We start from the raw sequence: 247,613 nt of genomic DNA, 5'->3' as shown, positions 1-247,613 counted from the left end.
TTTTTTCTACTCAGTTTAATGTGAATGGGCCCTTAGTGTATATGGCATCACAGATCTAGTCACAGGGCCAATTCATACAGCTATATTTTCAGGCCGTGCGCCGTTCGTGTATTCCACAGACCGCACACGGCTCCATTACATCCTATGAGGCCACAGCCCTATAATCCCTGTAAAATACATTGCTGCATGTCCTGTTGTCAACCATTTTCACGGAAGCGAATAGGATATGCAATGTGCGTGGAGATCAAACAGCACACGGACGGGTGGAGACAAGCCGCACCTGAGCATCTCAGATGCAATCCTCATACGATTATGTGAATCTGGCCTTAAGTTCCAGACAAAATTCTGCAGCATGCGGTACTATTTTGGCCAGTAAAGTGCCAAGCATCAAGAAGGAAACGCAGCAGACAGCGCTACAATGAGACAGGTCCATCAGCTGCTGTTGAAGTCCGTGATGTGTCAGATTCAACTTTTCTATAGACTTCTATGGGGCCTTTGCTATGCAAAAAGCAGAAGTATAGAACGTCCTACTTTTTTCTGCGCTCGCAAAAACGCGTTTATAATAACGGATCTATTGAAATCAATGGGTACTATTCTCTGTGTTTAGCGCGTATATATTTTATGTGCGCAAAAGTGGTCGTATGAAAAATATTTCTGTGACTGTTCCATTTATCTGAATGGTGTTTGCAGGAATCCGGATGCTGTGGACACCAGGGGGACAGATCATTCACTTCGGCAACAAATCTGGGTGTAAATACACCCTTGTTAACCCTAACGCACTGTTGTACACATGTCGTTAACAGATGAGCTAAAACCGGGCACAGAAAATATAATTAAATGTTGGTACAAGTGATTAGAGGTAGGACCAATAAAGCAGGTGTTGCAGTGTAGCATGTGCCATATCTCCCAGGAGCACCGCACCGATTGAGCAATATGCCTCAGGTTCAGGTTTGTGCACCAAGAAGTGAAGGAAAACATTCGTAAATTAGTTGTGCGCTGAGTAACCCAAAAATCACCTTCTTTTCAAATCAATCATGCCATTGGCTGCTGATGTCATCTGGGTAGGTTCATTAATATTATGATGTCATGCCATATGGATACGATTTATCAACAGGGGACTTTAAAAAATATTCTCGTCAAAAGTTATTTTCATTTTTGTTTGTACATTCCTTTAATGTATGACACTTCATATAAAAACAGCAAACCGGAAACTGCAATGGTTAAAGACCAGGAAACCTGGAAAATAAGTTTGAAAGCTTGGTGTCAGGGTGTGCATGCTGGGACCTGTTGTTCTGCGGGTTTCTGGGGAGGCGCCTTCAAAGGTGTGAAACAGTTGTGTTGGCTGGGTGTCAATTTCTCCGGCCGGCCAGTCTCTATTGGTCTGCTGCATATATACATACCAGTTCCTCTGCATAAGGCCTCTTTCACAAGGCTGTAGGCATTTTTACATAAAAATGCGTAAACGGGTGCACAAATCTAACGTATGTGTGACCATTCAGACAGCACAGACCCCAGCGCATATACACTGGGGCTGCAATGCCGTTGCCTCCCCTTCCCTCCCCGGCTCACCTGCTCCCTCCTTCCATACGTCTCTTTGCAGTGGGAGTGGGTGAAAAGGGGCAGAGCTAAGCACCTGCCTCTTGTCTGCAGCCGGCAATGGGAGGGGGTGGAGTGGAGCTCAGATCCACCCCCATCTTGCCCCTCCCATTGCAAACAGCCAGAGGGGAGGAGAGAAGAGGGAGGAAGTTTAGCAGTCACGCTGCTAAACTCCCTCCCACCCACCCCCCTCTCTGGCCGCTGTCATTGGCTCCCATTGGAGCCTACACAGCACCCAATGTATTTCGGCCGCAAAGATAGTTCCAGGACTGTCTTTTCGGCCCAACGTGAAAGCGCCCGGAGCTATATTGGCCCAGCCAGGCGCTTTTACGCAGCAGGAATACGGCCATGTGGTCTGATGCATTGGAATCCAATGCATCAGATCATAGCGTATATCGGCTGGACGTGAAAACGGCGTCTGATATACGCTCGTGTGAAAGAGCCCTCAGGAAGCTGGTATTCCTTCACTCAGAACTGGGTGTTATGCATGCTTGTCTGAAGTGCTTCTCTCACCTTCCCTGAGGACAGTCTGGACACCTGTTGTCCCTCTTTGCATTTTTTGCGGACGCCCTTCTCCCTTCCCCTGTTACAGGTGCAGCCTCCAAATATCTGATGTCTAGTATGGTCAGATGGGTGATTCCTGACATGGTTCCCTATATGTCAGTATGGTAGCTGACTCTCTTTTCCCTTGGTGTATTGACACTTGGGCTAGCTATGGTTTAATATCTATTTTCATGAGAGTTCTGAGTCAAGTACGGTTTGTGGTGTGAATGGCGGTGTGTTCTGTATCTGTGCAGATGGCCGGACATGTGATGTGAACAGTCTTGTTCAGTGTTGTGAACGGCGATTATTTCTGTGCAGGTTGCCAGACGTGTGGTAAGAGCTGTCCTGTTCTGGGTTGTGTGCTGTTCCTGGTGTGTTGGTGTGGATCGTTTGCTGCCTCTAGGTGAGTTGGGTCCTTGGGTTCCAGTGTGGGGTCATCCTTATCGGGACGATCTCCCAGCTTGCAGGCCTGGGGTTAGTTGTCTCATTAGAGTAGGGACCCGAGAGACAATGAGGACCCTTGAAGTGGGCTCGCGGGCTTAAGTGACTTGGCCTATTCACAAACTAATACCTCATACTTATTATAGCAATTCTATCTGGTTATGCATGCGGGTATGAAGGGTTCGTGTTTTGAGCGTGGAAGGAAGGTTGGACGTAATAGAAGATACACATCTCAGGTGGAAGGTATGCGTGACAGATTGTAAAGCTGTGTCGTTTGCACTAGATCTCTGTGTGTGGGGTTGTGCCTTTGCTCTGTTCCCTCTCCTTGTCTGTCATACATGTATGTTTGTGTTAGGTCCATATGAATAAGTCCCATACGCCATTTTGTCAGTCTTTGGTTTATGCCTGTCTCTGAGTCTCATTGGTAGTTCTCCAGTTTGCTGTCCCTTGGTGTTCCGTGTGTGCATTTGCGTGAGATCTGCAGGTGACGGATCCAACACGTCTATGCTGGTACTATAACTAAATACAGAGGACATATATCTCATGCCCAGTTCATAGAACAATCAGGAGGAATCATAAGTGTTGGATAAAGAGAACACATTTCTATGGGCAATTCCACATGAAAATCCGCAATGAAACATTAAATGGATTGGGAGCTGAGCTGAAATACCAGACACAATCCACAGATTACGGTGGCACTGTGTTTGACAGAAAGCAGCTATGTTTTTCTAACCGAGGACAACACCTACAGTTTTGTGGAGTGGAATGCGTAAAAATTGTGCCTATGTGAAAGGGCCCGGACCACAAGGCCGCTTTTATATGGCTGAGAAAAATCGCAGAAGATTTGTGCATTTCGACACACACAAATCTCATACGAATATGAACCCTACTCTTTTGAATGGGGTCATATACATGAGCAGCGTTTCCTCGCTTCACATCGCGATATTCCGCCGCTGGGGAGCCGCAGTCAGTTCTCTGTGGTGAGCCTATCTGACAGATAAGTGAACGCGATTCTCCGCAGTCAGCCTAACATAGCGGTTGTTCAGTACTGAACGGCTGCTATTTTCACTCATCGTTCAGAATGTTATGCTGTTTAAAAATCCTGAACGATGAGTGTACTTAGCAGCCGTTCAGTACTGAACGACCACTGTATTAAGTGAATGGAGAGGGCTGGGGGAGCACGAGGAGTGAAATCTCCTGCAGCCACCCTGCTGTGAAGCAATGATACTAGCTTCTGTGCAAAAGCATGTGAGCGGGTACTTGCGGGGACGAGTGTCGGGCATTGTTTGCCAGACATTCATCCCATCTAAATGGGCCTTTAAGCTGAGCTCACTGAACCTGAAGCAATTCAGGAAGGAATTGGCCAGCAGGGGAGGAGGTGTTGTATTGGTTGCTAGGAAAGCATACATATCCACAAAGATTCAAGCTTCAGCGAATAGTAGTTCTGTAGAAACTGTCTGGCATTTACTATAGGCTGCCTGGACAAGCAGAAGTTATGGATGAACTCTTTCTACATCAGAGGGCCAAGTTCTAAAAAAGTACGACATAGTGATCATGGGAGATATTACTTATTCAGACATTTGTTGGGAATCTCTCTCAGGGAAAAGTAATGGGTCCAGCAATTTCTTATCTTCTCTTGCTGACATTATGTTCCAGAAGGTAGAAGAGAAAACAAGGGGATCTGCTATATTTTTCTAAAGAAGAATATAATGCGGTCTGCAGAAACTGTAGGCCAAGTGTCAGAATAGCTAAAGCTAATAATGAAGTGAAGCTTGCAAGACAGGTGAAAAGCAATAAAAACAGTTTTGGGAGTATGTCAAAAGCAAAAGAAAAGTCAAAGATGCTATCGGATGCTTATAGGATGAAAATGGTGAATTGGTTAAAAATAATGCTGAGAAAGCTGAACTTTTAAATTCCTATTTTGTATCCGTTTTCTCTCAAAAAGTAAATGCAACAGCAACTGATCTTCGCTGTGCTATTGGGAGAATAAAAGAATGCAGGGTATCTATTAGCAGAGAGATGGTGGGGAACATGTAGGGTGTTTTCACATCTGCGTCGGAGATTTTCGCCACAGATCTGGCTCAAAATTCTGGAAGAAAAAATGCTGCATATAGCTTTTTTTCTTCTGCCTAAAAGCTGGGCATCTGAGTGGAAACCAAATGGACCCTATTATAGTCAATTGGGTCCGTTTGGCAATGTCCGGTTCAGTTTTGAAACGAGGCCATTTGGCCATGAGGATTGCTTTTTCTTGCTCCCCAAACATTGCAGGAAAGCAGAATCCCAGGTGCAGGTGTGAAAACACCCTAAGCTAACTTAAATAAATTCAAGTCTCCAGGTTTAGATGAACTACATCCTAGAATACTGAAGAAAGCAGCAGAAGTAATTGTTAATCCACTCGCCATAATCCTTGAAAACTCCTGGAGAAGAGTAAAAGTCCCAGAAGATTGTAAAAGGGCAAATGTTGTCCCTATCACAACAGAGAAAAAGGAAGACACAGGAAACTGTAGACCTGTGAGCCTGACTTTGAACAAATTATTAAACAGCATGTAAAAGTTCGGATGAGAATGGAGTAATTAACCAGAGCCAGCATGGGTTTGTAACAAACAAGTCATGACAAACCAATCTAATTTCCTTCTATAACAGAAGCATCTACTGGGTTGATCAGTAAAATGTGGTGGATATAGTATATCTTGACTTTAGTAAAGCATTTGACAAAGTATCTCATACCATACTTATTTAAAAAATGACCAAATTTGGGATTGGCAAGGCAATTGTTAGGTGGATTCACAACTGGCTGAGTGATTGTACTCAAAGAGTAGTCCTAAATGGCTGCACATCCAAGTGGAAGAATGTATCAAGTAGGGTACCACAAGGCTCTGTCCTAGGCCCAGTGTTGTTCAACATTTTTATAAATGATCTCAATGAAGAAATTGAGGGGAAAGTTGTCAAATTTGCAGACAACACAAAGCTAGGAGGGAAAGCTAACACTAGAGAAGAGATAGAGAAATGATTCAAAACCATCTAGACAAGTTTGAACAGTGGGCAGCAACTAACAGAATGGCATTTAACAGAAATAAATGGAAAGTCCTACAACTGGGCAAGAAAAATTAAAACAAAAACACATACAGAATGGGAGGAATTGAGCTAAACAGCAGCACATGTGAGAAAGACTTGGGTATACTAATAGATCACAGACTGAACATGAATCCACAGTGTGATGCAGCAGCAAAAAAGGCATACACAATTCTGGGATGTATTAAGAGAAGCATAGAGTCTAGATCATGTGAGGTCATTATCCCCCTCTATTTTTTCTTATGCTACATTTAGATGTAATGATTATTGTTCAAAAAAAATCATTCAAACGAGTGAAAGTGAACAATAATTGTATAATTTAAATGAGAGCCAACCACCTGACAAAAGATTATTGTTCACTTTTCGTTTGCCCTCCTGTTTCAGACAGCAAAAAAATCATTGTTGGCTTATTCACTTATTGCCTTTAAACACTCCCCGCTCAGTGTTTCACATAAGAATGTAAAAACACTGAACGAGAAGTGAACGATTCTCAGCGATTATCTGTCTAAACAGGCTGAATGAGGGCTAACGAGTTAGCAGTGACGTCATTCGCTCGTTCAAATGAGAATCGGGCATTAGTCAGACCTCATCTGGAATACTGTGTCCAGTTCTGGGCACCACAATTTAACCCCTTAGTGAGGGCTCTACAATGTTTTTACATTCTGCAGATTCAGGACGTGTATGAAAGGCGATCGCGGGTGAACTCCCTTCATTCATCCCGGGTGTCAGCTGTTCCTTACAGCTGACCCCCGCCAGCAACAGCTACGATGAGCCCTATAAATGCCTCTCAATTCTGCCAGTGGAATTTAAATCATCTGAACGATGGCAGAATGCCCATCAAGTTGTACCCATGGGGTGGCTTTGAAGACTGCCTGTCAGATCGCAGTAGCAGGAGCGAACAAAGCATAGCAAGTTGTTGTCCCCCTAGGGGGACTAAAAAAGAAAAAGTAAGATCAGGATCTATAAAGTTTTACTAATTGCAAAAAAAAAAAGTGATAAAAGTTTAAATCACCCCCCTTTTGCCATATTGATAATAAAAGATTCTAAATCATAAACCAAAAATACATATTTGGTATCACCACCGTAAAAATCCGATCAAAATAGTGCACAATTTACCCCGCACGATGAACGTCGTCAGAAGAAAAAAAAAGAACGCCAGAAATGAACTTTTTTAGTCACCCTGTCTCCAAGAAAAAAATGCAATAAAAAGCGAACAAAAAGTAGTATGTATTCCAAAATTGTACCAATGCATACTGCAGGGGTCTGTCCCGCAAAAAATGAGCCCTTACACAAGGCATGGCTTGGCTTGATAGAATGCCTGTTAGAACACAGTATGATGTAATGCTATGACATTACATCATACGGCAGAAGCGATCAAGGCATTGCAAGTTCTTGTTCCCTCTGGAGACTAGAAATAAAAAAAGTAAAAATTAAGTTTTAAAAAGTTTTACTAATTATTAAAAAAAAAAAGGTAATAAAAGTTTAAAAAAATAGCCCTTTTGCCATATTTATAATAAAAGAATCTAAATAATAAAACAAAAATACATATATGTTAGAAAGGAAAAAACAAGAACGATAAACATGACTAAAGAGTAATAGATTGGTACAGAGGTCCCCGCACACGGGGGCTTACAATCTACAGGAGTGGGTAAAGGAGACATGTTTTATACAACCATTACAAAAACGGAGCAGCTGTAAATGAACTTACTAATCAAATGACATGAAATTATTATTACTCCTCACTGAGGTTGCAGTACAAGGTCACATACTGATCCTATCCAGCATTCGAACAGAAAGACCTTGATTTGCACAGATATTCCATTAGAGTTGCCAAATGCCTGAAAAACAAAGTCACATAGAATGTCCTCAATACACGGCACACAATTATAACAATAGCTACATTTACTCAGGATAGCCCAGGACAGGATGGCATTTAAGAGCTCACACATACCTCCATCTAAATTACTGTACATGTAATATTAATGAGCTTTGATATCAAATATAAAATGTAATAACTATGTTCTTATGGAAGCAAAGTGGCAATGTGAGGTCTTAAAATTTGAATCAACACAAGTATGTATTAACCAGACCAATGTTGATACTGTAGACATAATCATAATAATACGTAAAATGCATAGTAAAATATACCCCCCCCCCCCACCCACTAGTATAGGTTTATAGTACTAGTGTTATGTTGAAGGCTAGCAGATTAGTATATTTTGCTACTAAGTCAATAAGTTTGTAGTTAAAGAGGTTTTTCAAGTTAAAATCAGTGGTGGCAGTAAGAGCACAAAGTATTTGAAAGAAAAAAAAACATAACTCCTGCTGCCTCGCTACTCTCCCCCGCCACCGCTCCAAGTCTTCTGTTTACTTTGGCTGCAGCAGTCATGTGGATTGTTTAAGCACATGACCGTTGCAGCCAATAGGAGGCCAGAGATCAGTGACATCCTGTAAAACTGCCTGGAGGCTACTACATTAGAAGCCCATGTAACAAGTTTATGAGGTGTCACTGGATCTTTACGCCTAGTGACTTCAACTGCCAGATGCTTGGACTATCGTGCGCCATAGTGAGTATTTTGATTTCATATAGCTTTGGGCACAGAGGGCCCACAACTATATTACAAATAACTCGTCAACATATTTTTAAGGTGATACTGATTATCAGCTAGCTGGAAAGATTGCAAACACAATCTTTAGAAAGCGCTTCTTCACCCGCTATGTTAAAAAGATAATTCAGTAAAATAAACCATAAAATTATTAATTAGTGCAATTAGCACTAGGTCTTAAGGCCCTTTTACACGCAACAATTATCGCTCAAAAGACATCTTTTGAGCAATAACGTGTGTAAATGTGTGCCCATCGTGCACTTACCATCTACTTTTCGTCCATCGCCGAGTTCAGCTCAGCTTAAATCCATCAGGACTGATAAGACGGACCGCATGCAGAGTTCTCTGTGGGCAGCACTGATAACATTCTTTCAGCAGCTGTCCCACTGCAGAACAATAGCAATGTATTTAGAGAACAGACCACCTGCTTTTCTCTAAATACATGCAAATGTAGCTAATGCAAAATGATCACTCAAAACTACCAGTTACTGACGAATTTTGAGTGATCATCTGTGTGTAAATGTACCTTAAGCACGTAGCATCTATAAAAGTAAGTGCAGTCTTGGGGCGGTCATGAGTCGTTTGCTGGTGAAGTGTAATTTATGGATAAGACAAAGCAGGAGACAGATATGTTACATATGCTACTTTAGCAAATTCAATACGATGATTGGGATCATCATCATTGACTGGATCGTGTATGGATGCTATTTGTGCGTAGCCAATATCTGCCCAATGGTGGTTAGACTCACCCTGCTCTCCTGTGACAGACGTCAGGTGCTATGATGGGGGCTCATGCAGCAGGACGCCAGGGCAGCTTTTGTTGCTTCGTCTGTGTATTTTGCTATGTCCACTTTTTGGCAGATCCCACACAGAACTCATTTGGCCAAGATTTGGCAAGCAATTTGCCAATTGTGCCATGGCAGATGGGTGCTTTGTTAGGGTGCTGATTGTTGAAATCCACTACAGTTACTTGGATTCGGCACTCGCCAGAGATGAGCACAATTTCTGTCCTCTCCTCACATGTTAATCTCACAGCCATATCTGTGTCTGTAACAAAACATTTATAACTTTGTCAGTAATAAAAGTATGGCACATTTAAGCACAGATTTGGATTCCTCATCGAATGCTCTATCAGATATCCGTCACATGCACCCCTTCCCATGCGCACATATCAACTTGGTTCTAAGATGGCAGCTTTCAAAGTGGGCACTGTGATGGACACTGCCTTTTACAGATTTTTCCCCTTAGTAACATGCCACACATGGGACGGCTTTCCCAACCACCATTTTCCATACCTTTGTAGCACCCTGTAGTATTAGGAACATTTACAGTAGTCTTGTCTAGAACAGATATAGTGTGATACATTATGTTTATTCATTATTTTATCACCATTTTAGGACCACCCATGCTGGAAATGACAGAGTGGAATATGAGACAAAGATCCACGAATCTGCCAATGTAAGTGTCTCAGTGATAGATTTGTCTGTCCACTAATGTGCTCGCAAAATATGGAAATGAAAACAAACCAATTGAAATCAATGGGTTCTATTCTCTGCGTATTGTGTGCATGCAAATAAACACACAAATAAGTTCGCCTGAAAGAGCCCTTAGAGTGATTCTGAAACAATGAGACAGATCAGCAGTGGAACTTTTGGGTGAGTTTTACATTGCATGATATACACTCATGGTAAAAAACAAATCAAGCACCTAGGAGTTGTCAAAATCAAATAAAACTTTCTGTGACTGTAATGTTGATATAAGTCAGTGATTACAATATCAGAGCAAAAGGATCATTTATAGCAAAAAACTGACCCCTTGAAGGGAGGCCCTAGTACCCTGTTGTACCGCCCCTAACATGGATACATAGAATGATAGTATTGGAAGGGACCTCCAGGGTCATCTGGTCCAACCCCCTGCTCAGTGCAGGATCACTAAATCATCCCAGACAGATATTTGTCCAGCCTCTGTTTGAACACTCCCATTGAAGGAGAACTCACAAGATATGATACAGATGGTCATGGAGGCATACAGGTTCCATATGGTATTCTGCGGCATATCGGTCCACATTTGCTGTAACTGAGCCTCTGATTATCTTTGCTTTTGAGACTTTGCCTCTCTAACATGCTCTTTTTATACAGTCATGTGACCTACTTGAAGATTGACCCTCCAGCTGTTTTTTGTTAGTACCACTTACTTTTTCAGCCTTTCATTAACCCTGTTCGAGGGTCTAGAAGCATTGAACCCTTTTTGTTTCCTTTACATTTTACATGGCTTCCCAACTTTTTTGGAATTGGGGTTGTATATATTTCGTCAGTGTTTTATCATAGCTATTAGATTTTGTAAATGTACATGAATCCCACCTCACAATGTCACCAATGCTTGACACCCAACCCCGATTTTATACACTTGATGTGGAGTTGCTATTGATGCAAGCATTTTGGTCTGAGGTGATCGTCCTCTTCACTCAGGTATTGGAATTGGAATTCAGATCGACTCTAGTATCTGCTTATTGGGTCTTTTAGTGGAGGAGCAGTGGCAATAGAATATGCATATATTCTGGTAGAGAAATGCTACTCTGAGCATGTATCGTTAAAGCGATGAGATGGATAGAACGCCTCCAAGTATATCTCAATGGCAGAAGATTGTCAATACTTTTTTCCCATATGAGAGAATTGTATTTAAGAACACGGGTTGTCCTGATACGTTTCATTAGGTATGGAACTTGAAATTATGATATTCACTCAAAATGATTCCTAGAATGGTAGTTGGAAGGGAGCTCCAGGGTCATCTGGTCAAGCCCCCTGCTCAGAGCATGATTCACTAAATCATCCCAGACAGATATTTGTCCAACCTTTGTTTGAACACTTCCATTGAAGGAGAACTCACCACCTCCCGTGGTAACCTGTTCAAGTCATTGATCTCCTTCAGTGTCAAAGTTTTTTTTAATATCTAATTTGTGTCCCCCCCCCCCCCTTTCAGTTTCACCCCATTGCTTCTAGTCTTTCCTTGTACAAATGAGAATAGGGCTGATCACACTGCACTGTGACAGCCCTTCAGATATTTGTAGACGTCTATTAAGTCTCCTCTCGGTCTTCTTTTTTGCAAGCTAAACATTCCTAGAACCATTAACTGTTCCTCATAGGACATGATTTGCAGATCGCTGACCATCTTCGTAACTCTTCTCTGAACTTGCTCCAGTTTGTCTTTTTTTTTTAAACGGGGTGCTTAGAACTGGACACAGTATTCCAGATGAGGTCTGACTAAGAAAGAGGGGGATAATTACCTCACGTGATCTAGACTTTATGCTTCTCTTAATACATCACAGAATTGTGTTTTCCTTTTTGGCTGCTGCATCATATTGGTGACTCATGTTCAATCTATGATCTATTAGTATACCAAAGTCTTTTTCACATGTGTTGCTGCTTAGCCCAATTCCTCACATTCTGTATGTGCTTTTTTTCATTTTTTTATGCCCAGATGTAGGATTTTGCATTTATTTCTGTTAAATACCATTCTGTTAGTCGTCGCCCACTGTTCAAACTTGCCTAAATTTTTTTGAATACTCTATCTCTTGTGGTACCCCACTCAGATGTGCAGCCATTTATGACCACTCTGAGTACGATCACTCAGCCAGTTGTAAATCCACCTAACAGTTGCCTTGTCAATCCCACATTTAGTCATTTTTTTTCAAGTATGGTATGAGATCCTTTGTCAAATGCTTTACTAAAGTCAATATATACTGTATCTACCGCATTTCCCTGATCAACCCAGTCGGTGATTCTGTCATAGAAGAATTATAGATTTGTCTGGCATGACTTGTTACAAATCCATGCTGGCTCTGGTTAATTACTCCATTCTTATCTTAGTACTTACTTGCATGCTATTTTAATTTGTTCAAAGATCCTTCCGAATACAGAAGTCAGGCTCACAGGCCTGTAGTTTTCTGGATCCACCTTCTTCCCTTTTTTTGAAGATAGGGACAACATTTGCCCTTTTACAATCTTCTGGGACTTCTGTTCTCCTGGAATTTTCAAAAATTATGGCGAGTGGTTCAGCAATTACCTCCGCTGCTTCCTTTAGTATCCTAGGATGTAATTCATTTGGACTTTGAGACTTGAATTCATTTAAGTTACCTATGCGTTCCCTCACCATATCTCTGCTTATAGATAGCCTGCATTCTTTTATTCCCCCAAGAGCACAGGGAAGATCAGCTGATGTTCCATCTACTTTCTGAGAAAAACCAGATACAAAATAGGAATTTAAAAGTTCAGCCTTCTCAACATCATTCTTAAGCAATTCACCATTTTCATCTTGTAAGCATCCAATAGCATATTTGACTTTTCTAATGCTATATCCCAAAAGCCTTTTCTATTGCTTTTGGCCTCAGTGGCAAGCCTCAATTCATTTTTAGCTTTTCTTACCCTTGCCGTACAGTTTCTGCAGATGGCATATTTTTCTTTAGCTATACCCCCCCCCCCCCCCCTTTCCATTTGATACACATTTTTACAGGTTTTTAACATGTGCGCAAGTTCTATGTGCATGCATCCGGTCTCTTTAAATGTTTCTCATTCTTCCTTCTTTTAGGGATTGTTAACAATTATGCATTGACAATCTCATTTCGCAATGTTTACCAACCTTCTTGGACTTTTGTCCTTAAGAACATCCAGCCATTGGATTCTTCCTACCCTCTTTCTGAAATCCAACCTTGAGCTCTGAGTTTTCTCAGGTCTTTCTCCCCTTTTTATTCACATTTCAAGGATAGCATGATCATTGCCTCCTAAGGACCCAGCCACCCTTACTCAACTATTCACTCCCTGTTGGTAAGAATTAGGTCAAAGATAGCAGATCCTCTTGTTTTCTCTTCTACCTTTTGGAAGATAAACTTGTCAGCAAGCGCAGAAAAGAATTTGTTGGATCCATTACTTTTACCTGAGAGAGCTTCCCAACAAATGTCTCAATAGGTAAAATCTCAAATGCACAATCAGCATTGTTTAAGTACAACTGGAATGGAACTGCGCTCTTAATATTCTTAAAATATCACACACCAAATGATTTGTACACCCTGAATATATATTGTACTTTTTCTCTACATTATCAAACGCATAGCTCTGTCACTAACTGATGTACAAGTTGGTCGGGATGATATTTCTTTATTATATAATTATGCCTCTAACTAGAGATGAGTAATTATTGCCACATGGTCTTTTTGCTAGAGTCAATACTACTCATGTGATCCATCATCTCCATTACATATGATTCTGCAATCTGTAACCATGCTATACCTTTGTTGTTTTCGGGTTTCTTGTATTCTATTCAATAAAAACGAGTTAAGAAAAAAAATCTTACCCAAGAATAAAAGGCCCTTTTACGAGGGATGATATTGTTCAGATTCTTGTGCAGTGTAAATGCTGCCAGCAACTCAATGATGAACGATAAACAAATGACTTATAGTTTATAAAGTGCAGGCATAAAAATCAAATGACAATGGGCCTGCATAAACAAGCACTTTATCATTTATGAACAACGGCCCGTTTACTGTGAAAGGAGGCAGGGGCAAAAGCGATCTGTAGTCCACTCCGCCTCCATTCACCGAGCAATCATCAACCCTGTGTGAAAGCAAAGGAGCAATTATCGCTGGGCCAGCTGTCAGGTGCCCAACAATCTTTCTGTTTAAAATGGCTCTAAAGGCCTATTTTCACGGCCCGAGGATAGTTCAAAGATTGCTCAAACCACAGTTTGAGTGACAGCTTTGAGCTATCATTTTGCATAAGTTATTAAGTAGCTACTCCGCTACTTAAGAGCAATTAACTGTGCAAATGAAGCCTTATCTGAAAGCAGTTAATAGGCCGAGGACTCTTATCGGCTTCGAGTTTTTTTTTGTTCTGCAGCAGGAAACAATGCTATGAGCACAACCCGTAGAGAACTGCTGATAAGGCTGAATAACGATTTTTAGGTTGGACTGAATTTAATGATCAGCTAGCAGTGCACGATGGGCGCGTATTTACACGCACCGATTATTGCTAAAACGATCGTTTAACGATTTTTTTGCGATCATCGCTTGTGTAAGTAGGCCTTAAGACTTGTGCACATGATGAACCAGACTGCACCCTCCCTGTAGGACAGCACACAGGCTTCCTAGAGTTCTGTATGAAGCCCCAGGTACTCCATATACTAGTGTACAGTGGCTCTATGTTGCACTATATTCTTTTCTGAAGAAAATAATTAATAATAATATTAATTATATATATATATAAAAAATTTCTTTTAATTAATTTATTTTCTTCAGAAAAGAATATAGTGCAACATAGAGCCACTGTACACTAGTATATGGAGTACCTGCCCTGAGTGTTTGCTCTGGGCTACTCCTCCAATTCAGATAATGTGTCCTAAACTGCATGAGTAATTATACCATGAGAGAAATCTAGATCTATATCTAGATTTCTCTCATGGTATAATTACTCATGCAGTTTAGGACACACTATCTGAATTGGAGGAGTAGCCCAGAGCAAACACTCAGGGCACGGTTTTCAATGTTTACACATCATCTGAATGAGAACTGAAATTTGATTGGCTGGTAAAATCATCATAGGAAGAAAGCTGCCAATCAACAGTAGGTGGACTGTCTGCTCACAAATATTTTTAGACTACACTGCACAATTATATTGCAAAGGATTACTTTACTCTGCTCATGGCACAGCAGAGAAGCAATGATTTTGTGAAAAGTACATTAAGTAAAATGGTAAAGTAATAAAGTAACTCAGCCTTGGAATCAGTTCTCTCATTAGTTTATGCTGCTCTCAGCTAGGTCAACAAACCTGGGGAAGATATCCCTTGCAATTCCCACGCCGATGACAATACTGCAAATTTGAACACTCAAATCTAGGTATCCAGAGAATACAGCCAACCACCGCCGTTCCTGACGGGGACACTTTGTCATCAGTTTATAGTCAAAGGAATTTTCTTATAAGTATGGACAAGCCAACGTGAAGAACTCCTTTACATGCAAACCCCCTTCCACATTATAAAATCTAGATAATTAAATTAAAAGTTCAGATGTAAGAATTCACAATACTAGATTCTAAAAAGCACCAAATCTCAAACCACACTGCACGGTCTCTAAGTTTATTTAAAAGATGGCTACTTAGTACATGACAAATCACATCATCTCTTCATAATTCATTAGAAAGTCTTAGATTAAAACACGCAATTGTTCCCATTGTTTAGCATTTCCTTATGGTAATCTAGATTGTAACTTAAAACAGTCAATTATGAACACAGTTAAGGTCAATCATTACTTAGCATTACACTAGATTTCAATTTTGTATTGTAGAAGTCTACCCATTTGTCACTTTATTGCACCTCTTAATAAGCTTAGTCAGAATTTTGTGACTTTTCCTAACGTTTCAAATAATGAAAATATAGTTTAAAAAGTCTTCCTTACTAGAGTAATTAAAAAAACCCAAGTCCTGAGAATGTTATAAAAGTTACATATGATCATTCACGACTAGACCATCATAAGCATGTTACATTGCAGTCGCTCTACAGTGTAAGTTATTGCCAAAGTCACAGAACTGGCTAATGTACTGTAGATCTTCCTAAAATGTCCTAACTAATGGAAATAATTCAGGAGTCTTAATGACATGCAAGGATGTTGAAACCTGCCCAATTGGTATCTATAGTGTGGCTACTGATTCCATACATTCATAATCCAGCGGGAAGTGTGATCACCAGCTAATGAATATCCTTTGTTGGTATGTGTGTGTGCAAATATATGTTGGATGTGTAAATTATTTTACATGAACTCAATATTTTGCAAAAAAATAAAATAAAATTACCCCGTGTTGTTGCCCTGAATCAGCCAAAACTATAGTGCAACAAAACTGAAAGACGAATGATCATCAGCTGGGATGTGCCTAGTGGATACATTTATTTACATTAGCAAACACAGGGTTTTATCTTACCTTTTAACTGGGAAATCATGAGCTTAGCAATAACTAGATTTACCCATGGTAGCTATAGTACTGAAAATACACCTTAAAGAAACACTAAACCTGGAAGTCAAAGTGAAGAGTAAAACAGGACATAACATTGCCTCCATCGTTTCTCAGTCTGTTTCAGGAACATTGATGAAATGCTGCAGTCTTGTAGAATTTCAACAGAGAACATGGGTTAGTTTCCTGCTGATCTGTTTGATTTTCAGCTGGTGGTCGACTGAGAAGTGGGGTTTAAAAATGTATTTGTCCTACTTGCAGACATTGCACGGGATAGGGAGATGACGGACATAACTGATCCTATTGTCCTCTATTACAATAAGAAATGTAAAAAGAAATAGGTGGCGCGAAGAAAAAAAAAAATGATTAACGTGAACCTGTCACGAAGTTCATGTTGCCCAAACCATGGGAATTCTAAACTCAGGATAGGTATGCCCATTTGGCCCATGTATGCTTTAGAGGGGGGGGGGGGGGGGGGGGGGGGGAACTTACCTAAAAATTTGACTCAGAGCTCAGCTCTTGAGTCAGAGAGGCAGGCTGTGCTGGGCTCTCCCAGCGGCGTCTTCAAGACTGACCGCCCTCTCCAGTTAAGCAGGAAGAAGAGATGGCACTCTTGAAGACACGGTTGGAGAACCTAGCACAGCCCGCCTCTGACTTGAGAGCTGAGCTCTGAGTCAAACACCTAAGCAGGTTTTTTTCTTAAGAATAAAACAAACATGGTACAAATGGACATATCTGCTCTGGGTTCAGGCAGCAGCAACCTAGTGAGGGGAAACTGCTGGAATGGTCTGTATTTTTGGGTTTAGTGTTCCTTTAAGGTAAAAAAAAGGATTAAAAAGAGTCTAGGGTTTTTGTGCTCTTGTAGTCCTTTGGTCAAATGTCTATGTCTTCACTACACATATGAAAAAGCAGATGTAACTGCAGTTAATTCTAGTATCTCCTCACCCCACACACAGGCACTCGGATCCAAAAAGGTTCAAATGGGGGCAGTTATTCTTCTGGTATCCATACATTTTAACTGTTCCTGGTAAGGAGACGAGGTTATTACAAATGATTGCCTTTCACAGATTAAAATATAATTAGTAGGGTTATGGATCACTATTGACCTCGCAGAAATAGTATCTTTGTTCAGAAAAGTATCATAATCTTTGTTTCCTTCAAGTAAGATGTTGGTTCAGGGGCAAATAAAACAGATTTAAAGCCGCATTCACATGAGCATAATATGGGGGCATATTTGTGCCGGTTTACATCAGAGATCTAGAATACTGCAAATTTGGATCAGTAGCCTGGCAGTTTGTCCAGGACACACATCCGTAGTACATGTGCTACAGCTGTGTGAAAGTGGCCAAAGGCGGTGTTCACATTACTTACTTTTTGCTTAACATGTATGCTGGGAAAGCTCCTGATACACACCAAACGTGTTCACAGGACTCAATAGTCAAAAGTAGGCAAAAGGAATGTCCGGCTGTTAAATATTAGTATGCCACAAGAATGGGAAAATAACGATAGACAACTCTATTCCATTCCACAAGATAAAGTAACTCTTAACGCGTGTTTCTGTGACATGTTGGCCTACGGATGACGGATGATTTCTGTTAAATGGATGTTATTACAACCTATAGATGATGACTGCCACGGTTACACTTCTGGCACAGCCGTCACTTGAAAGTACATGTCGGGAGCTTTTGCCAACACATATGTTAAATAGAAGCAAAAAAGGCAATGTGAACACAGCCCAACACACGACGCATAGATGTAGTTTGCGATATGTGCGAGTTTTGTTTTTTGTTTAAACCACAACACATGAATCGATAAAAAAAACAAACAAAAAAACAAAGTACTTTAACCATCTAAAAAAAAAACAAAAATAGGCTGGCATTCCAAATGTAGTTTCATCTAAGGACTGCTGTCTATATAGCACATCTTCGTGTACCCCTGTGAATGTGACTGGGCAGCTACTGCAGAGTTTTTAGTCTTTGAATGGCGTTGGGTTTTAGATAACAAGCCTTAGTTTTGGCAAAGAAAAAAAAAATATGTATACACACATTTCTATAAATTTGGTAAATACAAAAAGAACATTCCCATAAAGCTGTTTTACTGTAACACAGCGCTTTTAAAGATTAGAATGAAAATCAATCTGAAACTAAGTTACGGCAAAAAGTTTTTTTTGTTGTTTTTGTGGTGTTTTATACCAGGAAACGTCTTCCTTTTATAACACCTAGCAGTATATCCCATTTTATTTTTAAATTACCTTTGACTGCCTTAAAATAGAATTTATTTCAATTTCTGTATATATAACTATGGTAATTAATTACATCATAAGGTTCAAATGTTGTACACAACTAATAAAATAATTCTCCAAGTGTGCAGATTTTAAACACATGTAAAAACTTTTTTTTTAGAAGAATAATAAAAAGAAAAAACAAACAAGCCATCAGCAGCAGCACAAGTATGTAGGAATATATATATAGGTATATCTCTTATTTTACATATTTATCCATTTTCCTATTTTAGGCAACATAGCATTCAATCGATGAATGATTGTGTTAATTATTTAAGGCATCAGTGCGTCAAGGGCAAGAACGGAAAAAAAATGGAGTCACAAAAATAAATAGAAACTGCTCAAAGCATCATAGTGGCACATCTTTTAAGCATTGCACATTTCATCTGCCGGCCACTTTTCTCACAAAATACATTACATTTTAACCCACTTTCAGTGCTAGTGCAGGACAATGCATTGGAAAGAGTCCACAAAGTTATACAACGCAAAGTTAAAACTTCAGAGAACAAATTTGACTTCATTTTTCAAAAGGTCGTTCATTGTACTAAATCGGTCTGGCAATACTCTCATTTTGACAGTTCCATCTGCACCACAAGAAAATATGTGATTGGCTGGTCCGGTCTCGATCTGCATCACACCTGTTCCAATATTTCTGAAGATGGACTGACGTGCATGCTCATTGATGAAAGTGTGCATTAGACCTAAAGTCGTCAGGCTCCAAATCTGGAATAGAAGAAACAGAAAACTTTTTTTCATATCCATTACACTGTAATCTCCTAACTGGGGTCTTAGAGCGTCTCCCCTGTAGCCCTCCCTCTATCACCACAGGCCACTGTTGATTTCTGATATTTACTGTATAGGAACGCACATTTCCAATTTATAGGAAAACCTTTCACAAGCATTTTAGGAATATACTACATGTACACTGAGCCAACAATGTCTGTATGGCTAAAGCCTTATTCTGGTTCTGCCCCTCTGAACACTCCTAGTTTAATTGTGATCACCCGGTACACTGAAATGTCTAATATTGGCTTTTAGAATTGTGCTACAATGTAAACTACCAGAGCAAACGTTGTACTCTCTCTAAGCTAGCAAGGAATGCTGGGAGATTTGCTGGCAGATTTTCGCTCTGAAGCCTGCAGGATCCTGAATGCAGCAGCAAATGAGAGTTGACTAAATCAGCATGATACATGAAATGGTTGACATAGGAACACTATACCTTAATGTTTCCCTCTGCAGATCCTGTGATAAAATATTCTTCTGTCGTGTCAACTGCGATCGCTTTGACAGCAGAATCATGACTCTGGAAAGTATGCCGCTGCTGTCTTTGACGCAAGTCAAATAAGCCAATGAGACCCTTCCTTCCGCCGGATATTAAAAGCTGATTTTTCGGTGCATAAGCTATTACAGTTGCTCCACTCTCATGGCAGGAAAAAGCTGAAACAAAGTCAAAATACAATTTATTATTGTTATTATAATAGATTAAAAATACAAGTACTTTATTGATACTTTGGTTTATTTTTAAGAGGATGTGTCATTAAAATATACTGCCCTAGTTAACATCTTCACTTGTCCACACGTCCTACTAGCTGATATACCCGGATTTATCAGAGTTAATTTGGTACAGGTGTTTACCTGTTGTCCTTACTGAAAATTTTCATGAAGTCGTGGTTACTTCAGAGGAACCGAGGAATAAAATATGTATACACATAGAGGAGTGTTAGATTCTCCTCAGACTGCATGTACTGATGTCTCTGCAGAATGTGCCACCCCTCCTATTTTCTTCACTTTTTACCCTTAAAAGGTAACATCCCTTTTCATTCAAATTTAACCCCAGACTAGAGGTTGCAGCCCCCTCTTAGTCTTAAAGGAATGCTCCATCCCTGCAGTCCATGCGGTATATACACACAGAGGTGAGGTAGATTCTCCTCAGTACACACACACACACACACACACACACACACACAGTAGATTCTCCTCAGTATGTGCACACACAGAGGAGAAGTAGAATCTCCTCAGTAAATGCACAGACAGGTGAAGTAGATTCTACTCAGTATATGCACATAGAGGTGAGGTAGATTCTACTCAGTATACAAATCACCTCCCTAGGCTTTATGGTTTCAGAGAAAAGAACTCTCATGTATCGCAGATTTTTGCATAGTTTTTCATACTTAGGAAAAGTAAAGAGGTCGTAACTTCAATATTCAATTCTATTTAGGACGTAAAGAATGGTTATGCCCGATGTCAAGTTTGTACAATACTGGAAAGTTAGAGAATTAGTGACTAGAGATGAGCGAATGTACTCTGTAAGGCCGATTTCGCAATCGAGCACCGCGATTTTTGAGTACTTCACTACTCGGGTGAAAAGTACTCGGGGGCGCTGTGGGTGACTGGGGGGTTGCAGAGGGGAGTGGGGGGGAGAGGGAGAGAGAGCTCCCACCTGTTCCGCGCTGCTACGCCCCACTCCACCACGCCACGCCCCGCCCCACAGCGCCCCCGAGTACTTTTCACCCGAGTAGTGAAGTACTCGAAAATCGCGGTGCTCGATTGCGAAATCGGCCTTACCGAGTACGTTCGCTCATCTCGATTAGTGACGTGTCAGTCAGTCACAGTGAGGGCTTTTGCATAAAATATATATTTATATATTAGTACAGTAGTCTGCAGTAGACTAGGTTTCTTGTTCACAACACTACTGCAAATCAAGGTGATTGTGTTGGGTGTGTTAATGGCAGGACATGTAATGAGCACCATGACACCAAATTTCCTTCCACTAAGCACCTTTAAATGGTCTGGGCATCAAGATCCTGTGTCTGAATGGTGGATAACAAAGCTGTTGGATCTGCTCAGGGTTGTTGGTGGATCAAATGATCCTCTCTATTCGTGGTCTAGGCCATCTGGAGCCTGTTTGCCGTGTGCACGTGCCTCACCCAACCACTCCTAACTGCTTGGTCAGAATGGCATAGATAGCAGGTAATCCGTGAAAACCACCATAATTTTTTATTCTATTCCAACGATGCACCCCCTGGCAGTCTTAACTGGGCAAAATATCTTCAAGTACGTGGTAAAGACATATGTAGTGGTCAACAGTCTCTCAACAAGAGGTACACTGTACAAAAGTAACCTCTGGGAGCCTTTTTTAGGGCAATTGAGGAAGCCCTTTTATGGACACTGGTGGCAAGACCCAGTGTCTAACTGGACCACAACTGTAATTACATATCTGCTTGAGACATAACTACATGCAGAGTTCTGCAGCAATCCGACATTTCTATCTGGGTGCATTATTTTTTTTTTGTCAACAAGTGCATGAATTTGCATATATCAGCTAAATCACAGAAGTTAAAGGGGTATTCCCACTTCAGACCACAAGATAGGTCATGAATATCCGGCAGAGGTGGTACCTACACCTAACTGAAGAACGGACACACTCCACAGAATCCAGGTAGATGTTATGGAAACGGACGACCGGACTGCTCTGTGCCATGTCCTTAACTCCTATAGAAGTTAATGGGAATTCTGGAAACAGTGTAGCACAACCAAATGGAAATACTCCTTTAATGATCATTAACATATAAAACCACGTAAGACTATGTGACTGCTGTAGGCATTTACAGGACTGAACCAGAGGCGCTTGACCAGAGGAACATTTAAGAAGAGTAGTTTCTTTTCTTTATTTTAGCCACCCGCCACAAGATTTAGCATGACCTCAGACTAGAAATGAGCGAACGTACTCGTTTAGGGCGATTTTGCAATCGCGCATCGCTTTTTTCAAGTAACTGACTACTTGAGCAAAAAGATTCGGGGGGGGGGGGGGGGCGTGGTAGAGCGGGGGGTAGCAGTGGGGAACAGGGAGAGCTCTCTCTCTCCCCCCCACTCCCCTCTGCAACCCCCCGCTCACCCCCGGCGCCCCCCGAATCTTTTCGCCCGAGTAGTCAGTTACTCGAAAAAAGGGATGCTCGATTGCGAAAATCGCCCTAAACGAGTACGTTCGCTCATCTCTACCTCAGACTTTTTAACATTCAAGTATGAATAAAGTGAAAAAAAAAAACAAAAAACAGTTCTTACCATGAACTAAACTGCTTGCTGGTGTAACCAAAGTATCCCATAGACAGATATTTCTGGGAAGATGAGACAAAAATACTTAAAGTACAGTAAATAGCTGAAAACAATAAAAAATAAAAGTGTGCACTTATCACATGTATTTCTAGGTTAAGGCAATCACTTATCTTTGCGTTTTATTTTTAATTTTTATATGGAACACTTTACAAATTTGCGTGTCATCCTTGCGCAGGGGCCATGCTAATCTTCTCTGTATCGTTCCAATTTTAGTATATGTGCTGCCGAAGCGAGCACGTATCTTTGTATTTTAAATGAGAAATTAGGAGGCGTTGTTAGGCCGGGTTTACATGTGATGTAATTATTGCTAAATTTTGCTCTTAAAATCCACACTTCAGTCATAGAACGGCCAACAAATCCTGATTTCCAAGCTGCAGAAAAAAAATCTACATGGATTGTTGGCCCTGCTGCAGATTTTCAATTGTTGGGAAGATAATTTTCTGTACAGTCGCTGTTAAGGTGCATTTAGACACAAAAATGATCGCTCAAAAGATGGCTTTTGAGCGATCATTTTGCAGAAACGACTACTTGGTACTAATGCCTATTAGTACCAATTAGTAGCATGTGAGCCACTGGGAGCTGTATTCAGGGAACAGACCACCCGTTCTTTGAATAAATTCCCTTTGTTCTGCCACAGGGCTGACAGCTGTGACAATGTAATCAGCACTCCCCGGCCAGAACACAGCGTGCGGTCCATCGTTCGGCAAAAAAGTGAAAGATGGGCACATTTACACCCAATGATTATCGCTCAATAGATGGCTTGAGTGGATTTTGAGTGATATTTGTTGTGTCTAAATGGGACTTTACTGTATACTGTAGGCTTACGTGCTCCAAAAGCTGCTCAGTCCGTTTAAACGAATACAAAAATGCTGATAATGTCCTTTTAAGAGGACAATATATTAAACCCTTAATGACACAGGGCGTAAATTTACATCCTTTACATTCAGTCTTTGTACTGAGGAGGATCAGGAGCCGATCCTACCTGATACAATGTATTTATCGGCTGTTTTTCAGACAACTTTCCGAAAGTTGCTTGGAAAAGACAGCTTTTGAGCGAATTTTGAGCGATAATCGTTGTCTAAATAGGCCTTAACAGGTCTTCCTCTCTGTTCGTAGGACACACATTGGCATAATCAACCTTGACAACACAATACCGTACTAGAAGTCCTGTTTCAAAAGCAGACAGATTACAACCCAAACCAGAATTGGAAGTCTAATTTAAGAATATTGGTACCACAGCAGAAGCAGAGAGTTACAATCACACGGTCCGCTTCCATCATTGATACACCATAATGATGTCCTTTGATATAAAGAATATAATCAAAGGGGCCGCCAATGTAAAGTGATCTTATTATCCACGCCCAACTACTTATAAGCAAATATAACACATGCAAGTTAGCCTCACGCCAATGCAATAATCAACATGGGATAAACATATGGTAGCTGTACATGGATTGCCTCCAATGCTATGCTGCACCCGTGGCTTTAACTTACAAGTACAAGTACAGTATGGCAATTAGTGGAAAAACCACAGGCAATTACTACAGCTTGGCCTCAGCATGTACGGGCAATCCATGGAGCGGGGATTTAGATTAGTGAGAGATTTTACTTTCATTAGTTACATTTTCTGTCCTGCAAGCTTTACAGAACTCATCTCTTGTGTTAAGGTACCTTTACATGGAGCAACCATCACTTCGAAAGTTGCTCGGAAAAGTCACTGAAGTGTACGAACGGCAGTCGCTCTTGGCTTTTACACAGAGCGCTGATTGTTCATTAGTTGTTTGCCGACACATCATTCATAGAGGGGATCTCCATGCAAATTGGTTTGCCACTCGTTCAAATACAAACAAGTGTGACTTTACACCAGATGACTTTTGACCAACCAGCGACTATTTTTGGTAAGCTGAAATGAAACGTCTAGAAATATATTGCTCATCACCCTGTCGGTGGCCGGGTTTACACTCAACAACCGTCATTTGGTCTTTCGCATGATTATTCAGCCGACGATCACCCCGTATAAAAGGTACCTTTACTCCCAAAAACGAAATGGAGGAATAAACAAGGAAAGGAACACAAAAATTCTCAGCGGTAGAAAAGCTAACCCCACATTAAAGGTTTTCATTCATTTTATTGAAACATACAGACTTGATGAAACATGTCTAGGCATTCCATGTTTTTCTTTCACGAAACAGGTTTTTAAAAAAAAATAATGCATCCTAAGTGCACTATATACATTTATTACAGCAAAAATCTATGAAAGTAACCGTTAATTACCTGTTATCACTTGACTGCCCAGCTGTTGCTATCAGAGAAGATGAACTTATGAAAACAAAGTCATTGGCGGTTTTGTTATGGCATTGCCAGGTCTATACAATGGAAAAGAAAAAGAAGGTGGTGAATGGTATCCTGCACCTGTATCTGCTGATGTAGAGAAATATACAGGAAGAATGCGGTCCGCAGCCTTTGGGTCACACCCATCTAATGTAACATCTGCATGAAGTTTGGATGTTTTCCCTCACACTAAGGGTAGCCTCACAGGGGCGAGCGCGATATGGGGCCATGAAACCCACCCCCATATCGCGCTCGCCATTCGTTTGGAAAGCCCTGTTGGATGTGAGGCGTTTTGATACCAACACAGACTCACATCACTGTCACAGCCGCGGCAGAGGGTCGTGGAGTTCTCACATTGCTTTCAATGGGGTCGGCACTGTATTACGCATGGGAAACACAGGTGCAAAATATGCGGTGCCAATACGCCCGTGTGAATGAGCCCTTACTAGGAATATCCTTCCAATATCCAAAATTTACCAATAAGCCCTCTATTGGTGGACAATGACTGATGTTGGTGATTACAATCTATGTACATCACTGTAGTGTATGTTGGCACTACATAAGCAATGAGTTAGAATAAAACCGATAAATTACCAGGTATGGCTTGGCTGGACTTCCACTAGCAGCACTATACTTCCAGTTGGTCTGATACAGACTGATAAACCCATCAGCATCAACTATTCCAAACTGTGGGGGAAAAAAAAAAGAACTATGAAAATAATATATTATACACACTAAAAAGGTAAAAAAGGAACCAAACATTAAGGCCTCATATCCACGGGCAGGTCAGAGCCCGCAGCGAAATCCGACCCTGCTCATGGCCAAGGACAGTGCTTACCTCTGCAGGTCTTCACATCGGATGTGTGCAGAAGCGCCGACTGGCACACATGCGCAGTGGAGATTTTCATTATTTCTTTTTAAATCTACTTTCCCGCGGAATCCATGGCCCGTCTGCAATTCAACTGCGGATGGACCGCTGATTGGACGGCTTCCATTGACCTCAATGGAAGCACTCCATGCGGTAACCGCAGCAAAATACAGCATGCTGCAATTTGTTTTCTGGACCAAAAGGTCCGCAAAACAAATCCGCATGCTTTAATTCAGCTGTGGACGCCCATGTTTTCATATGGGCGGTCTGAACTGTGGATCATCCGTGCGGGCGTCCAGCAATGCAAATTTGCCCGTGGACATTGGGCCTTAAGCCCCTTTTACAAAGGGCAACTCTTGGGCAAACAATGCCCGTCACTCGTCCCCGCATGTACTCACTGCCATGTACTACTGGCTCGCAGCGGGGCGCCTGGAGGAGACCTCACTAGTTTCGCTCCCCTGCCCTTCTCCAGTCACTAACACAGCGGCCATTCAGTACTGAACGACTGCTGGTTACACTGAGCAATCAGCGTTCAGGATTGTCGTTTAGGCTGCGTAAAATCCTGAATGATGAATGTAAACAGCACCGAACGGCAGCTATGTGACGTGAATGGAAAGGGGCGGGGGATAGTGAGGAGTGAAATCTCCTCCAGCCGTCCCTGCTGGCCGCTTTGTCAGAGAGCTAGCGATACTCACTCCTGTGTGACCGCACAGGAGTGAGTACACACAGGGATGAGTGTTGGGCATAGTTTGCCCGACATTTGTCCTGTGTGAATGGGGCTTCAGACTGAGAGCTGGCGTTTAGTAGAGCTGCAATTGTCATTTATCTCTTTAATGTTGCTACTGTTAATGGACTTAAAATAACCTACTAGGTCCTATGTAAACACACTGCTGTCATTTATAGAGCAGTAGAATATATATCAGCAGAGAAGCTTGGACAACAGTCCAGGCTTTCCGCTGGCATGCATTTTAACACTTGTGAGTCCGACGATCTTGTAGGTTGGGTGGTAATCCCGGGAAGGAAGCACCTCTTGGTCAACCAAACAGCTAAGTGCATACCTAAGTTTGGATGTAGAAGGCATACCAACGTTGCATACTGTCCTACGAGGCACGTATTTTTTATGGACATCTCTAGAGCATGTCACATCTGATTAAAAGGGGGGCAGACACCTTATATAGGTGTTGGAGAACCTCATAAGTGTGCACATGAGCACGCATGTGTTCTCAATTGAGAGAGGGCAGAAAGTGCTGCTAGACATCTCCAGCTGAGGCTTATATCCAGTGCAAACAAAGGATGTGGCATTCTGGAATCCAACATACCCAATGCTTCTTTCCTGCAAATCTGCTATGAGGAGAGAGAGAGACAGAGAACAACCCTATACCCTTAAGATGGTTGGCTTGTCCTTCCAAAAGGGACACTTGACTTAGATTGCAAGTGTGGCCACCTTAACCCTTTTCAATCCACTGTCTGACCTCTGAAGACATTACACTTTAAGGCTGTACAGCTCCGATGCTGGAAGACATCCGTTGGGGTTCTCTTACTGCATATTGCCAGCCTCTCTGCTGTCTGAGCCTATCCAACGTGTCACCTCATGCAGTACTGGCTTTAGCCAGCATATAGCGCTGTTGTATAACGGCAGAAAAAGACTAAGCCCCTTAGGAAAACCAGGAGACAAATTGGATTGGAAAGGGTTAATGATAGCAAATATGGAAATCACCATATGACTAGCTAGAATAACACATCTTACATGGAGATTTTAAGATTGCAAATTGTAGTATTAGAACTGCAAGCTTAAAATGTCTATTAAAGTGAAGCTATGAAACATTTGATAGCGCATACACATGTAGTTAAGCATTTGGCGCAACTCAAGCTAAGTAGTCACAATAGAGCTCCGTAGAGAGCCTTATTATCAAGTCTTCTATGTACTGTACCTTGTTTCCTTGGTGGTTAAACTTTATCCGAGTTATTCTAGAATTTCCACCTGTCCTAAAGCAAGTTATCTGCTGAGCGTGACCCCATTCAAACATTCTTACGCTGCCATCTTGGGCACCAGTGAGATCTACATCAACATACAAATGATTGAAAACAGTTACATAAAAGATGAAGTGATGACACGTTTTTCTTGACTCGTTAAATCATACTAGACAAGCTGCATGTCGCCGATCTTTTGGTTGAAAATATAAATGATCTTTTTCGGCTACTCTAGATCAGCGTTTCCCAATTCCAGTCCTCATGGACTCCCACAGGTCATGTTTTCAGGATATCCTATAGTAAGAACACCTGAGGCACTGATGATAATTACATCACCTGTGCAACACTGAGGAAAACATGACCTGTGGGGGTCCCTGAGGACTGGAATTGGGAAACACTGCTCTAGAAGAACACCATTGGTACTGCAGATTGTTTTGACCCTTTTGTTCCTTCAAACACTCAGCCATTCTCCTCATTGTTGTTAATTATACTAGTAGTAGAATATTGAATTAAACAGTAATACTTTAGAAATACTTGAAAGCTAACGGTACATTCATTTAACATTTTATAACAGCTAACAGATATCACTTGTTAGCTGCATTCATATAATTAGGACATCAAGTTTTCAATAAAAAGAAGGTCATCTTGGCTCGCAACAATCTATAATGCATTTATAAAATAAAATACAAATAAATATTCCTGAGAAATCCAGGCTAAAGTCACAAACTGCTTGTCAGACCAGACAGTCTATGCAAGAAACCTCTGGTGGATCCACAACAATCAGGCCTATTGGAGACGGAAAATAGAAAATGCTGATCTATAGCTTTAGTCTATTATATTACTTTTCTTTCTCATTTAGGCACTATTAGAAAAAAAGAAAAGACTGACAATCCGCTCAGGTCTCTTTCACACTTTCACTAAGGCCAAGCCTCTACATACAGACATTAACTTACAGTAAGGCAGGGTTGGATGTGATGCCATCCTTCGGACATCTTTGATTTGCTTTTTTATCATCTGCAGGAAACAAAGCATTTGTATTTTATTTGTGTAGTTTGGGCAAAAGAAAAAACATTCATGATTGAGAATTCAATGTATTGAATATAATCTGTGTAGATATTCAAAGTTAATCTCCCCTATATAAATACTATCAGTTATAATCCTGCTGTGCGAAAATCCTGGCTTTGCATACAAATCTAAAACCAGCAGTAAATAAATGTTATTAGTAGGCAATAACAGCCATGTACAACTTTACAAAGCATTTATTGTGCCAATGTATTTATAGGATAGGTGATAAACAGTTTGATCAGTGGGGGGCTCACCACTGATCCTGAGAACAGGGGGGGTCCCATGTTCCCCTCTACTCCTCACTGCACCCCCCCTTCCCGCAGTGAGGAGGAGATTGAATGGAGTGGTAAATCGCACATGTGTGATGCCGCTCTGTTAATTTTCAATGGGACGGCTGGAGATAGATGACCACAAGCGCATTGCTATGTCCATCAGTCCCATTAGAATGAACATATGACTGCCACTTGAGTCAATCTCCACATCACTACAGGTGGGTGCAGTGATCCCGTGGTGACGAAGAGTGGGACATAAAACCCCCATTTTCAGAATTAAATACTGAGACACCCATCTTATGGAGAGGTGATAAAAATGGCAATTTTGGTACAACTCCTTTATTTAAAAATGTCCTATTGTTTTATTTCTACAGCTCCTATGCATCTCCATAGTAACAGGTAGCAAACACATTCTGTGTAGTGTAATCCTGCCATCCGATATTTACTCATATTTGTTATGTGCCAATACACATTTGGTAGGTTAGCTGGAAGCAGATGACTTATTTAAATTAAATTCATTTTTGAGCAAATCAACCCACAGTCCCCAACCCCCCCACCCCGCCACCCCTCCCCAAGTCTCTGTCTGGTGAAAACTATAAAGTTCCATCTTGAATCCAGACAAATGATGAACGTGATGTCCCAGCTGTGTCCTTTCACCTATGGAAGCAGAGAAGTATCCCAAAACAGATATCCAATAGGATATTAAGGCCGACAGGTACTGGCAAATACAGAAGCCAATTCCCTATAGTGCTAGGGATAATCCACCACTAGGCTCTCCCCTATACTCGTTATCTGATCCTCTTATCCTCATTACAAGGCTCCGTCACTTAACAGATTATTATTAAGCATATTTAAAAGGCGCTAATCCCAGAGTGTTCAGCCATTTAGACCAGGTCTCATAGAATGTATGCACCACTTTGTGCTTAAGATATGCTCCCTTCTCTCATGGCAGTATACTATTAACCTCATCTCTAAACTCCCCTAATGTTGGGGGAGATTCATCCAACCCGTGTTGTGCAATCAATGTTCTTGCTAGATACCTTGCCACCGCAGTCTGTTCTGGCTCTGGAATTGGTAACATCCACATAGCCGAGTATGCCAACCAGTGGTGTCAATTCCAAACTGATTTTATAGACACCTACAATCAGACAATACGCATCGGTCCAGTATCTATTCAATTTTGGGCATCTCCACATCATGTGAATTAGAGCACCAGGGTGAATCTTACATCTTGTACACAGGGGATCATCTCTTACTCCCATGGAGTGCAAGAAAGCAGGGGAGCGATACACTCAATGTATTAAATATATCTGGGACAGTCTATGTTTCACTTAGGGATAATTTGGGTAGCATCTGCAGCACTTCTTCCCAGTGATCGTCCTCCATAGGGCCAATGTCTGCCTCCCACCTGCCTGTGATTCTGGCTAGATTCTTGGAACCTAACCAGTTTTGTATCTGGGTATATAGTGGAAGCAGATGACTTGTAGAAGAGAATACAACTGAAGGATCAGAAAACAGTTTGTTGTCTATTACCATGAAGACACGCAGTTCACACAGGAGCTGTAGAAACAATACAATAACAAAAATACCTAGAGTTGTGTTTCTACAGTGCCTATGGGGACTATGTATGTTAGTACAAAGGGCGTGATAATTACAAGTATTAGACTGGGGGATTACACTACACAATGTGTTTGTTGTCTGCTACTATGGAGATGCATCGTCTGCATACCGTAGTGGTTTTGGAACAAAATATGCTTTTTTAATACACATTTGTTTTGAGCAGTTTTATCATGTACTGGGGGTAAATAAAAGGAGTAGTAGAACTTGCAATATAAGAACATCCAGACAGGAGGAACAATCGGGTCACCTACTATTTACTCCGTTAATTTTCTGTAATACGTCAGATGCAGAAAAACATTAGAGTTTATGTCCACCAGTTACAATTTATTAAATTCATTCTGTATATAAAAAAAAGCAATTCTATAAAAAAGGTCTTGATAAAAAAAATATATCATCTCCCTTACCACAGATGCACCTCTTCCGGTCTGAACTCCTCCGAGCCAGGGCATATTTATAGGTGTTCCAGGATTACTGTGGGTGTAGGGAGTTGAGCCTTGAACTGCCGAAAGATCATCTCGAGTGTGTACAACCAAAAAGTCATCAGCTCTGGGGAAAAACATGATGTGACAAAAGGCATAAAAATCAAAGCTAGCTGGAAGAAGAAAAATGACTAAGAATAACATTTATACATATATCTAGAATTATACACAGATATATAAATTAAAAAAAATATATATTTTATTATAGCTTGTGTGTGTGGAGGGGGGCAGGGGTTAAAGAGCACTAGAACACAAAGGCATGTAAGTGAGGGTTCCAGAACTTCAAGAAGGAACAAGTCAAGCTGAGCCCCCAAGTGTGGTGTGTTCCAGGTAGTTCAGATTGTCTTAAAGCTGGCCTCTTAGAGTCAAGAACTAATGGAGGACTTTTTCAGCACTGGTGTAAATTTGTTCTGTCTGTTCTGTGGCAAGAGGTACCCGGAAGGGGTTTCTTCAGTGAACAATCGGATGTATGATGCATAATGCCTGAATGTGGGCAAAGTCTTTCAAATACAAAACCTCCCCATGTAAAAATGTGTTAATGGAAAGCTCTCTTTAGTCCCAGGGGTTATGGACCAGAAGTAGCAGTAAGTGACTCAGAATATGAATTGTGAAGAGGGACACTGGCATGCATGACTGAGCTTATTTGAATTTATCAAGGATGTAAATACAGAGTCTTTCAATGATGGAAGGAATTCTGGATCACCCAGTACTGGAGCTACTGGAAAAGAGGGAAGGAGGATATGAGAGCCCACCAATGCATTAGAATAGCTCGTGGGTCCTATGTTGGGAAGGAATCACAATATGCAACAGTAGGGCATGGAAGGGAATGTTCATAAAACTCTGCATTTAAGGCCTCATGCCCACGGCTGTGTCTCACTCCGCCAGTGGAATATCGCAGCGGAGTCCGACACGGTGCCCCCAAGGACTCCTACTCACCTCTCTGGATCCGCTGCGCATGACGCAGCCGGCGGTGGTGCGTAATCCCACAATATTTCCGCTGTGCTCACAGCGGAAGTATGGCATGATGGACTGCTTCCATTGACTATAATGGAAGCCGGCCACGCGTTTTCCCGTGGCAATTATAGCATGCTGCGCTTTTTTTCATGCTGCGGAATTCCGCAGCGTGAACATTAAATGCAGAAAGCTAGTAGGTTCAATAAAAGCGTTATGATCATAATTATCAGTACACAAATATGCAACCAATATAAAAGACATTATAAATAAAAGAAAAACACACACCCTTTATTTTCAATTTCATACTCATCGTCAATCCATGAATAAATCTGGGTGGCCAAGATCGCAGACACATCAAGCTCCTGGATGTCATGACTTGAAGCTATTGCAATACAGTTTCTGTTGGCCTGAAAAACATAGATTATTGCATTTATATTTAATGTATATTTATTCTTGGCTTTCTAGAATGGGCATATTGTTTATATTATGAACTGTCTACAATTAAGTACACATTTGACCAAATCAGGGGGTGGTTAGTCAATTTTTGCATTTCAGTCTTCATATACAGAAGTGGCAATAAAATATCACCATAGATAGCTCTCCCATTCCCTTCAGATAGCTGCAGATCACACATGCACACTTGAGGATGAGGATAGGCATCTGCTGCCAGACATTACAGGAACCTCTGCGAGGGAGCAATGCATTGCATGTGTGCACAGATATAAGGGGTCTCTTTAAGCCACAGTATTTTCCCCCATTAGGGCGATTTTCCAGTGCAATTTATGTCCAATTTCGAGACAAACAGAACTCAGACAGGAAAAGAACTCATTCATTTGATTGGGTTCACTCCCATGAGCGGATTTTCTCTCAGACTGAAAGTCAAAGTTTGAAAAATCACTGCAGTACCTCTTCTCGGACAGTAAATGTATTGTGCGGTGTCCCACACATCAGACAGCCATGGACAAGATGCAAGTGTGCCGTCCGATGGGAGTTGTCCGTGAGAATCTTGGACTCAACTCTCTATCAGCCGTGTGATTAAGCCCTAAACAAAGCTTTGGAGGAGAATACATCCATAAAACAGCATGCAACTATTTTTCTCTTTTTTTCAGAATCATGTGGAACACTTCTGATCTCTTGGCAGAACAGAAGGATCAGATATGGTGTAATCCAACAATTCCAATTCCTCTCCCACTCCATCCCAACATCAGTCAGTCAGGCCCCTAGTTTCCGATTGGGTAGTACGGAGCAGGGAGGACACTGCTCCCGTACAGCCTGCGGCCGCTGTCACACAGCTCCCCGCTGCTGACGCCGGGACCGCTGTCACACAGCTCCCCGCTGATCTCCTCGGCTGACTACCACCTCGACTCCAGTTCTCCCAGTCGGCTGCTGCAGGCAGGAATTGCTCTAAATGTGCTCCAGGGCTCTTCTCCACGCAGGACTGCCAATGTGGGCTCCCGTTCTCCCTGCGCCCGCTGCAGCCGGGAGCGCTGTCACTGGAGTCCCCACTGCTCTCCCTGACGTACTCTCATGTCCGCTACTGGTCCCCCTGTGGCCAAAACCACTGTGCTCCACGCTCCTTTCCCCGCTGCACAGGCACGTGCGCTGTGGTTACCCCTGGCGCCGCTGCAGCAGGCGGAACAAGAATTGTCGCCCGAGATGATGGTAGGCTGCCAGGGATGGGTTGCGTTGTATGCAGGGTTACGGTTAGTTTAAATGTTAGGCTTACATTATTAGGTGTAAACAGCTAATAATGTAAACCTAACACTTAAACTAACCCTAACCCTCCATCCAAGGCAAACCTCAGTCCCCACGCTGCTAGGATCTTGCTCCAGGCAGCCAATCAGAAACTTCTGGGCATACAGTGGCCGTATACAGCCCATCACTAAGTCTCCACCCATACTTGTGGTGGAGACAAGATACACCAGTACAGACGCCTTTTACCCTAAAACAGTTTATAATCAATGCAGTCGTTGGCAACATCTGCTTTGATAAATGCCCAACAGTTTGTAGGTTAGAATAGAATCTAGAAAAAGGTCTCTAAAACAAACTGTCTAAACATACATTTATGTCCACACATACTACATAATTATATATACATTATATATACACACACATTATATATACACACTACTATTCAGGTTCTGAAGTTACAATTGGAACATTAATGTAGATTATGATTTGGAAACATATAATCTCTCTATGGTTCATGTTTGCAGAGGAGCACTGGCACCGCCGTCATGTGGTGGACGTTCAGTTGGTAACTCCAACATGCACTGACTGGTATAAATTATATCATGGCACTCAGAAGTGAGGAAAAAGGGATCCCAGGGGGCACCGTTTCATGTTCACTGGGCACCTCATCCCTGCGAGTTGCTGTGTGTACACACGGACTCTCTTCACATTCATGTCTATGGCAGAGTATGGGCGCACACAGACGGCTAAAAAGTCATGGCATGTGCCAGCATCACGGAGACAGCTCAGGAACTGAGCATGTGATGGATATGAAACCTAGCTCCCATTCCCTCGTGTTTGAGCTCCATCATTTAGTTCACGGAGCTGAAAACAGGATAACAGGTCCTCTTTAACCCCTTAAGAACATGGCTTATTTTAGCCCAAAGAACACATTGATTTTGGGGGGGGGGGGGGGGGGGGGGTTGATCTTCAGTTTTCCAAAGCTATATTTTTTCATTGACACGGGGGCTTGTTGTGTGTGTGGCAAACAGTTTTTTTTTCTTTTTTATTGGTACCATTTTTGGGTGCAAATAATGTATGTAAGAATGTATGTTCTACAGGGGCAGGGAGAGAACACACATCAATTCTGCTATTTTTTTTCTTTTACACAAGTAATCATACAGCATAAAATTACATTATACTCTTTTTCTGCAGGCTGGTAGGATAACAACAATACCAAAATTACTTTTTTTTAGTTTTTCCACTTTTGCACAATAAAAGCACTATTCAAAATTACTTTTTTTTTTTTAAATTGTTTTATTCAAAGTTGCTAAACTTTTCTTTTTACCATGGACAGAACCCTGTGAGTGCTTGTTTTTTTTGGCTGACTAACGGTAGTTTTTATAGGTACCATTTTGGGGGTACATACTGCTTTTTTGATTACGGTACTTCTACTGCGTTTTTTTGGGGAGCCAAAATAAATAAAAGCATGGAAAAAACCCTCTTTTGTTCGTTTATTGAATTTTTTTTTTTACACTTTGTTGGGCGCACATTATTGCTTACACGAAGGGCTGTGCAGCTGACAATTTCAAAGCATGCATTAAAGATGCTATGAACAAAGAAACAAGCGGTTTATGATATGTTGAAACCGCTGGGCATATTTACACCGCCAATGATCAAAGATTAACATTCGTTCAGCTGGTCTGCCAGTGTAAAAAGCCCTCAACACTGCATCTAGTTACTGTAACAAAAAGAGGAGGTCTTTTACATATATTGGCAGTCATCTACATATCAGCACAACTAGGATAAAAACCTAAGAATGAAGAAAAAGCCCACGTACTTTATTTACCACAAACGCAGTGATTATATCAGACTCCTTATGGATTATTCGTGCTCTTCCTCCCGAGGACGCCAAATCAGCTTCAGTCTGTAACAAGACAAGACACAAATCTGGGGTAGGAGCTTGGAATGGTATTCACTAATGCATTAATAAAATACAGCATAAACATCCTACAGTAAGGCAAGTACAATCAGTGTGACTACCGAGTGTAGAGATGCTCAGGCATGACTAGAAAGTGACAATTTCATATTAAAGGTGCTGTTAGGGGGGAAGGGGTGGGGGTGACAGGGAGTCTGTTGATGTACTCCGCTGCTTTTATACTCACCCACTCCCTGCTTCTTGTGTTGTCACCCGCCAATATGGGAAAAGTCACATCTTTGGCAGGTGACATAGCAGGAACCAGGTAGCGGGCAAGTGTATGTATATATGTATATGTGTATATATATATATATATATATATATATATATATATATATATATATATATATATATATATATATATATATATATATATATATATATATATATATATAAAATTGCCAGCCCAGTTTCCTCTGCTAACACAGCCACAAATTCATTTATGGTGCTATAGGGATGTGAAAGATTCCCTTTAATCCCTTAACTGACCATACGCCTTTTTATGGCAGACATTAAGGGGCCTTATTCTGATATAGCGCCATAAAAAAGCGCATACATCAGAGACCAGCCCCGCATTTGTTCTAACAGCAGGGACTGGGGAAACCACCGATCCCTGGTGTTTAACCCTTTATAGGTCGCAGTCAATGCGACAGGGCAGACATAGGGATGGAGCTTCTTCTGGTTCTGCCAGCTATGGTGGGAGGTTCAGCCTCAGGCCGGGCTTCATAGGCCTTATAATACACCGCTATACTGAAGTATAGCAGTGTATATGTGTGTGTGTATATATCATTATATAGCTCAAATTCCTGAAAAGCCTCATTAAGCAGTGTATGTAGAGATCAATAGACCACTCAGACTTTCCAGTAATTCACTATTTAACACATTCATTGACTACAGACTTTAGGAGGTGGTCAGATCAGTCCAGCAATCATCATCACCATATGAACACAGAACAACCCAACGAGCTACCCGGCACTTGAAATTTGTTTAGATGCAATTTAGCATTAACATTTCTGCCAATCTGCTTCATTTTGCAGAAACAAGAAATCCACTGAAAATGGCAAATGCACCAGTACTTAGTATTTCTGTCTACTAAACCCAAATACAAAAAAACTAAAAACAAAAAACAGATAGATTCTAGTGTCTAAACTACGAGGAAAAGAATTCACCTATTGTAGGCAGTATAGACATTCTACAAGGGGAAATTTTGCTTTTTAGGTATTTATAGTTCCAAAAAAGGATAAATCACTATATTCAAGCCATGAAAAGAAAATGCCCAAATGGCAGATGTCAGGAAAAGTGGACCGGGCATGTTGGATTACAACATGTCAGATCCTTTTGCCCTAACGGTGGATAAGACACTGCCCCTTCCCATTGGTAACGCATGTATGCTCGGCCTCAACAGATTGTGCATGTGGGCCTGGCAGCTAAGATGTATGGCCGGCATGTAAACTTTGTCAGGCTAAATACAGTCTGCTGAGCCAAGCAGAAGCTGCAGTCACAATGGTTTATGGTCAGGTAAACGCCAGATAGGCTCTTCCTGACAGATCATTGGTACACCTTCAGTAAATGCACCATACTAATCTAGCATGTATTACTAAGAGGAGGAGAGAAGTCTGCTTGACGGTTGCACTACTGGTTCTGCATAGCAACAATAGTTTTTATAACCTCTAAATATAAGGGTTAAAGAGAAATAAAACGCTCATCAAAAGCAGATGCACATTTTTCCATGTACTCATACCTCATTCAGGGACCTTTTCTTAGTAAAAATGTTTCTAATAAAGGTGTCTTGGATTGCCTCTTGTTTTACGAGATATTGCCAAAGTCTCTTCACTGGTAATGTGCTGGAATGCTTTGACCTAAAATTGCAAGATTAAGGATAAAACAATTTAAATGCAGTAATTTAGACAAATAAAACAAACATAGGAAGGGATCAAATCCAATGCTGAGAAGCCACAGGCATTCATGAAACACACTAGAGGTGAACACTCTTCATTCCCAGAAATAATAGACTTCTGTAAGATGCTGGATCCCGGGGATTTTACTCATTTCAAACCTTCTTGGAAATATGAGATTAAAATATTAAATCACAGCTTACGATACAATATCTGTATTATTCCTGCATTTCATTTTTTTACTCCTCTCATATGCAAGGCTTTTACATGTTATTCTGTTCTTGCTGTGTGCTACATACATGATTGGTAATTTGCGACCATGTGGTCAGCTTTTGGTCACATATACCTTTCTAACTTACCTGTTGTCTGGAATTAGTTACATGCTGTGACCAAGGGCTGAAATATGTAAGAACATGACTGTCTTCTGTATATTTGTATTTTATCTGAATTCCTAATAAACCCTTCAGCTGTATGGATGCTGGCCCCTACCTCATCACCTGGTGTTCCCGGCACATCCGTGCATCCTCCCTGCTAGGTGAGCTGGTTTCGGGGTTTTCACTACTATGCAAGTTCTCTGTTCAGCGGGTTCTGTACTGGCCGATGACATGGTGGGAGGGGGTGGAGGGGATAAGATGCAGGTCCACAGGTGGGACACACATCTAGCAGTCTCATGGCATATAGTGTGGCTATGCAGCTTTATAAATTGTGACAAAGTAATTTATGCATTTTAATTGGCCCACAAGTTGTAGATTACTGCAGCAGTCTGCTGTAATGCACTGATGTGAAGGGTCGGGTCACATTATACCCCTGAATACATTCTGTGCATGACTCTATATGAGGTTGTCACCGCTGTAGTGCCGACGTTCCACGTGAGTTCTAGCAGCAGCCCGACCTTTCATACAGAGCGGGTTGCATAGTTGATGAGCTCGACTCCATCTGTAGGAATGTTTAAGCTGCAGCTATAACTCACACGGAGCTTCTGCACAGCAGCCGCCGACAACATGGTACAAAATGCTGCAGATAATCTTACCAGCTCTACAACAGACAGAAGGATGACCGTGTATGCCATCGTGATCTCTTGCTCTAGCCATCACTTGCACTGTCTTGCTCCCCGGCTTCACAGCTTGCTGTCCCCATCTGGCTACCACTTCCGTTTGGTACAAATATTAGGTTTGTCGAGTGTCAGAGCCAACAACGATTTCAGTGCTTAGGCACAGTTCAGTCTCATGCACAGAAAGAAGCATGAAAACAGCTTTTGCGCTGCACATTTTCCCTATACAGCTATTACTGCAGCCTGTGCTGACTGTTAAAATGAGCCATGACCATTGCGTGGGACCCATTTTTAAAAACAGTTACCAGTGAATTCCAATTAACCCCATCAACTGTGCTATTCTTGTCATCAAAATGACTGCAAACCTTGACAAACCTGCAATGATGCCAGTAAGAACAGATGCTAAAGGTTTTAATTACAGAAATACTAACTTGAAGGGTGTATTTGTAGGCTCCAGCAAGGCTTTATGTCTCAGGATAGCAGGACCAGCAGACAAGGCCTCCTCGGAGGTGGGTACTGTAATGAAGTCTTGTGGTGGACCCTCATACAGCTCAAGCCGCCTTAAGAGTACCTGCTCCCACCTCTGTAAAGTCTTCAGTGTGGCATGACAGAGTGGAGAAGCCACTGGAAGTTCTGGGAAGGGAGGGGAAAAACGGCACTTTTGTTACTTATGGTAAAATCCATTTGTCATCTCGTTCATTGGGGGACAAAGCAAGACCTTGAGTATAGTTGCTACCACTAGGAGGCGACACTAATCACAAAGGAGTGTTAGTTGCTCTTATCAGCCATTCCCCTCCTGCAGGCACTGAGCTAAATCAGTTTGTAGACGAGCAGTAGGAGAAACAAAATGAACACATCAAATAATACGGACCGTAATAGGAAAACGATGGCACAGTGTAAGATTCAGAAAGGACTGTAAATCCCTTCTTTTAAGGCAACTAGGGGCCATGTATATTAAAGGGGTTGTCCCGCGGCAGCAAGTGGGTCTATACACTTCTGTATGGCCATATTAATGCACTTTGTAATGTACATTGTGCATTAATTATGAGCCATACAGAAGTTATAAGAAGTTTTTCACTTACCTGCTCCGTTGCTAGCGTCCTCGTTTCCATGGAGCCCGTCTAATTTTCGGCGTCTAATGGCCAAATTAGACGCGCTTGCGCAGTCCGGGTCTTCTTCTTTTCTCAATGGGGCCGCTCGTGCAGGATGCCGGCTCCGTGTAGCTCCGCCCCGTCACGTGCCGATTCCAGCCAATCAGGAGGCTGGAATCGGCAATGGACCGCACAGAAGCCCTGCGGTCCACCGAGGGAGAAGATCCCGGCGGCCATCTTCAGCAGGTAAGTAAGAAGTCACCGGAGCGCGGGGATTCAGGCAAGCGCTGTGCGGTGTTCTTTTTTAACCCCTGCATCGGGGTTGTCTCGCGCCGAACGGGGGGGGGGGGGGGGGGTTGAAAAAAAAAAAAAAACCGTTTCGGCGCGGGACAACCCCTTTAATATTTATTGGGTGCCGTGTCCCCTAATGAACGAGACGAGAAATAGGTTTAACGATAACAAAAATCCTGTTTTCTCATCTGTGTCATTGGGGGACACAGCAAGACCGTGGGACATTCCAAAGCAGTTGTCAAGTTGTGGGTTCTTCTTGGATTGCCTAAGTAGGCCATTCCTTTGACATTCTTCAACTGACCCAAGCAAGGACAGGGCAGCGTGGAGATGTAGTGAATGAAAGGTATAGGGAAGACTTAAAGATGCAGGATGACGAGCGTGTTGGGGGAAGATCTGTACGCAAATTTTGGCAAGGATGAACCAGACTGAAGGAAGCCCATTGGAGAGTGATCAGCTAAGGGAATCAAGATCTGTGCCATCAAGAAAAAAAAAATAAATAAAAGGGGTGGGGTGGGGAGGCTTAATTGGGAAAAAGATCACCTCTATGGGGACGTCAAGTCTACCCAAGGTTTACCTACACGGTGAGATTTTTTTTTCTTTTAAAAAGTTGGATCTCAAGGGAGGATGAGACTAACAAACGTGTCCAGTCTAGACGAAACTGCCATGGAAAAGGACATTCAGAATTAAGATTTCTTATTGTGCAGTGATGACAACATGTCAATGATGGTTATTAAAATGAGCCATACGTCTTGACCTAAGCACAGAGACATTAGATGTGATGGAAACCACCTACCAGGCAAGATGATATGTCGTACAGCCAGAGGACAACACATTGCCTACTCAACTTATAAGAAAAGGGGCGAAACTACAGTAATAATAAGAGGGACATCTAGAATGAGCTGATTAGTTAGTAGCCCTCAGCCTTCATTCAAAAAAGGGCGGTCAAATAGGCGACAAGAAGTGATAGTAGGATAATGAGCCTATCTGATGAGCTCTACAAATGTGAAAGCTATTTAGTTACCGAGGACAGAAAAATACAATTTACTCTTCCTATGGAAGGGATCACAGAGGTCGACAGATGCTAATGCGGATTGCTTAATCACTCACCAAGCAAACATACGTATTTTTCACTGCTGTTAGACAGACAAGCCTGTTGAAGTCTCGCAGAGAGCGCCTTCCTCTAGGATCAATACTGCAAGAAACTGTTAGCTTGGGCTTTAAGTCAGCTCTTTACCGGAACACTGTGCAGGCGTGGTTACTGTGCTATTGAGAGTTTCTAGATCCTAACAGATATTCTTACAATGGAGGGAATTGAAGATGACTGATTAATACTAAGGCTGACTGCCAGCAATGTCACATACATGACCCTACAGGGCAACTACTCCTCCTATGGGGAGAAATTAAAGTACATCTGTAGTAGCTTCCCCACCATATTACTCTTGTGTACTGGATTCACCTCATCTACAATTGACGTGAGAAGGGGGACTAGTGAATCACCTGGAGAAACATGCTGTCTATGGGCTTGGTAAGCACGGATAGTGTGATACAGTCAAGGCAATGAGCCCTTCCATTCTTGATGACAACATGGTGGGGGCTGAACATTGGGTCTCATGTGAAAAGGTTCACCAATGTCAGTTGCCGGGTCCTAAGATAATGTAAGTGTAATGAGGTCGAAAAGTTGCTGCTGTTAGATCATTGGAGGAATAAAGATTTTGGAATTATGCACCTTGAATGCGGTCATGTCTTCCTTCTAGCACAGGGAGACCCGGGACTCCGACGACTACTTCTCTGTGGAAGGCCGCTGTATGAGCAGTTAACAGGGTAGAAGGAAGGACCTGTGGCCGAAGGGGTGGAGCCAGACATGGCCAGCTGCCTATGTACTTCAGGAATAAAGTCGCACACCTCCCAGGGCGCCAATGTGCCCTACACAGTTGACAGGAGGAAGGGTGGGGGGCCTGAACAATGAATGGGAGGGAGAAAAATGTCCCAGAGGGAGATTTCCATACTTACCTAGCCTGGGATGCTTTCTGAAATAAGGAGCTTGGCCTGCATAGTAACAGTCCAGCAGTGTCCCCCTTTGACTCACCTCCCCTTGGTAAAAGGAGGGAGTGCGCCGGCCAGGAGTTCACCATATAAACGAGGACCCTATAGCTGATGGGCCACAGAGGAGTTAGGGTTCGTCTATGCCTTTTTTTCTTCTGGAGGCAGAACAGGCAACAGAGAGGTTAGGGCTAATCTGTTCTCCCTCTTCATGTGGGTGAACAGGGTGATCTAGTGACAACCCTGTATTCCCAACATAAAAGGGAAAAAATGAAAAATGCAATAGAAAACCTGCAGAGCAGGAGGTCTGCCTCCTACGGATACTAAGCTAAACAGATTTAACTGTGCCTGCAGGAGGGGCATAGCTGGTGGGAGGAACTAACACTCTGTGCTTAGTGTTATCTTCCTAGTGGTAGCAACGATACATCAGGTCTTGCTGTGTTCCCTAATTACACACATAAAAAAAAAAATGAATGTATTAAATATTGGCTGTATATACAACTAAAGGATACACAACATAAAAACTCAAAATTATAGCTGTAATTTAGACACATGCAAGTATTTAAAATACTATAATATTGTTTCTGAAAATACAGGAACATGCTATTTTAGAAACACAAAATAGTCATTAGGCTGCTTTGTGTCCATTCAGTGAACATAACCGCAATCATATAATTATAATTTCGTATATAACAAAAGCATTTAAAATACTCCCATGGTGCATTTTTCAACAAATTACCTTTGTAATGTCGGCTAAAGGAGAGCAGCAGACAGACAAGTTCTCCCCAGGCCACCCAATTCAATATAACAGCAAACCTAGAAGTTAACCCACATAAAGGGGTTTTCCCACATCTTAAAGTTACTTCACAAGCACTCTGTTCTTCCGGGTTGCTGCTGACCAGGACATGTGACTGGTGCAGCCAATCATTGGTCATAGCAGTGAACTTCTAAATTGATTTGCTTTAACAGTCACATCTCCTGGTCATCAGCAACCAGGAAAAAGAGTGGTTGTGCAGCAATTTTAAGCAGTGGGAAAACTCCTTTAAGATGTTATACCATTAATCATCTTTATACCAAAAAGGTCCCAACATGCTGTTAATAGTTTTTAAAAGTGGTTTCCAGTGTTTCCAGCATAGAAATACTATGATCATCACTTTCTGCTTCATGCCACCTCAGTGCTGCTACTAATCTAGAGTTTCTAAGCATGCGAGTCCATCAGTATCCAGCTCATTAGTGTGTTTGTGTCCACGTAAACGCCAGGTCAAGCAATATTAAGAAAATATCATAAATTTTCATGGTTTATTTCTTAACCGCATATAAAAAGGACAAATATTGTTCATATTTTATGATATATACAATGAACATGATATTTAAAGGGGTATTCCAGAACTTGTGTAACTTTTCATATCGATGACTGACAGAGACATGCTGCTCAGATCCCCACCAATCAAATGATTCCTGATGCGGCTATTGCGATAGTCAGTTGAGGAAGCAGAAATCGCTGACCATAGAGCAGTGGCCTGGGTTGGTATTGCAGCACAGCTCCAGTTGAATTCAATGGGAACTGTGCCTGCAATATCAACCTGGGCCGCTGCGTTATGGTCAGCACTTTCTACTTCCTCTGCTGGCCATAGTAACAGCAACTGATTGTTAAGCATCCAAACTGCAAGTGCCTGATGGTCATCAATAAAAAAAAAGTCCCGGAACACCACTTTAATGGTGGGCCAATCCCCTTTAAAGGGAACCTATCAGCAGTCTGTCACTCAGGAGTTAATATAACATAGTTTTTGAGTACTTACATGCTAAAACATGCATCACGTAATCAACGCTGCAGTAAGGAATCCAACAATATGTTGTGTTCTCTAGTTCTTGATTGACAGGCTTCTCTGTATTACTGTGCATAGGGAAAGGCTGTCAATCAGCAGCTAGAGGAAATAGCATATCACTGGATTCCTGGCTGCAGCACTGGGTAAGCGATTCACAGTTTAACATGTAAATACTCAAAAACTACTTCACATTAGGGACCTGACGAGTTCAGTTTAAAGTACTGTAAAGATCTGTATGTACGATCCTAATATTTACCTGAAAGTTCATGACCAGCTAGTGGGTAAAAGCTCTTCAAATTCTGAAGCACAAACTGTACCATAGTAAGACGCATGAGAGCCCAGCTGTAATGGAAACACAACATACGTGTGACACCCGATTAGACAAGGTCATCTGCAATAAGAATTCTTGCCTTACCACACCTTCTTCTGATCCAAGCTATACAATAAAATCTGCTTTAAATAATATACACGTGAGGGCATTAACCCTTTCCAATCCACTGTTTGACGTCTAAAGACATTTTGATTGAAGGCTGTACAGCTCCAATGTCTGAAGACGTCCGGCGGGGTATTCTTACTGTATATTACTGGCTGCTCTGTTGTCGGGGGCCTCTCCGGCATGTCACATACCGCAGTACTGGCTCTAGGCAGCAGATGGCGCCATTGTACGATGGCAGAAAGAAAGCCCCCTAGGAAACCCTGAATCCAAAATTGGATTGCAAAGTGTTAAATAAGCAGCTAGGGACTCTCAGAGTGCAGATACACAGTGCATATAAAAGCCTACACGCCACTGTTAAAATGCCATGTTTTTGTCATGCTAAAAAAGCCGACAAAGGAATCTTTTCAGATTTCCACCTTCAATGTAGCCCACCGTAAAGCAGTGTCTGCTTGGTTAGTTACTCCTTTTTATCTGAAACTTCCACCCTCTTTTTCCTGAGGTGGTCATGTGATCTGTTCTGACCAGCTCAGATCTTCTTGGGTTTACGTGGTCTAAAACTACTCCGTTTCTCAGTCTGAGTGATGCTATTGCATGAAACGGTCTACAGGACACAGATACTCCTGCCACACAGTTAGGCCTCATGTCCGCGGGTGGTCGGATTCCGCACTAGAAGCCGACCCTGCCCACGGCTGCTTACCTGTCAATAGAAGCTGTCCGTGCGAGAAACGCACTATAATGGAGCATGCTGCAACTTGTTTCCCACATGCGGAATCCATAAAACAAATCTGCACGTGTACATTGAAGTGCAGGCGCCTATGGTTCCCTATGGGTGGCTTGAACTGTGGATCTTCCGCAATTCAAATCCACCCATGGACATTGGGTCTTATAATAGAAGATCACAGCTCATCATGCTAACTGTATACTTAAGGACTGTAGTTTATTTAGGGGAATACAGAATGTAATGATAATTAAAATCCCCCCACAACAGGCAGAAATGGTATAGCCTCTAGCTAATGTTGTGCTGATGCATCATACGATTGATGTGAAAGAGAAAAATATATATATATCACTCTTGAGGAGGTACCGGATGGGCATTAGACAAGTGGCTGCACTGCATGGCCCTTTAAGATTGATGTGCATCAGATATGTCTCTTCTTCAGCTAACGTTACAGGGAACTTCTTTAAATCATTTACAGTATTTAAATCACATTTAGAAATAGCTGTTATAAAGTGGACACCCTCCCTACCCACTATATACGCTATGAAATGTTTTTGACCATTAAAGGATTGCCTTTATATCTAGGCCTACAGTGAGATCTAGCCATCTTACAATACTGTATATTAAGTTAAAAGGAATCAAAAATCAATAACGTTATCTAAGAATACTGAATTATGGGAGACATTAGGCTAATACTTCACTTGAGACCACAAATTAAGTTAAGCTAAGCCTCGGAAATCAAGTGATAAGTCAGACTGCAGGCACCAGACTTTCCAGTCTGACAGTCTTATTAAATCTGATACAGGAAGGGAAGATGGTGCTTACAGATTCCACAGCACCATTAATGATATTACATGAGACTCCGTGAGCCCTCAAATATGCAGAAGGTTAAGAATTTCAAATTCTTACATTATGTTCACACCTTCTTTGCAGATTTTCCAATTTTTGATGGGAAAAATAGTGTTGGATGCATTGCTTCCTTTTTCTCTCAAAACGATGGACACCTCGGCGGCACGGGCAGAGCCCATTATCAATTAACGTCCAAGTCATGGATTCAGCACTGAGAGAGGTTTTTTCGTATATAGAAGCACACCCCGACAGGGATGTGAACAGACCGTGCGCATCACAAAACAGCATAACAAGCTGCTAGGGCTTAAGCTTGATATTATTCCAATTTCATTGGAACATTCAGAAGGGTAACTTGGATCTGTAATAAGGCCCCTTTACATATCTTGTAATTTATGGCACTATTGCCTTAGGTACCAAGGCTCTAGTATTACCAACATCTGCACCTCCTATATATCTGGCAATTTTAGTATACAATGTTCTCCCAAGCTTTATGCCTCTGTCATGCTACATTGTACCTGTACGAGTTAGGGTTCGAGTGTTCTTGAATCTGGACATCCGATAATGACATGTCATCTTCTTCCTCATCATCACTTCCTTGGCTGTCCTCAGAATCGTATTCCAGCCTATTTTGTGACATGGGAAAGAAAGGCTGAAAAGGAAAATAATAGGTTGTAACTTCAAAGCTGTGGACACCTTTGAGCGATTCTTTTTTCCACTTAAATACATGTATTTTGGGCTGACGATCATTCTTGCAATTGGGGTCGATTAAAAGTTTTGCATTGTTTGCCTTCTGCAGTTTCAACATATCACCATATATAGACACTGCAGTATAAAGGCCCTTTTACACAGAATGACCTGTCGGGTGCAGATGCCCGACAGGTTGTCCCAGCAATTGTCGTTTCTGTGCTTTTACACAGAAAATCATTGCTAAGTGAATGCAAACAGAGCAGGCCGCAGACCGATCTGGCCTGTAATGATGTGCGTAATAGAAAGGAATGAGAGAAGTATTGACTAGAGGCGTGCTTAAATTTGAATGCATGATCGAAATGATCGTTTTATTATTATTGGAATCTCATCTCTCTGGCACGACTGTCAAAACGCTGAAGGAAAACTGACACAAGGACTGAACCCACTAGTCTTCAGGAGAGCATTCCCTGTACGAGTTGTTGTGCCGGACCTGTTAGAAAGCCTTATACCAGAACGTGGGCTGCAGTTCTCGGATACGGTTCTATGCTCCCTTCTATGGGCCCTGGACCAGACCAAAGGTCTAAATTAATAAAAGACAAGGAATACTGAACAGCAGTACATAAATGGCCAACGGCTGGGATCAGAAATTCTGTATCGGCATTGTCTCATGACTTATTTTAAGCTTCACCATAAAGCACCTAGGGATATTAGGTGTTCTACACTGTCAGCCATAACATTAAAACCTAATACTGTTTAAGTCCCTGTGATGTCACTAAAACTGTTTTGAAGGTGATCTGTGCCATCTGGTACCAAAGGTAGCAGACGATACTTTTCAAATCCCAAGGTGTGACCTACATGGATTGAACTGGTTTATCAATGTCCCTCAAGCCATTACTGAACAATTTTTTGACAGGGTGCATTATCTTACTGAAAGAGGCCACTGCCATTAGATAATTCCACTGCCATGAAGTGGTATATTTAGTCTGCAACAAGTTTAACCCTTTCCAATCCAATTGGTATCCTGGTTTTCCTAGGGGGCTTACTCTTTTTCTGCCGTTATACAACGGCACTATATGCTGGCTAAAGCCAGTACTGCATGAGGTGCCATACCTTCCCGAGGTAAGTGAAGCATACGTGTCTGGTTATTCACACAATATTAAAGAAAACATGAATCCTCAGACCATGCGAACATTTGCCATCACTCCATGGTCCAGTTCTGATGCCCACTGTAGGTGGTATTTTACAGCAAACTAGGGTTAGAATAGGCACTCACCGATCTGTGGCTATTTAGCCCCACACAACCTGCGATGCCCTGTGTGTTCTGATACCTTTCTATCATAGCCAGCAACAACTTTTTCAGACATTTGTGCTACTTTAGCTGTGGGAATGAACCAGATGAACTAGCCTTTGCTCCCTAATCCCGGAGCCATGGCCCATTGACCTGTCGCCGGTAGTTTCTCCTTGGACCATTTCTGGTAGCTACTAACCATTGCATAGAAGGTACACACCATTTTCCCCTCTTTCAAAACATGAACTCAATAACTGACTTCACGTGCTGCCTAATTAATCCCATCTATTACCAGGTGCTATTGTAACAAGATACATGTTATTTGCTGCATTGTAAGTGGTTTAATGATTGGTGTAATTCATCGATACCATTTAGTGAATGCATCCACCATACAAAGCAGTCACCACATTCAGCTGGAGTTTCAGTGTATAGACCAGACACCAAAAGACTGACCGGCTTCCAACCAAGTACCTTTGCTATGAAATAGTCCCAAATGCTGAGTTCAGGAGGAATGAACCGCTCACGGAAGATGGAAGAACCCTGGTCCAACACTGGCGAAGCAACAGATGGATTCTCTAGGAGCGAATTTTTTGCAGAAAGTCTGAATCGTTTGGAAGCCTTATCATTTTCTTCAACTGGAGGAGATGCAACAGCTACAAAATAAAGAGAAACAAGAGAAAATGTAAGAATATGAATAAGGTAGCTTCCCTCTTTTTAAATACAAGGAGAAAACCTACATGCAGTACATAAGCATCGATCGATCATACGTGTTGCAAAAAGCATACAGCATAGTAATTATTAGAATTTGTGCAAAGAAGAAGTAGTTAACAGCAACTATTTGATTCCAGATGTTATTTTTCTAGGTTCCAGTATTGTCACAACGGCATAACACAGCAGTTATAGGCCATTGTGATGGTGTAGCCCTCCAATTCTGCAGAATGAGTGGGGGACTAGCGCAGGTCTCCCTTTCTGCCTCTTCTCCGCATCCAGTATCTACCAATGTAGTAGCAGCAGGTAAGACTGACAAGCTTCTACCACCAATAAGCTGAGGTTACACGGAGACTTTAGGTAGCGCTACTGAGCGACTTTAAGGATCAAGCTACCACTGCAATTCATAAGGTGTATACAACCCTATTCCTCCATAAAGTGCCTGTAGTTCAATCAGTAGTGTTATAAAGTCTCAATATAGCCCTAACCTTATTACTTTGTATAATGATTTATGTACGACTTCCTGCTGTTTGTATGGACTTTATGATAGGGCATATAAATGACAATGTTTGAGCAATGATAGAGGTACTACTTTGTGGACCAACTATATAGCAGGCTATTGTAAAGGCATGTCTTATGTAGGTTTGATGCCCTAAAAAATTAGTTTTAGTACTGCCAATAGAAGTATTCTGTGGAGTATACCCTAGAAGTGCAACTTTATAAAGGACCTGCCCCTGTGAGAGATTAAAATAAGGGCTGATTGGTTATATCAATAGGTACAGTTAAAACCACTAAAAAGCCATCGGACGTGTCAAATTTGGGAATTAAAGGGGTATTCCAGGCACTCACTATTGATGGATAGGTCATCAAATCACGAAGCATAGGTCATCAATAGTTAATCAGTGGGGGTCCACCGCTTCTGATCATTGCTGATTAGCTGATCTTCTGGCCCACTGTCAGTGCAGCGGTGCCAGATATCTACATCAGTGGTCAGCGCAGACTGTATAATAGAAGGCATCACACCCATTGAAATCAGTGGGAGTAATGCCTTCTATTATACTTCCAACACTGACTGCAAAAAGAAGCCAGTAGCATAATGGAAGGCATCGCTTCCATTGATTTCAATAGGAGTGCTGCCTTCTATTAAGTTCCAGCTCTAACCACCGATGCCCTGACAACTGGCCAGATGATCTACTGATAGACAAGGATCCCGAGTGGCAGACCCTGCCGATCGACTATGGATGACATAGCCTAAGGACAGGTCATCAATATTAAATGCACGGAATACTCCTTTAACAAAGCAGCACTTCCTTGGCCATTCATTCAGCGGCTCTGAAAAGCATCCACGATTCCCGTCTGTGAGGAGTCCTGGAGCATAGGTCATGATCCTTTTAGAAGTGCTGACAGATAAGTGCTTTTGTCCGGCCCTCCTGTTTATAGGATGCAATTACATTCGCTCGTATAGCTCTGTTAAGGCTGCACACGGATGTCTGATTTAAAGAGATCTGTCTCGGTGACAACTTCTCTGTAGTTTATTGTATTCATTTAACTGCAACAAAACTAAAAAGGTACAAGCAAATTCTACATACTATGTGCACCGTTTGCAGCTTTCTGTTCTAGCACAGTAAGGGTAAGCGACCAAGTAGCAAAAACGCTGCAAATTTTCCATGAGGATTTGCGCATGGCAAATACCAACCAAGTGAACGAGATCAGAACAAATCTCACCCAAATTCTCCATAGATTTCAGTACAACTGAGCCGCAGTGGAAATGTTAAAATCCACAGCATCTCTGTTTCTGTTGTGGATTCTTAACTGCAGATTTTACTGCTTACAACATAAAGGGGATGAAATCCTATGAGGAATCTGCAGCAAAATCCACAGGTATATTATTGGGTATTTGCAATGGGTGCAATTTGATTTGGGTGGCTACCTAAAAAAGCTGTAGGACCTTATGATTTTTAAGTAAAGCCTCACAAAATAAGGGCAATGACTTATTGCCACAGCCTATGCACTGTACCTTGCCATTATTTGCCATAGACATGCCAGTTAACGTAATAGTGAATTCATATGTAAATACATAACATGGTGTATAAGTGATCTATGAAGTGGTCACTGGTTTTAGCAGTCTTCCTTTATAAATAAGTTAACTGGAATCAACTTACCTTAGATAAACCTGTGATTACTTAGGCTGAAATACAACACAGAATATTCTACATATAACATATTTAAAGAACCAAAAACATGCACAAACTGCATGCGCATGCCAACGGAAAGTGGGCAGGAACACAAGACTGGTCACAAGAGCCAAAATCCCGTACTTTATTATCAAAACCGAAGTCCGGTGACGTATCGTGTAAGTTTTATACCTTTAGTCCAGCACACGTCAAGTTATTTTATTAGACCAAGGAAAAAAAGACTGCTTTTCAATATATTAGAGGATATTGCAGTTAATTGAAGCCAACTTTATAAGGAAGCATTGAAAAAGTTAATTAGATGGAAATAATGGAATGGAGCATGACAGCAACACATAACGCCACAGTACAAAATCAGCAGAGAGCATGCCAAGGTCAAAACCCGCTAAAAATACATCATCCGCAGTAATTCTAGAGACTGAGAAGGTGGGGATAATTAAACAGCTTTACAGCAAGTACAAATCTTCAAACCTGCCAAGAATGTAAAGGTGTTGATAGACATTAGGCAGGGCTCTAGATAGTGACCAAAACAGTCACCAATGTGCCCAAGGTTTTTAAATAGCAACAAGAATTTACATTCCTATTACCATTTGGGACCAGCCCCCCAGGTGTGCCGCACCTCATAAGGAAGAAAGGGTCTCCTCAAGGGGCGGATCATTGGGCGGACATGCCTAGCATGGGGCAGGTCTGGTAGGTAACTGGAGCTGCGGCTACTCTGTAAGTACTGTAGACTGCTATGGAGGTATCTGACCAGTGTTCATGTGATGAGGGGAGGGGTAGGCTTGAGAGCCATTATGCTGAGGGTGGAAGCCTTGAATACAACTCCGCTGGGGGCTTGAAAGTGCTTACTATACTGTATATGTATGAGCTATGCTGCGGCACTATGCGTATTATACTGGGGGCACCTCTATCTGGACGTGTAGAATATTGGGAGTAGAACTTTGGATGATCTGTGCAGATTATAATGGTGTGTATGGGCACCTTCTAGAAGGTATTTATAAAACATTTAATTAAGCTTGGAAACTAAAAATTCCAGTTGGAGGTTTTTTTTGTAAATCTGCAGCGCTGTTAGATTAGCCAAACCTGTAGATTTTGGCAGGACCAGAACAATATTTAGTGTGAATGGGATGTCTTCTTGACACAGAGTACAGATATTGGAGGAAAAATCAGTTCTCAGCATTCTAGATAATTTTCCATCATGACAGATAAGGCACAACCAGAACTGTCTGTCAGTGGCTTAGTTCCTTCACCCCAATACACCACTTGCTAAGCGTACATGTGTATGGGGAGAGAGAGTTTGGCCGACAGCTATTTAAGAGAGTTGGCCACCTTAAGAGCCCTCAAGGTAATGGACCACTAGTTAAAAGGGAACAACAATTATTAAAAAGCTACTCATCACAAACATAAGAGTAGTCCTACTTGCCTTAACTGTTCCCCCGCTGCTCTTTTTCCACCACTACCCAAACCCCAGCGATGAGGTTACCACTGCAGCCAATCACTGGCTCTCTTTGACCGATAATTGCAGTGGTCACATGATCCTGGTATCAGTGGTGTCATCGCTGCTGCGGGAAGTGGAAAGCAGTGCAGGACTGAGCATCAGGGAACACAAGCACAAGTGAATTGGATGAGGATAGTGGGACTTCTTATATGCTTGTGCGCCTGGTGAGCAGTTTTTCAAAGATTAAAGTGACCATAGACAAAATAAAGAAGAGTTGACCATTGCCCTAATTTTATTAGCATCTGCTGCCAATCCTATGTATATGACCAATGCAGAAGTCAGATTGGCAACAGATCTCAGTTAAGGTCTGTAAATATCTGAAGTCTACAGCTAGCTTAAAAAGGGGTTTTATCAGTTCCCAAAAGAGTTTTCTACCAGGTGTTTAGAGTAGAATAAAAAAAAAGTGACTACACTTGCCTCTCTTCAGCCCCCAGGACGCAGCTGAGCGGCTCCCACAGCCTTGGCTTCTGGGTGTATGGCTGGCAGAAGTACGGCTGGCCATTGGAGGCGCTCAGGTGCATCCTGGGGGGCTAAGAGGCGACTATAGTCTGCTTATTTTTTAATGCTAGGCCCAGCTGCTTGAAAATGTTTTTGGTAGTGATAAAACCTCTTTAAGAGTCCATAATGTTTGTGTAAAATGAACCCTGCTGTGCCCTGTCATGGGCAAACGTATTAACCCTTTCCTGACCAAGCCTTCAGATGCCTGAATGTCCACACCAAAACCTAACCTTTTGGATTGGTTCTTGCAATCTCCATACCCCCCAATGTATAACAATACCAAGTACATGGGCTTTCCAGAAACCATTAGGTTGGGAAAAGTACAAGTGCAAACGCCCCTTTTCTGGAAATAAGAGTGGAGATACAAACAAAACATAATAATGTAACCATCATGCTCTGTCTCAGGGCTCATGCCCACAAACAGATTATCTGCAGCAATGACAGTCCATAGACATGCTATGTTAACAGATTCTCCCCTGCCCACAAGCGGAAATCAACAGCATGTTCTATTCTGATGCAGAAAAATCGCACGTACGGATTCCATTGCAGTCAATGGAAAGGTCCGTCCTGCGATATTTCGCGCAGTAGGCACTGCGGAAGTACCACGAGAATCTGCGTCACAGCCCAGCACAGACGCATCATGCGCTGCACTGCGCATGTGCGGCAGTCACTGGGCGAGACACTCGCCACGGATCCAGGGAGGCGAGTATAGGGTCTCTGGGGGGTGCCTAGTCTGATTCCGCTGCGATATTTTGCTGGCAGAATCTGACCCGGCCGTGAGCATGAGGCCTCAGAATAACAAAACTTTTCTATCTCCAAATAAAAATACACAAAACATAAGGGATGTCAAATGTAGCCAAAACTATGCACTTTGGAACTGAGTTTAACAAATTCTAGTCTATGGTGATGTTAAAACAATACGTTTTAATACTTTTTTCTGTATTAAAACATATATGCTCGATGGGCGGCTAAAATGTGATGAGAACAATCCCCAAGACCTGAAAGGAAGTGTATGTGACTTGTACTGTGTGTCCTAGTAACATCAGCAATCAACCAATGAATCCTCCCCTTTTGCTGCTTGGTGATTGCAGAAATGCTGGTGAAACATTCTATTCCACAGTCCATCAGCCTCCTAAACAGAAATGATCAACTATTCACGGAAACGAAAAAAACAAAAAAAGATACGGATTACTTACCGGTAGTCCCTTTTCCAGGAGTCATCACGACGGCCCCATTTACATATGGAGGTTGCCCTCTGACCCAGGTAGGGACAGGAAGAGTTTAAAAGCACCTCCCCTTCCACCCATGCTTCAGTGACTTACAAATTATCACGGTGGACAATGTTTACTAAACCAAATTTTACCTTCATTCGGTCATATTTACATTGAAAGAACATTAATTATTCTATAAGGGAGGGAACTATGGGCCGTCGTGATGACTCCTGGAAAAGGGACTACCGGTAAGTAATCCGTATCTTTCCAGAGCGTCATCCCGACGGCCCCATTTACATATGGAGTATACCAAATTATACGTGGTTTTAGGGCGGGACTACTGCCTGAGGGACTTTTCGTCCGTAGCTCAGGTCTTTGTCCGACTGGACGTTAACCCTAAAATGTCTGATAAACGTATGTTGCTAGACCAGGTGGCTGCTTTGCAATTTGCTCGGCAGACGCCTGGCCTTTTTCTGCCCAAGAGGAGGAGAGAGAGCGTGTGGAGTGGGCTCTAATTTTTTTCCCCCGGGGGATCGAAGCCCCTGGCTTTATATGCCTCTTGGATGGCAGTCTTGATCCACCTCGCAATGGTGCCCTTAGATGCCGTCTTTCCTTTTTCCGGCCCCTGAAATTGGAAAAAGAGGTTATTTTTGCGAAAGGAGCAGGTAGCCTCTAAATACACTAGGACGGCTCTCCTAACATCTAGGCTATGAAAATCTCGTTCTTTTCCATTGCGGGGATTTTGACAGAAGGAGGGCAGAGTGATTGTCTGCTCCCTATGAATTTTTGACACTACCTTCGGTGGGAAGGCTGGGTCCCGTTTAAAGGTAATCCGGTCATCTTGTATTATCATGTATGGTTCAATACAGTATAACGCTTGTATTTCCCCTGTTCTCCGAGCTGAAGTTATAGCGACTAAAAGGGTAACTTTTAGCGTAAGCAGTCTCAGGGAGAGTTGGGAGAGGGGTTCAAAGGGGGGTTGGCAAGACTATTTAGGACTAAGTTTAGGTCTTAGATAGGGAAGGTTTCTTTAATAAAAGGGTCGAAGTCTTTCTGCCCCTTTGAGAAACCTACACACCCCGCGGTGTTCTGCTAGGGGGAGGTCTAGGTAAGATCCTAGTGCTGCTGTATGAACCTTAAGGGTTCTCGGGCTAAGGCCTTCCTCTAGGCCTGCCTGTGAAATTCCCGAATTGCGGGTATGTCAAGCTCTGGGATTTCCCCTGGATCTATTTTGCAGAAGTCTGTGACCTTCCTCCGTATCCTATCATAGATGGCTGTCGTGATAGGTTTACGGCTTTTTGTCGGGGTATTATGGGAGAGTCCCTTCCCACGCAATATCATGCTTTCAGCCTCTATGCTGCTAGATTCAATTTTTCCGACCCCCGGATATGTTAGCGGGCCCTGGAGTAGGAGATCATCCACTACTGGTAGTAGAGGTGGACCCCGAATAGTCAAGGCTTTTAGTAGGGGATACCAGGGCCTTTTTGTCCCACATAGGGGCAACTAGTATGACTGACACCCGGCTGGTCTGGATTTTCCCGAGGGTGTGAGGGATCAGTGGGAAAAGGGGAAAAGGCGTATGCTAGGTCCATATCCCAGCTTTGGGACAGGGCATCTATCCCGCACGGGTTGGCTCTTGGATTCAGAGAGTAAAAGTCCCGGCATTTTGAATTTTCCCTCGGGGCGAACAGGTCTATCTGCGGTTCTCCCCACCGGCAACTTAGTTGGTCGAAGACTCGCTGGTTCAGCCCCCATTCTCCTGGAAGGATGCTCTGTCTGCTCAGGAAGTTGGCAACAACGCTTGTGGACCCTTTTAGATGGATTGCTGAGAGAAAAGACAGCACGTTGGACTCCGCCTAGCGGAGTATTTTTATCGCCAGTTGTTGCAGGTGTGGGTCGCGTTCCCCCTTGGTGGCGAACAAACGACAGAGCTGTACTATTATCAGTCAAAGTTTTGATATGCCTTCCTCTTACAGGGGGTTCTGCTGCCTTAAGGGCCTCCCAGATTGCCCTTAATTCTCTGTAGCTTGATGAGCGCTTAGCTACTTTGGCCTGTAGATTTAGGTCGGCTACTTGCGCTCCCCATCCTGTTTTGCTGGCATTTGTTGTGATGGGTATAGTAGGTTCTTGCGACCAGGAGGTACCTTTGCTTAGGTTCCTCTATGAGGTCCACCAGCGTAGGGACTCTGACTCGGACGGACAGGCTAACCTTATTATCCAGGGAGGTCTGCTGTCTGTCCCACCTGGCAAGAATGAACCTTTGTAGTTGTCGAGTATGGGCTTGTGCCCACGGTACTATCTGTATGCAGGCTGTTTAGGATGCCGAGCACCTTCATTGTTTCTCTGATAGAAACAGTCGTAGCCTGACAGAGGGAGGTTACTCTTTGGAGGAGGTCTTCCTCCTAGATGATGGAAGCCGAGATTCCTGGATGTGGTAGTCTAATAATACCCCCGGGTATAACTTCTGTGTACCAGGGTTCAGGTCGGACTTCTGTTTATTGACTATCCACCCAAACTGTTTAGGGTAGACAAGACCATAGATAGGTCTATACGTATAGTCCTTCTGTCCTCGACACTGACAAGAAGTCATCCAGATATGGGAATATACGGATTTGGTTCCGTCTGAAATAGGCTACCATCTCTATTATTATCTTTGTGAACACCCGAGCAGCAGTGGAGATTCCGAATGGAAGGGCCATAAACTAATAATGTTGGATCCTGTCACCCTCCCGCCGAGCGAATCTCAAGTATTTGTGATGGACTGCAGCTATTGGGACGTGACAGTATGCATCTTTGGGATGCATAGTGCACTTTACAGTATCCCGGTCTATCAGTGAGACGATAGACCTCACTGTTTCCATCTTTAAAAAAATTTTTTCATTTATATGAAATAAATTTATTTAGGGCCTTAAGGTTAAGGATAGTCCTAATGGAACCGTTTGGTTTTTATTAGAAATAAGGGAGAATAGAATCCCTCACCCCTTTCATAATCAGGGACTTGTGCAATGCCTTTTAAGTCCTTGAGTTCCTGTACACCTTTTATGAGGTTCCCTTGATCTTGTAGGGACCCAGGGGAGGTTATGAGGAATCTCCTAGAGGGTAGAGAGTGGAACCCAATTCGGTACCCTGCTTCAATTATTCGGAGTACCCAGGGGTTAGATGTTATCCCCTGCCACTGACTTAGATAGCGTGCTAATCTACCCCCTGTTTGTTCAGGAGAGGGTTGAGCTTCCTTAACCCGACCTCCCTTGGGGTACGCCATCTTCCAGTTTTCCCTTTAACTTCGGGAGGTGGCTGGCGCCTCGGAAAGGATGGTTTCCTGTAAGGCTATCTGTCGCTGATTTTCTCCAGGATCTTGTCCAGGACGGGCCCAACATGTATTCCCCTTAGAGGGGGATGGTGCAGGGCTTGTTTTTTGATGTCACATCTGCGGCCCATGTCTTCAGCCATAATGTGCATCATATCTTACTATCCCCGCTGATGCATCAGTCAGAAAGGCGGTAGCCATTTTTAGGAGGGAAAGACAACCGGCTGACTCCTCTCTAGGGGCCCGATCTATGATGGAGGCTTCCAGCCTATTTATGCATAGGACCATCGATCTGGCCACAGAAGTCGAGGCTATGTTCTTATCCATTGGATAAGACAGTTGTGAGGTATCTTCAGGGCCCAAAAGGGGTTTTCTTGCTTTTTAAAGTAGAGCGCGCCTGGCAGTAATCCGCCTAGTCGCGATGGCAGTATGCCTTCAGCTGTCACTCTACCCCCCAGTGGGTACTCATTGCACCGACCTCGGAAGGACAGAAGGCTGAGTCGACCCTGAGCCGGCTACCTGACGTACGCGGGGTTTGAACCCGCGCCTTGATACCGCTATTCTTTTTTCAGGCTCCTGCCATTCATCGGCAATTACCTGTTGTAGGGTCTAGTTGACCGGGAACATGGTATTTTCCCCCGGAGGCCGCCGAGCGTTTTATCTTTGTTTTATGGAACGCTTCACGAATTTGCGTGTGCGTCTATCGTTCCAATTTTAGTATATGTGCTGCCGAAGCGAGCACTATCCTCGGCGGGTGATCCTCTATCTGCATTGTCTCCCTCACCCCTTGATGAGGTGCGCAATGTCATTTGAGGAGAAATAATACTTTTCCTCAGACGGGAGCTGCAGGGATTCCCGGAAATTGGGCTCGCCAATTCGGTTTGTCTTGGCCTTTTAGGGACCCGTGACGGACCTGGCTGAGCCTGGGGAAGGGATGCCATAGAGGCCTGCCCTGATCCTACAGCGGATGCCTCTGCTAGTATCTTCCCTGTGCATTCGTCGCATAGGGTATTTTTTTTTTTTTTTTTTTTTTTTTTTTCGGGGGGGGGGCCGCTATCGCAGCAGCGGCGGCCGGAACATGCAGACCGTGCGAGGGAGACCTGCGCTGCTGAGGCGACTTACGGCTCAGTCGGCGCCGCAGGTCGGGGATGCAGGGACTTGTGAGTGTGTGCGGCCCCGACCTCTACCCCCTAGGGGGAATAGCACAGCGTGCGGTAAGTCCTTACTCTTTAGACTCTAACCCATACCACAATGGGGGAGAGGGGAGAGAAAAGGGGGACATATATGCATCCAATCCAGTACAGCGTTAATTTGCATTCCGTTTTTTGGCATATAGCCTACTCACGGCTTGTAGGGTATCTGTTTCTCCCTCTCGTGCTGAGCTGTCGCGGGTAGACATGCTGTTTGGCACTTCTAGTCAGTCAGCAGGATATCTCCATGGAGTAGAGCCTGCTTTAGATGGGAGAAACTTTGAATTTGGCGCCATTTCCGGGTTTTCACCGGTAGCCACGCCCCCTACGTCGAGCGCGTGACGTCACCACGCCGGATGACGTCACCGCTATGCGAGCCGAGGATCCAGGAGCTCCGGGAGGCCGCCGCTGCTGTTCCTCTGCCAGGAGGAACTATCCCATCGCGGTAGCGGCGGCCGGAACATGCGGACCGCGCGAGGGAGACCTGCGCTGCTGAGGCGACTTACGGCTCAGTCGGCGCCGCAGGTCGGGGATGCAGGGACTCGTGAGTGTGCGGCCCCGACCTCTACCCCTCCAGGGGGATCGCACAGCGTGCGGGAAGTTTTCTTCTGGTAAGTCTTCTTCCTTCTCCTGCAGCTCTGGAGCTGCTCCTCTGTCCCACCGTAGGGACAGGAAGACACTGAAGCATGGGTGGAAGGGGAGGTGCTTTTAAACTCTTCCTGTCCCTACCTGGGTCAGAGGGCAACCTCCATATGTAAATGGGGCCGTCGGGATGACGCTCTGGAAAAAACTGTACTACATGAGTTCAAGATATCAAATGGACAGGAACTGCAGCCCTATCTCAAAAAACTGCAAACACTTCACTTAAAAAGATTACAAAACTATAAAAACACACAAACCACACCATATACCTGAAAGCAAAATGCTAGCCAAACAGCACGTTAGTAAACTAAGATATATAAATAATACAAAACAGACGGGATCATATGGATTTCTAATAGTTTTCCATCAGTGGGTGACTATACAACTTGTGTACAGATACCAACAGTTATTTTTTGGTGCAGCTACCATAGTACGGATAGCCTGTATTGACTATTATAGAGCATGTCAGACTGCGGGAAGAACAAGCAGCTTCTTTTTAAATTCTGCATCATAAAATATAATGTATGTTTTTTGCATGGAAACAGCGTACCGGGTAATGACTCATTGGGTCAATAAAAGAACAATTAGAAATCCAGTGAAAAATAAAAATGCAGCATAAACAAATCTCTCGGTGCTAGCCTGCTGCCTTGGAATGGAGGGGAAAAACACTTGCTGCCCTCAACTAAAAGCTAGTTCCTTGCCTGAAGGGCTGGGAGGGCTATGGGTACTGATGGCAGTAAGGGCTTTGGAAAAGCCAACACATTCCATGGAGAACACAACTACCTGATGAGGACTAGGGATAGTAAAGTATTTTCCTGTCAAAACAAAAAGAGAGAGAACATTCAGTGCATAAGAGGGTCTAGAGAGGGATTTCATACAGCACTTCAGCAAACTTATTGAAGATCTGGGGTAGATAAATCCCCACCCAACAAACTGTTCTAGAATTACTTAATGACTGACAAAAGCAGAATAAATATGCCCATACTTTAAGCATCCCATTGTGACCCTTCCACCCCCCCCCCCCCAACACCACCACCTCTCCACAGGAAAAATAAAAAATAAAAAAAGTACACACATCCCTGCAGAAATAACACTGGAAAGATTACACTAGAATACATTTCATTGATTAGTGAGCATAGGCCCCCTTCACATCTGCACCTGGGCCTCCAGCAGATTTCCATGTTTGGCTCAGTCTTCTGAGCCGATCATCGAAAATATTGTAATCGCCAGATGCGGCACATTCCAGAGCCAAACAGCGCTGTACGAACCCCATTGACTATAACTGGGTCCATCCGGCTTCCAATCAGTATTTTCCTGCATGGACGGGCACCATTTATCTGGGATTTTCTGCCAATTCTGCACTGGAGCCTCCGAATGGAGCCTCCGATATAGATGTAAACTGGGCCTTACCAGGTTTATATTATCCTTTTAATAGTATCATTTTAGTTTTTAATTGAAAACACCCATCAATTAGGTGTATTTGTCCTATAGCTTCAGAAATGTACAGGAACAAAGGAGCTCAGGTGCCTTCTGTAGAAGACGCAGAATGCAACTACAGCCCATTTCTGACATATAGAAAGGGTTTGTTTTAACCTTGAGGAGCACATTAGGGAGCGAGGCATGACATTTGTACCCACTCAGATACATATCCTGCTGCTAGGATATAAAGGTTTGAGCTTATTTTTGGCTGACAAAAGTGTCACTTCCCGTTATACACTTTTTTTTGCCATTTTATACAGAAACACAACAGGATAAATCACCTCCCAGTTTAAAAAGAAAGAAACAGGGTCAAACTAGTGGCTTGAAGAAAAGGAAATTTAGGAGAAAAAAAGGTTTTATCTATTAAAACCTCCTTTTACATTATGTTCACCATTTCACTTTACTACCAGAGACACATACACCGTATGTGCAACATGGGCTGTGCATGCAAGGGGACCGACTGCATTATATTGGTGCTCCCTACTATCTATTAAGTTATAGTTAGGAGTTTATACTCATGCCCATCAATGTCTGACAATTAACCTGGTCATACACATTACATGCATATCAACCAATTGGTGCCATCAATTGACCGTATAATGGATATGGGGCCTGCCAAATCTTTCCCGATGACAGATACGAGGGAAGATAAGGATCAAGCAGTTGGCTTTACAACATGCCCAATCCTTTTGCTTTTGAGGAGATTAAAGGTCCACTTAGACCTACAACCACAAAGCCATAGAATGGTAGAGTTGGAAGGGACCTCCGGGGTCATCGGGTCCAATCCCCTGCTCAGTGCAGGATTCACTAAATCATCCCAGACAGATGTCTGTCCAGCCTTTGCTCATTGAAGGAGAACTTGCCACCTCCTGTGGTAACCTGTTCCACTCATTGATCACCCTCACTGTCAGAAAGTTTTTTCTAATATCTAATTTGTGTCTCCTCCCTTTCAGTTTTATCCCATTGCTTCTGGTCTTTCTGGCGATCTATCGTTTGAATGAGTGAACAGTGTCAGATTTCGCTCAAGCAGCCTGTTTATTCACACCGTTAAGGTCCATTTAGACGCAACAATCATCGCTCAAAATTCATTAAGTGTCTAAAGTGAACAATGGTTTTGCTTTTAAAGACGACCATTTAACCGTAACGATTATCGTTGGAAAATGGACAATAAACTACAATTGAATGATAGTTTGTTTGAATGGCATGTGCATCAGTGAAGGTAAAAAAAGGAGGTAAAAATCGTTAAATGACTGAACGATTTTCATTTAAACCAAACGATAAGCAAACTACCAAACGATGGATTTTAAGCGGACTGAAAGCAAACGATGAACGAATGACTAATGAAAAGTGCACGATGGACGTGAGTTTACACTTAACGATTATTGCTCAATTGCGACACTTAACGAATTTTGAGCGATGATCGTTGTGTCTAAATGGGCCTTTACATTGTTGGCTTGTTTACATTCACTATAGAAGTGAATGAGAGTGACTAAGTGACAAACGATTCGTGAATGAGCCAACGATGACTTTTATTTCTGCATAAAATGAACAATGAAAAAAAGCGAATGATTTATCATTCGCCATTCCATTATTGGCTGCATTTACACTGAACGATCATCATTCATTTTTGCTCATTTGAACGCTAATCGTTCTGTTTAAAAGGGCCGTAAGTTACTGCCAATAGAGTATTGCAGTGGTTTACAGTCCTCTCTCCATTCATAACACATGCATGCTTGGCCAATTTGAGTATTCAAGTGTATGAGGAGGTTGGAGGAGATAGCTGTTGGCCGAACAAGCGTCCAGCTGTCAGCTATCTAATGTGTTTGGCCAGTCTTACTGGTAGATTGGCACACCCATAAGGGGTTTTCTGGAGAACCATGAATATAGATGGTGCATGGACTTGCACCCCCCTTTCATTAAATTAGCAGCTGGAAAACAAGAGGGCCATAAACTGTTTTTGCACAGGGGTCCTCTGTTGGAGTCCGCCGCTGCATATACATTGTGACTGTGATAACTTACATGGTTTTCAAAACTCACATGAAAGATGACTAAAAGGTAACTAAAGCAGACAGCTGCTTGCACAATAACCATCATAACCTGTAAAAAGATATAGTACTAGACACACCAGCCTTTGCGCCTACCCAGCGTGGAAGCAAATATCAGCTGAATTTGTGTCTAATAGAATTTAACATTATATCATCCTGAATTTAAACACTGAGGATTGTATAGCACATACATTGAGACAAAGACCACACAATACATTACTAACATACAAGCAGCTTGCGGTGCTACACACTACTGGCAAACACTAATGTGCAGAACACAAGACATAATGGATCTTAATACACTAACATTTCAGCATCTCCACAATAACGTGTGACCGACTAACCTGTGACTGGTTTCACAGGCATTTGTCCCCTGCACGGGATTCGAGCTCCTCCACCGAAGATGGCAGACCACATTTTGTCACTCAAGGGATGGGCAACAATGCAGAATAACTCTTGGCTCGAGTGAGTGGCTAGTCCATGGCTGAAGAGACTCAGGTACACAGCAGTAAGAATTTCACAAAGCAGGATGGTAAGGCCTGGTTGGGCTTCTTCTCCAGCAGAATTAAGCAGGCGGATTAAATTACTAATTCCTAATTTGGACAAAAATACACAAAACATTGCTATTTACAAACATACTGAGGTAGTGTCTTGTACCTGTATCAACATTTGGCAGCTGACAGCAAAGTATCAGATTTTGACTTTCGGAGTCACATTACATTGTTATAAATGCATTCACGTTAAATGTGAACAGTTTGGAGTATGTGTTGGCCCATTTTGAAAAGTATCCGTAGGACCACTGACTCAACATATGCCAAAAAAAAAAAAAAAAAACACAACAGTAGCTGGTCAAATGTTTCTGGCATGAAGTCAGTCGTTCACATCTGAACAACTTGTGAAGAATTTGTAGAGAGATCCCCTCTATGATCGATACCTCAGCAAACAACTAATGAACGATCATCGCTCTGTGTAGAAGCAAACTAATGATTATTCTTCATATGCTTCAACAACTTTGCTGATCGACCACCTGGATGACAGCTGCGCCGTGTAAAGGTACCTTAGGCCAGAACACTTGAACACAACTCAAGCGAATGTCTCACCAACACGTTAAATGCATTTACTTGTGAAGTAGGTGCCTCCAGACATCAGTCCCACGTTTTGTCCTGTAAGACCTGCTGCACAAGTAATACGAATGACTTGACAATTGCCGTAGCTTGTAAGTGGCAAGTAATATATTCCGAGAATCTGGTCAGAAAGTATTACTGAAACATGTATGCATTATTTGTCCAGGGAGAAGGTGAGGCGTAAGCCACTGCTATCACTTGAGGAGTGAGCAGATTAGGTATGAACTAGTTATAAAACAGAAACATGCAATACAGAAACAATACCTGGCCAATGGGCGGGAGAGGTGTTCGGTATGACCGTTTCATCCAGACTTGCTGTGCGGACAGGTTGCCTTTGGATTAGAAGAATACTCTGGTACACCATTCCTGTAAATGGGTTGGTTTGAATAGTGGAACTAAAAAAGAAAAATGATAGAACACATTAGCAGCTCTAAATAAATACTTGTTGTGGATTATGGCTCTATTTGGGTATACAGATATTACAGATGCAGACTCCAACTGTAAACCAGAAAGGAGAACCATTACAAAGTGGCTCCTACTCTGAAGGGCTCCCCCAGACAGTTTATCATATGGTCTTCCATTGACTACAATATTTCTTCTAGTTAGTTGATTTCTGTCAATTCTAGCACCTGATGTGACAACCCTTTTACATCATTATGTAAAGTTACAAATGTTATGTGGTTGAGTTTGTTTAATGGGTCCTACATAAGACATCATATGTCCATGGGTGGATTTGATTTGCAAATCCGCAATTCAAAGTGTCCATAGGGAAGCATTGGCATCTGCAACTGAATTTAAGCATGAAGATTTGATTTGCGGACCTTTTGGTGCGGAAAACAAAATCACAGCATGCTCCATTTTTTAGTGCGGATTCAATGCGGACGGGTTCAATAGAAGTCAATGGGTGCGGACGATCCCCAGTGCATCCGCAAATACAATTGAAGATGCACTGCGGACTTGAAGGTTAAAATCAATTAGGGAGGTGGGTTTACAGATTTTTTCCGGCACGGATGATCCACAGTGCATTTGTGTAAATCTGCACGGAAAAACTTGACAGCCGCAATCTCCTGCAAATAGTTTTGCAGGTCTGCTGCCTCTGTGGAATTCCGCAAGCGGAATCAGATATGCCCGTGGACATGAGGCCTGAAACCAAGTTGCAGCAGGGTTGCAAACGATCCATAAAAAAATAAATAAATAAAAACTGATGCATCTGATTTTTTAAAGATAGAGGAGCTTGTGAGAATCATTCTAATTATCACCATTATACAGATCACAATACATGCTGCTTAGTGAGGCCATATTGTTAGATTTGATTTTCCAAGGTGTCTGCAAAAATGATGGTTTGTCTGTCATTTAAGATAAGTTGTCCAGAGGGAAAAAAATAATTCTATAAATGATAAATAATCCTCTTGGAAGATTGGTTTGTATTTCCAATTCCCTAAAAAAAAACCAAAAACTAAACAAATAAAAACTTAAGTGTGTTTTTCGTGATGGTAGTTGGCTCCTCCCCCTTGTGTGCGCACATACTCTGTTCATGGGATCCGTACCTGTTGGCTGGTGCTCCACAAAGGCACTGATAAATACAAGCAGAGAGAGATGCCGCCAGAGTGTGCATCACATATATCTGGAAGAGAGAAATGTGAAAAATGAGCACATTGCTACAGGTCACACTTCTAAATAAAGACTAACAATGCGTTCAATGACATACCTTATTACTGCGGACATCAGGATGAGGTGGGGAATCCAGATTTATTATGGCATGAAGTATATCATGGGTTAAGTTACTGAGGTGTAATAAGGGATTGGCCACAACAGTTTTGGCACTTGCTGTGCAAGCAAATAAAAGCGGGATTGAAGTCTGTTCTGTTTGAGGATTGGAAAGGACAGAAGTATCCTATAGAGAAAAAGGGTAAGCGGTTCAATTAGTTGAAAATAGATTACATGCAAGTATTAAAATGACGTATATCACCTACTTTTCAAAAACAGTAACATAAGACAAAGTACCGAAAATATTCATCTATGGGAATCGATCACCAGATTTATGTTGTCCTGAGGACAGCACAAACTAGTGACAGACTGCGAATATACAACATATATGGGAAAGCAGTGTTTGTAATCGCATCGTCATATTTATAAACTTGATTCTTTCGTTGACTAAGGCCCCCTGTCCACGGGCGATGCGAAGATCCGCGTCAGATCGCCGCTGCGGGAGCCCTATTTGATAGGTAAGCTGGCCGCGGAGAACCGGGGCAATTTGTAGCATGCTGCGATTTACCCGCCGTGAGCGGAGAATCGCAATGATTCCCCGCTCATGGACAGATGCCGGCGCTTTCCATAGCAAGGCACCCTTAGGCCTCCCTCACACAGGCGCTTTTTACACCGATTAGTGTGGCGCTAACTGCAACACATGTGTGAGAGGCCTTAGCTTTGAGAACTAGTTTATTTTTGCTAGTTGTAGTTTTCATTGGCATCATTTTAGAGTTCAAGTTTATGGTTGAGGAATGAACATTGTCTGCTATTGTCTGTATATTGCAGCCATCTCCCACCATCAATGCCATCAGCACAGCTCCTGTGCCATAAAAGTATAGTGTAGCCCGTCAAGTAGTACAGCACAAGGAGCAGGTACTTCCTGCACCACACTGTAGTTATAAAGCATATTGCAGGAAGTAATTAGAAGTGTTTGACTTGGGAACAATGTTAAAAATGTAGCTTTGTAAAGCCATAAATGTCTACCTTAAAAGAGGTTGAACCAAAAAAAAACAAAAAAAAAAAAAATTACCAGACATCCATAGGACAGGTGATAAAAGCCTTATTGGTGGGGGTCTCACCTACCAATCCTGAGAATGTGAGGTCTCATATCTCCCACTTCTCCTCAATGCGGAGTGGCTTGTACTTGGCCATCTTTGGCAGTCCCAATAAAAATGAATAGAGCACCACCACGCATGTGTAAGCAGACGTTTATCACCTATCCTAGGAATTGGGGATAAAAGCTGATTCTAGTACAACCCCTTTAAGCAGCAGTCTCCTGCGGAAATTCACTATCACCCACTGCAAATACCTGGGTCAAGTGGTTGAAGAGTTGTCTGTATGACAAAAGGCTATTAAGCGGCAGGTTGTGAGCACAGCAGGAGTGCACACAGCCCGAGGGCACCGATACCAACACACTCATTTCATTAGGCTCTGTTCACATCATGTTAACCCTACGTTTGGTGCATGTGCTTGGGAAAGCTTTGGTGTTAACTCTGCTCTCTAGGCGGGTTTAAAAAACAAAATCGCTAATTTTCTTGTCAGCCAATATAAACACATTAACAATTAAATACCTGCTGAGACTCTTGAAGAAGCAATATCAACTCCATTCGGACTGAGGCCAGCCCGCCACCATGGGATCCATGCAGGACGCAAAAACTCAAAAACATCCTGAGAAGGGACTGGAATTTTAGTAACCACTGGCGTCTCTGGCAAAGCTCTTTCCTCTGCCGCGTCATCCCTTGATCAGAAGGACTATCGGAACTGTCGTCAAAAGAATAATCAACAGCTCCCGTCAGGTTTAGCTCATCCAGATTAGTGCTGTAGTCACATATCTTTTGAAGAGCGACAACAGCTCTCTCCAACCAACTGTACAGCTGACATCGCAATTTGCCCCCATCGACTTCATAACCAGTAGATAATGTCCGTAGCTCACCAGTAAGAATCTTCAGACATGCCCTAAATTTCAGCTGCGCAGCGATCACATCTTCAGAGTGGCTGAGGACATCATTCTCGTCGATGCTTAGAGACTCGGAATAACTAGTAGTGGTCGCCTCTGGTTTATCACTGTCAGAACTTTGTAAAGGCTTTAAATATTTCATTGACAATCCGGACCCTTCGGACTCTTCATCTGTTTCACTATCCCACTTTAATTCTAACGGCTCGTCTTCAACTACTGTAGATGGTTGACCCCAGTCAAATATAAGGGACGGATGTTGTGGTTTCTCCGATGTCGCGTGAGCTACCCCATTGGCCAATGAACTTGACCAATCAAAGTCACCAGCGGAGTCTTTCTTCTCTTCAAGTAAAGGCGATGATGGCATAGACACCTTGCTTGTATCTGCTAGACTTGAGGTTCGAAGCAATGGCTTTGACTTCTTTACAACCTTAGGCATTTTTGATAAAACTTCCAGAGCCAACATTGGACAGCCCGCTTTTAGATGAGCATGTGCAGTAGTAAAGAACAGCTTTCTTTCCCCCAGGTTAATCTTGTCAGCCAGGCCATTTTCAACAGACAAACGCATTTTGGTAGATGACGATTCAGAAGAGTCAAAATGTCGCCTTAACAACATAGGGTGAGTTCTTAAGAAATTGTAAAAATTGAAGACTGATGGGTCACAGCTTGATGATAGGCTCCAAGAGTCATCTGTGGAACAATACTTGTGTTATAAAATAGCATTTAATGCAAAAGGAAGACTTGCAACAGTCAAAAAGGTTAAAAAACAAAACACTAAGGCTATTTTCACACTTCGTTTTGCAGTACCAACATGAGGTACAGGGTGTGGACAAAAACCATGGAAACACCATACGAAATGCATGCCTTAAGTTACATGAGATTTTAAATCATAGTTCAATAAGATATGTAGAGACCAATTTTAAGTGGAGGTAATATAACACAGATACCACCTGGCAAAAGTGAACTTCTGTCCGGGGCAACAGGTTCCATTGGTCAGGAGTTTGAGCCACTCAGCTGCTGTTACCAGCCGGTTCCCAAAACCACCCAGAGCAGGGCAAGAGGTGAAGTAAACCCAAATTTGGCGGGAAAGCTCTCAGCCAAGAAGGGGTCAAAAGGACAGCTCAGTCCTAATGATTAAAATGCCATGCATTTCGTATGGTGTTACTATATTATTGTCCACTCCCTGTATGTCCAGAGCATTTCCTCACAAACACCTCTGATTGAAGATATTGTAAACCATAAAGTGGCATCCATCGCCCATAGGCTTCCAATGTGAGGGAAAAAAAGGCCCATGTATAACGGGTGTTTTTTTTTTTTTTTTCTTTTACGGGATGCCTCTGCATGTAATTGTGCTGCAGACTGTACTATTCCATACAATGGGGGGGGGGGGGGGAGATAGGGAGATAATTACACAGGCATGTATCAGCCCAATAAAGGCAAAAAGGACACTGGAAGTTTTTTTAGTATACCGTATACAGAAATTGTGCAATGCAAACATAGTGTGATGGCAGCCGGACAGATTTGCTGTGCTGCAGCTTCTATACATCAGTCAGCAGAAAGGCATTTATATTTAATCTCCGCACAGCCAATGTTTTTATTAATCAGAAAACCCCTTTAATGATCAGATACTATCTTGTTCTGCAGTTTTAATGGTTTGATCTCTGCAATTTTGTTTTCAGTCATTTGTGTCTTTAAAAGTAACAGAATTGACCTTCTGCCAACAGTGACTAGTGCAGTTGTCATTTTTCTAAGCAGTTTAGGAAATAAAAGATGTAAATGATTGCTGTTGGCAACAAACTAGTTTTTTTGAGTGATAAAATAAGGCCCCACTTTCTTAGAATTTTGGCCAATAGTGCCTATATACTCTGTATACTGTCTCGTGGCCCCTTTAATAGTCTAATAACAAACCACATAAAAACAAGTACAAAACACTAATAAAACAAACAGTGCACCAGCAAATTAGAAAGTAAGCAAACACTTAAGTCTCTCTCAGACGGGTGTAATTTGCTGAGCGCCAAGAGCATATCTCTCATGTGTGTACTTGCTGTGTGTGGGAGGCAACACAGGAGTGTATGGGAGATAGGTACTATGTATTAAGTGTGCAAAAATTGTGCATGTAATACACATTCATCTCAGAGAGGCCTCAGTATAGATGGTGTGCCTTTTCAGTAAAGCGCTTACCTTCTTCATCTCTAAACACCTGTTTCAACAAAGTTTCTAATGCTTTTTTATAGTGCTCCAAAATCCAGTACGCCATGCTGCGCACAAAGGGGTCGGGGTGCATAGTGGACAGAGTCGGCTCCCGGCCAGATGACTCAATACCCAACACTCTTTTTTGCAAGATTGATTTATATGTTGAAGATTTCTCAAATTCAGATTCATAGAGTCTTGATATCACAAGAGCGAGCTGGATGTCATGCAGCTTTTCAAGACAGACCTGAAAATGAACACATTGTGTCACCCGGACTGATAGTTTTCACAGTAGAATAGTTACAAAAAACATTCATATCAAACAAGCGTAAACTGATTTTACTTTAATCAAAAGATGCGATTTCATTAAAACGTTCTGAAAACTCAAGTGCAGAACTAATTCTTTATGGTATTTAAAAAGTACACATGCCAACCTCCACGGCATCCTTCAGGGATCCGGCTAGAAGGAAGAAAGCTGCCGAGTGCTGAAAGCGCTGTTTGCCAAGCAGAGAGAAAGCATTCTTCAGTGCCGCTTTCCGCCACCGCTCTTCATTGAAGTTGTTTCCAAAAAACTTAGTCATCTTCGCATCTTTCTGAGATCTAACAGAAAAAAAACAGAAGAGGGAGATTCTTGTAATTGAATTATAGGAGATTTCACGGTACAGAAATATACTGAAAATTCTGATAGTAGAAAAGCTGGGAAGCTACTTTTTCTTTCACATGTGTGAGGAGCATTTCTTTCACATGTGTGAGGACCATTTCTTTCTTTAGTCTTACCCGGGCTGTGTCCTACAGATTGTATTGGCATGCTCAGCTAAAGATCAAAATCTTATCACAAACATTTAGACATGACTTGCCTGAATGCAACAAATGGGCAGTACAATGAAATTGCAGCTCACCTATATAATCCCCATATTACCGCTTTCTTCTTCATGGCAAGATAGAATATAGCAGCATCTAAGGGGTCATTGTTCCTCTGGAAAGCTGCCTTTGCAATCTGAAAAAAAAAAAAATATATATGGAACGAACTGCATATTGAGCAAAACAATACAAAACAAACAGTTTGGCCCCATTCAGACCTAGTTGTCGGTTCCATCCAAGGATCCCGTCTGGGTGTTCATTTAAAATCCCCAAAATGGCCCAGCTGGACAAGACTCAAATGGAACTTACCTTGGCTATTTTTTAAAACTGCCGAAGCAGAAACAAAAAGGGTCAACATTTTGGCAGATTTCCGTTAGTTTCCGGCATTTTGTGCTTTGGGCAATAGTCCACCACATTATTCTTCTAGCAGTTTTCAATAATGCCCAAGACAGGTTCCATCCAGCGGCGCTGTTTTAGGGATCTTAATTGCACGCTCTGATGGGACCCCAACACAAAGCCAATAATGGGGTCTGAATGAGGCTTTATTTGCATAAATTATACTGATTTTCACATAACAGTAATGATAGGTTTATAGGTAGTCACAATTATTTTAAAAAACACACTAAAAACAGATGCTATTTAAAAACCAAGATCATATCGATGTCCTCTAGTACTGCTGAACACCACAAGAATGGCATGTTTTCTCACTGCTACTCGACGCTCCTCTGGCCTAGAATTAGTCAGGTTTTATGGGCAGTTCTCTCCCTTGTACAGTAAAGCCATTTGCATTTTTTCTTACCAGGAGACATTGCCGGATGCGTTCCAATCCTATGGCTTCTCACCAAGAGTCTGTATTCCAGGGAGGCTTAAGATAGGATGTGTTTATTACACGGTTTATCGCTTCATTCAGCATGGCAAGGAATGGCAGACATTTGGCCTTAGCCTCACTTCACTTGGCTTTAGGCAAGCCACTGGGGGCTGCATTATGGTTTGGGAAAGGTAACAAGTAGGTGCTGTATATAGAACAAACTGTACTCCGCTATTGTGATAAATGACGTGATTTGCACTTTTGGTATTTATCTAAAATCATGTTTTTGTACAGAAAAATCACTCTGAAGTGCTGGCCGCTAGACTTCTGTCCACAGCTTGTTGCCATGTGAAATCCATCTCTAGTAATAGTCAGGTGGGTGTTTTTGCTTGCTGTAGTCTCAGAATTGCTTTTAGACATTTGCCCCATGGTGTTCTTCATGCAACACCAAATAATTTTAATGGAAGGCTAATTAAAGTGGATCAGTTAAGGAAAGGCAAGAGGCCATCGCCAACAAGTACTAAGGTACAAAACCATCTCCTAAATGTTGTATTTGGAGCTTGGTTTAGAAATGGCGCCAAACCGCATCTGTCACATAAACGAAGAGCCCAAAGCTTCTATCACACCGAATGTTCGAAGTCATCTGTGACATTCTGCAGAAGATTGCATATAGCCCTCAAAAATCATCTTAGGGGCTGGTCTAGTGTATCATGAACGACGTGCCGGCGAGTGCTGAAATCACTGAACCTGAAACCATACTGAGTAACGTGCAGGAACTGAAAGCTTAGCAAATCTAAATGCAGAAATTACTGTACAAGATTGCTGATTATGACTGCTAGGGGAGTTTTGGAGCTATTGCTGTATTTTTACATAGATGAAGTGTAGTTTCATGTATCGGGTCATGTTAATTCACAGAATGTGAGATACTGGTCTATTGAAATCCCCCACCTGACTGATAAAACACCGCAGCATGACCAGAAAACAGGCATTTGGCACAGTGTCAGGAACAGGGCGCCCAATTTTCTTTGAATCAACCGAGTACTGCGGTTTATTTGGATACGGTTCAAAAGTTTTATGACCAACACACAACAGAAGAAAGAATGCACTGCTTTTTCCAACAAGATAGGGTCAACATGCCATACCTCCCACGTCTCACTGGCATGGATTTGTGAACGGTTTACGTAAGAGTGAACTGTGCGCTAGGGGTTATGGCCACTATGTTTCCTGGACTTGTCTACATGTAACAAGTAACATTGTATACAAGTCCAAAAAAGACATATGTCCATGCAATACAGCCCATTACCCCCCACCCCACTAATGTTGATCCAGAGGAAGGCAAACAAACTCCAATGAGGTAGAAGCCAATTTTCCCATGGAATTTATCTGTGGGGAAATGTAAAGTAGAAAGTGTACACCTATAATCTGCAAACCCTGGATGAACTTCAGGGAATCATCTGCAGCATCAACGCTCAAGAGCTGCAGGCAGTATCAGCCAACATGTCGTGGTGTCTACACAGGTGTATAGAGGTCAACAAGGACTACTTCCAGCATCTATTGTAACAAGTGGATAAATCAATAAAGCTTAGGAAAAAAACATTCCACACGCTCATTCTTCCTGCTGAAGTATTGTCGGAGGAGGGAGACTTTTCAGTGGTCCACCCTGTAGTACTGAAGAACAGATGAGCATCTGTAATTATTTGTTTAATGGTGTAGTATCAAAAGTGGGTTAAATAAAGTTTATTGGCAGGGAGTTTTGCTTCCTGGCACTTTGTCTATACCATAACATTGCTTGGAAAAAAGCCAACATGTATCACAACAGCGCAACTTTCAATACCTTTGAATAATAATAAAAGTAGTTCCAACATACCTTCTCAATGCACGTCCGTAAATTGTTTGCGTTTCTGACCCACCAGCCTACCCCCATCGCCCTGAGCTCTGCCCACGTGGGGTCTCCTTTCTGCATTGCTGGAAGTGTGGCAAGAAGCTCTTCCTCTGCCACAGAATGAAAAGCCCACGCAAAGTGACTTGTAGACAAACCTGAAAAGGATGTAGAAAGTTGCTAAGTGTTCAAAATGACACCAAGGTACCAATATAACATTTATAAAACATACACCTTAAAGAGCAGATTGTACTAAACGGATTTAAGACTGTATAGGTGGTTAGAAAGGAGTGAGCTACTTCCCAGACAGCCGGAGAAGGTCCCGCATGGACTACGGCAGCGCTTGGTCAAGCAGCCTTACTTGCATTGAGTGTCTAATACAACTGCTTTCCTGCTTCCTAAGCAATGCACGATTACTAAGCAATAAGCCAAAATATATAGAAAGTACATTGTCTTGTACATATGCTTTTTAGTAACAAAACATACACAGCATGTAAACTTATTCTAGTTAGCGATAAATGATGGTTTTCACTTTAGGAAATAAACAGCGACACCTTTTGGGGATTTTTTCGTACAAGTTTGTCCTTGTGGAGAAGCCGCTTTGTACGGCATCATTACCTTGATGAGAAAGCTGAGCTCTGTATGCTGGAGGAAGGGAAGTAGTGAGAAACGTATGAAGACGAACAGCCAGGAAAAACTTCAAACCACATTCATCAAGGGTCTCGCCACCTGTCAGGAAGAGTGTAATCAGTTCAGAACGGTAGATTTGGTACATGGGTTTAAGAAATAAAGAAATATATAAATAAATAAAAAACCCTGTGCATTTAGTGTTAAGATACTTTACCACTTACTCAGAAATTGGTAATTAAAATGCACTCCATATGCAAAGATGGGGTTGATTTAGGTGGAATCATGCGACAATCTAATGTGTATTTAGCATGCCCAATCCATTGCTCTCATAGGACACAAGCTCCTGCCAGGCATGTCTGGTAAAGCCACATTTACATACACAGATAATCGCTCAAAATTCTAGAAATGCTAGAAAGTACATTCTTTAGGCATACAGTTGCCTATTAAAGCATGTCAACACAGGTTAATTCAGAAAAAACAGCAAGGAAGAAAGGCTGATTTATTCATACGTGAACTGACATACAACAGCCGGGGTGACAAAGAAAGATCAACCTCTTCAAGCTTTCAATGCACCTTATTGATGTTCGATGTGGTCACCGTTGATGACAAGAGAGGACCTAAAAACGCACATCCACTGTTGTGGAATTGATAACAGATGATATGCTGGGACACGTCAGGGCCGAACTGGAGTACCGACTTGACTGTTGCAAACATCGAACATCTGTAACGTGCATTAAAAACTTGAGAGTTCTATATTTTCAGTCATTCTAGCTATTATACGTCAACTCATGGATGAATGAATCAGCTTTACTTCTGCACCGTTCTTTTGCATATCTGTAAAAATTTGGAAAGTAATGTAAAAGAAAAACCCAAATAAACTAAAAAGACAAACCGTTGAACACATAATCCAGACAGGACAGGTTAAATACCTTGACTACGGTCTCTGCTTTCTCCAATGTCTGTACTTGTTGTGGCAATAGTATCTGCCAGAGCCATCAGAGACATCTGTTCAATGCGGGTCAAGCCAGGTAAGCTAGAATGGAGCAAATGTCTTGATAAAACCTTCGAATGTTCTGGACCAAAATAGGTGGGGTTGTACTGAGAAAGGTCGATGACTTGAGGCTTTGGGTTTTCTTCTTCGGCGTCCAAGGCTGTAAAGTCATCATTGCTCACAGTAGGAACCTGGAAGAGCTCATCATAGTTCTCACCCTTTCCATTACAATCAGTCTGCTTGTTGGAATTGCTGTTATTGCTGGATTTCTCTACCATGGAAGTAAAAGAGGAGTCTTCATCAGCAGCAAGGAGTGCATACAATGGCAGAGGTGGTACAGAGTCAATTTCTGTGTAATCCGCCGTCTCTGGCTTGCTAAACGTTTTGGGATCTCGAGAAGTGCTTCCACTGGCACTAATAGAGAGTGATCGGAGCCTGCGCTCCTGGTTGGGTTCATTGTCATTAATAGAAACCACTTCCCCTGCAATGCATTTTACTAAGTGAGAAAGGATAGCTTTCGCTCTGCGCACTTTTCCCAGATCCATTAATTCTAACAATTGCAAAGGATGATATTGAGGTAAAATTGGAAATAAAGCGTGAGCAGCTTCAAAAAGTCCGAAGTCTTCCATCTCCACAGGGAGATCATATGCCGTTTTCTTTCCCATAAGTTTTTGTGCTAAGCTAGTCATCGACCTTGTCATGGCTTTCTTTGGTGGATACAGACCGGATGCAACAGATTGGCTTTGCTTTACTAAATTTGTGATAGATGGGGTGCTTCCATTATAAGAATCTGTGCTGGAGGAATCCTGTTTAGAAAAAGGCTGCCACTGGGAATACACATGCATTTCACAGTCCATCCCGACAACAAGGATACCATCCCGAACCCAAGACAACGACACGGGTAAAGGAAGGGACCCTTCCACAGAAGACACTAGATCTACAGATCTCAACAGTACAAACCTAGGCTGAGACGTGTTTTTGGCAGTATCCCAGAGCTGCAGTGCAAAGTCTTCCTTACAAGTGTGTTCTGGTATTTTTCTTGCAACCTGCCCATACATAAGCAGTTTGCAACCGATGCCAATGGTTAATATATGTGAACCATCCTCCCTGGACATCCAGGCCAAATGAACCAAGTGTTTTGTGCTCGTTTGAAGCTGCTTGTTGGAAGATAAAAAGACATCTTGCTTATTGTAAGCTACGAGATTATTGTCAATACTAATTCCAGTCTCTAACATTGTGCTTAGTTCACCCAAATGAATAGTCTGTTCTAGAATCCAACAGGAGCCGCCAGTGGATTCACATTCAAAGATGCTCACATGCATCAGAAATTCATGAGAGGAGTTGCTGGTTTTATTTGGCGTTTGCTTGAAGGCTACGGCCAGGCAGTTGGTATGGGCACAGCTTACTTCTATCGGCCTACCGGGTACACTCACAGTGCTATTTTGTAAACCATCCTCATTTAACAAAGGCCATTCTTCCCATGAGTATACTATGCTATTCTCTGGGTCAGATGGAGAAAGTGAAAGGTCGGAATCCACTGAGCACCTCCAGAATCGCACTTTACCATCAGAGCAAGAAGTTGCTAGTAGGTAAGGAGCGTTACACACTGGGTATATCGAAGACGAGCTGAGGAGCCCTACAAAGAAATAAAGGAAACATTGTGGTTAATAAATGGACATGTTCTACATTTGGGAACATTTTATGCATAGTTTTTTCATTGATCTTGACCAGATTCTAAGGAGCCCTAAGCAGTAAATGTTATATAAAAACAATATTTCACAGCTTGAACTGGAAAATGTAGAGTCAAGCACTTGTGTCCCTTCTGTTCTATGGCTGGCTCTACACGGAAAAGAAATAGGAGTCATCGACCTTGCCATGGCTTTCTTTGGTGGATAGACCAGTTGCAACAGATTGGCTTTGCATATCTTAGTGATATGATGAGGCACAAAAGGTCTTGTATACTGGTTTTAGAGACCATTAAGGTTCTTAGTAACCAAACCGCCACCAATCAAAATTCAATTTGGCTAGAACTTTAACCACCAAATCGCAGCTCTAATACAAGCACACGAGAAAGTCGCACAAATCTTTTGTTTGCGCAACTTTTCTGAGTCTTGCGGTCTTGCGACCAAAGTCGCCATCTAGGCATAGCCTAAAAGTAGTCAAAAACAGTCTAACAGTCAGTCTAGACTGGGTGAGCAACTTGTGTTATGGCACAGGGCACATCACGCATTATCACTGACGTGATCACTACTGGTCCTTGATGCTTAGCCATCCAGAACTTGCACGGTGTGTGAGGAAGAAAAGCCATATCTATCCCCTTACAGGACTGTTTGTACAAACGACTTACATGTACCACACTGGATGGTTCCCTCTTTTTATCAAAAGCAATGTTAAGTACCTGCAGATGGCTTCACGCTAATTACTTCCACCCCATCAGGCAAATTTATTTCTTTGCTATACACAAGCTCTGATGAAAGGGACATCTTGCTAGCACTTTGCAAATTTGCTTTACAGGTCTGGTATCTTTGAGTTAGTGGAGATTGAATTTTTTCTCCTGCAGCAGAACTGAAAGATTCATCTCTTTGTGAATTATTTTCGGACGATCCAGAGACAGATTTTTCCTCTGTAAAATAGAATATTGGACGAGTTAATAGTGTAAATAGATTAGCAACACAAAATTTAAAGCACAGAGCGAGTTGCATCATTATAGGGGTTGTCCGAGTTATGTAAAGTACATCTTAACTGGTTCCACATGGTGTAAGACAACAAAGCAGCCGATACCCACTGCTCCCCAATTGTCCCCGCTCCGGTCTCCGATGTGTTATTTGTTTACACGCTGCAGTCGCCTGCGCTGTCCTGCATACCTGCTGCTACAGCCAAGGACGGCACTCCGTGATAAACGTTGAACGCAGTCGTTGGCTGCAGCAGTTTGTTTGGAGATGGCTCATGCTGACTGCAGCCTGTAAAGAGGACATCAGCTAGGAGACACGCAGGGAGTGGGGGAGCAGCGATTATCAGCTGCTTTATTTTACACTGTGGGGGACCCGTTCTGCACTTTACATATCTCTGAGAAATCCTTTAAGGCCAGAGCAGCATAACTGTGGTAGTTGAGCTGCTAACACGCAAGCTGGCAGGTTGGTGTGGGTGCCCGCACTCTGCAGGACACGATTAGTCTTGCTCACGGCAAGAAAGAATGATGCAGGGAAAGTCATTGTCGAGAACCCAGAAAGGGAGAATATGGTTTCACAGAGCCAAAAAAAACTGAAAAATTATAGAAAAAGTGTAGTTTTCAGGACTGAGAACAGAGCAGCAGGACTGAACATTTTATACATATACATGGAGCAAAAGCTTTAACTTGAGACTTAAATCGTTAAGTTCAGTGGACTGTTCACTTGCCCTTACAGTACCTCTTCAGTTACTAAAAACATGTCACAATATGTTATCAAGTTAAACCTTGATACATCTGCACAGCCATGGTAGGCACTGGGAGAAAACACGTTTTATGGGGAAAAAAAACAAGAAAGTAAATAGAAAATATGGCAGCAGGGATATAACTTGCATTTTTTTTTTACTTTATGAACCCGAACAATCTGTTTGATAGTAGCAAGCTACAATGTTTTACAGACATAGTCTAATCTTTTATTTATTCCAATATTTGACACAAGGGTTATTGTCACTTAGCCAAGTACTGCAACTTAAGGTACCTTTACACAAGTGCCCGACAGCTATCACACGGACTACCGCCCAACTATCACTCCTACGCTTTACGGAGGAGTGATGCTTGTTACACTCGCTCTCGCTTCACAATAAACAGTCATGCAACTACTGAGCAGCTACTGCTTACACGGCCTGACAGTCACTTTGTTATTAGGTCAGCTACCAACCGAACGACTCCAACAGCTGAACAATTCTTCACTCAGTGCCATGTCGGTGGTCGCATGTCTATGGGATGATTACCGTCTGATTCAGCCATTTCAAGCGATGATTTGGGAGATAAATCACTTTGTGTAAAAGTACCTTTAGTCTTAAAAACGCCCACTAAAAACAGTGAACGCAAAAGACTTCTTGGCATACGTAATCCTAATCACCAGCCAGACGACTGGTGCGGTACAAATGCTCCTATAACCATGACCTACAGGGGTGTTATGCTATACAGTAAGGTAACATACCCAAAGAGATCGGGATGGACTGCAGGTGTAATTTCCACATATGCAGCACCGAGCGCTTGTTTTTTGTGCATTCAACCACCACCAAGTAGAATTTTTCAGAAAATCCGCTTTGAGAGTTTTCTATAGCAGAAAAAAAATAAAAATAAAATAAACTTGGGTCATTACATCTGCAATAACTAGGGGTGAAATCTCCAAATGTTCTGGTGATGCCATGGTAATCATTTCAGCGACAGAAAGACATTATTGTTAATAATCACCAGACCTACAACTACGTTAAAACCCAAGATTAAAATAGCAGTCCTGAAAGACAGTCACATGCCTCTGCTTCCCACAGGCGGATCAAGTCACATTTCCTGCACCGCCGTTTATCAGTTCTCACATATCATCTTACACAATGCAGAGCTTTGTGGTTTGGACATGAAATATACGTCCATAAGTGACCTTTTTCTGTGTTGCCTTGACAAGGGGGTAACCAATTTACTATTAAGAAACCCCTGTTCTTGTGATCACTGGAGGGCCCAGTGGTCGTCTCTCACCTATTTTTGCAGAACAGCCTCTGTAAAAGGGATTTCCTTAGCATAGGTCATCAATATCAGTGGGGGTCCACTACTCAGGACCCCCGCTGATCAACATCGCGGGGGAAATTTATGAAACGATCTAAGGGAAAAAATGCCCGTACCGACCAATCACAGCACAGCTTTCATTTAGTATTCTGCTGTGGTAAAATGAAATCCAAGCAACTAAGACCAATTTATAAATCTGCCCCTGCCCCTTAGGGCCACTGACGTCACATGACCAGAGAGCAGCTATGTTCCGTTCATGTGAATGAGATTCATCTGCTATACAAGGTGCCACTGCCACAAAATGTGCGGCACTGTGCCTGGTAGGTGGTGAAGAGGCCGCAGCACTCATCCAAGCAACAGACCCCCATCTATTATTATTGATGACCTATGATAAGGATAGGTCATCAATATCCAGAGTCCCAGAAAACTCTTTAAAGGGAACCAGTCATCACGTTTGAACCCCATAAACTATGTTAGTAGTTGGAATGGGGTGCTTAGCGAATAGCGTTCTATACAAGGTTGCAGCACGCACACAGCTTGACTCTTTCCGCCTGGCTGTGTGCGCACCCTCCCATTCATCTCATGCACACAGCCGCCTGAAAACAGTCAAGCTGTATGGCAACTTTGCGAAGACACAGTGCTGGAATGTGGGATCCAATGATTAAAACAGCTCCCTGTTCCCTCATAATTGAGACAAATAACAGTTTATAGGGCTCAAACGTGTTGAAAGGTTGCCTTTAAGGAATTGTTTTGGTAGCTTTTCCCATCTTGCTTTAGAATTATTACAACAGTTTTTATTTACCATATTTAAAACAGAAACAAATGCTTTGTTGGAAACCGTCTGAAAAAATCTGGAATCAATGGGCTTGTCAGACTTTTTAATATAGTTTTGGACCTCCCACGCCCAAAACTATACTTTAGCAGAACATTCCTTATGGTGTCGGAGGGCCATGGAATCCAGCCTACGACGTAACTGGGTCTTCTGGCCCACTGACACCCTGTAAACCAGTCACATGAGCTTCTAACGTAGAAGAAACTGCTAATTATGGGACATCACTGATGACGTCTTAGATTGACATATCCTAATGGCCTCCCTCACACAGACATTTTTTTTTTTACAGTGTTTAGTGCTGCGCTAAACACTGTACAAGACTTCCATTCATTTTAATGCTTCTGTTCACACAAGCATCAAAACGCAGCGCCTTCACCAGTGATGCATATCTTTGGCCGTTTTCAGCCCTGCATTGCCCATTGAAATGAATAGGCAGCGTTAGCAGCGCTGCTGAAAATGTGGCGCAAATTGGTGCTTTGTATTGAGTAGTACTAAACACAGGGCTAGCTGTACTACCAAAAAAAAAAAAGTTATACTCCCCAATGCTGGTGCCATCGGGTCCCTGGCGCTGCTTTCCAGCACTCCGGGCACTTGTCGGAGGATCTTTTGCTAGTGACGGGGTTTGAAGACCCTGCCTTCAGCAAGAGATTGCTCTGATTGGCTATGCCAGCGCTGGATGCACCAATCACAGCCATTCAATGAATGAATGGCTCGCGGCTCAGCCAATCAGAGCACTCTTTTGCTGGAGGCGTGGTCTTGAAACCCCATTACCAGCAAGAGATTCTCTGCAGGCACAGACAAGTGCCTGGAAGCCTGCAGGGACGGCAGATGGCGCCTACTAGGCAAGTATTTGATTTTCTTTTTTTCAGCTTCCTTGGCTGTGTTATCAGCGGTGCTGAAAACACAGCCAAATGCTGGCATAACGCATGCCAGCGCTGCTGAAATCGCAGTAAACGCAGCGTTGAAAAAAGAGCCTTTACTCATCTAAAACATCCTACCGTGTTTCCCCGATAGTAAGACACCCCCGATTGTAAGACGTATCGGGGGTGTCAGGGGGGTCGGCCAATGTAAGCCGTACCCCGAAAGTAAGACATACCGTAGAAAAAAAAAATGATTACTCACCTCCCCTGGCGTTCTGTCGCGCTCCGGCAGGATGTCGCTCGCTCCTCGTCCCCGGCGCAGCATTGCTTTCTGAATGCGGGGGCTTGAAATCCCCGCGTCCAGAAAGCTAATACACACGCCGTCAGCCAGTTACAGAATGGCTGTGATTGGCTGAAGGCGCACGTGGCTTCAGCCAATCACACTATTCAATGACATCATTGAATGGCTGTGATTGGCTGAAGGCGCACGTGGCTTCAGCCAATCACACTATTCAATGACATCATTGAATGGCTGTGACTGGCTGAAGGCGCACGTGGCTTCAGCCAATCACAGCCATTCAATGATGTCATTGAATAGTGTGATTGGCTGAAGCCACGTGCGTCTTCAGCCAATCACAGCCATTCAATGCTGTCATTGAATGGCTGTAACTGGCTGACGGCGTGTGTATTAGCTTTTTGGAGGCGGGGATTTCAAGCCCCGCATTCAGAAAGCAATGCTGCGCCGGGGACGAGGAGCGAGCGACATCCTGCCGGAGCGCGACAGAACGCCGGGGGAGGTGAGTAATGATTTTTTTTTATTATAAGACATACCCCGAAAGTAAGACATAGTCTGGCTTTTGGGGATAAAAAGAAAGTAAGACACTGTCTTACTTTCGGGGAAACACGGTAGCAACTGAAAGTTCCAGCTCTCTAGCTAATATCTTATACTCTTAATATAAAAAGCATACTACCAGAATCGGAGAGAAGACCACTTATTCCAGATGACCCCGCCTTCTTTAGATTTCCCAGTATGTAGTCTTCTTGAAAGACGTGTAACAGCTGCGTTTTTCTTCCATGCTAAACCCAAGAGTTACAGCAAGATAAACGTCAGCAAAAATAAAATTGGGCGTCTGAGGTTTACATTGATGTATAGCCATCAAAGCTTACCAGGCTGGTAATGGCATCTAGTTCGATAATGCATCCGGGTCTAGCAGTAGATTGCTGACTAATGATATTGAAAACTTCGCCGACATATTTCTAAAAAAGAATATTAAATCTCGTATTAAATCACAAGGCCACTTTCATGTTGCATTGAGGCAAACATCATATTTGCATGCCTTTAAAGTAAAGCTGAATTATTTATGAGAACAGCGGAGTACTTACGGAGATATCTGGGTTGGACAGCTCGCATAGCAGCTTCTTAGCATCAATTACAGCTTGATATAACCTTAAATTCTGGCCATCGCTTGCAACAAAACATGCACTCGGGGAATTGCAGTATGCTCCTGAAATGCACACAAGTCAGGTCATTGTTTTACAGACAGAGGACTATAAAGCTCACTTTTGTGGTTTACAAGACAACTTGACCAAAGTCCTTGTGACCTTTATCATCATCATAAACGTTACAAAAAAAGTTGAAAATCGGCAGTAGTAACTAGCACAAATTCTTAACATGGGATGAGTTAAAGTGCTCACCTAAGCAATGGCTTGGTATAAGAGTTGGCAACCAAGCAACATTCGAGAAAGCAGAAACATGGAGAGAATTAATACGAGCCAGCTCAGAAACTCCACCGGAAAAAGACAGAGGTCCAACGGGGTCCACCCGCCATAGGATAAGTTCACTGTACACCGCATCTGGGTCTTGCCAGGTTGTGTCTGCTTCCACTCCATTTTGATTCCCATTAACATCTCCGGTGGAAGAGTCATGGAAGTCTCTGCCACCATCGTCCTCTACCGGTTGCAGAGAGTTGTGATGAGAAGTCGTCAGCAGTAGCGGCAGCACAGAATGGCAGGCTAGGTCGTTGAGATGAAACCGATGACCGCAGTACCGAGACTTATGAGAAATGCTGAGCACAGTTGAAAAGGCAGATTCCTCAGCAAAGCTCACCTGCCACTGATTTAGTGACCCGTCAGCATGCTTGGAGATCATCAGGACATTAGGAGTAAAAATGCTCAGTTTTAGGCTGCTGGATAATTTATTTTGGCCAGCGGATATTAGCATTGAAGACGAATGTGCAATACCCGCAGGCTTTTGTTTACCCTGTTGAATAGCCAAATCTACATTTTTTGTGCTGGCATACATCACAATACTCCTGCAAAGAGAATTTGCATCTCCAGTTGGGAATGCTACTGGAATTCTACATGAAAAAGAGACCTAAGGAAAAAAAACAAAAAAAACGACTTGTGAAAACTTGAAAACATCTTATTGCCAATCTTAAGAAATGGAAACTTTGTAAGAACACACCTGCACTTGCCGAAACATGCCAGGCTGATATTCATCCAACCAATCAACATGCCATACAAGTAAAGAGCCATCCACAGGATGAATGCTAAACAACATGTCGGGGTTCTTGTTCCATTCTGACAGCAGGACTTCGATTTCATGATCAATAACAGATGTTGGGAAGGAAACAAACGAACAATTTTTGACAGCCTTTTCACCATTTACTTCTTTCTTTTCGGAGGCCACTTTTGTATCGGTTTCTGCAATGTAATCATTTTCTGAAATAAAGAGAAAAATATTAAAGGGACACTTTTTAGGTTATTTTCACTATGTAGCTATCCCTCCAGTATATGCAAGTAGGCATGGGTTACCCTGGTTAGTTATTTCTTTCTATCTGAACCCCTCCCCTCAGATGACATGTAGATCTGAGCTGGTGAGAACTGAGATCACATGAGTTTGTGTCAGAAATTTCTAGTCAATTACTCAATCTGTGCGATGCTACAAAAACTGCCTAGAGGGAAACACAGACATTCCCATCACAGTTACTGATGATGACCACACAGCTTCAGTCACACAGGTATAATAAAGGAGATCGCAGCTGATCCTCTCAACTGTATACTTATAGTTTGTAGCTTATTTAGGAGAGTATAGAAGGTGATAATTAGCAGGCAGAAATGGTGTAGTCCCTGGCAAATGCTGTGCTGATGCATCATGGGATTGATTTGAAACCGAAAGTGTGAGAAAAAAAATCATCATCATCATTAAGATGGTGTCTGATAAGCATTAGGCAGGAGGCTGAACTGCATGGAAGTGGCTGCAGTATACAGAGAAAAACTCCAGAATAGGACAGGCAATCATATGAGGGGGAACAGGGATGGAAATGTGCGCTTTTGCCGATATGGCCCTTGTAAGGAATCGTCCAGTTCATTACTACTATTCTGCATGGAGTGTGACTGATGCCTTCTATTAAGTGCCATAATACACATCTTTATTTCTTCTGAGGTTCAGTATTTTCTTAAAGACCCCACTCCCTCACAACGACTCGGATAGGGCTCCCTTCACAAGACGGAAGCCTATTAGGATTATCTAACCAGCACGTGGCAATACTGTCTCCATTAATACTCAGTGTACTCAAATTTCTGAGCATGCGCAGATGAAAGGCGTACTATATGGAGGAGACATGATGGCATGCAAGTCCCAAGCCCCGCCACAAGCTGCTATCTTACAGATGGGAGAGTCACCTGAGCGGTCTAGGAGCCTGGCTCAGCAGGGAGGGGGCAAGAGGGTATTCAAGAAAATGCACGAAGAACGAGTTGCTAAGTAATAGTAATAAAGTGGCCAACCCCTTTAATGAATACAGGTCAATATATAATACAGCTATATTAGTCTTACAGACAAAAGAAGTAGAAAGTATGCAACATATGATGTAAATCATCCAGAACTTCCATTAACAGCATTTTGCAACATAAATGGTCCAAGAAGAACACTTTACACCCCCCAAAGCCTGTTATTTAGTGCCAGGACCCACAACTTTGTGTGGGCTATGGCTACCATTCATCTGTAGAGTAGGTTACACTTGTCTGTGGCCTTCACCACTACAATCAGTGGGAGTCAACAAGAGAGTGCAGCTTGGTTCTTTCTCCAACTCTCACAGCCACCACAATCCACTGAACTATCCGTCAACTGCAGCAGACGTGAATTGGGTCATAGAACGTGATCACCTGACAGATGAAGACTACAGAGACCCATACCCATCAAGAATTTATAGAATATCCTGTGAATATGCATACATGTTTACAATGCCTTACTTCGTAACCCAACACATACAACTACACATCTGTTTTTAAAAAGATGTACAATATAACAATATAACACAAATTCTACAGCCAAACTTGGCAGGTTAGCCTCAGTCTATGTGCTTTTATTTTTGCTTAATTTTGTTTTGGTTATTTTAGTTACTATTTTGAGCGGTGTAGAACGTATTATATTATGGTCCCCAAGTACAAGTTCAATGGTAGTTTCGGAATATTACTGGCGGTACTGCTGTCTATAAAATACGAACCTTCATCTGAATTCCCGTCCACCTGGTTTGTTTCCTCAGTACTTGTGTCTGAAGACTGCTGTTCGAAGCTCTTCTTCAGCTGTTGAAGGAAGACTTCCATAGACAAGGAAAAATGCAACTCCTTGTTATTTAGCCAATGTACAACAAAAGGTCCATTTTTTTCTTCAGTGTCTCCAAGACTCATTGATGATATGGAAGGAAGCAGAGGAATGTCTGTGGGCATAAAATGTTCATGGGGGAAATCACTAAAAAACATAATAGTATCTTAGGTTGTAGCAGGTTATCTACCCATCAGTAAACTTTGATGAGCTTTATGCCATGTTCCACTATTAACAGACAATAAGAGTCCATTAATCCTAAATGATAAGGAGTGGGGCGCACAATGGTGCCCGCCTATACCAGATACACAAGCAGGAAAATAGAAGGTCCAACACTCACAGCAGAAGATAAAATTCACAGCTTTATTACATTTCAAAGGATCCATAAGAACGCTATAAATACGGTTAACGCGTTTCAGATCTTGTATACTTATGGTTTGTAGCTTATTCAGGTGAATATAGAAGGTAATAATAATTAAACTGTCAACTCAGCAGGCAGAAATGGTATAGCCCCTGATGTTTAGTCATTGCATTATAGTGTCAAAATACAGAAACACTTTAAAAACGCTGAACCATGGGTATTAAAGAGGTACTCATCTCAGACTTTTGTGGAATATGGACAAGATAGGCATGGATCTCAGAAGTGAGGCTCGCATCTATCTTTGGCTATGGCCTCCATTGCCTGGCTGTACCAAGTGTCTGGTGGTGGTCGGGATTATGGAAACAGACGGCATCGCGATGCTGCTGCCATAATTCCTATAGAAGTCAAAGGAAGTGATACAAACAACCTAACAGAGCAAGCAATGTTGTTTCCATAATAGAGTTTGCATCACTTCCATTGACTTCTGTAAGAATTAACCAGCTGTTTCAAGAAGGCAGGTCATCAATATCGGAGCTCCAGAAAACACCTGAACAATTCTAAAGGTGATCCAAAACAGCTTGCAACGGTACTACATACAATGTACTTCATACCTGTGGCTGGATTGATGCTGGCAGCAATGTGAAAGTGACAAAGTGCATTGCCATGGAAGGGTGTATTCCGATGAACCTCATGAGCATCTTGCTGGTGAGGAGGACATCCAGTATGTGCTACCAGTGCTAAAGACCTTCTCCTGCCTCTACGAAAATGCCTCAAATTCAACTGTGTAGAAAAATATGTAACATAGTTATAGTCCTTAATATAACACTTCTAGTACTAATTACACATGAATGAAACTTTGTAATGTATGTTCTAGAGGAAAGTGGGGTCTTCCTCCCCTTCCAGTAGACTGTAGGCTCTCTGAAAATGCTCATAGATCGCCACACATTAAAAATAATCTAATCTAGAGTAAATAATACAATATTACTACAAAGGGAGTCAGATGTAGTTGCATTACCCCTCTTCAGTGTATGTGTAAGATCGCATCCTGTGGAAGGGAATAGGGAGCAGCAAGGACGACAGCACATCCCCGACATCACACCAACAGCCTCCCCGAAACTATAAGTTTACAGTAAGCAGCAGAGGGACGAAAAAGGGCCCAAAACATACAGGTCAGACAACCCCTCTTGCTGCACTACACCCAATATAGAGTTATAGCTGCCTAACGAGGGATGGGATTTAATGTTATAGTTGTAGTAAAGATAATGGCATGTAAGAGCGGACTGCCCTATGTACTACTCATTAGTGCTTACTAGTCACAACAGCTTTAATATTCTGGTAAATTGCACTTTGTATCCTGACCGTGGCAATTACTGGAATCTCCGTACCAACAAAGTAATCCTGTTCATTGAATTAAAACAGACCCATCACCCTGCTCGGTTACTCAGCAGTCATTTTAGGACAATATTGGCAATAAAAGGTGCACAAAAAAAATTCTAATCTAATAAGATAAGGCAAAAATATATTACATATATCCGTGTGTGTGTGTGTATGTATGTATGTATGTATGTATGTATGTATGTATGTATGTATGTATGTATGTATGTATGTATGTATGTATAAGCCCACGAAAGGGTATTCATTCCGGTTCAGAAAGATTCAGCTTAATGGAAACCTGTCACAATCGAAACACCAGCATGAACTAAGTTCTGGTACTCTAATGGGAGGTGACGGGGTGTGCGGCGATGTGTTTTTACACTTATCCACTCCCCGGGCCCCATGCTAGCCACTGGTGAAGTTCACGAACAGCCTGAAAATATTTTAGAATTGCAGTATGGCTGTATGCAGTATGGCTGCAAGACGGACGGCTTCCATTGACTTCAATGGTAGCCGGCCGTGCATAGCCCGCACAAAATTGCAGCATGCTGTGATTTCTCCCCCGCGAATGAGGGGGGGGGGGGGGAATCGCAATCGATTTCTGCTCGTGGGCAGGAAATCGTGTTTTTCATAACATACCATTGGCTGGATTTGCTGCAGAATCTGGAGTCAGAATTCAGCTCCGAATTTCCCACTGCAAATCAGCCCGTGTGCAGGAGGCCCAATGGTTCTCTGTATGGCATGGTTGACATACGATTTGGAGTCATATTGCCATCATACTACTATGGGTATCAGCAGAGTGGAAATTTACCAATGTGCTCTTCTGATATCTGTCCACTTACAGGTAAATTTGCCCTTTCAACTATAAATGCCCCCCAAAAAACATGTTCATAGATTTGCAGCAAACTAAATAAAACCATGCAATCGCCCTGACTTCCATAACTGCAGTCCTCACCTCCAGTGCACTTTGCACACGCTCCTTACTTGATGGATTTCTTTTGAAGTTATTATTTAAGCCATCTGGCTCTATTTTTTGGCTGAATCCATCTCCACATAAAAGGCTGTCATTGGGCAGCAAGGTCTCTGCCCAGAGTCGGCAGACATTGTCCTTGCAGCATGTGAGAAGAACATTGCATACAGAGCCCCTGTGAGGAAAAAAAATAGTTGCTTTTTTAATGTATGGGAGTCAAATTTTAGGTTTCTAAGAACAAAAAGCTGAAGATGCATAAACCAGTTCTGCAGTTTACATGCTGGAATGAGTAGTACACAGCCGAATACAGAGTCACATTGTGATATAGTCCACCCAACTACATAAGTGTCAATGTCTGTGCCCTGGAATGCCTCTCCCTTCACACATCAGTGTTGCTGTTCTACCTGCCCACGACGAAGCTGAAGTCATTCCCCGACCGTATATACTGAGAAAGCTCTTATCGCTGCTTCACATCCAAATTAAAGCAATGGATTGCACAGCAAAATATAATGTACCAATCTCAATTAAATCAATTACCCATGAAATACAACGTAATTGGCAGAATTATAAAGGGTGACGTTCTTATAATGCTCCCGTCACGTAGCAAATCTGATGGAGAAAATGTATACGACGTTCTATGCATCTGAATGAGGTTCATTAAAAACCCTGTACATATTGCAGAGAAAAATGCACTTGGGTGGAGTTTCAATTACAGAAATTGCTGCAACATACATATACACATACACATATATGTTATACTTCTGATATCCAGCGTGTAAAGCTAAATATTTAAGGACAGGATGGCTGCTTTTTTCCATAACCAGCAGCACATTTGTCCACATGCTGATGGTATTGAGGTTACACCTCATTCATGTCAATGGAGCGGAGCTGCAATACCAGAAAACCCATGGACAGGAATGAAGCAGTTTATGGAAGATGGTAGCCATGTTTCTTTATGCGGAACTTCAGCGTAGTGCTTTTACCGTTTAACCGTCCAGTACGGACACTGTGATCTCTAGTACAACCATAGCGGCTCACGATTGGTGCTCAGTTCTCTTCAATTATTTTTTCCTTCAGTCTCCTAACATTTGTCACTCAGTGCCATTCAGTGTTTTAATTTAGTCCCAAAATCTTGGCATGGAAAAGGTACAGAAGAAACCCATCAAAGGTATTATTCAGGGCTAGAAAATTGGCGACTTTCTTCTAAACACACCGCCAGCCTTGTCTGTGGGCTGTGTCTGGTATTGCAGTTCTGCTCCCATTCACTTCAGCTGCAATACCAGACAATTTTATGGGCAAGGGTGACGCGGTGTTTGGAAGAAAGCAGACAGATATCCTCACCTTAGACGACGCCTTTACTGTGCACTTGCTGGGTGTGGACTCTTGGTCCTTTTTGTGGCCAGCAAAACAATAGGAGACGATCCTTGATTGGAGCTAAACTGCAGTACCAGGGAATGCAGAGTACAACTGAATGGCACTGTGTTGGATAATGCTGTGAAGGGTGCTTTTGATAATAGATTGATTGGAATAAGTACCGTATATACTGGCGTATACGACGACTTTTGAACCCCGAAAAATCTGCTCTGAAGTCGGGGGTCGTCTTATACACCGGTAATACAAAATAAATACAGTGGAGCAAAAAAAATAAAAATAAAAAATCATTACTCACCTCCCCCGGCGTTCTGCGGCACTGCTGCAGGCTGTCGCTCCCTCCTGGTCCCCGGCAGAGCATTGCTTTCTGGACACAGGGCTTGAAATCCCCGCCTCCAGAAAGCTAATACTGTGATTGGCTAACACACGCTGTCAGCCAATCACAGCCATTGAATGGCTGTGATTGGCTGAAGGCACGTGTTTTCTGGAGGCGGGGATTTCAAGCCCTGCGTCCAGAAAGCAATGCTCTGCCGGGGACCAGGCAGTGGGGACCAGGCTGTGTTACAGCGGGAGATAGCGTGAACGGACGGCTTCCATTGACTGCAATGGAAGCCATCAGCGCGTACACCCGCGGCAAATAGAGCATGTCGCGGGTGACGACGGGAGATTTCACGGTGCGGAATTCCGCGGTGGAATTCCGCATCGTGAGCATTGTGCTATTAGGTTCAATAAAACCTAATAGCTGCGGGCAACGCAGCGGGTTTTCGCCGCGAATTACGCGGCGTAAATCCGTTCGTGGGAAGGAGGCCTTAGATTTTACATCTCCGATTTGTGTTTAAGTTCTTTTCCCATACAATAGATATAAACACAAAGATTTAAAGGGGTTTTGTCATTAGAAAAAAAAAACAAAAAAAAACAATACTTACCTATCCCTCCCCAGTCTTCTTACCAAATCCTCTCCTCGCTGATCTTCTCCAGTCCCCCAGGTCACCTCACCACAAGCCGGCCAGATCCTCTTCCTCTTGTTATGGAGCGTCCATTCTCTGCACTCTTCACCAGGAGAGTTCATATACTATTGCAGAGAACAGCAAGCATGCGCAGTCTCGGCAATAGCCCGGCATTCCCTGACTGGGTACACTGACCTGCAGGAAGGAGAATGCTGGCAATGTACACTTTGCCACAGAAAGAATAGGCCGGCTGGAGGTAACATGATTCGGGGGACTGCAGGAGACAAAAGATAATCAGTGGGGAGAAGATGTGGTAAGAAGACTGACATGGGAGGGATAGGTAAGTATTGATTTTTTTTCTAATGACAGAAGCCCTTTAACATCTTATGCTGAATGCTTTAAGAAATTTCAAACCACAAGTGTGACTGACTACCGATTAGGTTATTGCCTATGCAGGTCCTGTGTGTAGGACATACAGCAATGGCTGATCATATGTTAAAGGTGCACTGACCGTGGCATGAATTTACTAGTCTTTCTCCAGGAAAATCCAGTTACTGCTCGAGGATGAGCAAGGTAGATAAAAGAAAAATCTACTTCTCCTTGACCTTCTTTCTCTGGGGTGGTAACTGGAGAGGAGACAGCGGAGTGCCAGCTCTCAGTATTGTACCAGACCTTTACCAGGCAGTCATCCTGTGGAAAGAAACAGATACAGAACATGCATGAGATTAATGAAAACAAAGCCTCAAGACAACTGAACCGTGTCCAAGAGTCTGAAAAACACCAATCCTGTAAGCAATGAGCCACTAAGCCTTTAGTGTCACAGAAACCATACAGAAGCAAGCGCCCTACAAATGCATCTCTGATAAGGTGATCAATAGATAATTGTCACATCAATTCCCAAGGATCTGGGGGCAACAGTGAGAACCTTTCCTGATGCTACTATAGCAGATCACCAAGACATCTTAGAAGCAAAAAACTATTTCAACTTTTGAATACAGTATAATCTAGAAACATGTTAAAGGGGTTGTCCAGCATTACAAAAACATAGCTCCTTTTTTCCAAATACAGCACTGGATATCATTCTGGCCCGCCTGCCTCTATTCACAGTGAACAGGCAGTCGTTCATAGACGGACTACTGCCTGTTTAGACCGAACAATGCAGTCTGCATTAAAGATCTGATCAACGATAATCTAATGATTTAACGCTGATCAGCCTTTCACTGCACTCGTTTACACCAAAAGTAATTAAACATGTAATATTGTAACGCTCAAGAAAGGAGTCTATGCCCCTCTATGGAATGCTCTAAGGAAGAGGTGAAGACGAATTTGATTTAAAAAAAAGTTTATAGTCTGCTCTTACAGTAAAGAACCCCCCTTCTATAGTGGTGTAGAAACCTTCTTCCTCTAAACGCAGAGAACGCCCCCTTGTTACATTCATAGTCCTGGGTATAAACAGATCATGGGAGGGAGCTCTGTATTGTCCCCTGATATGCATACATTATTAGGTCGCCCCTTGGCTGCCTTTTTTTAAAGTGAAAAACCCCAATTTCGATCACCTCTCCGGGTATTTTAGGCCGCCCATTCCATTCATTACTTTAGTTGCCCGCCTTTGACCTCCTTCTAGCTCCGATATGTCCTTCTGGAGTATTAGTGCCCAAAACTTTACACAATATGCCATGTGTGACCTGACCAATGACTTGTAAAGAGGAAGAACAATGTTCTCATCATGTGCCCCTAGACCTCTTTTCATGCACCCCATGATCCTATTTGCCTTGGCAGCAGCTGCCTGACACTGGTTGCTCTAGTTAAGCTTACAGTTAACTAAAATCCTCAAGTTCTTTTCCATGTCAGTGTTGCCCAGTGGTTTCCCATTTAGTATGTAATGGTGACATGTATTTCCTCTGCCCATGTGCCTAACCTTACATTTAGTGTTAAACCCCATCTGCCACTTATTGCTTTTACACCCGCACTAAGAGCGCTGGAACTTTTATAATTTTTTCCCTTTGGCTATTTAAGTTATGACGATAGTCAGGGGCAGTAAACTATACACTAGAAACACAAAGTTCACAGTGGTTAGTTTTATACAATTTTGGTTCAATATTGCGATTTCTCTACCTATAGATTGCTTTCCAAGAGAGCCTCTATAAATAAAGGTTACTGAAAATGTACAAGGTTGTTTACATAAGGAGTTTAATAGAACAAAGACAAGAAAAGCAAACAGACATGAGCATGTGGGGAAAAACAGGATTTGCTATCCAGGATTGGTTCCTAAAAGGTAGAATAAGGGCCGCTTACACGGGCCGACTCTCAGCCAGATTTAAGGAGCACCACTTGACAAGCAAGTCAACTGGAACTCGTTAACTTTTGTTACACAAAGACTGAGAACTGCTGCTACGGGGACAACCGATCATTTTTACGATCATTTGCTCCCACAGGCCGGCTGTACATCTTCCTGTTCAGAAGTGGAGGAGATGTACAATAGCAAGCATTTTTACAATTGCAGAAAATTAACATATCAACATGCGCTTGTTTGGCTGATCACTATCCCTTTACACAGTCCAACGATCGGGTGAACATCTGTGCCCCATAATCAGCATGCGTAAAAGGGCGCTAAATGTGAAAACTTTACATTCAATTTTTTTTTAAATCAAATCAAATGCAATCTTGACTCCCCATTTCACTGTAATTAAAAAATAATAATAATACCCCTCCCCCCCCCACACACACATAAATGACACAGAGCCCTGCATTATACTTGTAAAGGCCCATTTAGATACAACAATTAATCGCTCAAAATTCACTTAAAAGCCACCTTTTGAGCGATAATCACTGTGTGTAACTGCACTGACATTGCGCAGTTTTCGTTCTCCCGTCGCTCATCGTCATCTTTCAGCGTGCTGAAAAACAACGATGAGCCTCATCAGGGATTCACAGCAGGATACAGCTGATACTATTGTTTCAGCTGTATCCCGCTCCCTGATGACAGCTGGGTATGAAGAATAGAGTGGTCCAGCTCTGTTCTCCATACCCAACACAGAGCGCTTGGCTGTATAACAGCCGGGCGCTCCGTGCAGAAAACATCTGGATGCAGAAGACAAGCGGGAGCACCCCGCTAGTCTTCTGCATCCTCCGCTGGGAGTGATTGGCTGTATAACAGCTGGGGCGCTCCCAGCAGGGAACAGCTGTATACAGAAGACAAGCAGGGACACCCCGCTTGTCTTCTGCATCCTCCCTCCCAGCACCCGGCTGTATAACAGCCAGCGCTCGGAGCAGGGAAACAGCTGGATGCAGCAAGGTAATCACTCATCTTGAGCGACCATCTTACGCTGTAAATTACACAACGATGATAGTTTCAAAGTCGCTTGAGCAATATCTTTTGAGCGATAATCGTTGTGTCTAAATGGGCCTTAAGACAGCTTTATATCCTATAAACAAATAATGGCTCACCTTTCCAGCTGTTGCAAAAAATTCTCCGTCTGGGGAAAACTTCATTAGATGGACTGAAAACGCTGTTCTGCAAAATACATGATTTGATGAAGAGGAGATCTAGCTTCACATTCATAGCAAGTGAATACATTTATGAAAACCGACAATAGTGATTCACAAGATTTCTATCAAGTAAGAACAGCATTTCACCACCCAGATAACCGCTGATCTCAGCATAGGAACAAGCAAACTACCCCTTTAAACCCTTCTGTATTCTATGAATTCCAAGCCTAAAAATTAAAAACACACTCCCCCGTGGACAGCTATTGTTTCAAGTTGTTGTACGCAAGAAAATCCACTGTACTATAAATGTAATGATGTTAAAAACACTAAATCCCTATGGGGACTGTTTACAATGCTTATTAGATCCAGTTCCCCATCACATCAGCCAAAGAAAGTCCGGTATGCATGAATGTATCCTAAGAGTGAATTCACAACTGGCGCCTGTCTTCCCTATTTGCGGCATGCAGAGTGACAGAGCCTGTATGATGGCGGGAAGATACCAGCATGGCCCACCTCCGTGACTCAGATCTCAACTCAGTCAAACTTCATGAACCTGGTGTTAATATTCCCTTAAAGGGGTTGTCCCGAGGCAGCAAGTGGGTCTATACACTTCTGTATGGCCATAATAATGCACTTTGTAATATACATTGTGCATTAATTATGAGCCATACAGAAGTTATAAAAAGTTTTATACTTACCTGCTCCGTTGCTAGCGTCCTCGTCTCCATGGTGCCGACTAATTTTTGGCCTCCGATGGCCAAATTAGCCGCGCTTGCGCAGTCCGGGTCTTCAGCAGTCTTCTATGGAGCCGCTCGTGCCAGAGAGCGGCTCCGTGTAGCTCCGCCCCGTCACGTGCCGATTCCAGCCAATCAGGAGGCTGGAATCGGCAGTGGACCGCACAGAAGAGCTGCGGTCCACGAAGACAGAGGATCCCGGCGGCCATCTTCAGCAGGTGAGTATGAAGACGCCGGACCGCCGGGATTCAGGTAAGCGCTGTGCGGGTGGTTTTTTTAACCCCTGCATCGGGGTTGTCTCGCGCCGAACGGGGGGGGGGGTTTAAAAAAAAAAAAAACCCGTTTCGGCGCGGGACATCTCCTTTAAGCCCGATGGGATAGGCTTAAAAATTTCAGCAACAAGACTGCCATGTCAATTCATTACTGTAAATTAACCAACTTCCAAAGAGTCTGAACAAGTGTAATTCTACTATACTTTACGACAGAAACATTCCATAGTCAAACATAACTGCCAAATTGTAAGGAGGATGCCCATAGGACTCAGACACAGACACACACACAGACACACACACAGACACACACACACACAAAACATCCGGACAATACCCAACGCGCGGAACTTCAGATGTGCCTTAAAGACGCACCTCTTCAAAGTGGCGTACCAAACCTCCGGATCTAGTCCGCCATCCCCACATTATGCCCCCTGCCCCTCCCTATGGCTTTCCACTTTTGCCCATCATGTACACTTCCTGCCCCACACCTCCTGTACTACCCCCACCCTGTTCGTGTCCCAAAAAAATGTATATCCCATGTTATCATTGCATTGTTGTGTTCCCCCTCGCTCCACCCTGTCCCTTCAGTATCACCCAACCCCCTTTGATTCCAAATAATTGAATACCACATGTAGTTTTTGTAATTTTCCTATTGCACATGTTCCCCATGTGCCTTGAAAGTGCTGTGGAATAAGTTGGCGCTATACAAATAACTATTAGTAAAGGGCAGCACATTGGGGCTGCAGCAAATCTGACGCTATTCACTTGTGTGGATAACCATTTCATGTCTCAGCATATAAGTGGGGAACTAGGGATCTTGTACACGAGGAGCTCTTACTTGCATTGCCAGACGCATGTCCAGTTGGCAAAATCCGTGTCTGGTTTCTCCTGAGAATCCTCACTGTAGTTCTTGTCTGTCCGGACATTGGACCAGAGCTGTAGGCTGCTGGAGCCCGTTAACAGCCGTGTACCTAAAATTAATCAGAGTCTGTTTAGCAAGTACAAGTTTTAATACCGAGGCCACTTTCACTTCACAGTACTTTACATTCATATTTTCAAGCCCGAAACAGGAGAGTCCCCAAAGCATAAAAGTAGTACAAATCTTCCCATTATACAGTCCTCCCAGTTTATACGGTCATTACCTTTAAAATCATGGTGGTCATATGACATGTCCTGAGAAGTGCATGGATGTTCTTTGTAATTTACCAGGCTTCCCTCATGCTCCGTGCAGTGTACTTATCTCTACATGCTGTGAACGCACATGTGTTCTCTATAGGAGTCAATGCACACTGCCTGTGTGCCAACTGTCATGAGTGACAGCGCAGAAACGGGCAGCAAGACAAGTATGCAAAGCCTGAACTCCTCGGGGCCTGTCATATGAACATCATGACTTAGTTTTTGGTGCTCACAACAGATTACAGGTTCCTCTTAAAAAGTCCCATTTACACACAATGATTATCGCTTAAAATGCGTGTCAATGCTACCATAGTTTGCTTTTCGGCCGAACGATAATTTTTAGTTGAGCTTAAAACCCATTGTTCGTCCGGAGAGCCGACAGCAGGGACCACAAGCTGTCATTCTCCATGGGAGCGCTGATAACATTGAATTTATCTGCAGTCCCTCAGGAGAACAAGTGGGCTATATGCAGATAACAGACCACCTGCTGTTATCTGCATACAGGAAAGGGAGGCTCATTTACATGCAAATGAAGCCAATAAGCTACCAATGGGCATTAGTGTCCATTAGCAGCTTATGCAAAATGATCACTCAAACTGTCAATCTCCCTATCTTTTGAACAAATTTTGAGCGATCATCTTTGCGTGTAAATGGGGCTTAACAGTGCTACAATGGTCAAGATATTTACATAAAGTGTACATTTTACAATTTTTATGCATGCTTTTTTTCAGAATACAAAAACTGCTGCTTACCTGTTGGGTCCCAAGTTAAATTCTGAGCAACAGAGTCCAAGACTATGTGGCCACTTTTCTGCCACTGAGAATTAACTCCCTAAGAAAATGTAAGAATATTATATTATTTTCTAATTTTCAGCAGGTTAACTTTCAAGACACACATTCGAAAGTTGCACTTCCCAGTATCATTTTTACATAAAATGACCACCACAGAGAGACAGATATGCTCCTGCCACATGAAGAATGCAGTCCATTCTGCAGGCATCATGTTATGGCTCAGGAGGAGCCGAGCAGATGGATATATAGTTCTATGGGGAAAGATGCAGTATAACTTGTATTGTATTCATTTACATCTATACTAGGTCTGGGCTTAGAGGTCCAGTGGGCGGTCCCATCAGTGATTGACATGGGTTTTAACATGGATTTGCTGCATGTGTTTTCTGCTGTGCAGTATCTGCTGGAGAGCTGCTGTGTGAATGCTCTCTAGAAGGCATTTTCCCAAAGGATAGGTGATAAATGCATGATTGGTGTTGGGTGGGTTCCCAACCACTGGAACCCTCAGGGATCACAGCAACAGAAGTCCCTTTAGTAAATGCAGCCCTAGTGAACAGGCGAGAACACCGATATGCACTGTCTATGAAGATAGTGGAGCTCAGTTATATCAGTCCCATAGAATGGTGGACACAAGTGCACACCACGGCTTTATTCACTGGGACGGCCGTTCTCATGATCGCTGAGGGCTCCAGAAATCAATCCCCAGCGATCATACATTAATCACCTATCCTGTGGATAAGCAATAAGAGGTGTTTAGTTTCGGAAAACTGTTTAACAAACAAGATCCCAACTTTGGCTGCTGCTGCAACTTCAGATTTAATAGTACTGTATAAGGGCAATTTCTTTAGGTTGTCGGTAGAAATTTTCTTTAAATAAGATACACAGAGAAACCAAGTGAAAAAGCAAGTTTTTTCTGTTATGTTTTCATTTTCAAAATTTAGGAGCAATTTAATTTTTTTAATTTATTAGGAAGAGTGAATTTTTCTCTGTCTTTTTAAAGGCCCATTTAGACATAACCATTATCACTCAAAATTCGCTCAAAATATATCTTTTGAGTGATAATCGTTGTGTGCATTTACACGGCAAGATGATTGCTCAAAATTTGCTCAAATGGCAGAGTGACAGTTTTGAGTGTTCACTTTGCAGAAGTGTGTAAATGAACACTCACGCTGTATCCAGAAGACAAGCAGGACCGGTATCTTCTGCATACAGCTGTTGCCTTCTCGGAGCGCTCAGCTGCTATACAGCTAAGCGCTCCGAGCGGGGTATGCAGAACACAGCTGGAGCGCTGTCTTCTGCATACTCCTGCTGTGTTCACAGAGCGCTCAGCTGGTGTACAGCTGAGTGCTCCGAGCAGGGTATACAGAAGACAGTTGGACTGCATGTCTTCTGCATACTTCTGCTATGTTCTCCAAGCGGAATACTAGATGAAACAATAATATCAGCGGTATCCAACTGAGAACTCAGTACGTGGTCCTGATTAAGACTCATCATTAATGAAAACTGCACAATGTCCGTGCGTTTACACCCAACGATTCCCGCTCAAGATGGCTTTGAGTGAATTTTGAGCGAGAATTGTTGGGTCTAAATGGGCCTTAAGATAGGATTATCCTAAAAAGGAAACTGCTTTAAACAAGCTGTATACAAAAGCAGAGATGTCACTTAGCGCCCACCATGTGAGTCAGTCTATTGGCAGTTACCTAGGGCGTATACTTACTTGTAAGGGAGCATGCTTTTGTTTTAGCAGATTTACTGGCTCAAAAATACAAGTCACATTGTTGTATGATGCAGCGATCTAGAAAAAAAGAAAATCAAATTAGCTCCTCACAGCAAAGTATCCGCACCTTCACTCTGTTCACATGACATTGTATGCCTCTGAGCTCCTGATGCATGCGCCAAATGTATGTACAGGCTCTCATTCACTCGAAAGAGGCCAAAAGCGTGTTTTTTTATGTGTCAAGCTGGCATGCATCGGCAGTTTTTGTTTGACAGATGTATGTGCATTTTGCATAAATTTTTTGTTCAGTTTCTGCGTTAACACACTTCATACGAGCGCAATCCTTTTTTCACATATATGAAACAAAAAAATGATTAAAGGGGTTGTCCCGCGGCAGCAAGTGGGTCTATACACTTCTGTATGGCCATATTAATGCACTTTGTAATGTACATTGTGCATTAATTATGAGCCATACAGAAGTTATCAAAAGTTTTATACTTACCTGCTCCGTTGCTGGCGTCCTCGTTCCCATGGAGCCGACTAATTTTCGGCCTCCGATGGCCAAATTAGCCGCGCTTGCGCAGTCCAGGTCTTCTGCTGTCTTCAATGGGGCCGCTCGTGCAGAATGCCGGCTCCGTGTAGCTCCGCCCCGTCATGTGCCGATTCCAGCCAATCAGGAGGCTGGAATCGGCGATGGGCCGCACAGAAGAGCTGCGGTCCACGGAGGGAGCAGACCCCGGCGGCCATCTTCAGCAGGTGAGTATGAAGACGCCGGACCGCCGGGATTCAGGTAAGCACTCTCCGGTTTGTTTTTTTAACCCCTGCATCGGGGTTGTCTCGCGCCGAACGGGGGGGGGGGGGGGGTGTTTAAAAAAAAACCAAAAACCCGTTTCGGCGCGGGACAACCCCTTTAATAGAAAGCGACCCAATTGATGTAGCTGGATAGCTCACTGGGGAGAGCTACTGACTGGAGTGCGGTATGAGATCAGCCCGAAGCATATTATATATTGTTGTGTTTATTCTACTGTATACCAATTTAAAGCATTATTGGTTTCCTTCCCCTTAAAACATAGTTGTCTGTACATGCAGCCTGCTCTGTTGTGTATCTAATCTTTTCCTGTGTGATACTAGTTGTAGCTAAGATACACTTTGTAACTAGATACCAGAATTCACCCACTAACACAACCCTTCCTTCACTCACACCCTCTACCCCTCCCTACTCTAAACTTGTAAGTGAAAGTAAACTATACTTCTGTCTTTCTTTGTCTCAAGTTAAAAGATAGGATGAACCAATAAGTGTTAGCTTTTAATAAGCCTGCTCCCTCAATATATAAAGCTCTGTATGTGATGTAATAAGTAATCAGAGATTTGTGAATCCTGTTCCCTCAGACTGAATTGTGTCAACACAAATAAATCATTGTTCATTTCCTATGTCCTGGGTATCACATCGGATGTTGCCTTGTACAACAGGAGTACAGAAGGTCGTGGGTTCAAGCCCTGACATTAGCTCCACTCCATCCTTCCGGGATAGCGATCGAGCATCAGTATTGTTGTATCCTGCATCCACCAGAAGAATGGGTGGTGACAAGATGTACGCCCACAAGCAACGACACCAATGCGATTGACTGCGCAGGAGAATGGCTGGCCATAATCTTCCCTCCTGCCTCGTTTCACTCACCCCTTGGATGCTTGGCTTTTGTCCCCTTTCCTGCTCGTCTCTGACATGGCGACCCCTGGGGCTGTGGCATAGCCCCACCATAACCACCAGCTCCAAGCGTCTTTCCTGCCCCAGCCTCCCTGCAATAGGGAATGCTGTCCCCGCGTCACAGAAGGCGGGGCCAGTGTCTGGCAGAGGACGACAACTGGGAGCACAGAGCGCCGGGAGAACAGTAATGGAGCGCTGCCGACGCCTGCAGAACACACTAACAGCAGCCGGGAAAGGCGGAAGGACAGAGGCCAGGACAGCGGCGGACAACCATGAGGGAGTGCACATACCTTACATTGGACGGCGCAGGGTGACAGATTGACAGCGTGTCTGCGGGGAAGGCAGGGCACAGCCGACAGATTGCTGACAGAAGGCCAGGTAGCACAGCCGCCGGATCACGGAGCACAGCCAGCAGGTGAGGATTACAGGCAGGTGTGGGGGTGCCACAGTAGCAGACTGACAGGGGAGATGCCAGCAGCACAGACTCACAGCAGCAGCGCGGTGGTTCAGTGGGGTCGCCATGCCAGAGGAGAAGGGAAGGGGACCAAGGCCAAGCCAAGCGTCCGTGGGGTGAGCGAAACGAGGCAGGAGAGGAGATCATGGCCAGCCATTCTCCAGCGCAGCCAATCAAATTGGGGGCATTGCTTGTGGGCGTACATCTAGTCTCCACCCATTCTCCTGGTTGAGACAAGATACAACAATACCCCGAATATCCCAGGTGCTGGCTCCCTGGATATCTTTATTGAGATTTGTGAGGCAGCAGAAATGCAGTCCTAAGCTCTCACTCACGACCTGAAGGTTGCGAGTATAATCCCCGCATGGTTCAGGTAGCCGACTCAAGGTTGACTCAGCCTTCCGAGGTCGGTAAAATGAGAACCCAGCTTGCAAACAAAAGACAAAAAAAATTGTACAGGGAGAATTCTGTAATATTACTTTTTTGCACCTAGAAATCAGTAATCCAGAAACACTTAGAAAAATACTGTACATTTAATTTTTAAGAAACACAAAACAAACAGCGCAGGTAACAACTAGGTAGCAGACGGCGCTTGTGGCATAAACAAACATTCACAGAAGCACGATGAGCATTGTATGTTGTACAGTTTCCAGAGACTAAACTCCATTAACCTACACCGCACTTTATTATTTTGTAGCGGGGGATCAACTCACAAAAGAGGATACTCTAAGGGCTCCATCACTGTCAGGATTGTGTGGAACGTGCGGAGATTAAGTATAATAGAAAGATAAGCATCTTGGCTATATGCACACCGATAGGTTGGACTCCGCCTGTGGAATCCGGCCCCGACAGCTGACGGCGACCCTACGTACCTGTCATTCAACAGCTGCACTGCGGATGGGCCGCACGGCTCGACGTCGGACATGCGCAGTACAGATTTTGTTTTCACTCCTGCCTTTACCGCATCATTGCATAGTGATGACGTGGAATCCGCGACCTTTCAGTATTGTCAATGGTGGAAGGACCACGGATCGGACGGCTCCCATTGACTTGAATGGAAGTAGTCTGTGCTGAATCTGCACAAAAATTGAGCAGGCTGTGATTTTTCATCCGCGAGCAGAAACCACAATTTGGTTGCCGCTCATGTGCATAAAGAATCACTTGTCCATAGCATGCTATGGAACGTATTTGCTGCAGAATCCGGAGGCGGACCCCCGCTCCAGAGTCAGCAATGTGTGCAGCCAGCCTTCTACCGCATTTTAGATCTGCTCCTGGTTTTGGCTTACATAATATCAATAAAAAAGATTGACATGTGAATAAGCTCTTACGCCGGTTTCTCGCAATTAAGAAACTCGTGCGAGATTTGTGCGTTGTGAGATGTACAAATCTCACATGAATATACAGTAAACCCAATTGCTTGGAATGCAGACATATACATGAGTGACCTGTTTCTTAAAGCGATGGCAAGTCCTCTCTTTTCGTGTCCCTCGGAACGCATCGCCCATTGTTTTCAATGGGACAGTAAAACACATTGCACGGCGTGCGAAGTGCTATGCAAGGTTTCCCATTGAAAACAACGGGAATCACTTGCCGATCCTCTAACACGCTGGGGAATCGCTACTTCACTGAAGTGATGCGAGGCGGTTTTTACCCAAACCTAAAACGCACATTGGAGCGTGCGATATTGGGCTGAACTTCCCGGCCCATGGGTAGGTGGCCTGAATGTGAGGTGGGACTTATCCTAACATGCTAGTAATTAGGATCTGTTCCTACTTTTCTGAGTTTGGCTTTAAATGCTGTATAAGTCTGAGGACAAGAAAGCTCCTAGATTGTTTCCTCTTCCACCCTCCACCCAGCAGAGGTTTGTCATGGCTCTTGCCTCAGTAGTCCATGCCCCCCACTGCCGACGGCTGATACAACAACACATTGTAGAGCACATCGTTGCCTCCATTTCCCTCAATGATTAAAGGCTTCCTTTGTTCTTATGGGTTCAAGTAGGCTTTTAGCTACAGAGCTAGTTTTCTAACATCACAGCATAATTTCACTTTTCCTTTATTTTCTTACATTATTTGATTTTTGTAGATTTGTTGATAGACCAGTAAAGGGGGCCCGGCGTGTCCTATTCGCATCATAAACCAAGTTGTGGTTCTTATAGGACGGAGGTGGAGGAGTCCGGAGCTCGGCTTCTTATTCTTGCCCACCTCCCGCTCCTGTGCCATGACCGGTGGAAGTCAGCATTGGGTCAGTCAGATTGACCCTTCAGTCATGCGTGGGCACGGGGCACTATGGGAAGGTAGATAAAGCACATCCCTGGACTGGTCATGCCCCGTCCTACAAGCACCAGAACTTAGTTTAGGATGCGACAGGTTCGCTTTAAGCTTAAAGACAGGCTCAGGCCATGCAGTAGGCAAACACTAGCAGTATTTTCCAGTTTGTTCCTTTAGGCCATATTTACAAAACTCATGCAAGTTTTGTGTGTTGAGAGGCACACAAAAATACACCCCATTGTGTGCAGTGGGTCCATTTACACGGGTGATTTTTCTCTCACAGCGATGCTAAGAGACTGAAAAATTGCAGCATGTCCTATTTTCGTCGGAGTCTTAGACGATAGTACTACATGGAAACGCGCGGTCCCACAAATCGCACAGCACATGGACGGGGTGCTGGCGCACTGTGAGATGCACCCGAGAATATCAGGCATGACTCGCTATCAGCCTTGTAAATAAGGCCTACAAGGGAATGGCAGGCCGTCCCCTGAACCACCACCAGGAGGTAAGAAGCAACAGCGCACGTGTGGGACTTGGCAGTGGCTGCTGCTGACATACGGTACAGCGGCTGGGGGAACGTCAATCAAGACTGGACGGGTGGAGGTGGACACTGCCAGACCCTTCCTGCTATTCTTAATGCTCAGGTGACTCTTCAGGTGAAGTTTGCATAAGTGTCACTTTCAAAAGCGATTTTATCAATTTTGCTGCATGTAGCATAACAGAGCAGAGGACATGTTTGGAAACATTGTTATTACATGATCTGACATGGTGGTGGTTTAGGGTCAAAAAACAACCATAAAAAGGTCCCCTTTAAAAGGGTATTCTTTCTACAGGAGGAGTGTGTGGCCCTTTACACTGCAGTTCACAGAAGTTGTGAAGAAACTTTCCAAAACCACAATAGATGTAGCCACCTGGTGGTCCCTGTAGTGAGGAGCAGGGGACCCCCATTTTTTGAGAAGTGTGAATTTCAAAAGTAAAGTCTATATGCCATACATGTTTCATGTGAAAATACGTTAGGGTACACTCATACGTTGTAGAAATGGGGCAGATTTTAAGCAACGGAAAATCTGCACCAGGATTGATCAAAGACTGCTCCATTGGTGGGGATTTTGATGTGGATCTGAGCAGAGATCTGTAGTGGATCCGCAACAAAAACACAACGATCTACACCAATGGTAGAATGCATTTCAACACAGCTTTTTTGACGTGACTTTTTCAAAAAGGCATAAAATCTGCACCATTTCTGCTACCTGTGAGTGTACACTAAAGTTCTACTGTGGCCTTTGGGAGTGGGGCAATCGGTTATTGCGGCCCTTGAACCAGAGGAGGCCGGACGCACCTGTTTTAGAGAGATAAACAAAGTAGTTGCATAAAACAAAACTCCATTTAATTACACAACACAAAAATTCATAAGAAACAATGAGACTAAACATCACGGACAGCGTGACCTAGAAGTGCCAGGTGCGCTCCCATCAATTAACTTAAAAATTCCCATTCCTTGTGCCTGCCACTTCCCAGCGTATACGTAGCGAGGCAGATAATAACCTAGATTATTAGGCATTTATAAGCAGCATGTAATAAACAGAGGTGATAGAAGGGATGCAGAAGCTGATCTAGTAACAACGTCTACAGCAAGTCCAGTTGTAGGACTAAGGGTCAGCACTGCAGTCGTGGGGTCATTTAGTGATTTGTAAGCCTCCCCCCCCCCCCACCACCACCACCCGCATTTCACATCTGCGTTGGAACCCGCACGCACGCAGCGCTTTTTCTTACGTCCAAAAGCGGGCGAGCTGGTCCGAAAATGGTCGGACCTCATGATAGTCAATGGGGTCCACCCGGCGCTATTTTGGTTGCATTCTAAGAAGGAATCGTTTGGCTGCAGGGATTCCCTGTTCCTGCTCCCCGAACACAGAGGTGAAACCACCCTAACATTTCAAAGTCAGAAAAGATCCGCACTGATGAGTCCAACGCAGTTCATCAATACCGATATAGTCTCTGCGCAAAATGCAGAGATATCAATGGGTTCACTCACTTTTTTTTTTTTTCACACACGCAATTCTTGCGTTTGCAAAATAATAGGACCTGCTTTATTTTGTGCACATTTGCGCACCAAAGGGCCCCATAGAAGTCTATGGGGGGGGGGGGGCACAAATGCGCATGCAAAACAGTATGCGCAAAACCACGGTGAATAGAACACATCTGAAGATCATTTTGCTAAATAACCTTTTAAATCGGAGTGTGGGCGTGTCCCGCTGCCCTGTGAACAGACGCTGCGTACGCAAAAAGCTACAGTGTAATGCGCCAATACGTACGTAAATCAACTGTGTTCACAGCGCAAATATGTTGTGCTGAAGCATGTGTATATATACAGCCGTATGCAGAGATCTGTTAGGTGGTCGGGGAGGTCGGAGTGAGCCGTGAATACATGGAGATTAATGAGCCACACTGGACTCCCCTCTGTAGCTCCCTGCAAACTTTGAAACAAACTTTCACAAAGTACACATAGAAAAATGTAAAAGTCAGCTCAGCCTAATATTACTACGAAAATGGCATTCTTTACCGCTTCTTCACATACACACTGATTGGGCACTTTATTAGCGACACCGTTTACGGTTTCCTGCGTAGAGATTTGACACGTGACCCCAGAGCGCAGCATAAAATCAGGGGAACAAGTTTTCCATGGATCAGTTTCAGTGTGAATCCACATTAGAATGGGGAAAGTTATTTCAGAGACTGAAATCACGGGAGGGCCAGGATTTCAAAATGGCCACCGCTGTGGAGAATATACAGAGAAAAACATCCAGTGAAAGGGGACTCTGGACATAAAAAGCTCTTTCACAAAAGGGGTCAGAGGAGGATGCCAAGAATTCTTTTGACAAACAGGGGGTGCAAAAATCAAGCAAACTGCAGCGGAACATAATGCTAGTGCTCCAACATGCCTGATCACACAACCCATTGTTCCTTAGTGTGGATAGGCTATATAAGCAGATGACAAGATTAAGTGCCATTGCTCAGAGAAACAGAAAGCCAAGTCTCCAGTGTGGAAAAAAAGGCACAAAGACTGCAACACTGAGTAGTGGAGATACATCACCTAGTCCGATGAACCCAGACTGATTTCTGCTGCACCGTGCTGAACAACATGTCAGAATTTGGCGCTAGCAAAAATAGTTCCTTGGCACATGCCACATCCTCTGGTGCCTGTGGATGGATGCTACACCGAACCCCTGCGGTTCTGAAGGCCAAAGTCAGTCCAATGGATATTCAGTGTATAGTCTACATTACACGGTTGTGCATTAAGTCAGCAAAGACAGGCACTGTCTGCAGAACAGCCAAGTGGGTGGGAGTTACAGCAGCCTATATTCTGTGAACCAAGTGGGCCAAGAGGCCGTCAGAGACATCCAGCAACTCATAATAACATGCCTGTTCATACCAGGCTGCCATAAACAGCACATGCAGCCACTAGGGGAAAGAACGCCCAACTAACAGCCTTGCTTCCGCTTGTAAGAAGAATTTATCTATTTGTGGGGTCATTTTATGATTTAGTAAGTATTATTTTTCTGAGCCAGAATAAAAGGGTTTAATTGTTTTAACTATGGGAGGCATTCAGCATCAAAATTAGCAGCTTCACTGAGGGATCCGATGGCATTCTGCTCATAGAATAGGTGAGGGGAGGATGAATCAACTGCTGAGAGAAAAAAAAACTAGAGACACTGCTGTTGAAGGCTCTAGTAACTTTTCACCTGTTCTGGATTTACAGCTACACTGCTCAGTATGACTGTACAGTGTTCTCAGTATTGCCATTTCTGAAGGTACATTACAAAGAGACAGGAGAGCAGGATCTCCTCTTCTGTGTGCAGTGTATGGGTGATATAACAACTAGTCTCCACCTACTAGCTCAGAGAAAATTGACAATTTAGAGCCAGCAGAGGGTAAAAGCAGTAGTGCTCCTCATACGCGCACACAGCCCATCATGAAAACTCAACGAACACAACATTAAATGGGTATTCCCATGTGGTGAATCGTGTCATGTGACATATCACATGAAAATGATAAACTTATCAAATAGGACCCTTTGTCAAAACGGTCCTATACTCTATTTATCCTAAAACATTATCTTTTCTCCTTAGGGAGAGCACCTAGACAGTAAGTGAGGAGACTCAAAAGGCCATTTATGTTACAAGGCTTGTATAAAGAGTCTAACTTTGACTTGAAGGAATGCTGCCTTCCAATAGGTGAAGGTATTATTCCATCTCTCTTATTTCCTGAATCGTTAGCATGGTTATTTACAGCTTGTTGTGAAGGCTTTTGGCCACTGCTGGGATCCTGTAGGACAGGTCACATTTGTGCCGCTATACTGCAGGTTGCCAGGATCTTGAAAACATGCATGCTGGAGCATGTGCTGTAGCTCTACTGGGGTATACAGGACAGCTTATGGGCATGCACAGTAGCCCTGAAGCAGTTCAATAGACCTCAATTGAGTTGCAGACTGCTGTTGAACACCTATAAGCATAGGAGGCATGCAATTTAAGGTCAGCAGCATAATGAGGTCAGCAAAGCGCAACTAACCTGAATTTAATTTGCAGTCCCACCCATCCATTGAGTCAAGGAAAGGAGGAAGTAGTAAGTGAAATTACTCCTCTAATGTAAGCAGAACTTCCACACATACCAGGTCCTTTAGGTAGGCCTACCACACATACTCAATGTAAAGTCAATCAAAACAGATACTTTATGAAATTAGTGATTTTGTATTTTGCCTAGAGATAAAGCACTTCTGGTCTTCTCATAGATTTGTGTTGCTACCATTTTTAACATTTACAGAAAGTATACCATAGCTCATGTGAAAGTGACCAGTTTCAAGCATTACCGCTACTTACTCTGCCCTGTTGCATGGAACAGTCTACACATCCCACCAGCACATTTCCATGTTGGACTCCAGGGATTACTTGTAGTCTCTCAAAGTCGCTTCCCAAAATCACAACATCACACCCCGATGCATAAGCCTGTGGATGAAAGAATTGCTATGTTAGACAGTGAAATTGGTGAAGATCAATAGTAAGGATTATAGATTTCAATTTTTCTTTTCGATAGACATGTGCCCTAACAGAGCGCATGGGGTGGGAAGGAGGGGGGGGGTTACAGTATCTTGTCCTACCAGGTAAAACCGCCGAAACGTTGTGCCGAGTTACAGCTTAAGGTACCTTCACATAGGAAAATGGGTCTTTCCCAATAACATTTGCCCCTCTGCTTTCACACAGAAGTGATAGCCATTCATTAAATGGCAGCGGAGCGGCCGGCGATCTCTTCTAGCCATCCACCTCATTCACTGCAAACAGGCAGTCGTTCAAAGAAGAGCGACCCTTGTTCATACTGCATGCCAAGTCACTTGCTAGTTGCTTTGCTCCAGTGAGCTGAAACTGAACGACTAGCGACTGCTGAGCAATTCCTCGCTCAGTACCCTGCTGGATACTGTGTGTACATGGGCCCACAGATGCCCATAATTGCTCATTAGAGTGATTGTTTAGGCAACTGTCGGCCCAGATAGGTTATCAATCTCAGATCAGGGAGTCCAAAGGTCCTAGAGTGCCGCTTCTCATATACTTTATTAGAACTTCAGCCTTGCACATGTAATTCCTGCACACCATCACCTTCTAGAATGGGAAATACATCCCACATGTCCAAGTTTTCTTGGGTTTATTAAGACCAGCCTGTTTTTCACCTCAATGCGATTTTCTTTCCATTGTCAAATTCCAGGGACTATAACTATTTATTCGTCGACACAACTGTATGAGGACTTTTTTTTGTTTGTTTGTCCCTTTTAAATGCCATAAGTTTTGTTTTTTAATGACACGATCTTGGGGTACATATAGTGTAGTAACTTTTGTTAACCTTTTTCTGTGGGGGATGGAAAAATTCCACCATTGTTTTTTGGGTTTTCCCTTTACGACATTCAGCATGCAGCAAAACCAATAAGGGGATGTCTCATGTAGTGTAAATGCTACGTTTTTTCTGCAGCAAAATCCGCACCATGGTTTTAGATGCGGAAAATTTGCAGCATTTCTCCAACATGTGGAAATACCCTAGCACTCCATTCTCTGGATCAGCAGGGCTATACCAAGTTTATATAGCTTTTTATGTGCTACTGCTTTTGCACACTATATACTCTAGGGCAGGAAGAGAAGGGTAGCTAGCCTACAGTACAGAGGAGCTAATCAGAGGGACGCAGGGGGCAGAGAGTCTGTGGCAGCTGAGCGAGGGCTGCAGGCTTGCCACAGCGGAGGGGAGCGAGGGCTGCAGGCTTGCCACAGCGGAGGGGAGCGAGGGCTGCAGGCTTGCCACAGCGGAGGGGAGCGAGGGCTGCAGGCTTGCCACAGCGGAGGGGAGCGAGGGCTGCAGGCTTGCCACAGCGGAGGGGAGCGAGGGCTGCAGGCTGCTTGCTGCTACAGTGCGAAGATGGTAGGACAAATTGTGCAAGAGTCTGTCTTTTGCAGCAAGGGTTGTAGTATTCTTTAGATACACCATTTGGAGGTAGATGTGACTTCCACTTTTTATTTGAGGCAGCAGACAATCAAAAAAATACCAATTGTGATTTTTTTTTAGGTTGTTCACCATATGCAATAGAAACCACTTTCACTGTTTGGCCTTTTATAAAAGGCAGTGATACCCATTATGTGCATTTTTGTTTTTGATATTTTTCCCATTTAAAAAAATATATATATATTTTGTCAGGGATTTTTTTTTGTTTGTTTTATTTTTAAACCCCATATTTTAGTTCCTCCAGGATACTTGAAGATACAATTTTTCAATTGCTAGTGTAGTGCACTGCATTATTTAAGTAGTGCGGTATAGTAGGCCTAGGACAGCAGCAGCCTACTGGACCCTGCTGGAAGCAGGCATCCTAAGGTACTATTAGGCAACAGAGTGAGAAGCACTTCCCCTGTCAACCACTTATATGCCACGGTCGCTATTGAAAGCCATATCAGAGTTTTCTCTGTTCTTGCCAGTTGCAGTAGATCGGCTGTCTGAATAGGGTGTCCCGTGCCTGGCTAAACCTACAATGCTGTAATGTATTATCGTTGTGGTAACTTCAATAGGTCGTATGTCAAAAAATAAATTCAAATTTTGTTTCATTGCACCCTGCTGGCCAATCTAGTGAACTACACCAACTGCAATGTCATATGTCAACAGACCAATGAGAAACTGACAAATTCCCTCTCTTTCTATAGGACGAATCAAGATGATGGGGGCAATTTTTTTTTGTCTCTCCTGTAAAGTTTGATAGATATGACACACAACCTGTTGCAGTTACCACGACGATATGTGCAGGTTTAAAGCCCATTAAAAATTGTATTGGCAGTCATTAATGGGTTAATAAGAAAGCATTTCAGGTTTCACAAGTTCATTTTATTACTAGGCATGAATCATTATGTTTACCTGTGCAGAAATACTCCAGCCGCCCACTGATAACCAATATTTATAGTCCTCTCTCTGTGGATGTTTACATCATGTTTTAAAAGGGCCACTCCGGTGATTTTTTTTTTAAATTCAGCCATTCTGCAGCTATCCCCCCAGTGTGTGTGTGTGTGTATATATATAACCTTTGTTAGTCACTTTCTATCTGAAACTCCTGGGCTCTTTCTCCTCAGATAATCATATGATCTCAAATCCGACCAGCTCAGATTTACTTGGGGGTTAGGCCTCCTTCACACAAGCAACACTGTATCGTTGCGAGAAAATTGCAGCGATATTGCATTGCTGGTCCGTGCGATGTCGCTGCGTTCTCTTGCGGCGATACTGCAATTTTGTTGCCCTACAAAAGTCACAAGTGGTGCTACAAGGTTGGGCTTGAAATATAAGCCCTACCCTGAAAAAAAGCCAAAGCAGCAGTGGAAAAAAAAGAAGAAAAAAAAAGGATAAAACCACCATAGAAACACTATCCGGCGCTGCTGCAGCTTCTTCCCGGTCCCCGATACTGTTAGGCCTCATGTCCACGGGCAAAAGAAGAATTAAAATCCGCAGCGGATTTTAACTCTTCTCCTGCCCGCGGATCCGCACCCCATAGGGATGCATTGACCACCCATGGGTAGATAAATACCCACGGATGGTCAATAAAAGTGATTTTAAAAAAAATGGAGCATGAAAAAATCTGGACCATGCTTCATTTTCATGCGGGTCTCCCACGGGGACAGCTCCCGCAGGCTTCTATTGAAGCCTATGGAAGCCGTCCGGATCCGCGGAAGACCTAAAATAAGAATTTACTCACCTGCTCCGGATCTTCCCTTCGCCGCGGCTTCATCTTCTCTCAGTCGCGGCCGGATCTTTTTTCTTCGGGCCGACGCATGCGCGCGGCACGCAGCCGACGTGCCATGCACATCCACCGGGCCGAAGAAAGAAGATCCAGCCGCGACGGAGAGAAGGTGAAGCCGCGGCAAAGGGAAGATCCGGAGCGTGCGAGAGGTAAGTTTATTCTTATTTTAAGCGCTCATGTCCGCGGGGCAGGAGGGACCCGCTACGGATTCTACATGGAGAATCCGTAGCGGGCCTGATTTTCCCCGTGGACATGAGGCCTTAGTCTTCATCGCTTTTGGCTGGGGATTGAAATATCCCTGCCTCCTGGAAGCGCTGCCTCTGATTGGCTGACGCTTAGCCAAATCACAGCCATTCATCAAGTCATGGCTCTGATTGGCTAAGCGTCAGCCAATCAGAGGCAGCGCTTCCAGGAGGCAAGGATATTTCAATCCCCAGCCAGAAGCAATGAAAAAGAAGAGTGCGGGGCACCGGGAAGAAGCTGCTGCAGCAGCGCCGGACAGCATTTCTAAAAGGCGATGTATACTTTTTTTTCCTTGCAGCTAGGGCTTAGGTTATGGCTTTGACAGTAGCAAGTTGCATCGCACTGCACAAAATCCACGTTTTAGGGCAATGAGACAGAGGAAGGCTCCATAGGGAAATGTGCTACAAAACCTCGCTTGACACGTGCATATCACATAGCAATGTTGCATGCTACAATACATCAGCAACGTAAAGGAACCCGTAGGAAAGCATGGGCTTCACATACATGCGATTTGTAGCATTGTTGCATCGCGAGAAAATTGTGCAACTTTGTTGCCCCCATAAAGGAGGCCTTATGGATTCATTTTCTAGTTAACGTCTCCGTCTGTATGAGCTGCCTAGTAATTATTAGGAAATTATAGTACCAGTGTTTCTGGTGGCGAAAGCACTGCTACATGAACATCGCATACAGGTCTGCTACATACATTCTTCACACAACAGGGATGAAAAGCAGCAGAGCAGATTCCTGCACACTGATCACCCTTCCCCCCACACAGGTGACTGATCACGACGGTGACATCATCACAGGTTCTGTAAGCACATGGATGCTGTAGGCGTTTCACTGTCAGGAGGTCACTGTCATTTGATTGGGGGCCAAGTATGCAACTCATTTACTTGGGATGAAGGACCTGTGATTGTCACAGTCATGTGATCTGGGGTGGAGCATGTAACTCACTCTTGCTCTGCCCCTAATCATCCAGAGTAAGTTACATGCTCCGCCCCAGGTCACATGACGGCGACGTCATCACAGGTCCTTCATCCGGAGGTCATCCTTAGTGAGTCATGCATCCCCTACAAACCCCGGCGCGTATTATTAAATTCCACACCACCTCTGCTCCATTTGCAACCAGATTGGTTGTTTGGGTTAACTGATACACAGTGATTGGTTGTTTGGGTTGGCTCAAGGTGGGTGGTGTGGAATATAATAATTTGCAACCCCCACGGCCTCAGTTGCTATGGAATAGGACCTGTGATTAAGTCACCGTCATGTGATCAGGGGCGGAGCATGTAACACATTCACTCATGGACAAATGGTCGTTAGTACTTTGATTACATGGATCTACCACAAAAACTGCCTGCAGGGTAATATAGGCACTCCTGTCACAGTAACTGAGGATGATCACACAGTTATAATAGAGGAGATCACAGCTCATCATCCTGACTGTATACTTATGGAATATGTAGCTTACTTTGGTGACTATAGAAGATAATAATTGGTGTAAAATTATACAGCCTTAACCAATGCTGGTCTGATGCATCATGGGATTGACTCAAAGTGAAAGTTAAAAAAATAAATGTCACCCATTAGTGCTAAAATGCACTAAAATAGAGCAGACAGCGTTCGAGAAACGCCGTGTTCAAATGCTAGTCTGCGGAGCCCCACTGAAATCAATGGAGAAGTTTGATAGCGTTTATAACGCCATGGTAAACTCTGCAAAAAGCGGTGTGTGAGAGCAGCCCAGAGCCTGTCACACATGTTCACAGAACGCAGTGCTCAAAATTGCATTGTTTTCACGCAATTCTGAGCTACATTTTTGAATGGATTGCAGAGCACTTTTTATTACGCCCCATCATTGTGATGGGTGAGGAGGTGTGGGAAAAAGTGCAAAAATAGAGCCGCGAGCGCTCTAAAAATCACATTACAAACGCTGCGTTCGAGCGCTGGTTGGCGAAGCCACATTGAAATCAATGGAGGTGTTTTACCGTGGTTAGGGAAGCATTTCAAACGCCGCGCTAATTGTGGTAAAAAGCGGGCTGTGTGAGAGCAGCCTAATCTGTGAGAGGAGACGATGCACAGCGGGATCAGCAAGAGTATAATACTAAATAGGCGAGTACAGAGATATATATATATATATCTATATATATCTATAACAGTCACCGCACGCAGACAGAAAGGGTCACTGAAACCTGCAGCTTCTACATCATGTGCAAATAAACAAAACTGTCTCTACCGCTCCTCTCAGGAAGTGTTGGCTAAACAGAAGTTGTGTATATATGTGCACCCCAGGAGAGAGGCCAGAACCGGTCCGGGGCGCTCCTGCAGGGATACAGCCGGAGAGCTGAGTAATGCACTGGCCTGTGGCGATACACCGCAGAGCCCTGGTAAATATAGCACAGCACTGTATAACACATACCGCTATTACATGGCCATGTTATAAAAGCCACCTGCGCTCCTGCTTCCAATTACAGCCGCACAATTCATCCATTGTGCCACATTCTGCCGCAACCTCACAAAGAGAACGGCAGATCTATAGAGGGCTTTGTTGCAGGAGAGACACAGCACAATATGACCGCATTACACCTCCAGGATTAAGGCACACATTCTGATAATTCACAGCGAATGCAAGCTAGTGGTATACGTTACACCGCTATTCACATGCGGCATGTGGGACAACCAACACGTCTTCTGTATGTAGATTTTACAGAGCCACTCCACAGAAATGTTTCCATTCATTATGCTTTTGTATATGCATACATTGTATATACATATACACACACATATACATAGAAGCTAGTGTTACCTTGTTTAGTTATTTCTCTCTATCTGAAGCACCTGTGGTCATGTGATCTCAATTCTGGGCAGCTCAGATTTACTTGGGGTTGTGTGTTTAGTTTCTTGCTAGTTTCTCATTCTGTGTGATGCTATTACATGAATCCAACCACAGACACTCCTGTCATAGTAACTTATGATCACACAGCTCCTGTCACACAGGTATAATAAAGGAGATTACAGCTCCTACTCCTAAATGTATACTTCTAGTCTATACTGAAATCTTGAACATATGAACATACTCTGTGAGTGACTTTAAAGCACCACCTTTGTATATGCAAAATACTTTTTTTTTTAAGTGCGTTCATAGAAGTGTTTATATGGCAGCATTGCAGTTCCGGACATTTCCTAACAACCGATATCCTAACTTAGTGTCAAAAGGTATTGGTCTGAATGAAAACAGTCTTCCTTCACATTGACTTACCAAACCACACGTGTGACTTAATCGTTAGATGTGGACATACTATATACCCTTTTTCTCCTAAATCAAACCATAGTTTTTTCTTGTAGACGACAGTCCAAGGTGGTGGTGGGGGGGGATTGATAGCAGTAGCTTCTGCTAGTTGGTGAGGGCTAGCATACAAGGAGGTGGTGTAATAGGCAGTGAGACGTAGTGATGGTGACAGGTATTTTCTGACAATAGGCTTCTGTGGGTACATACTGTATACAGTACACAAAGCTCCGGCAGGACCTGGACTTCCTGTTCTAGTACAATGAGGCGGTTGGGAGCCAGGGCAGCGGGCACAACGGCTCTGCTCTTGTGCAGTTCTTCATTCGGTTATTTTCAGCTCTGGAATCAATGTAAGCCTGTTATGGGTTTACACAAATTGATTCGCTTACATTCACATTGGTCATAAGATGGCGAAATGTTAAAGAGGTTCAGAGAGACACGTCCAACGATACAGCCGCTGGTAAAGGCAGACCGGTTATTATATGGTACCCTATAGAAGGGCAGCCTATATCATGACAACTCAGCAGAACCTTCATACCTGATGTTGTACTGCTTGGGTAATGGCATGTGGCGAGCATCCGGTGATTGGGGCTACGCATGGATCTGCCTGCTATACGCAGCGGCCAGCAATCATTGACAAGAGGCAGGGAGAGTGGCTGCTCAAGAACGCATCATTGTTTTTCCTTATTAGCCAAATTACACAATATTTTTTGTGGAGTTTCATAAATCATGAAATATAGGCTACCCTTCATTAGGATGGCATAATCTATCATTTAGCTTGAACCTCCATGGAATCCTAAAACACAGAGCGCTCAAAAACAGATGGAAGCTACTAACTCGTCAAAAAAGACTTGTAATTCGCATTCTGACCCCTGTCCGACACAGCTTTCCTGCAAGTGCAATAGGTCAACCAGCAGTGGGAGAGGAAGGGAGCAGTCCACTAGAACCAAGTGAACTTTATTCTATGGGAAGTTACAATTATTTCATAGTGAACTTTTTTTTTTTTTTTTATAATTTTTTTTCCCCACTGGGGCCCGTGATTGGCTGCAGCAGTTCAGTGTGAATAGGAACCACTCACCCTTAAAAGGAGTTGTCCAGTTGTAAGCCATTAATGGCCTCTCTGCAGGACATGTCATCAATAATAGATCAACAGATATCTACCATCTAGGACCCTGCCAATCAGCTGAGCTGCAAATAGCTCCATTCTCACAGCTGTGGGCAGTCTTGCTACTACGGGCATAGTTTCAATTCAAGTCCATGGGAACTTAGCCCTGTTCTCACTGCAGTGGCCAGACTCGGCCATACAGACTAAGTTCCTATAGATTTTAGTTGAAACTTTGCCTGTCGTACCAAACCTGGCCACTGAAGTGAGAACGGAGCTGTCTGCTTTCAGCAGAAATCAGCTCAGTGGATCAGCATATCAGCTCGATGAACAGCTGATCTATGAGAATCCTGGGTGGCGGACCCTCTCCAATCTTCTATTGATGACCCAAATCTAAATCTAAGCCTCTAATAGTTTACAACTGGAGAACCACTTAAAATATTTGAGAATGCAGCAGTTTTCTTTGAGTGTACAGATGCAGCAAAGTTTATGCATGCCTTAGTCCCAATGCACACGGGCGGATTATTGCTACGGATTCAACCGTAACGTCTGTCCATAGCATGCAATGTAAAATGATTCTTCCATGCACACGAGCGGAAATCACTTGCGATTTCCGCTCACAGAGGAATAATCACAGCATGCTCCATTTTCGTGCGGGACTCGCGCGGACGGCTTCCATTACAGTCAATGGAATCGTCCGACCTGCGTCAATTCCACGAATCCGCGACATTGCGGCATTCTCTGCACTGCGCATTTGCGCCAGCCGACACAGCCGCAGAACACAGAAGACCAATCCGCACAGGTACGCAGGGGGTCACCGGCCGCCACAGGGTCCGATTCTGCTGCGGGATCCCGCATGCAGAATCAGAACCGGCCATGCGCTCTCGGCCATAACGAGTTATGATAACTTTCTGCATTATACCCTTTCAATGACTTCACAAGGCTTCTTGTGTCAAGATCAAAGAACAGCAGCTTTTTAAATTACTTAAGCCAACTTGTCACAGAAAGTTCTTAGGGTCAAAAGCTCCGCTCCATCTGTAGTAGGAGAGAGGCGTCTCGGGTCTAACTTCAGCAGTCGGATCTGCTATGTGTACGAGGGTCGCAGGGCAACACAACCAGTACGGAACGGAGGCGAGCCAACTTTTTTCCCTCATCCAAACTAGTCAGAAGTTTAGCATAATGTGTACAAATGTTACACAATGTGAACACCGCTTAGTCCTAGAGCCTGGAACATGCTTGTTCTGCCCCATTAATTTTAAGTGCCACTATATCAACACTTTATAGCCGTCTCCCTCTACGTAAACATTTAACAAAGGGTTAATATTCTGCTTGAGACGTCACAACACTACATAATACATTTATGTAAAGGGGTCATCCAGCAGCAAAACAGCTCAGCCTTGAATACGTCATCTAAAGAACAGAGCCCTTACTAATAATACAGGAACGACACTCCGATCCGGTCCTCGGTCACATGGTACAGGAGGGGGTGAAGCTTCTTTCTGTGCTGGGACATGAGGACAAGGCACCACGTGACGAGGCCTCCCTCGCCCATCCATGATGGCATGTCACCAACCACAGAACCTAGTTTGGCAGCCTGAGCAATAACATAAGCATGGGCCTAGTGTGCCAGTGGTCAGACAAGATGAACATGTCATATTGAATGGGGACAGGGGGTGCGGAGGAGAGGGTGCTTTGGTGCAGGTAGGTGAAGGATGTGCTGTGAGCATGATGGGGGGGGGGGGGGGGGTGAGGCTGCAGATAATGTTGGAGACAACTATGAGCTGCAGGCAGCAGGGAGAAGTTATAAGGAGAAGGAGGAGTATACCGATGCGTAAGGGCGCCTGCACACGAGCGGGAAGTCCGCGGCGGGATTACCACCCCTGGAAGCTGCCATAGGATTGTGTTAACAAAGGCAATCCTATGCAGACGGCCGCGATTTGGCCACGCGAAATCTCGCGCGGCAAACAAATCACGGCATGCTGGCAGAGCCCCGCACAGAAACGTCACTCACCGGCCGCCGGCCCCGCTCTGCACATGCGCCGGCTGCCCGGCAGCTGGCACTTGAAAGAGTCGGGGCCGCGGGAGAGGTGAGTGCCCGTGCTGCTCTCTGCAGACACTCGGGTCGGGTCCCGCTGCGAGAATTCTCGCAGCCGGATCCGACCCGGCCGTCTGCAGACGGCCTTATAAGACTGACTGGTCCATCACTGCGGCTCCTGCTGAATGCTTATCTAGGACATCTTTAGTGTCTGGTCTAAAGACTAATATACACGCAACAATTATCATGTAAAAGTCATTCAAACAACCACATCTGAGCGATAATCATTACATGTAAACGCTGCCATTGTGCGTTTTTGGGCTGAATGATGATTTTAGGGTGAACTTAAAATCCATCATTCAGCTTCAGAGAGATAAAGTATCTCTCAACAGACTGCATGCTGTGTTCTCCGTGGGAGACGGGAAATTACATTGTATTCTGTCAAATGCCCCGATGAGAACAATGCAGCTGTGTGCACAGCTCCAAACAGCTCCAGTGCCTATTAACACTTCATGCAAAACGATCCTTAAACTTTCAATTGTTCAAAAGATTATCTTTGTGTGTAAATGGGCCTTAAGTTTATGCCACCTATCAGTTGGCTAAGTTTTGAACCAGTTTTGACATTCGATTTAGGGTGCTTGTCCTGGCACGCAAGGTCGCATTTAGGCTACGCCATCCTGTCCATTCAATCGTGTCCCCTTTCCCACAAAGACATATCCCGTATTTCAGATGCAATACAAAAAATTTAAAAATAAAAATCTACAAAACATGTCCCATATGCAAAAAAACATTAGATACTTGTCTAGTACAATTTATACCAGAAAGCTGGCACATTTTCCACAGTACATCTGCCCCAGTGTGTCTTTATAATAACAATTACATTCATTGGCAAAAAAATTCATAAAATGCCCCCCTAGAAGGAGTTGTCGGAAGAGAATGAAACTTTCTCTGTGCAATTGTAACGTTGGTATAAGTCAGTGTTCCCCAACTCCAGTCCTCGGGGACCGCCAACAGGTCATGTTTTCAGGATTTCCTCCGTGTTGCACAGGTGATGTAATTGTTGTCGGTGCCTCAGACATTGCCACAGGTGTTCTTACCATAGGATATCCTGAAGACATGACCTGTGGGGGTCCATGAGGACTGGAGTTGGGGACCCCTGGTTTAAGTGATTACAGTGTCAAAGCAGAAGCATCATTTATTGAGGAGGACTAAACTGAAGGGAGGCTCTAGTACCCTGCTGTACCGCCTCTAGCTTGGATACAGGGTGTGCTGGGTGTGTGTGTGGGGGGGGGGGGGCATGGAGCCTCTAGTACCCTGTTGTACCACCTATAGCTTGGATACAAGGTGTGATATGTGTGTGTGTGGGGGGGGGGGGCATAGAGCCTCTAGTACCCTGTTGTACCACCTATAGCTTGGATACAAGGTGTGATATGGGTGGGCATGGAGGCTCTAGTATCCTGTTATACCGCCTATAGCTTGGATACAAAATATGATACCGACGTTCATGGAGGCTCCAGTACCCGGTTGTACCGCCTCTAGCTTGGATACAAAATGTGATACAGGTGGGCATGGAGGCTCTGGTACCCTGCTGTACCACCTCTAGCTTAGATACAAGATGTCATATGCGTGGGCATGGAGGCTCTAGTACCCTGTTGTACCGCCTATAGCTTGGATACAAGATGTGAGACGGTCAGGCATGGGGGCTCTAGTACCATGTTGTACCGCCTATAGCTTGGATACAAGATGTGAGACGGTCAGGCATGGGGGCTCTAGTATCCTGTTATACTGCCTATAGCTTGGATAGAGGATATGATACCGACGTACATGGAGGCTCCAGTACCGTTGTACTGCCTCTAGCTTGGATACAAGATGTGATACAGGTGGGCATGGAGGCTCTGGTACCCTGCTGTACCACCTTTAGCTTAGATACAAGATGTCATATGCGTGGACATGGAGGCTCTAGTACCCTGTTGTATCGCCTCTAGCTTGGATGCAAGATGTGATCAAGGCTGGCACGGAGGTTCTAGTACCCTGTTGTACTGCCTCTAGCTTGGATACAAGAGGTCATATGGGTGGGCATGGATGCTCTAGTACCCTGTTGTACCGCCTCTACTTTGGATACAAAATACAATATGACATAGTGGGTGGGATTTGTATGTCAAAGGCAGTACACGTAGAGGACACCGAGACCAAATGTCCTCCAACCAAATGCCTGGAAATTGTCCCAACAGTAACAAGGGCCTGTAACGACGGTGCCACCCATCTCTGGATGGCAGACAACAAAATGGTTGGATCTGCTTGTGCTCATGGAACGATCAAATGATCCTCTCTACTGGTGGTTTATGGAGGATATTCTAAGCCCGGTCGCGCATCCACTAATCCCAACAGTCTGGTCAGAACGGCCCAGGTGGCGGGTAAATTGGCAATACGACAATCCAGGTTTTCGTATTCCAATAATGCGCCCCCTCTCAAACTCTGCTAACTTGGCAAAATCTCTAAGTGCATCGTAGAGACGTCTAGGGGTCAACAAGCTCTACTCATGTGGGGGAAACACAGGTCACTGCACACGAGGAGCCTCTGAGAGCCTTTGTATAGACCACAGGTGGAACCACTTTTAGGACCTCAGGTGGCAAGACCATTCATCTAATCACCCCACAACTCTCATCATTTGTATATCTGCCTGAGATGGAACTGCATGTCGCGTTTTGCAGTAAAAAAAAACAACTTCTTCTAGCGCCATGATTTTTATTTATTTTTTCGATAAAGTGTATTTAAAATTTAGCAAAAAAAATGTATTTGGCTCCTGAATTTTTCAGCTTAGGAACCAAAGGCACCTAGCTAACTTGGGTAATTTAGTCTGGAGCACCAATATGTCCATTTCAAAAACATACAGAGCTGCAGTGTAAAGAATGGAGTAAGGACAGAGCAGCAGCACGGACCTCTGCAAAGAGAAATAAAGCCAAAACATTACCCTGATCGTGTTCACTGAGGTTTTAGCGCGGCTCTAAATAAATATCAGCTAAGTCGGCTGTACTTGTACAATACTTATGTGGCTTTTCTTCTTCTTTCAGCATACACTAAAATGTCTTTTTTAATCCATTCTAGTTTTTTGTCATTTTCTTCCAGGACCATTATTTATCCTCTGGCAGTGAGTGAGGGATAATGTGCTGTAATAAGAATATTAGATTCGGCTTTCATTGAGCAGCATTAAATCAATCTAAGCTGCATTTGTTCTAGCCTCACACCTCAGGATACTTGGGGGTAATTTCATTATTGCAATTGTGAAGAGCAAATGTCAAACAAAATCCAGGAATCTATTCCCTGCCTGGAAGGTGAAGCAGGGAGCCCGCACCTCAAGACGGATGTAAAATTACTCAAAAGTGGGTTCAAATGATATCCGGCAGCAGGTTTTCATAATGACTTTAGGTCCTCGGTTATAGAGTCGTCTTACCATCACGGCATCATAGAGGGATGCAGATATAAAATGGAATTAAACTTTTTTTTTTCCTAGCCCGGCGGTAAACGCTGCAGAATTCCACTGATGGCATCACTGTGGGCATTCCACGGCATTCACAGTACAAACCACCGTGCAGAAACTTTCCGCTACTAACCTGCAGATTGTACATCTACAGCAGGTCTATTTATGCTGCGGGATACAACCCTGGAAAGACAAGGGTTAAAGACAGTACCTGATCCACAATTTAAGACATGGCCATATCCACCCCATTTAGGCTATGCTCACATCTGACATACAACGAGGGACGGAAGAGTTCTGCATGAAGGCCTTTTCCTTCCGGTAACTGGCGGGCGCCTGAAGGGACTCCATGCTATTCAATAGTTTTCAGGCAATGCGAGTAAATGAAAACGCAGAATTGTGAAACCAATGATTTCATTCCCACTTGCGATGTTATCACTCATGCGACGTGGAGTGAAAAGAAAAATATTTTTAAAATCGTGTCATGTGCTATTCTTCTGCATTTTGCTATTTTTTTTTTTTTTTTTATTTCCCATGCTTCACTATGGAGCCTCTTTTTTTATGGCATCGCAGCGCATGAACTTGCAGTTTTCGGATGAAGCCTTTTTAATATTAGAAACTCCTATTGACTTTTGTGTGAGAAAATCCCAGGCGGCAACAACAATGCAGGATTACTCTCAGGAAAAGGCATCGCTGGTGCTAAAAATCACCATGGCAACCAGAGACCTAACAATGGCTTTCCAGGTACAGAAACCTATTATGCCTTGACAGAAGCCGGGTCTAATAGGCTGTCAGTCTGCAGTGCATTACGTAAGTAGAAGAGATTGCATCTTCAAGTCACATACTGAGATTATTGAAGCCTCAGAGGGGCGATCACTGGCCTCGGCATGAATGGTACATGGCCACTGTGGTCAGTAACTAGCCACACGAGCGATACATGACTGCGGCAGCCTCTTAGAGGAGATTACCTGGACAGAGGCCATTGGAAAGGACAGTTTATAATAGGCTACACTTGGTTTCTGCTCAGCTGTCTGGCATTTTACAGGAAGAAACCGCGTTGGGTGCAGCGCCATTTCCTGCGGTATTTGGTGCCTGATCTGTGACAACCTCTGAACATGGGTCCCAACACAGATGTCATCCCGGCCCAAGGCTTTTTTTTCTCCAATTTACACCTTATAAAGAGAGGATAGCAGATAATCTCTGAAACACCCCTTAAAAAAAAACAACCATGAAAGACAAAAACCTGACATTAAGAAAAAGAATGCTGAGTGTATCAGATCGCGCTCCCATTGGGGGCCACGGCTGCGTGGGATCACAGCCACAAGCCCATACCCACTATATAGATACTGCACCAAGTCAGATAATAAAGTTATCATGTTACTTATAAGGTTTGGTAGACACTACAAAACATGAAATAAAAAAATAAGTTACATTTGCAGTTTGCTTTTTTCTTCTTTTTATAAAAGAGCCCTCCCCAAAAAATAATAAAAGTTATAGAAAAGATTATATATCACAATAGAGCAAAAAACAAGCCTTCACACAGCTATGTCGATGAAAACAAATATCTAACAGGATGGTGGCACATTGCTTTATCTGGTGTCCTGGCCTGACCTCGGGTCTCCTGACCTGAACCCTGACCTCGGGTCTCCTGACCTGAACCCTGACCTCGGGTCTCCTGACCTGAACCCTGACCTCGGGTCTCCTGACCTGAACCCTGACCTCGGGTCTCCTGACCTGAACCCTGACCTCGGGTCTCCTGACCTGAACCCTGACCTCGGGTCTCCTGACCTGAACCCTGACCTCGGGTCTCCTGACCTGAACCCTGACCTCGGGTCTCCTGACCTGAACCCTGACCTCGGGTCTCCTGACCTGAACCCTGACCTCGGGTCTCCTGACCTGAACCCTGACCTCGGGTCTCCTGACCTGAACCCTGACCTCGGGTCTCCTGACCTGAACCCTGACCTCGGGTCTCCTGACCTGAACCCTGACCTCGGGTCTCCTGACCTGAACCCTGACCTCGGGTCTCCTGACCTGAACCCTGACCTCGGAGCTCTTCTGTATTACAGATGCAAAACAGCGGTCAAAATACCGGCCTTGATTTCATTAAGAGCACTTCTAAGCGCTGGCCACTACGCGGGTGCTGATTTTGCCCCAGTTGTATTTTTGGCGAATCCAACGCGGGTTTTAAGCCTTGTATTTCACAGTATAAATCCACAACATAAATGGACATACTGCGGGTTTAGAATCTGCAATGTTTTTCAAAAACTCTGCGGATTCGGTGCAGAAAATTTCAGCTCTATGTGACGGAAATGTTATTAAATCCCCTCCCCATGAACGGACAGCGTTTAATACACAGCCCCACTCTGTAGAGGGGATAAATAACATAAAAATCACTCCGTGCACGTCTGTGACGTCAGCATCCTGGGCATGCAGAGTGCCAACCACAGCCCTACGAGATCTCTGCCGGCATGGGCAGCAATGCTACAAGCAGCGTTGTAGAGCCGTGTGAATGAGCCCTTATGGCCTGTGAGGGCGGCCTTATAGCTCTGGGATTAAGACAAGGAAAAAAAACGCAGTAAATATTGGTAGTCATTAAAGACTCTTTATTTGTCATTGATGACCAATCGCCTGATCAGGCAATTCCCGTGGCCACTGTCACTGCAACCAGTGCAGGGAGGAGACGGCGCTGACTGTGGCAAAGGGTTGGAAGCTGCGGCCAGTAATGGTTCCGGAATACCTCCTCAAAGCCCAAAATAGTTGGGTCACTAGAGGGGTGAAAGATCATGCAGGATTAGTAAAGAAGGTCTAGAATTGACCACCCCTATTCTCCAGCTGGTCTGGTATTGCAGTTTTTGCCACATTATCAGATAACCTGCCACCAAGTATTCATCTGTTCTAGATGAACACAAGGGCACATGCTGCCCGCGCACTGCCACGTAGTGGGGATTTACCTACAAATCCTAGTTGTTGAGAGAACACTACGAGACCGGACGCAGAGCTTTATAAAGGAATCCCCCACATCCCTAATCGTCCCCGGCCATTACAGTACTGCGACAGACACGGAGATTTCAGCCACTTATTCTGATCACTTCTGACCTTTTTGAAAACATATGTTTGAAAGTGTGCAATGCGGGCGAGAGGAGTCCGGCGCGGCTCAATAATATTCATAGTCACCGGTCTCGGCTGCCGTACCCCGCAGTATGGTGAGGTGGAGAGTGAGGGATGCTATACACAGACAATGGTCGGACATAAGCAGCGTCATGGCTGAATCGGTGTGACTGCAGGGTGTGGTTGATGGTGGCTAGCAGGGACCGCACAATAGGTCAGGGGGCATGTCATCAGGCGGAGTACAGTACTGCAAGGCTTAAAAAAAATTAAAAATTTTACCGGCGCAGCTAATATTTTTCACGGACATTGGAAAAAAAGATAAATTTTTATGGACTGCCCAAAAATTTCTGGAGGGATGGCAACTCTGCCGGCACCTGGCGACTAACAGGCACACACTCAGAAAACACTACAGGAATCCGTACATATGACGGGCTGCAGGAGTCTGCGTATGTCACTAGACTGTAGTGCCCACAACCCAGGGGCCACCAGAGACCCCACAGCTTCCTTTTGACAGTTTTTGTCCCCCCCTTTTGTCAAAATGCACTGTGGCCGGATGTTACTTCAGCCCCTTTATGAAGTGGCCTCTTTTGGCCTTTAGGCTGTTTGTTTCCTCCATCCTTCTTCAGCCTTCTGATTTGTCGAGTAGGACTATGGCGATAGAAGTTTTATATAGTTTTTCACCGCAATATTCTGAGCCATTACATTGTTATTTTTCTATTAAAAGGCGCTGTCCACAGACACGCTTTATGGATAACTTTCTCATCGGCATCATTTTGGAGTAAGACCTTTTTATTACTTTTTGGGGAGATGCCATTTACAAAAAACAGCAGCTCTGTCTTTTGATGGCATCCTCCGGCAGGTTAACCATCATTTTATAGCGTGGGTCTTTACGGATACAATACCAATTATATCTATCTTTTCCATAGTAAATGTTATTTAGTAGGTGAAGGATTTGGGATTTTGTTTTTACCATAAATTGTAAACATTGTATTAATGTTTTTATTTTTCAGTTCCACTAGAGGACTGGACCCTGCAATCATAATACACTGTAATACTTCTACACAGTGTATAATGTATAGGCCCCCTGCACACGGGCGGAAATTCTGCGGCGGGATCTCCCACAGAATTTCCGCCCCTGCCCACCTGCATAGGATTGCATTACAAAACGCAATCCTATGAAGGCGGCTGTGATTTGTCCGCGTGAAAATACACACGGAAAACAAATCGCGCCATGCTCTATTTCTGTGCGGGGCTCGCAGAGGCCAGCACAGAAATGTCACTCCCCAGCCGCTGGCTCCGCTCTGCACATGCACCGGCTGGCCGGAAACCAACACAGCAAAGAGCCGGAGCCGCGGGAGAGGTGAGCGCCGCACTGGTCCCTGCAGGGGCTCGGGTCCTGCTGTGAGAATTCTCGCAGGGGATCCGACCCGGCCGTTTGCAGGCGGCCATAGTGTATTGAGCCCATCAGTGCAATGCTGACTGGCTTTGGCAGGTTCTAACAGGTGTAGTAAGATGGCAGACCTGCGGGCCATTGTTGGCTTTCTACCTCTGTTTAATGACTTAGGTCCTGCGGTTCATAGCAACCACTAGGTTGTTAAACGGCTGAGATTAGCAATTACCACCAACTCCAGCCTTTGCAACAGGAAGTCAGCTGCACAGGCTCAGCTCCGGGGTCTAAGCCATCCCAGCTCCTTACATGTACACCGACTAATGTGAACCCCTTAGCAGCACCACCAAATACATGGTGTAGTCATCAAGGAGTTAAAGTATACAGAGAAATATAAAAAAGGATTTGGTTAAGTAGCTTTTAAAGCTCCGCCTGCTGCAGGTAAGGAGAGGGGTTTTTTTTGTTTTTTTTTACAAGACTTAAAGATTATAGGGAGGGAAAAAAAACATACAAAAAAAACAAAAAAAAAACGAATTAGAAATGTACTAAAGTAAAGAACACTATAAAAAAATAAACCTTCATGAAAAATTCTTCAAAATGTTTCAGGAAAAAAAAAACATGTTTGTTTAAAGGGATTTTCCAGACAAATACTACTTGTGACCCATCCTCAGAGTAGGTCATCAATAGTTGATCAGCTGGAGTCCGCCAATTGGGACTCTGGACAATCCGCTGATCAGGAGCCTGCTGTCAGCGCCACAAGTAGAACCTGTGGCTCCAACCCGTGTCGGGGCCCATGCTTCAAACTGCAGACTGGAGTCTCATTAAATCAACGGTAACTGCCTGCAATTACAAATGCCAACCACTACACAAGGGTCGGAGCAGCAGCTTCCACTTCAACCCCTGTGTATTGCAATGCTGACAGCAGGCGCCCGATGACGTAATCAGCCGGAGTCCTGAGCAGCAGACTCACACAGCCGTTCATTGGTTCAGTGAGCACTGGCTCTGATTGGTTCTCAAGCGCCACGGCTCAGCCAATCAGAGGCAGTGCTTACTGGAGGCGGTTTTTTTGAAAATCCTGACCAGGAAAGCCTTGCCTGAACACTGAAGACAAGAGCCGGAGACGCAGAGAAGACCTTCACTGGAGCCTGGCAGTGCCGCTTAGGTGATGCATTTGTTTTGTGTTTTTTTATGCAGTTAGGGCTTCAGTTTCAAGCTCCCCCCTCCGTCCCCGAAAATCCGGGCAAAAAAGCACTACAAAGTTACATGACTTTGCAGCAACACCAAATCGCGATATCGCCGCAAGAAAAAACAGCATACCGCACAGAACACTGATGCGATTACGCTGCAGTTCTCTTGCGGTGATATAGCGTCGCTCGTGTGCGTCGGGCCTAAAACACATAAAACCCGCCAGAAATACTGAGGATTATTTACTAATACGGTCTATTAGACAGTGCAAACTCACACTAGACAGCCCGCAGCAGGTCTGCTGAGAGACAAACCTGTGGAGCTTTAGGGCCGTCTAGTCTCCACTGAGACCAACCTTCCATTGGCTTAGTTTTGACGAAAATTGTGCAAAAATTTTGGCCTAATTCGGTGTTTTTTCACAGATAATTGATGCTACACCTGCTTTTTATGAAGCAACGCCTCTTTGTCAAAGACAGCAAAAAGAAAGTTTAAAAGTGTCTAAAACACAGAGTATAAGTGGCATAAAGCATGCTTGACAGCTTTTGGGTGCAATTTGAGCCAGAAAATGGTTGAATTTTCCATAATAAGTAATCCCAGGTAACATCAGGAAGACGCCCGCCAGGGTCCCTCACCAGCGATCAGTGATCACCGCCACCCTGCTGTACGGGACACTTGTGCCCTACTACTGATGCCCTACTACAAGATATGTCTCCGCACTACTCGGTCGTCGGGGGCCAGGGCTGTGGGGTCGGAAAATATGTACCAACGCCGGCTCATAAGAAAATCTGAATTAGATAGATAGATAGATAATTCAATGCCAAGTGCAAAAGTAAGTGCACCCCTATGTAATGTAACTTCCCGGTGTCGTAGAAGTGTGAAATTTGGCGCGAGCAATCTTTAGGTTCTAAATGAGGATGGGAGGGGTTGTACATTCTGCAGAGGGACATCAGTACATGCAGTCTGAGGAGAATCTAACACTCCTCTATATGTATACATATTTTATTCCTCGGTTCCTCAGAAGTAACGATGACTTCACAAAACTTTCGGTGCGAACAACAGGTAAACACCTGTACCAAATTAACTGGGGCGAAGCCGGGTATACCAGCTAGGCAAGTAATTGTATTGCACATGCTTCCGTAAGCTCGCCGGCGGCGGTGCGCAGTACAGGGGTGCGTTTACTTGTATTTCTGGCGAGGCTGCTCAGCAGTGACACAGGGACCAGCAGCCCGGCTAAGAAGGGCTTTTGGGCATTTTGCATTGGTGGCAATGGCTGATGGGAAGAGGGGTGTAGAATAAAATATAAAAATCCCCCCCTTCCCCATTCTGCGTGCTCCTCCCCCTCCACGGCTACATTGACCCACATGACCTCTGCAGCCAATGGCAGGCCGGCAGGGGCATCCCGTAAACCTATGGGATTCTACTATATAACATACATAGAAAGAACTCGGAGAACCTGACTAGTCGGAGGTTTGGCTTACAGATTCCAACGGTCAGCTGACTGTGGCGCCGCGGGCAGCACATAGCGCTGTCTGCATGGCACAACCGGTTTGGTCCTACAGTCTTACTGGCAGACCCCCCCAGAATGCAGCTCATCAGCACCCCCCCAGTAACGCCTGCATCACCTCTAGTAGCTTCACACCACAGCTGCTGCAGAACCTCAAAAGGGACATTCCAGCCCACTAAGCACTGATAGGTGTACTGTGTCATTCTACAGGGAGCACCTGCTGCAGAACCTCTTACTCGCAGGGCAGAGAAAGCAGCACGTCAAGGACTGCCAAAGAAGGTGTGAAAGCAGTGGCCTTGTATACCCCGCAGCTGTGACGTCAGCATGGAATGTATATAGTCCCCCAGCATGCAGGACGGGCTCAGAGAAGTTAGAGGACATGGCCGGCTTACCGTGACGGGCTGCTCCTGTAGGCTCCCCACAGAGAAGCAGTTATCCCCCGGGTTGACGGCTCCGGTCAGCACCTGGTGCAGATTCATGGTCCAGCGGCCGCATAGAGCGACAGGGGGTCAGCACGGCATGGGACGTCACTGCTAGTCGGGCCCTCTGACAACACTGCAGGCACAGGACAGCTGCCGCCGGCAGGGAGCAGGCTACTGAGGAGATCGCAGCGGGCAGCACAAGCCAGACACTGAGGTAACCACTCTCTGCGCATGCGCCCGGCTCTCACTGCACCTTCGCTGCCGTCATCAGTGCGCCAGCTTCACCCTCCGCAATCCCGCTCAACCCGCCCTCTAGCGGTGAACCGGTCACATTGGAACAGGGGAAAAGTTAGGGCCGGGTGCCGGAAGGTCGGCTCTCATTGGATGCCTTGGGATTTTTTCATTGAAAGGCGGGGTTTAAGGTGACAGAAATGCGCATGCGTAGTGGCTGCGGTGTCACGTGGGTAGTTGCTGTTCTGCTTTTGTGTTGTGGTTGCAGTCCTGTGATGTGGCTGCCTTGTGGTGTGGCAGATGTGACTGCTGTGTAGTGTAGTGTACTGCAGTGTAGTCTGGTCACGTGTACTGCAGTGCGGCCATGCTTTATACTTCATTGACTGTTGCTGCAAAGTTTGGAAACGCTTGTTTTGTGGAAATATGTGTTTGTGTTAAAAGTTAACCCCTTAGTGATGTCAGCACATCTTTTAACTGGCCCCAGTCATTAGGGCTTTATTCACATGGGCGTATATATGCAGCTATCTACCCGGGTAAATACGCCCGCCACCAGAAAGAATGCGTTGGATTCAGCTGGCACGGGTAAATAGTGCATATATATAAGTATGCTCATGTGAATAAATGAAGGCTTCTGTAGCTGATCCGACCCGGTGCCCAGCCGCTGAGCTCTGCCTACCTGACCCGATGTCAGGTAGGGTCAGATGTACCAGCTGGCGCACATGCGCAGTACAGATGTGACCGCGCCGTCGCTAGGCAATAACATCTATATACGCCACAATAGAGAACAATGGACTCTTCCTTGCCTATATAAGCAGCAAAATATAACACGCTGCCTTCTTTTTTGGCCTTGTGTATTATGCAATTCATTAATTGCCTGCAAGTTACCACACGGGCGCATAGAGCCCGCGTAATATGTGGCAACCATAAGGTCATGTGAGACCGGCCTTAGAATAAAAAGATTTATTTTTAATTATTTTTTATTCTGCTAAAGTAGTAAAAAAAATCTTGGTATCGCAGTAATTGTGATGATGCAGATACGAAATGTTAATACCGGTATGTTATTTTTACCAAATAGTGAATGTCTTAATACAAAACCCCCAAAACGATGCCAGAATTTCTGGGGGAGTTTCTTCATGCACCCCAAAAAAAATTTAATAAAAGTTATACAGCACATTATCTGTACCCCAGAATGGTGCCATAAAAAATACAACTGGTCCAACAAAACCAAGCCTTTACAGCTATGTCAATGAGTTATGGCTCTTACAATGCAACACCGAAAATCACTTGGTCCTTAATCCCTTAAGGACCAGGAAGTTTCGGTATTAACCCCTTAATGACGCGGCCCTTTTTTTTTTCCATTTTCATTTCCCCCCCCCCCCCCTTAAAAAAATCGTAACTCCTTTATTTATCCATCGACGTCGCTGTATGAGGGCTTGTTTTTTGCGGGACAAGTTGTAGTTTTCAATGGTGCTATTTAATGTACCATATATTGTACTGAGAAACTTTAAAAAAATTCTAAGTGGAGTAAAATGAAAAAAAAAACTACATTCCACCATCTTTCAGTGCGTCTTGTTTCTACGGCGCACAAACTCACCAAAAACGACATGCAACTTTATTCTATGGGTCGGTATGATTACTACAACACCAAACTTGTATAGTTTTTTTTTTTTTTTTTTTTTTTTTTTTTTACTGTACTACTTTTTTTTTCAAAGACCTTTAATTTTGTAAAAGTATCTTCTGAGCGCAATAACTTTTTTATTTTTCCGTCAACGTAGTTGTGCAAGGGCTCATATTTTGCGGGATGTCCTTTAATTTTTGTTAGTATCAATTAGGAATACATACGACTCTTTGATCGCTATTTATTGCATTTTTGTTTGGGAGACGGTGACTAAAAAAGTGCATTTCTGCCGGGTTTTTTTTCGGACGACGTTCACAATGCAGGGTAAATAATGCGCTACTTTGATGGGGTTTTTTTTTTAATGGATGCGGCAATACCAAATATGTATTTTTCTTTCATGATTTAGATTCTTTTTATTATAGATATGGGGACAAACGGGGGGGGGGGGGTTAAACTTTTAATACTTTTTTTTACAATCAAAACTTTATTGATATTATTTTCACTTTTTTTTAAAGTCCCCCTGGGGGACCATAACTAGTGATGCTTTGTTCGCTCCTGCAGTATGACGTAATGCTATAGCATTACGTCATACTGTGATTTGACAGGCAGTCTGTCAAGTCACCCCACGGGGACAGCCTTCTAAGGCAGCCCTGGGGCCTTTCAGAAGACCCCCGGCTGCCGTGACACTTGTACTGCTCCCTGCGTTCTCATGCGGGGGGGTGGGGGCCGTATGGGACCCCTGAACATCCTTCGGGGGATTTAAATGCCGCTGGCAGAATTGACAGCAGCATTTAAAGGGTTAATAGCCGCGATCAGTCGCGCGGGCTATAGATGCAATTGAGTTTCAGCTATAATAAACAGCTTAGGCCCGCGCTGTATGAAGAGAGGTCGCCCCGCGACCTCTCTTCATACATACCCCGATGTACATTTACGTCCTGAAGCGGGAAGGGGTTAAAGGACCAGATACTTTTTAGGGAGTTTACACATGTGGTCGTTTTAAGGTCCTATTTTCTTTCTTCAGCTACCAAAATCATTTTTGTTGCCTTTTTTTTTTTAGGAACATATAGGACTAATTTTAACATCCTTTTTCAGAGAATGTTTTTGTTTTTTTTAGAGGTAAAAAGATTTGAAAAAAAAAACTTTATACAGTGGTGCCTTGGTTTAAGAGTTTAATGCGTTCTGTGACAGAGCTCTTAACCCAAAACACTCGTATGTCAAATCACTTGTCCCCTTTGAAATGAATTGAAATGCTAGTAATCCGTTCCAGACCTCCCCAAAACACTGCAATTTTTTTGTTACATGTTCTGCCATTGATTTCAATGGGGCTGCCGGCGGCTCCATTGAAAGCAATAGCATGCCGGCAACCCCTGCAGTGATTTTCAGTGAAAAGCTTTAAATATAAGCACTTCCCTGAAAATCATCCCTAGCTGTAGTAAAAAATAAAAATATATATATACTCACCTGTCTGCCGCTGATGGGGCACAAGCCAGGGTAAGACTGTATTTAATTTTTAAAATTAGCATATTTACGCTAAAATAAAGTACAGGAACATGTTCCCCATTTTGTTTGGGATGTTTGTATAATTCCAGATTACAGGGCAGATATGGTGACAGTTTAAGTTGGCATCAGTTGGCATCCTAATGTCAAATAGGACCTGTTGGGGACATACACACTTTTTTAGTTTTATCTTTTTTAATTTCATACTCTTCCTCTGTAACTGGTACCACAGTTATAGGAGAAAACATCTCCCTGTAGTGACAATAGTCACTGGCAGAGCTGATCCGGGTTGGCTAAGATCACATGATCGCTGGGTCAAATAGTACTGTGTTTCCCCCATAATAAGCCCTATCCTGATTTTCGAGGGGGGGGGGGTCTTAAAATATAAGCCCTCACTCGAAAATAAGACCTAGTCACACTGCATAGACAAAAAAAACTCATCTAGCAGGTGTCGTTCGGATCCCTCTCGCTGCTCTCCAGCTGTGAATGGCTGTGATTGGTTCATCAAGCTCCGGCTCTAATTGGCTGAGGCGGCGTTCCGGAACCAAGCACAGCAATCTCTTGCTGGAGGTAGGGTATTCAAGCCCCGTTACCAGGAAGAGAATGCTCTCTCAGCGCTGAGGACGACATGGAAGACTGCCAGAGACCAGCATGAGGGAAAGAACTGCGCCTGCTAGGTGAGTATTAAGACCACCCCTCCCCACCCTGAAAATAAGGTGCTGTGCCTCTTTTGGGGCAAAAATTAATATAAGACAGGGTCTTATTTTTGGTAAAACACAATAGAAGCAGCGCTTCTGCTTTCTCTATTCTCTACATAGCGCTCATTGACTGCTATGTAGCCCGCAAAAGAGAAGGCAGAAGCAGTCAGGTCATGGACTACCGAGGACTTGACCTGCTCCTGCTAGATTTGAGAAGTTTTAATCTTGCACTATATTTTTACTATTATGCGGGATTTAAACTCAGGACCAAGTGCCGTATATTTACGCCACTTGGTCCTTATTGGGTTGAGACACAAAACAGGCTAGTCACTAAGGGGCTACCTGCCCCAATAATGTTTTTTGAAACCTGTCAAGATTGATAAGAAATGGACAATGGTTAGACCATAAAAAACGATTTCTCTTCATGTTAGCTGATACATTCATTCGGAATCTCCATTGGCGCTCTCCATATGATCGGATGTCTGGTGGGCCAGGGCTGATGAACTTATTGGAATCTTGTTGATTACTGCCTACCAGGATTGGAGGCGAGCCGGACTGTCCATACTAGGAGGTTCGGGCACACCAGGGTGAGTTATATATTATATTATGTTTTTTTTTTTTTACTTACTTTATCCCTGGAGCGCTGCCTTTAGCTGAAGATTGATAGGAAGACATAAAAGAAGTCATACCTCACCACAAATAGCAAGAGCATCCAGCGTGCAAGTCAATAAAATGTAATTTTTATTCAAATCATTTAAAAACTGTATCAGCAACTCCAAAAGTGGAAACAGTGAAGCAGAGCTGATTGTATTTACCTGCATGTAGCAGAGCTGAGTCTATATACCTGCTTATAGCTAAGCTGAGTCTATATACCTGTGTGTAGCAGAGCTGATTATATTTACCTGCGTGTAGCAGAGCCGAGTGCATTTACCTGCGTGTAGCAGAGCCGAGTGCATTTACCTGCGTGTAGCAGAGCCGAGTGCATTTACCTGCGTGTAGCAGAGCCGAGTGCATTTACCTGCGTGGAGCGGAGCCGAGTGCATTTACCTGCGTGGAGCGGAGCCGAGTGTATTTACCTGCGTGGAGCGGAGCCGAGTGTACTTACCTGCGTGGAGCGGAGCCGAGTGTACTTACCTGCGTGGAGCGGAGCCGAGTGTACTTACCTGCGTGGAGCGGAGCCGAGTGCATTTACCTGCGTGGAGCGGAGCCGAGTGCATTTACCTGCGTGGAGCGGAGCCGAGTGTACTTACCTGCGTGGAGCGGAGCCGAGTGTACTTACCTGCGTGGAGCGGAGCCGAGTGTATTTACCTGCGTGGAGCGGAGCCGAGTGTATTTACCTGCGTGGAGCGGAGCCGAGTGTATTTACCTGCGTGGAGCGGAGCCGAGTGTATTTACCTGCGTGGAGCGGAGCCGAGTGTATTTACCTGCGTGGAGCGGAGCCGAGTGCATTTACCTGCGTGGAGCGGAGCCGAGTGCATTTACCTGCGTGGAGCGGAGCCGAGTGCATTTACCTGCGTGGAGCGGAGCCGAGTGCATTTACCTGCGTGGAGCGGAGCCGAGTGCATTTACCTGCGTGGAGCGGAGCCGAGTGCATTTACCTGCGTGGAGCGGAGCCGAGTGCATTTACCTGCGTGGAGCGGAGCCGAGTGCATTTACCTGCGTGGAGCGGAGCCGAGTGCATTTACCTGCGTGGAGCGGAGCCGAGTGCATTCACCTGCGTGGAGCGGAGCCGAGTGCATTCACCTGCGTGGAGCGGAGCCGAGTGCATTCACCTGCGTGGAGCGGAGCCGAGTGCATTCACCTGCGTGGAGCGGAGCCGAGTGCATCCACCTGCGTGGAGCGGAGCCGAGTGCATTTACCTGCGTGGAGCGGAGCCGAGTGCATTTACCTGCGTGGAGCGGAGCCGAGTGCATTTACCTGCGTGGAGCGGAGCCGAGTGCATTTACCTGCGTGGAGCGGAGCCGAGTGCATTTACCTGCGTGGAGCGGAGCCGAGTGCATTTACCTGCGTGGAGCGGAGCCGAGTGCATTTACCTGCGTGGAGCGGAGCCGAGTGCATTTACCTGCGTGGAGCGGAGCCGAGTGCATTTACCTGCGTGGAGCGGAGCCGAGTGCATTTACCTGCGTGGAGCGGAGCCGAGTGCATTTACCTGCGTGGAGCGGAGCCGAGTGCATTTACCTGCGTGGAGCGGAGCCGAGTGCATTTACCTGCGTGGAGCGGAGCCGAGTGCATTTACCTGCGTGGAGCGGAGCCGAGTGCATTTACCTACGTGGAGCGGAGCCGAGTGCATTTACCTGCGTGGAGCGGAGCCGAGTGTATTTACCTGCGTGGAGCGGAGCCGAGTGTATTTACCTGCGTGGAGCGGAGCCGAGTGTATTTACCTGCGTGGAGCGGAGCCGAGTGTATTTACCTGCGTGGAGCGGAGCCGAGTGTATTTACCTGCGTGGAGCGGAGCCGAGTGTATTTACCTGCGTGGAGCGGAGCTGAGTGTTTATAGCTGCGTGCAGCAGAGCAGAGTGCATAGAGCTGCGTGCAGCAGAGCAGAGTGTATATAGCAGAGCAGTGTATAAAGATACATCCAGCAGAGCAGAGTGTATATAGCTGCGTGTAGCAGAGCTGAGTGTATATAACTGCGTGTAGCAGAGCTGAGTATCTGCCTGCTCGCTTAGCAACGCTTCACTCTCCCTAGCGACGCTCCACCTAACATAGCAACTTTGACCTGGCCTGACAGGTGACTCGATATATCTAACTCAAATTTTATGATTTTACGGCGGTAATGGGAACAAACAAGCTGATTCTTGGCCCATGTAATAAAAAAGAAATCCGTGCCAATCAACTTGCATGTTACACCATGCCGAGAAGTCTGCCCGTGTGAAAGGAGCAATAGCCAGCATCCTTCTACTTTAAGGTGCGTCAGTGTTATGTTTTGCTAATCGGTATACATTGTATTTATCATCCATACCCGTTCTATCACATTGTGACTGCGCCGCTATAGCTCATGGCATTACTCTGTATAAGCAGTAAACTGTAAAATAGCACAATTTTTTTTTACTGATAGTGTGAAGTATAACAGCAAGAATCTCATGTACTGTGGTTATATTCAGGATGTGGAGAGCAGAAACACCAAATGGGTATAAAGTTTTCCGCTTCACTGCACAGACTGAGCACACCTGAAAGCTGAGTTTTTGATCGCTGTGTACAATACAGCAGAGAGGGTAGAAGCAGTAAAAGGAAAAAAAGACTCTCTTGGGAGTCAGAAGCAGATTGGCTCAACTTTTAACCTCTTAACATTAAAATTGGAAAAACCCTTGTGAAAATGTCACTTTTAGGCTTTATTCACACAAACATTTTATCGCAGCAATTTTGCCCGATAAAATGCTGTTCCGAAATTGCAACCATCTGATGCATTGGATTCCAATGCATTTGTTCAGATGGGCGATTTTCCGGTGCGTAAAAATGACCAGCGGGAAAAGCTAGGCGTGGACCTATCTTTGACCAGAATACGGCGTCCAGTCCCATAGACTCCTATGGGAGCTGCCGTAAAAGGGAGGTGGGAGAGAGTTTAGCAATGGCTCTGTGAAACTCCCTCCCTCTCTCTGCCCCTTGCCGGCAAAGGGATGGAACGGGAGTTTGGCACACTAGCTCCCGCCCCCTCCCATTGTTGGGATACTGCAAGGTGCGGAGAGGGAGTTTAGCAGAGCTATACTCTCTCCCCCCGCCCGACGGTATCCCAGGCTGCGGCGTATATGAGCCGTAGCCCCGGCCGTCTGTACAAGCGAAAAAATGGGAGATGCAGCCGTGACTTGGTCACAGCTGCCTCTCGTTCATGCAATTTTTGGCCACACTATGGCCGTGACGTAGCCTTTATAGTGTAGATTTTGAATTTGTGTCTCAAATAAATATAACTGTCACATAAGTCAGATGCCATAAGTGCTAATGCAGCAGCTAGTTGTAGTCTTAAAAACTAGTAAAATATTAAACCCCCTATGTTCCAGCAGTCATAACTAATTTTTATGATGCAGCTGTATGAGACATTCTATTTTGTGGGGAAAGTTGTATTTTTATAGCAACCATTTTGAAGTACATATATGTGAGCAGCAATCATTAAAGGGGTTCTTTTATTAGAAAAAAAAAATCAATACTTACCTATTCCTCCCCAGGTAGTCCTCTTACTGCATCTTCTCCTGGCTCCTCCAATCCCCCAGGTCACCTCACCTCCAGCTGGCAGGATCCTCTTCTTCCTGTGACATTACCTACGTTCTTGGCATTCTGCTTCCTGCAGGTCAGTGTACGCTGCGTCACTAGTGACATAGCATTCACTGCCTGGCCGGAAATGCCGTATCCTATTCTGGGCTATTGCGGCAATAGTATATGAATGCTAACAGCGAGACAGTGCGCATGCGCAGTCTCAGCAATAGCCCAGCACAGGATTCTGCATTCTCTGCTAGGCAGTGAGCGCTATGTCACTACTGACTGGGTACACTGACCTGCAGGAAGCAGAATGCCGAGAATCGACACTTCATAACAGGAAAACCAGCTTGCTGGAGTTGAGGTGACCCGGGGAACTGGAGGAGCCAGGAGAAGATCTGGTAATAAGGCTGCCTGGGGAGGAACAGGTAAGTATTGATTTTTGTTTTCTAATAGCAGAACCCCTTCAACACTACTGATGGTGTGCTATAGTAACAAAGGCTGGACAGACATCTGTCTGGGATGATTTAGTGAATCCTGCACTGAGCAGGGGGGTTGGACCAGATGACCCTGGGGGTCCCTTTCAACTCTACCATTCTATGTTATTAATGTAGCGCCTTCTGTCATGCTAATAATTGCTACATTTGTATCTTATATTGCAGACAAAATAAAGAATTTTTGGGGAAAAATAGTTTCCGCCACTGTGTTTTGCCTTCACTGGTCATGAATTTGTTTTTTAATTTATACATTGGTTGCTCTGTGCTCATGTCATTTGCAGTCATGGGATGTATACTTTCCATCCTTTCACCATCACATACTTTCGGAAAATGCACTCCAAATATATAACCTTTACATAAAATAATACATACAAAAACTTTATGTATAAACCATTTGATATCTGACAATAATGGTATAAATAACAGTAACATTCAGTTCGTAGAAACTGGCATATCAATGCAGCGGTATGACTTGACTAAACTTTAAATTGGCAGTTTGTATCTTAAAGCAGTTGGTTGCACAGTCTGATGAGGTCACATTTGTTAATAGTAAGTGGTGGTTGCTCTTCTGTTTTTTTACCCCTCTAGTTTAACTCTTTTCAATTCACTGAACAGTCTGGTTACATGTTTGATTTTTATTAGTTTTTTTTAAGTTGTTAGTATTGTCTGACCTCAAAGTCTTACGAGATTTGATGTTATGTTAGACCTCCCAGCCCTTACTTCAACAGAATATTTCTAAAACATCTCTTCGCCCAATTCCATCCTAAACTGTAAGGCCGCCTGTCAATGGCCGTGACAGAATATCACTAGTGATATTCCGCCATGGAAGAGGAGAGGGGAGCACTGTAAGGTTTCTGCGATAAGCCTATCTAATTGATAGGCTCACCACGGAGAATTGCAGCATGCCGTGATTTTAATCACGCGAGCGGAGAATCGTTATGATTCTCTGCTCGTGGACATCGGGCTGCGCTTTCCATAGTTATCCTAAGGAAAGCGTGTCTTGCGAACTCTGCGGGCGATTTTTCGCCATGGAGCTTGCTATAACATCTCGTCGTGGGGGAGCAGGGTGGAGAACTGACAGGTCTCCGCGGTGAGCCTATTGATGGGCTCAACGCGGAAAATCGCAGCATGCTGCGATTTGAATCCCACAAGCGGTTTCCTTTATTTCATCTCATTTTTTCTGACACCATTCACTTCTAGATGGTGAATGATGGATAACAGGCTGACATCTTTTTACCTTTCCTTCTAATTGTTAGGTGCACTGTTCAGACACAATGTTCTGCTTCTGGGTCTGGGTCTGGCAAATATGGGTGTTGTCCCATTCTGTCTGTTCCCTGAGCTTATATTCACTCTCTTCCAGCACTCCCAGGATTAATAGCTTCTGGTCTCCTGTTCAGCTGATGCTCCTTTTCTAATCACCATCCTATATAGCTGCCCTGGGTCTTTCAGACCTTGCTGCAGTGTTGTTGAGAGTTTGTTACCTTCACGTCATGTCCAGCCACTGCTTCAGCAGTTACCTTGCGTTCTGCATTGTTCATTCGTGTACTTTGTGGTCTGTTATTCCCGTTGTCCGCTTTTCTGTTTATCCTTGTCAGCTTGTTACTCCTTTGTTTCATCTTTGTCCTATAGGTGTTCTGGCCCGCCAGGGTAAGTCAGCGCCTATAGGAAGACCATGGGGACGTCCTTATCAGGACGAGTGCTCCGATTATAGGCAGGGGTTTCCCTCTTCTGGTTATCAGTTCAGGGCAAGATACCTTCCCTAGTTTCCATCGGTATACAGGGCTCTGTTCATCTGGTATCTTACCTCCCACGCTGGGGTTGGCTGTCAGCCGTGCTGGTTTGGATCTTCACCTATCCTGTAGGTTGACACAGTGGTTCCACATCCACCATCCTTACACTAATTATGCAAACTTTGCATTTTTTGATATGCAACAACATGTTGTCCATCTTGACTTAGTTTTGTAGTTCCAAGATCACTTCCTTTCTGTACATTCACATAAGTTCCATACATATCTGGTTTGTTTTAGAAGCAGATTGACTAATTGGGTGAGGTAGAATAGTCCAAGGGTGCTCCTACACAGGACAACTGTTAAGCGCTTAAGCCCCTGTTCACTGTCCCAGCGACTACTGTTTCTGTGCTTTTACACAGGAGCGATAGTCGTTCAGGGTATAGAGGCAAAGCGTGCAGGAGATCTCTTCTGGACACCCCTTACATTCACTGTGTACAGGCTGTTGTTCCTAGCCTGTTGTCACACAGAGAGAAGTCGCAAACTAGTCACCTTGCTGAAACATAGCAACCAATGGTGTCTGGCTGCTGACGCTGCATGGGGGCAAGGCACAATACCTGAAGGTGTGAACAGAAGTATAGTGAAAAAGCAGGCTGGAGTCAGGACTGGCAGGACAGGTGCCTAAATGAGGTCCAGTCTGTAACTCAGCTCAGGCAGCAAGCAATAGCTGAGTCCAGAATACAAAACCGAGGTCAGGGAACAGAGAAGGCAGAATGGTCAATAAGGCAAGGGTCAGAACCAGGAATACATATGAAGAGAGGTTTTGTCAGAATGGCTAATGAGACCAGTTGCTTAGGCATCCACCCTAGGGTGTGGATGTCTAATATAGCAGATGCCGGCTGGTTATTGGTGGGGGACAGAATTAACCCCTTGAGTGGCACGCCCGGAAAAGTTCCGGGACGAGCTCCACTGCTCATAGCAACATAGTCCGGAATATTCCCGGGCTATGTATCACTATGGGAGCTGCAGAGCACAATGCCACAAGCTGTGACAGTGTGCTCTGCCTGCACAGTCCCACAGAGAACAAAGCAAGGGCTTTGAAAAACCAGCAGAAGATATTGCCGACATGTCGGCAATGTCCTGCTTTGTTTACAGGTTGCCATAGAGACCATCGGCTTGTCAGAAGCAAGCCGATGGTCTCTGTGGCAGGGAGAGCTGGTGCTTGGCTGTCAGAGGACAGCTAGGTACCAGCTCTTACAGCAGAGATCAGAGAAAACCTCCGATCTCTGCTGTGTTAACCCTTTACATGCTGCAGTCTATGTGACTGCAGCATGTAAAGGGCTGTCACTGCAGCATGTAAAGGGCTGTCACCATCGGACCCCTGGAATGTGATCAGGGGTCCTGATGGGTCCCTGTGGAAGTCCCCTAAAGGGACAAAAAAAAATAAAAAATTTTAAAAAAATTTAACAAAAAAAAAAATTGCAACTTGTCCCGCAAAAAACAAGCCCTCATATGGCCATGTCAATGGAAAAATGAAAAAGTTATGGCTCTTGAGACGCAACTGCAAAACTAGTTGAAATTCAATGATAAGACCATTTTAAAAAAACCTGCCCTGGTGGGCACGACAGGGTGGTAGGAAACCTGCCACTCAAGGGGTTAAAGAACGCACTGGCCCTTTAGAATAGAGGGCAGGAGCGTGTGCACAAGTCCTACAGGAAGAGGTTTGGGACCGAGCAGAGATGGAAGAAGACCATACAACAGGCAGCGGCGTCTGACTGCTGGTCCCGGAACAGGTGAGCGATGGTGCAGTGCTGTGACAAATGCCCATAGCTTTGGGTTACGATGACTGCTTGGGTCAAAGGACTCACTGTCAGCAAAAGTTGTGTATGTGTTAGCAAATGCGAAGTCATGGTACAAAATTATCTAAGAAAAGATTGGTGTGGGTTCTTTGACCAATGCATTCTAAAAGTTTGTTTTACAACTGTTCCCTACTAAATTACATTGGCCTGGAAAACATTATCTCGTACTTAGTGGGTTGCCATTTCTTACTCCAGGAAAATGTAGAAGCTGCAATGAACTGGTTAGCAAAACAATTCACTTCTAGTACTATTAGATCTATCAGATGCATGTCAAAAATGTACAAAGTATGTGATACAGTTGTTATCCTCAGACTAAGGCCACTCTCGCAAGCCATTTTGATTGTGGCGTTTTACCGCAATTTTACCGGTCTTCGACAGCGTTTTTAACGCAACATATCATTGTGCTGGGTGATAAAGTGCAATAAAAAGTGCAAAGACGCGCCAAAATCATTAGAAAACGCCACGTTCAAGTGCAGATCTGCGAAGCCCCATTGAAATCAAGTGTGCACTGAAAGACTAAAAGTCTCGCCATCCTCTTTCTCCTGCAGTCCTGCCATCTCCTCCCACAAACATGCATCTGTCGCTCCATCCCATTCAGCAAACAGGATCAGGTGTGTAGCAGGGAGGACACTTCTAATTCATGCTGTATCCCCTCTCCTTCTTCAGGTACCTAAGTTTTATTCTTTTAAACTGGGCATGAAAGGGTGTTTGGAACAAAGATGTCTATCTCCACAGGATGGAGTGCAATCAGCATCACATAGGCACCATGACCACATTCGCAGGGGTCTGATTCTACAAGTACACCAGCACCTTGCAGGAGCAGAGCTCACCTGCCTCTTTCTCTCCACCCCTTGTTTGTCGGATCGTCAGTTATCACGTGGCACAGGGAGCGGTCAAGCTCACCCCTTGCAATGACATGAAGGATGACAACCCGACAAACAAGGGGGAGGAGTACGAACCCAATCAGGGTTCCAGTTGTTAGTGAAGCTGTCAATCACCTGAGTGTCTGTACCACCTCAATAATCTGTCTCATTATGCGTATTGTTTTTATGATACACTGATAATTTTGGGATTTACTAAAAAAAAAAAAAATTACTATTTTAAGTCTGTAGGCACTTTTGTGTCACTCTTTATTTGGTACAAACAGGTACTTTTCACGTCATGCATCATTTAATGTATGAAAGGCATTTACGTAATTACTTTCCATGGTTTAATTTACACCTTTGCATACTGAAATATTGATGAGCAACATAACACATTCCATTTCCAAGGTGGACCTTCACTTTAAATTAATGGCTTATTTAATTAAATACTATGAGATAATTGGTTATTCCAGCTTAATTAACTTTGTGGTGAATGATCCATAGCAAGACACTTGGTTGCCATACAGGCCTCCCACATCATAAGGCTCTTGGTGTCCTACTGAGTATGTGAACATTTTGGTTCATTAAAGCGGCCCTTTGGTCCTGGACAAAGATGAACGCACAGCTTCTCTGACTAGCTGATGCACACGGTGCATTAGTATGCATCATTAGCCAAAGACTGCACAGTGGCTTTGTGTGACTAGTGTTGTCCATGTGAACAGCATTGGCCAATCAGATCAACATGTAGCGGAGAAACAAAGATGGCTGAACTGCTTCACTGACTATCTGATGCATATTGTGCATTAGTATACGTTGGTAGTCTAAGGGTTCCTGCACACTGGCGAGAGCGATATCAGTCCGTGATTCACAGCCCAATATCACTCTCACAAACCTTCTAAAAGCCCCTGGATGTAAGGCGTTTTCATGTCAAAACAGCCCCGCATCATTGCGGGGGGGGGGTCCCTTCATCCCATTGCTTTCAATGGGGCTGCAGCAGCAGTGGCCCCATTGAAAGCAATGGGATGAAGGGACCCCCCCCCCCCCCCGCAGTGATGCGGCAGCAGGGGATTCCTTCAGCCTGGCAGGGATGTGAGGCTGTCACATTCAGGGGTTTAACTTTGTTCTCAATAGGTTCGGGGGCAGCAGCGCCGGCCCCATTGAAAGCAATGGGAGAACATTCTGATCTCCTGCCTCTGCTGTGACAGCTGTGTCAGGGGATTCCTTCATCCCTGTGGGGAGTCCCCTCATCACTGAACACCCTACCGCTGCTGTCACAGTGTTCAGTGATGAGGGGACTCCTACGATGTTCTCCCTATGTTTTCAATGGGGCCAGCACTGCTTCTGCCGGCCCCATTGAGAACAAGGTGAAACCCCTGAATGCAAAAGCCTCACATCCCTGCCACGCTGAAGGAATCCCCTGCAGCTGCTGCTGCCGCCGGCCCCATTGGAGACAATGGGCGATATCACAAAAAGAATCAGCATGCTGCAATTTTTTTTTCACGCAGCATCGCAGGAGTGAAAACATTGCAAATGAGAATGAAACCATTGAAATTCATTGGTTTCATAATTATGCATTCTCATTCACGGTCGCAGCGCAAGAAAATCGCCCAATTTTCTCGCCAGTGTGGAGGCACCCTAAGGCTGCTGCCGTATTACACAGCAGCGTTTCTCCCCTGCAAAACACAGGTGGAGAGATGCTGATTGCAGCTGCCAGGAACCGTCTGCAATCAGTATATCTCCTCCTGTATTTGCTGTGTAATAGCAGCCTTAGGGCTCTTTCCCACGAGCGTAGGCGTTTTTAAGTGCGCCTGCCAGCGACGTAAAAACGCGTGAACAGGCGCACAAATCTAATGTTTGTGTGCCCGTTCAGCCAGCATAGGCCTGGTGCATATACGCTGAGGCCGCAATCCCGTTGCCTCCTCTTCCCTCCCCTCGCTAGCTCACCTCCTTTCTCCTTCCCTCCAGCTGTTTGCAATTTAAGTGGGCGGGACAGAGCTAAGCACCCACCCCCTCCCTGTCCCTTGTCTGCAACTAGCAATGGGAGGTGGTGGAGCAGGGGCGGAGCTTAGCTCCGCCCCCATTTAACCCCATCTTATTGCAAACAGTCGGAGGGGAGTAGAGAAGGGTGAGGGAGTTTAGCAGTCACACCTCTCTCCCACCTCCCTTCTTCAGCCGCAGTCATTGGCTCCCATAGGAGCCTATACAGCGGCTGACGTTTTCCGGGCACAAAGATGGTTCCAGGACTATCCTTGCTGCCCGGCATAAAAGAAACCGGCGCTATATTTGCCGATCGGGCGCATTTATGCCATGGAAATATGTATGTGTTATCTGATGCATTGGACTCCAATGCATCAGATGGTAGCATATATCGTCCGGCCGTGAAAACGGTGGTTGATATACGCTCATGTGAATAAGCCCTTAGACTACAAATGTGTACTAATGCGCAGTATGCATCAGGTAGTCAGAGAAGCAATTCAGCCATCCTTGTTTTCACAGGCCCAGAGGGTCACTTTAAATAAGGTATCTCACCAAAAACATGTATAAGTGTACAACCACTGGAGCCCTCAGGTATCATGAGAATGGTTCACCACAATTTTCCTGGCTGAAGGCAGCAGTAATGTGCATGCATGACCACTGCTCCATTCACTTCTATGGGATTGAGGGAGATAGTTGAGTGCATTCCTTAGCTACAGTATCTCCATAGAGAGTGAGCGGAGCAGTGGTCATGCATGCACACCACCTCTCCATTCACAGGGTGCACTGTTCTCGTGATCCTTGGGAGTTCCAGCGGTCATACATGTATCACCCAGCCTGTGGACAGCTGCAAAACGTATTTAATGGATAATTCATTTAAGGTAGGTGTACATCATGTTTTAGCATCCTGTTGTGGTGCAAATATAGTTGGCTATTTGTAGCCCTCCATTTTGTATTTTATTGTAATACAAGCCTACAGTATATAAAATTACTATTTATGTTCCTTTATCCTCCATTTTGTATCTTAAATGTGAAATGCTATGAATACTCCTGTGGACTTTAAACCTGTTTGATGTAGGCTTAGTTATCCAAAACAGTGGTAATTGAATCAACTAATTGCATTAACTACAATTCCGTTTGTATAGGTTTGTTTGAGCTCTGTCCATATACATTGTATCACCATGAATCTGTTGAGTCTTGTTAATCCTGTGATACCATCATCATTGTCTAGGGAATTTAGTTTTGTTGATTCTGAACCTTCCATCAATGAATCTGGCTACTTCAGATGGGGGGGGGGGGGGCTCAGATTGATAACATCTTGGTTGCAAAGCTTGGAGCATATGGCATATGACTCAGCAAGTTATAGTGTATAAAATAGGAGAATAATGCAGATCAGAAGCATCTTGTACCTGTAAGGTGAAGACGATCTCTTACAGTGTTGGTCCATGAAACCTGTCTGCTTTTCACTGTTGCTTCTCCAGTGAAAAGATGAACTCCAGGCAGAAGTATTTAAAGGGGTTGTCCCGCGCCGAAACGTTTTGTTTTTTTTTCAATAGCCCCTCCGTTCGGCGCGAGACAAACCCGATGCATGTGTTGAAAAAAAATACCGGATAGTACTTACCCGAATCCCCGCGCTCCGGTGACTTCTTACTTACCTTGCGAAGATGGCCGCCGGGATCTTCACCCTCGGTGGACCGCAGGTCTTCTGTGCGGTCCATTGCCGATTCCAGCCTCCTGATTGGCTGGAATCGGCACACGTGACGGGGCGGAGCTACGAGGAGCAGCTCTCCAGCACGAGCAGCCCCATTCAACACGGAGAAGACCGGACTGCGCAAGCGCGTCTAATCGGGCGATTAGACGCTGAAAATTAGACGGCACCATGGAGACGGGGACGCTAGCAACGGAACAGGTAAGTGAATAACTTCAGTATGGCTCATATTTAATGCACGATATATATTACAAAGTGCATTAATATGGCCATACAGAAGTGTATACCCCAACTTTGTTTCGGGGGACAAGCCCTTTAAGGCTGTAAGTATGTCTCTGTAGGTCTTTTGTATTGTAAAGTGTGTTTATGTCTTATCACTTGCCATATATCACCTATTTTTATGTAATTGTTTTATTATCATTTATTCATTTGTATTAATAAATTTTGTTGAATCAACCCACTTGTCCTTCTTTAAAGCCGTATCCGAACTTGTTCCCTTTCAATTGGCAAAACACCAGCTGAAATGTACTTTTTATTATGATAAAAAAAGCAAAACAGATGTCAAACAGGACAATGGAATGTTTTATTATCTTGTAGCATCCTGTTGCCATAGACTAGCATTATACAAAAAACACCAAAATGGATAGGTCATAATCCTGTAGTTGAACAGAAAATGAAACTGTATCTGCTTTTCTGTCCTGTGAAAAAAATGGGATCAAGGCAAAAAATTTGTCAGAGAGAAGTGCAGACTTTAAACCTTGACAGAAGCCCCACGATAACGCATTCATTCGAAGAGTAAAAATCAAATCTATGTTTTAACAGGATACTAAAATGTGAATCTAGCCCTAAGCTGGTTTCAGATGATCGTATTGTAACACGTCTGTAATACGGATCCATAATACAGCCTTGTTACAGATGACATATGTCTTCAGTATTTGCCGTAGTATATTTCACTTTATACTGGGTAAATCCGTATTTGCCGAATTGAAAGTAATAGCAATACGGAAGTAAATCGGCAAAAAAATCCGTCACGCTACTTTAAAAAAATGGCTGTGAAAAAAACGAACATGTGAATAGATACATAGGTCTACATTAGCCCCAGAACAATAATTGCTGAGACAACCTGTTGGGCATGTGCGGTTCTGAAGGATTTACATTGGGTTTTAGCTCCCTAGAATCTACTGTTCTTGACATATTTGCAAAATATCTGAATATAGATGCGCTAACAGACAATGCATGCCTCATGTAATTGAGGCTACAATACTGACTGGCTGGCCTCATAATGAGTATCTCCTTAATTACCAAGGCATAAGGCTAGTCCCTGAAAATTGTTGGTGTCAACTTGGAACAACCATGCTTTTCTCATGGACAACTGTATGTTGTCTGCTCTACAGTTGGCTCAAGCAGAAACCTGTATATACTTGCTCTGGAAAACAAGACAGGAAATGTAGTCTACCCAACAGTGCTGTCTTAGATTAAAAAAAATAAGATTGGAAATAGACCCGTGCGAAACCAGGTAATTCTGCTAGTATGCCATAAATATATAATTGTCTGGACCTCATCGATAACACTGGCGAACAAAATTTTTGGTGACTGAGATATCAGAACTTTTTGGGGGTATTTTGGGGTCATATATTCCGAAAATGACATTGATTTTTCTCCATTGGGTCTGCTTTTTCAAGCTATGACATATGTCCATATAAATGTACACATATTGTATTCTAAATGTAATGCCTGCCAATTAAAAGCTGAAAGTACAAAGATAAATCCCAAGAAGCCTTGAACATGAAGAAAACAACATTTTAAAAAAAATTTTCATTTAGACATTTCGATGAAACTACATTTTAGTGATTTTTTGCGATTTATTCCTGGTCATTCGCTCTAGATGTTTCACCAGTAGTCCACCATCATATGCGTAGCCCATCGTCTGCAGTACTGTTCTTCAATGGTCCTTATTTCCTGGTGAAATCGTTCATCATTTAGATCACCAAGACAACCTAGAAATCCATCTAAAATGACTGCAGGTCCTGCAATGTGATACTCATGTTACAACCAAGTGTTCAGAAACAGAAGTGAGCATATTCTTCACAAGTTCACCGTAGTTTACGGCCTTATAGTTCCCAAGGAAATGCTTTACAACCATACAAAACAGCGATCACGCATGTGCCTCAAAGCTGTCCACTGAATCTTGGAAATGCTGGTCTTAGACTGGTAGAGTTGGAAGGGACCTCCAGGGTCATCGAGTCCAACCCCCTGCTCAGTGCAGGATTCACTAAATCATCCCAGACAGATATTTGTCCAGCCTTTGTTTGAACACTTCCATTGAAGGAAAAACTAGCCACCTCCCGTGGTAACCTGTTCCACTCATTGATCACCCTCACTGTCTAATATCTAATTTGTGTCTCCTCCCTTTCAGTTTTATCCCATTGCTTCTAGTCTTTCCTTGTGCAAATGAGAATAGGGCTGATCCCTCTGCACTGTGACAGCCCTTCAGATATTTGTAGACCGCTATTAAGTCTCATCTCGGCCTTCTTTTTTGCAAGCTAGACATTCCCAGATCCTTTAACCGTTCCTCATAGGACATGATTTGCAGACCGCTCACCATCTTGGTAACTCTTCTCTGAACTTGCTCCAGTTTGTCTATGTCTTTTTTAAAGTGGGGTGCCCAGAACTGGAAGCAGTATTCCAGATGAGGTCTGACTAAGGAAGAGTCGAGGGTGTTAATTACCTCACGTGATCTAGACTCTCTGCTTCTCTTAATACATCCCAGAATGTATTGTGTTTGCCTTTTTGGCTGCTGCATCACATTGTTGACTCATGTTCAGTCTATGATCTATTAGTATACCCAAGTCTTTTTAACATGTGCTGCTGCTTAGCCCAATTCCTCCTATTCTGTATGTGCTTTCTTCATTTTTCTTGCCCAGATGTAGGACTTTGCATTTCTCCTTGTTAAATACCATGTTGTTAGTCACTGCCCACTGTGCAAGCTTCCCTAGATCTTTTTGATTACTCTCTCTCTTCGCTGGTGTTAGCTATCCCTCCTAGCTTTGTGTTGTCGGCAAATTTGAGCAGTTTCCCATCAATTCCCTCCTCCAGATCATTTATAAAAATGTTGAACAACACTGGGCCTAGGACAGAGCCTTGTGGTACCCCACTTGATACTTTCTTCCACTTGGATGTGCAGCCATTTATGACCTCTCTTTAAATACGATCACTCAGCCAGTTGTGAATCCACCTTACAGTTGCCTTGTCAATCCTCTATTTGGTCATTTTTTTCAATAAGTATAGTATGAGATATACTATATGCACTGCATTTCCCTGATCAACCTGGTCGGTGATTCTGCCATAGAAGGAAATTAGAGTCGTCTGGCATGACTTGTTTGTTACAAACCCATGCTGGCTCTGGTTAATTATTACTCAATTTTCCATTTTCATCCAAGTATTTGCATACATGCTGTTTAATAATTTGTTCAAATATCTTTCCCGGTATAGAAGTCAGGCTCACAGGCCTGTAGTTTCCTGGATCCACATTCTTGCCTTTTTTGAAGATGGACACAAATTTGCCCTTTTCCAATCTTCTGGGACTTCTCCTGTTCTCCAGGAATTTTCAAAGATTATGGCGAGTGGTTCAGCAATTACCTCCGCTGCTTCCTTTAGTATCCTAGGATGTAACCATTCCTCTGCTTTTCAGATAGCCTGCATTATTTTATTCCCCCAATAGCACAGGGAAGATCAGTTAATGTTTCATCTACTTTCTGAGAGAAAACAGATACAAAATAGGAATTTAAAAGTTCGGCCTTCTCAACATCATTCTTAACCAATTCGCCATTTTCATCTTGTAAGCATCCAATAGCATTTTTGACTTTTCTTTTGCTTTTGACATACCCCCAAAATCCTTTTTTATTGCTTTTGGCCTCTGCAAGCCTCAATTCATTATTAGCTTTAGCTTTTCTGACACTTGCCCTACAGTTTCTTCCTTTTTAACATGTGTGCAAGTTCTGTGTTCATCCATCCTGGTCTCTTTAAATGCTTCCCATTCTTCCTTCTTTTAGGGATTGTTAACGATTGTGCTTTGAGAATCTCATTTCACAATATTTCCCAACCTTCTTGGACATTTCTGTCCTTAAGAACATCCAGCCATTGGAGCTTCCTACCCTCTTTTTGAGTTAATTGAAATATGCCTTTCTGCCTTTCTTTCATGAGTTCCCAGATTTGTGGTCCATCGAATTTACCTGCTTTTAGCTTCTCCATGTTCAGCACAGGAAAGTTTCTACATTTATAGCCAAAACACATTACCGTATTTTTCGTTCTATAAGACGCACTTTTTTTCCCTCCACAGTGGGGTAAAAAAGTCTGTGCATCCTATAGAGCGAACATGCTGCAATCTGACCTGACCGGCAGCTGAAACGAATTGTAAATCCTTTTCTGAGCTGCCGGCCGTTTGCATACAAAGCAGGAGAGCAGAGTGGCCAACAACAGCTGTTGTACTGGCGGGCACCTCCTGCTATGGAGACAGTCTGATAAACATTGCAGGTCTGATAGATAGCAGCGCCCAGTGCTCAAACAAACAGCTGATTAATGAGAGGGAACTGCTGCTCCCCCTCATCAGTCAGCTGTAGGGAGATCATGCCATCTCAGTCCATAGTTGCACCCCTCAGGATGGTATTTTCCTGAGCTCTCTGGTGAGGTTGGAAAGCACATAAAGCAGAGATCAGAGGACCTGTAGCCGGGGTCATTGCTGCTGCCTGGATGGGACATTTGACATTCCCACACTTGCTGAGCAGGTGCAGACAATGACACCTGGGGCGTGATGCAGATTAAAGAACTCTGTGCACCCCATAGTATCCCAGGGAAAAGCATGATCACAGACAGGATAACAGGAGAGGGGGAGTATGGCCTCATATCCACGGTTGGGTCGGGTTGTGTGGGCGAGAGCCCCACCACGGAATCCCGCCCTGCGTGCAGCATGAGGACAATGCTTACCAGTCCGGATGCGTGTCGGTTGTCCGTTGTCTCCTCCGTGCATGTGAGCAGGCACGCCGGCATATGGGTGGGCCCGCCAGTCAGCACGCCCCCCGCACATGAAGATGTTGTTTTTTTTAAAAACCTCCTGCTTTCACGCGAGACCCGCAGCACACCCGGCGTGACAGTTCCGGGTGTGCCGCAGATCGGACAGCTTCCATTGACTTAAAGGAAAGCCATGTTTGCAGGATCCGCAGCAAAATGGAGCATGCTGCCATTTGTTTTCCGGTCTGGAAAACAAACCCGCATGCTTTAATATAAGCTGCGGGCACCCATGATTGTCTATGCACTGCTTGAACTCCGGATCATCCGCACGGGTGCCCTAACGTGGATCCCGGAATTCAAACCGGCCCGTGGACATGACCCCTTAAACAGCAACAGGAAGCCAGGGAGGTAGGACACCATGAGATCTAAGCAAATGGACAATACTTATCTGCTGGCTGCATAGCAGAGGGGGAGGAGAGGGGGAAGAGAGCTGCCTGTATGGTGTATACATTGGTGCCTAGTTGTGCACAAATGTATAACACCATACCTCACCATAATAAGACATGCCATGTAGGATCCTGAAAAGTTGAGTGACAACTAATGGAATTCTCATTACATTGTCACTAAACTCTTCAAGGATCCTGAATGTCAGCTACAGAGTTATGCAAGCATGTATAGCACATGCATTGATATAACTAGTCAAACATGGCCTTCAGGGATCCTTGAAAGCTGGGTGACAAGTAATAAGATCACCATAGGCGTACCGGCAGGGGGTGCCGGGGTCGCAACGGCGACCCGGCCCTTGCGCTTGAGGGGGCCCAGGGGCCCCCCTCCAGCATATACTGCTTTACTTTCACTTCGTGCTGTCGGCCGCCGCTTGCTAAGTTAGTGCGGTCCGGCCGGCCGACAGCATGAGCCAGAGAGTAGAGTAGGAGAAGGGAGGGGGAGGACTTGAAGAGAAGACAGGAGAAGAGGAGGGGGTAGGGGAAAGAGCAGAGAGGACACAGAAGCAGACTCACCGCACACGGGCACAGCACAGCATGGCATCGAGTGCAGCAGGGATGAGGTCATCTCCCTGCTGCTTCAGTCCTGCCAACACTGTGTACAGCTGCCCTCCTCAGCAGAGAGGTAATCCGGGCACCAGGGTATGTATCTGCTTGTCTGCCTGTCTGTATGTCTTTCCATGTGTCTATCTATCTATCTATCTATCTATCTATCTATCTATCTATCTATCTATCTATCTATCTCATATCTATCTATCTTATCTATCTTATATATCCTATCTATCTTATCTATCCTATCTATCTCATATCTATCTATCTATCTATCTATCTATCTATCTATCTCATATCTATCTATCTATCTAATATCTATCTATCAATCTATCTCATATCTATCTATCTCATATCCATCTATCTATCTATCTATCTCATATCTATCTATCTCATATCTATCTATCTATCTCATATCTATCTATCTATCTCATATCCATCTATCTATCTCATATCTATCTATCTATCTTATCTATCTCATATCTATCTATCTATCTATCTATCTATCTATCTTATATCTATCTATCTGATCTATCTTATCTATCCTATATATCATATCTATCTCATATCTATCTATCTATCTATCTCATATCTATGTATCTCATATCTATCTATCTTATCTATCTATCTTATATCTATCTATCTATCTATCTCATATCTATCTATCTATCTTATATCTATCTTATCTATCCTATATATCATATCTATCTCATATCTATCTATCTATCTTATATCTATCTTATCTATCCTATATATCATATCTATCTCATATCTATCTATCTATCTTATCTATCTACCTCATATCTATCTTATCTATCTCATATCTATCTATCTTATATCTATCTATCTTATATCTATCTATCTATCTCATATCTATCTATCTTATATCTATCTATCTATCTGATCTATCTTATCTATCCTATATATCATGTCTATCTCATATCTATCTATCTCATATCTATCTATCTCCTATCTATCTATCTATCTATCTCTCTATCTCATATCTATCTATCTATCTCTCTCTCTCCTATCTCTCTCCTATCTATCTCTCTATCTAGCTCATCTATCTATCTTATCTATCTATCTTATCTATCCTATATATCCTATCTATCTATCTATCTATCTAGCTAGCTAGCTATCTATCTCATATCTATCTTTCTATCTTATATCTATCTATCTATCCTATATATCTCATATCTATCTATCTATCTATCTATCTATCTATCTATCTATCTATCTATCTATCTATCGCATATCTATCTATCTAGCTAGCTATCTATCTCATATCTATCTATCTATCCTATATATCCTATCTATCTCATATCTATCTATCTCTCTATCTCATATCTATCTATCTATCTTCTATCTATCTATCTATCTCATAGCTGTCTCTCTATCTCATATCTATCTATCCTATATATCCTATCTATCTATCTATCTATCTATCTATCGCATATCTATCTATCTAGCTATCTCATATCTACCTAGCTATCTCATATCTGTCTATCTATCTCATATCTGTCTATCTATCTATCTATCTCATATCTATCTATCTATCTCATATCTATCTATTTATCTATCTATCTATCTCATATCTATCTATCTCATATCTATCTATCTCATATCTATCTATCTATCTAGCTCATATCTATCTATCTATCTCCTATCTATCTATCTATCTCATATCTATCTATCTATCTATCTATCTATCTTATCTATCCTATGTATCCTATCTATCTTATATCTATCTATCCTATATATTCTGTCTATCTATCTATCTAGCTATCTATCTTATATCTATCTATCTATCTTATATCTATCTATCTTATCTATCTTATCTATCCTATATATCCTATCTATCTATCTCCTATCTATCTATCTATCTATCTATCTATCTATCTCATATCTATCTATCTCTCTATCTCATATCTATCTATCTATCTCTCTCCTATCTATCTATCTCTCTATCTATCTAGCTCATCTATCTATCTTATCTATCTATCTTATCTATCCTATATATCCTATCTATCTTATCTATCCTATATATCCTATCTATCTCCTATCTATCTATCTATCTCATATCTATCTATCTATCTAGCTAGCTATCTATCTCATATCTATCTTTCTATCTTATATCTATCTATCTATCCTATATATCTCATATCTATCTATCTATCTATCTATCTATCTATCTATCTATCTATCTATCTATCGCATATCTATCTATCTAGCTAGCTATCTATCTTATATCTATCTATCTATCCTATATATCCTATCTATCTCATATCTATCTATCTCTCTATCTCATATCTATCTATCTATCTTCTATCTATCTATCTCATATCTGTCTCTCTATCTCATATCTATCTATCTATCTTATATCTATCTATCTATCTTATATCTATCTATCCTATATATCCTATCTATCTATCTATCTATCTATCGCATATCTATCTATCTATCGCATATCTATCTATCTATCGCATATCTATCTATCTATCTAGCTATCTCATATCTATCTAGCTATCTCATATATGTCTATCTATCTCATATCTGTCTATCTATCTATCTCATATCTATCTATCTATCTCATATCTATCTATCTATCTATCTATCTCATATCTATCTATCTCATATCTATCTATCTAGCTCATATCTATCTATCTATCTCCTATCTATCTATCTATCTATCTTATCTATCCTATATATCCTATCTATCTTATATCTATCTATCCTATATATTCTATCTATCTATCTAGCTATCTATCTATCTTATATCTATCTATCTATCTATCTTATATCTATCTATCTATCTTATATCTATCTATCTTATCTATCTTATCTATCCTATATATCCTATCTATCTTATATCTATCTATCCTATATATTCTGTCTATCTATCTATCTAGCTATCTATCTCATATCTATCTATCTATCTATCTATCTATCTATCTATCTATCTATCTTATATCTATCTATCTATCTATCTATCTTATATCTATCTATCTATCTATCTTATATCTATCTAATATATCCTATCTATCTATCTATCTATCTATCTATCTCATATCTATCTATCTATCTATCTTATCTATCTATCCTATCTATCTATCTTATCTATCCTATATATCCTATCTATCTTATCTATCCTATATATCCTATCTATCTTATATCTATCTATCCTATATATTCTATCTATCTATCTATCTATCTCCTATCTATCTCTCTATCTCATATCTATCTATCTCATATCTATCTATCTAGCTATCTATCTTATATATCTATCTATCTTATATATCTATCTATCTTATATCTATCTATCTATTGCATATCTATCTATCTATCTTATCTATCCTATCTATCTGTCTATCTATCTCATATCTATCTAGCTATCTCATATCTATCTAGCTATCTCATATCTATCTAACTATCTCATATCTTTCTATCTATCTCATATCTTTCTATCTATCTCATATCTGTCTATCTATCTCATATCTGTCTGTCTATCTCATATCTGTCTGTCTATCTATCTATCTCTCACTCTTAGGCCGCATGCCCACTTGCAAGCACGGATTTCACTGCTTAATCCCGCAGTGAAATCCGTCCATGCCCGCGGACATGGAGAGGGAAAATACATTACACTCACCTCTCTGGACGCTGCGGGGCTCTCCTCTGTGCAGACCTGATCTTCTTTCTTCCGGTCGGCGGACGTGCTCGGCATGCCGGCAGCGTGCCGCGTGCATGTGCACCAATATTTTTAAAAAATGTCCTCTTCTCCCGCGTATCCGCAGCACAGCACAAAAACAGCTGCGGCTGTGCCGCGGATACGAACGGCTTCCATTGGCTTCAATGGAAGCCGCGGGAGCCGTCCGTGTGGCAGATCCGCAGGAAAATAGAGCATGCTGCGATTTCTTTCTGTGCGTGTGACCCGCACTCTGGGAAGGAATCCCATCTGCATGCTTTTAGCTGCCCTAGCGATGCCAATGCATCCCTATGGGCAGTAAGATGCACGGATCTCCTGTGCGGGTCCACATGCGGATTTTATAAATAAAATCCACACGTGGACATTGGCCCTGAGGCATAGCCAAGGGGCGAGGGGGAAAAGGGCCTGGGGGGGGGGGGGGGGGGGGGGGGGGGGGGGTCCCGAGCTGAACTTTTGCACCCGGGTCCCTGAGCCTTTAGGTACGCCCCTGAAGATCACCATTACATTTACACTCCGTTTTCCTGGATCCTGTATGGCAGGTTGACGAGTGGTATATACTTAATTCTGAGGTGGTACTACTGCTCTTTATTCCTCCTGTAATACCTCCCTGTCTGGTCTGGGTGAGTTCAAAATATTTTTTTCCTATTTTCCTCCTCTACTACCTAGGTGCGTTTTATCATCAGGTGTGTTATAGAGCGAAAAATACGGTACATTTTCTCTGCAATGTCTTTACACATTGTTTCATCAAACCAAGTTTGATGTGCTGTGGTGGCGATATGTACCATATGTACTAATAGTAGGCAAATGCTGGCGGGAAAATAAAGTGTGTATATTTAACAAAAATAGACAATGACATCATGAATATCTCAATAACTAGAGCTCGTAGAACGAGATGGATGGTATTTTCGGTATCGGCAGCACAAAATTACCCATAATCGGAGTAATCCCAGGCACCATGAAAAAATAATTTTTTTGTTTTCTCCAATGTAATTAGTGGCTGTCATGCTGCAGTATTCTGGTCAGTATTTTGCATCTGTACTTGTAATACAAAACCAGGAGTAAGATATAAACAGGAAAAGTATAATGGAAAGATATGTACCTTCTCCATTTTTTGGACTCGCTCCTGGTTTTGACATACAAATAGTGATGCAAAATACACAGACTCAGATTTAGAGATCTGTCAGGTTAGGTTAATCACGTTACTAAAAGTTATGTAACTATGGCTGAAAACACTATGCATTTTTACTGCTTTTTTCCAGGATTCCTTGTACTTTGCACCCAAGTTAGAGTTGTAAAGAGGAGTCAGTTACCAGAGAAGAGATATTGCCCTCCATTGCTACATTAACCATGGATTTCAGTCCTTAGGCTACATGTGTTCCTATTAGTGTTTATCTGCATTGCTGGACTCCTTGTGAGTTTCTGAAAACAGGGTTTTCTCTGTATTGTTCTGCTGCTGTGCCTGTGTACTGTACACACACCAGGCCCACAGAGTAACAGCATAAACAATGGGAGCCTAGAAAGATTAGCTTTGCCTTGCATTCCTTATTGATCATATGTTTTTGAATAGACAGGAGATCTTGTCAGTAACTCATTAGCCTGGAACTCCTTGTTTCTGTAGCTGGATATACTGAAAGCTACCATCAGATGTACAACTATTTGTCTGATGACCATATTACAAAAACAGAACCGAACAAGGATTGTCCAGTCTGAAAGTAGAGTGTAAAATGTTCACCCTAAATCTAAAAAGGTTTAAAATGTTGTGTGATTAATTTCTTGATATATTTTAATATTGATCAGAGCTCAGTTTATCTTAATAAAGGATAGCAGAGGTGAGCCAACATAGGGTCACAGGGCCCCCATTCTAAAGATACAGGAGTCCCAGAACTTGCACCTATAAGACATTTATGGTACATCCTATGGACATGTCATAAATATCCAAAAGGAAAATACCCCTTTAGAGGGTTTTCCACTTTGGCCATCTTTGGACAACTTCTGATTGTTAGAAGGGGCCCTTAAAATGGCCCTTAAGATTTTTATTTCCTATCCACAAAAAAAAAAATGCCAATGGTCAGACCCCCAGAAATCCCTGAGAACTGTGCTCCAAAATGCCCCTGTGAATGGAGTGGCAATGCGCATGTGTGATCAGCGCTCCATTCATTTCTGTATGATGAATGGAGTTTAACGAGCACATCAATCTCTGCCTGTCTCATAGAGGTGAATAGAGCGGCAGCCGGGCATTTTCACTACCATTCTATTCATAGGGGCATTATGGGGGGACAGTTTTCGGGAATCTCTGGGGTTCCAGTAGTCAGATCTCCAGCGATCAGATATTTATGTCCTATCCTATCGATGGGGTATAAATGCTTTGGTGGTAAAACCCCTTTAACAATAGGTTGATCCCATGACACCTTGTTGGGACCTACACTATTCAGCTGTTACCTGTGGAATAACCTGGCTCAAGTGTTCATTTTCCCATCTGCGCCACCTTAGGGAAGATAAAGTATTACACCTTTGCAATTTGAAATAAATACTCATACATATACTGGAGGACAGGACAAGGCATACAGCGCAAGAGACGCTCTCTGTAATCCCTCCTAAGTTTGGCCAAGAGAAGAGGGTCCTGAACAGCGACCCCCTCTATTAATTCCGAATTCTTACGATAGGCGATTGGCCAATGGGCTTTCCAGACTTGGAAAGCCCTTTAATCACTAGAGGGACCATGATATATCACACGCTCATTATTGTTATATACAACTTTTGACAAGTAGTAAAAGGAGAGAGCACAGACATCTATTAGACAGTGGAGCCTGCTATTTGTAGATACTTTTTCTTTATAGAATTGTTCCCCAAGCTTCATCGCAGCTATAAAGAGGCTTCAGTGCTCATTCATGAAAATATCAGGTCTGACTCATAGTTTACATGTATAGCTGTGACGCACATGATAGTCTCTGCAATTATACTGCTACGCTTCTACAACCCACCCTCAAAGAAGGCTCTTTCAAACTATTCCTACTGGATGCATTATGTTAAGTGTTAAATAGGATACAACACCGGAATATTGACTTTGGATAGCAGGTGTTTTGTAGCTATCTTTTCACATGTATGTTTGTAGAATAGAGTAAATTACCAACAGGAAGAATAGATGATTATCTAGTCAAGTCAAACAACATTTTGTCTTAACCCCTTAAGGCGCATGTAGACCCAATGATTCTCACTCAAAATTCGCTCAAAGCCATCTTTTGAGTGATAACCGTTGCATCTAAATGCACAGACATCGTGCAGTTTTTCTGCACGAGTCATTCCTCACTTAATTCTTGTTTTCTTGAATTAAGCGATAAACTCTTATCAGCGTTGCAGGCTGTTATTACAGTCAGCAGCACTGATAAGATTCTTACAGCTCATGTAATCACGGAGAACAATACAGCTGTTTGCTTATGCAGAACAGCTGTATTGTTCTCATAGTTATCGCTATGCAGAGCTCTTTAGTAGCTATTTAGCTACTATAGACTATGCAAAGATGATCGCTCAAAACTGCACTCAAACTATTGTTTAAGCAACTTTTGAGCCATCATCTGCCAGCGTAAATTGGGTCTTAGTGACAGCCAATACACTTTTTTACTGACCTCACTAATGGGCTTTTAACCTGCACATACATCTTTTTAAGACGGTGTCTTAGCTGACTACTGACAGCCAGGCTTCTGTTCTAACTGCCAGATGTGGAGAAACCTTAGATCCTGGCAGTTTAACCCTTAACACGCCCAAATTAATAGCAACTACAGCATTTAAGCAGGGAGAGGCTGTTCATTCTGTCACCTATTGGCATCCCACAGTGCAATTTAAAGGTCACATAGGTTTCCATGGCAGCTGGAAGCCATTTTAGGCCCTGCCTCCGGCAAAATCTAATAGTAGCATCAAAAAAGTTCAATGAAGTTTGAGTTAAGATTAAAAGAAATGTTTAAAAAAAGGCATTTTTCCCCCCACAAAAACACTTTTCAAAATATTCAAAAGCAGGACATAATGGGTATTACCGCATTCGTAACGACCCAGAAAACAAACATATTTTGTTATTTATTGAATATAATGAACGCCGTAAAAACAATTTAAAAAACTAATGCCAAAATTACTATTTTTCTTTTGTTCGCCTGCCGAATGGCACAATAAAAAGCAATCCAAAAGTCACATGTACCTCAAAATGGGACCAATAAAAGATACAACTCTTCTCGCAAAAAACAAGACCTCACAGAGCTTCGTCGATGGAAAAATAATAATGCTATAAATCTAAGAATGTAACGATGCAAATGCAATTGTTATTCTTTAAAAATGTGTTTTTAAAATTCGTTTTATTTTGAAAAAAGGCATTGCAAAATACAGAATGAAGAAAAAGACTTATGTTAGGTACATCTTGTTCACATATACTTATTCTATTATAGTAAACCTATATAGTCTTGTTACTGTATTTCTTGAGTTACTTAATTAACCGTTGTAACAATAAATTTTTAACTTTACCAACCGATTCTGCTCAATCTTATTTCGGTCTTTAGTAAAAAACGAGGAGCGTAAGTCTGCAGACACTTGTCTGTGAGAGAGGGGGGGGGGAGAGGAGAGAGGAGGGAAGGGGGGACTGTGGGGAGGCAGGGGAGGGGGGAGATGTGTGGGTCAGGCCTTGAGGCTCATTCTGTAGGTAATGTTGTGCTGGATTACGGTTTCTCCAGCAGGCTTTGGGGTATTTTGTCGCTTTCCTAATTGTGTGGAAGCAGTATGCGCACACTGACCAAGTCAAACACAAGGTATGAATCTCATGTTAAAAATGGCTCTCCGTCCAGAAACAGCCAGACAGGGCCTTTTATTGTACAGACACACAATGGGCGTGCAACAGGTTACATCAGTAACATATAGGATTCTCATTTGTCGGATCATACAGAATCCCCCACCTCTCTGCCCACCTCTCTGCCCACCCTCTCTCACGTCCGCCATAGTATGGACTTTGTATTCTTTAGCATGCAGACAACCTTAAGGAATTCTGTGTAGTTGACAAGATGTGTTTAACTAGCTTGTGTTTGAAGAGTGGAAGGGGGCCTAGGTAAACACACAGGATATACACGACACTATGGCCCTTTAACTTCTTAGAAACTGGTTGAGCAACTTCGATGTATTTAGAGCAAATACATCACCCATCCATTGGCTAGCAAATACCATGATTAGATTGTGTGTGTCCTTTGAACTCCTCAGAGCTGAAAGTCATTACAATAGCAAAATACATTTGGGTTATATACAAATATTGATAGACATTTTATACTAAATAATTATCATGTCTATCACAATCCCCCCTTAAAATGTCTATCCTCTAATTTTCACAGTTCTCTGCGCATGAGCCTATAACTGGAGCGCGTTGAAGGTTCGTTTTAGGGTCTTCAAGGGGGTGTAGGACTTGTCCACTCCTTCTGGGGATGCATCCAGCAAACTCATGATGGGAGCGGCTTTTCCAGCATCAGTTTCACAGGTCTCTCTGACACAGGGGATAACACAGCAGACTAGAACAGAAAAGGTAATCATCAGTTCACATACAACAGCGACGCCCGTCTGTGCCAGGATCCTTTACCACCCGCTCATCCATGGCGAGTGCTGGTCCCAAAAGTTAGCTCTTTTTAGTTAGTGCGGTCAGCTTCTTAATGGCAAGTGCGTTTTTACCCGCGGGTCACGTGTCGTCTGGGATGTAGGTACAACAAGTCTCCCCTATCATCTTACAGACACTCCCCTTTTTTAGCTAAAGTCATATCTGAGGTCACTCTATTTTAAAAAAAGTCATAGTCGAGGTAGGTCCTATTGGTCGACTAGTCCCTATAAGGCGTCTCTAGTATAATTTATAAACCACTGCTAATTATAATAAACATAATTAATCCAGTCAACATTTATTTACCCTAATGATCAGGAAAATAGACTCGAATCTAGTTTTAACTTGGTCTCTAATTTTTAAAACTTGTCAGGTACCCCCCTTGGCTATCCTATGGCGTCAATGTATACGTGTAGATCAAAACTACCACCAGGGGTCTCTCTTCTCGCTCTAGCATAATGTTACAATACTAGTAGCGTGAACAGGTACGCACGGCGTGGGACTCCCTAATCTTCACCCACACCAATGTCCCTCCTGGAGATAGTCCTAATGGTGAACACGTCCAAGTCGCCTCACCCTTGCGTCAGGGCTTTCCCACTGCCCGTAAGTCCCTACTCCTTGGAGGGGGGGGGGGAATCCCTACCTTACCTCAGAGGGAGGCCATGGATTCCCTGGGCTCATTTCCGGGCATCCATACCCTCTATCTGTACAAGTTAACACCCCACAGGGTGTGCCCTCGCCGGAACCTAAGGTCTTCTGCACTATCCCTAGGCAAATGGGAATTCCACTGACAATCCATCTTAGGAGATCGGGGCAGGCACAGTACTAGTACATTTCTCCTTTTTCTTTGGTAGCGCATGTGGTTGGCATTATCGGAACTGGCTCTTCATCTTTTTCAAACAAGGGAAACGTTGGTGTCTGACAGGATGTGGAGGAGCATAAGGGCTTTACTAAGGCACACTCCCCTGTCCAATTACCCTCCAGGTGGGTCCTCTACCTCATGTCTCCACAAAGCCAGTAAACGTCTCCTAAGGACTGGACCTGATTCTGCATCTATTCCCCTCCTATCATACTGTAGGAGGAGCAATACCCGTTGGTGAGTTCCCCAAAAATCTCCCTCCACCCTGCCTATTTGCCTGGCAGGTGTAGTTTCCAGGGTAGTCAGTAATACTCTCTCCGGTGCAAACACTTAAGTAGTTATAGAGTATTCCTTCTTCCATTTCTCACGGACAGTGAAATTAGCGGAAATGTTCGTGAAGAGACTAATAAACCACTCTTCAGCATCTACAGGGAGATTTAGGGGGACCATCCCCGAGTGTAGTCGGGCACTACCGCACACGCAACAGTTAGACTTGTTGCTCCTGTTAGCATTGTACCTCATCAACTCCAACCAGAGATTCTGGTCAGAGTAGCCAGTCGCTACTGTCAAGGTGTCCTCAAAGGTAGGGTCGGCTATGATCATCATGTTCGTCAAGGTCTTTATCTTACGGCGGAGGGGGTTAATTATGGGCACGGGACTAAGTGAAGGCTTCCATTCGGCTGCATCTACCATATCCCTTATTTTAAACTTCCCTAAGGGATCTGTCCTCCCGTACCGGTATGTCCCCAGACTATAAGTCTCCCCGTCCCCCGGGCTTGGATCTCCCATGGTTAGTGTAACAACCACATTAAAACCAAGCAACATACTAAGTTCAGCCTTCCAATACCTGCTGTCCTTATTATTCTCAAGGAGGGTTATACGACTAATTAGGGATTTCCCGCTCCTATTTTTCTTATTTAAGGCACTTCGCGGTTTATAGGACTAGTCTATTCCTGTGTTCCATCCCACTAATCCCCAATAACGGCAGTCTTCTCCCCAGACGTTATCAGTGGCGCAAACATATTGTATTCCCCGGGTATATGAGTCATATAACCAGCTGGACTGAGCTAAATCTGGCCTGCGGTGGGATCTTGTGCCTAGACACGGGACCACAGTACAATAGTCGAAGGAATATGCGGCTACTTGAGCATTGGACGAGTTATACTAGAAGGTAACCATACCCCCATATTCTTCCGACTAAGGATTCCAGTTGCCACCCTCCTCTCTCACTAGCCCTAACCAGAGTAATGTCTTTGGCACAACTAAGACTGGTCTCCCGGATCTGAAGCTTTCTTACAGTATGAAGCACGGATCCATGTAAGTCTTTCGGCTAGTTTCACAGCTGTGGCAGTAGTCAGAAGCACCTGGTAGGGGCCATCAAATCGGGGCTCAGGAGGGTGCTTCCTGAGGAACTTCTTGACGCACACCCAATCCCCAGGCTGCAAGATATGTGTCCCAGTGTCTGCCTCTGAGTCTGGAAGAGAACACCTGTGCATAGGCTTTGGTTAGTTCTTTAACAACGGAAATCACATACTCAGTCAACACATCAGATTGTAATTGTAACTACTGAGGATAGTAACGACCTAGCCTTGGGGCTAACCCAAACAATCTCGTAGGGAGATAATGTATAATCCCCCCTGGGTTCATATCTAACACTGTATAAGGCTATTGGATGACAGTCTTTCCAAAGTGGCGTCATTTTTAAGTATCTTAATTTTTGCGTGCCACTACGTCTCTCCACCTTTCCACTACACTAAAGGTGGTACAGTATGTAAAAGGCCTGGGATACATCCAGAGCAGACATGACATGTTACATTCACCTGCAAAGTTTATACCTCTGTCTGACTCTGAATCACTTCTGGTACCCCATATTCACAGTTTACCTCGTTCATGAGCTTCTTTGCGGTTACCTACTTGTTTACCTTGGTAACAGGGTCGGCCTCCAACCTGCAAAGACATCAACAACAACAAGCACGTAGTCATACTTCCCAACAAGTGGGGAGCTGAACGTAGTCAATTTGCAATCCCTGAAATGGGTAGAGTGGTCCCGGCAAGTGTGGTGTGGCAAATTTACTTCTGCCCTGACTTACCCATGGCATAGATCATGCTAAACCGGACAAATGATGCAGCAGCTACAGAGAATCTAGAAGTCGCCCAACCTCTTTCAAGCGTCGTCGTCATTACTGCTTTACTAGGTGGGTCTTTCCATCCATCAGCTGGGCCATCATGGGATACAGGAACTGTGGTGGGCAAGTGCTGTTGACCGTTCACCACACGCTGTCCTGTTTCTGCTGCTCCCATATTAGTCCATTTATTTTTTCCTTCCTTGCTGGCTGGTAACTGTAAAAGTCTTTAGCATATCAAAGTCCAAATTTTTGTCAATGTCCAAAGTTTTTTTTTACCACTGACTCATGCTGTCAGTATCTTTCTTCTTTCTTCCACGGCTTGAGGGCCGCTGCCTTTGCTGCGCTGTCAGCGAGGGTGTCGTCTCTCGCCTCTTCAGTGTAGGAATCGGTGCGAACTCTCAACTTTGTCAGGTAGAAGTAGGGCCTCCATGCGACTCTGTACCGCTGCACCATTCTCAATTGGTTGTCCTGCTAAGGTAAAAAAACTGTCTGGCCTTCCATATTGGGCCGTAATCATGAGCTGTGCCAAATGCATACCAGGAGTCAGTGTAAAGGGTTGCCGGTCTTACCTCTCGCCACTCTACTCGCCTCAGTGAGGGCCTTCAATTCCGCTTATTGTACTGTGACATGCGGAGGCAGAGCTCTTCTAGGACATCTTGTTGTGTGACCACTGCATATCCGATGTGGAGTCATCAATCCTCACCCTGGTACCATCTGCAAAAAGCTCAACATATGCATTATCAACAGGGGTCCTGGTAACTGTTTGCATATCTGCAGTTTCTTACTGAATTAGTACTAAATAATCGTGCTGATGTTCTATTTCACATGGCTCGGAATCTTGTAGCACAAAATCATTTATTTTTTTTTTTTTCAAACCCAATAGCTGATCTACAACACCTAGATCATCTATGACCCAGATCACCTATGCCTCCCCCCTTTTGAACCGCAATACTCAATGGAAAAAGAGTCATTGCGTTCAAACTAGTAAACCAAGAGGCACAAAAACAAGCACTTTGTAGGTCAAGGTGACATTGTATGCAGCGAAGGCTGAGCGAAAATCTCCTTAAAAATTTTTTTTTTTTATTTCAGGTCGCAGTTAGCATTTTTTAACACAAGGGGGCGCAACACAAGTAAAATTTTACGTCACCCAGTGTAATAGTATTTCAGGGTATGGCCAGCGTTTAGCTTTTACTCTCCTGTCGGAATATAATTATAGCTTCAGTGTAGACTGACACTAGAATATACAAAAGACTTAAAGAAAAACTAAAAAATACGGATGAATTAACATCCTACTCTGGGCAATTCAGTCCCTCTTTCTTCACATAAAAAGTAAAATTACTTCACCAAATTGCATGAAAAAGTTTGCTGGGTGACTATAGGGAAATTATTTCATCTGTAGGAGCCTTCCGTAACATCATCTGTCTGAGTATCCATTGGAGAAGCGGGCAGTGGAAAACAGAGCCCCTGGGAACATGAGAGAGCGTCCCCTGTCATGTATTCCCGGCCTCTGCCCCCCATGCATCAACTCCAATCTTCCATGCACTATAAACCAGCTTAGTCGTCTACTATGTCCCAAGCTGCATCTCCACAAAGGTTTGTTTCCCTGAACTTATCACACATCCAAAGTGGCCACATCTTGGAGCGTAACAAAGTCTGGTCAAACAAAACCTTACTTCAGACAATCATGATGTTAGCACTGGATACAGTGGCATTGGGGAATATAGACCTCCCAAGTGCAGCAAAATGGCCGCCAGAGGCAGAAAGGGGCGGTGCTACAAATCTCCCAAGTGAGGCAAAATGGCTGCCGGAGGAACGGGCGGGGCCAGGGGCAGCAGCACTCCCAGGTGAGGCAAAATGGCTGCTGAGTAGCAGCACTTCCAGGTGAGGCAAGATGGCCGCTGGAGGAGGAAGGGGCGGGGCCAGGTCCTGCCCCGGATGGGGAGGGACCGGAAGTAACATCACACACCCTGAAAGTGAGCACATGGGGGGAAATAACTTCAGGGTGGGGGCAGGCCTCACTACATTTACTGCAGAGTCACACTATGTTGGATTGTAAACATTGCAAGCACGGCCGCCATTACAGGGAGGGGCTGTAGTCAACACAAAGACATTACATTGTTCATTAGCAATACACATACCCCCCTACATGCTTTCCCCTCTTCAATCTCTTAACTACATTATGCCTCCTCCTAGCAATCTAAAAACACCTTTCTTTCTGCTAGGCTTCCTGCTCATCTTCTGAAAACTTTCTACAGCCTATCTTATCTGTCCATGACCTAGCATTTCTTTCTGCAACTTTTCCTGATCCTTTCCCATTGTTCAGTAACCAAATCACAAGCTCTATGACCTTTGTCCTTGCTCACTTTGCTCCCCATTCTCTAAACAACCTGCGTCTATGCCTGAACCTTCTCAATCTGCTCAACTTTATGCTACCTGCTTATTCTATTCTATTCAAAGTTTCTGGACACAATAGTGTTCCTCTTGTAAAATCTGCTTTCTTCAAATCCTTCCCATATAACCCTTCTTTCCCACTCAGATTACAATACGCATTAATTCTATAAAACACAGGGAAAGACAAAGTAAACAGAAAGGGTTAATTGAGAAGTGCTCTTAGTGGCTTAACTTCAGTCCACTCTCTTACCAGCACCCCTCCCCCAATAATCAACACTGCACATTGTTTCTATAATAGCAGACAGACGGGATTACTGGAGAATACCCACAACGGCTCAAGGTATATATCTCATCTACCTTTATAACAGCCCACTGTATACTAGTAATCCCCAAGAGCACTCCTTGTACACGATCTAGACAGGACATTTAGCTATACACAGAGACTGACGATTATTTTCAATGACCAAGAGTTTCTGGAGCCAGCCGTCACACCACGGCTATATTCACCCGTAAATACCTTTCCACATATGAGAACATAACACGCTCAATCATAAAAGGTAAGTATACGTATCATAAATCTTCCTAACCTCACACTAGTTTTACCTAGGAGCACGTGTCACTGGCGTGTTCCCTCAGACTTAAACAGCCGAGTCCGCCCTCCCGACACATTAACCCTCACAGAATTTGTCTCTTGGTCTTGCATACACAATTTTTAACCGTCTCAGACATAATATACACAGCATACAAAATACCCCTTGAGCAGGTTAAAACGGTGGTGTCAGAACCGGCAACTCTCGGGGCCGCCGTGCCCGCACCACCGGTCCGGCCACCCGGGGTACAGGAGCACGGCGCAGAGGTACCCCGGTTCTTGTGATCTCCCCGGGCCGCTGTAAGACTGGTCGCCGCCGGGTTGCTAGGGAGGCAGCTGGTGCTTCTAGTCGCTTGACTACCAGGCTGGCTTCCCTGGTAACTGTCTGTGCAGTGAGACTGGGGGCGTGCCCCCAGCACCGCCCTGATTAGCCCTGCTGCTGTCAGGCTCCCCGCCCCAATCAGCTTCTGGGGCGGGAGCGCTGACAGCATTTAAATAGGTGTGTTTTCCTCTCAGGCCTTGCCAGTGTTAGTTTGGTTCTCCAGCTGCACCCGCGTTTATCCTGACTGCTCTTGTGACCTCGGCCTTTCTGACACCTGCTTTTGGACTTGACTACGTTTTTGCCTGACCCCTCCGTACTGCGTACCCTCTTGTTGCCTACCCGGATTGTCTGACCATTCTACCGTTGCTTGTCTCAGTGTCTGTTTGTCTCCCGTGTCCCGCTTCCCTAGTGAGGGTAGGGACCGTCGCCCAGTTGTCGCCCTGGGGGTTAGCCCAGGGGGGCAAGTAGGCAGGGACAGGGGTTGCGGGATATCTCAGGGACCCCCATATCCCGGACACTGTCCTGACAGTAACACTGGCCGAACTAAGGTCAGACCCTTGCATCCGCCCGGCAACTTTGAGCCCCTCGATGGAGGCCGTGGCGGCTGTAGCGAACCAGGTCCAGGTCCTTACGACCCTTGCCCAGGACCTAACAGCCCGCTTGCAGCCACGGGAACAAGTGGCAGCTGCAGGTCCCATGCAGCCCTCGTCCGCTCCAGGAACGATGTCAGAACCTCGAGCCACGCTTCCGGATTGCTTCTCCGGAGAGAGAGATCAGTTTTGCATTTAGAGAGAGCTGCAAGCTCTACTTTGATCTCCGCCCCCACTCCTCTGGTACTGAATACCAGAAAGTGGGAATCGTAATTACCCGCCTGAGGGGAGAGCCCCAAAATTGGGCTTTCTCGCTACCAGCTGGCTCTCCAGCCCGACTATCCCTTGACGCCTTTTTTTTCGCCCTGGGTCAAATTTATGACGAACCCGACCGGGCGGGCTACGCAGTCTCCAAACTTCTGGCCCTGCGCCAGGGTTGTAAGATGGCGGAGGACTACTGTTCCCAATTCCGTCAACATTGTACGGAATCCCGGTGGAACGATGCCGCCCTAAAAGACTTATTTTTGACCGGCCTGTCTGAGGGTCTCAAGGACCTACTTGTGGCCCACCCAGAGCCTAAAACCCTGGAGCAAGCCATGTCGCTGGCTATTCGAGCCGACCGACGTTTGAGGGCCAGACACGCCGCTCGGACCACCCCACTCCCCACGTCTACTTCTTCGACTGACCCGACCTTTTACCCTCCCACCACCGAGGCCATGGAGCTGGGAGCCGTGAACCCCGAGCAACGACGGGAACACCGCCTGAAGAAGAACCTCTGCTTCTACTGTGGGGAGCCGGGTCACCGCATTGCTACCTGCGCTAAGAAGCCACGGCAGGAAGAACTCCCGCTCCTAGGCAGTTATCGGGGGGACTGTCTAGGAGCCAAGGTACTCCCTGTGTTGTCCAAAATGTTAGTGCCTTGCACCCTAGAATTTCATGCTTTCCACCGTACTGGGCAAGCCTTTGTTGATTCGGGGGCTGCGGCTAATTTCGTTAACTTTAATTTCGTTGCTCAACTGTCCGGGGTTTTGTTACGTTTAGAAACTCCGATTCTGGTTTCAGGAGTGGACTCCACTCCTTTGCAAGCAGGGGTGGTTAATCTGGTGACCCCTGAAGTAAGGTTTACTATAGGAGCCTTACACGTGGAAACCTGCACCTTTCTAGTGATGAGAGATTTGTCTGTGGACGTCGTCCTAGGCCTCCCCTGGCTCCGGGAGCACAACCCCGTAGTAAATTGGGACACGTTGGAACTGGTAAAGTGGGGTCCCCGCTGTGCCAACCACCTTTGTGCGGTGAAGGTGGGAATCTCCACCTGCGAGGGGAGCCCCCTACCAGAATACCTCTCCGAGTTTTCTGACGTGTTCTCCAAACAATTATCTGAAGCTCTGCCCCCTCATAGGGAATGGGACTGTAAAATAGACTTGATTCCTGGGGCCAAACTTCCTAAGGGCCGCATTTATAACGTTACGGTTCCAGAGAGAGAATCCATGAGGGACTACATCCAGGACAGCCTGGCCAAGGGGCACATCCGGCCCTCAGAATCCCCGGTGGGTGCCGGGTTTTTCTTCGTTGAGAAGAAGGATGGGGGTCTCCGGCCCTGTATTGACTATAGAGAGCTAAATAAAATCACAGTCCGAAACCAGTATGCTCTTCCACTCATTCCTGACCTCCTCAACCAGGTCGCTGGTGCCCGATGGTTTTCTAAACTTGATCTCAGGGGAGCATACAACCTCATCCGCATTCGGGAGGGGGATGAGTGGAAAACCGCCTTCAATACGCCCCTCGGGCATTTTGAATACCTAGTTATGCCTTTTGGATTGTGTAACGCCCCCGCCATTTTTCAGGGGTACATGAACTCAGTGTTTCAGGATATCATGGGGGTGTTCGTGGTTGTATATCTAGACGACATTTTGATTTTTTCCTCCGACTTGCCGAGTCACCATACTCACGTTCAGACTGTGCTAGCTCGACTCAGACATAACAAGCTGTTTGCTAAACTCGAGAAATGTGTTTTCGGGGTACAAAAGATATCATTCTTGGGGTATATCATCACGCCATGCGACTTCCAGATGGATCCTGAAAAGGTGAAGGCCATCACGGAGTGGGCCCAGCCAGGGTCGTTGAAAGCCCTTCAACGCTTCCTCGGCTTCGCCAACTACTATCGCAAATTCATTAAAGACTTCTCCGTGGTGGCTAAACCTCTAACGGACCTCACCAGAAAGGGGGCAGATGTGAGGACCTGGTCTTCTGAGGCTCTGAGGGCCTTCAATACCCTAAAGGCGGCGTTCTCGTCTGCACCTGTCCTAGTACAACCGGATCTGTCCAGTCCTTTTGTGGTGGAGGTAGATGCCTCTGAGTTTGGTGTGGGAGCGGTACTGTCCCAAGGTCCCTCCACTCTCACCAACCTTAGACCGTGTGCCTATTTTTCTAGGAAGTTTTCGTCCACCGAACGGAACTATGATATAGGCAACCGGGAATTGCTGGCGATTAAGTGGGCTTTCGAAGAGTGGAGGCATTTTTTGGAAGGAGCCCATCACCAGATTACGGTACTCACTGACCATAAAAACCTCACTTATCTAGATTCCGCTAAGAGGTTAAATGCTCGGCAAGCCCGCTGGGCCTTGTTTTTCTCTCGGTTCAATTTTGTTGTTACCTATAGACCCGGTTCTAAGAATGTCAAGGCTGATGCCCTGTCTAGGAGTTTTGGTTCTCCGGAACCTTCCGAGCCGGAGCCTGAGAGCATTCTCTCCCCTGGGGTGGTCCTCGCTGCTGTCTCCTCCGACCTTTCACCTCTCATTCACGCCGCTCAACAATCTGCTCCTGAAGCCCTTCCGGAAGGCAAATTATTTGTCCCGTTGGCACTGAGATTGAAAGTGTTAGAGGAGACACATGCTTCAGTCCTAGCTGGACACCCCGGTATCAGGGGTACTCTGGAGTTAGCGGCCAGACTCTATTGGTGGCCGCACATGGCCAAGGATGTACGGGTATTTGTGTCCGCGTGCCCGGTTTGCGCAAGGGGGAAGAACCTCAGGAGACGTCCTGAGGGGCCTCTTCTGCCCTTGCCCATTCCGTCCAGGCCATGGTCCCATTTGTCCATGGATTTTATTACTGATCTGCCATCCTCGCTGGGGAATACGGTCATTTGGGTAATAGTTGACCGTTTCTCCAAAATGTCTCATTTTGTTCCACTTGGCAAGTTGCCTAACGCCAAACTTTTGTCTGAGATGTTCATCAAGGAGATTGTTCGGTTACATGGGATCCCCGAGGATATTGTGTCTGATAGAGGGGTTCAGTTCGTCGCACGCTTCTGGCGAGCCTTCTGTAAAAATCTAAACGTTAATTTGTCCTTTTCCTCCGCTTTCCATCCCGAGAGTAACGGACAAACGGAACGGATGAACCAAGAACTTATCCAGTATCTGCGACTGTTTGTCTCTGATAACCAGCATCAGTGGGCCAACTACTTACCTCTCGCCGAATTTGCTATTAACAACCATGGTAACTCGTCGACCCAACTGTCACCTTTTTTTTGTAACTATGGGTTCCATCCCCGGTTCTCGCTTTCTACTCCTTTGGTCTCGAACAATCCGGCCGCCGACATATCCGCCGAAGAACTGTGCACAGTTTGGGCCCAGGTTCGTAAGAACCTTCAGGGTTCCCAAGAGAAACTGCGTAAATACGCAAATAAAAGACGTACTATCTCTGCACCTTTTGTGGTCGGGGAGCAGGTTTTATTATCATCTAAGAATCTGAGACTTAAGGTTCCCTCCCTGAAACTTGCTCCTCGGTTCATTGGCCCATTTACGGTTTCTCAGGTTATCAACCCGGTGTCATATAAGTTGGCACTTCCTGACCCCTGGAAGGTCCACAAGGTTTTTCACAAGAACTTGCTTAAGAAGTATGTGACTCCAGTTCTCCCCACCCAGAACCCGCCTCCTCCCTCTCTGGTACAGGGGGAACTGGAGTATGAAGTAGAAAGGCTGGTGGATGCCCGACGGGTTAGAGGTGTACTGCAGTACCTGGTCCACTGGAGAGGATTTGGCCCTGAGGATAGGACGTGGGTCCCTGCCAGGGACGTTCATGCGCCACGCCTAGTCCAGGCATTCCACAGGGCTTTTCCGCTTAAGCCCGCACCTGGCCATGGGGGTCCGGTGTCCCCCCGTAGAAGGGGGGGTACTGTCAGAACCGGCAACTCTCGGGGCCGCCGTGCCCGCACCACCGGTCCGGCCACCCGGGGTACAGGAGCACGGCGCAGAGGTACCCCGGTTCTTGTGATCTCCCCGGGCCGCTGTAAGACTGGTCGCCGCCGGGTTGCTAGGGAGGCAGCTGGTGCTTCTAGTCGCTTGACTACCAGGCTGGCTTCCCTGGTAACTGTCTGTGCAGTGAGACTGGGGGCGTGCCCCCAGCACCGCCCTGATTAGCCCTGCTGCTGTCAGGCTCCCCGCCCCAATCAGCTTCTGGGGCGGGAGCGCTGACAGCATTTAAATAGGTGTGTTTTCCTCTCAGGCCTTGCCAGTGTTAGTTTGGTTCTCCAGCTGCACCCGCGTTTATCCTGACTGCTCTTGTGACCTCGGCCTTTCTGACACCTGCTTTTGGACTTGACTACGTTTTTGCCTGACCCCTCCGTACTGCGTACCCTCTTGTTGCCTACCCGGATTGTCTGACCATTCTACCGTTGCTTGTCTCAGTGTCTGTTTGTCTCCCGTGTCCCGCTTCCCTAGTGAGGGTAGGGACCGTCGCCCAGTTGTCGCCCTGGGGGTTAGCCCAGGGGGGCAAGTAGGCAGGGACAGGGGTTGCGGGATATCTCAGGGACCCCCATATCCCGGACACTGTCCTGACAGGTGGTCTTTTTTCCGAGTAAGAAAGAACTATATTACCTGCCTTTCATTGATTTATCACTCTGGATCAGGAACAGGCAGAAAAGCAGTCAGAACCCAGATCACATCGGTAGATTTACATAAAGCAATCTTACCGTGTTCTGTAGATTTTCGGGCCCCTGAGTTCTGCGTGCCGTCTGCCGATCTCTGTATTTTTCCAGAATGAAAGAAATCAAAATCTCTTAACTCGGTCCACCCAGGAGACGCCAATTGTGCTGGATTACGGTTTCTCCAGCAGGCTTTGGGGTATTTTGTCGCTTTCCTAATTGTGTGGAAGCAGTATGCGCACACTGACCAAGTCAAACACAAGGTATGAATCTCATGTTAAAAATGGCTCTCCGTCCAGAAACAGCCAGACAGGGCCTTTTATTGTACAGACACACAATGGGCGTGCAACAGGTTACATCAGTAACATAGGATTCTCATTTGTCGGATCATACAGAATCCCCCACCTCTCTGCCCACCTCTCTGCCCACCCTCTCTCACGTCCGCCATAGTATGGACTTTGTATTCTTTAGCATGCAGACAACCTTAAGGAATTCTGTGTAGTTGACAAGATGTGTTTAACTAGCTTGTGTTTGAAGAGTGGAAGGGGGCCTAGGTAAACACACAGGATATACACGACACTATGGCCCTTTAACTTCTTAGAAACTGGTTGAGCAACTTCGATGTATTTAGAGCAAATACATCACCCATCCATTGGCTAGCAAATACCATGATTAGATTGTGTGTGTCCTTTGAACTCCTCAGAGCTGAAAGTCATTACAATAGCAAAATACATTTGGGTTATATACAAATATTGATAGACATTTTATACTAAATAATTATCATGTCTATCACAATGTAGAGTGGGAGTCTAACCACATCCCCCATATTTTTTTAAATTTAGCCGGGCAGCCTCGGTTCTGATATATAATTTTCTCATAAGAGATTACGGTATTTACCAGTTGGATCCAGTGTGGGATTGAGGGGACCTCTGAAGCCATCCATTTCGTGTTAAAAATGTGTTTTTATTGTGCAAACATAGTATAAAATAAATAAAACAACATAAACTTGGTATCGCAGTAATCGTCCTGATCCAGATAAGACATTTCTCATATTTTTTCCAAATGGTGAACATCGTAAGAATAAAACACGGAAGCCATGGAGAAAATTCTGATGGGAAGGTTGGTCTTATCAGTCCCCGTAAACTCAGCAACTGCAGCAATACTAGTGTACTAAATAAATGCAATCCTACCTCTATACCAAACAAACAAGAAAGAAAACTCAGAGTTTGCAAACAAATATAGATAGGGGATAAAAAAACCCCACAAACCCTGCACAATATATTTGTACCCAAGAGACAAAATTGTAAATATTTCTATTTCTTCGTATGCAGTCAGTTAGACATATTTGCTTAAAATGTCTTAATTAATGCAACCAGGAAGAAAAATTGCTCCCATAACAAATAGTGCCAATATATTCACTTTCAAATGACATGACTGTAATTGTAATTGAATTGGTTATTGTAGACTAGGGGTTCTTCAGCAGCCAACTGCCCTGATGGGTATTAATAGTATTTGCCAGTCACCACGGATAGTTTTGGGGTGTTTTTTAAAATGCATAGAAAAAATGCTTGTAGTTTGGCGATATTTTTCTCATAGTGCTTTTTACACGTGTTATTAGTGGAATCTTTGTAACCGCTTTTTGCACTGCAGATTTATAGAACTGGCGGGTAATATTTCCTGCATAGACACTACCATTAGCAATGATCGTCAATTGTACAATAAGCTGACATTGAGTTAACTCCAATCTCAGCTGTTCACACCTGTAAATGCTGCAGTCAATAGTGACCACGGCACCCAAGTGGTTTTACAAAGGGAGTGGTCTAGGAGCAATGTTGGTCAATGGCATGACAACTAGAGCTCATTAAAGTTCCACAGGTCTGGATAGATGTAAGTCTATTAGGCTGCCCGTCAGTATTAATCTAACATAATATACTCCTATACAGAAGTTTTGTGCAGTCTATTATAAAAGTGATCAAAAATGGTCAAAGCCCATACTGTGTCCCAAAATTGTAAGGAGAAAAAAAGTTGTATATAGTGCAGTGGCTTCGGGTGGCATTGCAGGCACAGCTTTCATGGAATTCAATGACAGCTAAGTCTGCATTTTCAAACCGAGCCACTGCACTACAGACAGAGCTGTCTGCTTCGAGCTCTGTCCACAATAATAGCTGTCCCTATATCAACTGGTTGGTTGGGATTCCAGACAACCCCTTTAAGGACCCGACCTATGTAATTATCATAATATTTATCATACACAGTGAACCCTGTATATCAAAATACAAACACTTGAAATTTTTGTTCATCCTGTTTCCTATAAAAACGTCAAGTCGTCCAACAAAAAACAAGCCCTTATAAAGCTACATATAGGGGCCCATTCAGATGGCCATATATTCAGGCTGCGTGCTGTCCATGTATTCCAACGACAGCACATGGCCCCCTAGTAGCTTAGGAAGCTAATCAGATTTTTCTCATACGAGAATAGGATATGCAATGTGCGGGGTCCGCGAATATTACACCACACACAAACTGGTGTCCATGTGCAGTCTGATGAAGTTGTACCTGAGTTTCTTGGGTATATGCAGCCGTCAGAAAACTTTTAAAGAGTACCTGAACTTTCACTTCGGAGCCCATGTGCCCTGTCAACAATTTTTAGCTCCTTCTGGCAGCTGAAGATAACCCCATATAGCGCTTATATAGTCAACAGTGCAGGAGCATTCAAAAGTGAAACTGAAGGTATTCTAAGTTTCTATTGCATAGAAGTGGCAAAACAAAATGATATAAAGTTGGTATTTGTTGTGGTAACAAAGTTCTCGTGACTTGCTGCACAGTGAATGCACAGTAGGGACAGTGCATGAAGCAGATCGTATTGACTATACTGTAGCGGCGCAGTTTGGAAATTCAACACGAATTGTGCCTGCAGTTTCAAACCTGGCTGCTGTAATGCGGTTGGTATAATCTGTTTCAATATGAGCTCACCTGCAATTCCAATCTGGGCCTCCGCAGTAGTGATCTGCTTCCTGTACTGTTCATACTAACAGCGGTTTAGGGAAGCAGCTGATCATTAGGGATCTGGAGCGGCAGAACCCCTCTGATTATCTATTGATGACCTATATGTTGCAGCTTCTCAGTTGCGACGGCATCGTCGCATGGTAGCCACGAGACAGGGTCTCACTCGTCACCCTGTTACTATGCAGGACAAGGGTTAATGCACATTGTGCAGAGATTGCTAGCTGCTTTCTCTCAGTTCACTGCATATTTGTATGCTATTAGTCATACCTGAAAGAGGGTTTGGGGTGTGGTTCTCTAGATGCTCTACCTATCAGCAGGTTGAAGAGCTTTATATTCCTACCACGCCCTCTTCTCCTTGCTGTTTATTTAGGTTCTATAGAGGAGTGGTTGGTTCCTCTGTGCTGGGTGAAAAACTTCCTTTTCAGATTAAATACTGGTGATTGTTTCTGTTCTTTGTTTCCTTTATTGTTTAATTTTGCTGTGTCAGTGCACCTCTTCAGGGGTTTCTGAAAAGAATAGTCAGGGCCCAGGAGAAGACAGTGGGGCTGTCCTTATCAAGACAATTACTCTGCTTGTAGGAAGGGGCTCCTCACTTCCCTGTTGGGTAAGGGACAGGTTTTGCATTCTGTGTGCACATCACCCTGCGTCCGTGCTGTGGCGAGGTGCGGAAGTGACACTATCCTTACAATAGATCATGAATAGAAAAAATGTCCAAATTCCGAGACAACCCCTTTAAATTGTGTCATTTTGTACAAGTGTTTTTAAATCCTAGTGAAAAGCTTATGAAGAAAAATGCCTCAAACACTCCAGACTTTCACCTTTCTCATTTTTTTAAAAAACTGGTTACCAACCAGACATGATAATCTTCATATGCCACACTGTGGGAGACTACTGTGGTGGCCCAGAGTTAATGGGGTTCCCTCCAGAATGTTCTATGTTTGTCTCTTGTCAATGTCTTGTCAGTATCTTGTTTGTGGAATGCATCAAGTTATATGTATTGGATGGTTGCAGGACTGAAAGGGTTAATGTATGGTATGTTCTGTCCTGTCTGAAAAATGTATCATTTTGTGAGTATTGTTTGTGAGCAAGTGATGATGCCTTGATATATGCGGTTTGCAAGAAGGAAATGGGGAGTTAGTTGATTCAGAGAGTTCGTTGGTGAGAGTCTGAGACACTACAGAGAGGCTGTCAGGTTGGTTCGTGCATGCAGTATGGAGGAGGCAGAGTGATTGTCTGATGCTCAGCCTGGGCCCGTTCAACCCAGGGAACCTCTGTACTGCTGCTGAGTACGGAGAGAAAGAAACCTCTTATTAGTGACAAGAGAAGAAAGTAAGAGTGAGTGTTGTTGCCGGTGGAGAAAGTGATTGCCAGGAGTGAAAGGACCTACAGATAACTTGGCCTGTGGATTTTTCCAATACCTCGTGAGATCCACCGTGAAGTAATCTGGTATACTATTGTACTGAGACTGTTGTATTACTTTAGCAAGAAGTTTAAGTAAATGGACAAGATTGACCGTTCCCGGGTTTGTTCCAAAAATAAACTCTTCTGTTGTGGGACTATTTTATTCTTCCACAAGATCCATTCCAGGAGAAGGAACGGTGGCGTCACGAGTGACAATCGGACTTAAAGGGGTTGTCCCGCGGCGAAATCGAAATTTTTTTTTTCAATAGACCCCTGCATTATGCCCTGTTAAAAAGAATGCATTTGTTAATTTTTAAAAATAACATTTCGCTTACCTGCATCCCCGTTCTGCAGCTTCTTCTTTTCTTCTTTTAAAGATGGCGCCGCTGGTCTTCTACCACGGTGCACCGCGGGTCTTCTTCCATGGTGCACTGTGGATTTTCTTCTCCTCTCTTGCGTTCCACTGCCGATACAGCCACCTCATTGGCTGATCGGCACCACGTGACGGAGGCGGAGCTACAATGACGACGTGCAGACCAGCTCTCCGGCGCGAGCGCGCCGGAGCGGCCCCATTCACCAGGCAGAAGACCACACACCGCAAGCGCGTCTAAAGCAGCCAGAAGACACAGAAATTAGACGGCACCATGGAGACGAGGACGCCAGCAACGGAGTGGGTAAGTGAATAACTTCTGTATGGCTCATATTTAATGCACGATGTACATTACAAAGTGCATTAATATGGCCATACAGAAGTGTATAACCCCACTTGCTGCCGCGGGACAACCCCTTTAAGGTAACCTGCGGTTACTACCCCTGTGATCTCCCCCAGCAGTAATGAGGTTAGTTCCCGAGCTACCCTTAGGGAGGAGATGGTAAAGCCCCGTGACAAGGTTAACATCTCTACCCTGCTCCTCAGACGCTGCACAGCATGTATGGATCTGCTGCCGTATCTGCCGAGAGAGCAGAGCAACGAAAGCGATCCATGTAGCAAAATAGTTCACAACTTTTGATTCCTTGTTTTGCGCTGTTCCAACCCAATCCATTCTCATTATGAGACAACTTCTCCAAGAAAAATTTAGAAGTAGGTGGTTTGGGTTGGTTCCAAAGCTGAAAAATAGATTTGAGGGCAGCAGTGGTAAACCAAATTTTGAGGTCATAACTGCTGAAGCCAGACCCCTCTCTGGAGACATGGTCATAAAGGGTTCAGGTAGAGTTTAATGGGACCTTTTGCACCAAGCATCGAGAGATGAAAGCATGATTGTGTGACCAGAAAGTTTGTATGTGGGGACTGCTCCACATACAGTGAAATAAAGAGGCATCTACGTACATTCCTCACATTTAAGGCACAGACAAGAATAAAGTCCCACTCTAAAACCCTGTTCGGAGTAAGAAATGACCTGTACATTTTAAGAGTCATTTCTAAGTATCTAGGCATCAGAAAAATGTGGAAAGATTGTTTAAGGGATGCTAGGATAAGGGAGGGTACAAAGGTTATTGCGTCATGCATCCATTTATTTATAGCGAGATTCATCGTGTCGTAGCGTAGGGCATGATGCAAACGTATATATAGTTGTGTGATATATGCTTTACGGGAGCAGAATGTAATGAATTATAATTGGAATGGGGATGACCTCTTGTGTTCTGAAATGTTAGACAGAATGCTTGTTAGTAGTGTAGGAAGGGGAGCATATGTCGGGTTATGTCTGCTGCAGTTCTAGGAAGGTAGGAGTCCTTTTTCTGCAGGGTTGATTAATTCTAATATGGTGATAATTCCCGCTTCTTGTCACAGGTGAAAAATGGGGTACGAAAGGGATAGTTGAAACTGGGGGTTAAACAATAGGTAGTAGTGTGGGTTAAAGTGGTTGTCTGAGTTAGTTAACGCGTCTCGTTACTTCGGTGAGATTGCGATCCTCCGGTGTGGCTTTTAGTCACGTTGGAGGATTGGCAAGTGTTTCCCATTGTTTTCAATGGAAAACCTTGTATCGCACCTGTGTGCACGTTGCGCGCAGTGTGATGTGTTTTTCTGTCCCATTGAAAAAAATGGGTGATGAGTTCCAAGGGAACACCCAAAGATAGGACATGCTGTGATCCTTTCCCGCAATGCGATGCAGGGGGAAAAAAAAAAAATCGCATATGTATGTGACTGCATTCAAAAGAATGGGGTTCATATTCGTGTGTGATTTCTGCGTCTTGCAACGCACAAATCTCGCACGATTTTCACAGCCGTGTGAAAGCGGCCCTAAAGTTTATATCTAAAACCCCTTTTGCATGCAGTAAAACAACAAATAGGCTTATACTCGCCTCTCTCTGCTGTGTTGTGCGGTGCTGCTCCAGGTCTCCTGTGTGACGTCACGTTTATAGGTTTCCCCAGCTAGTTTATGGGACATCGCAGGCGCTGCAACCAATCAGAGCTCAGCGATCAATCTTTTTGGCTTTAGTGCCTGTGACAACCCATAAAACAGGAGGGTCTACAGCCTGTAAAGATACACAGACGCAGACGATCGGACACGGCGCAGGATGCAGAGGGTGTGATTAGGAGTATAAGCCTATGTCTTGTCATACAGAAGGGGTTTTTATAAACTATAACTTGGACAACTCCTTTAGGCTACATTCGCAAGTTTTGTGTTTTTTTTTTTATTTTTTCCCCACCTCACAGCGATGCTGCAAGGTAAAATGTGTTCCATTGTTTTCAATGGGACAGTCAATCACATCACATGCCGTGTGATGTGATGCTTCCCATTAAAAACAAGGGGAAACACTTACCAACCCTCTGACATGTATGAAACAAGTGCCGGAGGATCGGAATTTCCCAGAAGTGATCTCTCGTCCTGATATTGCACTCGCCTGTGTGAATGTAGCCTAAGACCTCATTCAGATGAGCGCTGTTTTAGTGGATGAGAGGCACGTGAAAAGAGATCTTCTATGAGAACCAATGGTTTTCCATAGAAACGTTCACATGAAGGAAATTTAGACGCGCTAAATACTCGCACCAATCAAAGACAGGACAGCGACTGCAAAGCTTGTATCTAAGGTCCGTCATGCGAGAAAAGATAGGACCTGACCTATCTTTGGTGCGTGCTCTCCATAGACTCCTATAGGAGTTGGAAAACACGCACCACACACCTCGGATTGTGTGAATGGGCTAATTTAAATAGCTGAAATTCACCCATTTACTTGATCTTTAGTGCAGTATAGCGCCTAAACTGCGCTAAAACAGCGCTTGTGTGAACGAGCCCTAGGGTGGAGTAAAGCCCTTACCTTTCACGGTTTTGATAAATATGCCACTAACCCCAAAAACACTACTAACATAGACTCCGAAGAAACATTCAACCGCAGGATTTTAGCCCCCACAAAATAAAAGAAAACTGCATTGTTTTCTTTAAGTGTCTTATTATTTTGCTAATAAGCTGAGATTTCAGTCTCCCTCATATCTTTGATAATTAATTACTTCTCAGCACAGACTTTTTTTTAATTCCTTGTTTTCTCTATTTATTGTTCCCTAAATTCCCTTAATGACACAAGAACTGCACTGACTTCCTTCTTTCAACAGTCTTTGGTCAGGAAAAATCACAAGACAAATGTGTGTAATCACATGGAAGGAAGCTTGGAAAGGTAGCGCTAATCACTCTGGCTGCCGCTCTTCTATTGTTAAAGGGCGCCCTCTCTTGTTCAATACCTGTCATTGCTCAAATATCGTATATTCTGATTTTTGTATATTTTGATTTTTTTTTACATGGATTTGAGGTTTCTGGGAATATAAGTAAGTAACTGACATAAAAAATTTAAGTTTAAGCAACTGCAAATTAGTTTGCTTTAACCCGTCAAGGACGAGGCACTTTGGGAGCTCTTGTTTCTACAGTGTATATTCTGCAGCAAAAATGATCTGATGATTTCATTCTGGGGGTCAGTACGATTACTACGATACCAAATAATATAGTTTTCTTTTGGGAAACTTTCACATAATAAAATATCTTTGGAAAAAAAATTATTTTCTCCCACCATCTTCTGACAGCCATAACTTTTTTTTTTCATTTTTCCGTTGACATAGTTGTGTAAGGACTCGTTTATTGCAGTACGTCCCGCAGTTTCTATTGATGCCATTTTGGAGTACATACTACTATTTGATCGATCTCCTTTTTCTTTTTTTCTTGGGGACAGGGAAACCAAAAAAAGTACAATTCTGCTGTTGTGTATTTTTTCCTGACGATATTCACCGTTCGTGGTAAATAGTGTGATACTTTTATGAATGCAGTGATACCAAATATGTTTTTGAATTTTTTAAGTTTAGATTATAAATATGGCAAATGGAGGGGGGGGGGGAGGGAGTTAAATTTTTATGACCTTTTTATTTATTTTTTCAATCATTAAAACTTTCTAAAACTGATTATCACACTCTTTTTAGTCCCCACTGGGGATAAGAACTTGCGATCGCTCCTGTAGTATGAGGTAATATCTTAGTATTAGGGCTAATGCTCACAAATGGATTTTCACCGTGGTTCCCGCGGCGTAAATCCGCTGCTATTAGGTTCTATTAAACCTAATAGCTCAATGCTCACATGCGTGATTCTGCCGTGGATTTTTCCCCCGCGGGAAAAAAATTGCGGCATGTTCTAATTCACCATGTTTTTCAGCCACAGGAGGTCTCCATTAATATAGTATTAATGGAGACCTCGGGATTTCCACAGTGGAATTACGCGATTCCTCGCAGGCAGTCACCTTTTTAAACGCGGTACTCCCGCGGCGGAAATCTGCGAGCGTATCCCGCTCTATCTGTGGGCATGAGCCCTTAGATTGCCTGTCAGAACTCGATATACTGTATAAAGCCATGCCATAGGCGATCTGCAATGGCATCCCTGTGGGCTTTCAGGAGGCCCCCAGCTGCCATGGCAACCAAATGGCACCCCACAATCTCATCATGGGGGAAACCAATCAGGGCATTTTAAAGTGTAAACAGGGTTGTGATCAATGGGAGTGCTGATCACAGCTTTTGCGCGCAGGTGTCAGCTGTAAGTAACAGCCGGCACACGCATTGTATGTGGCGGGATCGGCTCTCGATCCCCCTCCATGCAAACGCTGAACCTCCATGATATAACTGTATGTCTTGGAGCGTTAAGGGCCCATCCACACTGGCACTTTCAAGTATATTTCACATATGCGAGAAATGTTTTTAAAATCAAATGTGCGGTATAATCTTTGATCCATTTTTGATATGAAAAATGTTTAATTTTTTTACCGTAAACCCTTTTTTTAAAATGAAAATCCTAAAGTTCAAAAGTCTTAAAAGGAAGAATGTGTTTATTACAAAAAACGTAAATGTTATGCGTCTGAAAACCTACAGCAATTTCCATTGACTGCAATGTTGAAAAAAAAACATATTTTCCATATGCTTTTCTGTCCCAGAAAAAAAAGTCTGAAAATGTATGCCAGGGTCTCCATAATCAAACGTATCCGACTACATTTAACCCATTATAGCCCATGTTTCCATCCATTTTTTGGACAAAAACGTGCGCATTTCACATACGATCATATGTTAGTGTGGATGCATCCGAACGTTTATTTATTTCTATAATCACTTCCTGCAGAAAACAAATTAAAAATTATCACATAATGTAGGTTTTTAAGCAGAAAATGCAAAACCTCCACCTGCTAGACGTATATGAGGCTATCCCATCACAAAGCTGCCAGTAAATAATACAGAAAACTGAGGTTTCTGTGAAATATTTATCAAAATGAAAACTTTGTGTTTGTCAAGCAGAAGCTAAATTACACTCAAAAAGGATTTCACTGGTATTAACCCTTACGACCTGATCAATCCAGGGGTAAACACCCATGTGAGATAATGCGTTCACACGTAGTTTGTCCTAACAGGCTTCCTGTAGTGGAAGCAGTCACGTGACAAAGTGATGCTGGAACGCATGAAGCTAAGAGTACGGAGAGCGAGAGGAGACAGATGAGTGCAGCGTTCTGAGCTTTCCCTAGTCTGTGTGAGTGTAATTAGGGCTCAATAAAGCTTTACACCCTTCACTGGTGGTATAGGAAAGTGGGACTGCTCATAGAGCCATCACGTGTCGTTCCATGTGTGTACATGTGAGATGATGCCAAAGAGAGTCCCCAGTGAACACTACTTCCCTGCATGCCATGTTAGCAGACACAGGGGGCATGACCATGCTGCTACCCTGGACTCCATAGTCCTCATCGGTTTGGTGCTGCAGCACACAGATGAGGCATATGCTTCCCAGGAAATACCTATTGTTTCTGTTGTGCTGTTAGATCCTCTTGTATACAAGTATTACAGATGTGATGCCATATTAGATGACCGGAAGAGTTACGTTTACTATTAGCCTTTTTTTTGTTTTTGATTAGCATAGCAGGAGAAGTATCCAAATGTTAAAGGGGGTCTCCAAGAGAAGCCCTCTAGCCGGTCATGTGTATATAGGGAGCCCATCACCAGGTTCTGCATGACAAAGACGCACTGTGACGCCATCATGACACTTTAAAGGGGGTTTCCAGGAAGAACAATTTAGCTGACCTATCCTCAGGATAAGTAATCAATAGTTGATCAGCTGGGGTCCATCCTTCGAGACTGGACCGATCAGCAGATTGTGGGGCCACTGGCAGCTCCCCAATAATACGGGTCGGAGCGGAAGTCTCTGCGCTGACCTCTGTGTAGTGGCCGGCGCTTGTAACTGCAGGCACAGCTCTCATTGAAATCAACACAAGCCATGCGTGCTTAGTGGGGGTCTTGTTGCTGAGATCCCCACTGATGTCTAGAACAAGGGGTCTGCAGTTCTCCCCTGACCACTGTCCGCCCTCGGCTGTCTTTGATGCTTTTGGCTCTTGCCAGTAGCTGAAAACGGAAGCATGGAGATCCGTAGAAACTTCAGCTGCCGGAAGAAGATTAAAAGCATCAAAGACATCCGATGGGGCACAAATGGCAGAAAAAAGAAATGTATCTGCATGTTTCAATTTGCAAAAAACCTCTCACCAGAAAAGAGCACCAGAATTGAGTACGACTGCCAGCAAATACCCTGCGCTGATTTTGCTATTGACCTAAAGCTAACATCTAGACTCCGGGCTCGTTCCCACGGGTGTATGCGTATTTCGGTGCCTAATACGCAGCCTATTTACACAGAAAATTGCATATTTCCCGTGTATTTCAGCATGAATACACAGCATATTTACATGTGTATAAAAAAAAAAGCAGAAGGCCCATTGTTTGGATACCCAAATACGCAGGGAATAAACAGGTTCCCTGCGGATCTATGCTGGCCCGTTCACTAGGGCTTATTTCAGTGCATAAATAGGACATGCTGCATATTTTTTCATGTGACCGAAACTTGTTTAAAGAAAATATGCAGCTGTGAATGAACCTATTGAAATCAATGTGTTCTATTCACTGCATATAAAATACGTGGCGTGTAAATGCGCTCGTATGAATGAGTCCTCAGTGCTATTATAGTCAATGGAGTCTGCCTGCCGCTGTTTGGTTCCATCCACAGATAGAGCCCTTCGGCCGCTGGGACTCCCTTTACGGCTTCCGGAACGGAGCATGTAAGCGGAACCCCCAGCGCAGATGGGAAAGCAGTCTAATATAATTGTAGTGGAGAGTACTACATTGCAGAACGGAGGTGGTAGATGTCATGTCTACAGCTCTGTAGCACACATCCAGATGGCCTCTGAGTGCCTCAAGCCAGCCATGACAGTACTGTTTGTGTTCTTTCCATGCAGGGAACAGACAGGATCTCTGGAGTATCTGAATGACATGATGGATCCAGATGCTACATGCAGCATTGACAATGGCGCATGCGAGAACCTTCTCCGAAGTCCAGCATTACCTCCTTGTGATCAGCCATGTACTAATGCCCTGGATCACTTCCTCATACTGGACTGCAGCCCTGATTGTGAACCTCATGAATGGTCACCAGAAGGTACTAAAGCAGAGATCTCTAGTCTGACGCAGGACTGTGTACATGGTGCAGGTGACCCATCGTCAGATGATGAAGGAGCTTTTCGAGGTTTGTCTGACCTTCCTGTGGAGAACAGTGCAATCCGGAGAGCCCGCTGTGCCCGCTGCAGGTGAGCACTCTTCTTACAAACCGGGCAACAGATTGCTGTCAGTTGCAACATAGTAGCTCCATGTAAATACGGTTTAAAAGCCTGGCTGTGGAGTCGTTAAGGCAAACCTCCGACTCCTCAATTTTCCCAGACTCCGACCCCCATTTCTGACTCCTTCATTTATGACAAGTTGTTTTTAAGTGATACATTTACAGTATTTGGTCGGCTTTGGTAATGGTTTCTGATAAATAGGTGCTTAGATTAATAGAATATATATTTATAGGACACTTCAAACTCCTCCTAAATTCCTATGAAAGGAAATCTGAACACATTTTGAATTTGATTAATTGTACCATATTAATAACATATATTTTTTATAAGCTTGAGTTAAGGTTGGTACATTTCTAACAACTCCACCAAAATGGGACTCTGACTCCACAGCCCTGCTTAAAATGATGGGCCGATATTCTGCAGAGCGTGCTTGTTTGGGATTGCTGTATATTAGTTTTGGCCACTGTAGGTTATTTGCCACAATTTTGCACTGTGGTTATTTGCCATGTAAATACAACCCACGTTATGCTTAGAATTACAGAAAATTAGATGTATGTCCTACAACAACCATGTCATTATAACACTTATTATAATAGTTGAATCTTTAAAAACCATGCCCCCAGTAATCGCATCGCAAGATTGCAGTAAACCCTTGTGCGATTTTTATTTTTTTTTATTTTTTTCTTGACACAGTTTTAACCATATGCTCAAAACCATCTTATGTACTGTAAGGGAGATCTTACATGAGCGGATTCCGCGGTAATACACAGGCACTGAAATGCATGGACTTCGACCAGTTCGCTCACATTTGTGGTTAGGAATTGCAGATTCCACGAGTGGAAGAAAATTTCTTACAACGCATTAGTTTGTTTTGAAAATGAATGTATTGTTAAAAACCACATGCAGTTTTAAAAGAAGTATGAGGTTTTTAGAAAACTGCATGCGTTTTTTTTCACAGTTTCAATCGTGGTTGAAAACTGCAATAAATGGTTATGTGTGCATGCAGCCTAAAACAGGTTACATTTGAAAGCACCGTCAACATTTGGAGTTTTTTTAAAATTCTTTTAAATATGTGAATTTGTGCTCCCCATGCCCAAGCGTAACAAAACCTCCTATACTTGCCTCTCTTGCCTATCTGCCAGTCCAGCACTGCATATCTGTACTCGGTACTGGGTCCGCTTACAGGCTACAAAGGTAATCTCATTGAATGGCTGTGATTGGTTAACCCAGCGCCACCTTTCATTGGCTGACGCAGTGCTGAGTTAACCAATCAGAGCTTAGCTTGCTAGAGGCGGGGCATTCAAGCCCCACATTCAGAAAGCAATGATCTGTATCAGCGTGGAGGAGAGAGTGACAGCCTGCAGTAGTGCGGCAGACCATCACGAGGATGAAACGCCGGCGACAGGTGACTATAGTTCCCCCCTGAGTCTCAGCTTTCGAGTTTTTCAACTTGCAAGCAGGTTCATACCCCGAGTTTTTGTTCGTAAATCAGAGCAAAAATTCAGGAGACAGCCTGCTCAAAAGTCAAAAAACTAGCAAGTTGAGGCACTCTCATCCCGAGGTACCACTGTACTAATAGATTACAGACTGAACATAAGTCAACAGCGTGATGCAGTAACAAAAGAGGCAAACACAATTCTGGGATGTCTTAAAAGAAGCATAGAGTCTAGATCACGTGAGGTAATTATCCCCTCTACTCTTCCTTAGTCAGACATCAGCTGGAATACTGTGTCCAGTTCTGGGCACCCACTTTAAAAAAGACATAGACAAACTGGAGTAAGTTCAGAGAAGAACTACTAGGATGGTGAGCTGTCGGAAACCATTTCCTATGAGGAACGGTTAAAGGATTTGGGAATGCTTAGGTTGCAAAAAAGAAGGCTGAGAGGAGACTTAATAGCTGTCTACAAATATCTGAAGGGCTGTCACAGTGCAGCGGGATCAGCCCTATTCTCATTTGCACAGGGAAAGACTAGAAGTAATGGAATGAGACTGAAAGGGAGGAGACACAGATTAGATATTAGAGAAAACTTTCTGACAGTGAGGGTGATCAATAAGTGGAACAGGTTACCAAAGGAGATGGTGAGTTCCCCTTCAATGGAAGTGTTCAAACAGAGGCTGGACAGACATCTGTATGGGATGATTTAAGGCCCATTTACACACACAGATATTTTTCAAAAGATTGAAAGATCAGCAATTGCTTTGCATAAAGTACTAATAGGCACTAATTGCTATTAGTACTTTATTAGCTTCATTTACATGCAAAGGAGCTTCTGGGAGCTGTTACAGAACTCAGCAGGAGGTCTGAGCTCTGTAATTAGCTCCATTGTTCAGCCACTGGCTCCCTGTGGAGAATTCAGCACCATGAACAGAAGACACAGAGTGCGCAGTTCAGCGGGGCTGAGAACTGAGAACAGCTGTAACAATGTTATCAGCTGTTATCAGCGCTTCCTGGGTGAAACACACCCTGTGGTCCTGCTTATCAGCTGTTCTGCTGAATGACTGTTTTCAAGCAGAACTGAAAAACGTTGTTTGGTGAAAGATGGGCACATTTACACAATGATTATCGCTCAAAAGACAGCTTTTGAGCGAATTATGAGCGATAATCGTTGTGTCTAAATTGGCCTTTAGTGGTCCTGAACTGAGAAGGGGGTTGGGCCAGATGACCCGGGAGGTTCCTTCCAACCTATATGATTCTATAAACAGTCTATAGATGACCCTATATGAAAAGTAAAGTGAGTGTGAGCCTGTACTTAGCAGCAGCCATGTGGCTGCAAATCACACCCAAATGATGTGACGAATGGCCATACGATTTTGCTGGTAATACTCATAAAAGTGTGCGGCCATTCGCCACTGAATGTGGGCGTGGGTTGTGGCTGCCGCAACATGTCCTCACATTTTTTTTGTGATGTGATACAGGAAAGTGCAGTCTGCTATGCCCTCCTATACAGTAGGGAAAATAGGTAGAATTGCATATACTGTCCCAATGGAGGCAAAAGGAAACTCTTTTGCCCTCTGTAACATTGGGGTTTTTCCCGTGTATACGCCAAACAGGGTTCCAAAGCAGTGTGCAACGAAGCTAATAGAAGCTGTGGGACAGAGCATGTAGCTCTGCACTATAGTATCAAGTACTCAGCTTTTGATGTATTCTACAGGATATGCAAAATGTAAATGTTCTAGTAAAACTTGTTGACCGTCTCTGCCAATTAGGGCGCATTCACTGCCGTTATCAGGTCTGTCATCTGTTTCCATTGTTCACCTCCTGGAACTGAACAGCCAAAAAAATGGAGCGGAATGGTGCTGACCTCATTGACTGTATTAGGGTTTCAGTGCCTTATGGCCATCATAGATGCACATATGGGCAGTCGTTACATATTATATAATGGCATACAGGCGTAATTAAAAAACGGTTGCTTATGCATTTGAATGGGCAACATCTAATAGCACGTTTCTCCTTAGAAGCTCTTCTAGGAGAAACCTGCGGCTGCCAGCAGTAACAGCAGATTGCTGGCGAACCTGTGATGGTTGGCTTATGGCCAGTGGGCCTTCATTTAGAGACGGGGTGATCAGTTTTGTAACACTGCTAAATTTCTGTCTTAGCCCTAATAAAGTATTGTGCTTTTACCAGTGTGTCCTAACATAAGTGCAATTTGTGACATCAGCGCCATAGGATATAACTTGAATTGTAGTATGAATTTCTATATTTCGTGTTCCAGTGGAAGCCCTACGTAATGTTGGCACTCGACTTTCACACACAAGGATAAATGTAAGAAAAAAATGTACAAAATTGTTACTGACTTGATAAAAGAGAAGCCAAAGACCTATATTTACTGGTGATTTCTTGATATTAGAGGAAAAAGCTTTCATTCCATGTATCTCTGAATCGCCGCTCACCAGTGCAATGTTTTACAATGGCGCCCAGTGAGGGTGGTATTTATATTGATCTACACTATGGTAAAAGTACAGTTTGCTGCAATATTATTTGGAAACAAAGATAATAGTGTCACACATTTCATATGAAATCACCCCGTACCATGAAATAGAAAATGGATTTATCGACCTTCTCACAGCTGAGTGGAAGCATTTACTGCTAGACAGAGGTGGCTTGTGTTAGCGCATATAATGCAGTGGGTAGGTCTCCCATCGCTGTGTACGGCCATCATCTGCACAAAAATGGTGTACTGTGACTCATTGCTATAGGCTTTGTTACATGTGAATTGTGTTAATGCACCCCTCTCAGATCGGGCGTTAAGCAATGTCCACACGCAACAAATAAACACCAATAGATAACACGTAGGATCCTATAAAACACAAACCAAACACATCAAGGGGGTGAAAAGGGAAATCTAGCCCTGCAATGCTAATACATTAAAACCCCTGCCAATAGCGGGGTGATCGTCCTGATAAGTATGGCCCCATGTCCCAAACTTGCACCACCTATACTGTTCCTAGATGGAAATGGGTAAGGCCAGTAAAAAATTGTAATCACTATTGACACAGCAGTAGATATGGCAGATACAACACCACAAAAGGGTAACTTCACGCAAACCTATTTCCACGCCTTTTTGCGTGCACAAAACACAAAGAATGGAATCCATTGATTTCAATGCATTTGTATTAATTTCCTTTTTTGTGCGAATATTTATTTCGCAAGCCAAAAAATAGGACCTTCTTTACCTGTATGCGTTTTTCTGTAGCAAAGGTCCCCGTAGAAGTCTAAGGGAGGTGCACAAATGCGCACATAATACACAGTGGCATGCAAAATATGCTTCGCAAGACCATGGGGGCAATAACTCATCTGGACCTCATTAGGCTAAATAGCCTATTAAATCGGCAGGGTGTGTCACGTGCGCAAATGAATATGGCCTGCATGTGCAAAAACGTATTGTACTATGCGCAGACATTCACAGAAATAAACCTAGTTCACTGCACAGATACGTTGTGCTGAGGTGAGCGTATTTGCACATGTGCGCATCTGAAGAAGCACTAAAATGCACCAGTAACTTATCCGACAGCATGGTTGAACCAGAGGAAACTTCACCAACCTGATGAATAATAGGCACTGTACAAGAGTAGCCGCTGGAATATGTAAACTTCCATTATTGATTGCTCAGCCGGGGAAAACCGAAAAACGTAGGCTGCTGTCATACAGAGCGCTTTTTACCGCGATTAGCGCGGTACAATGCCACCGTTGATTTCTATAGGGCCTCGCAGACAAGTGCTCAAACACGATGTTTGTAGCACTGCGAATTTCGAGTGCTATCTGCTCTATCTTCATGCGTGTTAGGGCTTTTTAACGCATCTCATCACCCATCACAGTGATGGGGTGCGTTAAACACTGTAACATGCGTTTCAAAATGGCGTGCAAAATCACAGTTTCACGCAGCGTTTTCTGAGTGCATGTATAAGAGCAGCCTTAGGCCACTCTCACACAGGCTGTTAAAACTTCGCACTAAACGCTGTAAAACACCTCCATTAATTTCAATGGGGCTTCTCAGACGAACGTTCCTATGCACCTCATCACCCATTGCAATGATGGAGTGTGTTAAAAAACGCTGGCGACCGCGGTTGTAAACGCCGCCTTTAAACAACACCAGTGTGAGAGTGCCTTAAGGGATTTTTAACATATGACATCCAAGGAGCCCTCTTCAATGATGGTGAACATTGGAGATATCAGACATATAACGCCGAAGGTAACTACTACTTTTTTTTAACAGACCTTGTAGATGGAATCAGTTGGGGAAAAAAAGGACCATTTGTAGCAGTTTGTTTTCATTGCATTTCATTTCCATCTTTTTTTCATTGCTCATGGTTTTGTATTATTTTGTCTGTCTTCTCTTCTGCGTATGCGCACGGACTGTAAACACAGAAACGCTTCTGCTCATTTCTGTCACTCATTGAATTTAATGTATATAAAAAAAACCTGCAACACCCCCCCCCCCCCCCCTTTGCAGAAATCTCCTTTCCATTTTTGGGGGGGAAATAATAGTACATCAGTCTGCCCTATTATTTCCATTTAAAATACTGAAATGGAACACAAGGTAAGACTAGAGGCAATAGGATGAAACTGAAAGGGAGGAGACACAGATTAGATATTAGACAGTGAGCGGGATCAATGAGTGGAACAGGTTACCACGGGAGGTGGTGAGTTCTGCTTCAATGGAAGTGTTCAAACAGAGGCTGGACAAATATCTGTCTGGGATGATTTAATGATCCTGCACTGAGCAGGGGGTTGGACCCGATGACCCTGGAGGTCCCTTCCAACTCTACCATTCTAGGATTTTAAGTTAACTGAGCATCACTCATAAAAACCTCACTGAAATCTATAGAACTTAAAACTGAAAACAAGAACACTAATTTGAACAAGCCCTAAAGCTGGTGTCATCTTATGTGACAGAGGGGCCTTCAGGTCCTCTAGGGCACCAGGGCTCAAGTGTGACAGTTATGGCTGCACCCACTATAGCCGTGTCCCTAGTTGCATACAACCTGCCCTTCCCCTCTTCCCCCCACCCCACCCTTAGCCATGTGCTGTTGGTTATTGTAGCCCAAATTATACTTCTCTGGTAGATGAACAGTAATTTCCTGATTTAATGTTTTTCAGGTGTTCTAATATAAGAATAAAGCAGGGAAATCGTAGAGAATTTGGACCTGTCACCAGGAACAGGTGTTTTTTCTTAGGCAGAATACAGGCTGCTATAAATTCTGCTGCCGGTTTGTAGTTCAAGGACCGGGAATTGTTTTTGTCTGCTGCTGCCATTTGTTGTAAAGGAAGCGATGGCTCTTAGAGAAGTGATCATTAACTAAGTAAAACAAATCTCACTTTGAATGAAGTTTATTGAGACGACCACCAGATGATTTCATCCTTCGTTCTGCGTCTTGTGTCCCGGCTCTGCACCCAAGTGACGAGCTTACAGAATGTGCACCCGGACCCCTACGGCCCTCTTGAAGAGTAATGTATGCAGGCTATCTAGGAATGACTTGGTCACTTTTCATGTGATGCTCCTCAGACATATGTACACACAGTTCCTTTTTTACGAGGAGACCTAAGTAAGTGGCAGAGGATATCTCCTGGGCTTCATTTCTTCGAGGGCTTTGTTTGTGTGCTGTTCCCTGGTGTTCTGGTGTTTTTATCCCGCCTGTCTTCACCATACACCCCATAAAAGATGCACAAGACGCAGCGTCAGGAATGGAACTTTGTGTAAACTTGATTATGGCCAGTGGTGCCTCCGCTGAAGTGAAAATAAAACAGGGTAATGATGTGTTTAACAAGATGCAGCCTCTTTTACTTCCTATAAAAGCAAATAGGACAGATGTTTGTTCCCTATTGGATTTGTCTGTCTATCTGTTGTTATGAAAATCTCAATTAAGCAGGACAGTTGTGTAGAGGAACATAAAAGCCCAGGCCTGGAAAGCTCGCAGCACAGCGCTCGATCACTTTTAAAGGTTGCTTCACATAAAAAATATATTTATTAGCTTTGCAGACTCTGCGAGATAACCTGGGAATAGTATATTCATAGAAATGGAAAATGCATTCATCCTCGGAACAGACCGTCTCTATTGGTTTCTCATTTGTTGTTTCCAAGAAATGACTTTCCTCAAAAAATAAAAAAATAACCAGTAAGTCTAATTCTTCAAGCTTTCGAATATACCATTAAGGAGGTCAAACCAGAACTTCAAGTTATCACATATCCATACGATAATGAATAACTTGCTAGTCGGTGGCGATCTCACCGCTGATACACCCTTCCCGATCCTGATATTTGGGTCCCATGCCAACCGTCCTCCGCACAGTCGGCTTGCTGCACCCCCTGCAGTAAGGAGGAGACAGCGAAGCTCTGGTCTTGCTAGCGCTCCATTTGTTTTCAATGTGACTACCAGAGATAGCCGAGCGGCAAGCGCTCAGCTATTTCCGTCAGCCCCATTAAAGTAAATATAGATAGGGAGAAGCTAGTCATTCCGGTACAACCCATTTAATGTGCGAGGGACACAAGTTTGACCTGTTAAAGTGATCACGTATTTTAGGTGATACTCAAGGGGTATCGTTGCCTTATCAATCAGTATTCCTAATTATTATTCAATGCACCAGAGAAGAATACAATGAGAAACACTCAAGTGATGTTTCCAGGCTCTTCTGTTTTACTGTTACAATGCAGGAGATTGTATAGTGTGGCATCCCCACAAAATCAACAAGTCAAAGTCTACAGCATGTGTGATACTTCTCTCTTAGTAAAACATTACAAAGGGTAATAATGACAAAGCTGCATGCTGAGTGTCTGAGACCCTGTTGGTAAAATTTCACTACAATGTGTCTTTTGCACACATACTTCTTACTATACACTCGACACTACTGCATACAATATAATTCAATACTTTCATAGACTGCTGGAATTCCCACTATTCACAAAAATGAAGAGAATTCTGTGCTCTCCTCAGGTTTTCTTTGATGTTTCTACAGAACTTTAGCTTCTTTAACTGCACAATTACATCTGCTGTATGTTAGAATTCCACAAGACGTCCTTAATGCTGCAGCAGAAAGCTTTTCCATTGCAGAATTACATTTTCCGGTTTTGAAGTGAAGGCAGGCGGCTTTTAACAGGTTCAAAATTCAAGCCCCATAGGGATAACATTGTGATGCAGAAATGTCCAAGTGGACTAGTTCCATCCCGTGTAAAAGGTTCCAAACACATCCCTGTTCTCTACTCCTTTTACTGCTCTAACTCCAAATGTGCCACTCCTAGTCGTGCAATTGTGCTTTTTGTGCCTCCTTGGAATATAACGCGTGCCTACATGGAGATAAGAACACCCCCAAAGCCTGCTGGGGTTTGGAAATGCAAACTCCTCATAGTAGGGTTGCTATTGACTTTATTAGTAGGAGCTATCCTATATAGAGCAGCTGAAAAATACTAAAATCTGCAATTAAATAAACAGGTTGAAATGGAGATTAAATTTCAAGCAAGGTGCAAAAGAAAAGATCACTGCTTTCATATCCTGGTAAGGGCTCACTCACACGGGCGTATGTGGCCCGCGTATTATGGGCATATTTTTCATGCTTGCAATATGCGGTGCTAAAAGCCCATTGATTTCTCTTTGGGTGCCTTCACACTTGCGATCGCGATATCGCAGAATTTTTTTTACTCGGATGTCAATATGGTATTATCTAAGTCGCAGACTGTTTGGCATTGGCTAGACTAGGATGCATATGATCTAAAGGATCCACTGTGCTTTTCAAGTGTCGATCTTGCTGCAGGAAGATTCCTGTGCCCAGAATAGTCATGGATTGACGGCAGGAGCACTGATGAGTACCTGGGGTTTATCACCAGCAGAATGGTCAGGATGCTACAAGACGAGATGGAAGTGTAATCAGGACTGTAGACAGTCCAGAGGACAAGACAGGAGTGAGCACAGGAACAATATTGAGAATACCAATGCACAGGAACAAGAGCTAGGAAAGAAATGTATTCCAGTTAGCAGGCAAATCCTAGCAGGATGATTGCTCTTTAAATAGACCTCCAGCCCCAACACCATTCTCTAGTGCCGGTTGCCTTGGCAAGTTGGCGCCACTGTACAATAGGAGCAGGACACTGAGGCCCACGAAGGGAGAGTAGAAGCGTCTCAGCTGGATGCACTTGTCCGCCGGAGCTGGCCTTACTTTGGGACATGACGCTGGGATCGGACAAAATAAATAACAATCCGGAGTATGCTTATGACTAGGGACCTAGTCACATGAATGAGAAGCTTGGGTGACTTTTGCACAATGCCCACAAAATTCACACCAAGTCACACATCAATTTTGCGAGGGGAAAAAAACATAGCTGCGTGTCCAATTTTTGAGGGCGTTTCATTGGCGATTATCTCACACTGTGAGTGAGTGAAAATGCATGATTTTGAAACCAATGAATTTCAATAGTTTCATTCTCATTTGCAATGTTTTCACTCCTGCGATGCTGCGAGAAAGAGTAATTGCAACATGCCCTATCTTTTTGCAATATCACCCATAAAGCAAAGGGAGAAGATGACAATCCCTTGCTGCAGCTGTGACAGCTGCAGAAGGGATTCCTTCATCCATGGGTTTCACCTTGTTTTTAGTGAGGCTGGGGGGAGCAGCGCCGGCCCCATTGACAACATAGTGAGAACATTGAGATCTTCTGCTCTGCTGTGACAGCAGCAGCAGGGAATTCCTTCATCCCCATGGGGAGTCCTCTCCTCACTGAACACTGTGGCAGCAGTGGCAGGTGTTCAGTGATGAGGGGACTGCATGCAGGGATGAAGGAATTTCCTGCCGTGGCTGTCACAGCAGCGGCAGGAGAACACAATGTTCTCCCATTGCTTTCAATAGGGCCATCGCTGCTACTGCCCCATTGAAAGCAATGGGATTAAGGGAACCCCTGAAGTGATGCAATGCTGTTTTCACACAAGAATGCCTTGCATCCAGGGGTTTTAAGAAGGATATTGCTCTCGCCAGTGTACAGGAGCTATCACAGTTACTGATGATGATCACACAACTCTTGTCACACAGGTATAATAGAGAAGATCACAGCTCATCCTCCTGACTGTAAACTTATGGTCCCTAGCTTATTTAATTGAATATAGATGGTAATGATAACCCTCCTCCCAGCAGGCAGAATGGTATAGCCTCATAGCTAATGTTGTGCTGATGCATCATGCAATTGACTTAAAGTTAAAGTAAAAAAACCTCACTCTCAAGATGGTGTCTGATAAGCATCAGACAGGAGGCTGTACTTCATAGAAATGACTACAATACATAGAGGAGACCTCCAGAATGTAACAGGCAATCAGGTGAGGGGTGCAGGGATGGAAAAATGGGCTGCAGCACTGGATCACTGGGCAGAGGACGGGTAAATACCCCTGCTTTTTGTTATTTTAGCACATTTGTATCCATAATTTAAAAAATAATCTGGGAACTGGACAGGCCCTCTAAACAGGACAGATCCGCTAAAGTACTTGCTGACATGTCTCCGCAATGATGTTTGAACAAATACTATTTAATGATTGTATATAACACATACCTAGCAATGTATGATATAGTTTTATCAGTGGATTCCTTCCTTCACAAATGATGATCTATTAACCCTGCCTATCCTGGAGGGCATCAATGATATAAATGGTGCTTTACTGGAGCAGCGCTGTCGGGTAAAATAAATAGGATTATTTAAAATGCCCTCACCTTGTATAACAGGCGGTAATGCCATGTATTTCAGAAATGAGTTCGGGCCTTGCAAAGTGCTTATGGAATAATATTCTCTGCTTCAGTCATTGTTCACTATGTGACCTTGTAGTCTGTTAAAAGTTCATTAGGGGATCATAACTGAATGAGCAAGGCCATCTAATGTGTTGTGATCTGAATTGTTACAACCCTGTTAGCCGGAAAATCAGATTGACAGCCATTGTAAAGCACAACAAACAAGTGCTGTGCATCATTATATTTCCAAAACAGGGTGGTGCCATGAAGCCGTGATGAAAGGGAACCGACTGAAATTGTACATGGAGAACTTTTCAGTGGCTTTAGACTTGCCGCCTCGTCTAGGAGAGCACTTTTAATTAGCAGGCAATAAATCTTATGAGGTCACTAAGGGCTTATTCACACGAATGCATTTGCGCTTTGTATTACACGTGCAAAACTTACGTGTGCAATAGGCAATGAATAGAACCCATTCATTTCAATGGGTTCAATCTCATGGGCATATTTTGCGCACATTTTATTCGTGCAAAAAATATACAGCACATTCTATTGTGCATGAAAACAGCACCTATTAAACTAGTTAAACTTCATTGCTTATAGAAATCAATGGGAGCATGCTTGTGCGCACAAAGACACAGGCATGCATGCACAAGAAATACAGCTAATTACGCACACGTGATCAAAATCGCACCATTATTACGTATGTCCCCTTCACTATTATGTATCTGTGAGCACATCGCAACATGTTGGCTGATACTGACTGCAGCTCTACCGCTGATGCTGCAGATGGGGTTCCTGATGGTTTCCTTGAGCTCATACGGGGTATGCGGATTATTGGTGTATACTTTCTGCTTTAAATTTCCCCACAGATAAAAAGAGCATGTAGACCAGTCCAGGTAGTGTGTTGGCCATAACCCCTTGCGCACAGTACACTCTTTGATAAAGAGTTCATGAACCCGTGCCAGTGAGTCGCGGGAGGTATGGCATGTTGCCCTATCTTGTTGGAACAGGCACTACAGTCTTTCTTCTGGTGTTAGTTAATCGTAAAAGTGTTCAAACATGTCCAGATAAACCGCGGCATTCACAGTTCATTTGAAGACAATTGGGCCCAATATTCGTGTTCCTGCCACTGTGCATCACACGATAATTTTCTGGTCGTGCAGTGGTGTTTTGTGAGGCAGATGGGGGTTTTTAGTAGGCCAGTACCTTTTATATGATATATAACATATCAATCGGAGTGCGATGCAAGGTTTCCCATTGAAAATAATGGGAAACACATGCTGATCCTCCAACGCAGCTGCATCGGAGAATTGCAACTTCCCAGAAATGATGGGGGGCGTTTTTGATGGAAAAACACATCACATCCGCCAGTACATTGCCCGTTCAATAGTGTGATATCGGCCAGAGTTTCACGGTCCGATATCGCGCCCGCCCATGTGTAGGCAGCCTTACTTTGTCGAGCTCTTTCACTTCCTGCACACGTTATTTGGTATGGTTTCATGGTCAGAGATTTCAGTACTCGCCCACACGCTATTCTGAATACAGTATTTAGCAGGTGATTTTGTAGCTGGGTATTTGTCGGGAAAGGCCTCTTGCATTTCCTAATCAGATGATCGGTCCCAAGTAGTGGACCCAGATGATCAAGTATTGATGACCTATCCTGAGAATAAGTCATCAATAATAGAATCTGTGACTGCTGATGTCTGTGCCGAAGTGAGAGGTCAGCAATCACAGACTTGGCATCGGCTGCCACTGTGCCGGGGCTGCAAGCGGGTGAATGTAAAGCCTATAGGGATGGTGTCCGTCCAGAGGCCATTAGGGCCTTTCTATTGGCCTTTGGCCAGGTAGCATCCCCGGGTCTACTGTGTAGTACGCAGTTACTACTAGGAGCCACTATGGGGGTAATTTACTACTGGCCCCACTATGGGGTTCACTGTTACTACTGCCCCACTATGAGGTTCACTACTAGGGCTTGTTCACATGGGCGTAAGTGCCTTTCAGTCATAAAAATATGTTTTTACACGCTTAAAAAAAATCGCTTATGCCTGCGTTATTCAGCCGCATGTAAAAGAGAACGCAGACAGGCTCATTGAAATGGTGCGCAAATATGCAATGAATACGCAGGTATCCTGCATATTTACTGTATATTTGCGCACACCCATTCACTTCAATGGCCTATTGCAGTGCATAATAAGCACCAAAATAGGTAATGCCCAGTATTTTTTCACGCAATTTCACATCGCATGAAAAAATACGTTCATGTGAACAAACAAATCAATGGGTTCTAGTCACTGTGTGTTATGCGCACAAAAATTGTGCGCGTAATACGCTACGCAAATACGCTCATGTGAACGTATTTGAGCCCTCACAATTAAAATTGGCCCTTGAAGGCAACCATAAGGCTTATGTGGCCCCTATGAAAATGAGTTTCACACCCCTGATCTGGAGTGACAGCGGGGAGAGGAGCTGGCACTCTAGATGGCGTGGGTGGGGAGAGGCTGGCACGGCCCACCCCGGAGACTTGGAACACCATTGTAAACTTTGTAGTATGTTTATTCTGAAATGCCGCAGCGCTTCACAATACAACATACATTGGCGCGGTGTACCTGACCCGCGATTATTTTGCTCGTGCTTTGGGTAGCATGAACCCAGTGACAGAGTCCCTTTAACTGCTCGTCAGAATGTTGCTGTGCAGCATTATTGAATTCTGCTGCAGATGTCACAATGTAACCCAAGTCTAAACATCCATTTTTTATATTTCTCACCACTAATCATTATGCGTTCGTGTCCCTTGCATATTTCGTCAGTGATTATTTTCCTGGAAATTGAAGCCATATCTAGTGCCGATGTGAAATAGAATGCGTATTCATGTCTTCAGGGGGGGTGTATATTTTTATTATCCCTTGCATTACACAGTGACATCAGGCAAACCACATATTGTAAATAATTATGTGAAATAAGATTTTCAGAAGTATCTGGTGCCTTGTAAACCCGGCTGGTGGGTGGTCCGCCGCAGGCTTTCCTCAGTTTAAGGCTGTCGATATTATTTCATATGTGCATGTCATTTACTAACACTACATGATGCTGTCTCAAAAAGAATTAGCATATCTTAAAGTGCCCGTGACCACTACGCAGGACTCCAGGCTTGTTTTGTACCCCTGTGGACTACCTTGTACTTTGTCCACACATCTGGTAATGTAGCTTCAGCTGATATGCAGAGTACGAATTGGATTTTTTTCTCTCCCAGAGCCGAGCATTTCTCATGATTCAGATAAATTGCTTTTCATTTCACAGCATTACATTTCAATCTTCTCCTTATGGGTTTTTCTAGCCTGTGTCTCCAATGATTTTTTTAGTGCAGATGGCATTGGTTTTTATTTTAATTCCCCTAAACAAAACCCATTTCATACATCTCCTGGGGATATACTATGTTCAAGTGCTCTGTTTAAACTCCAGGACACTAAGGAGGATATCACAGAATAGGACTGATACTATGTACTGATCAGCAGTGCCGTGTAGACAAGCTATTAGGACAACTTGCTTAGAGGCTAAGATTAATTTACCTAAACTAGAGTGAAATTCCATTATTCTGGAACCCATCAATCCTGAAAGTTGCCACCAGAGGATCCGTAATCACGATGGAACCTAATGGACCCCACTGTAAGACATTGGGGTCCGTTGAGTACTGGTTGTATCTGTCATGTGATAGATCCGGCTTGTAAAACTAAAGGTGCGATGTAAGACTGAACATTAAATAACCAGCCGGGTTGTTGATCCGGCTGTTGGAGTCAGGTAGGAACTTTCAAAAGTTGATCCAGGGATTATTCTGACTGCCATTATGGAGTCAAGAAGGATTTTCCCCCCCAAAATGGGCTAAATTGGCTTCTGCCTCATTGTTTTTTTTGCCCTTCTCTGGATCAACAAGGGCGGGTGTAAACAGGTTAAACTGGATGGACATTGTCTCCTTTAAGCCTAACATACTATGTTACTATGCAGAGCCCACTCTGGTACAGGATTGCAATGTAAGGTTGGAGCTCTATGATGATATATCGCCCTCGATCTGTTAAATTGCAGTCTTATGTGAGGTCGCTGTACACATACGATTTGGTAGCACCACGTGGAGGAGGAACTTGAGGAGTTTCGACACTGCTGGAATTTTTGCATTCGAAGTATCACGGCAGTGTGCAATCTTATATGAACGCATGGGCTAACACGGCATGCAGTTTAACATGCACGTGTGATAATTGCACATTTTTAAATGCTGTGGAGCTCTGGCCTAAAGGGGAAACTTAGCAGCGAAACACTAAGTGGTAAGAAGCGATTAGGAAATTCTTTATTTTAGACGAACTAGACCCTGGGATCTGCTGATTACCAGCTAGCTTCAGTTTAGAAATGGGATGTCATAGTGAAACTAGTTGACTTGCCCGCCTTTCCCCTTCGGCAGAAGATGCTTTCACCTGTCCTAGAATGGCTTCTTACAGGCTGCATGGACAGTGGTCACTTTGTTAAATTCTTGGACAACACAGTTAAATGAACTCTGCCTGAGGACATGGTGATGGCAAATTCGATAAGCGTTCAAGAGGGCCTGGATGTCTTTCTTGGGCGATACAATATTATATGTTAGAATGATTAATAACGTCAGAAGGGTTGTTGATCCAGGAACTATTCCGATTGCCAGATTGGAGTCGGAAAGGAATTTTTTTCCCTAAATGGGGAAAATGTCTTCTACCTCCTTGGTTTTTTTTGCCCTCCTCTGGATCAACATTGGGACGGGGGGGGGGGGGGGGGGTTTATAATAAACTGAACTGACTAGAATTGACGTCAGATTTTTCTAAGCAGATTCCACTTCAGTATCCATGGCTGAGACAAGGATTTGCACTTCTGTGGACTGTTGATTTAGTCCTTCTCAAGGAAGAAGTCACTTCTTTTTTTTTTCTCTGCACGTGGATTTCAAATTGGCATGTGCAAAATTGTATAGACTATGGCACAGATTCCCATTCAAAGCAATGGGACACAGATTTACTGCAGATTGACGGTGGAATCCTTGTAAAGAAAAAACACTGTGAGCATACCCTTAGGTTACAATCACACAGACTAAGAAACTATCATGCTTGCCTACGTGCATTCTTCACGCAGATGCAAGGCGTTTTTTATTCAAAAACGTCTCGTATCACTTCTGTGAAATTGCGATCCTCAGGCGGGTGTTTCACATCCGTCAGATGGTCGCAAGTATTCCCCATTGATTTCAATGAGAAGCATCACACCACATTCACGTACGCATGGCATGTAAGTGCTATCCAATGCATTTTAAGGTCCTACTGACAACAATGGCAGAGGTGTTCTGCAGAAATGGCTAAAAATTGAATCGCTCATATGAGTAAGTCCAGTCAAAAAAATGGATTTATTATTCATGCAAGGTTTGTGCGAATGGCATTGCAAGAACTTGAGCGAGAATATCACTTGTGCTAATAAGCCCTTAAAGGGGTTGTCTCGTGAAATCAAGTGGGGTTCAGCACTTCTGTATGGCCATATTAATGCACTTTGTAATATACATCGTGCATTAATTATGAGCCATACAGAAGTTATTCACTTACCTGCTCCGTTGCTAGCGTCCCCGTCGCCATGGATCCGTCTAAATTCGCTGTCTTCTGGCGTTTTTAGACGCGCTTGCGCAGTCCGGTCTTCTCCCTGGTGAATGGGGCCGCTCGTGCCGGAGAGCTGGTCCTCGTAGCTCCGCCCCGTCACGTGTGCCGATTCTAGCCAATCAGGAGGCTGGAATCGGCAATGGACCGCACAGAGCCCACGGTGCACCATGGGAGAAGACCCGCGGTGCATCGTGGGTGAAGATCCCGGCAGCCATCTTGGTAAAGGAAGAAAGAAGTCGCCGCAGCGCGGGGATTCGGGTAAGTAATAAACTTTTTTTTTTTTTTAACCCATCCCTTGGGTTTGTCTCGCGCCGAACGGGGGGCCTATTGAATAAAAAAAAACCCCGTTTTGGCGTGAGACAACCCCTTTAAGGGGTTGTCAAGGCTGATTTCTAGGATTGCCACACCTATTCATCAGGCTGTATCTGGTATTGCAAAGCATGACTATTTAAAGGTACCTTTACACAGGACAACTGTCGGCTGAATAATCGCTTGTCAGAGGGGACTCAAGCTATAGCCATTCAGTTTAAACAGGATGATGAGTGGTAAGTCGCTAGTCGTTTTGATTCAGCTTACTAGGAAATCGTTTCTGTGTAAAAGCAAACAAACAACTGTCATTCCTACACTCCAACAACTATCTGAATGATAGTTGCTCAGTGTAAAGGTACTCTAAGTCAAAGCGGATGAGCTGCAATATCAGGTAAAGCTCATAGACGGGTGTGGCAATCTTTTTGGAATGAAAAACTTAAAGGGGAAATAAACAGGGCACAGAAAGCTATCTTTATGTGGGAAGTGTCAAGTTAAACTTTGCTAAATCCGTAATTACAGTAAATAACCTGAAACTCATACATTTTACTCCCGCTGCAGCTTGCGGCTCTGTGCTCCACTGGTCGGTCACTGTACAGATGCCCTATATATGACTGGCATATTTATATTGCCACTTCTTGAGGTGCAACATTTGTATGGACAGTTCTTTGTGTGGCATGTTTGCTGTGTGAACTTCTGCTTGGAGTGATCTTTGGACTGGTCACACATAACACGAAGGCTTCTTTCACACGGGCGACAGCTATATCGTTGCAAGAAAATCGCAGCTGAGTTCCCACGATTTATGTGCAATATCGCAATTTAGTTGTGCTACAAAGTCGCGAAACTTTGTAGCGCTCTTTTGCCAGGATATTCAGGGGGACTTGAAATATAAGCCCTACCCTAAAAATAAGCTTTGGCTGTTAAAATAAAAATTAAAAAAACAATACATTACCTAACAGGCGCTGTCCGCTCCTCCACACTTCTCCTCCCAGTACTTTGGCACACTTGTCTGCAGTCTTTAGCCGTCGCTTCCTGGTTAGGAAGTTCATAAATCCTGCTTCCAGAAAGCACTGGCTCTGATTAGTTCTCAAGCACCGTGACTCAGCCAATCAATGCAGTGCTTGATGAACCAATCGCAGCCATTCAATGTGATGGCTGTGATTGGTTCATCAAGCGCTGTATTGATTGGCTGAGCTGCAGCGCTTAAGAACCAACCAGAGCCAGCGCTTCCTGGGGTTCATATTCATGCGAGAATATCATCAGTGTGAAGCCAACCTCAAATCACTGCCAGATAAAGTGATTAACATTGATTATATCATTAAAATGGCACCTGTTAAGGGATCGGATATATTATAAGCAGCAACAGAACAGTTCCTGAAGTTGATGTGTTGAAAATAGAAAAAATGGGTAAATGTGAGTTACTGAGCAACTTTGACAAGGCCCTAATTGTAGTGGCTAGATGACTGGGTCAGGGTGTGCCCAAAACTGGTCCAAGAAAGGACAACTGGTAAACCAGGCACAAGGTGATGGGTGCACAAGGGGGAAGAAGGATAGTCCATCTGGTCTGATCCCATAGAAGAGCAACTCTAGAGCAAATTGCTGAAACCATTAAAGGGAACCTGTCACCTGCCTAAGGCATTTTACCGCGATTACGAGCGGTGTGTTTGAACACATTATACAGCGCTTTTCAGTGCACCCCATCATTGTGATGGGTGATGAGGTGCATTAAAACATGCAAAATTAGAGCAAAAAGCGTTAAAAAGTGAGCGCAAGTCTGCGAAGCCCCATTTAATCAATTGCTGTAAAAAGGGTCCAGTGGTAGAATTGCCTAAAGCACCATGAACTGACTTATGGTACCGTTAGGGGAGGCATATTTGGTATTTCAGCCGCACTTTAAGCGGAGCTGCTGATTAGAGCCACCTGATTGGCTCTTCAGCACCACGTGACTACACTGCGTGCACGCAGATTGCCTTAAGCAGCCGTGCACTACACACTACAGTTAAGCAGCCGTGCATAGACCCCCCTTTGGAGATGTGCACGAGTGCTACTTCACGAGACCCGCGGGGGGTTAGGGTTTAGGTTTACGTTTAGGGTTAGGTTAGGGTTAGGGTTACGTTTAGCACGGCTCATCGTGCACGGCTGCTTAAGTGTACTGTGTAGTGCACGGCTGCTTAACTGTAGTGTGTAGTGCACGGCTACTTAAGGCAATCCGCGTGCACGCAGTGTATCACGTGGTGCCAAAGAGCCAATCAGGTGGCTCTAATCAGCAGCGCCGCTTAAGTGCGGCTGAAATACCAAATATGCTTAGGGGAGGTGGCAGGCCTCCCCCTTCCTGTTTCCTGTGGTGCCCACCGTTGAAGTCCGTGCACCAGATGAAATTCTGACTCTTTCCAGAGTCCCATGCACACACTGTCCTATACTAGACTATGAGAGAACGCACATTTGGGACTCTGAAGAGTGTGGATGAAGTCCACTACATACTGACTCGGCGGGACTCTTCTCTACCTGTGACACCCTCTGTTGTGCAGCTCTCACATAGCAAACAAATCCTGAAAATGTGTGCCCACTGATCTGCGGTGCCCCAAGGTAAGCTGGTAGCTCTGCTCTGCTGGGTGACAGATGAATCTCTAACGGCGAATCAGTAAGGCCGCCTTCACACGGGCGTGTTTGTGCGTGCAATATGCAGACTATGGTGGTCAGAAACGCTCTTTTCTCCTTAGGGAGAGCAGCTATATACTATAAACTAAGTGAGGAGACTCAAATGGCCATGCAAGCTCCTCTGGGTAATATGCAAATAAGGGAGATGGAATAAATCCTCCACAGTGCCACCTATTGAAAGGTAGCATTCCTTCAAGTCAAAGTCAGACTTTTTATACAAGCCTTGTTACAATTCCCAGTCATTGTAACAAGGCTTGTATAAAAAGTCTGACTTTGACTTGAAGGAATGCTGCCTTTCAATAGGTGGCACTGTGGAGGCTTTATTCTATCTCCCTTATTTGCATATGCAGACTATAGAACACATTGATTTCAATGAGTTGATTCACATTTCACTATTTTTCGTGCGCATTTCTGTCACGTAAAATAAAAAGACCAGTTTTTTTTCTTTGCATATATGCGCACAAAATGTCGCCATAGAAGTCAATGGGGTGCGCAAATGCGTGCACAGTACGCAAGGAGATGTGTGAAACACTGCATAATTCCTTAGGAAAATCACATCTGGAACTAATTAGCCGTTTCAATCAGTGTGCTTGTTTGCTGCACACAAATGAACATGCCTCGTGGGTGCAAAAAGTACAGTAAAATACGCTGAAGCATGCACAAAAAAACCTCATTGCGCAAAGATGCAGCGCTCAGGGGTGCACAAATACGCTTGTGTGAAGCTGGTCGAAATGTCCATTAAGTAATCTGCATCTGCTGGCTAGGCTGACTTATGCCTGGTTTAGACACATCGATTATCGTTTAAAAGATGTCTTTTGCGTGACCTTTGAGTGATAATCGTTGTGTCCCTTTACAAAGCAAGGTGATTGCTCAAGCGGCAGTTTGGTTGACAGTTTTGAACGATCACCTTGCGCTCCGAGCGGGGTATGCAGAAGACAAGCGGGGTTGGTTGTCTTCTGTATCCAGCCGTTCTCTGCTCAGAGCACCTGGCTGTTATACAGCTGAGCGCTCCTAGCGGGGTATGCATAACAGAGCTGGACTGCTGTATTCGTCATACGTCACCTGTGTTCAGGGAGCGAGATACAGTTGAAACAATACTATTAGCTGTATCCTGCTGTGATAAGGCTGATAGTTGTCTTTCAGCACGCAAAAAGAGAACGATTAGCGACTCCTTAATGAAAACTGCATGGTCAGTGCAGTTACACGCAACGATTATCGCTCAAAAGACAGCTTTGAGCGAGAATTATTGTCTAAACCAGGCTTTATTTCCTGCACTGCCCACTTATACCAGGCAGGCTACAGGCTTCCACCAGCATTGCACACATCCCCCATCCAGAGCAGAGACTGCCAGCAGGGTAAGGACAAATGCATTTGACAGGTCTTTTCTATTAGAATATATATTTGACTTTTTCTTATGCCTGTGTCTCTTGTATTGTGCTTTATATGAATTTTTTGGGGGTGGGGGACTCACTCATGATATCTTTGCACTGGATCCACCAAAGTGTTAAAACAGCCCGGTCTGCCTTCAATGGACATATAAGTATCAGAACTGGACCATGGAGCAATGGAAATAGATGGCCTGGTGTGATAAATCACATCCTTTACATCCTGTGGGTGGCCGGGTATATGTATACCACTTTACCTGGGGAAGAGATGGCACCGGGATGTACTGTGGGAAGATGTCAGATTGGCGGAGATAGTGTAATGTTCTGCTGGCTAAACCTTGGGTCCTGGAAGTTATGTGGATGTCACTTTGACATGTACCTCATACCTAAGCATTGTATGGACCAAGTACACCTCTGCATGGTAGTAGTATTACCTAATAGCAGCGCCCCTTCACACTGCGAGCATTGTTCAGTAATGGATGGGGAACACGACAAAGATTTCAAAGTGTTGATTTCGCCTCCACATTGCCCAGATCTCTTTTTTTATACAGCATCTGTAGGATGTGCTGGAAAACCAAGTCTGAACCATGGAGGCCGCACCTCCCAACTGCTGCTGACGTCTTGTTCCAGATACTACAGGACACCTTCAGAGGTCTGGGGAAGTCCAAACCTCAACTGGTCAGAGCTGTTTTGGCCACGTATGGAGAACCTACACAATATTGGGCATTGGTTGAATGTTCTAGCTGAATGGTTTATATATAATTACTAGTATTTATTAGGAAATTAAATTATAGTACCAGTGTTCCTAGTGGCGCAATGCGCCACAAAGCTGTGCTACATGGTAGATCCATTATGATCCCCACACATTACACAAACTGCTTTACTACATCCATCCTGACCCCACACATTACACACACAGCTCTACTACATGCCACACACAGCTGTAGTACATCCATCTTGATTCCCACACATTAAACACAGCTCTGCTACATTGTGCATTTATTATGATTCCCACACATCACACACAGCTTTACTGCATCCATTTTGATTCCCACACATTACACACACAGCTCTACTACGTGCATGCTGACCCCACACATCACACACAGCAAATTACACACACAGCTCTGCTACATTGTACATCCATCCTGATCACACACAGCATATGACACACACAGCTCTGCTACATCCTGATTTACAGACATCACACACACACACAGCTCTGCTATCCCCAGACTCCTGGATACAGTGATCACCCCTGGTCATATGATTTCTGACTCCACTCACACAGGTGATCACATGACGGTGACATCAGTCCCCGTCCTGGTAGCAGCTGCTGTCAGATTATCCAGTATACAGTACTTTCTACCTACCTGCACAATAGCTCCTCCCACAGCAGTGATGTCGCCACAGGTCTTTCAGCCCAACAGATCTCTGTGGTGGTGGTAGGTTGGTGTCTTCTGTCAGGACTGCTGAGTTGTGTCTCAGATAATAATGGTTTAGTTGTATTCTTAGTGTGTTATTTTTATCCTCCCCTTTTTAAGAACCCTAACTGTGTTGTTCTTCTGTCGGTGAGGTTCTGTGTTTTATATATGTTGTAGGACCTTCGATAATGTAACCAGGGGGCGGAGTGAGGATTTCACCAGGGGCGGAGCATGAGAAGCACTCACATACTAACTGACAAGTGGTCGTTAGTAGTTTGATGTATTTATGTATGTAAACACAGGACCAGTTCAGCAAATGATTAAATGCTATGGCTGATTTGTTTATGATTACACGCAGGGTACTAGAAGCTATAGGTAGGGCTGATTTGGGAGGATAAGAGCACCCTAAATTTGCTGTGGTAAATGCCTTTATGCCTCCATGACTAAGGGGTAAGTATTAGCGCAATATTTACTAGTTGGTATGTTTTCAGAGTTAAGCTCGAGCTTGAGGAGGCATACAAATCTCACACAATTCTGAATGTGATCGGATCCATTAGTGCTGAGTCTCAATTTATAGCATTAAGTAAAACAGAACTTATTCTTGGTAAACTAGTACTGATAACGTCAAGGTTGCCTGTCTGGATTTCTTGTCTCAAGTTGCTTCGAGGTTGTTAAGTACGTCTGCAAAGTTCTCGTAATGGAAAATAACAAAAATATGATATAATATACTGAAGCGTATAAGGTGGATACAAGACACAAGATGGATACATATTCACTGTTCTCGCACATGCGTGTTTTGGTCAGGTTTTTTTGGACAGTTTTTGAAGCCAAAACCAAGAGTGGGTCAAAAAAAAGTTGTCTATCCTTTATTCTTTCTCACCTTTTATGATTCTCACCTGTTTGTGGCTTCAAAAACTGCATCAAAAGACCTGAGCAAAACCTGCTTGTGTGAATACACAGAGTCCGTATTCACATGGTCAAGTTTTTCAGGCAAGTTCAATCTGTCTGAGATGGACGGAACTCACACGGGAAGATAATCTATTCATTTGAATGGATTTATTCACACAAGCAGTGTATCCCTCGAACTGATAGTTCAAGTTTGAAAAATCGCATGTTCTATTTTCTCCGATGAGATTAGAACATGTAGTGTCCAGCACATCGGACAGCATACGGATGGGGGGAATCTTGGGTGCAGCGCACTCTTGCCTGCGTAAATAATTCTCCTGACAATTAGCCGTTCACATCTGGTAAATATTACAATGTTCTACTCAATGAAGCAGCTCTTACTTGTAGTTATTATAGGGCACACTAGGTGGCAGTATTGCATCAGTCTTCACACACCTCCCTGCTTCAGGTACTTCTGTATGTAAGTATGTTTTATATGGCGATTCTCTTCTCCAAACCTATAATTGTATAGTGAATAGCTTCAGGTGTCTGCATACATACTGTGAAATGCTACTTAATCAATGCTGCTCGACTCAATACTTGGCTTTATTTAGTTTATTTTATGAGCAATTCTACATATAAAACATTGCTTAAAGAATGTGTCACTTATGGAGCGTTGGCAGCCGTCATGTGCAGTAACAAGAGCCGGGAAGCCTTTTGACTGAATCACTGATTCTTGGTGATGTTTTTTTGGCTAGGTTCACATGGATGATGGCAAATTATAGCAGTTCCTAGGGGATTGAGCCGATGTCAGTGTGCATCTGTGTTCATCACTCCTGTCATGATCAGTGCTTTTACAGGATGTGTCACATGGCCACTTTTCCTCCTAGAGGTCAATCAGAGATGATCCTGAAAATGTATCATCAGTTGTTTTTTTGTTGTTGTTTTTTTATCCAATTGTAGAGCAAAAAAATAAGCAGAAACATTTAGCTAACTATGAAGTTCTCTTTATTATTGACTTTAGTACATGTTGTTTTTCAACAGCCTGTACTTAGCTGTGCAATGCTTTCTGCTAGGGGTAATCTGAATTTCCTGCATCTCTATTCCTGGAAAGTAATTCAGATGATAAGAATATATTGAAGGAGTTTGGTTCAGATGTGGAGCTTTTAAAGAGCCCCAGTAATAGCTGTACAGTGTATGCCACTTTAAAGGGGCTATGTCATTAGAAAACCTTTTAGCCGAAAGTAACTTGCCACCAATTCCTTCATGTATCCTGATTTTCCATTTTGCTCCATTTCTTTGATTCCAACGCTGGTCACATGACACACAGCAGCGTGGTTTTCTACTGTTTCCGCCAACATCATATATATTCCTGAGCTTTTATTCCCAGCCCAGTCTGGAAATGCAGAGCTTGCAGCCGTTTTCTATTGCACATGCGTTAATGTTCACAGATGACCTTGCTGGCCAGATCCGGAAGTGCAGTGGCACTTCTGGCACCGCAGGACCATATCAAACTTGCAGCACTGACGTACCACTAAACGGTCAGCACCACAGCGCTGAAATGCATGTAAAAACTACTTGGAATGATGCCTAACACTTTGCTGAGTGCAAATGCAGGCATTGCAAACTTTACCTTGCGGTGACACAACCCTTTTAAGGAAAATGTGATGATCTTTCAAACCTTTCACCACTCCCGCACCAGTGGTTCATGCTGTCCCGACCGCAGGGTTGCCAACTTCAATTTTTCTTCTTTCTGGACAATTATGCAGAAATCAAGGACAACCAACATTTTTTACAGACACATTGGAAGATCCTAATGAATGATAAAAATTGTAAGTGATGCAAATCTACAGGTCGGATACTGATATGAGCTCATTACCAGCAATTACTGTGAGCTCTAAAATGACTATTACAGTCTTAATGACTGGCTCAATTACCAGCAGCCTCAAAAAAAATCAGTCGGGGCTTATTCATACATCTTTTTTAGGCAGGTATTTTGGCGTGTAAAAAAAATCACCCATAAAACGTGACCATGTGATGCCTAATTCGCACCAGTGATTTTTCTTTTCGCTTAAAATAATCGCATGAGTAAAAGTAGTACCTACACGACAGTTTTTGGTCGCCTTCTTTATATGGAACATGGAAAGATGGCTCTTGACCGATCTTTCGGCGTGATACGCAGCAAGCTCCCATAGACTTCTATGGCAGCAGGAATAACGGGAGGGGGAGGGAGTTACCCTGCGTACAGTGCTGGGAAAAGAAGACCGCTCGCCCTAATTAAGCATTAATTGTCATTCTGAGCATTTTCTTCCGATCATTGCTTGCCATCGCTTCTGCGTGCTTTTTAACATACATGCAGCAGCAGTGAATGGCTTGAAATACGCAAATAAAGATCGGGATTCATTCATATGATTATACGGTGCCTACGGATGAACATAAAAACACATATGGTCATGTGAAGTAGGCTTCAGACTTATTTTTTTCCATAGCCACTGGAAAAAATTCTAACCCTGCCCACCGGTCTTTTGCTCACTTAGCCATAGAGCTGACATGACCATAGTAGTCCATCAATAGCAGCAACTTCAGTATGTACTGTTTTTATTTTTTTTGCCATATGCAACTTTCCATGGGGTTTAAAAAAAAAAAACCAAAAAAAAAACCAGAAGACTTCTTTAGGGAACTACTGCTTCTGCAGGCCTTTAATATTTTAGTAACGTTTCATAAAAGTGAACATACACTGTGAGAAAGCCACAGCAAACATTTATGACATATTGATTTGTGCAGTGCATGAACCAATACTGATCCTAGGAATCTGCAAGAGAGATGTCTGGTGAGTGATCTTATGATCTTGGACTTCTATGGAAAGTTCAAACCAGTGGTTTTGCTAGCGGGGGGCACAATGGTTACATGCTTTTTACTCTCAATGACACAAAAAAACCTAAATTCTTGCAGATGTCATGCCTTTCAATGGGTAACAAACATAAAAAGAAATTACATTAAACAGAAAGCTTTTGAGACTGCTTAGTTATCATCAGGGCTTACTTACATGGCCATAGGGGTTCTTACGTGCGCGCTGGCGACGTAAAAATGCGTGAATGGGTGTAAAAATCTAACAATTGTGTGCCCGTTCAGACGGCCCAAGCCCAACGCATATACGCCGAGGCCGCAAGGGCCTTACCTCCCCGTCGCCAGCTCTCTGCCTCTCTCCTCCCATCTGGCTGTTTGCAGTGTGAAGCGGCTGGACAGTGGCGAAGCTAAGCTCCCACCCCCTCCCTGCCCCTTGTCCGCAGCCAGCAATGTAAGGGGGCGGGATGGTGGCGGAGCTAAGCTCCTGCCCCCTGTCCGCAGCCAGCAATAGGAGGGGGCAGAGCGGAGCATAGCTCCGTCTCCTCGCATTGCAGATAGCCGGAGTGGAGGAGAGAAGGGGGAGGGAATTTAGCAGTCATGCTGTGGGAATACGCCTGTGTGAAATGATGCATTGGAATCCAATGCATCAGATGTTAGCGTATATCGGCCGGCCGTGAAAACGGCGGCCGGTATATGCTTCTGTGAATAAGTCCTTAGGCTGGGAGTCTAAAAGTTTGGTATTTAACATTATTTCTTTTCTTCTTGTTATCCTTTAAAAGTTATCAGATGTGGAAGAATTTTAGTTTATTTTTCTCACTGAGCGCAATGACTTTCTTAAAAATTTGCTAACACCGTATGAAAATACATTAAAAGCTCTTGTGCCATGATTGACAATAGGAAACCTTCACCGAACTGGAGAATGCATGTCATGAGGAAAGCTGGAAAGATCTTGATACCTCAACTTAGACCACAATAAATGTCGTAATGCAATTAGCTTAGCTTTCTCCAGTTTCAAATCCTTCTTAAACAAACTATATCACATGGAAGGATAAGACCACCTTCATGCATAGGTTTCAGGACAAGTGTATGCAACGCCTGCCTCCAACTCTCATGTCATCATTCATTGGGTCTCACATAGCTTTCCTCATTAGATAAAGGTGCTGATAGTAGCCAGATGAAGACTACGGCAAAGAATTAGCCAATCAACCTAATATCCCCAGGATCTGTGCTTTTCATTGATTGTCACACATATTCACCACCATAGTGTTCATTTCATTGGGGCTTCGATGTAACATGAGGTGAAGACAGCGATTCATTCCAATGGGGCCAAAAGGGATAGCTGACCGCTTGAACTCTATCTCTGTTGTTCCCACAGAAACTAATGAAGTTGCAGTGTGCATATGTGACCTCCACTCTCTTCACTTCAGGACACGCCAGGACCCCGTTATTGGGATCGATGGGAGTCTTAGTGGTCTGACCCCCATCTATTTGAAAGTCAGCCCTTGCCCTGTGGATATGGATAACTTTCCATCATGGCACAGCCCCTTTAATTCCTTCTTAGAGTATTTTACAGAGATAAATGAAAAGCCCAGATCCAGGGGCTATTAGGATGATTGGCTAATTCTTTGCTGTAGACTTCATCTGGCTACTATCAGCACCTTTATCTAATGAGGAAAGCTATGTGAGACCCAATGAATGATGACATGAGAGTGGGAGCCAGGCGTTGCATACACTTGTCCTAAAAGCTATCCATGAAGTTGGTCTTATCCTTCCATGGGATCTTGTTTGTTTAAGAAGAATTTGAAACTGGAAAAAAAGCTAAGCTAATTGCATTATGACATTTGTTGTGGTCTAAGTCGAGGTATCAAGAGCTTTCCAGCCGCAGCAGATATGTGCGGCGCTCACTGCTCCATCTACACGTAGCATGCTACAGCAGCCCCCAATCTGAGACTCATTCATTACGGGTTAGGGTCATCCAGAGTTGACGGCAATGTGAGTGAGCTCTTGTATTGATTTAAAGCGCTTTACTTGATTGTCCATATGGTATTTTGCTCTACAGACCTGGTTCTCTTCATGATGCATTCCTGAATTACGTTATTCTCATTTTTCTGTTACTTGAGTGGAATGTAGTAATGACATGTAGATATGTTACACTATTCTATGTGACACGTGACAAGTAATGCTTTAACATTTTACTTCATGAGCATTATATGAGGATTGTGCACTTTGTGCATTTTACCTGTAAAGCTAAGATTACATTATAAGAATTGTGGGTTAGTGCATAGTAATATGGTAAAATACTTGGCATTTTCAGTCTTACAGTTTTAACAAAAAAAAACCCTAACATATTGATCTACCTATTATTAAAAGAGTTGTACCAAGAAAATACTTTTATCACCTATGCATAGGATTAATGGGGTCTCACAACTCAGACTTCCACCGATCAGGAGAATGACGTGGTATCCCGTGTCCTCCTCACTGAGCGTTCACTGCACCCACTCGCATTGACATTGGATTGGATGGAGCAGTGGCACCGCTCTATCTATCTCAGTGGGGCTGATGGAAATGGCCAAGTACCAGCACTCTGATATCACCAGCAGTCATATTGAAAATGAATAGAGTGGCACTGAGAATGCATGTCCTCTGCTTCAGGTTCCACATCACTGGAGGGGGTCCAGCGAGCCCACAGTGAGGAGGGGTAGGGACACAGGACCCCAACTCTCAAGATTGTTGGGAGTCTCATCGGTGAGACCACAACGATCAGACTTTTATTACCTAACTTATGGATAATATGCATTAAATAATGTTATTTTTTGTGCAACCCCTTTAACTTCAGGTTTATATTCATGTTTATGTAAAATCTAGCATATGTGTAATATCTTTATTAAACTTTTTAGCGTTTTCATTTATTTTTCAGTTTGTCTTTACTCAGTCTGGAAACTGTCAACAAGCAGGCTATTGTTATAAATGTGTTTTACTTTGAATATTGTTAGTCTAAGGCCCAATGTCCATGGGTGGATTTTAATTATAAAATCTGTACGAGCTCGCAGCTCTAGCCGCCCATAGGGATGCATTAGCATCCGGAAGACAATTTTAAAGCATCTGGATGTAATTTTTTTTCCCCCCCAGTGTGCGGATCGCACGCGGGAAGAAATTACAGCATACTCCATTTTTCTGCGGATCCCGCGGGACCGCTACCATTGTAGTCAATGGAAGCCGTCTGATCCACGGCACAGCCACAGCTGTCACTGTAGATGGGCCGCGGATCCGCGGGAAAGCAGGAGATTCAAAAATAAAAAAAAATTGCACTGCACATGCATCCGGCGCGTCACTGGAGTGTCCGGATCCATCTGCCATGCTGAAGAAACAATATCCGGCTGGCACAGGGGAGACCCACGCTGGATCCGGAGAGGTAAGAAACAGTCTTTTCCTGTCTATGTCCGCAGGCATGGCTGGATTCCGCTGCGGGATTCAGCAGTGGAATCCGTGCGTGCAAGTGGACATGAGGCCTGACGGCTGTGGGAATGAGTGGTTCATTTCAGACATGGCTGTGTCTAGTTTTTACAGTACAAAGGCTGCTTTTACACCTGCATTGGGGCTGAGTTCAGGGTTTCCGTCTCTCTGCGCCGTTTTTGGAGGAGAGAAACTGAAATCAATCTGAAAAAAAAGATCAGTTTTTTCCCCATTAAGACGGAAACCCTGAACTGAGCACTAACGTAGGTGTGAAAGCAGCTACATTGACTGTAAGATGAATAGGAAGAGAATGAAAGGAGACTGTCTGACACTCCAGTTGAAAGGGGCATTTGAGCTTCATACTAAATCAAAGGGCCTGTCGAGTAGTGTCAAGCTAGTTAGGTGCTATGGTAGCTGTTACCTATTGCATCAATGGAATTAAATGGCCAGATTCTAAGCTCCTGTCCATTGCAGCAGGAAGTTGGCTTTATATTATGTATAAAACTGATGGAATGGGCATAGCTTTCGTGCCGATGCCACCCTGGTGCCATCAATGTATAGCACAGTGCTTTTGTCAATAGAACATGTGCGTACAGTTGGGCACTGTCCACACTGATAGGAATACGTCAGAGTGCCTTCTCATGTGCCAGATGTCACCCGTTGTGTGCAGTTTGACCAATTACTGTGCAGCAAAGCTGTACATGTTTTCACATGGAATTTACATTGAACTGTGACATGTTTTTGACCATGTTGTTTTTAAAGTTGAAACAGATTCTAAATACTTGTTTCATCTGTAGAAACCATGCCAGAACCAGCCAACATCCATGCCATTTGGCATGTGAGAAGGTTTAAGGACCTACTTGGTGATTTCACACCTGAGAATAAGCCAGGTGACTCTGTGCAGAGGGTTGGTAATTCTCCAATGTTCTCAGGTAACTTTGATCAGGGTAAGTAGGTGGAATAAGCTGTCCGGTCACAGACATGTGTGCCACTGGAGTGCTGTACCAGGTTGTAGGACAAACAGCCTCATTCTATCTTTTCCTTAGGCCTTAATAAACCACAACGGCAGTTTAACAGAGTCTGGATGGTCAACAATGCTCAGCGGTGACCAATGTAACAGAGCCCGGATAATTTACATCTCCTGTGGTACATCGATCAGACAGATGAAGGGGATGACACAGTATGACAATCTCAATTTCAACCCAAATGCCAGGGTACAGGTAATCTTACACACCACCACCACAAGCAAAACTTGTTAATCTGGGTTCACACAGGGCAGATTTGCCGCAGAAATTCCATGCAGAATTTCACTGCGGCAAATCCGCCTGCGGACGCTAATCCCGTGGTTAGCCAGCCATGTGGACAAGATTTGTCAAACATTATGTCCACACGGGACGGCCAATCCATAGCGGCAAAGCCAGCATCAGCTGGCACTGTGGCGCGGATTTCCCGGCCGCAGCATGTCTATTTTTTTTTGTCCGTTGCACCTGCGCTCTTCTCTATGGGAGCGCCGGCCACAACGGAAAAGCATGCGGCCAAGCCGCTCCAGTTTTCAAGCTGCGCTTTCCTGGCGGGAATCTCGCGGTTTTTCACTGCGGCAAAACCGCAATATTTCCAGCGGGATTACGCCCTGTGTGAACCCAGCCTTAGGGTTGGGGTATTACATAGTCCCCACGTCCACACTGCTTACTACAGCTCAGCAGCAACTTTTCTCTAGATAGAATGCCGCACACACGCCATCCTTCTTTTTATAACCTTACACCATGATAGACTCTTATGAGATAGCCCTGCTGTGCTCTTCCCACTATCCTTCCACAAAGGAACATACAGCTGACTGTAAGGCCTCATGTCCATGGGGAAAATCAGGCCCGCTGCGGATTCTTCATGGAGAATCCGCAGCGGGTCCCTCCTGCCCCACGGACATGAGGCTACAAAATAAGAATAAACTCACCTCTCCAGACGCTGCGGATCTTCCTTCCTTCGCTGCCGGATCTTCTTTCTTCGGCCCGGCGGATGTGCTCGGCACGCCGGCGGCATGCCGCGCGCATGCGCCGGGCACATCCGCCCGGCCGAAGAAAGAAGGTCCAGCCACGAAGGAAGGAAGAACTGCAGCGTCTGGAGAGGTGAGTTTTAATTCTGGTACGGGTGTTCTGTGGATCTGGACGGCTTCCATAGGCTTCAATAGAAGCCTGCAGGAGCCGTCCCTGTGGGAGACCCGCACTAAGATGGAGCATGTCGCGGTTTTTTTCCCGCACGTGGATCCGCGGCTGAAGAGAAAAATGACATCCGCAGGTATTTAACTACCTGCGGGTGTCCAATGCAGCCCTATGGGGCGCGGATCCACGTGCGGGAAAAACTCTGCGGATTTTAAATTAGAATTATGCCGTGGACATGAGACCTAAAAGTAAAATCACAGAGGTGAGAAAAAAGTGTGCATTAGTATATCTTAGCGCCACCGGAAGCTAGGGGTTTGACACACCCCTGGCTCCTGATTGGGTCAAAGTTTTAAGGTCCTAGGAGTGTGTACATACATGTAAGGTGTAGCTGCAGGTTTAGGATGACACTTATCCAGTTAGCATTCCTATTGGAACCCACGGCTCCCTCACTGTCTGCCGCAGTCACTGTGTGTTCCGACGTGCTTGCATTGCAGGGAGGCCGGACGTCGCTTCTCCTTCTCTCTTCTGGGCGCTGTTGTGTCTGTGCTCCCGGTCGCCGAGGTTAGACTTATGCTCCCCGCTGCCCTACAGCCTTCCCCAGAGGGTCCCCATCCCTCTTCCTCAGTGTAACCCACTGAGGCCATCGCTCCCTCACTGTCTATCACCATTGCTGTGTGCTCTGATGTTTCCATGAGGAATAACTTAGTTATAAGTTGTAAGAAAAGTTTGTTACTTAATTATTTTATGTGGAATTCAAGTAATTACAAAGCTAGACATGTCAGAAATGCTGGCAGATTCTGTTTCAAGAATGGATGTCTGTGCCGTACATTTTAGGCCTACTGCTTGAAGTGGTTAAAGCCTATCACCATTTTTTATACAGTGTCTTCCCCAAGCCCTCCCACACTGTACATAGGTGGCACATAACTTACTGTATGTTTTTTTTGTTGGTGCACTACCCCCATAGACAGGCAGATTTTTTGTACGTATTTTGCAGGCTTCAAGTTAGGGTACATTCACACTTGCGATAAAATTGCACGATGCAAGAATGAGTGAAAACCTAGAATTGTGAAACCAATGATTTTCAATGGTTTCATTCCCATTTGTGCTGTTTTCACTCATGCGATGTGGAGCGGAAAAAAAATGCAGCGTGTCCTATCGTTCTGCGTTTTGCTTTTTTTAAAATTTCCCGTGTTTTCCTATGAAGCTTTCTTTTTTTCGCAACGTACGAACTTGCAATGCATTTTTAACATTAGAAACTCCTATTGCCTATCCTAGAAAAACTAGAAAAATCGCACGTTTTTGCAAGAAAAAGCATCACCGATGCGTGCATCTGGCTACAGCAGATAGAACATTTTGCAACCAGTTTTGGACAGTTCCTACACCAGCTGAACCTGCATGTCCCGGAGAATATACTAGGCTGGAACTTCAGTAACATAAACAGAACACCATTATACCAATTAAATTGGATTCATTGCAACATAGTAACAGGTTATCATTGTTGTTTCCCAAATACACATACATTGTGCAAGTGTGTTTTGGAAACAGACCTGTAAAAACAAACAGGCAGCACAGCATCCCATTACAAGCCACAATGGCACTTGTATACAGGAATAATGTATCTTTAGCACAGTCTTTCTTATATTTTATTTGCTTCTATATATACTTCCCCTCTTAACAACAGAACTTGTAATGTGGCGATCCCGTCAGGCTGATGTATGAGTACATAAGCCTATGTGAAACACAGAGTGGTTTTATGTGAGCTTAGCTTGTTCTTATTTAAAACTAGAGACATATTACCTTCTATTCATTGAAATCTCTAGTATATTCACATTACATGGGGAGAATATTGTCTGGAAAGAGAGAGTATTTCCTGCGGGGTAATGATATACAGCTGGAGAAGACCAGACAACACACATGACATGAGAGATGTGCGGATGATAAACAGAGATGGAAATGTAACCAATGTTAGCCGCATCATTTGGAGTCTTCTTTGTTTTAATAGGTTCATTTATATTCACACCCTGTAGAATGACACTTCATTTAACCAGTGAAGAAAACGTACTGTTGGAGGAAAGTTGGATTTTGACAGATTAATTGCAGAAAGTTAAGGGAAGAGAATTTGTTTGAATGTGTTTTTACTTTCTAAAAGTTATTAAAAATAGAAAAGAAAGAAGATAAGAACATTGCCAGCATGCAGTCTGATCATGTCTGGGTTGGTTCTAGTAATGACAGTGGTGTGAATTCTACTAGACCTTTAGCGTTTGTGACAGCTGTGAGTTCTGGGGATGAGACTGATGAATTAAAGAACAAATGAGATTTCATTGCTGTGTAGTATATCTGAGCCCTTCCGCCTCACTCTGCGAGGTATGAAATGTACATTGGTGTTTCAGAGGATGCATGATAAATTCATCACCCTAAATCAGGCTGCTCTCACCTCCCACCATACTTCCACCTGCGTGTGAACTTTATGAGTCAGGACTAGCCATCCTGATTACTTTGCCAGGGATTTCGTCCTAACAGTGCGCAGTGCGGTCGGTAGATTAAGGCCCCATTTACATCTGTATTTGGGCTCTGTTAGGGTTCTTTGTTTCTCTGTACTGTTTTTGGAACAGAGAAACTAATTTTATACCGATCTGTTTTTTTACTATTTAATTCAATGATATAAAAAAAGGAAGTGTTTCTATTTGACTCCGTTCCGTTTGACTAACACTTTTTTTTTTACAAGTCCAATAGCGCAGCAGACTGTCCTTTTTGGTCTTGTAAAAAAAAAAATGGAAGTCAAATGGAACGGATTCAAATGGCAACATTTCTGTTTTTTTCAATCATTGATTTCAATGGGGAAAAAAAAGATCAGTTTAAATTCAGTTTATCTCTTCCGTTCCAATAACTCTTCCAATTTTGCGGCAGTACGTAGGGTTGGGTCACAGACAGGCTCACAGCTGGAATCAACTGCAGGCCTCCCAGAGCAGATTTCGCTTACAGCTGTGTGAGCTTCTTCACACTGCCGCCCGCAATTTTTTTTGGATGATAAAATTGCATAAAAGTCAATAGAGGTTTCTAATGTTAAAAATGCATTGCACGAAAATCACAAGTTTGTGCATTGCAATGTGGTAAAAAAGAGGCTCCATAGGGAAACATGGGAGATAAAAAAAAAAATCGCAAAACGCAGGAAATTAGGACATGCTGCAATTTTTTCCCCCCACATCATATGAGTGAAAACATCGTAAATGGGAATGAAACCATTGAAAATCATTAGTTTTTATAATTCTGCGTTCTCACTCAGGGCTCAGTCACACGGGCGCATCCGGGCGCCGATGCGCCCCTGTTACTGCAGGCTCCATTGCCGGTCATGTGTTCTTTCTTCCGGCGGTGCAGAGAGTCGTCCGCACCTACAGTGCGGCCGTCTTATCCTGCAGTACAACAGCCGCACCAGCGCCCGGATGCGCCCGTGTGACTGAGCCCTCACTCTCTCATTGTATGAAAATCGCACAATTTTATCACAAGTTTGAAGGCACCCTAACTGTGCCCTCTCCCCTCTAATAAGCTTGTGTGGTAGGTCCATCTCACAGGAATTATGCTGACTAAAAAAGAGACCCCGTGACTCACCTGATGAGAACTTCAAGAAGTTTCAGATAAAAAGGAACAGCTAAGCAATATAATACTAGATGACTTGTATATAGTCGGGGGCTAGGTACATAATCAATGAAAAAAATCACCACAGAGGCTCTTTTAGAAACTCAAAATTCCTTCTGCCCTTTACACTGCCAGATAATCTATACAGATGTTTTGACTGATCATAAAAGGTGACAAACCATATAGATGCTCTTCTTATTGTCACAATTACTAAAATGAACGGCACTGAAAAAATGGCTAAAACTTACAATACCTAGCAAACATTAAGCATTGGGGAGAGTTCAGTGAACCAGGACAGTTGCTCTGCTTGTTTCAACTCATTCGGTTGCCTACAGAATTAAAGGAGTTGTCCATTTGTAAACTATTGGTGGCTTATCCTAAATCAACAATAGTAGATGGGCTGGGGTCCATCACCCGGGACGACCACTAACAAGTTATTAACTAGGACACCGTGCTTATGCAGTGACCTGATTTCTGCAGAAAGCAGACAGCTCTGTTCGGCATTAGTGTATCTTGACACCACCAGGAAGTCCTGGTAGAGTCAAGATTGACAGGGGGGTGACACCCCCTGAACCTGATTGGCTGCACAGCAGCCTGCCAAGTAGGTCCTGGAAGGCTACTAAAAGAGCAAGGAAAGAACATGGAGTTGGCCCTGGTGCTAACACATAGCCACAGCTGCAACGGTCTTAGTAGCCACCGAGGCACAAGGCGGAATGTGTTGTGGCACGGAGGCCAAAGCTTCCTAAAGCGGCTGTTCATGAGCCGGCACACTGCAAGACGCACCCCCACCCATGTAGCTTGGTAATTGCGGCCGCTGCAGGGTGTCAACAGGGTGGGGGGAGAGTGTTATGTGGCGGCCGCACAGTGCTGGAGCACATGCCGGCTGGCTTCCTCACGCCACCTGATCTGCCTTTCTCGGCAGCGGAGCACAAGCGCTGAGGGCGCAAGCTTTCAGCGGAAGAAGCGGCATATAGCCACATCACAGTCCCGCTGGCGGAGCTGATGTGCTGACAGAGGCAGCTGTGAGTGGCCAGCGCCAGACAGGGAGCTGACAGTACCACTGGCGGCGGACAACAAGCGGTCAGGGCGGCAGAAGTAAGTGAGGGACCTTGGGGTGAGAATAAAATCTCTTCTTAGCCTTACATTATTACATGTTAATGCTGCCATGTTACAGCCATAACATTGCAACATTTACAGCACATAATCTAGGGCTAAGAAGAGATTTTACCGACTGCGAGCTTGCAGAGAATGCACAAATCAATGCACACTGTGCTGCTAGGACCTTCCAGCCTTGGCCCAATTGGGAGCTAGTGGTGTGACAGGGGTGTTCCTCCTGTCAAACCTGTAGCTTCCGGTGGTGTTAAGATACACTAATACCGCTCTGTTGTTACTGCAGAGGCCAGGCTTGGTATTGCAGGCCAAGTTTTCATTCATTTTAACGTACGTAATACCAAGCCTTGCCACTGCAGCAAGATCAGAGCTGTCTGCTTCCTGCAGAAATCAGCTCAGTGCATAAGCACCCTGTCCTAGCAAACAGCTGATTTCTGGGGGTCCCATGTGATGGACTCTCTTCAATTTACTATTGATGATCTGTTCTGATTCTATAGGTCCCCAATAGTTTAAAACTGAACAACTTCTTTAAAGATTTTCTTCTGCAAATCTAAATATATCAACGGCCACAGGGATATGCTTCTACATTTGTGCAAGTCTCCTCAGTGCTGCATAATTGAGCTGATAGACTGTCCATTAGCACTTCTCCAAGAGTACTCCAACTCTCCTGGTGACTTCATCTAGTCCAGATACTGGTATAAGACCAGGGAAATTCTGGACATTAAGAAATGTAGAAGCAAATTGTTCTATCTCATTAATGGGACCTGGTGTGTCGGTGGAATGTGGTTTGGGGTTTGACTAGTCTCTAGTGTGTATGCGACGATCACCAGTCTCTTAAGTCAGTACTCGCAAATTGCTCCTAACTTCAGCCAGGGCATCTCTCCTTGCCTGAGCATAAGGTCCATGTCCTGATGTGTAAGCTACATTTACATCCCAGCTGTTTTCAGTGGAAACCTTGGATATCTGGGAGTCCCAGCTTGGAAAGTTCAAACCTCTTTGTGGGTGTTATGGGCAAGAAACGTACAATCCCTTAGGCCCTTCTTCCTCGTTTACTTTTAACCAATACCATTACCGGGCATTCTGTTAATGTTATAATAATAATTATTTAGTAAGCATCTAACATAATTTAATCCCTTGGCACATCATGATGTAAATGTACGTCATAGAATGCCTTTTGTTAAGGCACCATGCCATACATATGTATATGGCATGATGATTATATGAGCACAGAAGATTTACCCGTGCAATCATTGTTGGAGCCTAGTGTAATTATCAGCCAGTCTATTGCTGCAATGGCCGTCTTATCATGGCTGTCTAACACCTTAGGTGCAACTGCTAATCATGCCCACAGCATCTAAGGTGTTTGACATGGGATGATCACCTCTCTCAGCCAATCAGCACCCAGCAATATGATCAATAACACAATGAGTAACCAAAGGCACCCAGGTCGGCTATTATCTTCTGCCAGAGGCATGGCCTGATAGATTAATACCTATCAGTGTAACATCGGTGATAATGCTTTGCAATATTATGTATTTTTTATCTCATAAAACCTCTTTAGGAGTCAAAGCATAAAAAGAGTAGGAGTTATTTGGTTATCTTCAAGAAAAACAAATGATGCAAACTCTGTAGTCGTATCTGTCAGTAAGATTGTACAAATATCTTGAATATATTACCAAAACTCATATAGAACCACTATGACTATATCTACAAATCATAGACGGTTATCGTGGTTTTATCTGGGAGAATATATGTACAAATCAATAGGAGGACCTTGGCTTTTATACAGAGTAAAACTGTGTCCACAAATTATGTAGGCATTGTATGCTTTTATGGAGCAATAGATATCAAATGCTCCTTTCACACCACTGAACCTGTAGGGCGACCGATGCCTTCTGTTGATTTAATGGGGTCTTTAGACAGCATTTCTTCCTTAAATAATAACATTTTTGGTTAATATAGGTCTATAAAGTTTCTTCTTCTGCTGCTCACATGTTAAGTGTTAGGCAGCTGTTTGGATTTTGCGGAATGTATAGCAGCCTCCAGGTTATCGGCCGAATCTTTCATTTGGAGCTAACAGCAGAAAGTTGGGATATTCATCTTCATGGGGTTCTGCACTTTACAGACATTGTGAAATTGGAATACAGATAATTGAATGATAAAAGTTATGCAAACTTTATTCCAAGATGGAAATCTCGAGAACCAACTATGCAGGCCTGCGCTATACTTGTTGACATACAGCAGGGAATGTGTAGTATTACATGGTGTCCATTCAGAGCAATGAGCAAACATGAAATGCATCTTTGCGCCAAGTCCACCAGAGCGAGGGTGCTCTGCAGAGTGGTTTTTCACCCTTGCTCTTAGAGCTATGTCCTTTTAGTGTTCATGTAGGCCCAGGTGTTATTGTTTAATGCTGCGATATTGCACAGTTCAGTGCATTATTTTTGGCAGACAGGGCCTTCGGTGTGCAATTGCGCACCACAATATGGCATGTCGCTTTTTTCCTCCGCATTCGAATTGCACGCAAAAAAAACACGTGTGAAGGAACCCAGTGAAATCAGTGGGTCCTATTCACTGCATATTGTGGGCGAAGATTTTTCGGCCGTAAATATGGATAGAAGTCCGCTCTTGTGTGCGGCCACCCTTGTTTGTAGCAGGTGTGGAAAAACTGCCGCAAAGTGAGAATGCTTTCAAAAATAGAAGTGCTCATAGTTTATTTTTGCAAATTAGCAAAACGCAAAGTGAATGAACAAAGGAGAAATCTAAATCAAATCAATATTTGGTGTGACCAGCCTTTGTCTTCAAAACGGCATCCGTTTTTCTAGGTACACTTGCACAAACAGATTTGGAAGGATTATAATCAGGTGAATGATTAACCAATAGAGATGAGCGAGCATACTCGCTAAGGGCAGTTGCTCGAGCGAGCATTGCCCTTAGCGAGTACCTGCCTGCTTGAGACAAAAGGTTCGGGTGCCGGCGCGGGTGACAGGTGAGTTGCGGCAGTCAGCAGGGGGGAGCGGGGGAAGAGAGGGAGAGAGAGATCTCCCCTCCGTTCCTCCCCGCTCTCCCCCGCAGCCCCCTGCCTGTCGCCGTCACCCGAACCTTTTGTCTCGAGCGGGCAGGTACTCGCCAAGGGCAATGCTCGCTCGAGCAATTGCCCTTAGCGAGTATGCTCGCTCATCACTATTAACCAATTATACCAAGCAAGTGATAATCATCATTTTCATAATTTGCTTGAAACACAGTCATTAGCTGAAACAGAAACCGCTGTATAGGAGGCTTAAAACTGGGTGAGTGACTGCTACAAATGTGAGGTTGTGGAAGACAGTTTCATGTCACAGGTCATACACCATGTCAAGACTAAGCACAGCCATAAGACACAAGATAGTTATACTGGATCAGCAAGGTCTCTCCCAGGCAAAGACTATAAAGCAGACTAGGTTTTCTAGATGTGCTGTTCAAGCTCTTTTAAAGAAACACAAGGAAGCTGGCAAAGTTGAGGACCGTAGTCACAGTGGTCTGCCAAGGAAACTTAGTGCAACAGATAAGTCACATCATGCTTACTTCCCTTCAAAACTGGAAGATGTCCAGCAGTGCCATCAGCGGACAGTGGGACCCAGCTACACCCATCTAGTAATCAGAGAATTCGGGCCAAAAGTGGTCTTCATGGAAGAATTACAGCCAAAAAGCCATTCCTTTGATTTTACATTCGTTTTTGGCCACAGCTCCCTGCGGCCAACAGTGTGTTTTAGTGCACCTCATCATTGTGATGGGTGATGAGATGCGCTAAACTGTCAAAAAAAGAGCAGATAGCGCTCAAAAATTGCAGTGCTGGAAAGTGCCATCCAGCGCCACGATCCAACGCATGTCTGCAAGGTCCCATTGATTTCTATGGGCACGTTATACCGTGATTACCATGGCGTTCAATATGCTGCGTTAATAGTGGTAAAAAGCGCCTGTGTGAGAGAGGCCTTACTTTTTAATTTTACTTGATAAAAATACACTATCAACACTTCGATTTTTGAACGCATTCTTACTTTCCCACAAATTTTACACACAGGCCCAAAATTTTTGCACTTTATATTAAAAAACATATTTATTTTACGAAACTAAAGCTTTTTACACATTATTGTTGCGAACTTTCATCGGTGCCTACATTAATAACCCTTTTAATGTTAAATATTGCACATCACCACAGAAATGTTATTGTAGCAAAATAAAGGAAGTCCAGTGGACGCCGTTTTAAGTCATGGGATCTATCATCATCATTTGGACTCGGCAGTGTCGCAGCATCTGTTATAAATGAAATGCATATAACTAGTTTCACCAGTGCTATTTCTATATACTTTAGAAGTAAGTAAGGCCTCATTCCCACATTGGTTTATACCCTTATCAGCAGCCATGTTATTATTCTGCTGCTTCTATGGGAAAAAAAGCCATCTCCGTACCACCAGTAAGAACTGTGATAGCTGTTTTGCTAATATTTATAGGTTTCTCGCCGTGATACTGCAATTTTGTACAACTCCATGCTTGGATTTTCAGGGAGGCTGGAAATATAAGCCCTACCCCAAAAATAAGCCCTAGCAGCAGGAAAAAAAGTATACATCATCTTAGAAATCTTCCTCTTGGTCCCCGGCATCGCTCCTAGACGGGGATTGAAAAATCCTCACCTCCTGGAAGCTCTGGCTGTGATTGGCTGACGCTTAGCCAATCAGCGCCAGCACTCGATGAATGGCTGTGATTGGTTCATCAAGCGCTGGCTGTGATTGTCTAAACGTCATACAATCAGAGGCAGAAATAAAACTGGGTTATAAAAAAACTCATAGGATTCCTTAGATATATCCAGTAACTTCTATAAAAAATCCATTGTATAGCTGTCACTTACTTTGAAGGAGGGGGATATGATATCACAGGAGCCCCCTCCTATAGCCGATAATTCCACTAATAGTTCCAATTTGCCAGTGGTGTAGACAATGAGCTTCTTTAATCAATAGACAATGATAAAACAAATAAAGACTATGCATTTCGGTGTTTAAAACACCTTTTTCAAGCCATACACCGAAACGCGTAGCCTGTATTTGTTTTACTATTGTCTATTGATTAAAGAAGCTCATTGTCTACACCACTGGCAAATTGGAACTATTATTGGAATCATCGGCTATAGGAGGGGGCTCCTGTGATATCATATCCCCCTCCTTTGAAGTAAGTGACAGCTATACAGTGGATTTTTCTAGAAGTTACTGGATATATCTAAGGAATCCTATGAGCACAGGGTTTTTTATAACCCAGTTTTATTTCTATTTTTTACACGGAAGGATCCTCCTAGTGAGGACCCCAGTATATCCTGCAGCTCTCCTCTGACAAAGCGGATGCCATCCGGCATAGGACCCCTGAACCATCTACAACCAAAGGTGAGGCAGCTGGAACCCTAGGATACCCAGCTGTCCACACCAGGTGAGACTTTCCACATATTTTACATTTTCTCAGCTGCTATCCTACATTTTAGCCAATCAGAGGCAGCACTTCCAGGAGGCAGGGATTTTTTTTAATCCCCGGCCAGAAGAGATGAAGGAGAATAGTGCTGGGGAGAAGACACGCCGGAGATGACGGCGCTTCTAAGGTGATGTACATTTTTTCCCCCCTGCAGTTAGGGCTTATATTATGGCTTTGACAGTAGGATTTCCTACTATCAAAGTTGCATCGCACCGCACAAAAATTGTACGTATTTGCGCAGTGTTTAACATTTGCATAATCTTCGTGCAGAATACACAGTGACTGGAGCCCATTGATTTCAGCGGGTTTGTTCTTGTAAGTGCATTTTGCACATGCATTTCGTTTGCACATGAAAAATACACAGCATGCCCTATTTTCCTGGGTATTTGCACAAGAAAATAGCGCATTCTGGACTAATTAGCTTAATTGCCCATTTCAATGAATAGGAGCATGCTTGTGCACTCAAAAAAATACACGCAAATGCAGGCACAAATACACAACGCCCATTGCGTAAATACACAGCGCAAATGCATGCGTAAATATGCTTACCCCCTGTAATCCTGGCCTAATATGCAGACAAAAGACGGCCGTGTGCATGAGCCCTCATGTTCAGTCTCTGTTTTATTTTATTATTTTCTGATTTAGTTAACATATAATAATATGTATAATTATAATATGTAAAGATAAAAGCAAAACCGTCATAAAAAAGTGCTTCCAAATTGTTTTCTTTATTTTCCTGCACAGAGGTCTGCTAACAAGTCAGACAGCTGGCATGCCTCAAAGTTAAGCTTTTGTTTGTAAATTGTATGTTGTGCCCCATCAAACCCTGTCAGAAATTGTTTGGTACTTAGCAATTCATCAGAAAGCACAATTAATAGAGAAGGGAAAATGCAACGTACATGACACAGCTGAAAAGAGAAAATAGCAGGAAAACAAGTGGCTCCACTTTACAAATGTAAATAAGGTGTCTTCGGAGCGGAGTGAAGAAGATGTGCGCTGACAGGAAAGCATACATTAGGCCAGATAACGTAGCTGCTCGGTGGGTATTCGCCATGCTATAAGGTAGAGATGAAAGCATTTGGGCTTTTTCTTCGCGTTGCATTATTTATCACCATGGTGTTGTTCCAGTTCACGTACTCTTAACAGTCAGTTTGGGGTTTTTCTTGTCATTCTCATCATACCGTCTTCATTCAAGAAGCCGCTTGTACAATGAAAATGTGAGTTGCGGATACAACTTAAAGGCACTTGAAATCCTTGACTGAATCATTACTAAAGAAATGCACATTCTTTCTCAATGTCTAGCTGAATTATATTGCAGTAATACAGGATATAGGGTTTTTTTCAGCTACTTGGCCATCATGGAAATAACTATAGTTTGTTGTCTTTGTGCCTGGTTATACAAATGTATGTGAGAGGTAAGAGAAGGAAGATGTGTCAAGAACCTCATCTCCGGCGCTTAGATCAGCTACAAGTGCTGCCACAATCAGAGACAGAATGAGGTTTACTGCTTCTCATTACGTAGCATTATCCATTGGGTCAATGTCTACCATTGGGTTGACTGTATTTATCACTTGGACCATTGACCAGTGACGCAACTGCATGCCTCTGCCATATTGTTGCAGCTCCTAGTTTCCATTCACACTCCTAAAGAATGCTTAGGTTTCCCTTTAAATTGGTCCCAGAGTTGTATCATCTGTACTGTTCTGCACAATTTGTTGGCCCTATATAAATGGGTACTCAATGAATGAATACTCAAGTAGCCCTGATTTTGACATTACTCCCAAGAGAATATCACATGGAGATAGCAGATTTCATACAAATAAAGAGGAGGCAAATGCTGTATTCATGAACAGGCTAAGGGTCAAGCATCTTATTATTTGAAGAGACAAGACAGGAAAAAGGTCAGAACTCCTTCCAGGCAAGGATGCCGTGAAGAGAACTGCGCTATTCCACAATAGTCAGATGTTCACCGGATGAGAGCAAAGTATAAATGCAAAAATAGCAAATTTTGTTACGAAGTCACATCTGGAGAGAAGGAACTATGTGAATTATAAATGAGTAGTTTGCTAAATATCATTGCGGTTTAGTGATAATACTTTATATACTATTGAATAGATAAACTGCAGATTAGTTATGAATATATCTGGGTGTGCAAAAACGAGTGTCCACGATGCTGCTACAAACCTTTAATATCTGAATTAAAGTTGCGTAAGTAGTATTTGCTAACCATATAAAAATGCAAGGTTCTTAACACATACATTTTGATCAAAATATGTGAACCCATCTGCAGCGTCAAGGTGACTTTGTATAGATGGGACCCTACGCTGACAGGTTCACCAGGTTCATTTAGCTTTCACCGGGGCAACATAATCTAACGGAAACTCAACCGTATAACGCCTCCCTCACACAGGCATTTGCAGAAACGCAGCGTTTTTCAATAATTAAATTGAATGGCTGTGATTGGTGCATCCAGCGCTGGCTATGATTGGCTGAGAGGGCTGTCACTCAGCTGATTCAACCAATCAGAGCAATCTCTTGCAGGGAGGCGGGGAATTCAATCCCCATCTCTAGCAATAGATGCTCTGCCGCCTTGACAAGTGCCCGGTAGCCAGCCCGAAGCTCCGGAAACACAGGCGGGGACCCTGATGGCACCTGCAAGGTGAGTATTGATTTATTATTTTTTCTCTTAAGTAGTGTAGCTAGGGCGTTTAGCGCTGCCAAAAGCGTGGTACCAAGTTGTACCACCTTTTCGGCAGTGCTGAAACCGCTGCCCATTTATTTCAATTGGCAATGCAGGGCCGAAAACGGCCAATGATGGAACATGCATCGCTGTCAAAGTGCAGCGTTGTAAACGCTGCGCTTTGACGCTTGTGTGAGCAGCCCTATTGAAATGACTGGGAGCATTGTACAGCGTTTAGCGCTACTCTGAAAAAGCAGCGCTAAACGCTGTACAATAACGTCGGTGTGAGGGAGGCCTAATATGTTCCTTTTGCAGTTTTCCTTAGATTCTCAAATTAGTGATCATGTTTCTCAGTTATTTAAAATGGTACTCCAGTAGGGGATTACTAGCTGATTGGCGGGGTCCAACTGCTGGGACTCTTGCTGATTGACAAAATGGGAGTCCCATGCCCTCCTGAGACTGGCAAAATGAATGAACTGGCACCATACATGCTTGGCCACTGTTCCATCCATCTCATTGGGAGTGCCAAAAATAGCTAAGTTTAAGCGCCGGTCTGTCTCCAATGCTCCATTAGGTGCAGGAGATTGCCGGTCACTTGGGACATGGCTATTTTTGGTACTCCTATTGAAATGAATGCAGCAGTGGCTGAGCATATGCTGCTACTCTGTTCATTTTGCCAGTCTCCCAATGATCACAGAACCCTGTTCTGGTGATTGGAGGGGTTCTAAGCAGTAGGACCACTACCAACTATTTAGGGGGCGCTATTACTGAAATAACTAAGCTAAAATGATAGGTCGTGATAAGCTATGTACCTAGGGGTTCCCTGCAATAAAAAAAAAATTCCTAGGGGTGCCCCAAGGCTGAAAAGTTTGGGAAATACTGATTTACTCACACAAACAGTATGCTAATTGGTCACAGTTTATTTGGATCTGGGCAGTTAGGGCACATTCACATCTACGTTGGAGGTTCTGTTCAAAGCCTGTGGTGCAGATCTGGCAGAAAATCCCTGATTATATAGCACAGCATGCGGCACTGCTTTGTTCGATAAAAGCCAGATAGACCCCATTATGGTCAATGGGGGTCTATTCGGCTCTAGCAGTTCCAGTATTTTTATTGTTCGACCCTCAGGATGGAGATCACCACCAGCAATCACCTGGAGCCCTGACACAGATGTGGATGGTGCCTAAGTTGATGAAGTTTATAGAAATATATTGGGACTTTTTAATCTTACATATAGAAGGTCAGATGTCTGCAGGAACTCATGCAAGTAAATGTGAAGTCAATGTCTTATTATAGATCCACGATGCAATTCACATTTCATTGTAAACAATCCAGTTGGAATACAATTGTCTGTTGACTAGTGAAGCGTATTAGGATTTGTTAAAGGGGTTATAAACCTTTTTTTTATTATTAGAAATAAAGCAGTTAGTCATAAGATACAAAAACATCACTCTGTAATAGAAATCTGTTTTCTACCGTATGCTGTAACCTTTTTTTACCGTTTACTGAATGCAGCCATCAATATGAACAATGGTTGTTCTTAGTCTGGAAACATCCAGGGCCATGTATATTGTATATCTATACATGTAAAATATACTCCTCTAGAGAGAAAGTAATATGCAAATCTATTGTGTTACAATGAAAAAGCTTAGTAAAAGGTTACTAGATGTTTTACGAAAACATGAATTAAAAAGCAACATCAGGGTCACAATAAGTAAATCTACATGTCCTCGGCCATGGTCATGGCAAACAGAATGGAAAAACTGCTGTCTGCATTCATACAATTGGAAAATGGTCATGAGAGATATAGAAACAGAAGTTGGGTGTACTTGGCAAACTCCTGCCACAGCCTGTAAAACTTCCATCAGCTTTATAGCTTATCGTAAGTACTGCAGCATATCTACAAGATTACTTGGTTTTTCTTACTGAGAATAATCACATTTTGCTCTACTGGCTTACATGGTATGAAACCTTTGTATCAGATGCACAAAAATAGGGCCTATAACTGGTGCATTAGAGGGGTGGCAGAGAAAAGCAACTGCAAGAAATATTTCCTACCCTGATGCCAGGAAAGAGTTTTGCCCCAAAACTGGCCTGGACAAAGCACCGCTCCTCTTACCACCTGATGCACACCGAGCATCAGTATGCATTGGTAGCCTGACTGGCCAGCACTGTTCATGTGTGTAGGGACTGGTTAGTCAAAGCAGAATGTAATGTCTTAAGATGCAGTTTAGATGGAACGATTATCATTCCAAAAATCACTCAAACGAACGAGAGTGAACGATAATTGTTCAGTTTAAACGCGAGCCAACGATGACCAAGAATCCTGCTACTTGTTGTATTTAAGCACTGATTGTTTTAGTGTTTTCACAAGAAGTGAATGAGACATTCACAATTCCCAACAATGATCTGCCTGTCTAAACAGGCTGCATGAGTGTGAACGAGCTGCTGTTGACGTCATCGGCTCGTTCGTTCTGGCAAATGAGAATCATAAGCTTTTCGTTTTGATATAAAAAGGCCATTAGGATGCTATTACATGCTGCATTGATGATGATTTATCCGTTCAGTCGTTGCCGACTTTCGGTCACCTTGTGGATCAGCATACGCCATGCTTCCCTGTCTTTGGCCGCTTCTTTCAGATTCGCCACAGTCATGTTTGTGTCAATCTTTATTGAGTCTAGCCAGCGTTTTCTTTGGCATCCTCTTCTTCTGGACCCACTGTTTGTGCCGAGCATTAATCTTGTTTCGTATGACATGACCAAAGCAAGAAAGCCGTTGCTTGGTGATTTTACTTTCTAGTGATACTTTTCGTCTGACATGGTCTGGGATCGCCTTATTTGTGATCATCTCTGTCCATATGCCAGCACCACAGCTCAAAGGCCTCGATCCTTCTTCTGTCTACTTTCATCACTGTCCAGCTTTCGCATACATATGTAGTTATTAGGAAAATTATTGCACTGATTATTCGGATCTTTATTGTAATGCTGATGTCTTTGCTCTTCCATATCTTCGCCATTCCTTGCATTGCACTACTGCCAAGGCTTATTTTTCATTTCATTTCAGGCCCCGATTTGCCACTGCGGTCGATCTTCAAAAGTGAGATCTTGGACTGATTGAATTTCTTCATTGTCGATTGTTATGCGTGGTACAACATTGCTTGCTGTTCATAGAATCATAGAATGGTGGAGTTGGAAGGGACCTCCAGGGTCATCGGGTCCAACCCCCTGTTCAGTGCAGGATTCACTAAATCATCCCAGACAGATATTTGTCCAGCCTTTGTTTGAACACTTCCATTGAAGAAGAACTCACCACCTCCTGTGGTAACCTGTTCCACGCATTGATCACTCTCAATGTCAGAAAGTTTTTTCTAATATCTAATCTGTGTCTCCTCCCTTTCAGTTTCATCCCATTGCTTCTAGTCTTTCCTTGTGCAAATAAGAATAGGGCTGATCCCTCTGCACTGTGACAGCCCTTCAGATATTTGTAGATCGCTATTAAGTCTCCTCTCAGCCTTCTTTTTTGCAAGCTAAACATTCCCAGATCCTTTAACCGTTCCTCATCGGACATGATTTGCAGATCGCTCACCATCTTGGTAACTCTTCTCTGAACTTGCTCCAGTTTGTCTATGTCTTTTTTAAAGTGGGGTACCCAGAACTGGACACAGTACTCCAGATGAGGTCTGACTAAGGCAGAGTAGAGGGGGATAATTACCTCAAATGATCTAGACTCTATGCTTCTCTTAATACATCCCAGAATTGTTTTTGCCCTTTTCGGCTGCTGCCTCACATTGTTGACTCATGTTCAGTCTATGATCTATTAGTATACTCAAGTCTTTTTAACATGTATTGCTGCTTAGCTCAATTCCTCTCATTCTGTATGTGCTTTTTTCATTTTTCTTGCCCACAATGTAGGACTTTGCATTTCTTCTTAAATACCATTCTGTTAGTTGCCGCCCACTGTGCAAGCTTTCCTAGATCTTTTTGAATACTCTCTCTCTCTCTTCCCTAGTGTTAGCTATCCCTCCTAGCTTTGTGTCGTTTGCAAATTTGAGCAGTGTCCCATCAATTCCCTACTCCAGATCAGGTATAAAAATGAGGAACAACACTGGGCCTAGGGTACTTGTGGTACTTGTTGTCAGCAGCTTTGTTTTCTTAATATTAAGATAGAATCTCATGTAATCTCACCAATTTTCACTCCAATTTGGGATTCCGCATCGTCTTATGATCATTTTGGCATATGAGTTGAGCAGGGCAGGGGATAGAATGCAGTCTTATCGGACGCCTTTCCTGATTTCAAGCCAGTCAGTGTTACCAAAGGAAGTCTTGCTGCATTACTACCTTACAAAACATTGGGGGAGATACACTGATTACACCCGGCAGCTGGACATCTCATAGTCCCTGAATTGTCCAGCTGCTGACTGCAATCCGTGTAGTTCCTCCTGTGTTTTGCAGTACAGTAACTGCTGTAGAGTGACAGCCTTTGAGCTCAATTGCACGGGCGCATTCCGTTTCGGTTTGTGAAACACGCAGCATTTTCACGGACCAAAACTGTGCATATTGACTGTGTATTGCGTTTTTTTTGCACTTGTATTCATTTTTGGTCTACATAACCTTGATATTAAGCATGTTAAATTAAAGTTTGGTGTTTTTATCATTTTTTCCATTGGATGAACTGGACCTCCTTTTTTCTATTTTGTAAATAGTAGTGCCTGATGACACAAATCATACAGAAAGTAGAATGAAAATATGCTAGTACCGTTATACGATATAGAAAGCAGTTATTCACTCAAGAACACCAATTAAAAAGGACAAATACAGCAATGCTTGTTCCCAAATATTGAGGAGAGGGGAGGACCCCCGAAATGTTGCCGTATGGCCAAGTCTGAGGTCGTGAAGAAATGCAGAGGTGAGATTAGTTTGGTGCTTCAGGACTTGTAAGAGACTTTACTCTTCAAAGTAATAAATTGTATATAACTCGTTTGTGTAAAAGCAGCAAATTCCCATACGCCGACATTTAAGGGCACCTCCTCAGCTCCCACTTCTAATCTTCTGTGGCCGGAGTCCCATTATCTGGCTGCAAAATCTGATCAAGTAAGCCGCCTTTAGGCTAACTTCACATGGATGAGCGCAATATGAGGTCATGAATCATGCCCCCATGTCGTTCTCACCATCCATGTGAAATCTCTGAGGACGCGAGGCGTTTTCTGTAGGTTCGCAGAGTTTCTTCCATTGCATGCATTGAGTACATGCCGCGATTTGTTTCCCAAATAGTATCACAGGGCCTTGCGGAAAACCTCCGCTCATGTGTATGACGTCTTGCAATGCACAAATCTTGCGCAATCTTATCGCCTATGTAAAGCTGGCCTTAGACTGTATTTACAGTGGTAAGAATAACTTGCAAAATCTGTGCGACAGTGAAACGCACAGAAATAACCCATTGAAAATAATGGGTTAATTTACATGAGCAATTTTTTGCGCTTATAGTTCGAGATCAGAAAATCGCTGCATGTCCTATTTTCGTGCGAGTTCTTGGCTGTGCAAATATCGCCTTGGAAGGGTTTATCAACAGTTTTGCCCTTAGGTCGGCCGCACATGACTGGGTCGGATTCCAGATGTGGGATTCTGCAGTGGAATCCAACCCTGTGCCCGGCCGGTGACCCTGCGTACCTGCCGTCTTTCTTCTTTATCTGTACTGCGTATTGTCTGGACAGCTTGCCGTCGGACATGCGCAGTACAGATTTTCCCGCAAGGTTAATTGCGGACGGGCCATGGGTCCACAGCTTCCATTGACTTCAATAGAAGCCATCCATGCACACAGACCATGTTGCGATTTGTTTCTCTGCAAACGGAAAAACGCAATTGGTTTCCACCCGTGTGCAGATTAAAGCGCTTTTCCATAGCGTGCTATGGATGGTATTAGTCGCAGAACCTGAAGGCGAACGCCCACTCCGGATTCCGCAATGCAAATATGCCTGTGTGCAGGCGGCCTAAGTGTCGCTGGTATTATCTGCTTCTACACCCACCTCTGTGTGCAACTTTAACTTGTGCAGATTTTTTGTAAACCCCATTTTCTCACATTCTGTGTTGCAGCAGTCACATAACACCACTTACACCACAAAACGTCTGTGTGTTACTCCTGCCAGCCTAAAAAAATGTACTTTTTACTGGCCTGTTCCCAAATTAAATGATATTTTTGTATAAAAATAAAGAATGTTTTTTTTATGTAGTTGTCATTTTGAGTTGTTAAAGCAATGCATTAATCCCCTAATATAAGGCCAGAGAAGTTATCGCACAGCTCACTTTGAGACCTGTAAATTGCGCACTAATTGCAGCAGTATGATACAGAGGTTCGCATTCAGTCTGCGAGCAGCAATGATTGCTTTTCACAACAGGCTGTTTAGTTTTCGACCACTAGCGGGGTTGTACTTTTCTTTAATTTCTAATAGCAATGAAAAGACATGAATTTAATGTAGCGATTTGTTTTTGTCAAGCATTGATTTAGAGAAATGTTATTTTATTTTTATTGGGCAGCAATTACCGTGAACTCTAAAAATGCTATAATTGCTTTTTTTATGGAATGTATTGGGCTCTTTCAGCGATAAAGCTCAGTCGTACGGTACCGTGTACTTTCCGTTTGTATGCATAACCTTTTGCACACAGCATGTTAAATCATAGTTTCTCTCTAGTTTCTTCATAAACACTTACAATTAGCAATGATTATTTTGTTAACCCCAAAGTATCAGGCATGCGAATAAGTTCAATAAACAAGCACGCCAAAACCCCAATGAAACAGGTCACATAGAGATTGCATCTGTTTCCTTGTTTCTTATGAGAATATTGCAGATTTGCCTCTTGTGGTGTTCATTATGGAGCTTTGCTTTGCAGGGGGGCATCCATCGGTCACTTGATCACCGCGTGGAATAGTAGAAGTAACACTTCTGATCTCTATCTTCAGTACATAGTGCTCATTGAGCACCATGTAGCCTGTAAAGGAGAAGGCAAGAGCAGTTAAAAATTGCTTCTGCCTTCTCCCCTAGGTCCTCGGTTGTGATTTACAGCCAAGGACTCTACCTGCTCTTGCTGGATTGCTGTAGCTATAATTCTGCACCATATTTTTCCCATCGGCTTGGATGAAAGCATAGGACCAAGCGATGTAAATTTATGGTGCTTGGTACTTAAGGAGTTAAATATAGATTATCTTCCAAACATTCTCTATTACTATCTATTACCCCCAAAATTTCCCCAATCCTGGAGCTGCAGATCTTTTACTGGTGGAGCTCTAATATCCTGATGGATCTCTAACATTGTGTTTATAGGTCAAAACTTTATACTCTCCAACAATCTATTGCAAAATTTTTCATCTTTCCCGATTTGAAAGTAGTCTAGTCTAGCTCTACCACCCTTTATTTATTTGTGTGTGCAAGACCCTCTGCTTGAAGGAATTATTTGCATGATATACAGTATATTAAATCAACCATCCCTAGCGTAAATTGTTGTTTATGTGGAAGTGGGAATAGGACTTGCAGGTTGAATTATCCATATACAGATGGCATCACAGTTGTTAGACCATCATGTAAGGAAGCTACCAAGTTTTCCCTTTATATAGATTTTTCTTAGAACCCATTTAGTTCCCCGATGCCTCCATCACTGCTATCCCCACTGTTCTCCTCTATGTTTCTGTGGATGGTGGGATATTGGTTCTCCATATTTGGTGAACTTTCCTGAAGTAACGTAGTTGTGATCCCAAGTCCATAGCTTGTTGAATGGTCTGTTTGTAGGTCCGGTTCCCCAGTCTCCAGCTATTTTTCTTTTAGGAGTTTGCCCTCCCAAGATTCAAGAATCAAACTCATAAACTCATTTAATACATGCGAATACTACAAAGATTTATATAGTCTCTATATGGATTCTGCTCCCCAATCTTCCTGTTGCTCACCCTCAGAAGCTGCAGCATGGAGGATATTATACAGCAGTAATAAACGTTTGTAACTGTGAATCCAGCACTGAGGTTAGATAGTGTTGGGAGCTGATTCTGCTCTTTGAGACATTCACAGCGCCACTCATATGTTTCACCTTGCCCTGGTGTGTCTTTCCTCAGCATGCTGTATGTGTTATAGTGCACTGTTACTGTAATTGTTATTCTGTATGCCTACTATGCCACTTTAATTGTAGTGTCTGTTCCTTGAAGGAGTCCAGCCTAGATAGGAAGTTTTTTGAGCAGTATATTCTTGAGAGAGACAGGCAAAAAGTTTGTGGTCTGTAGCGTTAATGGCATGATCCAGCCACCCAGTGTCCCCTGTCGTATTCAGACAGAAGCACCAAAGCAATGCCACTGGCAAAGGAGTTGCCAGTGCCCAGAGTAGTCGTCGCACAGAGCAGTATCGCAGATAGTTAGCTGATCCGATACCAGAAACCTCATCAGTGAACAGCATGAGTACAGCACTATAGTGGAGACAAAGTGGAAAGTGTCACCAAAGCCACCTGATGTGTATGATTAATGACCCAGTAAGATACTGTATACACCTAGCTGTGTTTTGCATTCTGGTGCCACTTACACTCCTGTAGCTGCTGCTGAATAAAATACAGTAAAGAAAGAATTGATTGTAGCTATTACCTTGGTGTTATTGCTTGTTCACCTGCAGCTTACAATAGAAAACTTACAAGAGCCGTCAGCAGCTGTTTCTCTTTCCCTCTCTCACTATGCAACAGCTTCCTTCTCTCCCTCTCCTCTCCGTAGACTTTTAGTGGCATCTGTAAGCTGACTATCAGTGGGGTGAAAATCCTCCCCCTCTACCAAGACAAATTTTAGCAGTCAATTGAGTCTGAATGATGAACACAGGAGTCAGGGGAGAAGCAGAAATGACGGATAAGTGGAGATAGAGGCTTTTTCTCTAATAAAATAAATTACAAAGTTTCTTATTTTCTCTTGTACTTACTGATTTAATGATTTATGCAAAGTTTGTTGAAAGTACATTGTCTGTTTAAATTAACAACAGTTTTTACATAGTGTCAAAGCGTGCTTAGAGTAATTGCTGATATGTTCTTCATTGTACTCCTACTGTATCTCTTGCAATAGTGAACCGCGTATGTATTTAAATTGCCAAAAATGTAACATTTAAAAAAGTTATTATGTGTTTCGTTGTGAGTTAAAAAGTGTGAATATTTTTCCGAGATTGTAACATTAAATCCTTATATTTTTAATTTCAAAGCTATGTGTCTTCCTATATTTTCATTGCTTTTATCTGAGGACTGTCCCCTCTGTCAGCATGAACAAATAGTTACCATGTTGAAGTATATGTGGGCTGTGTAGTACTGCACTATAGTTTAGTAATTCAAGCAGACACAGAACATATGACTAGAGCAGGTAAGAATCTGGGGATTAATGTGTGAAAAGGTGCCTATGCTATGACCATTAGAGGTATCACAGCCAAACCCAATGAATTTGGTGAGATAGGATCTAATGTGTATCAGGGCTATGTCAACCCTCCCCAGAAGCCAGATATCAGGGAAAGATGGATTGGGCATTTTTTTCCTAATTGAAAAACATGCACACTAAGCTGAGTGCATATGTGTATGTGGCAGTGGGGAAGAATAGCTGTCAGCAATTGAAAATGTATAGGCTAAAGTGAAATAGAAGACAACCCCTGTTCATGTGTTCTATAAGGATATTGCCAGCTATGCTTACCTACTCCATCCACCTCTCACGTTGCCTATGGAGGGAAGCAGAGGCCAAAAATTGTACAACTACATCCACACCATTATTGTTATTAGGATATATCCTCATACCTCCTCTGATTCCTCTTCCCGGTTGTCAACTCCCACCGCACCTCTATTTTCAACCTCTCGCTGACCTCTTGCATTTCCCCCTCCTCTTTCAAACATAGTTTCATATCCCCACTGCTAAAGAAACAGACTCTCGTCCTATGCTTTCAACTACCGACCTATCTCAAACCTCCCCTTCATCTCCAAACTATTAGAACACTTGGTTTACTCCCACCTTGTAAGCTATCTCTCTGAAAACTCTCTACTTGACCTCCTTCCATCCGTTTTCTGACACTTTTGTAAGTGTAAACAACCTTCTGACGGCTAAATCGAGGGGTGGACTACTCCTTACTGATCCTCCTCTCGACCTCTCCACAGCGTTTGACACTGTTGACCACAAACCCCTATTAAATATGCTTTACTACGTCGGCCCAAAGGACGCTGCTCTTTCCTGTTTCTCCTCCTATGTATCTAACCACTCTTTCAGCGTATCCTTTGCAGGCTCTACCTCCTCTCCTCTTCCCCTTGCTGTTTGGATCCCCCAGGGCTCAGTCTTCATCCCCCTCTTCTTCTCCATCTGCACAGCCCCTATTGGACAAACCATCAGGTTATTTGGCTTTCAGTAACATCTCTATGCTGACAACACCCAGTTATACATCTCTTCCTATGACATCACCGCACTGTTCCTTCAGAATGCCACGACTGTCTGCTGTCTCTAACATGATGTCTTCTCTCTACCTAAAACTGAACCTCTCAAAAACTGACCTACTGGTGTTACTGACCTCTGCTAACCGACCTCATTCTGACATCTCCATCTTGGTGTGTGGCACTACCATAAATCCCAGAGAGCACTCCAATCTTTCCTTTACCCCCTACATCCAATCTCTTGTCCAAACATGTCACCTGCACCTCAAGAACATCGCAAAAATCTACCCTTTTTCACCATGGACACGCTAAAAATGCTCACTGTTGACCTCATCCACTATCGGCTCGATTATTGCAACTCGCTGCTGATCAGCCTTCCCCATACCCGACTAGCCCCTCTCCAATCCATCCTAAATGTGGCAGCCAGGCTCATCTTCCTATCCAGCCGCTACACGGACGCCTCTGCCCTGTGCCAGTCACTGCACTGGCTGCCCATCAAATACAGAATTCAATTTTAACTCATTACCTTTATACACAAAGCTCTCCACAGCACTGTATCCACTCTACATTGCTTCCCTTATCTCAATCCACCACCCAGCCCGCACCCTCCGCTCTGCTAACGAAATCAAATTAAGTGCCCCTTTAACTCAAACCTCTCATTACTGCCTCCCTGACTTCTCTAGAGCAGCACCAGTCCTCTGGAACACACTAGCCAAAACTATCTGGGCAATCCCTGACTCACACAACTTTAGGCGTTCTCTAAAAACGCCTCTTCAGGGAGGCATACCACATCTCCTAAACCAAGCTTCTCTTTGCTCTGCCTGATAACATGCTCCCTGTTCTATCGAATGTAATCCCTTCTAGTCACAATCATCCACCCGATTCGGCCCATATTCGGCAATATTTCCAAATTCATTAGGCGTACATATAGTTCCCTACTTGCAAACGTTCAAGATACGAACTATCTGTCCTGCACAGTATGATGTAATGCTATGGCATTACATCATACTGTGCAGGGACCGGAGAGGCTTCTATCAAGCCTAATAGAAGCCTGTCCGGTCATATCACAGGGCTCTGTGCGGTTGCTAGGCAGCCGGGGGCCTTCTGAAAGGCCCTAGGGCTGCCTATGCAGAGCGCCTATCAAGCCGTGTGCCTGATAGGCACTCTGCATAGGCAGCCCTTGGGCCCTTCAGAAGGCCCCTGGCTGCCTAGCAAGCGCACATCGTCCCGCGGTCTTATCGCGGGACATTGTACGGGCCTCCTGAATGTCAGGTGCCGGCTGTTTCTTACAGCCGGCACCCGGCGGCAGCAGTTCCGACGAGCCCCACGCCACTCGTCGGAACTGTTACCGCTGTCAGCGGTATTTAAAGTGTTAACAGTTCCGACGAGCGGCGCGGCTTGTCAGAATTGCTGTCGCCGGGTGTCCGCTATAAGAACAGCCGGCATTCGACATTGTATGGAGCGGGATCCACCCGCAATCCTGCTCCATACAAACATTTGTTCGGACATACGAACAAATGTACTTGCGAACAGGTTCCTGGAACGGAACCTGTTTGCAAGTAGGGGACCATCTGTACATTGTTTATAGGTCCATTACTGAGCAAGGTGTCTAGGCTATAGGCCTCTTGCAGCTTTTTTTTGTGTACAGCGCAGAGTAGGACTACTGGTATTGGACATCACAGCTCCAGGCTTAATCAGTTAAACTTTCATCTCTGATTTACTCACTTGAACAGATGAGCTCTTTTACCCTTCTAAGACACTTATCTCGAAAGCTTTGAATCTCCAGTAACCTTAAAGTCTAATTTGAAGCCAAAACAGAGTTTTCAGTCTTTGGTTAAATTTCTTAAAATCATGTGAGTTGTGCGCACATTGCTATTTTATATTAATTGCTTTTTTGCTATGAAGAAATTTGGGAAATATGGCAGAAATAATCACTAAAGTATTAACATTCCAAAATTAGAAATCCTTATTAATTTTGCATTCATCCATATGGTGTGCACTGTCTCCGCTGAGCCTGGCATACTAACTGGTTTAAAGCTTATCTCTGTTTGTTACACAGTGGGACAGATTAATCAATATGCTACATGATAAAAACTTTTCCAAGATTTTGAACACGCTTCTGTACTTTTCCATCAGTTTAATCTTTTTTATTATTTTTATAATTCTTTTTATTAGGTTTTATAAATAGTACAAAGTACAAATGGCAATAACCCAAAACATTTCACAGCGTATTGAAGAAAAGCATGTGACAATCAGTATCACTTTCTTATATAGTCATACAATTCTCCATCATTGCATCAAGCCAACTATACTAGTACATTGCATTAGACTATAGAGACTTGTAGGTGGTTGTAGGTTATATCATGGCACTTCTGTTATTGTCCCATGCTGCTATGAAATATTCATAAACTTAAACCAACTAACTAACATTCTGGGCACCAAGGTCGCTCTACCACTCTCTGCACTCGATATTATACATGAATATTGGTGTTTGAAATCAAACATTTTCCTATTATTGGTATGAAGTTTGTATCGCAACCCTTCAGTAAGCTATATATTGTAGTTCATTGACTTTCTTTTCCCCTCTTTTCTCAATCTACTCAACTGGTTTGCGTCATGCAGTTTAAGGTACCAAGAGGTATCCCTGAATGACTTCATACATTCTACAATCTCTTGTGTGGGGAATATTTCCTTAATGATCGCACACCAATAAGAAAAAACCTGGAGCCCGTGGCACCCTACATTCTAATTCAATCTTTCCATACACAAAAATTGTTTGAGTTGGTGTGTTATGTGAGTTTTGGAGTTAGCGGCTGTAGCCATTGTGTTAATATGTAACCTTTGCTTACTAAAAGGGCAGCATGGATCAAATGTCTTGATTGTAGTTTAGCAGGGAGAAAATGAAATAAAAAAACCTGGGGTGTCAATGGTAGTAAGATTTTTTTCGAGCTTGTGTATTAGTAGTCTTATCTCTGTCCAATATCTTTGAGCTTCTGCACAGTTCCATAAGCTAAGGAACATGTTCGTTTTTGGCTTGTTCCATTTAGGGCAGGCCAGCAGTCTGTTGCATTGGGATATGGCGGGATATCAAAACCATATATGACCTTATGTATGATTCAAACTGAGTTTCTCTCTATCCTTCATTGGAAATGGCTTTGCACATTGCTGACCAGCCATCTGTGATTTTCTGTTCAATTTCTGGGTCATTGATTTCTTCTAACCGTTTTTTAAAAATTGATGAGCCATCGAATGCTGCAAGGTTTAAACTGAAGACTCAATATAAACTAGAGAAGGAGTGTTTTCGTGAGGGGGAGGTGATTAAGAGGTCTAGCGGGTTTGAGATATGGTCTTTATTTGTCGTAAATTGGTGAGTATAAACCCTCTCAATTGTGCATAGGAGAGGAAGTGTGTGTTTGGGAGCCCAGAGGCTTCTCAGGGTTCTGGGAAAGTTTGTAGTCTAGGCTCCTGGGGATGTAATATACATTGGATTGTCTCTATATCTTTGGTTTGCCATTGTGTAAATAATTTGCTTTTCCACCCCTCTTTGAATTGTGGGTGTCTCCATATCTTCGTATGCTTTGAAATTTTAAAGGGTAGCCTATACGCCTTTCTCACAATCTTCCAGGTCACAATTGTGGCTTTAGCCAGAAGTGATTGTCTGAACAAAGGTGGAAGTCAGCTTATTCTTGTTCTTTAACCCTTAACTACTGACAAGGTTTAATTTTTGTGTAAGCACCAATGTGGGAGCCTCTCAAGCCCATTCATTTATGAAATTACGAGGATTTATAGGTTAAACTTAATTTTATGATCAACTTTTATTTAAATATTACTTATTTTAGGTGCATACGTTTTGTTACCAATTTTTTGGAGAAAATCACATGGGATCAATAATCAGTCTAAGTTTCTTAAAATTTTAAACAAAATCAACTTATAATTATAAAACCTTAATAGTTGCTCTAATAAGCTATATATAATAAACTGTTGTACTACTAATAGAAAAAACAAGGGACAAATTCACGTGAATCATACACAGTCTGGGCATACTTGCTTTGCACACTGAAGGCATACATGTTTTTTGCATTAATAGCATATGGGTGTGGACTTTCAGTGAAGCTTCAGTGGGCATGTGTGGCATCTTCTTCTTTGTTTCACCTCTTCTTCTTGAACTTCTGGACTGTCAGGCATATCAGACCCTAGTACTCTACTCAAATTCACTCATATTTCTTGTGGCAGTCTTTCATTGTTCACTCTCCTCATGTGTTGCAACACTAATCTGCGAACCAATTCTTTTAGGAAAACTCCCCTTTCAGTAATCTTTTGATGATGTATGTCATACAATATGTGGCTGTTGACAGTGCTGATATCTAACATGCGGTAGAAAATAACTGACTCTCTATTTGATTCATGTCCATGTTGCTCAGGAATTAAATTATTACCAACATCATTCACCTCTGAATCGCTAGAGTCCTCAAAATTTATCCATCGTGATGCAGTTGACTCAAATTCACTATCAACAGGCACAAATGCTCTTCTACTTTTAGAAGAATGTGGGCAATCGCTGGTGTTTGTCGACCGTTTTCTTGCGGATGAAGTGCTGGGTTCCATTTTATGTTTTTAAAAGCCCTTCACAGAATAGACACAAAGGATAAAACTACAAATTTTTATTCAAGTAGTTAAAAAAACGGGCACACTGGTAAACCTAAATGCGTCACATCAGCGATAAGGACAGAACGCAGTCAGTCATAAACAAACAAAACACATTATATATATATATATATATATATATATATATATATATATATATATATATATATACATACATACATACATACATACATACATACATACATACATACATACATACATACATACATAGACAAAAAATTCGAAGCTAACTTTCCCTGGATAGTAAATCTTTCCATGTATCATGAGGCCCGGGAAAAAATAGAGATGTACCGCACATGTAGACCATTAGACCAGATCGCTAGGCCGTATATACGGTAATCGTTATATAGCATAGTATATAGACCTGCATATCCCTGAAGTGGTGGATCTGTAAGTATATTCCTGCCATGTATAAAGTTAATAACTTCTGATATGCAGGTAAACTCTCTGATAGAAACTAGAGTAGAAGAGAATTCCTGATACAGAACCAAAATCTAAGGTTCATAAAAAAGCTCAGGTTGAAAATTCTGATTTGTTAAAGCTCAGGTTCAAAGTTCAAATCAAGGTTCACAAAAAAGCTCAGGTTCAAAGCACTGATTTATAAAAGCTCAGGTTCAACGCGTTTCCTTGCAAGCTTGCGGTTCATCAGGAACTAAAGAGCCTATGTAAAGGACTTAAAACTGTGATAAGGGAGACTCATACTCAGCCAACACGGTATTTTGTTGAGAGCCTTAAATAGGAATACTAACTGTAATAGCAGCAACATATGAAAAACCCAAAGATCTAGTTCCTCAGGAATTTTTGTCTGACGGCCAGTCTGCTAGGATGTTGTAATTGGTATCAGAGACTTGAGATCAGGAGTGGAGTGAAATGACGACTAGAGAAACTGCCTGTGGGGGGGGGGGGGGGGGGGGGGGCTAAAGGAGTTAGGACAATAAAGGCTCATTTAGACAGGACGAGTGTCGGGCAAATGATACCCGACACTTGTCTCAACACATACTCACTCACCCTGCTGCTGCGGGGCAGCTGGAGGAGATTTCTCTCCTCTCGCTTCCCCGCCCTTCTCCATTGCCTTAACATAGCGGCTGTTCAGTACTGAATGGCTGCTATTTACACTAAGCGATCAGCGATCCGCTCATCGTCCATCGTTTATGCCACATGGACGATGAGTTGATTTCTCAGTGTAAATAGCAGCCATTCAGTACTGAACGGCCGCTATGTTAAGGCAATGGAGAGGGGCAGGGGAGCGCGAAGACAGAAATTTCTTGCAGCCGCCCTGCTGTGAGCCAGCGATACTATCTTCCGTTCAGGTGCACGGGAGCAAGTAAGTGCGAGGACGAGTGTCGGGCATTGTTTGCCCGTTACTTATCCTGTCTAAAAGGACCTTAAGGCTGATGCTGATCCTAGCCTATCTTGTCCGAGCAAACGGAACTGCCTGACAGATTTTGTTG

At 43.6% G+C, this 247,613-nt stretch overlaps 2 protein-coding genes and 1 non-coding gene across 3 annotated transcripts in view; 1 reads left to right on the top strand and 2 right to left on the bottom strand.

Annotated features, from left to right (window-relative positions):
• Positions 1-18,507: 18,507 nt before the first annotated feature.
• DMXL1 (Dmx like 1) lies at positions 18,508-129,904 on the bottom strand. The gene is made up of 43 exons (XM_066603097.1): positions 129,649-129,904; positions 108,507-108,632; positions 99,207-99,284; positions 97,454-97,532; positions 96,364-96,496; positions 94,478-94,544; positions 91,542-91,720; positions 88,698-88,887; positions 86,980-87,148; positions 85,910-86,122; positions 83,869-84,125; positions 83,100-83,778; positions 82,788-82,909; positions 82,572-82,661; positions 82,376-82,481; positions 79,150-79,269; positions 77,379-77,603; positions 74,919-76,616; positions 73,978-74,088; positions 73,348-73,517; positions 70,711-70,808; positions 70,246-70,411; positions 69,803-70,058; positions 67,239-68,311; positions 65,627-65,812; positions 65,466-65,542; positions 64,183-64,313; positions 63,139-63,387; positions 48,496-48,677; positions 46,565-46,698; positions 44,303-44,388; positions 39,230-39,431; positions 37,594-37,711; positions 35,715-35,801; positions 32,489-32,610; positions 31,175-31,316; positions 28,767-28,827; positions 27,774-27,901; positions 25,569-25,661; positions 24,918-25,009; positions 22,593-22,645; positions 19,750-19,967; positions 18,508-19,253 (listed from the first exon to the last, which is right to left on the bottom strand). Exons 1-43 carry the CDS (start codon positions 129,733-129,735, stop codon positions 19,029-19,031), a joined length of 9,078 nt encoding a protein of 3,025 aa, XP_066459194.1. The 5' UTR covers positions 129,736-129,904; the 3' UTR covers positions 18,508-19,028.
• LOC136630962 (U6 spliceosomal RNA) lies at positions 22,774-22,880 on the bottom strand. The gene has a single exon (XR_010792966.1). It is a non-coding gene; the product is annotated as a U6 spliceosomal RNA (small nuclear RNA).
• A 54,121-nt stretch (positions 129,905-184,025) lies between the features above and the next one.
• DTWD2 (DTW domain containing 2) overlaps positions 184,026-247,613 on the top strand; it is a 240,487-nt gene continuing 176,899 nt past the window's right edge. The window contains exons 1-2 of the mRNA XM_066603098.1: positions 184,026-184,100; positions 185,845-186,192. Coding sequence (XP_066459195.1) covers positions 185,879-186,192 — 314 coding nt within the window. The 5' untranslated portion in view covers positions 184,026-184,100; positions 185,845-185,878. The remainder of the gene's footprint in view (positions 184,101-185,844; positions 186,193-247,613) is intronic.

The sequence above is a fragment of the Eleutherodactylus coqui genome, chromosome 5 (assembly GCF_035609145.1).
Source record: "Eleutherodactylus coqui strain aEleCoq1 chromosome 5, aEleCoq1.hap1, whole genome shotgun sequence".
Classification (NCBI taxonomy): Eukaryota; Metazoa; Chordata; class Amphibia; order Anura; family Eleutherodactylidae; genus Eleutherodactylus; species Eleutherodactylus coqui.
The sequence above is the reverse complement of the archived record's forward strand: the minus strand, read 5'-3'. Positions and strand labels throughout refer to the sequence as shown.

Excerpts from the sequence above, each read along its gene's own strand:
- DMXL1 (XM_066603097.1), bottom strand. The coding sequence starts at position 129,735 with ATGAATCTGCACCAGGTGCTGACCGGAGCCGTCAACCCGGGGGATAAC. Across the intron at positions 77,604-79,149 it reads GTCCATCCCGATCTCTTTGG|AGGAAAAATCTGTCTCTGGA; the intron begins GTATGTTACCTT and ends TCTATTTTACAG. Across the intron at positions 27,902-28,766 it reads ACATCCAACCCTGCCTTACT|ATCTCACTGGTGCCCAAGAT; the intron begins GTAAGTTAATGT and ends ATGTTGATGTAG.